Consider the following 231,473-nt stretch of genomic DNA (forward strand, 5'->3'; position numbering starts at 1 on the left):
TTTTCCTGAAAGGTTTTGTTCGCTCGATGTAGAATGCAAGGGCCCTGTGAATGTCCAGGGAGTGCAGCTGTTGTTCCCGTTGAGAGGTGTGTGGCTTTGGGTAGAAGACGGGGAGGAAGATGTCCTGGTTGAGATGGAAGGCAGACACCACCTTAGGGAGGAAGGTCGGGTGGGGTCGCAGCTGTACCTTGTCCTTGTGGAACACCGTATACGGTGGTTCTGATGTGAGTGCCCTGAGCTCAGACACACGCCTCGCTGAGGTGATAGCTGTGAGGAAGGCTGTCTTCCAGGAAAGGTACAGGAGTGAGCAGGTGGCCATCAGCTCGAACAGGGCACCCATGAGTTTGGAGAGGACCAAGTTAAGATCCCACGTAGGGAGCGGTTGTCGAATTCGTGGGAACAGGCATTCCAACCCCTTGAGAAATCTGCTGACCATGGGATTGGAGAAGGCTGAACGCCTGTTTTCCCCGGGTGGAAAGCCGAAATAGCTGCCAGGTGCACTCTCATGGATGATATTGCCAAGCCCAGCTGTTTTAAGGACAGGAGGTAGTCCAAGATGATAGGTACTGACGCCCGTGGGGGGGCCATATAACTCTGACCGCACCAGCAGGAAAAACGCTTCCGCTTGGCTAAGTATGTGGACCTGGTAGAGGGCTTCCTGCTACCCAAAAGGACCTGTTGAACCAAGCAAGAGCAGCACAGCTCAGATTGAGTTAGCCATGCAGCACTCAAAGAAGAACTCTGAACTACAGAAACTTTGCAACCGGTCTAAAATAACATTTAGGGTAAGAAATTACATTTTGTAACCTATTTCTTAAGTATTTTGAGCTTAGCTTGCGTACTTTGGTTTATTTGCTCAGTAATCTACTTTGTTCTGTCAGTTATCTCTTATATTCACTTAAGTTTATTAACTATAAAAGGTTAATTTTATTTCTTGTTTATAATATAACCCAATTTATGTAATTTCTAACTGGGGGGGGGCAAGAAGTTGTGCATATCTCCCTCCATATTGAGGGAGGGGGAAAATTTCATAAAACCTTTGGGTTTGTAACCCTTACAGGGAGTGAGCACCAGAGCAGATCTCTGTCTCTCTGTGCAGCTGGGTGTGGCCCTGCCTGTGTGCTTGGCTGGAAGAGGCTTGTGAGCCTAACCCAGCAAGATCAGGTAAAGGGGACTCAGGCTGGCAGAATAGGCTGACTCAGGGGCATCCCAGCACATCAGGTGACACCCCAAAGGGCCCAAACCCATCACAACTTCTACCTCCCGACACAGATCAGAACAAGTCCTCTTTCCATATCCTGCAGCAAGAATGCATAGCAACAGTGGGCAGGCAACTCCCCCAAACAAAATAAGAAACAAGAAGACAAGCAAAACCAACAACAAAAAAGTTAAATTGCTCAGCTCAAGAGACGATTCAAACAGTATTCTTCAGAAAATGAAAATCTGTCTCAAGTGGAATTGATATAAAACATGAACTATGGCAGGTAAAGTATAAGATGGAAATGAGAGGTGAAAGTGAACTTGGAAAGCAAATAACTAGCAGCTCATACAAATCAACTTGAAGTAGGAAACCTGCAAGAAAATGCAGTTGTGAAGATAAAGGAGAAATTGAGAAGAGTAAGGACATTAAAGAAAACCAAAATGATATATTTGTATCAGTCTTCACCAGAGACTATTTTGGGGAGATACTTATCCTAGATCTAGACTTTTCCACTAAAAGTGAGATACTGTCAGACACTGAGGTTCTAGAACAATTCCCACGTTCTAACTTCATATCCTGGATTTGGCAAAGGTTGTGTCACTTTATGATGCCTAGACTACATGGTCAGTATACAATAATGAATAGATTACTTTGTTGTGGGAGACAAAGTTTAAAAGGTGGCAGCATTATATGGGTCTGCCTAGCCCCTTGTCAATCTCACAGAGAGAGGTGGCGTGCCCCTTGTTGTTCAGACCACACTGGTCAGGTATAGCAAGCAGCAGAAGCTAAGGAATCTGGCAGGGATGTTCTTAAATATTTCAAAACAAAGATCTCTTTAATCTTTTTGGATCTATCCCCCCTCTGTGGGACTCCTGAGCTCAACAGGCTCTCCCATTTCTTCTGCCTTTAAAATCATCACATAATAGGGCCCTAGCATGTTTCCTCCTCCCTGTTGGTCTTTGGCCTGCTCATTCAATGAAATGTCATGCCTCTAGGTCGTCCCAATTATATATAGACTCATAGGACTGGAAGGGACCTTGAGAGGTCATCTAGTGCAGTCCCCTGCACTCATGGCAGGACTAAGTATTATTTAGACCATCCCTGAAAGGTGTTTGTCCAACCTGCTCATAAAAATCTCCAACGACAGAGATTCCATAACCTCCCCAGGTAATTTATTCCAGTGCTTAACCACCCTGACAGGAAAATTTTCCTAATGTCCAACCTAAACCGCCCTTGCTGCAATTTAAGCCCGTTGCTTCTTGTCCTAGCCTCAGAGGTTAAGGAGAACAATTTACCTCCCTCCTCCTTGTAACAACCTTTCATCTACTTGAAAATTGTTATGTCCCTTCTCAGTCTCCGTATACATCTACCTGAGTTCCGAATGCCAAACTAGAAACCCACTCCCCATATTTGACCATTTTATAGAACTTTACATCTTCAACAGCACCATACAAACAAATTAATTCTCACCACCTGTCTGTAAACTGGGACATATCATTATCTCTGTTTTACACTTGAAGATGTCTAAACGTGCGTACCTAATTCATAGATTCATAGATATTTAGGTCAGAAGGGACCATTATGATCATCTAGTCTGACCTCCTGCACAACGCAGACCACAGAATTTCACCCATCACTCCTGCAAAAAACCTAATTCTAGGAGCATAAGCCAATTCTTTTAAAAAAATGGTTACATAAGACAGGTCCTTATTTAGACACCTAAATATGTAGTCTGACTGATTTGATGGCAATGACAAAAAAGATGCCAAAGACTTAATTGGCTAAAGAAACTGCCTGCTGGTTGTTCCAGGGGTTAGCCAGTTTGCTGGGAAAGTTTCTACAGCTGCCTAGGCTTTCCTCAGGCTTCACTTGAAAAGGTGATGTGGGTGAAGAAAACTACAAACAGCATCTCTCCTCTTTGGGTTCCATCAAACCCTTAAGAACAGAGGCCCACATCCACTAAGGGACTTATGGGTTGCGATGCTGAGCATTGTGACACACAATTTTTAGGCACCTAGAAAATCACAGGAACACCACTGCAATCTATAAAGCCTGAGTTAGGCACCTAGGTTCCCTACATTGAATGAGGAGAGATAGACTGCAATCCACAAAGCCAGTACACTAGGGGGAGGGGGGCAGGAAAGAGAGCCACCTAAGCTAGCCAGTGAGAACTACTAACCAGAGGGATGTGTGCTGAACCTCACCCCTCATGTAGATAGATGCCTAAGTCCAGACTGCAGGAGATGCCTAGCTCTGAGTTTGATCCACGAATTGGGGGTAGATAGGCATTTGGCCACTTAAGTTGAATGTAGGACCAAAACAAAACAGTAGTGGCGGTGGACAGGGGACTTATCCAGGATGTGGGAAATCCTGCTTCAACACTCCTCTCCTCCTGAGGAGCACAAGGGATTTGAACAAGTATCAGCCACCTTTCAAGTGAGTGCCCGAACTAAGGGGCAAGAGATTCATTTTAACTCTTTTACTGGCCCCAAATGTTTTGTGTGAACTACTCTGATCAGGTGGGTCATCTCTCAGCAAGCCTACCAGATCAGCCCTCTCGCCCGACCCCCTGACTTCGGTGGCTGAACACCCATCTTTCCTTGTTTGTGAAGAACTCTAGGCTCAGGCAAGAGAAAGGGGAGGCCTAACGTGGGATAGCATTGTGCATGTGCAGGCAGGAGATAGGTGCCCTGACACCTGGAGTGTGACTGCAGTGCACATGTCCAGAGGCAAAAACTTTGGAGCCTACAGGGTTAGACAGCAGGTGAGCAGGAGTTTTGTGGTGCACAGTTACCAAAAAAGTAGGATTTAGGCACCCAAGTACTTTGATGGCTAGTACCCAGGGACAACAAATGAAAACCAATAATGTAATAGTTAATTGACATCTCTGCAGGCTTTCTCCAGGAACATTACCTTCACTGTGACTTGTCACTGACTGGACCCCCTTTTTCTTTTCTTTTTTTTTCAATTGTGACACTGCCTGATTCCCAAACTGTACCAAGTTCATACTCCAAACAGAGGAGAGTTCAAAAGCTGATCATTGTGGCATTTGAACAGCTCTGCTTCTGGTTTTGTAAGTAACATAAGAATACTATAGATCGTTTATGTGCTGCTGCCTACAAGAATTTGTGGTAAATAAAATAATTACTTTCGGCATGCTCCTAACCTTCACCTGATTAAACATTAATGACATGCCAATAAAATGAAAAAATCTGATTGTTACAAAGCAAACCATTATGCAGTGTATTCCTTTACTGGGGATCCTAATATCTCCAGCCAAGGGACTGAATAAGACTATTGGCCTTTGACTGAATATAGCCTTTTGGATTTCCACCGTTAAACAGTGGCATCACAACTGTTGGGTGTTTTCCAGTGGGAAGACACAATCCACTATGCAGTGGGTAAATGGAAACAGTCTTATGGGCAAATGAACCTTTTTAGCAGGGTCTCGTAAATAGTTTTAGAGGCCCCAGAAGCTCATGGTGTTTTGGTAGGGTAAGGAGAGCTAAGGGGGTAGGGTATGAAAGTTATCAGTTATAATTACATTATCAGCAATCAAGTTGTCTGAAAAACCCTAAGCTTGACTCTAGGCACTTTTACTGCTTTGACTGACTACTCTGACCAGATTAAAGAGTTTATGAAAAAAGTAAAGCAGTGGGATCTCGAGGGATTGGGACCAAGTGGGTCTGGGAGTGAGCCTACTCACTCACTATAGAAACCTAATAAATCACTTGATGCACTGCCTTACTCCTAGCTCTGCTTGCAAATAGGTTTTCTTAACAATGTCTCTCTTTATTTAGCTTTTTAAAAATCCATCTATATTATTTGTATCTATCTTTCTGTGGCCCCCAGCTTAGTGTCAAATGTTCTCTCAGCCTCATCATTCAACATTTGTTTTTAAAACTGTCATTTTTAATTTACCTTAGCTTTACTCATGCTAACATTTATCTGGTGCCATCCATCCTAAAATTATTTTATACCATCCATCTATGCAGCCACCTCAGGGCAGAAGGTGGCAACTTTAACAGCACACAGCAAAACGTTAGGATAGAATATAAAGCACAAGGCTATGTCAACACTGTAAGAAGAATTTAGATTGACAGGCTGAATCAGGTTATCTAAGCTAACACACCCACTGTTATTAAAAGAAGAAATGATTACCTACCTTTCCACAGCTGTTGTTCTTTGAGAGGTGTGCCCATGGCCATTCCACTGTAGGTGAGTTCATGGCAGCACACGATTGTTGGAAATTCTTTGTCCCCCTGAGCAATACCTGTAAGGGCAGTTCAAGCACCCTCTGCTGCCATGTGCCACTGCGTGCAGGTATAAAGGAATGAGCACACCTGACCCGCCCAGGATATTTGGCTTCAGGTTCTCCTCATGGAGTCTAAAACCCCAGCACTGAGCAAAAAGGGCCATGGTCCATTGGGCAAAGGACGCACTTTGGGCTGCCCAGCCACTCCAGACCTGCGCACCCCTCCAGCCAGGACCCTTAGCCCTGTGACCCATCCACCGCTGACTCCCGGGAGTGGCATGGGACCCAAAACCCTAGCGACACCGACGCCTTCACAGGCTCTCCCGGCACTGAGAGAGCATAGGCCTCCGCCACCCACCGATGCAGCATGTGCCCCAGGAACCAGCAAAGGCTCCCCATGAGGGCAAGCCAGTGGTTAAGATCTCTCAGGAGGCAGTGGAGCACTGCTCATCCCCAGAGATGAAGCAGCACTCTCCACCTCTGTGCTGCAGGTCGCCGGAGCCGCAGCCCGGACACTCTAAGGCTCGTCTTCGGTCACTGGCACTATGGTCCCAGTTGCCACCATCTAAATATGGATCGCCTAGAGCAAGATGCCGGTCACCATACTACCGACCACTCACCTTCTCGCAGATCATCTTCTAGGCACAGGTCCCAGGCGTCCCCTCGATACCAGCCACCAATCACCCTGCTCGGGGCAGCGGCCAGCAAGCAGACCCAGGTGTTGATGGCCCCAGCGAGGTCACCGGAAGGGAATTCCTCCAGCACAGAAGCCCAGTTCAGCCCCTCACCTAGTTTGCACAAGCACGAATGGGCACCCAAGGCTGCGTTGACGTCAACAGCGCTGACTTGGCAGCACTGCCAGTGGCTGGTGCAGTGGCTTTATTGGGGTGCATGGGGAATGCCGTTTTTGATGATGCCCCCTTCTCACTGCTCATCAGCCACAGCCTCAGAGCAGCAGCTGATGGCACCAATGGCACTAGGCTTGGTGCACACCTCGTGGTTGGAGCAAAGGAACAGCGCCCAACCCTAAGTCTCCCTTCCCCGTGGTGGAAGATGCCCTGGAACCTCCCCCGATGGTTCAATCATCATCCTCATCCATGGGTAAGGTGGTTGCGGGACCCTCAAGGGCCAGCCACCAGACAATTTCAAACAACATCAGGCCCTGCTGTATCGGGTGGCCAAGAACTTGGGCCCGGAGGTCGAGAAAATAGTTGAGCAGATGGACACCTTGTTTGACCTCTGGTCAGCCTCCATCCCAACCCATGCCGCGCTACCGGTGCATGACGGTGTCCTTAAGATTGCCAACGGTCTCTAGCAAACTCCACCCTCCATCCTTCCCACCTCAAAGAGGGCTGAAAAGAAGTGCTTTGTCCTGGCCAAGTGGTTCAAGTACTTCTATACTCACCCTCCCCGAGGCATGCTGGTGGTCTCTGTGGCCAATGAAAGAGACAAGCAGGGGCATACCAGTTTGACTCCCAAAAATAGAGGCAAAACAGCTGGATCTGTTTGAAAGAAAGATTTATTCGACAGCCAGTTTGCAGTTTCAGGTGACAAACCAGAAGTTCAAGGAGTCCCTTCCATAGGGGCTGGCCCAATAATTTGGCAGTTCTGGCTGCCCCTGCCGCCTAAGCTTTGACAGTCTCACCAGGGGCCTGCAAGAAAAAGGGACAGAGATGCTAGTTTCAGCTCCTGTCGCCCCTGTTCCTCCCGCTCACCCACACAGCCCAGTCTGGCAAATCATTCCGGGGGCCAGAAGCACTCATTTTGAGGGTGTGATCGAGAGCGACACCCCAGTCACCATCTAGGATCCACCCAGCTCTTTCCTCAACCATCTGTGCCCCTTCTGTTTGGCCTGGTCCCAAGTCACCTTGAACCATCAGGAGCTGGACATAGTGTCTCACGGTTACACCCTGCAATTTTCAGCCACCCCTCCCTCCCACCCACACCCTACCCTTCCACCTACACCCCCTCCTTCCTATCCCTCTTCAGGGACCCTTCTCACAAGCAACTCCTCATTTAGGAGGTCGAGAATCTCCTGCACCTGGGGGCAGTAGAGGAGGTCCCTTGAGACATGAGGAGAAAGGGATTTTACCTCCGCTACTTTCTAATTCCAAAGGCAAAAGGAGGCCTCAGGCCCATTCTGGACCTGTGAAGCCTCAATGAGTCTCTCAAAAAGTTGAAGTTTTGCATGGTCTCCCTGGCCTCCATCATCCCCTCCCTGGATCTGGGAGACTGGTACACCACCCTCGACTTGAAGGACGCCTATTCCTACATCTCTATATTCTAAAGTCATAGGCGTTTGCTCTGGTTTGTAGTGGGTGAATGCCATTTCCAATTCATGGTGTTCCCCTTTGGCCTCTCATCAGCCCCAAGGGTTTTTACCAAATGTATGGTGCTGGTGGCCGCTTACGTCACATGCCAAGGGGTCCACCTCGGTTACCTCGATGACTGGCTTATCGGGGCAGGTCCTGTAACCACGTGCAGAGAAGGCTCGATCTGGTGTGTTGCACCTGCCACGACCTTGGTCTGTTGATAAATGAGAAAAAATCCACCTTTAGGCTGGTCTAACGCATAGAGTTAATTGGAGTGGTTCTCTACTCCATGCGAGCCAGAGCCTTCCTCCTGGAGGCACGTTTTCAGGCCATGTTGGATCTGATCTCCCATGTGAGGAGCTACCCACTCACTATGGCTCACACCTGCCTGTGATTGTTGGGCCACATGGCTGCCTGTACCTATGTGGTCAGTCTGGAAGTGGGGGAATCCCCACGTGGGTTTGTTTGCGACCTGCCAGAACATGAAATGCTGTGTGTTCTGTTCGCTCCAGGGGATAGACAGGGGTTTGCTGTCAGATGCTTTCCTACTTCCTTGATCAGGGGCCCTGATGTAAGCCTTCCCACCAGTGCCATTGATCCACAGTGTCCTAGTGAAAATCAAGCAGGACAGGGCAAGGTTTATCCTGATAGACCCCCAGTGGCCTCACCAGCACTGGTTTGGCACGCTGCTGGACCTTTCGGTAGCCTAGCCACTGCAACTCCCTCTCTGGCCAGACCTTCTGTTTCAGAATCACGGCAGTCTCCTGCACCCGAATCTGGAGGTTCTGCACTTGAGAGTGTGGCTGCTGTGTGGCTAAATGCAGACGAATGGGAATGCTCAACCCAAGTGAAACAGGTCCTGCTGGGTAGCAGAAAGCCCTCCATCAGAGTGACCTGTCGGGCAAAGTGGAAACGGTTTACGTGCTGGGCCTCGGATCAGCATATCTGGGCTGAGCAGGCCTCCCTGCAGGTGATCCTGGACTATCTCCTATACCTCAAGCTCCAAGGCTTGTGATTGTCACTGTTGTCAGTCAGGGTCCACCTGGCTGCTATTTCAGCTTTCCACCCTCCATTCCAAGGCAGGTCTATCTTCGCTCACCACATGATAGCCCAATTCCTGACAGGTTTGGAGTGTCTTTACCCACACTTCGGGGATCCGGTCCTTCCCCGGGATTTGAACCTCATATTGTTGAGGCTCATGGAACCTCCATTTGAGCCTCTGGCTTCTTGCTCTAGTCTCCTTTTCTCCTGGAATGTGGTGTTCCTGGTGGCAATTATGTCTGCCCGCAGAGTGTCTGAGTTCAGGGCGCTTACGTTGGAACCACCCTATATGGTGTTCTACAAGGACAAGGTCCAGTTGCAGCCACACCCGTTGTTCCTGCCCAATGTAGTTTCCCAGTTTCATGCTGGCCAGAACATTTTCTTACCGGTCTTCTTTCCAAAGCCCCATAGTTCCGAAGAGGAGCACAGGTTACATGCACTGGATGTCCGAAGGGTGCTGGCCTTTTATATCGACAGGCCATGGCCTTTCCATAAGTCAACACAACTGTTCGTTGCGGTGGCAGACAACATGAAAGGTTGCCCATTGTCAGCTCAGAGGATTTTGTCCTGGATCACAGCCTGCATCCGATACTGCTACGAGCTCACAAGCCTGCCTCCAAAGTGCACTCGACTAGAGCACAAATGTCATCAGTGGCTTTCTTGGCTCAGGTGCTGATCCAAGAGATCTGTAGAGCTGCTACCTGATCATCTGTCCACACGTTTACATCCCATTATGCGCTGACCCAGGATGATGCTGGCTTCGGCACGGCAGTGCTGCAATCTGCAAAACCGTGAACTCTGAGCCACCTCCATTGCCACTGCTTGTGAGTCACCTAGAAAGGAATTGACATGAGCAAGCACTTGAAGAAGAAAAAGCGATTACCTACCTTTTGTACCTCTTGTTCTTCGAGATGTGTTGCTCATATCCATTCCATTACCTGCCCTCCTGCCCCTCTGTCAGAGTTGCCAGCAAGAAGGAACTGACAGGACGTCAGGTCAGCGGCTCCTGATATACCAGCGCACAAGCACAGCACTCAAGGGGGCACCATTGCTGACCCTATGGATATCACTAAGGCAAAAATCTCCTATGACTGGGCATGTGGGCCCATGTACACCTAGAATGGAATGGACATGAGCAACACATCTCAAAGAACAGCAGTTACAAATGGTAAGTAACGGGTTTTTATGGCAGGTGCCATGACATGAGCTGCTGAATCAGCTGCATCCAACCTGGCCTAAAGAGTTGTTCTGGACACTAGCTTGCCCTTCTCCACCATTGCAGTGAATTCCTGTCTTCAGTCATCTGATACCCTTCCCTTGAACTTCAATATATTATCCCATAAAGTGAGGTAATTGTGACATAGGAGTGCGTGTGATTTGCAATACTGAGCTGCAGGCCCCCTGTAGAATAAGTTTCCGAACAAAAAGATCCAATTTCTGAGAGTCCTTCCTTTTTGGTGTTCATACCTGGTGTCCTTGCATCTTGCATTGATTAGCTCTGGCAACTACTAAGGCCAGTGAGCACGTGTGTGCAGATGTTCAAATCCCCTAGACAGGACATAGTATCTTCCATCCATTCTTTTTGCTGGGGGAGGGCAGAGACAGGATCTCCCATAATGCCTTTATCAGCTCTAAAAAAAAAAAAAAAAAAAAAAAAAAGGAATACTTGTGGCACCTTAGAGACTAACAAATTTATTTGAGCATAAGCTTTCGGCTGCATGCATCTGATGAAGTGAGCTGTAGCTCACGAAAGCTTATGCTCAAATAAATTTGTTAGTCTCTAAGGTGCCACAAGTCCTCCTTTTCTTTTTGTGGATACAGACTAACACGGCTGCTACTCTGAAATTTGTTAGCTCTGTAATAGCCTCATTAAATCAGGAGAGCCACGCTGGTGGGCCCTGCTGAGACCGAAATATCCACTAGCTTGTGGGATTTCTCACAGACCTCCTTAGCTTGGATATTCAGGACCAAGTCTACTGTTTTTAACAAGTCCTGGTGAGCTCTATCATCAGCTGGAGGAGAAGAGTTGCTCACTGCCTCTACCGCCTCATCTGGTGAAGAGGAAGAGGAAGCACCTGGATGATATAGCAGAGCTTGCTGTATTTCCTCTGCTGGAGGAGCCACTGGGGTGGCTTCCACCTGCTGGGCACAGGCCCCAATACTGATGACAGGAAGACGTTTCCTTCTATGCTGATGCTTTTGATGTGTGCCTGAGGGGACAGACTGAGGTGGCTGAGAAGGCGTGGCAGTTGTGGGGGAAACCCACAGCAACCAAAAAGGCCATTGATACGGTCCTGGGACCCAACCCTGACTGGACCATTGTCCCTCATCTTGTGGGCACTGCTGAGGCTGCTGCAGGAACCATGGGGCATAAGCTCCCAATGAAGGTTGCATATCCTGTCTAGGCTAGGACAGAGAACCCAGTCTCTGAGTCTGAAGAGGACAAAGAATCTGAGATTTCTGATAATGGGCAGAAGCTGACTGTAATTGAGAGAGACAGCTAGAGCCCAGGGATGGAGGTTCCAGAGGAATCATAGCTGGTTTGCCCCTTAGCGGTACAGTCTGCCAAGGCCAGGAAAGCATAGAAGGTAACGGCACCGCAAGCTTCAGGGCAGCTGGAGTAGAGTCCTTAGGCACCAGTATTGGTCGAAAGACTTCCTACACTGCTGGAGAAACTGGCACCAAAAGGTTAAGCAGTTCTCTAGCTGCTGCATATGCCTCCAGTGTTGATGGTACCAATAACACAACTCATCCCTGCGGTGCCAGGAGATAACGTGAAGAAACTGTAGTAGATAGTTCAGGGGTCAGTCTCAATGGACCTCACTCAGGTTCTGGAGCTGACAACCCCTTTTTAGCTGAAGCCTGTTTCGGGGAGTGTCTCTTTTCAGTATCCCTCCCAGGTAGCTTGCCTTTAGAAAGCTTTTGTACCTGGGATCTTGCAGAGTGAGGTACCAAGTCCCTGGATGAGATCTTGTGCCTCTTCACTTTGTGGCCCACAATGGTAAATACATTGAGAACCACTGAACTACACTAACCAAAAACTGGATACATTTTACAAGGAATGAGGGAATAACTTGCAATAGCAAGGCTGTAATCACTCCAACAAGAAGGAACTGTGGGATTCAGGGTTGGTTCCACTATTTATACCTGCATACAGCAGCATGTGGCAGCAGAGGGTGCCTAAGCCACTCCTTCAACTGTGGGCTAGTTGCGCACTTGCCTACAGTGGAGTGGACATGTGCAATCACTTGAAGAATTATGGGATTTTTAATGGCCCCCAGTGGTCAGGGGCATGGTTACATTTCTCATCCAAATGATGGCACCTTCAGTAGCACATCACCTGGCAGCACTGGTTCAGTGCTATATAAACAGCTCCATCTCTCCCTATAAAGCTGAAGTGCTTTTACTCGCAGTCATTATAACACTTTGGGTATAAAACTGCTATTTATTATTTCAGGGCTGACAGCATGTTGAGCCTTGTATGACATATAGAGAATGCGTGTCAGGGAATTTACAGGCTAAGTTAAAGAAACATTTTTATTGCAAAGCCTAACCCGATTCTTGGCTTGACACTCTATAGAGCAGAGCTATCTGGAAAATGGAATTTCCATCCCCCCCCAAAAAAAAGCTTTCAGAAAAAAATTAATCCTAATTAGGACAAAAAGCCAAACAAACCCTGTTTGTTTTTTAAATGGGACTGAAATTCTGAAGTATTTGATTGCAGGGACATTTTAGGTGTTTCCAGCACAAAATGTGCTCCCTGGAAATCACCTGCACTGCCTAGTTTGCCAGCCCAGGTGCTTGGTCACCTCGACTTCCTGGGGAACTGGGCACTCATCCTGCTAGGGAGGCCTAGGATCCTCCACAGCTGGGCAGCATAGGAGTGGTTTCAGTCTATGTCCTGCCCTGAATCCGGGTCTAGCCCAGTCTAGAATATTAGCTTCAGTTGGATAAGCTTGGAGTTGGCGTTTGGCTAGCTTCTCTATAAGCTTGCTCAGGAAAAAGTGGCTTTTGTTACTGTGCAGTAGTATGTATTTGAGGTGAGTTTCTTCAATGTTGGTTGAACTATTGCATGATTGGAGGAAGGGAAGATTCCTTACTTGAATGACTGATGCGTGGGCTATTTGTCATGAGTACCACCAGTTGCTTATGACTTTCACAAGTTAGGAAAAGCATGGTCAGATTCACTGTTCTAGTGTCGATACTCCTAAGGCATTCTCACTCCTAACCTAGTGAGGAGGGCTTTAAACTAGGTTCACCGGGGGAAGGAGACCAAAGCCCTGAGGTAAGTGGGAAAGCGGGATACCGGGAGGAAGCACAGGCAGGAATGTCTGTGAGGGGAGGGCTCCTGCCTCATACTGGGAATGAGGGGCGATCAACAGGTTATCTCAAGTGCTTATATACAAATGCACAAAGCCTTGGAAACAAGCAGGGAGAACTGGAAGTCCTGGTGATGTAAGGAACTATGACGTGATCGGAATAACAGAGACTTGGTGGGATAACTCACATGACTGGAGTACTGTCATGGATGGTTATAAACTGTTCAGGAAGGACAGGCAGGGCAGAAAAGGTGGGGGAGTAGCACTGTATGTAAGGGAGCAGTATGACTGCTCAGAGCTCTGGTACGAAACTGCAGAAAAACCTGAGTGTCTCTGGATTAAGTTTAGAAGTGTGTGCAACAAGAGTGATGTAGTGGTGGGAGTCTGCTATAGACCACCGGACCAGGGGGATGAGGTAGATGAGGCTTTCTTCCGGCAGCTCACGGAAGCTACTAGATCGCATGCCCTGATTCTCATGGGTGACTTTAATTTTCCTGATATCTGCTGGGAGAGCAATACAGCGGTGCATAGACAATCCAGGAAGTTTTTGGAAAGCGTAGGGGACAATTTCCTGGCTCAAGTGCTAGAGGAGCCAACTAGGGGGGGCGCTTTTCTTGACCTGCTGCTCACAAACCGGGTAGAATTAGTGGGGGAAGCAAAAGTGGATGGGAATCTGGGAGGCAGTGATCATGAGTTGGTTGAGTTCAGGATCCTGACGCAGGGAAGAAAGGTAAGCAGCAGGATACGGACCCTGGACTTCAGGAAAGCAGACTTCGACTCCCTCAGGGAACGGATGGCCAGGATCCCCTGGGGGACTAACTTGAAGGGGAAAGGAGTCCAGGAGAGCTGGCTGTATTTCAAGGAATCCCTGTTGAGGTTACAGGGACAAACCATCCCGATGAGTCGAAAGAATAGTAAATATGGCAGGCGACCAGCTTGGCTTAATGGTGAAATCCTAGCGGATCTTAAACATAAAAAAGAGGCTTACAAGAAGTGGAAGGTTGGACATATGACCAGGGAAGAGTATAAAAATATTGCTCGGGCATGTAGGAATGATATCAGGAGGGCCAAATCACACCTAGAGCTGCAGCTAGCCAGAGATGTCAAGAGTAACAAGAAGGGTTTCTTCAGGTATGTTGGCAACAAGAAGAAAGCCAAGGAAAGTGTGGGCCCCTTACTGAATGAGGGAGGCAACCTAGTGACAGAGGATGTGGAAAAAGCTAATGTACTCAATGCTTTTTTTGCCTCTGTTTTCACTAACAAGGTCAGCTCCCAGACTGCTGCGCTGGGCATCGCAAAATGGGGAAGAGATGGCCAGCCCTCTGTGGAGATAGAGGTGGTTAGGGACTATTTAGAAAAGCTGGCCGTGCACAAGTCCATGGGGCCGGACGAGTTGCATCCGAGAGTGCTGAAGGAATTGGCGGCTGTGATTGCAGAGCCATTGGCCATTATCTTTGAAAACTCGTGGCGAACGGGGGAAGTCCCGGATGACTGGAAAAAGGCTAATGTAGTGCCAATCTTTAAAAAAGGGAAGAAGGAGGATCCTGGGAACTACAGGCCAGTCAGCCTCACCTCAGTCCCTGGAAAAATCATGGAGCAGGTCCTCAAAGAATCAATCCTGAAGCACTTGCACGAGAGGAAAGTGATCAGGAACAGCCAGCATGGATTCACCAAGGGAAGGTCATGCCTCACTAATCTAATCGCCTTTTATGATGAGATTACTGGTTCTGTGGATGAAGGGAAAGCAGTGGATGTATTGTTTCTTGACTTTAGCAAAGCTTTTGACACGATCTCCCACAGTATTCTTGTCAGCAAGTTAAGGAAGTATGGGCTGGAAGAATGCACTATAAGGTGGGTAGAAAGCTGGCTAGATTGTCGGGCTCAACGGGTAGTTATCAATGGCTCCATGTCTAGTTGGCAGCCGGTATCAAGTGGAGTGCCCCAAGGGTCGGTCCTGGTGCCGGTTTTGTTCAATATCTTCATAAATGATCTGGAGGATGGTGTGGATTGCACTCTCAGCAAATTTGCGGATGATACTAAACTGGGAGGAGTGGTAGATACGCTGGAGGGGAGGGATAGGATACAGAAGGACCTAGACAAATTGGAGGATTGGGCCAAAAGAAATCTGATGAGGTTCAATAAGGATAAGTGCAGGGTCCTGCACTTAGGACGGAAGAACCCAATGCACAGCTACAGACTAGGGACCGAACGGCTAGGCAGCAGTTCTGCGGAAAAGGACCTAGGGGTGACAGTGGACGTGAAGCTGGATATGAGTCAGCAGTGTGCCCTTGTTGCCAAGAAGACCAATGGCATTTTGGGATGTATAAGTAGGGGCATAGCGAGCAGATCGAGGGACGTGATCGTTCCCCTCTATTCGACATTGGTGAGGCCTCATCTGGAGTACTGTGTCCAGTTTTGGGCCCCACACTTCAAGAAGGATGTGGATAAATTGGAGAGAGTCCAGCGAAGGGCAACAAAAATGATTAGGGGTCTGGAACACATGACTTATGAGGAGAGGCTGAGGGAGCTGGGATTGTTTAGCCTGCAGAAGAGAAGAATGAGGGGGGATTTGATAGCTGCTTTCAACTACCTGAAAGGGGGTTCCAAAGAGGATGGCTCTAGACTGTTCTCAATGGTAGCAGATGACAGAACGAGGAGTAATGGTCTCAAGCTGCAGTGGGGGAGGTTTAGATTGGATATTAGGAAAAACTTTTTCACTAAGAGGGTGGTGAAACACTGGAATGCGTTACCTAGGGAGGTGGTAGAATCTCCTTCCTTAGAGGTTTTTAAGGTCAGGCTTGACAAAGCCCTGGCTGGGATGATTTAACTGGGAATTGGACTAGATGACCTTCTGGGGTCCCTTCCAACCCTTATATTCTATGATTCTATGATTCAATATTTCTTGATTAGTCAGTATACTGAACTCCAGGAAAAACCAGACTGTTTGGTATGGGGGAGCAGATCTATGTTATTTGAGAAGTCTTCCTGTATATGCACAATCTTTTCAGCAAAGTAGGATGATAGTTCTTCAGAGTACCTAGTGCTGGGTGTTCTGATGCAGTTTGTAGGCACTCAGGATTGAAGCAGTTTACTACCCTTGATTTGGTGATTAGTAGAGGTTGATAGGAAGATTCTATTGTCCTCTAATTCTGTCTCAACATAGAGTTAGAGGAATTTGTTATATTTCACCCTGTGTGTGTTTCCATTTTCCTCTATCAGCAGTCAAGTTTCCTCCCTCTCCCCATCTGGCACGGGTTGTCTGAAGACCATGACCATTAATAGGGGAAGCAAAAGTGGATGGGAACCTGGGAGGCAGTGACCATGAGATGGTCGAGTTCAGGATCCTGACACAGGGAAGAAAGGAGAGCAGCAGAATACGGACCCCGGACTTCAGAAAAGCAGACTTTGACAACCTCAGGGAACTGATGCGCAGGATCCCCTGGGAGAATAACATGAGGGGGGAAAGGAGTCCAGGAGAGCTGGCTGCATTTTAAAGAATCCTTATTGAGGTTACAGGGACAAACCATCCTGACGTGTAGAAAGAATAGTAAATATGGCAGGCAACCAGCTTGGCTTAACAGTGAAATCCTTGCTGATCTTAAACACAAAAAAGAAGCTGACAAGAAGTGGAAGATTGGACAAATGACCAGGGAAGAATATAAAAATATTGCTCGGGCTTGCAGGAGTGAAATCAGGAAGACCAAATCACAACTGGAGTTGCAGCTAGCAAGAGATGTTAAGAGTAACAAGAAGGGTTTCTTCAGGTATGTTAGCAACAAGAAGAAAGTCAAGGAAAGTGTGGGCCCCTTACTGAATGAGGGAGGCAACCTAGTGACAGAGGAAGTGGAAAAAGCTAAATGTACTCAGTGCTTTTTTTGCCTCTGTCTTCACAAACAAGGTCAGCTCCCAGACTGCTGCACTGGGCAGCACAGCATGGGGAGGAGGTGACCAGCCCTCTGTGAAGAAAGAAGTGGTTCGGGACTATTTAGAAAAGCTGGACGTGCACAAGTCCATGGGGCCGGACGAGTTGCATCCGAGAGTGCTAAAGGAGTTGGCGGCTGTGATTGCAGAGCCATTGGCCATTATCTTTGAAAACTCATGGCGATCGGGGGAGGTCCCGGACGACTGGAAAAAGGCTAATGTAGTACCCATTTTTAAAAAAGGGAAGGAGGAGGATCCTGGGAACTACAGGCCAGTCAGCCTCACCTCAGTCCCGGGAAAAATCATGGAGCAGGTCCTCAAGGAATCAATTCTGAAGCACTTAGAGGAGAGGAAAGTGATCAGGAACAGTCAGCATGGATTCACCAAGGGCAAGTCATGCCTGACTAATCTAATCGCCTTCTATGACGAGATAACTGGCTCTGTGGATGAGGGCAAAGCTTTTGACACGGTCTCCCACAGTATTCTTGACATCAAGTTAAAGAAGTATGGGCTGGATGAATGTACGATAAGGTGGATAGAAAGCTGGCTAGATTGTCGGGCTCAATGGGTAGTGATCAATGGCTCCATGTCTAGTTGGCAGCCGGTATCAAGTGGAGTGCCCCAAGGGTCGGTCCTCAGGCCGGTTTTGTTCAATATCTTCATAAATGATCTGGAGGATGGTGTGGATGGCACCCTCAGCAAGTTTGCAGATGACACTAAACTGGGAGGAGAGGTAGATACGCTGGAGGGTAGGGATAGGATACAGAGGGACCTAGACAAATTAGAGGATTGGGCCAAAAGAAATCTGATGAGGTTCAACAAGGACAAGTGCAGAGTCCTGCACTTAGGATGGAAGAATCCCATGCACCGCTACAGACTAGGGACCGAATGTCTCGGCAGCAGTTCTGCAGAAAAGGACCTAGGGGTTACAGTGGACGAGAAGCTGGATATGAGTCAACAGTGTGCCCTTGTTGCAAGAAGGCCAATGGCATTTTGGGATGTATAAGTAGGGGCACTGCCAGCAGATTGAGGGACGTGATCGTTCCCCTCTATTCGACATTGGCAAGGCCTCATCTGGAGTACTGTGTCCAGTTTTGGGCCCCACACTACAAGAAGGATGTGGAAAAATTGGAAAACGTCCAGCGGAGGGCAACAAAAATGATTAGGGGCCTGGAACACATGAGTTATGTGGAGAGGCTGAGGGAGCTGGGATTGTTTAGTCTGCAGAAGAGAAGAATGAGGTGGGATTTGATAGCTGCTTTCAACTACCTGAAAGGAGGTTCCAAAGAGGATGGATCCAGACTATTCTCAGTGGTAGCGGATGACAGAATGAGGAGTAATGGTCTCAAGTTGTAGTGGGAGAGATTTAGGTTGGATATTAGGAAAAACCTTTTCACTAGGAGGAAAAAGAAAAGGAGGACTTGTGGCACCTTAGAGACTAACCAATTTATTTGAGCATAAGCTTTCGTGAGCTTCTTTTTGCGAACACAGACTAACATGGCTGTTACTCTGAAACAGTTCACTAGGAGGGTGGTGAAACCCTGAATGGGTTACCTAGGGAGGTGGTGGAATCTCCTTCCTTAGAAGTTTTTAAGGTCAGGCTTGACAAAGCCCTGGCTGGGGTGATTTAGTTGGGGATTGGTCCTGCTTTGAGCAGGGGGTTGGACTAGATGACCTCCTGAGGTCCCTTCCAACCATGATATTCTATGATTGTAGATGATGGGCTGTTTGGGAGCTGATGACTCCCTACTTTATTATAGGGATTAGTAATTATGCTTCTGTACTAGCCTGTTTTTCCTTACACAGAAGCAGTCAGTAAAGATAAACCAAGCATGTCATTTTAGTAGCACAAGCCTTGTAGTCTCAGACTTAAGGTCCTTCTCTTTCAGAACATGAGACTCAAACTCACTATCTCAGATCAAGCTTACAGGTTGGAGCATAGATTGTTTTCCACCTTGTGAGACTGGGTTATTTTTATTATGGCTGATAACTATCTTCTCTTCTTCCTTCTCTTCTCTCAAAGGGAAAACGAACAAAGGGTTGATCCATTGAATAATGTTTAAAGCAGAAGCTGATGGGAGAGTTAGCCCTTACAGAGCTACAGGCTGTCCTGCAAGTGCAAGTCTTTACCATTCAGATTTCACTTTCCTTTCCTCAGCTGCTTCACCACTGTAGCTCCCCAGTATCCTAGGCCTTTGGACATATAACAGCAACATTAACACTGTTATAAAACAAGTAGTATAAATGACAGAAAAGATAATTAGGCTCAGCAACAGGTGTCTTTCTAATTTGCAACATCCAGCAGGAAGACTTCAGGGAAAGAATGTTCCTTTGTCTATCATCTTTCTACCACCTCCACAGTGTATCCAGTTGCTCTTGGAGATGGGCTGAACCAGATGGGTAAGTATTATCCCATGAAATCCCAAAGCATATTCTATCCTACATTACTTCAACCTTCTGCCTTTCAAATCAGCAACAGCACAGTGAGAATAAATGCCTAAGATGAGAGTTGGCAGCACAGGCATTTTGCAAAAAGTCACCTGGAAGAACAAAATGTGTGAATTTTAACAAACATCACAGTATTTTACTTTTCCCTGTGACTGTGCACCAAAGTGCAGCTGAGAAGGAAGACTCTGGGGGCTAGAATGGGAAGACAAACAAACTTTCACCATTATAAAATCTTATCCTTCCTTACAAGGAAAGGTATTTGTTCAAGCTTTCTAATAATTTGTCACTATTTTCTGCACTCTCTCAAATTTTCAGCATACTTTTTTAAAACATGAACGCCAGAAACATACACTTCTACATACACTACATAGTAATGTTCTCTTGGCTTCACCAACACTGTGTTCCTGTTTATACATCCAAGGATCATTAGTTCTTTTTGCCAAAGCATTCCATTAGGTGCTCATCTTCAGTTGCTCGTCCACTGTGACCAATAAATCCTTTTCCAAGTCCTTGCTTTCCAGGATACAGTCCCCCATTTTCTAGGTATTGGGTACATTCTTTGTTCCTAGATCTATACGTATATCTATTAATCACATTTAACTCACATGATTAACTCAAAAAAAATTAATCATGATTAAAAAAATCACAACTGCATTTTAATTGCACTGTTAAACAATACCAATTGAAAATTATTAAATATCTTGGATGTTTTTGTACTTTTTCAAAATATTTATTTCAATTACAACACAGAGTACAACACAAAGTGTACAGTGCTCACTTTATATTTTTTTATTACAAATATGTTGCACTGTAAAAATGATAAACAAAAGTGGTATTTTTCAGTTCACCTCATACAAGTATTGTAGTGTGATCTCTATCATGAAAATGCAACTTACAAATGTAGATTTTTTTGTTACATAATTGCACTCAAAAACAAAACAATGTAAAACTTTAGAGCCTACAAGTCCGCTCAATTCTACTTCTTGTTCAGCCAGTCGCTAAGTTTGTTTATATTTACGGGAGATATGCTGCCCACTTATTAAAAAGTCACCAGAAAGTGGGAACAGGTGTTCACATGGCACTTTTGTAGCCGGCATTGCAATGTATTTACCTGCCAAGATATGCTAAACATTCATATACCCCTTCATGCTTCGGCCGCCATTCCAGAGAACATGCATCCATGCTGATGACGCTCGTTTAAAAAATGTGTTAATAAAATTTGTGACTGAACTCCTTGGGGAGAATTGTATGTCTCTGGCTCTGTTTTACCTGCATTCTGCCATATGTTTCATGTTATAGTAGTCTCATATGATGACTCAGCACGTTGTTCATTTTAAGAACACTTTCACTGCAGATTTGACAAAATGCAAAGAAAGTCCAAATTGTGTGAGATTTTGTAAAGATAGCTACAGCACTCGACCCAAGGTTAAGCTTCTAAAGTGCCTTCCAACATCTGAGAGGGACAAGATAGTGGAGAATTCTTTCAGATGTATTAAAAGAGCAACACACTGATGTGGAAACGGCAGAACCCGAACCACCAAAAAAGAAAATCAACCTTCTACTGGTGGCATCTGACTCAGATTATGAAAATGAATGCGTTGGTCCGCACTGCCTTGGATTGTTATTGATCAGAACCTGTCATCAGCCTGGACGCATGTCCTCTGGAATGGTGGATGAAGCATGAAGGGACATATGAATCTTTAGCGCATCTGGCATGTAAATATCTTGCGATGCTGGCTGCAACAGTGCCATGCAAATATCTGTTCTCACTTTCAGGTGACATTGTGAACAAGAAGCAGGCAGCACTATCTCCTTCAAATGTAAACAAACTTGTTTGTCTGAGCGATTGGCTGAACAAGAAATAGGACTGAGTGGACTTGTAGGCTCTACACTTTTACATTGTTTTATTTTTGAATGCAGTCAGGTTTTGTATATAATTCTACATTTGTAAGTTCAACTTTCATAATAAAGAGACTGCACTACAGTACTTGCATTAGGTGAATTGAAAAATACTATTTCTGTTTTTACAGTGCAAAATATTTGTAATCAAAAATAAAGTGAGCACTGTACACTCTGCATTCTGTGTTGTAATTGAAATCAATATATTTGAAAATGTACAAAACATCCAAAATATTTAAATAAACAATAATGGAATAATAACATTTAACAGTGCAATTAATCATACAATTAATTTTTGACAGCCCTAGTAATACTGCTTTTGGAGTGGAGTCCTATCATCTAAAAATAAACTTAATGATGCTGATACAAGATAACCATTAGCCTTAAGAGACTTACATTTCACCAAGGACTAAAGATATGTCATCTGGTCAGGTTGGAAATACTGACTTCACTAGTGAAATGCATTTGCCAAAGCTAGATGCTTATGTTCAGAAAAAACTTTTGCATCCAAAGCTCATCTTGCATTTCTAGTTCTTCAGACTAAGTATCTAGGTGTACTGGGCTATTTTATTTGCTTTTTTCCTTCGCTAAAGGTCGTGGTGTAAGTCTTGCTTAGGTAACCAGCAAAAGAAGACTGTTAAATCTGAACCTCCAACCTCAAAATGAAAAGCTGACTTCTCATAACATTGTGAGCCATGTTAAATGGAAGAGACTACGCAGCAAGTTCACCTCAGTGATTAAAAGGGAAACACCTGTGTTTTTCTTGCTTTGAATTCACTATATTATGAAAATACTTAAAGAATCTTGTCCACGTTAAAACAATTGTGTATGTGTAACTATTTAATGCATCAGAAAATAGTAAATAAAATGGCAAGCTTATTTTTTAAATAACATCTTTAATTAAAGTTTTTGCAAAGGCAAAATATTAAACTTAAAATAGGTCTTAGTACATCAAAATACTAAGTTCTCTAATTGTATTCCAAGCATGGCCTTTGAAACATAATATCCTGTATATCACAGAAGAGCAACCTTGATCTGCAATTGTACAGAATGAATTTTACAAACATAATAAATATATTTACCCCCTTACACATAACAGTATATGTACAACAGCAGTTGACAATAGTAGCTCAGAACAGCAGAAAAGGACGTTCCCCTTCCCCATATTTTTATTAGTACCCTATGCACGCTGGAACAAGTGAACTTTGGATGGCTACACATGTAGCTAATCCAAAATAGTTCTTCCTGTTTAAAAAAGTTCCTTTTTGTCCTCAGTATCCAATCCAAACTAAATTTTAAAAAAGTGAACCATGAAAAAGAGTAGGCAACAGTAGCTTGATTTGCATGAAAAAAAGGCCTGGCTTGTACATATGCCCCAGGCACTCAGAATAATAGGAAATCAAGACTAAAGACACAAATGTAACAACATACAAGTTTCCCCCGTCTTTTGTAACCACTAAACTCAAGATCTGAAACAACTTTGAATTAAATCTTTATAAAAAATTGCAAAGCTGTATAAGGCGACCCAATAAAAATCCACAGTGTGCAGTACCCTAAAGCCACAGGTCTAATTCTTAAACATTTTATTGCATCCTGCAAAACAACAAAAAAGGAACTTTTTCAAATGGAAGACAAACTTCAAAGTGAACTCTAGTGAAAAGGGTCTCATTTTTCTCCTGCATTGGAATAACAAAATTTTTTCCTGGTAGCGTTTTATGGTGACATAATTGCTTTTGGGTATTAATGGATGATACAGTTACTTTCACAAAACAAAACTGAAACCCAGCAAAGTTTACTTACACTGCATTAAAAATAGAAAAAAACAAAAAACCACACTGATACAAAACTGTTAGATCACATTTAGTATGTTATTCGCTCTTTTCCAGCAACTGTGCTTCAGAACCAAATCTAATCCCTTAGAGAATAAACCTGCGACCACAATCTTTATACTTGTCATGATCTGTTGATAGGAAAATACTCAGGTCAAAAAGCAGCTTGAAATTACAATGCAGGAAAAAGGTGGATGAAACCTCAGACATTTTGCCACTAACATTGGGGGCAGGAGAGAATAAAGTTATAAATTTTATTTAAATAGTCCAATATAAAGTTCCTTATGTGACTAAGTCTCTATTATCTCCTTAGCAGACAACATATTTTTATTCCTTTTCAACTTTGATGTTTTTATTAAATGATTGCACACACTAAAAAGCCAATATAATTAGAGCTAAAATGTTTATTTATGACTGAAGCACTGCAGGACACCTACTGTCTCAGGAATCCAATAGACCTCGAGTATCATCATGCTGACAAAGCAGGAATATCTGCAAATTGAGAAGGCACAAGACTCCCAACTTTGTCCAGTTGCTCTGTAAATTTCCATTAGCCCTGAAGGTTAATATTTTAACCATGAAGTTATCGTCCCTATTTTTTCCATCTTAAAGTCAAAAAAGGTGCTCTGTTATCTGTGCAAATCTAAACATAAGCCCTCTTGAAACCGTTAATTGCCTTCATAATACTGAACTATTTAAATGAAAAATCTATTTTCTACTTTCAAGAAAAAAAATTAATAATTTAAAAACTATGAACATGGGAATCCCTTGCCCTCTGAAAGGAATGGAATCTAATGAAATGGTCTGTTCAATTACAACATTAAAACCATGATTAAAATTCAAGTACAATAATAAAATTAAGCAAACTACATTCTTACAGCAAGCTGCTACAATAAAATGAAATTAAAACATGCTTTCTGATTTAAAAAAGGAACACTTGACATAGCAATAAGAGCACAGTTTGGTATGTTTATATTTGACTGGCTTTCAGAAGACTTCACAGGTACTTGTATTAAAAGACCAAAACCCTCATCTGCCAAGCATACCATAATTAATTTGCAAGACACTGTGCATGTACAGATGGTTTCTAAACATCCTTAGAGATAAACTAAATTTAAGTCATCTTTAAAGCTGTGGTATCCCTTAAAATAAATAAAAAGGCTATGCAATGTCTGCTCTAAACATGTGGGTGAAGAACCCTAAATGTAAGAAGAGACTAAATATCTTGTACAGTAATCTGGGTTCCAGTAGTATAAACAGGAATCTGTAGCTAAAGGGGTTTCATTGGTTGATTTGTGCACTATATGGGATTTGTTCTAAGTCCATATTTAAGTAATTTGAAAGGCTATGAATCTACTCGTGATAGCCATCAACACTACTCAAAGATACACAAGAGAAGCAAGGGTAATAATTAGTTGATAAGTAATTGATTTCATTGTAATCACATATGCTTTAAAAGTATAGTGGCACATTAAAAAAAAAACCACAAAATTTCTGCTTTGTACAGAGAAAAAGAAAACGCCACTCAGCATGAGATACCTTGAAGTCCAGAGCCAAATTTGTATCCTAAATGAGTAGAGCATTAATTACCTATGAGTTAGTAACACCAGAAACTGAACTTTAATGACATTTACAATGTATGCAGATCAGGTGGTTTACTAATAAACATATGGCTCTACATGTGAATTAAGGACAATTTCGTTCTATTTAGTAACACCACAGGTGCAAAAACATATGTAACTGCTCAGATTTCTTCCTTGCAATGTGCTGTGCATTTCCTGTAAGCTACTGAGACTATGAATGCATTTGGAGATCAGTAACGAAAGACAGGTAAGGGAGACAGAAGGCAGTTAATATACAGTGCTGATTAAATACACTTGTGATTTCATTAAAAACTATTTTAAAAGTTTCATTTTGCAAGAACAAAAGCCAAGAAGTAGTGGGTAAAGTTTCTGCTTCTGCAGTTCTCCCTAATTTGAGTTACATTTGACTTCCTCTGCCTTCTTTTCATTGCTTTTCAGGTAGCTAGTAAGAACATTAAGTTGTAATGGGGAACCACATAAAGCATGCTCACTCCTTCGTTGGAAATGTCTGATCTAGAATTCCAATTCCCTCTTCTCTGCTGCAGCAGGAACTCCATTCCTGAAAGCCTGATTGCAAGCAGAACCATGTCACTTGGAGATTTTAAACAGGTTCCCTGCAACACATCTTAACTTGTCAATAAGAATATACTTTAAAATTACAGGGTATTTTACAATTAAGCTCTATTTCCTGATTAGCAGAACTTTAGGTAAGGTATAAATGGCTATATATATATATATATATATATATATATGTATATATACTTTCCCTTATCCAGTTTAGCCATTCCTGTAGTATTTGTCCAACAGTATTCATGGATGCCTGGGCTGTAAATGTAGTAAGTGGTTGGAGGAATGCATACACTAAGAGATCAAAATACCTGGAGTTTTCATTTGCAAGGTCTCCAAGACACTGATCTTTTAAAGAAGTAAAGGAAAGCTACCACAGAGTCCTCTGAGCTCCGTGAGGCTGAACCACTTCAAATGCCAAGAATGTTTTTAAAAATAAAGTAAGTGGTTTGAGTTTTCAGAAGGAGCTACAGGTGCTCAGCACTTTTGAAAAGAGTCATTCATGTCAAATTGAAATGGCTCGAAAATATAAGTAATCATTTTACATTTTGTAACTGCTAGGAATGAAAATTTGTTTATGGGAGAAGAATTGAGAAAATTAACTGTAGTTAAAATTATACATGACTATAGCAGAATTAAAAATATTTTTGTTATACAAGATAATTAAAATGTATCACCTTAATTCTTACTCTTCTGTACAAAGCCTGCACACCGTTCAAACAATATTCTGACCACCCTCACTACCAAAAGGAAGTGTTCAAAACAAAGATTTGTACACACATAAGCATTGTCAGACTACGAGTATATCAAAAGGGAAGAGTTCCTTCAGTTCAGTGGAAGAAATTTTAAAACCTTAACCCAAGGGGAGGAACAGGGAGACAAAGCCTTACATGCTAATTACCAGCTGCAGGTACCTGTATATAGAATTGATAATTAAGGTATCCCAGACAATGCTAGCTGCTACAGTTCCATGGCTTGCCCATTTGAAGTAGTGTCTATGTTGCCACGCTCTACCTTTGTTGCGGTAGTTTTGTTGGTACTGTTCTTTTCTGATGTGCAGACGTAAGTTTTGGTTGAAGTTTATGTCCAAGTCTCAACCTTTCTGATTTTTTCTTTTTTTCTAGTTTTTTGTTTTGTCTTAAAAACTTCACCATTCTGCATCTCCAATGGCTTTGGAAAATACATAATCTCTTCCATTGAGATTCATTATGCCATCTTTGAGGTGAAACTTCCACTTGTTTTTACTTCTATGGATCTAAAAAACAAAATATACATACTGAAATAGTACTCTGTATCAGAAACAAGTAGCAACTTCAGGACTAAACTGACAAGTTAGGAAAAGAAAATCCAGATAATGATTGGTCACATAACTGATCATTATGTATGCATGGAGATCTAAACCCAGGATCTGACCTAAAAAAAAGTGTTATTGCACATCTGGCAACATTTGTGGCTCATTTTCTAGCCAAGGGCAAGTTCCCACAGGAGCCATAAATAAACCCTGTATCCATAGTAATTGTGAAATCCAAGGCACATAACACATTTTATGTAGAGAGAGGAAGGTAATTTAATCTTTATACATCTCTAACATGAAATACCCTTTTCCTGTTGGAACTGGGAATGTAGAAATCCATGTGGAAGCAGCACAATTCCAGCTTTTACTCACTATATTGAAGAGATAGGAGACAATTTGTCTGACCAGCCCTGGATGAAAGAGGTGAATGAGGCAGCAATACAGCTCTGACCCTTTACCATCATTTGTTTAACCCCGCTTCTGCGTACAACCCACCTTGCTTGCTGATCTCTGGCAGAAAAAGAGGAGGAAAGTGAAATAGGCCTAATACAAGGTTGGAACTTGCTTCTCCCTGCCGCAGCGCTGCAGCTAAGGTCAGAAACACCGGAGCTGGATTTCTCCGGATGTAAAAGAGAGGGAGCCACCAGACTAGTGTTCTCTCTGAAGGGCCCTCAGCTTTGGAGGCTGCTGCTCTCCTTGGTCTGAGTGGTCAGAGTTATCTGACCTCCAAGACACACTGCTAGACTTATCTATTTACTCAGGCTTTTGAAGAGGAAGGGCCTCGATAGGAGCTGCTGTTTGTGGTGGAGGATAGTTTTGTTCTGTCCTAAGAAGAGTTTTACAGTAGAACCTCAGAGTTATTAACATCTCAGGAATGGAGGTTGTTCCTAACTCTGAAATGCTCCTAACTCTGAATAAAACATTATGGTTGTTCTTTTAGAAGTTTACAACTGAACATTGACTTAATACAGCTTTGATATTTTACTATGAAGAAAAATGCTGTTTTCCCTTTATTTTTTAGTAGTTTATGTTTAAAATAGTACTGTACTGTATTTGCTTTTTTTGTCTGTGCTGCTGCTTGATTATGTACTTCCAGTTCCAAATGAAATGTGCAGTTGACTGGTCAGTTCATAACTCTGCTGTTTGTAACTCTGAGGTTCTACTGTATTGGGAGTGCCTGATTAGTTTGCTTTTATTTTAGGTTTTTGGTTTTTTTTAAGTTATGTCAACTGTAAGCTCTCTGTCCGGGGCCTTCTTTTCATCATGTATAGCAATGGTTTTCAACCAAGGGTCCAGGGCCCCCTAGGGAGGGTCTGCCAGTTTCAGGGAGTCTGCCAAACAGGACTAGCATTAGACTCTCTAGGGTCTGGGGCAGAAAGTCAAAGCATCACAGCATGGGGCTGAAGCCTGGAGCCTTGCCACCTGGGGCTGAAGGAGAAGCCTGCAAAACTTAGCTTTGCGGTGCCCCCTGCTTGCTATCCCTTAACGCCAGCCCTGGCTTTTATATGCAGAAAGCCAGATGTTGTGACACAGGTGGGCCGTGGAGTTTTTATAGCATGTCAGGGGCCTCAAAGAAAAAGGAGGGGAATCCCTGATGTATAGCATGCCTTGACCTGATTCTTTACAGAGGCTTCCAGGTGCTAATAGGATACAAATAAGGGGAGATTTTCAAAGACAAGTGGGAGCTGGGTGCCTGACTGGCCTTTGTGCCTTAGGAAAAAGTCTTCCCCTTAGTAAACAGTAACAACAACAAAAAGACAACTAAGGCAAAAGTAGTCTAAAATAAAAATAGAATGAACTGGACTCTCCAAGAGAAACTAGTAACTATGGACACCAGTAAAAAAAAAGGTTTTCAAAACGAGTCACTAGGTGAATTTAATTATCAACTGAATCACAAAAAATTGAACACCCGGCCGTTCCCAGAATACAGTAAGAACAGTACAACTAAAAGAACTGATCATTCAATTCTGGCTGCAAGCTACACGAACTATACATTTATTTCTTGTATACTTTGACTTGATTAATTAAATATGCCCACACAAAGGATATCTGGTATCTTGTAAAAATTTGATTAAAATGATATGTTCTACTGCAGGCCTATTTTCATCCCAGATATTTAAGTGTACAGTCACTTGCCAAACTGTACCATGCAAGTGGGCTTAGCCACATGTATCTTAAAAGGTAAAAATTACATTAATTGCCCAACTAGCTCAACATACATACATACATAGTAATTTTAGGGATAAATAGGCTTTTCATCATTCATTCAAAATACTTTACCCATCAACACAGTAAATGAGAGAACACCTGAACACACAATTTTCCAGATTCACAGCTGCCCAAAGGATTTTTTTCTTTGACAAAAGTAATGTAAGAGAAAGTGTGTCAAGCTCTGAGTAGTGAATATACAAGACCCCCAGAGTTTCTCTCTCACGCAAATAGCTTAATTTGTCACTATCCTCCACAAAAGGAAAGTGAAGTTTCCACGTTTTCAAAGAGTCCAGTGTTTACTACTTGCCAGGTAGAGGAGCTTATTTTACTTGGCAGACTTTCTGGTGGATTCTGTTAGTATGTTAACACAAGATTAGCCAAAAATCATTAAAGATGACAGCTGAAGTGAAATGCACCAGACTGAAATGTCAGCAGGTAAATTTGTGGAAACCTGCTTGGCCAAGTTATGAGAATTTGCATTCTAGTCTAATTAAGTGTGCCCCATCCTCTGAAGAATCTAATAAAGCTATCCAAACCAGTAGTTCACCTGTGAAATTGTTAAACGGCGCAGTACCAAAACTGGAACATATCTAGTAGACCCACACTGCTGAGAAGATTAAGCACAAACCTACTTCAAAACACCAGAAAATATAGGAACAAAATTCAACCAGCCTATCTACCCTCATATTGAATCTGCACTTAGAGCAGGGTCTAGGGTTTGGATGTAAATGAACATTACAACTTCAGGCATTTTTCCTGTTTTTTGGAAAGTCTAAATTTTTTTTTCATTCAAGTTTCAGTTCTTTGCACTGTAAAAAGGGCCTTTTTCATGTAATCAATACACTGTGGTCCTATGAATCCAGTCTTCAGCCAAACAACAAAGGAGGGAAATCCACCTGAACATCTCACCACTGCTAGCCTGCACTGAGTTTGGGGTTTTCTGATTCTACATCTTTTGATTTTTTTCTTTTTATTTGTCCAATCTCATATTTCCAGTCCAAGGCTCTTAAAAAAAGCTAGCCACTATACAGGAACCTAGTTACCCAGGGGATTGCTAGCTGAATATAGAAAAGAAAGGCTGTGTGTTGTGATTTCCAATCCAGGGTTATAGCAGCCAAAGACTGTTCTCTTCGGACGGCTGTTTAGTCTCTTGTCTCAGTAGACAACTGTCCACATCATACAAAACCCTCCATACCTGGCATCAACTGATACCCTGACTTGCTCTCATAAATATAAAGGGAAGGGTAAACACCTTTAAATTCCTCCTGGCCAGAGGAAAAACCCTTTCACCTGTAAAGGGTTAAGAAGCTAGGATAACCTCGCTGGCACCTGACCAAAATGACCAATGAGGAGACAAGATACTTTCAAAAGCTGGGGAGAGGGAGAAACAAAACTCTCTCTCTCTGTGTGATGCTTTTGCCGGGGACAGAACAGGAATGGTCTTAGAACTTAGTAAGTAATCTAGCTAGATATGCGTTAGATTCTGTTTGTTTAAATGGCTGAGAAAATAAGCTGTGCAGAATGGAATGGATATTCCTGTTTTTGTGTCTTTTTGTAACTTAAGGTTTTGCCTAGAGGGATTCTCTATGTTTTGAATCTAATTACCCTGTAAGGTATTTCCCATCCTGATTTTACAGAGGTGATTCTTTTTATTTTTTCTTCTATTAAAATTCTTCTTCTAAGAACCTGATTGCTTTTTCATTGTTCTTAAGATCCAAGGGTTTGGGTCTGTGGTCACCTATGCAAATTGGTGAGGATTTTTATCAAACCTTCCCCAGGAAAGGGGGTGTAAGATTTGGCAGGATTTTTTGGGGGAAAGATGTTTCCAAATGGACTCTTTCTTCATAATAATACCGGTTAGACGTTTGGTGGTGGCAGCGAAAGTCCAACGGAAAAAGGTAAAATAGTTTGTACTTTGGGGAAGTTTTAACCTAAGCTGGTAAAAGTAAGCTTAGAAGGTTTTCATGCAGGTCCCCACATCTGTACCCTAGACTTCAGCGTGGGGAAGGAACCTTGACACTGGCCAACCCGAAGAAGTGATCCCTTTTCAGGCACACTGGTAAGATAGTCTGGAAGAAAAAAGTTCAACCACTAATTTTAACTGAGCCTTGCTTATAACAGAGTTTTGAGACGCAAGTAGACACACAAGTTGGAGATAATAGAAAACATAGTTAATTTCACATGTTAAAATATAATACAAAAACATTATACAATATCAGATCACACTAAATATTAAGACATTTATATAGCCCCATGTATACACACACACAAATACAGCTTAAATTCATGATTTGATGGGAAGCAGAGAAACAGGAACAAATAAACGTGACATTCATAAAAATTCTGTTTTTAGAGATTTTACCTTATCATACTGACATACGACAACATTCTCTGTATCAAACAGCTCTTGTCCTTCCTCATCACTCACATCATCTTCACTATTAAGGGGCTCCTAAAAGAAACATTTGAAAATAGTTTATGATAAACTGACTCCCATCTATTAAGATTATAGATATTTTGATCTTTTGCATGAAAATAAACTCTGGTTATAACATGAATGAGGGTTTCAGTGTGGGGAGAACGAGGCTTTGAGGTAAAAACTTGATGTGCCTGTCACAATTACAGGGCTAGCTTGACATCTGTCCCCCTCTTCTAGTCTCTCTAGAGTGCACCACCTCACTTATCAGGGTGCCTATACCCATCTTTGATTGACAGTTTGCAATTCTCCCACTCCCAGACTATGCCTGGGCTACCGTATCCTACATACGAACTGTTCTTACCTAATTGGTCTGATTGAGTTTGGGCACCTGTATTTTTTCCCTTTGGAGTCAAGTGACCAGTGGTGAATATAATGAGCAGAAAGCCTTCTTAAACCAAAAGTATTGTTTATTTTACCAACTGGAACAAAGCTTTTAAGAAAGAAATAGCCTACCTGCATGTTTATCTTGCCAAAAAGCTACCCATTCCCTGATGGTAACCTAGGCAGGCCTAGCATCTCCAGATACCCCAGCAGATACCTGTGTCTCAGTCTGGCTCCCCGACAACAACCCCTCTGCTATAGTTCTTTTGTTCCTCTGTGTTTCTGGGCTTTAAGCCCTTCTGGTTAAAACCAGCCCTCTAGACTCAGCAGGAGATTATACAAGAGTCCGCAGAACCAATGTTTCTGACATGGTCCCTTAACAACTGTAGTGGTTGCTGAGGGGTGGCTTATGTTGAACCATTCTTTTTCTTCTTGCCTGTGTTAATCAGACAGATTCCTGTTCAGCTAAACCAATGCAGTCATACAGTAAATACCCCAATAACCAGTACATTATCCCGTATTCATAAATTATCCCAGGGCAGCTCCAAATGTTACTGTGCCCAAGTCCCATTTTCCAAAATGACTTTGGCATTTGCCTATACTGAGAACACTCCAGCGACGTTTCAATGGGTTTTTATAATCGTATGTAAACAGCATATGTTTTAAATCACTGGTTGATAGATCACTACGGAAAACATGAAACATCCTTTTCCTAAAAAAGTCTCATGCAGTCCCTCGCCATTGCTTTCTCATTATATGGGTTAATTATAAGAGGCACTGGGGCAAGGCAAGTTTAAATCCCCATCAACCATGATATTAGCTCTTGATTAGCTGGTATACTATTATTTTCAATCCAAGAAGGAAAACACGCTTCTTTGTACCAGAGGATGCCCTACCTCCTCCACCCTCACAGATGGTGGATGTATTAAAGTGACCTACCTGATGCACAGAACTGGAAGTAGTTCCTTATAAAGCAGGTTGATAACAGTGAAAAGAGGAGGCTAGAGCAACATGTTGCTGATAAGATCTCTGGCCTGCTGATGGTTATATTTAATAAATCTTGTAATATAAGTGAAATTCCAGAAGACTGGAACAATGCTAATATTTTGCCAATATTAAAAAAAGGCAATCAGGATAACCCAGGTAACTATACTCCAGGGAGCCTGATATGAATCCTGGGAATGGAAACACTGATACAGGAGTCAATTGATAAAGAATTAAAAGACAGGAACATAATTCATGCCAGTCAACAAGGATTTATGGAAAACAGTTCTTGTCAAACAAAGCTGATTTCATTCTTTGGTGAGATTAGGCGTATGGTTGACAGGGTAGATAAAAATAAATGATTAAAAAAAAATCTTTAAATCGGATTTTTTTTTTAATAAAAACGAAGGGAAAAATCCTGTCTAAAGATAGTTTTAATTAGGATACATTCTAAAGATATTTCATCATGGAAGAGGGATTATAAATTCTACTTCTATAGTGTGAGACAATATATTCATGTAATGTTTAAGAAAAGTTTTGTAAATGAGTTCCAATAGTTCATGGATTAGGGACCCAATCTTACGGGGTTTCACAGGCTTTTGTATAGATTACTTAGGTTAATCTTTGTATTTACCCAATGAGACTCAGTGCTCAGTCTCGAAGATACCATCAGAGATGTTTAGTTTTGCAGTTCTCAAACTGTAGATTTGCATCTCCAGAGGTAACATGATTGTTAACAGCAAAATTTTTTTAAAATAAATAAATATATAGAAGTGAGAAACAACAGACCTCAACTCTATTTTCCCTCTGCAAATTTGTGTACACGGAGTCAATTCCTTACCTCTCTTTAAAAGTGCAAAGTTTCAAAAAGTTCAATGAATAGAAGATTGTTTGGGGCAGAATAGATCTGGACAAGGAGAAAAAGTCTGGAGATAAATGTGGGAAGTGAGGGACATATGCTTCTTCTGTTAAAATATTATGTTTTCTGTTGAAGAAAAAAATCCAGACTACATAACATTGTTGTTTTAGTTAAATAAAACAATTTAAATGTCCGTCTGGTGATCTCCTCCTAATACAGCATGGCAAGAAAATGCTCCAAATATTAATGATTAACCTGTTGAATTGGAGATATTTATGAAGTCATTGGGAGGTGAACTATCTGCTTCAATTACCTTTGGTAAATGAAATAATCAAACAATCATTTTCTGATATAGCTGTAAAACTAATCTGAAAAGTTTTCAATATAAATCACTGTTTCAAAACATATAGCGTGTACCTTCTAAATATGAAACCTACATCTACCTCTGAATTGTGAAGAATATGTATTAAGGTTATAACAACCAACAGGAATGCACTTTTATGTAGAAAACCATGATTAAATTGAGTATTCCTGGCTAGTGATTTAAATCAAATCCACCCTGATGGTTGATATAGGTAACTGTAGATATACTACAAAACTTTTGAAAGGCATTTGACTTAGCACTGTATGACATTCTGATTTAAAAGTTAACACTGTACAATATTAATAGAGCACACATTAAATGGATAAACAACCAGGCAAGTAAGAGATCTCAAAAAAATAGCTGTCAATGGGAAATCATCACTGAGTGGGGGTAGTGGGGTTCAGCAGGCCCAGTGCTATTTGACATTTTCATTAGTGATTTAGAAGGAAATATAAAGTTACTGCTGTTAAACACTGCAGACAAAGACTGGCAGAGTGGTAAAGACAAAGACATTGCAGACAAAGATTGGCAGACTGGGTAATCACACAGCACAATCTGGATAATTTGGTAAGCTGAGTCCATTCAAAGAAAATGTGTTTTATGAAAGACAGGTGCAAAGTTATGCATTTAGGAATAAAGAATATAGGCTGTACCTGCAGATGAGGGACTCTATCCTGGGAAGCAATGACTCTGAAAAGAATTTAGGGGTAACAGTGGACAAGCAACTGAGCACAAGCACCCAGTACAAAGCTGTGGCAAAAAGGGCTAATGCAATCCTTGGAGGTATAAAGAGGGGAAAGGGATTTTACCTCTGTATATAACAGCAACGAGACTGATACTGGAATGCTTTTTAAAAGGATGTTGAAAAAGTGGATTGGGGCACAGAAAAGAAAAGAATGATAAAAATGATTTGAGCTCAAGAGAAAATACCTTTAAATCTCCTACCACATGAGCTCAATCGGTTTAGTTTATCAAAAAGAAGAGTGAAAGGTGTCTTGATTACAGAGCCTAAGTACCTTCATAGAGAGAAAATAAAGGTATTGAAGAGCTCTTATCTAGCAGACAAAGGCATAAAAAGAACTAACAACTGAACGTTAAAGCCAAACAAAATTCAAATTAGAAGTTATGCAAAACTTTTTAATAGCAATGGTGATTAACCAGTGGAACAAGAGAAATGACTGAATCTCCATCTTTTGGCCTCTTCATATTAAGACTGGATGCCACTTGCGACTTGATTCTGGGCCCTACTATTTCTTTTATAATCTCTTCTTTGCTGAAGAGGTTTATGAAACCGTTTGCAATAGTTTAATTTAAATATATAGAAGTGCTACTTTGGTGCAGCTGCACTGCTGAGGCACATCTGTGAAGACGCTCTATGCCGACAGGAGAGAACTCTCCCATCTGCATAATTATTCCACCTCCGTGAGAGGCAACATAACTTCAGTATAGACTGCACTTAGGTTGCTGTAACTTGCGTCCCTCGGTGTGTGTGTGTGGCTTTTTCACACCCCCAAGTGACGTAAGTTATATCAACATAAGCGGTAGCGTATACCTGCCCAAGATCACAGACACCCCCGCAAAAATCTATCAAATGAAAATGGAAGTTCAACATTAAAGTCTCAATATTTTCTAATCTTTTAGAAACATTTTATCAAATTTTACCTCTTCAACCTGGCCATCTTCACCTCCATCTTTTTCTTTGTCTTCCTCTTCATCATCATCATAATCTTCTTCCTCATCTTCTTCTTCTTCAGATGATGTGTCTCCAGCTCCATCAACTTGGAGTACAAGTGGTGCTTGTGGTTGTGCCTGTTGCTGTGGTTGCTGCTGACTGGCAGCAGTAATCTGTGCTTGTGCCGGTGTAGGAGCTGCCACTGTTGTGGGTATGACCTGTGTTTTGTTCCCTGTAAATAGGATTTGCTGCGGCTGAATAATCACTCCTGTCTGCTGGGAGATCCCTCCAGGGATAGGAGCCAAAACCTGAAAAAAGGATTTTATATTAGCAATCGTGCATACACAATACTAACAGAGCAATTACTTACCAAAAACATTTGAAACCTGTCACTTCTTTATACTACTTCAAGGAACACAGTCACAAACATAGTTATCAAACACAGAAAAGTAAACAAAGATTTTTATAATTTCACTTTTAATATTGTGATAACTTTAAAAAAAAAATTGGTAACACTGGATGCAGATCAGGTAGGAAGATCCTGCACAGAAGCCAAAGATATGGAATTTCTAAGGCATCAAATAAGTTTTTAAAATCCCCATTTCTTTATGCAACTGTCAATTTTTCAGAGCCATTACTGGCATGCAATTCAAACAAAAGAACACATACCCTTGTACTTAAATATGCAAACTACTGGAAAACCTTCCTACCAGGTGAGTTTTAAGTATGAGCCCACTTATTCAAAATGTCCCTCTTTACCTGCTGTATAACAGGAGCTTGTACACCACCAGGCTGCATCTGTGGTATAACCTGTTGCTGTAGAACCACTGGCTGCTGTTGCTGAATGATATACTGAGCTCCATTTGCAGTTCTAACTACCTGCAGGATCTGGCCTGCAATGAAAACAGAACCACTTAAAATGTAAAAATCCACACCTAAAATTATCATCTCTTTCAAAGTTGGTCACCTGGAAAAAGACTGAGCATAATTAAGGTAGAAACTTCATCTTACACTTCCACCAATAACAGGTTGAGAATTTTTATTATTTTTAATACTTTAAACATGGCACACATCTACAGCTTCAAAACAACAAGTCTTTAAAACCCAACCATATGTTTACAAGGGGCATAATGCAAGAGCAGTTTAGAAAAGAGACAACAGGCAGGTTGCTAACAGGTGATACAAGGTCTCACATGAGGCCAAAGATTAACTCACTATAAAGCAGCACAGCAATCTTCTGAATATTCATTCCCTACATATGAAGAGTGTATTTCATGTTTTTGCAAGGTCCCGGTTTAAAAGGACAGAAGCCAATAATATAGATATACACAAAGAAACTACACTTTCTATCCTATTGTGTAGGCTTCGATCCGCTGTTAAACAGACTCTGTATTCCAGCATTGAGCACATTTCAGTGTTGGGAAACTATGTTTTTCTTTTTAACAAAACATGTGAAAAGTCCAAGCATTTTTTCCACTGAGTCTACTAATTTCACTGACTGCACTAAAGAATAGCTCATTCTTTAATTTCTGTCCTCTGACAAGGCCAAGATGAGGCCAATAGAAGAACAACTCCTTCTACAGGATTTTAGAAATTTGATAAAATCCATTCCACTTTTTTTGGGGGGTGGTGGTGGTGAGGGAATAATATTTTTACCTTAAAAGATGATCAGTCGCACTGTGTAGAATACTGTTTTTTGCATATATGGCAAACAATACTGTAAAATATAGTTGTCTCTCTTGCTATTCTACAGTTTCCCCACCTTTACTATGCTTGACAGAAAAACAGATACACGGGAGATAAAATTTGCTGAACCGTTACTGGGACAAACAAAAGGTATAAGAAGGCAGTTATGAGTGGCTTTTTATACTAGGACCTTGTATCACCTTTACTCCAAAAGAAAACAATTTCAAAGATTCTTCTCCTCTGCATCTCCCCCACAAAAGCACCATGACTGTGAGCACTAAAAGCTGTTTCGGACAGAAAACACATTTTCACAATTTAGATTGGTCTTTTTACATCATAAAACTACTGGATTTGTTTTCGAACAAAAAAAAACAATTTTCCCAGCCATTTTTTACTTCCTGGTTGCTTTCGAGTTGTCCCTTGCAGACCTCATCAGGGCTGTTAGACAGCGTTGTGATGTGAATATTCTAAGCTTACATTCTTAAATTTACTCCTAACATTTGGAGTAAGGAGACAGCTTTAGACAAGGGCACTAATGGGTAAAGAAGAGCTTGAGCCCTTGGTCCTTGACTGTTTTGGAATGGGCTGCTAGGAATGGGGTTTCATGTGCCAGGAGTCAGAGGGGCAAATGCTCAGAGGGGGAGCAATTCAAACTCGGTATATACTTAAACTCTATATTTGGCTTTTATTATAGTTACCCACTCACATTTTTAAAGGTGACTGAGGAAAATTCAAACTAACTGTGTCTGCCCTTCGAATAAATCCACAGCACAGGGGATTTATAGATAGGATCAATACTGCAATCTAAGTACAGGCAACCAGACTATCATGATGCCAAAAACCGATGAACTTTGCAAGTGGAGAACAAACTCTGAAGCAAAAAATATTTAAACTGTTTTTCAGAAATATCCTTATGCTCCGTAGATAAAAGCCTAGCAAGGACAGATTAGTACTCAGAAAAGAGGGCTAAGTTCCAGAGGCAAGAAAGATCCACTAACTTCATTTATTTTTCTTTATAAAATGCCAGCATCAACTACTTTAAGTAACAGTTTATTATGTCTGTTCACTTTCATCTTCCTTTTCCCTGTCTCTAATGCCACTTTCAGTTACTTAGGTTCTTGCATGTCCCTGATCTCCATAATATCTAAACTACTTTTCTTTCCATGTATTATGTCTTTTTTTCTTTTCAGTCTGACTGTTGTGTAATTCTCTTTCTCCATCCCTCCTTTCCGTGATACAGTTTCTCTTTATCCCCATCTCTATAGTCTCTCTTTCATTACCCATGGCACAGTCCTACCACCTTATCCCTAATTCACAGAGCACACGCAATAGTTCCATGTTTCATCTCATTACAGCAGAGAAGCGTGTAAAGATGGTCACCAGCTCTGTGCAACAGATATAAAGTTGCAGACAAGACATACCCCAGCTTCAACTCTTCCACTTTCTTATCAGAAAGACAAAGGAGGAACTGAAGTGATATCCAGATGACCCTCACCTCCATCATCTCCTGCTAAGAATAGGTTTAGCTCCCTGACTCCATCTAAAGCATAAACTCAGTGGTCAGGATCTACACCTGCAAAGAACCCAACCTTGGGAACACAATCTCCGTAGGAATACGTGCCCTTTCTCCTTCCACATCCATTTGAGAAAACACTATAGGTACGACTGTGTGTCTCTCACTGAGGCCACGGACTCCGGTGCTGGCTATGGGGCTGCCTGAACAGTTTGGGTGTGTGGGAATGAGCTAGGGGCAAGGGTGCAGGGCGGCACTTACCTCGCAGGGGGGGACTCCCTAGCTCCCACCACCTGTAGCTCCGAGGCGGAGGGGCCAGGGGACTCCATGCGCTGTCCACCTCTGCAGGTCCCACCCCCGCAGCTCCCATTGGCTGTGGAGCTGGCGCTTGTGGTGGAAACAGTGAACGGAGAGCCGCTGGCTGCCCTTCCCCCTAGGAGCTGCAGGGACATGCAGAGCTGGGTAGGGAGCCCGACAGCCCTGCCAACCCTCCCCCCAAGCACCAGCGGGGGTCCTGGGCCATGCACCGCTGCTCGCCCCCTCCCAGCACCAGTGGGGTCTCAGGCCACCCGCTGAAGCACCCACAGTGCTTCCAGACTGTGCCCCCCCCTCCCCCCCCAAGTTTTAGTTAGGGGTATATAGTAAAAGTCATGGACAGGTCATGGCCAATGAATTTTTGTTTACTGTCCGTGACCTGTCCACGACTTTTAATAAAAATACCTGTGACTAAAACGTAGTCTTAACTATAGGGCAGCACTTCATAGGTGGAGAAAGATTGCTGGCAACGACATAAATAATTTGTGATTGATCCTATGGTATACACTTGTTTTCCTGTAAAAACAAGAGAGGAATTTTTTCCTTGTATTAAGATCTGAAAGTTTCACCTCTGCTCTGAATCAGATTTCTACACCGTTATAAACCTCAACCTTCCTATTTCAGGCAAACTTCCATTAAACATAGCAGTCTTTAAAGCCGTCTCTTAATATAATGTATATATTTTCAAATAGTAAACAGCTGAAGAACAATACCTTTCAAAATGTATTAAATAAAATCTTTTAAAGTTTTATGGTGGTAAAGTAGCACTGTAATACATACAGCTCAAGAACTGTATGGTAAATTCCCTTTACTACAAAACTCCTTCCTGATTTTTAAATGTTTCACATGAAATGTAAAAAATTACAATCATTTGCAAATCAAATAGCTTGTCTATAATCCATTTAATGTTAAGGTAATTACCTGAATTTGTAAGTATCTGCTGAACAGGAGTAACACCAGCAGGCAAAGCCAAGGTAGCTGCAGTGGCAGCCGCACTCTGAAAGACAAGAAACCTGTTAACAGCCAGCATTACTGCCAATGCTTTGCATCATGGCACACTAGCTGAGGATTAAAGAATAAGCATCTGTTGAGGTGAAGTAGGACAAATGTACACAATCACCATAGCTTCTATGGTGAATCAACATTTACTCATAAGCAAGTTTCCGTGATGTTAAAAGGAAGATGACTAATAGTATAACGTGCATATATTAGCTATCATAGAAGTGAAATCTTTCTGATTTCTATTTGCCTGCTTTGATGGGCTCCCTTCATTCTATGTGCATCACAAGTCAACTCGATTCTGCTTTATTTCCAGGTTTGCCAGAAAAGCTCTGGGAATAAGTTTTGCTCATCTGTGCTCCCTCTGCTGGCCAGCTGTTGGGTAACGGAGCATAACACTAATAAAAAGACCCTGGTAGCTTCGCTCCTTTTTTTTTTTTTTTTAAACCAAAAATCTGATCATTCTCTAAATTATTTAAAAAAGCAAATGAGGGAGATTTTTAAAGTCAAAATTGGAGTTTGGCAACTACTGTTTGTGCCTTGATCTTTCTCTTAGAAAATAAGGCTTAAGTAGACAGTGTATATGATTCTTCTAATAAGTGATCTTATTTTAGTCTTCGAAAAACAAGATGTGAAACAGTATTTAAAAAATTAGGACTCTACTCCCAGCTCTCCGAGTTAAAGTTAACCAGCCTCTCTGAATATGTTATCTGACTAATAGAAAAGAAAAAAACTCAAGGCTTAAAGTGAATTGTTCAAATCCTGGAATAATGCCAATATCAAGGGTAAAAGAAAGTAAGTTCCTATGAGTTACATCTGAGACGGGGTGGCCAACCTGTGGTTCTGGAGCCACATGCGGTTCCTTGTATAGGCACTGACTCTGGGGCTGGAGCGAAAGGCACAAACTTTCCAATGTGCTGGGGGGTGCTCACTGCTCAACCCCTGGCTCTGCCACAGGCCCTGCCCCCATTCCACCCCTTCCTGACCTCTCCCTTGAGTCTGCCTTGCCCTCATTCCGCCCTCCCACCCCTGCGTGCCAGGAAACAGCTGATCAGTGGGGCTGCCAGCTAGTGGGAAGTGCTGGGAGCAGGGGGGTATGGGGAGAAGGAGGTGATGGGGGGCTACTAACGTATTACTGTGGCTCTTTGGCAATGTACATTGGTAAATTCCAGCTCTTTCTCAGGCTCAGGTTGGCCACCCCGATCTGAGACAAAATATCTGATCAAAGAAGTTTAATCACCTGATAATTGACACCATACTCAATGAATATAGTGAAATGATTTCTGTTTTCTAGGCAAAATCATTTCGTAGAATAGCTCATGTGTGATCTTTTCCTGGATCATCTATGATAAGTTTAAGCTAAAAACAGTGGCACCAGAACTTGGGGCGGGAGAGGGGCACGGAAAGGCCCTCCCACTTTTCACTGGGGCGGATCACGCCCCCTTACCCTCTTCTTCCCCCCAAGGCCCTACCCCACCCACCAGGCCAGCATGGAGCCCTGCCAGGGAGCCTGGGCAGCTGTGGCGAACTCTCCACCTGCCCGGAGTGCGGGGCGGCTGAGAGCAGTCCCCAGCCTGTGTTCTCACTCCCTGCCCAGCCAAGCACAGGTGGAGGTGGAGGATCCACAACTCCGCGCCGACTCCCCACGCGACTCTCCCTGACCTGGCTCCGACCAGGGGGAGCATCAAAGCCGCAGCCCAGCCAGACACAGTAAGAGCCATGTGGGCTACTGTGAGGAGCCGCAGCGCAGGCCCAGGGCAAGTGGAGGGTCTGCCGCGGCTTCCCACAGCTGCCTGCCCAGCTCTTATCATGGCTGTGCTGCGGCTCCAAGGGCCTCCCCCCACCAGCCAAAGCTGGGTTGGGCAGAGCTGCGTGGGCAGCTGTGTGGAGCCTGGGTCCTTCCACCTGCCCTGGGGGGGTAGCCCTCGGGGTGGAGGCACGGGCAGGGGCTACTTCCCCCTCACCTCCTGGATGGGGTGAGGAGGGCTCACTGGCCCTGCTCTGGCTTGGTCAGGGGGGACTCAGTCTCCCGACCCCCCCATTTTTGGGAGGGCTCCGGCACCCTTGGCTAAAATATTGTCAAGTAAAATGTACAGAATCACGGAACTTTGATTTTTTTTTTTTTAAATAAACCAAAAGAGTATGGATATTTGCTCAGGTAAGAAACATTCCACAAAAATAACAGCAACAGAGAAGTATTGGGATAAAGTTTTAGTAGTACAACCTTTTCTTGATGCCAAGAGAATTCTTGCAATGGATTGCAATGAAATGCATTCTAGCACTGAAATGTAAGTTCTGCAGTGACTCTGGATTTGAAGTTATTTTTATTGCATCTAAAAGACAACCTGATTTGTAGAAAACTAGGGACAAATTTGTTGTTATTCTTTAAGACTATCTAAAACCAGAATTATTCCTCAACACAACAGGCCATGGCAGCTAGAGAGAAGCTTTATTTTAGGAGGCTGAATGACTACACTGACGTAGAGTTAGCTAGCCTTGGGATACAGCCAAGAAGCAGGTCTATGGCTAAAGGCATCAGCCCTGAGGAAGCTGACTCCGATGATTGTCTGCATAAAGAATTAAGGCCTGAGAGTCTGCATCAATACCTTGCATTCACTATTTTTAACAACTTAAACAAGCAACACAGGTGTGTGTTACACTGGATTTGATTTTACTATGAAGCAACACAGTAATATAAACACTAAACAAAACACACACAGTTGTTATAACAAATTCATGACAGATCCTCTTGACCATGTAAACAAAAAGGATCAAATAGACATTAAGAACATTTGGGGATTATTTCAAAGTTTAAACTAAGTGACCAAAATGTATTCTGGGCCAAACGTGAAGATGTTTGTGTAAGTCATAGAGAAAGGATGCACAGCTTAAAGTCTGCAAATTAACACGAATCCACTTGGGTTTGAACTGTAAATTGATCTCAAATGAACCTTTGGATTTTAGTCCATATGATCCCAGTGTCTCATCTTAGTACAAAAAATAAAAATGTAATGACGACATCAGAACTAATTTTACCCATGCTGACTGTCAAAAACAGTTCCAACTAGCAGTCAAATGTTTCTCCAAATCAAACTTTGGGCAGTCTGACAATTCTACCAAGCCCTACTATAGGTTTAAGTTTAAGCAGAATGTTAACAGTAATACCTGAAATGCTGGAGGATACTACTGCATTTTTCATATTGATGAAAAATTAAAGTGCAAAATGGATTTAAATTTTACTATTGGGTAAAATGCACATTTCTTGTTTTATGTAGTGTAGTTATAGCCGTGTCAGTCCCAGGATTGTAGACACAAGAAGTTGGTCCAATAAAAGATATTACCTCACCAACCTTGTGTCTCTGTTTCTGGTTTGTAAGAAATCAGATCTCCCTTTGCTGGCAGACTGATGTAATCGCCAATCAGAACCTCCTGGAGGGTGACACTGAGTAGAAGCAGACTAGCGCTTTTCTGCTGTCCCTTTGCCGCACATCTTCTTACAGATAGGGGAAAGGACACTACTAAAGCATGTTTTAATTTTTTCTTGCCTTTAAAATAAACAAGCTGTGTCTGCGTGATCCATTCTTAGTACAGATTTAAGAGTTTTCTTTAGTCAAACATTTCTTTTACAAAGCCCTAATTGGACAGATTCCTTAAAGTAGTTTTTTGTTTTGTTTTTTTTAAAAAGCTTCAGGCTGTACTCTGGGAACAGCACATGTTTAAATAGCTACACATACTTTCTTTTTACTGTATAGCATTGGGCTCTATTGAATGAGAACTAGAGAAGAAACTCAGCAGGGTAAGCAGGCAAAATCCGGTTTCTGCTGCTATTCAGTGGAATTTACAAGGAAAGTGAGGCAGAAGTCAGTTTTAGTTTTCATTCAGCCTTTGGTTGCATCATGTTTAGTCAGTGCATCTAGGATTTTGAAGAGAAGATCAGCAAACTATCTGACAGACAATGAGCAAATGAACTGCTGCTGCCTTAATTGTTCAACTTTATTTATTGTGCTTTTAAATTTACATCAAACTCTGGAAGGATATTCTTTAGCATGGAGTTCTAAATCTAAATAAATAACTAAATTTAACTTGCACAGATTGTGTTTTGGATGTCTTGAGCTGCAGGACAATAGGTTTTTCCCATAGCCTAAACTTGATGTCAAGCAAGAGAGACAAAGTTAGACTACAAAGACAAAACTGTAAGGAATGGATGAATGGTTAGGATAAAAAGTTGTGAATTTACTTCTGCAATAACAAATGAATTGAAATAAATAACCAGAAAGGCAGATTCAAATCCCTGTACAGTCAGTATCATTTTTATGAGTTTATTATTTATAATATTTGAGGAATGTCATTCTTCATCTGGTAAATATAACATAAGGCTTGCACCAGGGTAACAGTATTTTCCACATGTGAAGTCATCCCTTCCTGGGATTGCTGTCATACAGATTTGTATCAGTATTAGCTGACCCTCAAAAAAAACTTAGACTAATCCAGCAATATTCAGACTGAGGCTTGCAAACCGCAAGTGGCTCTTTAATGTGTCTCCTGTGGCTCTTTGCAGCACATGATATTAAAAAACTGTATAATTTAATTATTAACCAATCAGGATGCTTTTACTACATTATTAACCAATTGCAGTTGATAAAATAATAATACTTGGTCAGTCATTTTACTGCGAGAATAATTTTTGTATACATACACACCTCTACCCCAATATAACGTGGTCCTCGGGAGACAAAAAATCTCACCGCATTATAGGTGAGACCACGTTATATCAAACTTGCTTTGGCCCCCACCGTTCCTTGCTCCCTGACCACCTCCTCCAGAGACCCCCGTCCCTAATCACCCCCAGGACCCCACCCCCTGCTCCCTATCCCCCGACTGCTCCGACCCCTATCAACACACCCTGCCCCCTGACAGGCACTCACCGGCAGTGGCAGGAAGCGGAGCAACGCGGCCCCAGCCCGTTCCACTCCGCCACCTCCCAGCTGCAGCACTCCGCTTCCCGCTGCTGGTGAGTGCAGGGAGGTTGGGGAAAGGATGCCCCCTGTACTCACCTGCAGCAAGAAGCAGAACGCCACAGCTGGGAGCTGGGGGAGTGGAAGGGCTGGGGCCAGGCTGCTCCGCTTCCGCCACTGCCAGTGAGTGCGGGGGGGATCCCTTCCCCCAAGCCCCCTCCACCAAGCGACACGGCTGTGGCTGGAGAGAGGGAAGCGAAGTGGGCTGCTCCTGGGCCCCTGCTAATCCCCTGGGCCACTCTGGGACTGCGGGACCCCGAAAATGCCCCCCCACACACACTTTTGCCTCCCAGACTTGGGGGGGAGGGGGGGAAGGAGCCCCTGACTACCCCCAAGACCCTCTGCCCCTTATCAACCCCTCGGCCCCGGCCCGGCACCCTTAACGGAGCTTTACCGCATTGTATGCGAACCTGTGTTATATCGGGTTGCGTTCTATTGGGGTAGAGGTGTGTGTGTGTGTGTATATATATATATATATATACACACACACACACAGATACATATATATATATACACACACACACACTCTAAATATTTCCCGTCAGACTGTTTAAATATGTATAGCACTATAGTAAATGAAACAATGAATTCATGCTACTATGGTTCTTTTGGGTAATGTTGATTGCTAACTTGGCTCCTGAACCACTGAGGTCTGAATATCACTGGTCTAACTTATATTTACCTAGAGGATCAAGCTAGACCCTAGGTCTGTTGACAGAAGCAAGCCCTGGATAAACAGCTCACGTGTTGTCAGCCTAGCAATCAGTGAGGCAGGAGCCATCTTCTGCCAGTAACTCTTGGTTTGTTTTTTTGGCATTTGATATGACTCATATCAGACTTTTATCTTCACTATTTAAATAAATTACAGCATTGCATAAAGTTGTAATTCTGAGTCTTACCATGCCTGACGCGTTCATGTGCTGTATCAACTTTGAATCTGGCACAATAACCTGCTGCTGAGGTGCTACAAACAAAAGAAACAAAACGTCAATTCTATATGATCTGGACAAAATAAATTACAGGAAGCAGGTAAAGGACTAGTGATTCAAAGCATGTGGTTGTACCAGCTGTTCTTTACTCTGAAATGTCTGCAGTCCACAGATATGCGTGTTTCTACTGCAGTGATGACCTTCATTAGAATCCCTGGAAGGTGATATGGCAATCCTAACTGGATCCATAGTGATTTGACCTCAACAGTTTCCTTTAGCTTCCCTGCTCTTTCTGACACTGCTTCTTAAATCAAACCTTGTTTAGATATTTAAATAAAAGGGTATGACCCTGCAAATTTCAAGGAACATGAGGATAGGCCCACTATCCCAACATCCTCTAAACAGAATAAGTTGGCATTAATCTGTGATGACCTAGAATCTGAAAATGAGTTTCGAACCACAGAAAAAACAGGCAACAGCAAGGACTAAAGTGATGGTGACACATGATATTAAAGTGACAAGGCAACAAGTACATCATGAAGTGTAAGTTCTCATCCAACCTTGTTTTGTCCCCAGGACTACTCTGTAAGTCAACCATATTTAGAATCACAGCATTTGTTAAGACTATACAAAGCAGAGTCTTCTGTTAATGAACTAAAGATACAGGGATGCAGATATAAAAAGATGCATGGATTTCGAATCTTAAGTTGTAAGTTCTTTGGGGGCAGGGACCATTTTTTTCTTCTCCATTTGTACAGCATTTATAACAATAGGGTCCTGGTCCATGACTGGGGCTCCTAAAAATTGTCAAAATACAAATAATAATTCTAGTGTGTGTCATGACTATAAGATAACACATTGTCAATTCCCTCATCAACTCATGCAGACATGGTATTAGGTTGGGTTTTTGTTTATGCAACAGGGACTCTATAAAATCAGAAAATGTTTGCTCCCTCTATTTAATGCTTAATCAAGAGTGTTTAGAAATGCTTCCTTGGAATTCTTAAAGTAAAGTCTACAATGTGATAACTGCATTTAAAAAAGATTATTTGTATGGGTAAGTTTGACAATGCATCTTGAACCCATTCACTTACATACTGCGTGACCAGCTGGGGCCACAAGCAAGCCATCACATTTTTTTTTTTTTTTGGCTCAGAACTAATTCCAATATGAAAAACATGTCTGTTTAACAGATTATGTGTAGTAAAATAATATTTGCATCCTCATCCCAGTCATTTTAAAAGAGACTAGAGGTTTAGTATAATTTTTAAAATCCTGTTTCATCCTACTTAATGAAACTCTCTCTTAATTGAACACGTACACTGATTTGTTATTGTAGGGCTACTAATGACTAGCAGACTGACATTTTCATTATAGAGAAAAAAAGACATTTGTTTTGGAAAAATAAGTTATGTGGGACTAGACAAATAATATATAAAAGAGAAGTTAATAGACCCAAAGTTTGATCTACCAACCAGGACACCTTAAATTTGAAAGACTTAAATTCTCCTGAATTTACTTTTTTAACCGAAAACTGCTGAAACCATAGAGAGTTTCATGTAGGCACGTTAGAGAATCAGTCTAACCTTGCTGGGATGCAGGAATAAGGACTTGTTGTGTCTGGGATTGCTGCTGCACAGTCTGCTGTGGTTGTGAATGATGATGATGGTGGTGGTGGTGATGCTGCTGCTGCTGCTGTTGCTGCTGCTGAACCTGCAACAAAAGTTGCTGTTCTTCTGAATGAAACCCATCTACAGCCTTGGACTGCATCAGCTTGTTCTCCCACAGCTGCGTTTGAGAGAAAGAAAAGGTGGTATCTCCAGGTGTCATTTTAATGTTGTAGGATTGGAATTATTACAAATAATGCAATTCAACTTGGTCCTTATTTATCCTGTACATTCTACTTTGTCACAAAATCTTTGGGCATATGTAGGTTGGGTATATGACCCTCTCCTAAGGCACCACACAGCAACAGAAGAAAAAAATACTCCAAGGGAATTCTAAATTTAACTTTCATGGACATTCCTTTCTTCTCCCACAGGTAAAAGATCATCCTTATAACTCCACATATCGGAAGCAGGGAGGCAGAGATAAAATGGTAGCTCCTATCCTTCAGTTCCCACCCCCTCTACCTCCATTTTAGTTTCCTCTCACCAGAAGCATGTAGTCTTCACCACAGCTCTCTCAACATTTTTCTTTCTAGAATTTCTACAGATAAAAAGAGTCTCAAGGAAGATTCATTATCTTCACCAGAAGCTCCCATTAGTGCAGAGGATTGTGGTTTTATATAGCAATTTAATTATTTATACCCCCATAGTATCTAAAAGCTTTGTCTCTCAGGCCTCTTGTTCTACCATCCCCTGCTTTTCACTGTTTCCTCCATTTTTACTGTCCTTTTCTCTGTTTTGATGTCTCAGGACTTGTCTTGTTCAGGAAAGTATTTGAGAAGGCATCAAGAAAAGCATCAGACAAAATATCCTTTATTCTGGTAGCAAACCCATGTCACAATTTTGGTTCACGGGACACAGTTTGCATTCTGGTGAAGTGATGGTCCCTCAGAACTCTCCTCCTCAGATGTGTACAATGCAATTTATCACATGCCATGTCAGAAAATGGGATATTTTTGCAAAGCAAAAGTCATTAGATTTGGAAAAGTGGAGCACTCTACAATGAAACTCTTCAGCTTACAAAGAGGAGAGAGAAAAGAAAAGCATCCCCTATTCAGGATGAATTAAAAAAAGATAGTTACAAATATTTGGATTTTTGTATTTAAATTCATTACAGATTTATTTTTAAATAAACCTATTTAATATTAAATTTGAAGTTAGGACCACTTATTAGGCTTAAACTTATTATAATTTATTAAAATAATTTAAATTAAATTAAAAAATTCAAGCATTACGTTTCTTGCCAAGCTTTTTAGAAAAGTCAAATCCCAGAACTTGTGGAAGTCACTGGCTAAGCAACTGGAACCAGAGTATGTTATGTGTTAAACCAACTTTTCACAATGATAGCCTTTTCTGCAGGTGCAGAGAGAATATCTTCTTCATTTCCGTTTATTTGACTAGTTCTGTTCAATGACTAGTTCATTCAAAGTTAACAAAATGGGAATTAAAAAAGCAGGAAAGCCTGTGTTCCTCTGCCAATCTATGAATAAAAATTCAATATGAGTGGATGAGATCAACTAGCTCTAAACTCTTGAAAGACATGGTAACCAGAAGCAATTAATTAAAATCACTAACTACAGATAATATTTCCTTTGTTTAATAAAGCAGTTATTTTTAAATGCAAAGTGTTTTAATAAACTTTTTTTCTTATGTATTCAACACATTTAAGGTAGTTTTATTTAACCAATAAACAACATGTTAAAATGCTGGGTTTATGCATTTTTAATTTAATTTGAATTTTCATCCAAATATAGCTTGACATAAATCACAAATAAAAATTAATCGTCTAGTATTTTACAAATGCATCATTCACACATTTTCTAACATAATAAAATATGAAAAAACTAAGAATCTGAATAAATGTAAGATTAGCTATATATAACTGTGTAAATACATGTGCATAGATACAGTGTATTCTCCTGGTTAGCAAAAAGAAGCACCAAATTTAGCTTAAAGAATTTAGTTGCAAATCAACATGCTTTAATGGTTACCAACCATTAAGAATCAACTTTTCTTTAGGAAAAGAACCAAAAAGATTAAATGCAAAGCAAGATTAAAATTTATTATTTAACTCATTCCCATTTGCGGATTTAAATCATGATTAAAATCTGCAATTTCAATAATTCAGATTTAAATCAATTCACCTGATCCCTAACTGAACCATCATGGAAAACTTTACCTCTTGGCTAGAGGACAACACACACATGACCTTACCTTTTTAAACAACTTAGATACTTAAAATACCCACAAAGCCCACACTGAAACATGATCCCTATTGTAAACTTGATATATAAGTTGACGTGCAACGAATACAGCAAAGTGCATAATGTGGGAAGGTGGAGAAAAGAGCAAATCTGCTGTACATATAAGATGTACGGAGGAAGATTATACCATGCATAGCAGCATCTCAACTCCTATATCAAGGGGATGAGTGCTTTGCTTAGACAATGAAAATTCACTAATTTTTTACTATATGGAGCAGTAAGCACTACGTCATAGGCTGGTTAGTATGTTATGGAGCTGTAAATACTCTGAGTCCAACTACAACTTACTGTTTTGAGTTCCAGAAGGACTTGTTCATCTACTCCTTCATCCAAAAAAACTTCTCGGACATCATTGATGACATCTTCGATTACGGACCTGTACAGTTTAGGCTTTAAAAAGTTATTAGTAAGGGTTGCTTGTACCATAAGAGACTTAATAGTCTAGTATTAACGCAACTAAACAGATTTTTTTAAAAAACTCCTCTGAAGGAATGCTTTCAAAAGGCCAGATACCGTAACAACCCTTGAAGCCAGTCTTACTAGAAAAGCCAAAGATGGACAGAGCAAAGAGATGAACTACTGTCTCTTATCCTCAAAGGTGTTACTGCCAATTCAAGGCTGAACCACACTGCCAAGTCAATGGGACGAAGTCTACACTACCACTAAGTGCATTGGCCTCTTTTCATTTACAGAATGAGTACATCAGGCTCCAAACCGGCACCTTTATGAGTGCTAACGTCTCCTAATTTTTTAAAGATATATTTATGGTTTAGACACTTATTTGCAATATCTGCTCAGCACAGTACTGTAAACAGGTTATATTAGCTACTTGAGAGGATCCCCATCAAGATATCCAACACTACTACATAGTTTTGATTAATAACGGTCAGCTAGGATTTCTTTTAAGTGATCAATGTTCAATCACACGCACAAAAGCCTCCTTGTGCAAGCTGAAGGCTAGAAGACGATATAGTATGTACAAAAGAACTTCTACTGCATTTACTGTTCTTTAAAAACCAAAGGGGAAAAGTGTTTTGAAAAACAGACTCCAATACTTTTAATTCATAACAAAGATCAAATACAAAGAAAAATTTAAAAAGATATACTATGTTTGGTCACTTAATATATGCAGGGAAAAAACTAGGAAAAGCTGTACTGAAGTTTTACAGCATGTTTCTTTACAACAAATGCATAATTCACCTATGGAGATCTAGTTTCAGATTATATTCAGTCTCAAGTGACATAAGTGATCTAGTAAATCCCTCCCTGTCCATATCACAAAACTTCCACATAAACAGTTTTTGCTTTGCTGATGTCTAGTAATGGAGACAGGAATGGTGCAAGTCAAAATTAAGTGGATATGGGAGAAGTTGCAGAGAAAGATTCTTCACCTAATTTCTTAAGATGCTGCACCAGTGTCATTCTATCAACACCTAATTCTATCTTCAATTTCAAAGATATTTTTGCCATCTATTTATCATTTTTCAATATTAAAATATATTGCTATAAACCAAGCAGCGGAGAAATGACAATCCACCATTCTGTTACTCCTATCTCTGTTTTGATCTGAAATACTGGGATAAGCTTGTCTTGTATTGCCCTGGGAGACCCAGTTTATAGCAAATGAGTTTAAAGCTCAGTATTCCATCTCTGATACATGCGATATGTACCAAAGCATCTTCTAAAGTCATCTTCTCTACTTTTTTTTTTTAAAGGTTGAAGAGCCTTGTGTACTTATAGTTTGCTGAAGGCTAACATATTAGTTAAATGTATTTATGCACATGAATGTTTGAAACAGACCTTGAAAATTTAGGTAACTGTACAGCATTAGTACTTTAGTTCTAAGCAGTGTGCAATTTAAAACAAGTAAAAATGTCAAGCACTGTTAATGGGATCTTGTGTTTACTTTGAGACTTAGTTCATAACAGATGGAAAGCAAAACATCCCATTTAATAATAAAAAATTAGAGATACATTTTCTGCAATAAGCTAACTGGACTCACCTTATGACAATCTCAGCTGTGCAGATGTGCTACTTGATCAATTCTGCACATCATTACTAAATATATTAGAGGTGTCACTTTTTGGAAGATGACATTGGCACACTCCAGCAAACAGTTATGCACATATATAACTTTAAGCACATGAATAATCTCACTTAAGTCAATGGGACTAACGACACACTTGAAGTTAAAACATACGTAACTAGTTGCAGAACTGGGGCATAAATATCTTGTTCAGAGTGGACAAAATGAATAGCTGATCCTATCAACAGAGTACTTTAAATGATTAGCTTTGGTGATGACAAGAAGAAAGCCCTAAACAGCATTTTCTCCTTCTCCCGCAGCTTAGTCTCCTAACAAGTCTGAAGAAGTTTTATAAATATAACCTTTGTAATGTTATGTGTTAAAACATCAATGCTCAGATATAGCCAGCAACTTCACAGCCCAATCCCTACTTGGGAATGTTTTAATATGTATTTTCTTCCTTTACCATAAATAATAGTTTTTGAAGAGTTATCTTAGGTTTTCCCCTGTATATTTTGTCATGCCCTTGACACATGAATTTTTCAACATTGCACTAACAATTCAAAAAACTGCTCTGGACTCATCGGGGTGTCCCCACTATATATACCCATAAGTACTGGAACTAGGTGTGCTGGTGGTGCCGCCGCACCCCCGCCCTGAAGTAGTAAAAACAACTCAAATATATGGGTTCTGCCTTCAGCACCCCCACAATAAAAATTGTGCCAGTACCACTGCATATATCCTGTTAACTGTCCAGCTCAGAAGAATGTAATTCCCTCTAGAGCAGCAGTAACTGTTTTAAGAGCTGTCCATACTGGGGCATTCAGGAACACCACAAAGCGTTCCCTTCAATACTTTAAACCTAAAGACCAGGATATCCACAACAGCCTCAACTTCTGACCTGTACAGAGAAGCATAGAATATGAACTTAATTTCAAATCAGCATTGTGTATGAAAATTAACAAGTTACTCTTAGCAATTAAAATGTTTATAGAGTTCTTAATTTTCATTTGTCTACGTACACATGATTTTAATTCCCAGATTTTAATTACATCTGAAAATTCCTTCCAAAAACTGCTTGCTCACTCAGAAGTCAATCCTGGATATAGTAGTACTGAACAGACCTGGACAGAATTTTACTCATCCAGAACCCTTTCTAACTTTTTTGAATTTTCATGCTCAGTTAGAAAGATAATGGAAACATAACACTTGAACAGAAATCGGTTTCCTTTCAGTTGCTCTTTCCAGTTCAGGTCCCAAATGTGATTGCAGGTTGTAAAGAACTTCTCTCATGCACATCCTTTTCTTTGACTATACATGTTAGGCATAATGCCAACAATAAAGATGCACACATTCTCAAGAGAGGACCTAAATTACGTAAATTGACTCGTATGTATAAAAAGGAAGAGATGGATTATAAAGCTCACAAAAATGTATCTTTACCTCCAATCAATGATCTGACTACTCTACCATAGTAATTTGCTGGAACAGCCAGCTGCCACAGTATTATTCATTATTTTTACAGGGGTAACTAATGATTTAGATATATATATGCAAGTCCCACTACTTGACAAAGTTTGAGAAATCCAGACAAAGAAACATGGCTTGCAACAGAAACTTACAAGTTGGCAATTAAAATTAGAATGCTTTCACCCACTTTTTATTGATGAAAGTACCTCCCTTCTAACATACTATTGTACTATAATAAAAGGAGTACTTGTGGCACCTTAGAGACTAACCAATTTATCTGAGCATGAGCTTTCGTGAGCCACAGCTCACTTCATCAGATGTGTACCGTGGAAACTGGTACACATGAGCTGTGGCTCACGAAAGCTCATGCTCAAATAAATTGGTTAGTCTCTAAGGTGCCACAAGTACTCCTTTTCTTTTTGCGAATACAGACTAACACGGCTGTTCCTCTGAAACCTGTTATTGTACTATAATGAATCTCAGACATTTATAGGTGAATGCAGACCCAAAACACAAGAATGATAAACAAGTGTTTAACAAGCTCAGTCCTAACTGCCACATACAGATTAAGAAAAACTAAACACCACTCAGATTTTCTCATTTACTTATTTGGGTATGAGAACTGATGATATAACCACAACTTTATATGAAGGTTTACAAACTAGTGCTCCCTCTGCTGGGAATGGAACAAATTGATTGTAAGAGAAATTTTAACCCCCTTCTACCCCCACACTTTGTGACAGAAATTGATTTGAAAAGAAAGCTATGGATGCACATGCTACATTTTAGAATCCAAAGAACAAATACCACCAAATTGTTTTAAATGCTACAAGTCATTTGACCTTAAATTTCTTAAATTACTTTTTTACTTTAAAAGGGATGCTCTTTATTACACCTAAAATTTCTTTAGCACTTATTTTTGCAACAACTAAGATTCCTGTAACTAGAAAATTACAAGTTTGTTTGTATACTCTGTGCATTTGACTGCATGTTGCGTATAGCTGCTTTTACAATTTCTCCTATACGAAAAGAAGTTCGTGAATTCATATCCCCTATCTGTGTGGCTCTTTTACTTAAGAACGGGAGAGAGAAATAACATCTTTTAAAATAAATAGTAAAATGTAATTGTAAAACCACAGGAACTGGCAGGTGGTGCATGGAGAGAAACAGTACTTGAAACTACATTTAAGTTTGTTTGTTTTTAATGACCAAGTTTTAAGTTGTTGGATTCCTTTTATTACAAATTAGCTATAACAATCTACTATCAAATCCTTGCTTGTTTATGTAAGCCAAAATGTTGTATTTTCTCTTTAGCAGAAAGAAAACTGTTAGTGGTGATTTAATTACAGTGAAACATTAAAAACTATTGTACAGTAATAGTTTAGGCCCCCAAACTGACATATTAAAGCTATAAACTGGTCATGTTCTTTGAGAATATTTCTGTTCATATTAGTATGCTAGATAAGGTTAAAATATCTGGCTCCATTACCAGACTCAGACCTGAACTCCACAAAGTTAACTGCATCAGGGTCTAAACTCTCTTTAGTGGTCAAGTCTTAAATAAAAAATAAAATCCAACAGAGAACTTGCCCTTTACCCCTTTTTAGCCTGCACCTCAATCAGATACATTTTAAGGTTTTATTTGATTAATCTTTTATTGCTACAAACTGAACTTTCCAGACACGGTTGTTTTCTAACAACTTTCAAAAGCTGTATTGTTTTAGTAGACAGGTGCAGCTAACTATCTTTGTACAACGGAGAATTCAAGTTTAGTGAGGCTTGCAAAGCAGTTTAGAGATGCTTCAGAATAAATACCATTTTTTCCTATACTGCTTCCTATTTATTATATAGTGAGATGAAACACCACACATACAAAAAGGCCTACTTCAGTTATATAGTAACAAAATAAAAAAGCCTAAAACTATCAGAGGACAGCCTGTGCTTTTTGAAGGGTCTGCTGACATTTATATTCAGATCCTCATATGCAGACACTGCATGCAGCTTATGGGACACACAATAAACTGCAATGTCCAGAATTAGTGACTAACTTAAGTGACTGAAACCAAAATAAAAAGAAAATACGAAGGCAACAGAAATCACTTTACGCTTATATAAGACTGGTTCTGTTATAATATAAAGGGCTACCTGGCACTTAACATTTGAAGCAATCAATTTTTTTAAATTTGCCTATAATACTGGTGTTGATATTACTTCCACAAAAATTATGAAAAACTTTAAAAAAATTCTAGCCCTTCCTGGAGGGTAATAACATGTGTGTATAGCCATCAGCTTTATCACCTAAAACAGATATTTTAGTGCTACAGAAGTCCAGCCTACAATCTATTGCCAAAAATTAAACATTTTAAATATGTATAGCTTCGCAGCTGTAGTCTGTCCACCCTTAAATAAACTTTTGCAAAGTATCATAAAATAGGTATCCCACCTTCTCTCTATACAATACTGGATAAGAACTATTTTAGTTCAACTACCACTTTACCCCAGCAAAAAAGGCACTTAATAGGACAGACATATGTATATACTAGATATTTGCTGCACGACATTCAATAGCTAAGGACTCCAGAATACTTTCAAAATGGGGTTGGGGGACTGGTTGTCTTTCCTTAAACAACACACACAAAAAAGGAAAGAAAGCTATTTAATTCAGCAGATTATTAAATCTATGAGGGGAACATCCCCCTAAATAACCTAACAGAAATAAGCAACTGCTAGTTTACAAATCCCACAGCTCCAGTAATTGGGTTTAAGAGCAGCAGACTAGTGCAGAGGGGACTCTAGCTAACAGCTAAGCAGAAAAAGCAGGGACTGAGTGACAAAGAGACCGTGTCTGTCTCTCTTTCAGTCTCTGCCTCTGGTGCATGCACCTCCCAGCAGCTCTCTCCCTATTTAAAGGCTGATGTGGTGTTTAAATGGAGAGGCGGTGACGTGGGGCTGGAAAGCACCTTCCCATCCTGGCAGAGTCTATATTAGAGAGCGGCAATGGCTCTATATAAACAGGGCAGCCACAGGGAGGAGGAACACAAGGAGCAGGGAGACAGAAAGGCAGGGGAAGCCATGATGGATCTCACAGAGACACAAACAAGGGGGCCAAGCCTGCACCGTAACCGCCCGGACTCGGGGTTTGTCAGCAGCTTTTTGGGGGTAGGCTTGTGGATGGTTTATTCTTTTCAGAGGGGAAGGGAAAGAAGTGATCGGTGGGGCTTGGTGGCTACACAGATTTATGTGACTGCTTATTGCACACCTATGTGAATACAAGTAAAACAAGCCACCTGAGAGTGCAGAAAGCACAAGGGGGAGGAAGGGGTGAGTTGTTTTTTAATTATTTCCTTGCCACTGGGAGAGGCTGGAGGGGGGTTTCTCCTCCGTCAGCCGAGTCTGCAGGGCTGGGACAAGTGCTTTTCAACCATCGCCTCTTTCTTATAACGCTACATAAAATGGCTCCAGCAGTGCCAGGCTGGGTTCCACACATGCCACCAACCCGCCACCTCGCCCCGCACCCCGACGCGGGAGGCAGCGCCTAGCTTCTACAGCAGCATCTCCCCTCGCATCCCCCGAGGAGGCTCGCCCCCTCCCCAGCCATCCCCCCAGCCTGATGGCGGAGCTACCCGGCTCCCCCCGCCCCAGGCTCGGCCCGCCTCGGGGCTCCTCGCTGGCAGAGACGCTGCCTGCCCGCCGCTCGGCTCTACGCCGCCGCCCCCAGCCCCCGTCCCACTCCGGCGGGTCCCGGCGCCTCTCCCCGCCGGCTCGGGGCTGCGCTCGCCTCCGCCGGAGCGTCAGCAGAAGTTGGCGCCTGGCTGGGGGCGCTGCCCCGGCCAGGCCGACCGTTCCCAGCCAGCGATGGCGGGGGGCTTTGAGCCCCGCCTGTGTCGCCGCCCAGGGCCCCCCTTTCCCCCCGGCCCGGTCCTTACCACGGGGTTTGTGTTAGCCGAGCTCGCCATGTCCCGAGCCCCCCGGGACACCCCCACCACGGCGGAGTCGCCCCTAAAACAATAAACCTGCCCGGCGCGTCCCCCCCGAGCCCCGCGCGTCCCGCCCCGGCACACGGGGAGCCCCGCGGCCTGGCCCGGCCTCGTTCGCCGACCCTCGGGCTGCAGCCGCCGCCACCAGCCGCCCGCTCTGCCCGCTTCGCCCCTTTATATAGCAAGAGCCGAGCAGCTGCGCGAGCGGCCAGGGCGAGAGGGGGACGCGGGCGGGGGAGAAGCGAGGCTGCGCGCGAGAGCGTGTGGGACAGAGCTCCGCCCGCCCGAGGTCACGTGTGAGGCTTGCTCCGCCGCCATGACACCTACTGAGGCGGAAGTGGCGGAGGGGTCACGTAATATGCTCCCGCGCTCAGACCTACCGAGGCGGAAGGGAAGGTTCTCCTGCCCTCTTAGTGCCTCTGCCCGGTCAAGATGGAACTACCAGTAAATCCGGGACAGCCCCGGCCCCCCACGACCTCCGGACACGCACAGCGAGTCGGCCTGCCGTTGTCCGGGGCAGAGCTCGAGAGGTATACACAGTCCAACACACTAGAGAACCGGGGCTGTCCTGTTGACTTGACTGTGACTGTGACACTGAATATTGTTAGCATCGTCTCTCACATGACAGTATCTATTAGAATCTGCCAGCAGGCAGCAGCTGATCTATGGATCTAGCTTGTCTGAGACATCTGTCTCCACAGTGCATAGGAACAACATATGAGAATTAAGCTTATGCTCAAATAAATTGGTTAGTTTCTAAGGTGCCACAAGTACTCCTGTTCTTTATATGAGAATGAGTGGGGGTAAATTAAAAAAAAACCTGATAAGAGGAAATACATTTTTACACAAGGCATAATTAACCCACAGATGTAACTTCCGGAACATGTTATTGAAGCTATGAGCAAAACGAGATTTAAAAAGAAGTTAACAAGGCTATTTATTGTTACTCTGTAGAGGATAACAATAAAGGGATATAAACATATGTCTTGTCTCATGTCTTATATTTAGTTTGTGAGCTCCTTGGGCCAGGGACTTTTTGCTCTTTTTTGCTCTTTGTTTGTACAGTGGGGTCCTGGGCCAGGACTAGTTCTCTTCAGTGCTACAGTTATACAAATAAAAAATAATATTATCCTGGAATGGGGATAATGATCATGTCTTGAAATGTTTGGAGCATGTAGTTGCTAACAGGACTAGTGAAAGAAATCTTAGACGTGGTCTATATCCCAAGAACTTGACAGTTTTATTACATATTGATTACAAAAAGAAAAGGAGTACTTGTGGCACCTTAGAGACTAACCAATTTATTTGAGCATGAGCTTTCGTGAGCTACAGCTCACTTCATCAGATGCATACCGTGGAAACTGCAGCAGACTTTATATATACACAGAGAATATGAAACAATACCTCCTCCCACCCCACTGTCCTGCTGGTAATAGCTTATCTAAAGTGACCAGCAGGACAGTGGGGTGGGAGGAGGTATTGTTTCATGGTCTCTGTGTGTATATAATGTCTTCTGCAGTTTCCACGGTATGCATCCGATGAAGTGAGCTGTAGCTCACAAAAGCTCATGCTCAAATAAATTGGTTAGTCTCTAAGGTGCCACAAGTACTCCTTTTCTTTTTGCGAATACAGACTAACACGGCTGTTACTCTGAAACCTGTCATATTGATTACAGTAACTGAGCACCTGAGAGAAGACTGGTGTCTCTCTTCCCACCATCCACCACCACATATAGCCCCTCTCTTCCTGCCACAATTTCCGTCTCACCCTCCCCTTCCCGACCCATTAAAACTTTAGAAGTCAGGTATGCACAAATATTGTTGGTAGAACCTGCCACCATCTGTTTTTCTTTGGGGGACGGGATGGGGCTTGTCAAGGTTCCTCCCCCACTCTGAACTCTAGGGTACAGATGTGGGGACCTGCATGAAAAACCTCCTAAGCTTATCTTTACCAGCTTAGGTCAAAACTTCCCCAAGGTACAAAATATTACACCCGTTATCCTTGGAATGGCCGCTACCACCACCAAACTAATACTGGTTACTGGGGAAGAGCTGTTTGGACGCGTCCTTCCCCCCAAAATACTTCCCAAAACCTTGCACCCCACTTCCTGGACAAGGTTTGGTAAAAAGCCTCACCAATTTGCCTAGGTGACTACAGACCCAGACCCTTGGATCTTAAGAACAATGAGCAATCCTCCCAACACTTGCACCCCCCCTCTCCTGGGAAATGTTGGATAAAAAGCCTCACCAATTTGCATAGGTGACCACAGACCCAAACCCTTGGATCTGAGAACAATGAAAAAGCATTCAGTTTTTACAAGAAGACTTTTAATAAAAAATAGAAGTAAATAGAAATAAAGAAATCCCCCCTGTAAAATCAGGATGGTAGATATCTTACAGGGTAATTAGATTCAAAAACATAGAGAACCCCTCTAGGCAAAACCTTAAGTTACAAAAAAGATGCACAGACAGAAATAGTTATTCTATTCAGCACAATTCTTTTCTCAGCCATTTAAAGAAATCATAATCTAACACATACCTAGCTAGATTACTTACTAAAAGTTCTAAGACTCCATTCCTGTTCTGTCCCTAGCAAAGACCAGCATACAGACAGACCCAGACCCTTTGTTTCTCTCCCTCCTCCCAGCTTTTGAAAGTATCTTGTCTCCTCATTGGTCATTTTGGTCAGGTGCCAGCGAGGTTACCTTTAGCTTCTTAACCCTTTACAGGTGAGAGGAGCTTTCCCCTGGCCAGGAGGGATTTCAAAGGGGTTTACCCTTCCCTTTATATTTATGACAGGGCTATATCTCAGTAAGCTCTTGCTCAGATTATCCCAAATGTAGACCACTAACTCCAGCCTCCTTCCCACCCCACCCCCTCGCAGAGTCACAGCACATTTCAAGACAATCCAGGCATGCATGCAAATTAAAATGAAGAATTAATTAAAAGAGTATGTAGAAGAAACATAACAAAAGTTTTCTCAATCTTAACTGTAGCAGAGCTGGTGCTCTGCTATATCTGTGTATGAAATTAATAATTAATTATCCACTGCTTTATTGCATACGGATCCCCAGCACAGGATGATCCTGAAAACATAGGAAGCTCAGAGATGTGAAGTGGCCCATTCATCTGAATGTGATGGTCTCTGCTGAATCAGAACATTCCATGGAGATGAATACACCTTGAAACAATAGCTCTGAGATGTGTGAACTTCTCCCTTCATCTCAATGGGTGTCCCATCCCCATTCCTGAAAGCTTGAGAGCATGGGATATACATCAAGCATGACCACTCCCAACTCTTCATCCCCATCTCAGCAGTGTGTTCTTGACACATGGCTCTCCGTATGCCTGTTCTGAGCTCCCCACCCAGGACAGGGCTTCCCCAGATCCCCACAGCCCCCCTCATTCTCCTCCAGTTCTGATCCAGCCCCCTCAGGTCTCCCTAACACCCGTCCAGCCTCTTTGAGTCCCCCAGCTCCAATCTAGTACCCCTCCTGCCCCCCTTTCCTGATCCACTCCTTTAGCCCTGTTTTAAGCCCCCACAAGCCGTCCCCTAGACCTCCTCTCAGTTCCCTCCAGCTCTGCTCCAACTCCCCCCACTCCCCCATCCTCCCATCTCTGATCTAAATCCCCCAAGGGTGCTCCAACCCACTTCTCCCACCCTCAACATCTCTGATCCCTCCCCCCGGCTCTACCCACTTCTGCTCCATCCTCTCCACCCCAAACTCCCTCTCCCTCAATCCCTCCCAGTTCCCCCTGCTCCTCCACTCCATACAAAGCAGCCAAAGCTTTTGCCTTAAACTCTGTCTCTAGGGGAGCTGTGTTTCCTGTCTCTACTCTACCATGTTGCCATGCATTCCCCAGCACTATGATCTCCCCGTGCCTTCTCCACACACCCTTGCTGGCTACTCACAACTGGGGCCCAGGGTTGCCCCAGCTACAGGGGCCCCTCAGCCCAGCCCCTTCTGCCCTGGAGGGCCAGCACACTTCTTCTGGCAGCCCCGTCTGCTGCGGTGCAACACAGCTCATCTTCTGCTGGACTGGCAGTGGCATGAAGGGGGATACGTGTGTGTGGCTAGATCCGAGAGCCCTCCATGGCTAGCAGCCCTTTGTACCACCAGCACAAACAGCCCATCCCCTGTCCTGATTGCCAGACCCCTGGGTTCTATCTACTGGGGATAATCTGTGTATACACTCCTGTTTGATTTCGAGGCAGTGGGTATACAGGCTCCGGGATGCTTGGGTCCTACATAGAATCATAGAATCATAGAATATAAGGGTTGGAAGGGACCCCAGAAGGTCATCTAGTCCAACCCCCTGCTCAAAGCAGGACCAATTCCCAGTTAAATCATCCCAGCCAGGGCTTTGTCAAGCCTGACCTTAAAAACCTCTAAGGAAGGAGATTCTACCACCTCCCTAGGTAACGCATTCCAGTGTTTCACCACCCTCATAGTGAAAAAGTTTTTCCTAATATCCAATCTAAACCTCCCCCACTGCAGCTTGAGACCATTACTCCTCGTTCTGTCATCTGCTACCATTGAGAACAGTCTAGAGCCATCCTCTTTGGAACCCCCTTTCAGGTAGTTGAAAGCAGCTATCAAATCCCCCCTCATTCTTCTCTTCTGCAGGCTAAACAATCCCAGCTCCCTCAGCCTCTCCTCATAAGTCATGTGTTCTAGACCCCTAATCATTTTTGTTGCCCTTCGCTGGACTCTCTCCAATTTATCCACATCCTTCTTGAAGTGTGGGGCCCAAAACTGGACACAGTACTCCAGATGAGGCCTCACCAATGTTGAATAGAGGGGAACGATCACGTCCCTCGATCTGCTCGCTATGCCCCTACTTATACATCCCAAAATGCCATTGGCCTTCTTGGCAACAAGGGCACACTGCTGACTCATATCCAGCTTCTCGTCCACTGTCACCCCTAGGTCCTTTTCCGCAGAACTGCTGCCTAGCCATTCGGTCCCTAGTCTGTAGCGGTGCATTGGGTTCTTCCGTCCTAAGTGCAGGACCCTGCACTTATCCTTATTGAACCTCATCAGATTTCTTTTGGCCCAATCCTCCAATTTGTCTAGGTCCTTCTGTATCCTATCCCTCCCCTCCAGCGTATCTACCACTCCTCCCAGTTTAGTATCATCCGCAAATTTGCTGAGAGTGCAATCCACACCATCCTCCAGATCAGTTATGAAGATATTGAACAAAACCGGCCCCAGGACCGACCCTTGGGGCACTCCACTTGATACCGGCTGCCAACCAGACATGGAGCCATTGATAACTACCCGTTGAGCCCGACAATCTAGCCAGCTTTCTACCCACCTTGTAGTGCATTCATCCAGCCCATACTTCCTTAACTTGCTGACAAGAATACTGTGGGAGACCGTGTCAAAAGCTTTGCTAAAGTCAAGAAACAATACATCCACTGCTTTCCCTTCATCCACAGAACCAGTAATCTCATCATAGAAGGCGATTAGATTAGTCAGGCATGACCTTCCCTTGGTGAATCCATGCTGGCTGTTCCTGATCACTTTCCTCTCATGCAAGTGCTTCAGGATTGATTCTTTGAGGACCTGCTCCATGATTTTTCCAGGGACTGAAGTGAGGCTGACTGGCCTGTAGTTCCCAGGATCCTCCTTCTTCCCTTTTTTAAAGATTGGCACTACATTAGCCTTTTTCCAGTCATCCGGGACTTCCCCGGTTCGCCACGAGTTTTCAAAGATAGTGGCCAATGGCTCTGCAATCACAGCCGCCAGTTCCTTCAGCACTCTCGGATGCAACTCGTCCGGCCCCATGGACTTGTGCACGTCCAGCTTTTCTAAAAAGTCCCTAACCACCTCTATCTCCACAGAGGGCTGGCCATCTCTTCCCCATTTTGTGATGCCCAGCGTAGCAGTCTGGGAGCTGACCTTGTTAGTGAAAACAGAGGCAAAAAAAGCATTGAGTACATTAGCTTTTTCCACATCCTCTGTCACTAGTTTGCCTCCCTCATTCAGTAAGGGGCCCACACATTCCTTGGCTTTCTTCTTGTTGCCAACATACCTGAAGAAACCCTTCTTGTTACTCTTGACATCTCTGGCTAGCTGCAGCTCCAGGTGCGATTTGGCCCTCCTGATAACATTCCTACATGCCCTAGCAATATTTTTATACTCTTCCCTGGTCATATGTCCAACCTTCCACTTCTTGTAAGCTTCTTTTTTATGTTTAAGATCCGCTAAGATTTCACCATTAAGCCAAGCTGGTCGCCTGCCATATTTACTATTCTTTCGACTCATCGGGATGGTTTGTCCCTGTAACCTCAACAGGGATTCCTTGAAATACAGCCAGCTCTCCTGGACTCCTTTCCCCTTCAAGTTAGTCCCCCAGGGGATCCTGGCCATCCGTTCCCTGAGGGAGTCGAAGTCTGCTTTCCTGAAGTCCAGGGTCCGTATCGTGCTGCTTACCTTTCTTCCCTGTGTCAGGATCCTGAACTCAACCAACTCATGGTCACACTGCACCAACCAGGGGTGCAATTCCCTTACATCTCCAGACAGGGGATGGCACCCCCATTCCTGTTGTCTCTCTGTCCTCATGGGTTCTAAATTGAAATCATATTCTAACTGGGCCCCGATAACCTCGTGATGCCTGGCGTGATTGCACCACTTTAGTTATGTTAGTGGGCTACATCTTGGGGACCCCTTGGTTAAGTGATCCCAAATCTGGATCAGTAACCCTCACCCCCATGAGGCACACAAAATTTCAAGGCAATTTGAATAACCATGCATATTTTAGAGCTTGTCTTTAACTTAATTAATTATAACTACAGCAGTGGCAAGTTCCCTGCTATAATAGACAAGACACAAAACGGGAGGGAGGGGAAACAAGCACAGAGAGGTGATTTGACTTGCCCAAGGTTACACAAGAGGTCAGTAGAGCTAGGAACAGAACTGGCCCACCTGAAATCCAGGCCAGTACCTATCCACAAGGAGATTATAGTGCCTCTCAATATATACAACTATATGTGTCTAATGCACAGTGGTTTCTGGCTGCTAATCTACACTGGGATCTTTGTCTTGATTAAGTCACAAAATAGCTCCAAGCCTGCGTTTTTCCATCTGTAGAAAGAGTATAATACAGAGGAGAAGAAACTGTAATTCTTAATCAGCATTTATAACTTGGGATAAGTAGATTAAAAGTGATATTAAAGTATGTTTTATTATGAACTGTCAATCTTGTTTCTTTGTTAAAGTAAGATTAACATGGCAAAATTAAACACAAAAAAGTTCGGAAATGAAAAAGGTAAGATTCTATCAGTAAATTGCCCATACTTTATATTAATATTTACTCTGTATTAACAACTCTATCATATTAATATTATAGAGATAGTCTGTATTAACAACTTTGTCATATTCATATGATAGAGTTAGGCCCAAGCTGCAAAGTGCAGATGTATGTAGAAGAAACATCCTTTAAACAAATGTTTTCTTAATCTTAACTGTAGCAGAGCACGCTATAATTGTGTGTGAAATTAATCATTATCTGATGAGAACCAAATTTTCCAAAATTCAGGTGGTCTGATCCAGGGTCTTAGTTTGACCCATTATGGAGACAGGAGCTAGCCGGTATGTTCAGCTGGAGGTGACTAGAATTTGTTTGGGCCCATCACTACTAATTAGTCAATGGAATGTGGAGGCAAATTAGTGTGGCTCAGATTGAAGTCCTAATCTTTTTGTATTTTTAGTTGTATGTACTTATAAACTGTGATTTTTTTCAACACCACTCCCCCAAGAGGCATGGAGTTAAAGGCAATGTACTTAGGTTTACACAGTGTCAACGTAGACACTGTATTACTTTCATCGACTGTTACTGGCCTCCAGAAGCTGTCCCACAATGCCCCACAGTGACCACTCTGATCACCATTGTGAACTCCACTGACCAGAGGCCTCTCCCCTTTAAAGCCTTGTGAATTTTTGAAATTCCTTTTCTTTGATGCTCAACTTGGCAAGCATACCTAGCAATTCTCCATTGTTGTATGCAACTGCCCAGCTGACCATGCCACCTACACTTGCATACGTGCTCCTGCCTGGAGTGCACAGGAGGTGTTGGTTGGGTCTCTTGGGTCTGTGGCGAGAAGAGGCTGTACATACACAGTTCCAATCCAGCCATACAAATGTGGACATCTACAAGCAGATTGCTCTGGGCATGCGGGAGAAAGGCTACAACAGGGACCAACAACAGTGCCATGTGAAAGCTAAGGAGCTGTGGCAGGCATACCAAAAGGCAAGGGAGGCCAACAATTGATCTGGTGCAGAGCCGCAGACCTGCTGCTTTTACAAAGAACTGCATGCCACCCTCAGTGGAGACCCCGCCATCATCCCCAAAGCCCCATGGATACTTCGGAGAAGCCTGAGACACAGGCCCCTACTATAAACAGTGAGGAGGAGGAGGTGGATGAGGAGCATGGGGAACAGGCTACTGGTGATACAGCTGCACAGCAAGCCAGGATGTGTTTTTGGCTTCACTGTAAATTACAGGGATGGAACGCCCAAAGTAGCAGGACACATCTGTTGATTTACTCTTTTTTACTTGTGCTAGAAGAAGTAGTGAAACAACGAAAAGAGGTTGAATTGCTATCTGCTTTTCATTCCCCTCTAGAGTTAGGCGGTGGGGAGGGGGCGGAGAAGGGGGGCAATGCAGACCAGTTTGTTTATGTGCACCGGGATGTCCTGTGAATCCTCCAAAAAGATCTCAGTTAAGCTTTCATGGAGGTACTCTGCAATCCTCTGCCAAAGGTTCCTGGGGAGGGCTGCCTTATTTCTTCCTCTATGGTAAGACATTTTCCTGTGCCATTTAGCGATTACTTCAGCAGGGACCACTGCAGTACACAGACTAGCAGCATATGGGCCCAGGCAGCATCGGGATGCCAGCAGCAGCTGTGATCTCTCTGGCTTTGTTACCTTCAGGAGTAAGATATCAGCTAAAATCAGCACTGCCTGTGGAAAACGGTGTCAGTATTCAGCTCTACTGCTCTATACGCATATACTCATGCCTCTGAGGCCTTGTCTACACTACCCGCTGGATCGGCAAGTAGTGATCGAGCTATTGGGGATCAATTTATCATGTCTAGAGTAGACGTGATAAATCGATCCCTGATTGCTCTCCTGTCAACTCCGAAACTACATCACAGCGAGAGGCAGAAGTGGAGTCGACGGGGGAGCGGCCATTGATCCTGCGCCGCGAGGACGCAAAGTAAGTGATTCTAAGTCGATCTAAGATATGTCGACTTCAGCTACACTATTCTCGTAGCTGAAGTTGTGTATCTTAGATTGATCCCCCCCCACTGTAGACCAGGCCTGAATTATTCCCCCACCCTCATTTTCCCACCCCCACACCTGAGGACTATACTCAGCATGGTTGGTGCTGTGACTGGCACTGCCAAGGTAGAGTTGCCAACTTTCTAACAGCAGAAAACCAAACACCCTTGCCCTGCCCCACCCCTTCTCTGAGGGCCCCCTGCTCACTCCATTGCCCCCTCCCTCCATTGCTCACTCTCCTCCACCCCCACTTGCGCATTTTCACCAGGCTGAGGCAGGGGGTTGGAGTGCAGGAGGGGATGAGGGCTGTGGCTGGGGGTGTAAGCTCTGGGGTGGGGCCAGGGATGAGGGGTTTGGGTGCAGGAGGGGGCTCTCGGCTGGGGGTGCAGGCTCCAGGGTTGGGCTGAGGGGTTCGGAGTGCAGGAGTGGGTGTGGCCTCCAGGAGGGAGTTGGGTGCAGGAGGGGGCTCAAGGATGGGCAGGAGGTTGGGGTACTTACCTCAGGCAGCTCCCAGAAGTAGCAGCATGTCCCTCTGGGTGTCTCCTAGGCAAAGGTGTGGCCAGGCAGCTCTGTGTGCTGTCCCCATCCATAGGCGCCGCCCCCGCAACTTCCATTGGCCATAATTCCTCGGACATGCTGCTGCTTCTGGGAGCCGCATGGAGCCAGGGTAGGCAGGGAGCCTACCTTAGCTCTGCTGCTGTGCTGCTGACCAGACTTTTAGCGGCCCGGTCAGTGGTGCTGACCAGAACTGCCACAGTCCCTTTTCGACCAGGCATTCCGGTTGAAAACCGGGATGCCTGGCAACTCTAGCACCGTACTATATCAATTCCAAGGGGAAGTGAGAATGTAGCACTTATAACTTTCTGGGATCAAGGGGAGTGAGTTCAGTATCCTAAGTTTCAATTTCTGTAGTGAAAACATCAACAATGGCACTTTTCTGTGTTGTATCTGCAGCTGATGCCATTGTGGCCTTGAGGGTCTCCCCCTCCACACCCATGGAACATCTGAGGCAGATAAGGAGGAGAAAGAAGAGGACTTGGGATGACATGTTCCAGGAGATGCTGCAAGCCAGTGTTGCATCAGAGAATGACACCAGGGCCTGGAGGATGACCCTTGCAGACAGCATGCAGAAGGCAAGAGTGGAGAGAAGGAAGGCCAGGAATCCAAGCTGGAAAAGAAGAGGGAGATGCACCAGGACATAATGGGGCTTCTCAGGCAGCAAACAGAGATGCTGCAGACTCTGGTAGACCTGCGCTCAAGCGTCCTGTGCTGGCCTCCCTCTGCAGCCCATAGGCAACTCAATGTCCGGACCTCCCTACGCCTCCCCTCAGCGTCCATGTGCCATTAAGAGCTGCTGCACTACCCTACCACTCCACCCCGAGGAACGTTAAAGACAATCACAAGTGCACATACACTGACCTGTGAAAGACATGGTTGGTGTATGTGTATCTGAAATGGAAATGACTGTTCTTTCCCCTTCATAATTTCTGGTCCCTTAATATAAAGTGCTAAATAGTTGTTTTATTTTCCTGGCTCATGTTACAGAATACAATTCTATTTTTTGGAACATAAGTCATCTTTATTAATTCACAACATATGCTGACTGGTGCTGAGCAGGGCTGACATCGACCAATTTCCTGTTACTTTATTTTATCACAGAACACATAACATCAATCTCAGACAGTATTAACAGGTGCATTGTCAGTGTTATATTCCTACACGTAGCACTCACTGCAAGATTCATACTGGGCTGCAAAAGAGCAAGGCTTGTTAGAGCACACTACAGCACCACACACTACTCTGGCTCACTATTAAAATGTTCTTTCAAAGCCTCCCTGAGCTGTATAGCTCCACATTGAGCTCTTCGAATAAACCTTGTGTCTGGCTGACAGCTGCTCCACCTCTGCCCTCCATCCCAGCAAAACTTTCCCCCCTTTGCGTCACAGATATTATGCAGAACACAGCAGGCAGATATAACCATTGGGATATTTTTCTCAGTGAAGTCTAATCTTGTGAGTAAACAATGCCAAAGGCACATTCAACTGTCATGCTGCACCTGCTGAGCTGGTAGTTGAATTGTTCCTTGGTGCTGTCGAGGTTGCCGGTGTACAGCTTCATGAGCCATGGGAGCTAGGGGTATGCTGGGGGGAAAGAAAGTCCCTGCTGGTCAGGAAAGAAAGTCCCTGCTTGCAGATTTCTGAACATTCCTGGGTTCTTAAAGATGTGCACGTCATACACCTCCCCTGACCAGTCCACACTGATGTCAGTAATGTATCCGTGGTGGTCCACCAGCACTTGTATTACCATGGAAAAGTAGCCCTTTCTGTTGATATACTCTGTGGCAAGATGGTCTGGTGGTAAAATAGGGATATGTGTACCATCTAGCACCCCATGTAGTTTGGGAACCCCATTGCTGAAAAACCATCCACTATGCCCTGCACATTGCCCAGAGTCACAATCCTGCATGGCAGCAGTCAATTAATGGCCTAGCACACTTCCATGACAGCCACCCCTGCAGTGGATTTCCCGACTCCAAATTGATTCTCGACTGTCCGGTAACAATCTGGCATTGCAAGTTTCCACAGTGCAATCGCCACTCACTTTTCAGCTGTCAGTGTGGCTCTCATTTTGGTGACCCTATGCTGGAGGGTTGAGGGATTTTGGCATACAGATCCAGGAATATGGCCTTGTTCATTTGAAAGTTCTGCAGCCACTGCTTGTTATCCCAAACCTGCATCACACTGCAATCCCACCAGTCAGTGCTTGCCTCTTGGGCCCAGAACTGGCACTCCACTGTCTACAGCTGCTCCATGAATGCTGCCAACAAGCTTGAATTGTTTCTTTCTGTGGCTCACAGCAATCAACCCTCCAAGAAATTGTCATGTTCCCTATGGCTCCTCTTGCAGCTCTGCAACACTGCAGGATCAGATGCCCTGTGCTTGAAATGCTCATGACAATAGTGCAGAGCTGTGCAGGCTCCATGCTTCTGTCAGCAATGATGGACAGCAAGGAAGGACACACAGGTTTGTGGGGATTTTGAAAAGAGGCATCAAATATTATGGGATGCAGATGAAATTATGGGGTGGAGAACACTGCATTGTGGGAAGTTGAACTCATGCTCCCAGTCACCCCTGCATGACTCATTTCAGCCCCAGAAGGCATTGTGTAAACTTCCCACAGCACCCTGTGCTAGATGGTGGTGAGTTGCACAGTGGGATAGTTACCCATGGTGCACTGCATTCTGCATCGATACAAGCGCTCCTAGTGAGGATGCGCACCGCCGACACAAGAAGTGTAGCGTGCACGCACACAAGCAGTACAATAATTGGTGGCTGTATGTCGACATTTTTTAGGTTGACATAATTTTGGAGTGTAAACATGGCATAAGTCAGAGTCTCCCTCTTAAATTATCTTCAATTTTAATTTCCCTTTTTAAAAAAAGCTTTATTTTCAGCGCTTTTACTCTCATTTGCCATCCTGCAAAAGTGAAGAATGGACAATAAATCCAGAGGGTTTACATAAACTAAGAGAAACCAATACCAAACCACAGGATCAGATTACAATGTTTAGAGAGCATCATCTTTCCACCATATAGTGAAGTTACCCAATGAAGTCTGTGTGATGTTTTGAGGAACATGATATATTCCCTTAACTCTGGAAACCACTGTTAGATGCATTAAGAATAGCTAACATATTGATTGCTCATTTGGACAGCTGAATAAAGTAGCTGCTGGCTGAAACATCCTGGAGTAATCAGTGAAGGCCATTTATCAGCATGCTGTTCAGCTCAAAATCCTTTCTCAGATCGACTGATGCAGGGTCTTGTGTGTGGTGAGAGTCTTAACTGCTTTTTAAATGCAGTTATTTTATTACCTGGGTTTCTCATTGCTGGGGTTCATGGATCACAGCCAATGACGTTTTGTCTGTTGCCATAACCCCATCATCAGTTGAACAGTGATGATTCAGAACAGTTGGAGGCTGAGTGTTTGACAAATCTTCTGTCACTTAAACAGCACAAAGGCTGGGCAGTATCGAAGGAATGTGCTGTCATGGAGTTGCTGCTGATGGAGTAGGACACACATTCACAGGCAGGCTCTTCACCATCAGAATTTTAGAATTCTCCCCACCACTATCCAGAAATCACATACAATAATTAGAACGATTGTTTATTTGTATTACGGTAACCCCTAGAGGATCCATTGTGTTAGCCACTGTACATGTACACAATGAAAAGATGGTCACTGGCCCAAAAAGCAGGTCCTTCTTGCATTTTAGTTTGCATAATGACAGGTGGTGTCTACATCTGAGTGGTGGATCAATTGATTCTTGTTCAGATAGGGGAAAATCCTAAAGTTATACTCAGAGTTTGACAGACTTTGACAGTCTATACTTCAGCAAAATTTCCAGTGACTCCTATTTTGCCTGAGTAAAAATGGAGTAAGGATTTCAGGGCCCCATTCTGACACCCTTACTCATTCAGTCCCACTGAAATCAACAGGCCTACTCATCTGAGTAAAGATGAACATGCAGGGAACTCCAGTTTAGGCCTTGGCTTGATGAGGGTTTAAAGTGTGATGTTAGCACATTTTAGCCAACATGTATGAACTAACAGTAGTTTGCAGTGTTGTTGTAGTTGTGTTGGTCCCAGAATATGAAAGAAACAAGGTGGGTGAGGTAATATCTTTTATTGGACCAACTTCTATTGGTGTAAGGGACAAGCTTTCGAGCTACACAGAGCTCTTCTTCAGGTCTCAGGAAGGAAGCAGTGTCTGAGCAGCTGAGCTAAATACAAATTGGGACAGATTGTTAAACAGACGGGGCAATGCATGTAACCCTCAATTGCCCACTTCATTTTGAGTGATCACCTCCAACATGTTTAGCATATCTGGCCCATAAATACCTTGCAATGCCAGCTACAAAAGTGCCTGGCGAATGCCTGTCTTTCAGGTGACATTGTAAATAAGAAGCAGGCAGCATTATCTCCCATAAATCATAATGGAAACAAACTTGTTTGTTTTGGTGTTTGGCTGAACAAGAAGTAGGGTGGAGTAGACTTGTAGGCTCTAAAATTTTTACATTGTTTTGTTTCTGAGTGCAGTTATATAACAAAAAAAAGTTGTAAGTTGACTTTCACGATAAAAAGATCGCACTACAGTACTTGTGATTGAAAAATACAACTTTTTATTTATCTTTTTCCAGTGTAAATATTTTAATCAAAAATAATATCAAGTAAGCACTGTAAACTTTGTATTCTGTGTTGTAATTGAAATCAATATATTTGAAAATTGTAGAAAAACATCCAAAATATTTATAATAAATTTCAATTGGTATTCTGTTATTGTTTAACAGTGCAATTAAAACTGTGATTAATCACAATTAATTTTTTTAATCACTTGACAGTTCTACTATAAACTTAGTTTGATGGAAGCTGCCTTATGTTGATCTAATAATGTTTGCATCTACAGTATCGCTGCCCTAACTCACCTGTTGCGTTGACTTAGTTACTCCACGTCTGCGAGAAGTGTAGCGCTTAATTCAATGTTGACGGGCTGACAGAGAGGCAATATAGATGCAGCGTTGTATAAGTCGACTGAAGTGTCACACAATACTCCACTGTGAGCACTCTGATGATTGTTTTCAACTCCGCTGCACAGCAGCCAGGTACACAAGAAATAGCCCCTCTGCTGTAAAAGCCCTGGGAACTTTTCAATTCCCATTTCCTGTTTCATCAGTGTGGAGAGCTCACCAGCCCAGCTGATCATCAGATCAAAAGAAATCTGATGAGGTTCAATAAGGATAAGTGCAGGGTCCTGCACTTAGGATGGAAGAATCCAATGCACCGCTACAGACTAGGGACCGAATGGCTAGGCAGCAGTTCTGCGGAAAAGGACCTAGGGGTGACAGTGGACGAGAAGCTGGATATGAGTCAGCAGTGTGCCCTTGTTGCCAAGAAGGCCAATGGCATTTTGGGATGTATAAGTAGGGGCATAGCGAGCAGATCGAGGGACGTGATCGTTCCCCTCTGTTCGACATTGGTGAGGCCTCATCTGGAGTACTGTGTCCAGTTTTGGGCCCCACACTACAAGAAGGATGTGGATAAATTGGAGAGAGTCCAGCGAAGGGCAACAAAAATGATTAGGGGTCTAGAACACATGACTTATGAGGAGAGGCTGAGGGAGCTGGGATTGTTTAGCCTGCAGAAGAGAAGAATGAGGGGGGATTTGATAGCTGCTTTCAACTACCTGAAAGGGGGTTCCAAAGAGGATGGCTCTAGACTGTTCTCAATGGTAGCAGATGACAGAACGAGCAGTAATGGTCTCAAGTTGCAGTGGGGAAGGTTTAGATTGGATATTAGGAAAAACTTTTTCACTAAGAGGGTGGTGAAACACTGGAATGCGTTACCTAGGGAGGTGGTAGAATCTCCTTCCTTAGAGGTTTTTAAGGTCAGGCTTGACAAAGCCCTGGCTGGGATGATTTAACTGGGAATTGGTCCTGCTTCGAGCAGGGGGTTGGACTAGATGACCTTCTGGGGTCCCTTCCAACCCTGATATTCTCTGATTCTATGATCATGGCGACTCAGTGCCACAAACATACTCCAGCCTTGAGTACACAGGAGGTGGTGAATCTTATCTGTCTCTGGGGAGAAGAGTATGCAAGCACAGCTCCGATCCAGCTGTAGAAACGTAGACATCTATAAAAAGATCGCGCGGGGCATAGAGGAGAAGGGCTACACCCAGGCCACACAGCAGTGCCATGTGAAAATCAAAGAATTTTGGCAGACATACCAGCAGACAAGGGAGGCAAACAGTTATTCTGGTTCTCCACCATAAACATGCTGCTTCTACAATGAGCTGCAAGTGATTCTTGGCGGCGACCCCACCATTACCCCCACATGCATCGTGGATACCTCACAGGAGTCTGAGTCCTGGGCCACCTCAGGCAACAATGAGGAGGAGATTTTAGACAAGGAAGAGGAGGAGAATGGGAGACAGGCGAGAGGGGGATCCATTCTCCCTGAGAGCCAGGACTAGCATTGTGGTCAAGCGTGTTGCTGGGGAAGGCACCTCTGATGAGTATGCTGTTCCAATCAAACTGTAGGAGTTACATGCTCATATATTTTATGTTTAATATGAAGAAAAAGTGAGGTGCAGTGGGTATCTGATTCCCAGTGGCCGCTCCAGCTACACAGAGGATGCCCCTCAGACAAGACTGTTTATGTGCACTGGGATGGCCCAGGAATCCTCCATAGAGGTCTCAAGGAAACTTTTATGAAGGTACTCTGCAATCTTTTGCAGAAGATTTGTTATTTCTTCCACCATGGTAGGCCACTTTCTCACGCCAGTCTAGTATTAATTCTGGAAGCATCACTGAGGTACACAGCATAGCAGCATGAGGGCCAGGTCTGTACCTGGACACTTGCAGCATCTGCTCCCCTGTCACCTCCGTTACCCTCAAGAGGCTGATATCACATAGGATCACCTAGAGGAAATGGTGGAAGTTTTCATTACAAGTGCTTGTACCACAAACAACAGAGCATGTCATTCTCCCACCCATGGTGATTTCCGGGTCCCTCAACCACGGTTTCCCTAACATGCTTGTGGTTTGAGTGGCAGGGAACGACATTGACCTAAGAATCTGCAAGCCCAGGGCGACTGTTACCAGCAGTGTCAAGGGAAGGGGAAGGGGGGTTCTGTGTTCTCTTGTGGCCGCAAACTCTCCCCCCACCCCCCACCCCAGAGTTGCCTCGGCCACAGATCGCATTTTTGGAGGCTTAACACTGGTCCCCAGTCTCTGTGAACCATCCATGTTGCTAAGAGGAGGGGGCATTGTCTACCTGCCCACATGTACTTCTCATGCAGGTTGCCCACAAGTTGCAGCACAAGGCCCATCACCCATGTCCCTGGGCCATACTCGCCATGGCTGGAACGGCAAATCGGTTCATTGAACAGCTAGGGATACTGATTATATTCCGTCTTGCACTTCAGTGAAATAAGGTGAGTGATTTTTAAATAGAAATTTTGTACTAGACCCAGGGTATGCACTGACAATGGTTGCCTTGTGCTGCGCATGCCTTACAGTGGAAAGCTTGGCCTTCAGCTTATCCTTCACTCCAGTGGAGAGGTTTTTGCAGATTAGAAAACGGACAAAGAGAAAACACAATGACATGTTCAACGAAATATTGAACACCTCTGGCACTCTATGTATTCTTTGGCAAGGTGGTCTGGCGCCAAGGTGGTCTGTGCCCCACTGCAGTTAGGGAACCCCATCATTGCAAAACCATCCACTATGTCCTGCACATTGCCCGGAGTCACTATTCTTCTTAGCAGAAGTCGATTAATGGTCCTGCCACTTGGACCACAACAGCTCCCACAGTGGATTTACCAACTCCAGATTGATTCCCCACTGACCGGTAGCAATCTGGCATTCCAAGCTTCCAAACAGCGATCGCCACTCGCTTTTCCACTGTCAGAGCAGGTCTCCTTTTAGTATTGCTGGGGAAAGCTCCTGGGAAGTGGCCTTCCACATTTGAAAGTTCTGCAGCCATTGCTCATCATCCCATAACTGCGATCCCACCAGTCAGTGCTTGTTTCCCAGGACCAGAAATGACACTCCACTGTGTTCAGCTGCTGCGTGACTGCCAGCAGCAACTGGGAATTGTTTTGTTCTCTGGCTTGCAAGAGGGCTGCTCGAATGATATCACGTTTCACGTGGTGGCTCCCGTCTCGGCTCTGGAAATACTTCAGGATAAGGTGCAAGGTGTTTGTAATGCTCACAACAAGAGTGCACAGCTGAGCGGGGTCCTCACTTTTTGGGGTATTGTGTACATGCAGCTAAGCCAGCCTTTTGAAAAAAGGCCTGAAAAAGTATGGGTTGTTTGCTGTTGATATCAGGGGAGGGAGGGAGGAAGTAAACTGCATCATGGGAGGTTGAAGCTATGTTCCCATTCCCCCCCAACAATGTTTTGGTTTCATGAGGCATTGCAAGCCCTTCCCCAAAACCCCTGCTGCTAGTTGCACTGTGGGATAGCTGCCCAGGGCACACTGCTCTCTGCATCGATGCAAGTGCTGCTATGAGGATGCACTCCACCGACACAATGAGCGTGGTGTAGACCCGCCCAATCAACTTAATTACTGTGGCAGCTGGATGTCGACTTAAATTAAGTCGATTTAACTTTGTAGTTTAGACATGCCCTAAGAGAGTGCAGAGTGAGTTACATCGGTGTTACAATCAACCAATCCTTTCCCAGCTGAGATTCCCTTAAGATTTGTTTAGGTCCTGGTTATACTGGGATTTTTGCCTAGGTGTAACTAAACAGGGCAAATCTCCAGTGTAGATGTGCAGCACCAGTGTAAGTTACCAGGGTAAATCACATTGGTGCAAGCCTTGTTTTGCTTCTGTTCAGCATCTGTACATTAGAGGTTTGCAGTGATGTTACAATGTAATTACACCAGTGCAAATTTCTCTAGTCTAGACAAGCCCTTAGGCTCCTTTACATGTATTTACTCAGGGCCTTTAAGCTTTTGCCATCTGTATAATTTATTTACTTCTATAGAGTTTCTCCTGATTTACACTAGCATCAGTGAGTGAAGTATCTGGTCCTTACTTATTTAAATGTAACTTACACCTTCTCTTACACATCACCTTTGAATTTGTGTGTCTGCCACATGTGTCTGCCACAAGGACCTTGCCAGATGAGTCAGGATTCCTCATGTGCTAAATCTAGACTAAAGTTTGTGGTCCTGTCATCACTCAAGTTTAATTGATTTCCAGTTAACTCAAGTTAACTAAAATCTTTGTAAATGCTAGTTTAGACACTCCATAATTGTTTGTGTTCTGGAACGCTTAGACCCGCATTTACAAATGTGTTAGCCACACTACAGAGTGTTAGCTAATTGACTTATGATCTGCTAGAATTATTAGTTTCCCCAGGCATGCGTCCATATATAGAATCATATGATCAAAGAAGATTAGGGTTGGAAGAGACCTCAGGAGGTCATCTAGTCCAACCCCCTGCTCAAAAGAGGACAAATCCAACTAAATCACGTCATCATAGGGTCTGGTTCTCATTTACATTGCTCTGGCCATGCAAAGGGACCTTAAAGGGGGCAGTAACTAAGAATAAACCTTCCATGGGGGGCTTTCTGGCATAAGGGCTCTTCATTAATCCTCCTCCTTGCTTCAGGATAGACTGTATGTCAGGGGAAGGCCAAGGAAGGGGAAAGAGAGCGAGAGCATGTAGTGAGAACATGCTGCATGCACACCACAGTATCACTATTCTGGGCTTCCCAAGGCACACAGGAGACCCTGGGATACAGATCATAAATCAGAGCAGCCTAAGTTACATTAAGGTCTGGGCAGGTACAGGCTGTTCCAAAATAATGGTAGTGCAAAGGCAGTTTAAAGTCACTTTTTTATCTCCGCCCCCACAGGCTGCATGATGGGCCTCCTGAACTTCTTTGTGAGGGGAGGAGAAAATCTTACCACAGTTTCCTTTCTTTTCAATAAATGCCTTGGCATTTGTCTGGCTGCTGGAAACCTTGTCACCTGTATTGCCTTGATGTTCTGTTCAGTAGAAAATAACTCTGAGGTATTAGTAGTGCCTTTACCTGAACCGCATTCATTTCCATCACTGATATCCCAGGCAGCATCTAAATGTGTATGCGTACATTGGGCCTGGCTTGGCTGCATTCAGTGTTTTAACTGCTGCCTGCCAGAGGACCAGAAGGTTAACATCTTATATGTGAAGCAGCAGAAGTTGCCTTTAAAACTGAAGTGATAATGTCTCTGCCTGCATCATTCAACCAGTTGTATGAAACCAAGGTTGGCCAAAGCATGTCCCTTTGCCCAATGCTAAAGCCACCTGACTGTGGAAGTGAGGCTGGAGGACATGGCCATGTGACAATCACAGAAAGAGTCACTTTCTTCCAATCCTGAATAAGAACCTTATTAGAATAAGCACAACAGCATTATTTTTCAAGGTACTGTACTCACTATGTACTTCTCTGTAAAGTGTCTGCCTAGAACTTTCCCCAGCACCCTCCTGCCTAGCTTTCTGCTACCAATTTAAAGAAACAATACATGTGTCCTTATAGACACAACATGTCCCAACATGCAAATCTCATCTTGATGTCAACAGAGACTGCTAAGGAGCAGAGACCTCCAAGGCCAATGAGCAGAGACATTCAGAGAGTAAAGAATGCGAAGGCCACTGCAAATTTTATAAAGTCTGCTGGGGACCTTGCGGGGAAAATATGATCTTGTGGCTAAAGGACACAGCTGAGAATCAGTAGATGTGGCTTCAAGTCAGGACGCACACTTGTCAAGAACAATTAGGAAAATGCAATCAGATGTGATTTACCACTGATGTATCAAACTGACATATTATGGGATTGTCTTGTTCAATTACCTCCAACTTTAAATAAAAATGAAGCTCTTCTCTAGGCAGAAAATCATACTCAAAAGATTTCTCTACTAATAACGGGAAGCTAGTTACACCTTCACTGTGGCTTCATAACAATACCATTTCTTTTCCACATTGAGGGAATGTCAGTTTTAGAATCTGGCCACAAGGTGTCAGGAAGAGATCTCACATGGATAGTTCAGAAACAAACCATGCCCAGTACAAGAATGAATTTGTTTCTAATATATATTGTAGCATTCCTACCAGGACCTATGACCAAATGATCTCAACCATTTTATCTAGTAAGGATAACCTTCTCATTATGGCTGTTAGTGTAACCCAAATTTAATGCCCACTTTTGAAAATTTGGGCCCAGTTGACATTCAAGGTCTCACAAAGGACCAAATTCTGCACTAATGTATACTTCCTGAAACCCCATCAAAGGGTGCAAAGTCATCTTAGAATTTGGCCCACTGAGTAAGTGGTAGGTTGAAGATTAGAATCCCAACACACAGTCTCATGCTCAGGAGCAATTCCTTGGTCCCCCAGGGTAACACACACAAAATAAAAACACATTTAAACGCTGTTACTCTAATTTGCTTTTCCCTTTGCTAATTAGTACTCAATCTCCAAACCCATTCTATACAACACAGAGATAAACTCCCCTGAATCTGGAAACCCTCAAAGTTGGATCTGGGTCTATCTAAAATATCTTTTAGGGATGTTATCACTGTAGTATCCGAGAATCAGTCTTGACTATGTGGTGCAGATCCAACTCCATACTGGTATACAAATCCTCAAGTTTGTTGTAGTTTTTGCCCTGAATTTTCACTTGCTTTGTCCTTCATTCCCAGTGTCAATCCCTGAGTGACAGGCAGATTCTGCAGCTCCTTCAGTCACATTTTCCAGGGCACTCAGTCTCTGGCCTGGTCATAGGACTTTGTGAAACAATATCAAATTTCTCTGATGAGATTATAACCTCAAAGTATGTTAGTCTCTAAGGTGCCAGAAGTACTCCTTTTCTTTTTTCAAAGTATGCTGGCATGTTTTGCTCTTCTTTACTCCCCTGCCACCACAAACCCCCTAAATCACTCTCTCAGAACAGCTTTCCCAACTACCATGAAAACTTGGGGTTCCAACATTTATTTTCTCCTCCTGTGAAAAAGATAGCTAGCCGCCTGGGAAAAAAAAGATTTTATTCCTGCTTTCGGCAGTCTGATTCAAACAAAACTTTTTCAAAAGGCAGGGAGACAGACAAGTAGGAAGCCATATTTGTCCTGTTAAGATCAATTCACATTAAGGTTGAAAGTCAACATTAGTTTTCTTGTCTGCAGTTTTGATTTCTCCTGCAGTGGATCTACTGCTCTGGGCAGAAGTCAGAACTCATGGGTATTTCTGTCAAGTCTGGAGAGAGAATTCATTTGTGTTATGTTATTTATTTTTTTAACCAGAGCATTCTCCCTGTTGGTATAGTTGACAAACTGACCATGCCCTAACAAGTCTCTACCTCCATAGAGGCAAGTGGATGTTTCCTCTGTGAGAGAGGAATCTTTTGCAAAGGATTTCTCCTCAAAAATTGCTTTTCACTGTCTTATGCCTTTGGCAATTTTCAACTTCTCCTTCCAGTTCGACCTACAGCTGGAAGAGAGTCATCACAGAAGCGCTTTAGGGAGGGCTGTTGGTTCTGCTAGTCTAGCAGTAGATTCCCAGCCCTTATGTCATTGGCTGCAGCAGTTGCGAGGCCCCTGAAGCACTAAAGGTCTCTGAACCCTCCTCCACATCCAGAAAAGAAATTTTGCATTTGTGCATCCCAGTATTCCTGCGGTGCTTATCGCTCCATTTTAACATACCAGGGCATCTGCAGCCAATGGCATACCTGCCTCCTGCTTTGCTGCACCACAGATTGGGATTGCATAAGGCTATTTTTGCACCTGATAATTGAAACCTTGCCAGCAATTACCACATTTAAACATGGCAATGGCTATTAGAGACTTATAGCAGTTTCCCTGACCAGTAGACAGTGGTATTTTTCTGAGAATGATGCTAGTCAAATCATGCTAAGACAAATCTCCTAGACACAGGACTGCAGCTTGGATTTAATAGGGGTCCAAGACAAGATGCTGGAATTTAGCTTTTGATCCTTTTCTGTTCTTTATCTTATTCAGAATCTTAAATAGCTGAGGCAGGTGATGTGGCCAGGATCCAGGGAACTAGGATTACTGATAATGGTATAGCTTTTTTTGTACTCCCTCGCCAGCTATGGACTTCACTGCTCCACTCCAGTTGCATATAGGCTCCTGCCTGGACACATGATGTGATGATGCTCTTGTATAAATATGTCCAGTACGGTGATATTTCAGCATGTCTCAACTGTCTATTAAAAGCTCTGTTACAGGGGCCTATTACTCCCTATGCTTCCCACTGCCTCATCTAAAACTGTCCACACATTTCTAATTGTGAGTCTCTCTCTCTCTCTTTTATTATTGTTCCTGTGTGTTACTCGGATGCCATGCTTACCTGTCCACGTCCAATGCCAACCATCTGACCCAAAACTACCACTTCCAACTGTCTTTGTAACTCTAAATAAATAAGTAAACTGCCATTCCAACTGCCATGGAACTTTCTGATTCCAACGTTCCGTCTTGTTGCCTGCTAAAGGGACTTCATCTAATGGCTTGTTTGCTGCTTGAACAGCAGCTGTGCAGAATCATTCCACATGCAGTTCTATTGCACTACACTAGAAAATCATTGATTTAATTCCCCCCGATTTTACCCCAGCATACTTGGAGGAACTGGGAAGGATGACAACAAATCTGCCTTGTGGCTGAACAGCCCTTATGAGGGAAGACTAGTTTTCTTTGGCTTATAAAACAGCCAAGGTCTTCAGTCTGATGTAGGAAGTACCTGGAGTGAGAGGCAGCCAGGGGCACCAGCTGCAGTGACCTTGGCAGAAGCTGCAGAGCACTCAACTGATACGGCTTCTCCAAGTTTGGAAAAATCCCAAGAATTATGGCAGAGGCCTTTGTAAACAGGACTTTACTCTCAATTACAGCTTCAAATGTTCTGATTAAGGCACTCCTTTCCTCCATGCCTTCCCTCCAGTCTTCCTCATGTCACTTAAAAATATGCTGGGGACTGGACAGGCAGATGCTGCCCTCATGTTTATTCATGCCCTTGCTACTTATAGGGGCTAGAAATTCCTGGAGCCCCCTGTGTGGGAAATGGCAATCTGATATTGACTCATTTGCAGCTTCTAAATTAGAGATGGAAAAGAGCTACTTAGAACAGGTCAGCCGGTCCTGATTGCACCCACAAATGCAGGATTCTCCCGTATATCATTACAGCTTTGTGCATCCATTAAAAGGCTCAAGTGATACATCGCCTAGCATTTCCCTTGGATACTATCCCACAGTCTAACCAATCTCACTAGTTATTCAGCTGAAATATTCCCTTTCTTTGTATCACCCCATTATTTCCAGGTTATGTTGCCTCTTGTACCTCTCAAAACAGTTCTCCTAGAAGGAGCCCTTGGTTGATAGCACAGTGTGCTGAGAGCAGCAGGATATGGAGGATACAGGACACAACTTCAATTTCACGATCAAAATGTGAGGATTTTGTTTTGTGTTTACATTTATTTAACAGCTTTCCCACAGTTCAAACAAAAATTATATCCCACTCCAGAGCTGCTAAAAAAAAAACAACAACATCACAACATAATTAAACCACCTCTACAGAGTTAGCCAGTGTGTAGACTTTCTTATTTTACAAAACAAAAAGAGAGGAACATGTTACAAAATAATCAGATCAGTCCATCACAATAGTGCAAGAGGTTATGAACTGTGTGGATGGATGAGGCAAAAGGAAGGTTAGGAACAACTTAAATTTTGTTGTCCCAGAAGGCTTCAAGGCTCACAGCAGGTTGCTTTAGGTTAAATGGCAGCAGATGGTGTATATTTCTTCAACAACTGATCAGTGACTTCCATTAATTCCTAGACTGATGAAAACCATGTAGGCTAAATCTGTAAAAGCTGACCTAGGCGGTGTCATCTTTTAAAATCTGCCAACCCCCAGAATAAAGGTAACACATCAGGGCCAAGTGCCATTGTATGCTAAGTGCCACTGAAATCAATGAGAGTTTCCTGCAAGCGACTGACAGAGTAATTGGGCTCCAGAGATGGACGTTACTGGTTCTGGTGCCCCTTCTTTCACTTTCAGGACCTTTTGCAATGAAACTGATCCTTTCATCAGTAGTGAGATAATCAGGAGGGACTCTTGGCAGCTCGTGAGTCAAGAGGACATGTGGCTCCTCTAACTCTTGGACCGTCTTGTCAAGTAGGTATTCCAGGCAACTCCCTGCCAGAAGATAATGTATGTCACAATGACATGATATCTCAGCACTGCTCAGATGACAGCATGCAGTGAAGAGCCCTATAATTTCCCCAGTCTTTAGTGAGGATTATCATTTTAATCTTGAATAATTTTCAAATGCAGCAGGTATCATCAATCTGTTGGAGTATTTTTCAGATGAATTTGCCTTTTTTTCTTTGTTCTTATCAGCAAAATATCTAGAGTTATTAAATATAATATGTATCAGTAAGAGGAGTTTAGCTTTAAGGGGAAGACTTTAGTCCAATCACTCTGATCAAATGTTGTCTGTTTCTCTAAAATGTGGTGTGGATTTTCTCCAAAAAACCATTACCAACCACACTGCACCCCAAGTACCACTACTCTCCAAAAATGAAACTGAAAAAGAAAACAGGAGGGTCAGAGTGGAAATAGCTTCAGGAAATAAATGTACAGGTGCACGGAAGGCACTTTTTTTGCATGTTGCACTCCAGAACTATAAGCACTTCAAAGGGTAGAGACTGTGTCACTCACAAAGGGTGTACCTAATGGAAGGCATTTAAAGGGACCTCTTCCCAGAGGCGGAATAACTATTCCTATCATACAAACCTCTTGCATCTAAATCCTTTCTGCTGTTCTAAAGTCTGATGAAATTTTTGATTCCCCCCCCCAACCAGTACTTTATCCTAATTACTGCTGTGTGCCATGTAAATGGAGAACATGGTCCATGCATAACTGCACACTAGCAGAAAGAATGAGATCGAAAGACAGACTGCCATTGAGGAAAACTGACACTGGCCACATCACCCAAGGACAGCTTAGCCCTCTGAAGGCACTAAAGGCCAGATGTTCAAGTGCTCAACCCTCAGGCATGGGGCTAGATTTTAAAGAGTTCCCACCATCTAGAAGCCCCCCCCAATTTGCAACACTTATAGCCAGATTTTCAAAAAAGCCCAGCACCCAATGCTCTTTTGAAAATCTGGTCATTTATTCTGGTGCCTAATAGGGAGGCAAGTTGCTCTGAAAATCTGGCCTTGATAGTTGGTACTGAACTCTGGAAAATCCGACTGCATAAATATAAAAGTATCAAGGATGCTCTGCAGAAATCAAAAGGGGATTAAAATAGTTTTTCAAGAACAGACGACCCAATTTCATCCACTGAACTCCAATTGGCTTCTGAGGAGCTACTCCTGAGTTATACTGGTATGAGTGAGATCAGAATCAGTCTCATAGTGTTATTTTCATTAACTTATTTTGAATTAAAAAGAGAGAGCAAGAGGGACAGAAATGAAGCAACAACAGAAACCTCTGAGTCTCCATCATCCCGTTTGTTGGAAAGGATCTGTCCTGTGGCTGGACTGCCATACACGTTAAACTTCTTAAAATAAAATAGAGAAGGGGAAGTGTGTTTGAGTTCCCTCACTGTTTAAGGCATGTCAAATCTTGTTGCTTAATTATTTCTTATATTTAACTGTCACTAGGATGCATTTCCAAATCTTCAGAGGTTGGGAAAAGCATGCAAAAGTTCATATACTGATCTAAGCTAGCCAAACGTCTTGGGTCTGCAAATCTGGGCTAGAAATTTAATAAGAACAGCCTCTTTCACATGAGCTTTCTGATAGTTCCTCAATAACATCCTGAGAACACATTCACTTCTTGTATTTTGTTACTTCTCTTTTTGTGCCTTATCAGAAACTAGGATGACTAGATAGCAAGTGTGAAAAATCAGGACAGGGGGCATGGGGTAATAGGCACCTATATAAGGCAAAGCCCCGAATATCTGAACTGTCCCTATAAAATCAGGACATCTGGTCACCCTACCAGAAACTGGTGTTCTAGAGGCAACAGTGAAAATAGAAAATAAGGGGAACAAAAGTTATCTAAACTTTTTTGAACAACAGTTTGTTTTGAGTTTTGGAACAGTGGGAGGAAATTCTTATTTTATACAGAGATGGATCTGAGCCACAAATTCAAGTTCCTAGCCAGCCCATTGTAAAGGGTCAATCAAGAAATTTGGATCTGGGTTCAGATTTTGAATCTTTCTTCACCCCAGAGTCAGGGGCTGTTTGGATGGTTCAGGCACAACTCTCTAACTTTATGCAACCCTATGTCATACATACTTAGCACTTCAACAGTGCTTTTTATCCACAGCTCCCAAAATGCTTTATGAAGGTGGGTATGAGTGTTCCCATTTACAGATAGATCCTGCAAATACTTACTATGAAATGAAGTGCCTGGAGCTGTCCCTTGGGCTTCATGAGGACTACCTGCAGTTGAAAGCTCCGTGCCCAGTAATAAGTCTTTGAAGGATTGGGCCCTGAAATATTTTTTTGAAATGTGCTTTTGCCATAGATGCTGTAGCCTTATTGCTGCCTAAAGAAAAAGATGAGCCTTTCTTTTTTAATTTTGATTTAAAAGGACATCATCAGATTACTGTAGGCTTAAAATTTAGGTGTATATAAAAAGAGGGCCTTAAAAGGGGTCTCATGATTTTTTAAAAATTTTAATTAAAACAATTTTTAGTCCAAATGTAAATAATCCAGTGTGGCATTTGGAACCTGAACACAGCAACACTGTTCATGGAAGTCACAGTGAAAGTAACCAGGAACCAAAATAAAAGTCTATTTGTCATGACCCACACGGAGTGAAATGCAATATGTAAAAAACACACAAATAATGAAAAATAAATTTAGAATTTTAAAAGTCTCTCTGTTTTAATGAATTAGCATGTTGTTAATAATACCATAAGGATTTTTTAAAAGTCAATAGTATTTAAGTCAATAGTATCCCTTTAAAAAGATAAATGGTTTAACAAATTACAATTCTTTTATCAAAAACTATTACTTTTGGGCAGGGGAGCAAACAGGTCAGATACACAACTGTAAAAATTAGGTATTGTAAACATTTTACAACTCAACTGCAATGTGTATTGAGTGAGTGATTTTGCCTTCTACAGTCTAGTCTAGGAAAAAGATAAGGGGGGGACTTGCTACTATTTTCAGCTAAGAGGAGGTTTCTTTAGTTCACTGTGATAGAAGTGTTTTTAGAGGTTTTTAGTCCCAGTTAGTGTGTGATTTAAAAGATAATTGTGTCTACAGTACACACATTTGTTATACTGTAGGCTTTCTTGAAATAAGAAGTACTGTTAGGATGGAACCTGAAAGCAACATTGTATTGCAAGGACAGGAACACACAGCATTTACTTCTTATAATGCCTTCCAAAGTATCCTGAACATAAGAGCCTCCTGTCCAAACAACATGAACCAGTAATCAGTCTACTTAACCATTCAGGAAAATGTTAAAATAAAATCTATTTCCCTCAGATATCTTTCTAGGCAGGAATGATCTAATCTCAGTAATGCCCCTTCTCTACCCCTGCTATACACTGCACACTTTCTATTACAAGCAGCTGTCACATGTTCAGTCAAGCTAATGGCATAAACCTGACCAGCAAGTGAAAACCTTAAAAACAAATTAATTTTTCTCATGACTAGTCAAGATCCTATTAAAATGTGCATTACTTTAGTGTTCTGGTTTAGAGGATGAGAGAAGAAAAGGTGACTGGGAAGAGTCAGATAATCATCTATATTATTTGTTGTTTATTTCATAGATTCATGGTCAGAAGGGACCATTATGATCATCTAGTCTGACCTCCTGCACAAGGCAGGCTACAGAATCTCACCCACCCATTTCCTTGGCATTCACTATGTTCTGGATGCAGGGAAATTTTTACTCTGTAGACTATTTCATAAAAGAAAGATCTTCTCACGTACCACTTTTCCCCTTGCTGCTCCCCAGTTCCCCCAATGCTTAGCTCTCAAAAGGTTTTATTCTGCAGATCACAAGGAAAGGCTCTGCTGATGACCAAACCACCAGCTTACAAGAAAACATTCAAATGATAGGAGAAGACTGTAAGCGAGGTCAGGGTTGCTTTTTGTTTTGGCTGCAGTTGTCGACATAACATACTTCAGTGCATAAAGGTAAATGGTGAAGAAGCAGAAATGAAGTCAGGCTTGAATGTAGTGTAAGTCTTTCTGTCAATACACTGGATGAATTTAAAATGTTCCAGCAAATCTCTAAGGTCTTCTAAACAAACTGTCAACGAACCTCCTGCCAAAATACAGATCATAATGAGCCAGGAAACTCAAGACACAGTCACACTGAAGAGCATTTTTTTAAAAAGTACTGCTTTGTACTTCTTACAGCTGAAGCTAGGTGTTGCAGTTCTCTTCAGCGGGATCTGTTGACATTACTGCTCCTCCCACGGGTCTTGCAGACAAGTCTTCCTTCACTGCACGGCACATTCCCTGGCATTTTCAATTTCTGCTCCCTTCAGATCAAGATTCAAGTTCTTTTTTTGTTCTATTTCCACCTGACAAGAAAAAAAAAACAGGGGGAACGTCTGTATTGAAAAAGGAAGGAAAAGAACAAGAAGCTCTAACCAGCTTCTGATTTTATGTTCTCCTCAGGACACAAACTTTTGGATTATCGCAGAGGCTGGGAAATTACTTGCTCTCACAGGTTATAATTAGATATGGGATGAGGAAGGGACTCTGGATCTGGATTAGGTTTAGTACAGGGTTTTCAATTTCAGGTTTGAGGTCACATGAGGGCTAGAGTTTAGAGATTAAACAATGCTTTAATCTTTTGAGCAGATCTCAGTCATTTCATCCAAACGGACAGCAATTTTGTAACATTTTTCACAACTTGGGATCAAAATGTCATGAAAAGAACTGTCCGTGAGTGACTCTGAATACAGTCAAACTGATACTGGTATCATCCCCCTTCTGGTTTTAGATCCAAACCCATCATCTAAAATTGCAGAAGCTGACTTTGATCATAAAATCTGAAGCCAAGCCACCTTGAAATTCAAAGGGGTTTAGATTAGAGATTCTTGTTTTGATCATATCTGATATTGTTAATTAATAACTGCTAATTAGTAACTGTATTTCTAAATAGCACCAATCTACAACAGTATCCCAGAAATTTTACAATGAAACATATACATCTTAACACATTAAAAACATTCAAGAGTAAAATAAAAACAATTCAGATCCATCTGTGTATAAACACTCAATCTCTGTCTAGTCATAAATAAAGTCATGCTGGGCTGAACACCCTTGGGAGAAAAAAGCCCTTTTAAAACATGTTTGAAAACCTAATTCTGTGGCACACCACAGCCTACTCTCTAAGTATTTCTGATTTACCAAACACTGTAGTATCTGGGCACCAGCAAAATGATGTAAAACAACAGTAAAGTCCTGGATGCTCAAGACTCTAGCTGTCCATTCCCTTAGGTTCTCAGAAGTAGTGATGATAGAGACCAGTAGCTTTCTACTCCGTCTTGGCTTATTACGGGCAGAGCTGGTAGCACCACCTTAGTTAAGGTTGTCCAACATTTTCCATTATAGAACCCTATTTTCCGCTGCTTGCAACTTTGCCTAAATGTAACCATTTTGTCTGAAATTTTACATGCCAAGTATCTGCCTCAGGCTGAATTTGTTTTAGAAAATTTCAGCAAAAATGGTTACATTTTTTTCATTTCTGAAAACAAGGTTATAGAAAAATATGTTGTTTTGCCCATAACAAGAAGTCTTACAGCCATTTAACGGGGAAGCTCTAGTCCCTCCCTACTTTGAAACAAAGACAAACAGATTCTGTCTCTATAGGTCAGTGGTTATGCCAGTTGCCTGGGATGTGGAAAACCTAGGTTCAATTCTGGAATCTCTCCTAGTTTTGACCAGAAATTCCATCCTGGACCCATGAAAACTTCCAGACGAAAGATGTGTCAAAACTGGTACGTTTCTACAAAAAGTTGTGGTTTTGACAAATCTGCCCCGTTCTCCCCCCCCCCCCCTCCGCCAAAGAAAAAATAAAGTGTTGAGAAATTCCTGATCAACTATACTTAGGTGCCAAAATACCTTCAAAAATCTGGCCTTTAGGAGCCTAAGTCTCATTGAAAGTCATTTCTAAAACAGGACTTAGGCATTTTTGAAGATTTTACCCTACATCTTTAGCTGGTGCAAACTGGTGTAGTTCCACTGAAACAAGTAGAGCTATGCTGATTTATGCCAGCTCAGAAATTAGCCCATCACAATTTAAAAGTACTGAAATATTTACTTCTAAAGAGAATACCTGCAAAATTGCTGAAGCTAGAAAGAAAGGTGTGTACTACTCCTATAGAAAAGCATGAAGAAACCCCGTGTCGCTCAACAGTTACTTGTTTGGCAGTGATGGATACAGGAATTCAAAGTGCGATGAGTTAGGGTTGTCTAAGCACAGGGCCGGGAGTCAAGAGTTCTGCTCCCATCTCTGACTCTGTGTCACCTTGATAAATCATCTCTTTCACCAGCATTAAATACATCTAAAGAAAAATGAATCATGCAATAGCTATGCTAGCCACAGTGACTGCCAGCTGCTCACTTTACCTTGTAACTATAGTGTGCTGAATAGTTAACCCATTTCCTGACATCAGTCTTGTCCTCTACAGAAATGGACCGAACAGTGGCTTTGGACGCCGAAGTGGTGGGCATGTCAAACTCCACGTCTACATAGCGGACGAAACTGGAAGGCACTTCCTGGTCAGAGCCAAGCTCCAGGTGGCAAAAGAAGCAGTGGGGATGGCCGGAAGCTGGGAATAGAGAAGATGAAACTTAAAACTGTTGTGAGGATCAACGAGGGCAACACCTACAAAGAAGCATCTTAAAATAGGAGTAAACAGAGAATCTGCTAGAGTAATTTATGAGCTCATAATAGCTACATTGCAGCTGCAGCTTCCAGAGATGACTAAAGTAAACAAGCTGCAGGGATGATAGTTGATCATTCTAGACTGGCTTCAGTGAATGAGAATTCTGGGTATAAACCAGTCACCACAGGGATCAGGAAGGAATTCTCCAACCTATTTCCATGTACAGCACTGGTGTACTGAACGCAGTTTTTTACTTCCTCTGACGCATCAGGTATTGGGCACAGCCAAAGGCAGGATCTTGCAGTACACAGTCCAATGATGTCTTTCATCTGAGGATCACATCACACTTTCAGCTAGGTATTATAACCATTTTATAGATAGGAAAATAAAATAAAAAAAATTAAATGATTTCTTTAAGGTCACACAGCAAGTCAATGGCAAAGCTAGGAACAGAACCCAGGAATTCCAACTTCTAGTTCATTATTCCATCCCCTTACACAATACTCACTCCTTAAAAAGGGCAATGTAAGTGATAGTTTAAAATTGCAGTGATCTGTGAGCATTATGTTTTGTTTTTTGTCCCCTTTGCCCTGTTGGAAAGCTGTGTGCTCTAGTCATTAGAGCACAGGCTGACCATCAGGACATATGGGTTCTATTCCTGGCTGTCATCAACTCATTGTGACCTTGGGCAAGTCACTTAACCTATTCGTGCCTCAATTTTTCCTTCTGCAAAATGAAGATAGTATCTTTCAAAAGCGCTTTGAGAACCTTGGCTGAAGGGTGTTAGATCGATCCTATGCATGATTATTATCCTTACATTTTGTCTAAGTAAAACAAATCCGTGCATGACACAACAAGGCTCTGGCCATCTGGTTGTGCATGATGATATTTGATTTCTGACCATCCATTTTGCAATCACTATGGGAGCATTTGCCTTTTATACAAGTTAGCAAGATGCACACTGAGAAGCTAAAAAGGAATGCAGGAGGTTGGGTTTGGGAAGTAAGAGTGGAAAGAAGCCTGTAAGCCCTCCACATGGAGCAGAATGGGAGTACCATACATGATGGGCTTGCAGGATTGGGCCCTGGAAGACCAGCAGTACCCAAACAATGAGCACACCCAGAGTTCATTCCAAAATATCCAGCCCTCTGAGCCTGCAAAGCAAGGCAGGGTATCTTCAAAGATAGTACTAACTCTTAGCATTGACAGGGTGAAATTCACCCCTGTGCAGAGAGCCAGCACTAGACAACGCCTAAGCACCTCTGAGTCCCACTTCAGCCCTCAAAATAGAGCTTAAATGGGATTTATAGGCCTTGTGCAAGTGCCTCTTCAGAAGGGTGAATTTCATCAGCAGAACACTTGGTATTTTCAAAGCACTTCACAAACACTACTCAAATCATGCACAAAGGCTTCCTAATGAAGTTTAAGGTCAACGCTGCTTCTGGTCAGGCCAGAAATAATAATATTATTATTAATAACAAATATTGTATATTGCTGGCTACAGGCTTCAGCAAGGTTGGGGTCCCATTGTGCTAAGGACTGTATAAATGTAGAGTAAATACTGCACAAACAGGCTCTTCAGAATGCATTGGTGTTCCCATTTTCAGTTGGATGGGGGTATGCAGACACGAAAAACAAGGGAGTTAACTAAACGTTTACAGACTTCAAATACACCTTGACAGAGGTTTTGGACCAAGGTTCAAGGACCCTTATCAGAATGGCTTTGTTCTTCCATAATGGAAAAGCAACTGGAAGCAGGTTTCCAAGAAAACTCCAGTTGTCTACATCTTGAGCACAAGGTTTAAGGGCTGTGCCTTCTCCAGGCATATTAAGTCAAGAGCCTATCAAAGACATGCTTCAAGAGAAGGAGGAAAAGGTTTAATTTAAAAGAGCACACAGAACCCCCCAAAATGTTAAAATAATATGGTACTCATTTGTTCCTTGTGTTGCAAAGAAAAGGAGAGTATGACTTTATTTTCTCCAGTAAATGGACTTAAAATAAATAAATAAATAATTTAAACACTGCTGCACTTTAATTCTGGCTTTTCATCTCCAAAACACTTCACAGACAATTTTAAAAAAGCATCTAAATGACTTAGGAGACTCCGGCTACATCTACACTACAGCTGGGAGGTGTGATTCCCAGGTCGGAGAGCCGTGCTTGTGTTAGTGTGCTAAAAACAGCAGTGTAATTGTGGCAGCTTGGGCTTACTGCCTAAGTACCACCCTATCCAAGATCCCAGGTATGTACTTGGACGGTGAGCCCAAGCTGCTGCCTGTACCGCCATGGCCACGTTGCTACTTTTAGTGCACTAGCTTGAGCAGAGTAGCGCATATACATCTACCTGAGAGGGGAACTACACCTCCCAGCTGCAGTGTAGATGTAGCCTACGGGCATGTCGACATTGCAATCCACAGGTGTGACTGTAGCTAGTGTAGACTGTGACATTGCACCCCATAAGGCTTTATGGAAATATGCTTATGAATGTATATATGACATAACTGGAATATGTTTTATGCTACATATGCCATGTAACATATCTCTGTAAAGGTTATGATCTACTGAATCTACTCATCCTATTTGTATGCATGTATCATTTTTGTATTCGAGGTTATGAATATTGGCTGTGTACTTGCTTGATTTTTAAGCAGCCTTAGTAATGCATTTGGTCAGCTTCCTGAGAAAGGAATGTGCAAATTAAGTTACCAATCAAGAAGCACTTAACAGACAATGGATCTTGGAAGGCTCCAATCCACATAAGTCTACATGAGGACGTTCAAGGTAGCATATGAACCATGGCTGCTACCTGTAAGTTCTGAGTCATGCATGGAGATGTGACTTGCCCATGTGACTCCAAAACTCCATCTTGGAGCTGGACTTTGCATAGGAGAGAGGATGGGGGTCTTCACCCGCAAGAGAAAGTCTATTTAAGCCCATGGGAGACCCCTCTATTTTGTCTTCAGGTGGCTCAAGAGATAGCCTCTCCACCCCCAAAGATACCTGAAAGAAACTGGAACAAAGGACAGTAACTACAGCGGTGTAAGTGATTGCTGGACCCAGACTAGAAGGAGACTAGTCTGTAAAAGGAAGCTTACTGGAACTCCTCTGAGGGTGAGGTTTTATCTGTATTCAGTTTTCTTACTGTATTAGACATAGACTTGTGTGTTCTATTTTAATTTGCTTGGTAATTCACTTTGTTCTGTCTGTTTCTACTTGGAACCACTTAAATCCTACTTTCTGTATTTAATAAAATCACTTTTTACTTATTAATTAACCCAGAGTATGTATTAATACCGGGGGGGGAACAGCTGTGCATCTCTCTCTATAGTGCTATAGAGGGCGAACAATTTATGAGTTTACCCTGTATAAGCTTTATACAGGGTAAAACGGATTTACTTGGGGTTTGGACCCATTGGGACTTGAGCATCTGAGTGTTAAAGACAGGAACAATTCTTACGCTGCTTTCAGTTTAAGCCTACAGCTGTTAGGGGAATTGGTTCAGATCTGGGTCTGGGTTTGCAGCAGGCTAGCGAGTCTGGCTCAAACCAAGCAGGGCACTGAAGTCCCAAGCTGGGAGGGCTGGGAAAGCAGGGGCAGAAGTAGTCTTGGCACATCAGCTGCAGCCCCAAGGGGGTTTCTGTGATCCAACCCATCACATAGACATATCCAAACTAGCTCTGATCCAGATAGGTCACAGCTAGCTCGAGTAACAGTAGCAGTGAAGCTATGGCAGCATGACCGGCTGCATGAGATAGCCTCGCCTGCCTGGGACCCTGAGTACATACTCAAGTGCTGGTGCTGCCACGGCTTCACTGCTATTGTTACTCAAACTATCTTTGACAAACTAGCTCAGGTATGTCTACACTGGCTGCAAACACACCTCCCTATTGCACATACCCTAAGTACCATTTTACTTAATAAAAATCATATGTAAATACATTTTAAATACATTTCAAAATCTGGGCCTTTTGTCATGAGGCTAAGTCCCATTGACTTTTGAAAACAGGACTTAATGCCTTGAAAATTGTACCCAATATCTATCTTTAATCTGCAGACCACCACTGTGTGGTAAGGAAGTATTCCCCTGTTTTGGGTGCAGGAAACTGAAACACAGAGAGGTTAAGGACCAAACTGTGTCTGACTACAGCATGGATGCACAAGGGGAGGGAGCACAAGGAATCTTTCCCAACATTATATATGTCGTGGCTGGGTACAATTACAGTCTCCTTTAAGCACAGAGACTGTATTCTCCTAGAACCTCTGTCAACAGAAACACCCCAGAAAGGGGGACTAACATGGATAGGGGGCAGCATTATATCCACACCTCCAATGGCCAGTGGAGCTGTCCAGCCAGAGAAAGCAGAGCATGCTGAACCATCTGGAGGAATGGTGTAATAGGTACATTACCCCTGGGCACAAGGGAACTCCTTGAGGCACAATCCATTGTGGAGCTACCTTGGAGTGTGGGGCTTGGGGAAGAGTATGGCTGTGTACCAACTCTAATGCAGACCTGTGACTTGCCAAAGGCCACAGAGAAAATTACAGTGTCAGAACTGGGACACAAAGTCAGGAATTCCTGACTCCTGATCCTGTGTTTAAAAATAGATCTTGGCTGCCTATCAAAGTGGGCATTTCCTAAGCTGCAGTAGAGCTATGAGCATGCACATTAAATGCTGTCAAGAGCCAATAATACCTCCTGGGAAAGACAGTTCCACCAGTTACAGGCAAGGCTGGGAGCACTGCTTATTAAAGTTGCCCAACATTTCCCATTATAAGACCCTATTTTCAGTTGCTTATAACTTTGACAAACTTTAACTATTTGGACTGAAACAGAGCCACTGAGCATTCTTTAGCCCAGGACTACCAGGCTCAGAAGCACTTTCCATGCAATGGCTGCTCCAGGCTGGGGTGGGCCCAGGCACTGGAACTAAGAGAAAGGAACACATTTTATTCTTCTCTGACAGTCTGTTATGCACTAACAGCTGTAAGAGGCTCGAGCATGCTCAGTGAGGATGGGCTCGTCAGAGATTTTTGCTGTTAAACTCTAACAAATCTGTATGGAGCATGCAACTTTTCAAAGTTTATAAGTTGGCCAAATTTTGGTGGATTTTCATGTGAACAGTAAATGGCACATCCCTGACACAAAGACCACCCCTTGCCAACTTTGAAATCCCTGCTTCAAAGCATGGGGTCACTAGAGCATTTCAGAAGAAAGATATCAAGAATTTTGTAACATGGGCTAAACAATGGATGTGTCCCTAGCCTCCTTCTCTGATTCCTCTCTGGCTGAAGTTTAAAAAAAAGCCAGAGGAAGATGCCTGGTATGTAAAAATTTAAGCCCAAACAGTTAAAGTTTGTCAAAACAGGGTCTTGTAATAGAAAATGTCAAGCAATTTAAATGATAGGTGGTGCAACTAGCCCCACATATAATACAAAAAACACCTTGGACACTGCATAGCATCATAAGAATGAAACTAAACATTGAATCTACTTGTCTGACAACACAGGACAAATAAGCAAGGCCTTTAACTATCACAACAAACCTAATGTTTATTTATTTGAACTTACTGTTTCTGATTGTTTATAGAGTGCCACTGATGCACTTGAGACAAAACAAATATGGTCTGCTGTGAAAAACTTGCAATCTAAGAGCCTCAGCCAACTCCCACCAAAGTCAATGGTAAAACTCCCACTGACTTCAAAGACAGCAGGATCAGTCCCTAAATTAGCCTAAATTATGTTGGTTTACACATAACATGACCCCATGAACTGTAGTCAGTTGAACTCTGCACAACTGAACTGAGCCATAAATTATGTGGGGAAGGTGTCATTTATTTTTAAACTATTTAATCAATTCTAGTAGTAGTAATGAGTAACAGTACATGCAGATTTCACTGTGCACATAACTGAAACATTTACTGTTGGTGCCCACTCAAATGTCTGGCACTTATGTTAACTAAGTGAAATGTCTGTGAATGCAAAAAATACACAAAGTTATAATGACATACATGGAAGCCATGCAGTTATTAATTGACCAGGGGTCACAAAATATAACATTATACTTTTATTTCCCCCGCCACACCCAATCAGACCCCTCAGTCTGAAAGAGGATAAAGTTTGTAGTAAAACCGAGAAGACATCAGACAGATTCATCCTCTTCTTGGCTTCCTGCCTCCCTAAGGAACAAACACCTCATTCTCACTTTCAATGACTCACTCCTCACAATAAAGTCCATGTTGAAAATTATCTGTGTTTCAGAAATGGGCTTGAGCTGCCATGTTTGGAAGGGACCTGGTTCAACTGTCTCTGAAGTTCAGAGGTGGTGAGATCTAGGGTTTTAATTTGGCCCACTTTACAGGTAGGGCCAGCCAGCATGCTTGGGACTGGATCCATAGCCAAATTGCTCCACAGTTCAGGATATCTAGATCCAAGATTCTGGTTTGGGTCACACCTCTGCTTTGTTTGTACAGCTTTTTCCCCACTATCATGAAGCCTCTGTATGGATATTTTTTTAACATTCTTTTGTTCCACTGCTTAGAGGGTAAAAACACATGCTAGTTCTCTTGTACTGGATCACATCCAGTTGTGACTGAGGCTCCATGGGGCCTATAAACAGGCTTCCTTTATCAGCCAGTGTCAACATGTTCATTGTGAATCAGAGAAGAGCAATAGACTTTACCAAACTGTACTGGGAAGAAGCTCAGCAACATACTCTGTGGAATCTTGCCATTAGTTGCCTCCAAGAGAAAAACACAGGCTAAATACATGGATTGATTCAGTCATATGCTTTTGAATTTGTAGCCACAAGCAAATGGCCCAGACACTTTCGCAGATGGTCCTGGTGGCAGGTTGTAAAGCTGGAGAGCATAGGGCCTGTTCATATCAGGAACCACAAAGACAAGAAGTCAGGATAAGGCAGTGAAGCTACAGAAATAATTCTTAGAGACTGGTGCTTGGATTTTATGATCTGCAAGTGAGCACTGGGTTAAATGGTTTAGGACTTGGTTACCTTAGTGACCCAGCACTCTCTCCCCCCAATACCACCTTCAGTTGCAGTCAGTAAGGACAGGCAGCTAGATCCCCCTTAATTTAAACTGGAGGGAGCTGCTGCACAGTATTTTCCATGGGGGTCCTTGAAAGTGGAATTTGCCCTCCCTTTTTGGTTTACCAGAGCTTGGATTTATCAACATTCAGGGCATGCAGCAAAGCCCACCCTTTGATAAGGGCTGAAGTTTGTGGGTGGCTAGATGTGTGGGTCTCTATTATTATATTTTGGGTGACTATTGTGGGTGGCTTCATTCAGGCAACTGTGTATTTTTTTAAAATTTGTTGTATATTCTGAGCATCTAGAGGCATGGGATAAGTGCTGTCAAGAAATATAAATAGCCCCTGAGAGGCAGGGATGGATTCAAACTATACTAGGTCTGCCTCCACCAATACTCTAGGATTCCCTCCCACACCACCTCCCACAGATATAGTGGCCATGTCATAATGCTCGCTCCCCTCTCTTTTCCCTCAAATCACACTGTGACCTGACAGGAGGGGCTGTCTGCAGCCAGGGCACCTCTCTTCCTCCCAGGTGTATCAGACATGTGTCGCTACTGCTCAGTACTGTGTGGGAAGACTCTCCAACAGCAGGGAGTGCATCTCAGCTTCATCCTCCCCGTCTGGGAGGCAGATGTAAGGTCACAGACAGAGACAAGGACAAAACTGGAAACTTGGGTTAACATTTCACAGAAGGTGAAAGAAAGTGGGTTAGAGAGCATCGCTAATGGCTTGAGCAGGCAAAAAAGTCAAGAATTCTGGAATCTGACCTGGGCGGTCATGCAGGCGGCACAGTGGGATTTTCCTAGCAAGCACATAATTATTTGCGTTTAGGGTCGGGCTGACAGTATGGCTTTTTCCAGGCATGCTGCTATTGACATGAGATTAGTCTTTCATCCTGATGTTTCTTTTTATTCCCCCTACTCTTTGCTTCTAGTCTTTCCTCCAAAGTAAACTCTCCAAGCCTCATTTGTTGTCAGACTGATGTCTATCCAGGTTTGTACTCTGTGGTGTACTCTAAGGTGTTGGCCTTATTGAGCTAAAAAGTGATCCAAAAGGTGAGAAGCACCTAGTTCAATGCTTTCCTTCCCTCCTGCCAAATGAGAACAGATGTTCTCAGAAAGGACCAGCTCTGGAGCATCATTGAACTTTTCTTGTAGGGAAAAAGTACAGGCAGAAACCTGCCCAGTGAGGCAGGTACAGGAACAAGTCAGTGTTTTAAACAGCATTTATGCATAGAACTCCATTAGCCAAGGGCATGGGAACCAGAAAAGGTAATTTACTATAAACAGAAAGTGAACTAGATTGGTCAGATTTTACTGCCCAAGCTGGGTGAAGGGCAGAAAGTGAACAAATGGTAATGGTGGTAAAAAGTAAATTAGATTTCACGGATTACTTGAATGTTAATAATTAAAGGTATAACTATAAAAATACAGGGCAGGACAGATTTTTAAGTTATATGATTTACCTTGACAGTGTCCCTTTAAATGTTTAATCAGGTCTTAGTCCCTGTCCGCACTAGTTGAAAGATGTAGCCACAAGTTGTTGCATGGAATACTTTTAGCTTGTAATGTCTACACAGTGCCCTATGTCCACACACAACCACCATACCTCGTACGTGTATGAACTCTGGCTGCAACAAATGCAGTGAGATCTTTGTCTCAGGTCTTCCTGAACCAGTGCAATTTACAACATTGTGGATAGGAAGTCACAAGGGCTGGAGCTACAGTGATTCAGCTGGTCCCCCTTATATCACACAATACAGTGCCTTACATTTGGAAGTTACCCAAAAAGTACCTGTTCTCAGAAACAGTGTAGTGCATTATAGGAAAGCTTAGGCAAGAGTCCCAGAATGCACTGAAAAAAATCATGGTTGGAAGGCATATCTGCATGTGGCTACACCAAAATGGTTTTGTCAAAAACAGTGTTTCTTTGTGAGACACATTAAATCACTGTTAGGGTGAGTAAGACAACCAGCCATTTCATGCAACTGATGCCCCTTTGAACCTTCCAAAAGGACAACGGTTTATCCACTGTACCGTGTAACGCCTATGTCCCCCAGCCCCCAAAATATACCTTTTCTTTAAGTTTATCCACTCAGACACAGTACTCTCTACTCACCTGAGTTTTTGTCAGGCAGTCGGTTTATCCTCCATACAATGGAATTAAAGGCATGCTCATATTTGGCAGTTCCCAAAGTTACTCTCATTACCGGCTCAGAACCAGACACGCTGGTTGATCCAAAACTGGCACCCTTGTTCACCTTGGCTTTCAAAGACTTTTCTCCCAGGACACTTTCCCTGCGGAAGTTTTTCACCCACTCATTTGGCACTGGGTAGCGGACCATCACGTTTTCACAGGGGACCTGAGTTAGAGGGTCGCAGTTGGAGGAGAACCCAGTGGACATCATCAGCCAGCTCTGGACCTCCACTTCAGCACCTTTGACAGTGGCTGCTGTTCTCAGAGTGAAAGGCAAAGTCTTCTCAGAAAACACAGTCCTGAACCGCATCAGCTCGAATCGGCAGGCATCCAAGGGATTAAACTGGATAACTTGGGAGCTGTTAAACATTTCCTCATCCACACATGAATGGAACCGGCAGTTATACAACTTAATCCACTTCGTGGTAGTGGTAGGCATAATATCCTGCCGTGCAACGATTTCATTCCCTTTTATAAGTATGTCATTAAGGCCCAGCCTGCATTCTGCGAGGCCAGAAAGGAAGCTGAGAACATGTACATGTGTCAGCACACTGTGCTGGAGAATCCTATGGTCTCCTTTGGCCAAGATGCCATGAAACTCATCTTTGACATCAACAGTGATTTCTTCCTCTTGATAGTTTAATCCTACTGTGCTCAGATCTGTTGATGAGGCTGGCAAGTCCATTAGTATATCCTGAACTGCGCTGATGAAACTAAGGAAGTCTTCATAATCAGTAGTGCCTAGCTTTATCACTTGTTCCCTTTCTGCTGCATGGCTGATTGCTGGTTTAGGCTGATACTTCCTTTTCTCCTTGTAGATGGTGCGGTCTATCCGCACACTGTGTATCCTTCCATTCTCATCATAGTTTTGGAGTTTGGGCTCTGAAATCTCATGATTGATCTCAAGTTTGAATTCCTTGAAGGGCCTCTCCAGACCCTTCTCATAAAAAAGCTGTAGATACCCGCTCGCTGTCAGTTTGATGTAGATTGGCCCCCAATGCCTAGATGACATGATGTTCTTCTTCTCTGGTATTCTGAGCATCATTGGCCAGCCATCCTTGGGCTGAGATGAGGCCAAGTTCAACAATGTGCCATCCACCTCAAATGGCATCAGGGGGTCATCATCAGGTAGAGCTGGGCTGCTCAGGTGATCTGGATCCCCAATCCGGAGCTGCTTGAGCTGCTCGACAGCATCTGTGTGGGTTAAGTTTTTGCTTGACTCATCGAAGCTGATGGTGTCAGGTTCTTGGTAGAGGATAATAAGGGAGTCTCTTTGGCTTTGGCCTGGAGCACTGGAGAGAGAGGAGCTGTGGGAACGCCTATCTCGTTCCTCTAAGAATGAGCTGAACGGGTTGATGGGTGAGGGTTGGACATCCCTCAGAGACTCATCCAGGAAGGGGTTAGTAGCACTCCAGGGGGGTGTTCCAACAGAAGGCAGCCTATTTAAGGAGGAAAGATCTAGCTTTTGAACTTTAGTGAGGTCCACCAACGTGCTCCTGGGGCGCTCCCTCTTCTTAAAGGATGCAGCAAGGTTACAGTTAACATCTGCAGTCTGCGTTGCTATTGGTGGGGTGTCTGGTTTCAAGGGAGAAAGCTTCTGTAGGGAAGCAGAGCTGACTTCATTGTCATCGAAAGTCACCCAGCTGGGGAAACGAGCAGTGGTTGGGGTAGGAGAGTGCCCATTCATGGGGGTGCTGTTCAGCTGCCAGTTGACAGCCTCCATATCTACCTCTTCATCTTCCTGGAAAGACGAGGAATTGTCTTTAAAGAGAGAAAAAGAGAGAGAAAAGGGAAATTTCAGTCCATTAGTCTGAAACCAACTAGTTCTTTTCTCTAAAGGAGAAACTTTGTGGGCACCGTAGTTTGCATGCACAAAATGAGCTAATTCGCATGCTGTGCAAGGCAACTGGTCAAACAACTTGGCTGAAAGGCCAAAGAGTCTGATAAGAATTACTGCGGGACCCGGTACCGGCCAGTCACCTCCAAAGGGACAGAGAAACAAAGGTACAAAGAAGCAGCAGGAGACAAATGAAGAAAAGAGGAATGATAGCAGGGATTGTACCTTCCTCCTCTCTCCCAAACAAAACAAAAACTAAAAAGGAGAAAACAAACACCTACCATATTGCAGTCATTTTTTTCTGTAATTTTTTTTCCTTGTAGCTTTCTTCTTTACTCCCTCTCTCCTTTCATTCTTTCTCTCTCCTTTTTCCTCTTTTGTTCCTTCTCTTCCTCCTTTCTCTCTTGTTCCTTCTCTTTCTGTTCTTTCCCTTCTGCTCCCTCTCCCCCATGTGCTTTTGGGTTGTTGAATCCAATGGGAAGAGGGAGTGAAAGTGGTGGAAGCTCTTTTTTCTGCCACTCCCACTCCATCTCCATGTGCTTCGGCTGCTCTATTGCTGTTAGCATTAAAGCACATGGGGAAAGAGCATAAGCACTGGAAAAGGTGCCTGAATGACATGCATTGCACAGGAGACATTCAATAAGGCTGTTTACTTGGCCTGCCTTGTGGAGAATTATCAGTCAGCCCTAAGAGGTCTGTGAAATACTTCTCAGGGAAGCTGAGAACTAATGATGTAGGAATGGGTAAAGAAAGATATATTCCAGGCCAGTATTGTGCAAGTTTTCCCCACAGTCTCTTAGTCTAGCACACCATTCTTCACCTGTAACAGCTTCTATTTTTCTAGACCTGGGGTCCCCATACACAGCTCTGCCAATGCACTTCAGTCCGGACCTGCACTACCCCCTGCTATTCCAGTCCTGGATGTTTCCCAAGTAGAGGCTCCCAGTGGTGGTGAATTGTGTGGTGGTGTTTATATACAGAACACACAGAACTGGGAATGTTCTGAGGCTGAAGCGTTTAATCTCCATTGGCTTGGAGAGCAGGATCACAGAAGCTGCTCCCAAAAATGGGCATCCTGTCTGGAATTATAACCTGCTGCTGCACCATGAGTTCACCATACTTAACATACAGAAATGTCAACATCCTTACCTCTTAAATTTGCATCAAAATGCAGATTATGTACTTTGCAAAACTCATTGCTCTGAAGTGCAAGAAAAGAGACTGTAAAAACCACACTTATGTGCCGCCTATGTTTGCACTCTGGGCAACTGCTGTGTCACATCTGCTTATTGCATAGACAAACACAAGCATTTATAGTGCTGTCATCCCCTTGGAGGAGAGAGCTTGATTCCCATCTGCCTCACCCACATCAGCAAAATCTGAGAGCTAAATTCAGATTCCAACTGTTGTCTACTAAACTGAACACACAAGTCAGGAGACCTGGGTTTTAGTTCTGGCTGTGCGACTATGTGACCCTGGGTCACTTCACATTTCTGGGCCTCTGTTATGCCATCGGTACAAAGGGATAATGACACTTACCCAACCTTGTAAAATACTTTGAGATCTACATATGGAACATGTTATATAGCATTATTATTGTGATCACTGGTGATTGTGTATGAAGAACTAGCTTTTCAGATCCCAATTTAATAATAAAATTATAATAATAATACGTTTTTCTTCCATACATCTTCAAGTGCTTTATAAAAGAAAGAGTCACTATCTCAGTTTATCAGATTTCCTCCTCACCCTGCACACTCAACCAGGTCTTAGTCTTAGATTTGCACATAAGATGCAACTTTTGTACAAATACTAACCACAGTTCCTGCTCCTGGGAGGGGTGGTAGATCCTGCATGCCCACTCAATAAACTTCCGCCCCAGGTCTATACATGGATTGGGGGACAGGGGGGAGAGAGTGACTTTCACTTCCACACCCTTCCCCCAAACCAGCTCCAAAGCATTTTTTTTTTAAATTACCAAGTACAAAACTGAACTCATTGGGAACTGGCCTTCTGCTCTCTAGTCCCCATCCCCACACTGCTAAACCTCTCTCAAAGTAGCTTCTCTCCTCAGTGGCTAGCCAGCAAGCATATAGCTGCTTGGAGAAAGAGCAAAGAGCTCACCTGGTCCTGAGGTTTATTTCTCATCTAAGGTCATAATCCATCCTTTGTGGTATCACAGCCATCAACTTGCAGAAACCAACTGTGATGCCACAGAGGATTAGGACTTCAGGTGGGTGGAGAGTGGTAGACAAACAGAGATCCTGATTTCATACGAAAGAAATACAGGCAGCATTCCCACTAAAAAGAAGATCTGTCAGAGTTTTCCCACAGGGTATAAGCAGGCCTTTTTAAAATCAAAGCTGCTTTTGTGATACAGGAGCCTAAAAATGCAGCCAAAAATTATTTTTTTAAAAAATGGTAGTTTTATAACTTTAAGTGACTTCATTGTTTATTTTATTTTAGGTGAAAACCAGAGCAAATTAGTATTTGATTCCGGTCATCTGTAAAGAGATCACATCATGGAGAGGGGAGGCAATAAACCGTCTTTATCCTACACTGAAATCAAATTAAATACAGTGTTCAGTTGCCAAACTGGAGGGAGTTCAGAGAAGAATGATGAATATTGTTTAAGGGCTGGAAGAATTACACTGATGAGGAGAGCTAAACAGGCATAGCTTGGCTAATAAGGACTAAAGGGTGGGGGAATATTATCACTGTCTTCAAATATTTGATGTAAACATGGGCCAGGGAGAGAAATTGTTTAGCTTGGTCTCTATGGTTATAACTAAGCGGAGGGGGATAATATTAAGAAAAAGATAAGGTAGGATTAATATCAGGAAAAGCTTCCTAAGAACTGGATGTGCCAGCCTGCAGAACAGACTCCCAACAGAAGTAGTGTGGAAGCTCCAGTACATGGGCCATTTACAATTAGACTAGAGTCATAAGACCAATATATTGTGGGAACAACCTTGAACAGGCCAAAGGATGGCGTAGTTGGGACTGAATGGGATTGTCTCCATTTCTGATTTAGATTAATTTATGAATCAGTGTGACCATTTTTTTTAAACACAAAGGGAATTTTTTCACTCCAAGTTACAAAACATCAGCATTTCTAAATTGAAAATGAGAGAGACCCATCAATACAGTGACACTTTGAGAGGTGTGGCTAAAAGAGTATCTTATTCGCTGAACAGATAAGAACAGCACTTAACCACCCTGCAGGAATAGCTGGATTTGATTTAAGCACGTTAATATTTCCACTGCACAAAATATATCAAGACTTGCTGACAGAGAGCAGAAGACCTGACAGAGAATGAATCCAAAAGGAGAAGGGTTAGTTCTGCACTAAAGAAAATAAAAAGCAGTCAAAATAAAGTAATCAAGCCCCTTTGTCTCTCTTGCTTAATGTGCTTTGTTTCTGCAAAGCAAATTACTTTTATAGGTGTATCTTTAGCCAAAATTAAAATGTCTTAACTGCTTGAATTCCCTTGCCAGAAGGCATCCTGCCATAGCTCCAGCCCAGCTGCCAAATATTGCCAGATACATCCAGGTAGAACATCCTTGCCATTCCACTAAAAAATCTGGGCAGACTAGGGGAAAGCCTCTACTGTGCTATTAAATGTCCAGGTAGAGGGCCCTTGCTGTATTACTGCACCTTCCACGAGTTTCTTACCGTTGCACTGACTCTACAAGGTCAGCAAATAGCAGCAGCAAAAGGTTTCACATTTCAGCATTATAAACTAAGCACGGTACTAAACAATAAAGCAGATGGCAAATGGAACATCTCGCTGTGTCCCCCAAGCCTCTTATAATTCACTACATGGGAATGGAGTCATTGATTTGCTTTATTGCTTCATTTATAATTTTTCTCTTTAATTTTTTGGGGGCCTGAACTCTCTTCTTTTAGAAGCCACGAAGTGTCATGTTACCTCTACCTCGGAAAAATAACTGCCTCGCAGGAGCTTGAGGAATTGATGCCTTCACGGCTCTTCACGGATTTGGTAGCACTAGTGTCACATAGGTAGGAAGAAGCTCTTGAAGGCATTAAATCACTTGAAGTGAAGAGTGTTCTGAATAGGATTATTGCTCTGAAAAAAAATCCAATGTAAAAGCTTGGATTTTCATTGCCTATAACAAACAACTTAAGTGCCAGTACCATACACAAGGGAACTATAGACTGCTTTGGAAAACTTGGATGGCAATATATGCTTCTCATGGATGCCTTGAACATTGGTGCTGGGTTTGGAGATCACTTAGGCTTAGTCTAAAGTAGAAAAGGTTTCCTGGTATAGTTATATGCCAGTTCCTGAAACAAAATAAGCTACACTGGGAAAAACACTTTTTTTTTTTGGTTTTTGCTGGTATAAGTATGTCCACTCTTGGGCATTTGCCAGTATAGAAATGTTGTAAAACAAACAAACAAAATCACACGCTTAACTGACATTACAGTGAGAAAAAATCTAGTGTAAATCTGGCCTTAGTGAATCAACTCAGTATTGAGGAAGCCAGTTACAATGATGACAGCTTCTATTTACCCATAAGCAATGACAGGGAAAAAGTACAGATAAAGAGGAGCGGGGTGAAATCTATCATTAGATTGTTGGGCATTTGTTTGAGTTTGGCCTAAGAACATAAGAATTTTCATACTTGTGTCAGACTGACAGTGGCCAGTATCAGAGCTTCAGTTAGAGTGAACAGAATAGGGCAGTTGCAATGAACCACACCTGTCTTCCCCTCCCAGCTTCTGGCTGTCAAGAGGTTTAGGGTCGCTCTGAGCGTGGGGTTGACATCCCTGACCATCTTGGCTAATAGCTATAGATAGACCTATCCTCCATGAACTTATCTAGTTCTTTTTTGAACCCTGTTATACTTTTGTCAATCACATCTCATGGTAATGAGTTTCACAGGTTAATTGGGTATTGTGTGGAAAAAGTGCTTCCTCTTGTTTGTATTAAACCTGCTGCCTATTAATTTCACTGGGTGATCTCTGGCTTTTGTATTGTGGAAAAGGGTACATAACACTTCTCAATTCATTTTTTTCCACGCCATTCATGATTTTATAGATCTCTATTATATCCCTCCTTTATCGTCTCTTTTCTAAGCAGAAGAGTCCTAATCTTTAGTCTCTCCTCATATGGAAGCTGTTCCATATCCATGATCATCTTTGTTGCCCTTCTCTGAACCTCTTCCAGTTCCACTATATCATTTCTGAGATGGGGCAACCAGAAGTGGACACAGTATTAAAGGCGTGGATGCATCATGGATTTATATAGTGGCATTATGATATTTTCTGACAGGGATTATCTTTTCATGTGCTGCATGTAGATGGTTATTTCCCAGGGTAACCTTTTTCAGATCAAAGTCCCATGTACTAAGATGATCAGTGAGAGTGCCCAGTTATTCACTCCAGTAGGTGAGCTGGAAGTTCTGTAAACTTCCAAATGGAGGCAACACAGTTTAGTGCCAGAAGTGCCCAACCTGTGGGTTGCAAGCAATTAACGTTGTACAGAGGACCCAACCCCCTCAGAATCAGAGCTCCCTCTATTCTCATTGACATCACTGGTCAAGGTGCCAACAAAGTCAGCAAAAGCCAGAACCCACGCTTCAGAGTCCTGTGGGTTTTTTATAAGTTCATGGAAAGCTACTGTGCGGTTGACAGTCCTGTTTCCATAGTCTTTTAACTCAATGTTATTTAAAAACAAGTCAACCTTGAAAAATCTCAGTATATGTTATGCCTTTACAGTTTTGAAACATATCATTTCTTAAACAGTCTAGGAACATATCAACACAAATCTAGTTCCCAAAACAAAATTCAAACCAGGTTTCCCGCATGGATTGCTTAAGTGGTTTTAAGCCATTCCCCAAAACTCCTGGGTGACAATCAATAGGCCTTAAATCTCTTACAGTTTCTCTCCTAGAAGTAGGTGAGGTCAGCATTGTCACAACAGGAGAGCCACGGAGCAGCAGCAGGTCTGTTCTGTGACAACTATTGTAGCTTTGGAGTTGGAGCAGGCCTAGAACTTCTACTCTGGGTAAACGATTGGCGGGGCATCTCTGCAGCATCTGAAATGCTGTCCCACCCACATGCCCTGTCCTGTACAGTGGAACCACACCAGTTCTGGTGTGTCAGGGAACTTCTGAAGCCATGTAAGGGTTGAGGCAGAATTGCCCCTTATAAAATAGTCAAATGGATACAGGATTTGCTATTCCTGGGGTTTTAGAGCTGCTGCAATCTAGCAATGGGATGTTGACCCAAAGCTTAATTGTATTTGGTCTCCAGTTTAGAGTCTACTGTTAAAATGAAATGAAGCAATCCTTGTGGAAGTTAGTGCTCAATTCACTGAATGCAAATGAAATTCATCTGTATTTGAAACAGGGCTGATGTTAATCTGGAAAAGCCATTTAGGCTATTTTACTTCTATCGAGAATTGTCATGATTAATTCACATTAATCCATGTATTGGAACTTTGCTTAAGTAATAATTAGCCCAGTGTAGGGAATGTACTCTTCAGTATTTCAGATTAAAATTGCTGCAGGTTTGGTGTGAAACTCCACTGTGCTTAACCAGGCCACTAATGTAGGTACCTTAAGTTGGGCACCCAATTTAGAACAGTTTAGCTTCAGGTCTAGGAAAGGTATTACATAACAACATAAGAATGGCCATAATGGGTCAGACCAAAGGTCCATCAAGCCCAGTATCCTGTCCTCTGACAGTGGCCAATGGCAGGTGTCCCAAAGGGAATGAACAGACAGGTTATCATCAAGTGATCCATGCCCTGTCACCCAGCCCCAGCTTCTGGCAAACAGAGGCTAGAGACACCATTCCTGCCCATCCTGGCCAATAGCCATTGATGGACCTATCTTCCATGAATCTGTCTAGCTCCCTTTTGAACCCCATTATAGTACTGGCCTTCACAATACCCTCTGGCAAGGCATTCCAGAGGTTGACAGTGCGTTGAGTGAAAAAATACTTTCTTGTGTTTGTGTTAAACCTGCTACCCATTAATTTCATTTGGTGGCCCCTTGTTATTGTATCGTGAGGAGTATCATAATACTTCCTTATTTACTTTCTCTATACCACTCATAATTTTATAGACCTCTATCATATATCCTCCATATTCCGAGCGTCACAGCTACTGACCTGAAGAAGAGCTCTGTGTGGCTCAAAAGCTTATCTCTCTCTCACCAACAGAAGTTGGTCCAGTGAAAGATATTACCTCACCTATCTTTTCTCTCTTACCTATGGGATAGGCAGCCAGAACATTTATAGAAATAATAATGTATAGTACATGTCTGTGTGGAGTATTCTTCAGATTGCAGAGGGACTCAGGTTCAGATGGAAGTCACTTTGACTCAGTCATGCAAGGCATAGAGCTACTTCTTTGTTCTTTTTCTCTGTCTGCTCAAACATTCAGGTCTAACGGGTATCAAAGCCTATAGAATGCAGGCCATGGTGTTTGTTTGATTTTCCCAACATACTCTAGCCAGTCCCAAATTGGATCTTGGGCTTCTTACCTGACACATGTAGGTACCAGAAAAGAGAAGTGAATTGCTTCCCAACAACTAGACTTCATCTCTGATTCAGAATTACAGCTTGACCTTATCTTCAGTAGACCAACATCAGACTGCCTTACGGAGTTGTCACAGCTGCAGGCCTGAAACAACATTACAACCAACCACCCACCCACATCTGATAGTAACAGAGATTCTTTCCTTTTCCTCCTCCTCTTCCTTTCTGGTGCTTGGGTTTTGTCTGTGTTCTGCTGGGGATACTGATTTAACAAAATCAAAGGTTTGTGAATGAGCAGAATACAGTTTGATTACAACCCAGTGAATATTTCCATGGTTAAAGAAAAGGTTTCAGAACGCAAAGCTGGTTTTCTAATTTACAGTTTTCCTGCACATCTAAGTTTAATAATGATGAATATTTGCATTATGTTATGCTTATTGAGACGGTACGCCTTGGGCCATGATAAAGAACCCCAAATTCAGCAATAGCCATAGAGGGCACAAAGTAACATCTCAGTAACCCATAAACCATGATATTCACCTTGTTCCCATGTTGATCCTCATCTCAAGTTGCTGCTGGGAGCATGCTCTGGGCATAAGGGTAATGGGCTGGATGCAGGAAATAGACAAAGCTCTATGGCCTTTGCTATGCAAGAGGTCAGATGAGGTCCTTACTGGCCTTACAAAAATGTCATTTATAAGATACAAAATCCAGCAAACTAGACCTAAAAGAGATTTTTATATTTAGCAAATTTTCTTTCCAAATACATTTCATAATGAATTTTGTACAAATGTATGGAAGTTTCACTAATGTTCTCAAAATGGATTATAGTGAAACAGAAACATCCAACCAAGCCAAAAAAAACCCAAACCCACCAAATTAAAATAATTAACTTCTTGGTCAATGACTAATCAACCAATGCAAATGATGCAGCAAGGACACACAAACTACTTTGAAATATAATTCTGAAGAACAGTCTGTCTGAGACTGCAGCAAAAGATCAAGATACATGGCAAGGAGAGTCTCAAATAAACACTTTAATCCAATTTACTATTTTAGTTACATACTCCAAATGAGACTGGGGACTTGTCTTCTAGTGCATTAGTCCACACCAAAGAGATGTAAATTCTAGCATGCACTAGCATGTCACCCACTAACTGACCTATATAGACCCTGGTGGCATGCACTGAAAGCTTCCTAGTTGTGTATTAATGTAGTCCAATTTCAAACAGTACTACATTAAAACACATACTGGAGAGCTTTTAGTGCGCACCAGCAGGGTCCACATGGGGCAGAAGGGGCATTGAGTGCACAGTAGAATTTATATCCCTCTGGTGCACACTAATTCACCATGTACACAAGCCCACAGTTCACCCAGTTCAGGGACAAAGTGGTTAATGCTTTTAAAAGATTCCTAGATTTTCAGGCCATAAGGAAACATTATGAACATCTAATGTGATCTCCTGCATAACACACATCATAGATTTTCACCCAGTGATTTCTGCAGCTAGCACATTAACTAGTGGTTGAAGTACTGGTAGAATTTCTCTCTCAAGCATAAGTATCCAAGTCAAGTGCCACAACAGGGACAAGATTGTATAATAACAATAATAATAGTGTGATTTCTTTTGGACCTGTAAGTGACACCAACTATTCCAAAGCAGCTTTCCCTCTTTTCTTCATCAAGACTCCTGCACGTACTAGAACTCCACCTCAGGTGTACAGCTTTGCAGAACTGTCTGTCTGTTAATCTGGCTAGTGATTAGTTTCTCTTTATTAATCTTGCAATGGGAGCGATCAGTTCACAGGCTCTCATATTGCACAGTATCCAGTTTGTTCTGTAGATCAACTCAGTGCATTTCTATAAACTGACCAGAAGGTGGTACATTAAGACCAATGTAACAATGAAATTTTCACGATTATTGCAAAAACATTTATATTGAACTGTAAATGTACACTGCAATTTACAGAACATACGTAAGGCCCAATCCCTGGCCAAAGAATTTACAATCTAAGTTACCTAACACTTTCCACTTGGGTTATGCCATACAACTGGGGCTCACGTAGCCCCGTTACAAACACTGTCAAGTTACTTGCACCCAATTCTCAAACAACTGACTTCATCCTTCAAATCAAATGTATGCTGCCTTGTGGTGACTAATTTGGTCTAGAATATTTCCAGCAGTCCAATCCACTAAATGAGACACCCACAACAGTCTGCAATCACAAAGACAGCTGCTGACAACTGACTCGTCTCAGGTATGGCTTAGACTGGTCCCAGGTGAGTGATGGCAAGAGAACTCAAGCTCCCAAAGGGCTATTATGCTAAGGCCTTGTCTACACTAGCACTTTTCTCATTGTTGACCTAGCCCCAGTGCAGTCCCACCAGCACTGGGTGTTTTTATCTTTGTGTTGTGGTGGTAGCAGGCTTTGTAAGGGCAGGGGGGATGGATGCAGGATCAGAAGAAACTCTGACTAGAGGCAGGGGAGCAGTCCTGGCAGGAAGGTAGAAGGACAAAGAAAGTGCCCAGAGGGAAGAAGGGTGGGAGCAGAAGTAGAGTGGGCAAGGGCTGTGCCCTTTGGGAAGGGAGAAGCCCTGCATATGCCCCTCCCCCAGCCATAACTGGGAATCACCTCTCTCTCTCTCTTTGCACTGGTCGAGGGATAGCAGAATAGCAGAGATCATCTGCCCTAGCTCCCTCTAGCCAGGAGCCTTACTCTGGGGTTCTTCCTGGGGATTCAGACAGCAGCAGAGGTCTAGGCAGCAGGCAGCACTCTGTGCTGGCACAATCCTCCCTTTCCTCTGAGCCAAGGATAAAGAAAAATACATAAATGGGCCTTGATGGAAGAAGAGTCAACTGTCCACTGCTGCTCCCTGCAGACACGTAAGTTACAGCTTAAAAGACCTGATCAGTCTGGAAATCTGGATGGCTGAGCCCAGGACTGAATGGCATTCCGATCTGTCCTCGCTTTGCGGTGATCCTACAGGCAGTTTGGAGAAAGAGGAGGATACTCTCCATTGACCTGTGAGTGTCTTTCCCAACCAGGGCCTCCTATGAGTGCAGGATCTGCAGCCTGTCACTGAGCAAAAGCCTTCCTGGGGCTTTCACACTGTGTGGGGGCAGAAAGCTGCTCTGAGGGAACATGACTGATAGGGCCTGACAGAAGAAGAGAAAAAGCAAAGCAAAGCCCTCCTATCCTCTCATTTCTATGGTGCTGTCTTAGCATGGCATCAGTAGTACCTCAGGGTGGACATTAATTAGTGATAGGTATCTTTCACTCTGCTGCATCTACACTGGCAAGAGTGAGACCTGTAATTCAACACAGGTGGAAGCCGTCAGGGTTACAGGGCTAGCTGCATCTCTGTCTCCTTCCTGGGTTCTCTGAGGACACCCCTTCAGGTGTCAAGCATCATGCCTTTACCTCTCCTGGGACAGAATTCCACAATTCTCCCACTCAGACTAGCCCGTGAATCCACTGTGCTTGGGAACAAAGCATTTAGAGACACACATGTCTAGCTGACCTAAAGGCCCTGATGGTAATCTAGGCAGGCCTAGGGTTGCCAGGTGTCCGTTTTTTGACCGGAAAGTCCAGTAGAAAAGGGGACCAGACAGTTTCCAATCACCAGTACTGGAGCAACTACAATCAGGCTCCAGGCTGAGAGGGCAGGAAGAACAGCAGCTGCTGCTGGAGCCTGGAAGAGCTGCTCTCTGCTCATCTGCTGAGGGAGAGAAGAGAGTGACTGGCTCCCGGACCCAGCTCCAGCCTCTCTGGCAGAGAGATAGGTACCAGTGCTGCCACCGCCTGGGAGCGGGGAATCCTTTGTGCCCCCGCCCCCACCCTACTGTGCCCCTGCCCCAGCCCCTCGCTCTGGGGACAACCCCAACACCACCCCCACCCCGCTGTGGTCCGGCCCCTCACTCCAGGGTGACTGACCCCTATCTCCCACCCCGCTGTGCCCCGGCCCCTTGCTCGAGGGTGACTGACCCCATCCCCTACTGTGCCCTGGCCCCTCACTCTGGGGACCAACTCCGCTCCCCCCTCCCCCATCCTGCTGTGCCCCCCCTCCCCCGGCTCAGGGGTTTTTACCACTATGTCATCCAGCTCTGCTCTAAGCATGTCTGCACAAACAGGTTTTAAAAGCTGCACCAAGTCTGCACTACAGCTTCAGCTGTTACTATTATCAGTGGAGCACAGGTGCTGAATTACGGGTCTTAATATTGCTACAGTAGACAAGACCCTTGCAGGGCATGGGGACAAGGAAGTGCTGATGACTGCAAAAGCTGCTGCTCCTGTTCCTAACAGAGGTGGAAACAAAAGAAAATGCCAAGTAATTCAGGAGGGAAGGAGGTCTCTGTGCAGCCACTCCAAGAAGGGGAAAAGGAGATAAACATGGATGACAGATGTTACAATTCTTGCATTAAAACAGCTGATCCAAACAGGTTATATTTTATCAAGGCAAATGAAGAATGCAGGATGCCTTTTTGCAGGGACTTTGGACTTAGCTCATATGCACAAAGAGCTTAATATCCACCTCCTGTCTGATTCTAATCAGCTATAGATATGAGGTTCATTGCTCCCTTCTGGCTGCTGCATTAGCAGATACTTTAATAGCAGACATCGGGAGAAAGTTTCAGCCAGGGGTCTCAAACACGCGGCTTACAGGGTTATTTCCTGCAGCCGCCAAGCTTCCCCACCCACTGTCCCCCCTCCCCCCAGGGCGCCGCATCCCTGCTCCTCTGCTAACCACCAGGCGCTTCCCGCTGCCAAACAGCTGGAGGGGGGGAGGAGTGGGGAGGCACACACTTAGGGGAGGAGGCAGAGAAGAGGTGGGGCAGGGGCGGGACTTTGGGGAAGGGGTTGGAATGGGGGCGGGTCAGGGGTGGGAAGAGGTGGGTCAGGGGCGGGGCCTCATGGAAGGGATGGAGTGGGGGCAGGGCGGGGCTTTTGTATCTTTATTTGAAAAGGTGTCAGTGATGCGGCCCTCGGGCCAATGTACTAGTCCTAATGTGGCCCTCATGGTGATTTGTGTTTGAGATCCCTGCTCTAGATGGCAATGCCAGCAGAGAGTCCAGAGATTGAGTGGGCCGTCTGCCTCTTACTCCCTAGAGCACAAGGCACCCTAGCAGTGGGAGGGGTGCAGGGGAAGTTGTATTGCTGTGGTCAACTGTCCATGCTGTATCTGTTGTGTGGATAAAGAGAAAATTCCGTCCCCAGGATAGTCAAATAGGCTGGCGCAAGAGCTGAATTCACTAGTAATAATAATAAAAAATTCTCTCTGACTGCTGAGGCTCAGTCAGTTATTTAGCATTCGAAAGAATTACACAGCTGTCCTTCAGTTGGGAGGGCAGAACAGTAGAAAAGGGAGCATCCATGTTTGATGACTGACACTGACAATTGAGATTTATATGTATATATGAACACAGTCTTGGGTAAAACATTTATATCCTGGAATACAGAGCTTCAGATAAGGGAAAGGGGGGAAAAGAACAAACATTTCTATTTTCAAACATGCAGCAAACCTGCATGCAGCACATGCCCGACACTTACTGGTTCCCTACAGCACTTTAAAATAGTAACACTGACTTCCTGCTTCCTGAACCCAGGGCATTTCCAAGAATTAAGTTTTATCTCATACACGGTCAGTGGCTCAAATTCGATCTGCTAAATCTCACTGTGTCCGCGCACACAAGAGCGGTCTGAGGGATGGGGAGGTGTGTTAGAAACTGTTTTCTTTGGGAAACGAAAACACTTAAAGGATGGTCTCTCCTTTTACAGCTGATTACAGAAATAATCATCTCATATTTATAAAGTACCTTTCAACCCAAGGATCCCAAAGTAATTTACAAGATAGAGCCACTGAGCAGTGGTCTTACTGTTAAAACAACTACAGAACCTGTTTCCTAATGTCTAGCTTAAATCTATGTGTACACTAGAACTTTAGCTAAGTTTGTAACTAAGTTAGTGACATGGTTGGCTCTAAATATGGTTTGGGTCCATATTCAACAGTTAATACTTGATTAGTAATCAAAGCAGCTAACAGCATTTCAATTTTGCTAGTGGCCCAGGCTGGCATGCCTTTGTTTTCCTGTAACTAGTCCCATACGCATTTTTCCCAAGTGTAGAAGAACCCCTTAACTATGCCTCTGCAAACAGCGTGGCCATTCCTTTCTCCCAGCTCTCTATGCAGTAGGACATCTCCAAGGACCAGGGACCTGTAGGGTGTTGGGAGAAGAAGTTAATGTTTGTGAGGTGCACAGTATTATGGTGATGGGGGCCTTACCAGAACCTTGCTTCCACAATGACCTAGAGGGAGCTAACATTTGCCTCAAATTCTTTCAGCTTTGTAGTACATGGCACAAGGGTTAAGTGATTGGTTGGAGATGGGGGTGAGAAGGGAAAGAGGGAATCTTGGAGGGAATGATCTATATGCTACCAGTGGATCTACACAGATTTTGTTTCAGTTGTGTGTGTGCATGTGTGTAGCTTGATTAGCACCTGCCCACGCCATCCCACATTGCAGACTGCTAGTAGTCCCTCTCTTGCATAAGCACCAAATACAGCCTCCCAACAAATGCAATAACAATAAGGATACTGTGACATTAGTATCAGAGAAGCAGAATGATCTAGTGGCTAGTGGATTAGGATTTAAAACATGAGTTCTAATCCCAGTTCTACCACTGTCAGTGGAACCTTGACCAAATCACTGACCTCAGTTCTGCAGTTTCCCTTTCTGTAATACAGAGACAATACTGTTACACTGCAAAGTGCTAACGGCTGCCGTCAAGCAAGTCTTTGATCTATAGGCAATCGCAGACTTCATTAAAATTGATGGGCATGTGACACTACGCCCATATTCTTCACAGAGATATTGTTATGATATGAATATGGCATACCTAAAATGTGTTTTATGCAAGATGGGTCATGTGAGGAATCATTGGAAAGGTTATAATTTACGGATTATCCTATTTGTATGCCTGTATCATTTCTGTATCTGAAGTTAGGAATATTGACTATGTAACAATTACAAGTGCGTTTACAACTGGGGAATGCCCACCAGACAGAATGCAATCAGCGTGGATGGGCCATTAGGAAGAACAAGAGGACTTTGAAGATGCTAATCTCCCACCTTCATAAGTAGTGTCCTGGGATGCTGCAAACAACCTTGTCTCATGGCTGCTTTGACACTGCAGGGTCATGTGATCATGTTATCTGGTACTGGATTTCATCTTGGATTACTAGTATTTTTCCACTAATAGGGAGTGGGAATGAAACTGGGAAACAAAGGATACTCGCCATATGTAAATCCTATTTAAGACAGGGAAGTGAGTTAATCTTGGTTCTTTCTTCACTGAATCCCCGTCCAGGATGATGGCTGAAAACATCTAAGAAACAAAGACAAAGGGAAGGAAAGGACTGAATTCAGGCTGGAAAAGGTGTCTGGCCTGTAAGAGAAATACCTGGAGTTTTAAGCTGCAAGAGAGAGCAGTTTGCTTTCACAAACCTCTGCAATCTGCCTAAAACAAGATTTACAGTGAGAAATTATTACTTGTAACCAGTTGCTTTATTAAGCTTAGTTTGCGTGATTTGTTTTATTGGCTCAGTAATCTGCTTTGATCTGTTTGCTATCCCTTATAATGACTTAAAATCTATCTTGTGTAGTTAATACACTGTTTTTGTTTTCTCTAAGCCCAGTTTGGGAATCCATAACTGGGAAAAAGTTGTGCCTATCTTCCTCCACATTGAGGAAGGGAGCGAATTTCATGAGCTTACACTGTACAGTTTTCTGTGCAGTGCAAGACAATATAATTTTGGGTTTACACTCCAGAGGGTGTGCGCACTTGAGTGCGGGGCAATTCCTTAGCTGAAAGCCTTCCCATGCAGTACTGATTTCAGTTTCTGTGTCTTTCTGCAGCTGGGTGTGTCCCTACGTGTGTGTGTGCTAGAGAAGGCTTGAGGGCCTGGCTCAGCGGGGCAGTGTAAGGGAGCCCAGGCTGGTGGAATGGGCAGACTCAGTGGTATCCCAGTACATCAGATAGCACCCCGAAGGTGGGGGGTAAGCCATCACAGGGTGTATTAGCCATCCTTCATTCAGGCAAAACAGGAGGAGGCAGTTTGGCCTAGTGGATACAGCACTGGGACTTTTGAGACCTTGGTTCTGTTCCTGGGTGACTGGTGCCAGTCGTGTCACTGCTCTGTGCTTCAGTTTTCCCATCTGTAAAATGGAGATAATGATACTGACTTTTCTTGTTATGTGCTTTGAGCTCTACTGATATATTCGGTATTTTATTATCTTTAAGAAGCAATTAAGATCCTTTATGGAGTAACACAGCTTAGACAACAGAAGCCACCACTCAAGATTGCCAGACTGAGAAGAAGCTAAGCTATGGAAGCTGGGGGATTTCTCTGAAGACTGGTTGTAAATGCAGTGGATGGGGCATTGATTGATTAAAGCTGTGTGTTTGTAACCAGAAAGCATGAGAAAGCCAGAAATACAGTCTTGAGCATGGCCCTGAGAGGGAGAAGAGATAGAGCTCCTTGAGGCCCAGGACTGGCTGGAAAGCAGGCTTGAAAATTGCAAGCAAGGAATTTGTCCTGCTGTTGTTTGTTCCTGCTGTGTTCATGGAAATGGGACTTTGTACATTCTTTGTAAACAAACAGGATTGCATCAAAGAAATCCCTGACTTGTATCATCCATTTCTCCACCTAATGGAAGAATCCCATCAAGGCCCAGAATAATGGCTAATGTGTTTGAGCCAAAAGGAACAAAAATACTCTCTTTAATAAATCACTTTGAGACCTATGGATGAAAAGTTCTGAGTATCATTTAGCAATAGCAGAACTTCCTCTAAACTGACATCACAGCAATAACAAAGACTGCCTAGACTGGCAAGATTCTCTTTTTTACACAGTATTTCAGTGTCCCAGGATTCCTTGTGCTGGCTAAAACAATAATCTGCTGGATGAAAGATTCACTACAGGTACCTGGAGGGCATGTCTTGCACCATTTTTCACCACGGACAGAATCACCAGGTAGCAGTCTGGCCAAGCTGAATACGGACAACATGATTATGAGTGGCAGCCTTCAAGACACACATGGTGCAACCAGTATTGTTTATTCCGCAGCACGCCCTAATCAAGCAACATTACCAACAGGCTTATTATCATGGAAATTGTGAGCTGAAGTATTGATTACAGACCTGGTCTTATCTGAATCTGTTTGCCTTGTCCATAATTTACTGATGGACCAAAATGAAGAGTTGGTAATATTGTAACAAACCAGAGCTGAACAAAGGATTTATAATTAATTATTCTGCATTATTTAGGTGGGAACAGTCGTGTTTACCAGCTTGTCTACCCCTGATCTTGACGGAAGGAGAGGGCACAGGACTGGGACAAAGAAAGGGTTTGGAGCGAGAGTGTGTGTGTAACCTAGAGGAAAAAGCAGAGTAAAGAGACTTTGTTGCCCTTGTTGAAGTAATAGGGGAGGGAAGACAATTGGTTTGGTAGTTTAGGAAGAGATTTGGGAGTTTTTCCAAGATTTTTACCTTAGAAAGCAGGCTTGCCCTCTACATCTAGTATTGATTATATAAGCTTGGAGGTGGCTGTTTGCACCCTTTCTTACAGAACCTGCACCTGGGAGATGCAGGTATTCACCCAGATAGGAATGGGACTATAAAAAATAAGTCATAGGAGGTTGCTCATAGAACCCAATTAAGGAAAGCTCTGCACAGAGTGAGAGTTACTAGAGAAACCCCAACTGAGAAACTGTTAGACTTCTCAGTAGTACAGCAAGATTTTCAGAAATAAATGCCTAGGTTGAATAGATACTGGAATATATTCTCATTATATCAGTATAAATACAAGACTCTATTTGATCTGCTTATACCAGTTTTTCCTGACTCTCTTTCTAAGCCTGTTTAAGAGTTGTTACCAGTTTTCCTATTGTTGTCTTTTTCCAGGATGCAGATATTAAACCTCCAGCCACGTTTCAGCACTGTGTTGAGCAAGATTTGCTACGGGACCATGGACTAAGAAGAATAAAATTCCCACCAGCAGCACCAGTTCAGCCTTAATCGTTACTTGTATTATGCTAATGCTAAGAGCCTCCTACCAAAAGTTGGGCTGTACTGTCCTAAGCAGAGTACAAACAGAGTAAGATAGAGTCACTGACCTGAAGAGCTTACACTGTAAATAAACCACACTAGTAGGAGTTGTAGTGTAGACACAACTCTGATGGAGTCTGATTTTTTCCCACGGTGCCTATTAAAACAGCAGTATTAACTGACATGGTGGTAAAAATGCTAGAAGTTTACAAGTTCTTTGCTACAGCCAGGGTTCTGTATCTCTTTCCACACCAGGAAATTATAGCCCTGGTCCGAAAGCATTTTCAGCTACACTGAAAGTGTTCTTGACAGCATGGCTGTGCCAGCGACCATGGGTAGGACACAATTTATTTTTTTTAAATGTCATGAGAATGTTGTTTCCCCCAATCACTATTTTATAAAGGTTTACCCTGCCCATCCTGGCCAGCAAAGCAGTGCTGAAGATGGTTCAGAACACAGTCCATTTCCCAGACAGATGGAGTTGCACCTGCTTGCTTTCCAAATGCAGATGATGAAAAGGTTTCTGAAGGTAACTGGGGTCCAACTGAATGTGTGGGTGTCAAAGCGAGCATGAGTTGACTGCCTGGCTTTAAAGAGCAGTTTTGGGTATGTCTGCACTTAGAAACCCTGTGAGGTGGGAAGCTCAGGCTGCATCCCAAGCCCAAACATCTACACTGTAATTAAACAGCCCCTTAGCGTTAGCCCCACAAGCCCAAGTCACCTGGCATGGGCCAACTGTGGGTGTTTAATTGCAGGTCAGACGACTTATCATCCCATAACACTATCTCACTTCTCATCCCTAGTCATTGGGATGTTTGCAAAAAAGACACAGAAGGTGTCCAGCGAAGGGCAACAAAAATGATTAGGGGACTGGAACACATGAGTTATGAGGAGAGGCTGAGGGAGCTGGGATTGTTTAGCCTGCAGAAGAGAAGAATGAGGGGGGATTTGATAGCTGCTTTCAACTACCTGAAAGGGGGTTCCAAAGAGGATGGCTCTAGACTGTTCTCAATGGTAGCAGATGACAGAACGAGGAGTAATGGTCTCAAGTTGCAGTGGGGGAGGTTTAGATTGGATATTAGGAAAAACTTTTTCACTAAGAGGGTGGTGAAACACTGGAATGCGTTACCTAGGGAGGTGGTAGAATCTCCTTCCTTAGAGGTTTTTAAGGTCAGGCTTGACAAAGCCCTGGCTGGGATGATTTAACTGGGAATTGGTCCTGCTTTGAGCAGGGGGTTGGACTAGATGACCTCCTGAGGTCCCTTCCAACCCTGATATTCTATGATTCAGGACGACAGATGACAGAAGCTTGCTTGTTTCTGGTTCATCACCCAGAATGATTTGGCCAGTCATCCTTTTGCTCCTGGCTTGGAACTCCTCTAGCACAGCCATTTCCTTCAAGCACACGAACAGTGCAGGCCCCGTCATAAAAGCCCAGCTGCTATGCAACTGCTCACAATTGCAGGAAATCAACAGAACCAAATACTGGGCTGTTATCTTTCTTCTGTCATTTGGAGTTTTGTTTTTTCCTATATATGTGTGTGTGGAGTTGCCACAGCACACAGGGTTATTAGGGGTCACTCCACAGAAGCAGAAGCAGCCATTCAGGAATGATCCAGCAAGCCACAGCTTCCTCTCTTTCACTCATCTTTCACATGGGCTGAGTGGGAAAGCATTTACAAAGGACAAATAGGCACAAACCTCAGTATGAAATGAGAGGCTGATCCATGATGGTGCCACATAGCCAAGGATGAAGGACAGAAATAGGTGACCCGTGATACAATAAAAATATTTTTTTATTACCCTGGGATTGTGTGGCAAGAAGTGAAGAGGAAATCCAGGCTTCCTTCCTCTCCTCTCAGCACAAACATTGTCACATTTCCATCAGGCATGGAGACCTTGACACACCTTACAGTTTTGGTTTCTGCCTGTGGTCTAAACACATGATGTATGATGCCAAAATAGCCAGGTTCCCTTTTGCTAGACCTTTGTTGTGTATATCAGTTCTGATTTCTGCTCTTTTTTATCCTCACCTTCCTCCACCAAGCTTTGGTCTCGGTGCCCTACAGTCTTCTGGGTCTTCCCCTTCCCCTGCAAACGGTGCTCTGTACTCTGGGCAAAGAGACAGGAATTCACCTAGGACCATCATTCAACAGTCCTATGTCCCTTTGCGAAATGGTAAGAGGAGCAGAGAACACTAAAATAGCCTTGTGGGGGAATTAATCAGGGGGCCTGAACATCAGCCAGATCAGGCTGATAGGAGCATTAAGTCAGCTTATTGCCATGTATAAGAGGTGAGGAGTGAAATCTGCAACCCGAAGGGAGTTGATAAAAGAAAGATGAGAACTTCTGTCATTGAATATCTTTTATAGGTCACTACTAGGGAGGTAGAATACTGGGAGAGGATGGAACAATGTTCTGTTGCATTATAGAAACGCCTACATTGCGTGTGACAGACTCCAAATGGAAAGGAATGTTTATTGAGGGAAGAGAAAAGATCAAAAAGATGGAATATTTAGCACATATATAGGATAATAGTGCACAGAGATGGAAAAGACCTATCACATCTTCAGGGTGCAGGATGACAGAATGACAAGAGAGGGAAGTAATTACATTGAGGAAGAGGTTGTGCTAATAAACCTTTCTCTCTTACCTAATATGGAAAGTGGTTTCTTTAATGTTCTGTAGCCCTCCCCCACTCTGATGGACATCTAAGAGCAGCTTGCTGGCTGGCTGGCTGAAAGAAGAGATAGTAGAGGACAGAATGTGAATGGCATGAAAGACAACAAACAGGGGCAGCAGCTGCCTCTGTCCTGTAAACAAAGTACAACTTTTCTAAAGGGCCACGTGGGATTTAGCAGCAGAGCTTTGAAAGAACTGAAGTCTCTGAAAGGAAACATCAGTTTCAGGAAACAGTCTGCAGAACTGAAGAGTGAGGGAGGATTTGATTTAGTCTGCAGAAGAGAAGAGTGAGGGGGGATTTGATAGCAGCCTTCAACTCCCTGAAGGGGGGTTCCATAGAGGATGGAGCTAGGCTGTTCTCAGTGGTGGCAGATGACAAAACAAGGAGCAATCGTCTCAAGTTGCAGTGGGGGAGGTCTAGGTTGGATATTAGGAAAAACTATTTCACTAGGAGGGTGGTGAAGCACTGGAATGGGTTACCTAGGGAGGGGGTGGAATCTCCATCCTTAGAGGTTTTTAAGGCCTGGCTTGACAAAACCCTGGCTGGGATAATTTAGTTGGGGGTGGTCCTGCTTTGAGCGGGGGTTGGACTAGATGACCTCCTGAGGTCTCTTACAACCCTAATCTTCTATGATTCTATGATCAATGATTAGAGAACTGAGGGGATTCCAGATGACAAGATATTAAAAGGACTGGGACTATTCAGTTTGGAAAGAAGAGTAAAGGCGGAACAAAATGAATGAAAAAGTCAGTTGTGTATTTCTCTTTATCCATACAAAAATATCAAAAGGCCATTCAGGAATGAAATAGTCAACAACCATTGAACAGGTAAAAGGAAATGCTTGTTAAAACCATGTATAATGAAGCTGTGGAACTCACTGTTGCAGGATATTACTGACGGAAATCGAAAGGTTCTGAAGAGGATAAGGGTTCTATGAACAAGAACAGCATCTGCAGTTATATTGACTAGGGCAACAATATAGTCTCATGTTTCAGTGTATAAGCTGATCACTGGTTGGGGACAAGAAGAAATTTCTCCCATGAAGTAATATTGCACAGTTGTCTCAGTACATTATGGAGGTGATTTTCCCCCCTCTCTTGACTCTGAGACATTCAGGTATAGAAAAGTAGCCAGAAACAGAGACCACATTAAACTGAACCATTAGGAAGGTCTGAACTGGGTATTCTTAGAATGCTGTTCCCATAAGGGACTTCTTACAGGATATGAGCATGCAGTGTAGTTTTTGATCTCTAGAGCTATGACTTCAGGAGTTCATAGGTTCACAATGACATCTCTGTGACAATAAGGTCAAAAGAAGGAACATGAAAGGGCCAGCCAACTAGACAAGGCACATATTCTTCATGTAAAACTTTGAATTAAATATTTAATTTAGAAGTAACATTTCACATATCATTTGCTGATGGACGTGCTTATTCCTCACCTGATTTCATCAAGCCAGATTCTGCCCTCACTTACTCAGGTTCAACTCCACCTACGTCACTGGGGCAATGGTAGGTGTAATTAAGATGTATATCTGTTTGTGTCAAGGAAGTAGACTGCACTGGAGACAAGTGTGTACGAATTTTAGGGTTCCTGAAAGGCTGACAGCCCTGGAGATTAAGTTATTTACCCACTGACAGACACAGGATGTTTTTCCCCGATCGCACCATCACTGTGCTTTATCCTTGACCTGAAGTAAACTGAAGGAACATCTTTGAGGAATATGAACTACCTTCTAACCACGTGCCTCATTCTGTGCTTGGCCCCTCTGTTGGGACTGACTAAAGCTGCCCACTAGAAACATCTTGGGTGATGTTTTTTTGTGATGTAGACACTGGTCCAACATGAATTGGACTGAGACTCACCAAACTCATTTAACACAAGCCTCTGAACAGCCATCAGATGGTAACGACTTGACTTGAATGGTTGCCTAAAGATGAAAGACTATGCCACCCATTAACGAAGCCTCTAAATCAACCAGTTCTCTCGTGTACAATCTTATTCCCATGAGGCATCAGTAGGTAATTAGCAAGCCTCTGCAAAACCAACCACCCTCCCTCCCCTCTTTGTGAGGAGTCTGAACACTTTTGCCCATCTCTCCCCTACAATTAAAACATAAATCAAGGGAGACCCCCCTTTAAACCTCCCCATTACATTTAGCCCCTGCTTTGTGTTGGGCTCTTTGTCCTGGGGAAGCTACTTCATGGAAAGTTCATGGGAAGACAACTGTCCTACAGACAATAAAGCTGTCTGCAAACCAGGCATTTCTAAACGAAGGCAACGACAGCTCAGACAGAAGAATTTTCAACCTGTTGCTATAGCAGCAGGGAGAATGTGATTCACTGGCAACATTATTGCAGCCAGGGCTATGGGGTGGTGGTGAGTGAACATGTCCATTCCAAATCCCTGCTACACTGCCTAGCCCACAGGCTGTGCACAGCTCTTAAGGAGCAGGCAGAAGTGTTAACTCTTTACTGCACACTACCAACAAAGGGCAGCAGAAGCTGGTGGGGTTGTTACAGAACTGGTTTGGAACTGCCTTCCTTTTGGGTCCATCAGAAGCAATTAAATAAACAAAGGGGAGAAAATTCAAAATGTTCTCAGAATTGCCAGGTTTCCAGTTGGATTAAAAATGCCCAGTAGTTGCTGTACACTTTTAATGTAAAGTCACAATTAAAATAGCATATTCTTCAGTGTTAATGACAAGTCAATTCAATTACCCAAGTTAACATTTCCCGAACATAAATATAGCCCACACTGGCATTCCAGGTAAATTCAGCCCATTCAGCAGGAGGCAGAGCTCCACTGGATTTAATGAACCTGACCCTGGGTGCAGTGTCTCAAGCAGTGGATGCAGGCATGGCGTACATAGCACGATAAATTCTGAAGGCCAGAAGGGACCATTGCGGTCATCCAGTCTGATGTGCGTAAATATACACCATAGACCAGGGATCGGCAACCTTTGGCACCCGGCCCGCCAGGGTAAGTCCCCTGGCAACTCCCACCTGCCGCAGTTCACCGCTCCAGACCAATGGGAGCTAGGGGAAGCGGCGCGGGCCAAGGGATGTGCTGGCTGCCACTTCCTGCGGCCCCCATTGGCCTGGAACGGCGAACCATGGCCAGTGGGAGCTGCGATCGGCCAAACCTGCAGATGCGGCAGGTAAACAAACCAGCCTGGCCTGCCAGGGGCTTACCCTGGTGGGTCGTGTGCCAAAGGTTGCCGATACCTGCTGTAGACTTTCATCAAGTAGTTCCTGCATCAAGCCCATAACTTCTGGTTGAGCTACAGCATAATCTTTTAAAAAGATATCCAACCTTAATACAGATACTCTTAGAGGAAGAAAAGAATCTTAGCTGAGTGGTCTCCAACCTTTTTATGCACAAGATCACTTTTTGAATTTAAGTGCAACCCAGGATCTACCCCGCCCCTTCCCTGAGACCCCGCTCCGCTCACTCCATCCCCTGCTCCCTCCGTCGCTTGCTCTCCCCCACCCTCACTCACTTTCAGCGGGTTGGGGCTCGGGATTGGGGTGCTGGCTCTGGGCTGGGGGCTTCGGAGTGTGGGAGGTGGCTCCTTGCTGAGCCTGGGGCAGGAGGTTGGGGTGCAGGAGGTGGTGAGGATGCAAGCTCTGGGAGGGAGTTTGGGTGCAGGAGGGGCCTCTGGGCTAGGACACAGTGTTGGGGTTCAGGAGGGGGTGCAGGGTATGGGGGGGAAGTTTGGACACAGGAGAGGGCTCTCCTGGGGCAGAGTGTTGGGATGCAGGAGGGGACTCAGGGCTGGGGTTGGGGTGCGGAAGGGGTGCGGGCTCCCGCCAGGCGGCACTTACCTTGGGCGGCTCCCGTTTGGCAGCTCAGAGGGGCTAAGGCAGGCTCCCTGCCTGCCCCAGCTCCATGCCACTCCCGGAAGCAGCCAGCATGACCCTGCAGCTTCTGGGGGGGGGGGGAGGGAAAGGCTTCATATGCTGCTCCTGCCTGCAAGCACTGCCCCTGCAGCCTCCACTGGCCGCAATTCCCTGTTTCCGGCCAATGGGAGCTGCGGGGGCGGTGCTTGCAGGCAGGAGCATCATGCATGGAGACCCCTACCCCATCCTCCACAGGGGTGTGCTGTCTGCTTCGAGGAGTGGTGTGGGCCCGGGGCAGGTAGGGAGCCTGCCTTAGCCCCACTACCCTGCTGGACTTTTAGTGACCAGAGATCTTGATCAACTGGCAGAGGCTCCAGGATCAACCAGTCGATCACGATCTATGGGTTGGTGACCACTGACTTAGATCAATAGTACTTGTTTTACTTTCCACCATTAGTCAGTCTGATCCTCGTTTACTCTAAATCTATGGTTCATAAAAGGTGGAAGGAGCAACTTCCAGGAGAGGCAAACATAGCTCCCATCTCGGACAGGGGAAGAGTTCTTTTTGGTTCAACTGGAAGAACTAGAGTTCTGGTTCAAGCCTATCTCTCTACACAAATGGTTTGAAAACTCGGTTCAGAAAAACACAACAAAGTTTGGAAGTTTCTCTAAACTTTTTAGGTCTAGAAATCACTGTGGAAACCTCACGAGAATAGACTCGTTTATGAGAGTTCCAGCACTTCAGGTCAGGACAGAAATACTGCTGGATCAGCATTCCTGACATTTCAGTGTTTCTCTGTCTGGTCCCAGCTGGAACCTGTATATGCTGCAGCAGCTGCAAACAAGGCAATAAAGCAAAGATAACTGAACAGTTTCCAGCTTCTTAAAAGATTTGGGGTTCAGTTTAAATTTGGGGAGGAGAAAGTTCAGTTGGTTCCTTTTGCTACGTTGTTTTTCCCATTTCCTATCAAGGGACCACCTGGAAAAAGGATTGCTGTATTTGCCAGTTGGTGGCCAGATGCCAGAGCAGAGTTAATCACTTAGTAGAGACCACAGGCGCGGACTTTTGTTTTTGCCGGTGGGTGCTCTTCTCCCCCGTCTCCCTCCTGTGGGAGCGGAGGGCAGGGCCTTGTGGGGAAGAGGCTGGGTGGGGGCGGGGCCTTGGTGCAGAATGTGGACAGGGCCTTGGGGGGAGGGGGAAGAGGCTGAGCAGGGGTAGGGCCTCAGGGGAAAGAGGCTGAGTGGGGGCAGGGCCTTGGGGCGGAGCACAGGCAGAGCAGTGGGTGGGGCCATTTTCCAGGTGCCACGGTCCACAAAAGATTAATCCAGCCCTGCAGGTGCTGAGTACCTCCTATTTTTTTAGTGGGTCCTTGAGCCTCAGAGCACCCAGGGAGTTGGAGCCTATGGTAGAAACACTCCGTAGGTGGTTTGGTTCTGTGCATCCTGCATGCTACTACAGATGGGATATAAAGCAAGGCCCTCGCATTCTTGTAGGCAGCAACTTTTCTGGGCGAGACAAAAGGGAGCCTCTCCCCTTGGATCAAATCAGTAGGACCTGTGTTCAGCTGGAAGTAACTTTGCAGATCTTTGGTCGTTAAATGTACTTTACTATGAACCATATATATAGTAGTACGAATACAGTGATATGGGTACATGCCTCTTTCCATACTAAGGAGAATCACATTAAACTTACGCTTGAATATGAACACAAAGTTGTCATTTCTCTTTGGCGTATTTATAGTTCACAACAGGTTTGTAAAACAATTCAATTATTTCAGAATGTGAATAACCAACAGTGACCACTAATATAAGGGCATCAGAACTGCCAAAGCTACTACAATGTCAATATGTGAATAATACCTGAATATGGCTCAAGCAAGGATAGATGGACTATACAGCTTGTGGGGGAAGTTAAGATTTGTACTATCAAAATATTAGGCCACCTAGAAGTCATGAATATGGTCTTGAATACAGCAATGTTGTCAGGAGATCTATGTCCACAGATTCTGAGCAGTGGGCAAAGCAAGAGGATGCAAAACAGATAGCACCTCATGCTGTGAACACCAAGAAGGGTTCAAACAGATGCTCAAATTGCTTTTCCTTTGCATGATCCACTTAGAACAATGAATTCAGGACCTCCATAGTTAGAACCATGACGCTCTACAGTTTAAGCTTATATATATTTAAGCTTATAATTATGTATGTGTATTATATATTTATAGGTATACATATTCTATTAAAAGATTTAAACCAGAATTTTCAAAAATGTCAACACCACCTAAATTTAGGCACCAATATTCATATTCAGACACCTATATGCCCACCTATGTATGGATATAAGTGGCTAAATTTAACCATGTACATTTGAAAATTTTGGTTTTAGCCAGGAAACTCGTTCACATTGAGGACCATATTCACATGATAGGTCTCAAAACATAATTGTAAACAGGGAATCATCATGAAGTGGGTGCATTACTAGTGCAGTCCCACAGGGATCAGTTCTTGGCTCTATGTCACTTAACATTTTTAGCAGTGACGTGGAAAAAACATAAAATCGTTACCAATAAAGATACAAAGATGGGGGGAATGGTAAATAATGAGAACAGGTTACTGATACAGAGCAATCGCGATTGTGTGGTAAGCTGGGCACAAGCAAACAGTATGCATTTCAATACAGCCTAATATAAAGTCTTACATCTAGGAACAAAATACATGTAGGCCAGAAAGACAGAATGAGGGATTCTACGTGGAAAACAGTGACTGTGAAAAATACTTTGGGGCTCAGGTATTGGTGGACAAACAGCGAAACATGATGCCCAGTGCAACACTGGTCAAAAGGGCTAATGTGATCCTAGGATATATAAACAGGGAATATCAGGTAGGAAGGTTATATTACCTCTGTCTCTGACACTGGTGTGATCCTTACTGAAACACCATGTTCAGTTCTAGTGTACATGATTCAAAACTGGATATGGTTCAGAGAAGAGCCACTAGAATGATTGAAGGATTGGAAAATATGCCTTAAAGTGAAAGTTACAAGGATCTCAATATATTTAGCTTATCAAAGAGAAGGTTAAGAGGTGACTTGATCACAGTCTATATGTATCTACATGGGGAACAGGAATTTGATAACAGAGGGCTCTTCCCTGTAGCAGACAAAGATATAATAAAATCCAATGGCTGGAAGTTAAGCTAGTTAAATCGGAGTGAAAATAAGGCACAAATTTTTAATAGTGAGGGTAAGTAATCATTGGAACAATTCACCAAGCGTTATGGTAGATTTTCCATTACTGGCTATTTTAAAATCAACACTGCATATTTTTCTAAAAGATAGGCTCTCATTCAAAACAGGAATTAATTCAAGGAATTTCTGTGGTCTGTGTTATACAGGTGAGACAGAATGATCACAGTCATAGAATCATAGAAGATTAGGGTTGGAAGAAATCTCACAAGGTCATCTAGTTCAACCCCTTCCTCAAAGCAGGACCAACCCCAACTAAATCATCCCAGCCAGGGTTTTGTCAAGCCAGGCCTTAAAAACTTCTGAGGATGGAGATTCCACACCCTCCGTAGGTAACCCATTCCAGTGCTTCACCACCCTCCTAGTAAAATAGTTTTTCCTAATATCCAACCTAGACCTCCCCCACTGCAACTTGAGACGATTGCTCCTTGTTTTGTCATCTGCCACCACTGAGAACAGCCTAGCTCCATCCTCTATGGAACCCCCCTTCAGGGAGTTGAAGGCTGCTATCAAATCCCCCCTCACCCTTCTCTTCTGCAGACTAAATAAGTCCCTCAGCCAATGGTCCCTTCTGGTCTTAAAATCAATGAATTATGGTAAATTTTAAAATGTTTCAAGTCCAGCCATTTGCAATTCCTGTGCACAGAAAAAAACAGCTTCAATTATTGTATAAAGACAGAAACAAATTTCCACCCCCCAGCTTGGTTAACTCAAAAATAGCTGGATGGATTTTGCTGCAACTTCCCTGCAAAAATTCACCACTGTGCCAAGATCAAGCATGGAAAGTTGCTGCTGAATTAAGAATTTTCAAGAGTTATAAGGAAGTGAAAGCCTGGATGGTGTGCATCAGGCACAGAATCATCAATATTTGTGTGAATTTTTTCACCCATCCTCATGTCTAGAAATGCACTGCACAGATATTTCATGCTCTTAAATATAATCAGGTTGCAATTCAACCCACTGTTTAAAAATAACATGCATGTAAAAAAAGTAGCCGGTATCAAATTATCCTCCCCATAGAACTTGCCTTTAACAGACCTTTGCTTTCTGCATTTCAGGACCCCATCCCAAAAGTTGTGGTTGTTTGTAAATTCAGTTATTTACTCCTGCACACACCAGTGCAATGAATTTCTTGTGTTTAGAACAAATGTTGAAACACAGAAATCACCAAACAATGCAGCACTTGATTAATCTGAATTGCTCACTCACCCACTGAATTTCTACAAAGAACTACTCTGAGCTGTTAATCTCATGGCAAAACTTGTTTAGAAACCTCTGCCTCTTTCCTGGAGACACCCTGTAAGGTTTCTAGATGGTATTACACACAGATTTCCATTCTCCCCTCAACAATACATGGAGCAAATTAATACATTCATTTTTGTTTGTTTCAGTTTCCTCATCTCACACTGCAGAGAAACAGCTAAAAGCTTTTATCAGGCAAGGTACAATCCCATCTACTTTGCCTGATGATGGGGTCCCCCATCAGAAAAGAAATCACCTCCCACAACAAACAGTTAACGCATCAACCTTCCCCCCCACCCCATCATCATCCTCTTAATTTTTAAACTGGGACATCCATAATAGTGCAAGAAAGTCATTATAAAAACAGCAACAGGCAAAATAGCATTTCAGCCTGGGAAAACACTGCAAGCTGATGTCATTATGCAGGCTGCACCTTCCACAAACACGGTATCAAAAGCTTTCCAGTTAACTTCTGTAGGGCCAAAGGGCAATCCTGCCTCATCCTAACCAGTTTCACAGCATCAGCCTCTCTCTCTCTCTCCTTTCCCAAGCCAATACTATCCAGTTACAAGTTCACACAGACTTCAGCAGCTAAGACATTTCTTCGAACTGCTCCCTCTCTCTGCAGAGCAACTGGCTTTTTTACAATCTACCCATTCATCTCTCCACTTTAGTGACCCCATCATTGTTGTCCTTTCTCCCACGGCAGCTTCTGTATCCCCCGGAATTAAAACAAAACAGAAACAGATCACTCAGATGAATTTATTCCTCTCACTTGTTGCACTTACCCGGAGGGGAGGGGGACTGGGGGAAGGGCAGAGCACTTCAGCAATTTCCTCTGTGCCAACCCATGGCTTTCAGGCTCGCCGGGCGTGTGTGTGTGTGTGTGTGTGAGATAGAGAGAGAGAGAGACAGACAGACAGAAGCTGCGTCCGTGTGGCAGTTGTGTAGGGAGGTATGCACTTTGCATGCTTGAGCAGGACCCGTGGCTGTTTGCATGCCTGCCAATCGGCCCGTCTTGTTCGTGTGGGAAGGGCAGATAGAAAAAAATGTGCAGGTTACTTTGCGATCAGGCACACCCAGAAAGACAAGGGGCGGGAGATAGGCAGAGAGGGGGCAGGGAACAGGCAGAGAGTTTGGCAGGAGCAGACAGGGGGCGGTTGGAGATTTCAAGTTAGGCGGATATTTGTTAAGTGAAGCTTTTATTTATTTGAATGGGGGAAATACATACACCTCCTTGTTCTGGCAAGAAGCATTTCAACTGATCACCTTGCGCTAGAGCCCAGCAGCCTCCTCCCAATGCCAGCAGCTGAATCTCTTTCTGAAGTTAACTCTTCACATAGGAGCCCTGTTGCCTGATACATTCTTCTTCCCCTCCCAAGTGAACTAGTTTGAATTTATTTCCAGACCAGGCAAAACAGGAATCAACGTTTTAAATTCACGGTATTCATCACACTTTCAAAAATCCATTCCTCGCTATTGTTTCGCTCCCTGATGGAAATGTATAAACATTCCCTAGTCCCTGTCAAGCTAAAGGCCATGCGCACTGGGGAAAGATAGCCTGATACCATTTAATTGTACCTAGAAAATGAAACAGAACATAATGCCTTTGATGCAAAACATGCCCCTGATCATTCCAAATCTCCAATCTTGTGATGTCCCCCTGAAACAGTTTGGATATAAAATCCAATTTAGTATAAAATCTCAAGACCACAGGGACAAAACCTCTGTCAGTGTCCCCGGAGAAAAAACAGCATCATTCTGCTCACATAACATTTCAAAGGCTACTGAGGGTTTCCTCACTTCCCCACTCCTTGTTATGGAGAGACAGAATGTACTGAGCTTGAAGCATCAGGAATGATAACAGAGATTTCAAGACAAGAGCTATTTGGAAGACTTTAAGGCCATGTAGGAAAGTGCCTGGCTTGCAAAGATCTCACTGATTTTCCACTTTCCGCTGATACAGTAAAGTTGTCAAAAAAGCGAAATAATTTTAAATGAATTTGTTGTACACATGGTAAGTGGAATTAGGGTCTGGATGGTGCAGACTGACCAAATGTGGAAACCACAAGGAAAGACTGAGCCATGGTCCTTGGGATTTTGGGTCCAACAATGAGATGGACCAGATAAAGCAACAATGAGTAGGACATGGGTGATGAGAAGGGTTTACAAACATTAATTAACCCTCTGACGTAGGGAAGTAAAAAGCAGAGAGAGGTTAAAACCAACATTTTCAAAAGTGTTTATGAATTTTGGGAGTCCAGTTTGAGACATCTTACAGCCCAATTTGCAGAGGTGCTGAGAACCTTCAGCTCCCACCAATTTCAGTTCCACGCCCCTGAAAATCAAGCTCCTGGTTTCTCAAGTTGGGCAATCAAAAACTGAGGTACCTAGAATTAGTCTTTTGAAAATTTGAGCCTAAGTGACTTGGCCAGGATTACACAGTGAGTCAGTAGCAGAGCTGGGATTTACATTTCCTAACTCTCAGGTCTGTCTCTTAACCACAAGACCCCTTATGCACACCTCTTCTTAGTCCCTTCTCAACCACATTTACCTCAGCAATCAATTTCATGTAGCAGACTGGATTTTCTCTACCCATAAGTGCTAGAAGAAAAACAGTCTCCTATATAACAGAGACAATAACCAGCTTGTGGCAGGTTGAGGTCAGGGCAGAACAAGATAGAGGATCAACCAGAGGACAAATTGCTTAAACAAAACTTTTAGAGACAAGTCTGAGGCTTAAACCAACCCTGTCGCTGGGAAGGATGAAAATTCCAGCCTGAAGCCCTGACTTCCTAAACAAATGTAACCAATCCATTTCTCACTCTCTCCATCCTGCCCCTTCACCTCCTTCCATACCCTGCCCAACCCTCCACCCACCCACAAAAAGCCTTTCGATAGAATTTTCTGCCTGTTGTCCCTGGTTCTCATCTTTATGGCTGAAACAGCAAAGCAAGGAGGCCAGAGAGATGAGATCAGCTTCCCCAAGCCTCTTTCCTTTGTTTCTTCTCCCCAATTAGAACTCATAATTAATTTGGCCATTGTGACTAAGCCCTTCCCCCCCGTCATAAAAATAAAGGGAAGGGCAACCACCTTTCTGTATACAGTGCTATAAAATCCCTCCTGGCCAGAGGCAAAACCCTTTCACCTGTAAAGGGTCAAGAAGCTAAGATAACCTCGCTGGCATCTGACCAAAATGACCAATGAGAAGACAAGATTCTTTCAAAGCTGGAGAGGGGGAAACAAAAGGTCTGCCTGTGTGATGCTTTTGCCGGGAACAGATCAGGCAGGAATGCAGTCTCAGAACTTCTGTTAGTTAGTAAGTAATCTAGCTAGAAATGCATTAGATTTCCTTTTGTTTAATGGCTGGTAAAATAAGCTGTGCTGAATGGAATGTACATTCCTGTTTTTGTGTCTTTTTGGTTAGGTCTGTCAGTGGGGTGGCGATTTGGCTGTATTGCAGTACAAATCGCCTGTAATATCCGGCCACACCTAAGAAGGATTGGACCTGTTTCTTTGACTTTGGGACAGGAATCCAAAAATATGGCCACATCGTCAAGGTAGGCAACTGCATATTCTCCCAATCCCGCTAGGAGACCATCTACAAGTCTTTGGAAGGTGGCGGATGCATTCCGCAGCCTGAAAGGGAGCACATTAAATTCATACAGCCCGACATGTGTGGTGAAGGCTGACCTTTCCTTGGTGGATTCATCTAGTGGTACCTGCCATACTCCTTGGTTAAGTCCAAGGTAGAGATGAACTGGGCCCGTCCCAGTTTCTCCAATAGTTCATCTGTGTGTGGCATTGGATAGTTGTCTGGGTGAGTTACAGCATTTATCTTACAGTAGTCCACGCAAAAACATATCTCCCCATCTGGTTTGGGAACTAGAACCACTGGAGATGCCCATGCACTGCCAGAGGGGCAGATTACACCCATCTGTAGCATATCCTGGATCTCCTGGTTTGCCCCACTCTCTGGTGGTCTGGGACTGCTCATATTGATCAGCATAAGAAGCAAGACTTTCTGCTGAGTCCATTTTCTTATCCCATAAACACTGTTTTATATCCTCCTTGGACATATTCAGGAATTGCTCCTGAGTCATCAAATCACACATTCCTTCAAAGCTAGTTACACCCCTTCCTCTGATCCATTTATCTAACAGATCCTTCATCTGGTTTATATAAGCCACATTACTTAGTCCAGGTCCTCTCTTAAGGGCTCTAAATTTTACTCTGTAAGTTTCAGGTGCAACTTGAAATTGCTTTAAAACCAGATCCTTGAATTGATTATAGTCAGAAACCTCATCAATAGGCATCTTATTGAATATGTCCAGAGCTCTTCCAGTCAATTTTGCAACCAATGTGGTCATCTTGTGAGCTTCAGGAATTTTATGGAGTGTTCACAGTCTCTCAACGGTGAGAAAATATTCAGCAATATCACTGGATTCATCATTCTGTGGACATAGTTGCTCCCATTTGTGGATTGTTGGGTGAGGATAGTTAGGGTTATCCGGTATATTCTGCTGAGCCTTCGCCTTCTCCATCTCCAGTGCATGCTTCCTCTCTTTTTCCTTCTCCTCCAGTTCTTTTTCTCTTGCCTCCATAGCTCTCCTGTGGGCAGCCTCCTGGGCTTTTTCTGCCACCTCCGCTGCCTCCACAGCTCTTCTGTGGGGAAACTCTTGGGCTTTTTCTGCCTCCATAGCTCTCTGGTGGGCAGCCTCTTGGGGTTTTTCTGCCTCTTTCCCTGCCTCCAGTCTGGTTAACTCCAGTTTGTGTTGTGCCTTGGTTTCTGTCATCCTAGCCTCTCTGTTTTTAACTAACTTTACACCCGAGAGTTAGACAGAAAACCACAATTCCCCCAAGCCCTACACCCCCTTTCCTGGGGAAGGCTTGATAAAAATCCTCACCAATTTGCATAGGTGAACACAGACCCAAGCCCTTGGATCTTAAGAACAATGAAAAAGCAATCAGGTTCTTAAAAGAAGTATTTTAATGAAAGAAAAGGTAAAAGAATCACCTCTGTAAGATCAGGATGGTAAATACCTTACAGGCTAATCAGATTCAAAACATAGAGAATCCCTCTAGGCAAAACCTTAAATTACAAAAAGACACAAAAACAGGAATGTACATTCCATTCAGCACAGCTTATTTTACCAGCCACTAAACAAAAGGAAATCTAATGCATTTCTAGCTAGATTACTTACTAACTAACAGAAGTTCTGAGACTGCATTCCTGATCTGTTCCCGGCAAAAGCATCACACGGACAGACTCTTTGTTTCCCCCCCTCCAGCTTTGAAAGTATCTTGTCTTCTCATTGGTCATTTTGGTCAGGTGCCAGCGAGGTTATCCTAGCTTCTTAACCCTTTAGAGGTTTTGCCTCTGGCCAGGAGGGATTTTATAGCACCGTATACAGAAAGGTGGTTATTTCCCTTTATATTTTATTTTATTTCCCTAAAGGTTACTTCCCTTTATTTTTATGACACCCCCCTTAGGTGCAGGGATGTCTCTGACAGGCCCTGGCAAACTCACTTCATAGGAAGCAGAGATTTTCACCCAGATAGTATTAACCCTTTCACCCCTTGAAGAGGAGACGTTTGTCAAAAATTTTAGAAGTACACAATTGGAGATGAAGGAGAGCTATTGGGTATCTAGTCCACCCCCACTATGGGCCAGCACAGGATTGGTCTACATGTTCCCTATTGCTTTTTCAGATCTAGCTTTAAATATCCGTGGTGATGGAGCTTTCATCACTTTCCTTGGGAGACTACTCCACAGCCTAGTGGATTCTCAGTAGCAGGAAAGGTTTGCTGAGGGTTTCCTTGAGCTCTCCAAATTTTCATAAACTCATTCCCAACCTAGTATCCTCCATGCTCCATCAGAACACCCTCATTCTCATTCACACCTGATTTAGGCCCTGCTCACAATTCTTTATGTAACAGCCACCATCCTTGCAGAAGGGGAGACCTGGACCAAACTCCATTCAGAGGCTATGAACACTGCTTCTTGATCAGTTTACATAGAGGTTTTCTCTTAAGCAATATCAGGCACTCTCCATGGTCACTACTGAATTAAGGGCTTGTCTACGTGGTGAGTTAGTGCACTGCACAGCAAGACAGGTGTGAATCTACAAGAAATAAGCTTGAAATCTTGTTTAGCCAGTTTGAAGAGAATAAAGGAAAGGAAGATGCATCACCTAGACTGCAATTTCATGTTTTGTTTTGATACTAGGTAAAATAATTGGTGTGTTTCTTTAACTTCAATTTGGAGATTACTTTTTATCAAAGGCTAATATATAGCATAACATGTTCTAGTGGGAACACATGCCCCTTGTAATTGTGTCACCCAAATCAAAAGAGAGATGAACTATATCTGGACAAGAGTTTCTGCAAGAATGCTAATGCTAGCAGCTGAGAGAAACTAAGTTTCTTCCCTGGACCACAACTGACCCCTTTACACCAATGAGAGATGAGATTTTGGCCCACTACTTGTCCCTGCTCTCTTGTAGTACGTAGGTAAAAGTAATGTGAGTGACAGCCATAGACACAGAGGCTGTGGTATCAGTTTGTAAAGAGGTGCCACAGAGAGACCACAGGTTACTGAGACGGCACAGTGAACACGATGCCCCAGGTACCATCCTAAACTTTCATTGATTTTCATGGATTTACTGGCTAAATCACATGCTGCTGAATCACCTGACTGACGTTCATAGTGAATGACATTTAGAGCTGTGGTTACACACTCGAAGACCCCCACGGCCTTCTCCTGCCCCAGGAAACAAGCTGCTGAGCTGCTAATTGCAGTTAGGACTATAGAGACCAAACAAAAGCTTTTCAGATCTCAGGCACTACAGTTGATTCATCCAGGTCACGGTCTGAATGGAGGATGGGGACAAATAAATCCCCCAACCTGGCAAGATGAACAGTTTAATAAAGACTTGTTCAGTCAAGCTTATTAACAAAGTGCTCCCCAGTTCTTGAAAAGGAGGGGCAGTTCTGATTTTTCAGGAGGGTCATAGTGGATGACAATTTCAAACCCAGACTACGTTTGATGCACTTTAAAATTCATAAGCAGGTTAACAAATTTGTTGAGAGATGAGAGAGTCATCATAAAATTGATGGATAAAGGAATCCCCCATGTTCCCAAGCGTTCACAAAGCTGCAGCCCCTCCTGTGCTACTACTTCAACACAGAAACTTCTGCAGCAGAAGCTACGGGCTGACGTGTTATTTATTTTACAGGCTTTTCTATGGTGCACATCAGCATGGCATCAGAGCAGCTCCCAAAGATGAATGACTGTATCCTCACAATAGTCTCAAAGGCTAGGGAATTATTATCATCCCCAATTTACAGATGGGGAACTGAGAGATTAAATGATCTGCCCATCATCACAAAGGAAGTCTGTGGCAGAGCAGGAAACAGAATCTGAATATCCAGAATCTTAGTCCAGTGCCTTCACTCTCTTGAAAGTTAATTCTCCTCCTTCATCAGAATCAGCGTATTAAGCAAACATTGACCTCCATTCCCATCACATTATAGGGGTGTCAACTTGAAAGTCAATTCAAAATTTAAAAGAGCAGCCATATATGACACCTATGCATTAGAACCCCTCCTTCCCCCCAACAATTTTTGTGCATTCACAATCACATTTTCCTGTCTTTTAATGTGCTAGTTTTCTCTGTTGTCGTGCTACAGACTGACACAAACAGGCAAAACTGACTGACCCACACAAAATACTCTTAAATGTACCACGTAAACTTACTCAATTACAGTACATAAAATTTTCCAGACAGATACTGTATGTGATTTTCAAGTAGATAGTCTCAAAACAAAATCCACGGGCACATAGATGATGTTTGGCATTCTCAGCTCTTTGAGGAGGTGGTAATGAAAGAGTGAGGATTATCTACCTCCCCATGACTTCAATGGGTTAAGATTAGAAATGGTACAATAGCCCACTCTAGGCCTCAACTTCAGCGTTGCTAAATTTTTGGTGCAATTTCAGCAATCTTAGTAATATTCTCTGTGCCCTGCTGAAGGAGCTCTGTGAAGCACTTTAATCACAACATTTAGGGCCTGATTCTGAGCTCAATTACATCCAATATAATTCCATTGACTTCAATGGAGTTACTCCAAATTCACACCAGTTTCAGTCGGATTAGAATCGTGCCATTAGGGTTTGTAGAACAGAAGGTTTGGTAACAGAATTGATGTAATGGTTTAAAAAATAAGAAAAGACAATGACTATTCTTATTACTTATTTTTAAATGTAAAACAGTGTCCTCCTGAAGTGCTGGAAACCCAGACACAACACTCAAATTGTTTTAGGCTAGAGCACAAAAACTAGAGAGTGTGACTGACTAAAAAAATTGCCAGCCTAATTGCATCCTTCAGTGAAGTGCAAAAATATATCACGAGGGGTGAAAATTAAATTACATTTTTGTACTCTTTCCATTTCGGTAGCAAAAGTTGTTTTATTAATATTGTGACAAAGTTCCTCCTCTGCCTTGGTGTGTCTTGCGCTTATTGGAGGATTTGCTCGCCTTGGAGCTTCACAGCAGCCCTCAGTTTGGCCATTTTTGTGAGCCCACAGTCCAGGTCGATAGCTCCTGTGTCTGACCAGGAGTTGGGAGGTTTGGGGGGAACCCGGGCCGCCGTCTACTCCGGGTTCCAGCCCAGGGCCCTGTGGAATGCAGCTGTCTAGAGTGCCTTCTGGAACAGCTTGCGACAGCTACAACTCCCTGGGCTACTTCCCCATGGCCTCCTCCCAACACCTTCTTTATCCTCACCATAGGACCTTCCTCCTGGTGTCTGATAATGCTTGTACTCCTCAGTCCTCCAACTGTCCGCGTTCTCACTCTTAGCTCCTAGCGCCTCTTGCTCCCAGCGCCTTACACGCACACCACAAACTGAAGTGAGCGCCTTTTTAAACCCAGGTGCCCTGATTAGCCTGCCTTAATTGATTCTAGCAGCTTCTTGATTGGCTGCAGGTGTTCTAATCAGCCTGTCTGTCTTAATTGTCTCCAGAAGGTTCCTGATTGTTCTGGAACCTTCCCTGTTACCTTACCCAGGGAAAAGGGACCTACTTAACCTGGGGCTAATATATCTGCCTTCTATTACTTTCCTGTAGCCATCTGGCCTGACCCTGTCACAATATAAACAGCATATAGTTTTTTTATCTTGATAGTATCCCTTTAATTCAGGGATCAGCAACCTTCAGCACACAGCCCACCAAGGTAAGCCCCCTAGCAGTCCAGGCTGGTTTGTTTACCTGCGCGTCCGCAGGTTCAGCCGATCGCAGCTCCCACTGGCCGCGGTTCGCTGTTCCAGGCCAATGGGGGCTGTGGAAAGTGGCAGTCGGCACATCCCTGTTTGAATCACAAACAGATCACTATACCCGCTACTGAAATGCAGCCACCTCTGGGACAGAATGCAGGAGCTGTTTAACAGCACATGCAATAGCACAGGACAGTGAGTAAAAAACACATTTCCCCTCAATCCAAATGAAACTACCAGGGCTTTTAGGAAGAGAGTATCCTATGCAACTATCTGAAATGGAATTTCACTGGGAAGCCATTGCTTAGAACCCTTATTCTCCAAAAAGCACCATGTAATCTTTAAAAGCCACCATGCTCACAACCCCGATTTTATGACTCTTCTGTAGGACAGAGGGATAAGCATGATGTCAGCTGTGACAAAGCCATTTGTTGCATCCACTTCAGCGCACCGTGAAAAAAGAATGTATCCTACCTGTCCACACTCTCATTGCCTTGCCTCTCATTTCCTCCCTGTGCTGAAGCAGAAATCAAAAGGCGTCTGTGCTGAGGTTTCCAGGTGCATGCCAGAAAGACTGCAGTGAATCTGGTCACATGGCATCTGACTTGGAATTCACTTTTAAGGTAGGGGTTAATCTTAAACACCTTCCCTCACTGAAGAAGGCCTCCAACAGCTTCTTTCCCTCCCACTTTGTGAGGAATGTGTCAGTTCAAACTGACCTGATTTTCTTTTTTACCAGCATAGACAGGGAGCTATTGGCTGAGCGTGACACCCTCTTCCTTCCCCTCCTCACACCTGTTTGTTCCATTAGTTCAGCCTTTGGTTGTTTAGACATGCAAGACAAACTGGTTTTGTTCTGTGGATGCAGCTGGACTGTCAATCATGTCACTGCACAGAACAACCCCCCCACCCCGCCCCAGCACTCCCTCTCCCTTCCCTCCCTTCCCTCCATCAGCAGAAAAGAGCCTGGGGGAAGGATGGAGAACAGGGCTGGGGACAATAGGCGTTCATAATGGCAACCTGTTTGATACAGGATACAGTGGCTTGTTGTAAGTACATCTTGCAGGAGGTGTAATGATCAGCGCACCAGCAAGTCTGCGTTAGGGACAGTCTCAAAAACCTAGTGGAGTTCAGCATCACCTCTGCTTTGCTGAGCAGCTGTAATGTAATCTACACAGAGCCCTAAGTTAGTACACGCAAGGAAAGAATGCATTATGGAGTCCACAGAGGATGGCATTTCAGCTTCTAGCTCTCTTGGTGCATGGAGTGTCCGCTGTAAGGGATTCACACTAAACAAAGAGGCCTTGACTATATTTCCCCCCATAAAATTACAGCTCCTGGAACTGCAGTGCCAATGTACAGGGGCTGTTGGTGTGTTTTAACCACCATACCATATGACCCTGCTTGGTGGTTATTAAAATACTCGTTTGCACTTTCACCATTGCTGCAACACTAGTCTCTGCCAATATGTCTCACCCTTGACCTGCCAAAAACCACCAGCAGGGGAGTTCAGTCCTCATGGTCCATTCTGTTCCTGGACACTCATGCGACTATTGCTAGACAGGAAATCAGGGTATTTCCAGGGTGTTTAATCCATGCTGGGTATAGGCAAGACGAGGACACAAAATATAAAGAGGAGCTAAAAAAAGGACTCTGAGACCTACTGAGACCTGCCATTTCAAACTGAGCTGAGGCAGTCTGAAGGAGAGTCCGATCAGCAGGGAATAAACCCCTGAGTGAGCCATATACAGAGGAGCTCATTGCACTGCCAGCATCCTCTTAGCTAAGCGTGGCATGCTCCCTGGTCTCAGCTAGGGCATTTAATGTTGTTTAACTAGGTAGTGTCAATGGCTGGGGTCAATGGCTGCCTTTCCTGGGAAGGGTGTCCAGCTGAGAGAGGCTGTGAGAAGTGGAGGTTGGGGGTTCAGTTACAGTGGCTGCTGGGGAGATGTACCAACCTGGCTTTCAGATATTTATAGAAAGGGGTAAGAAAATCCAAAGCAACTGCATCTGTTGACTGAAATGTCTGCTCATTTCACCCTCCATGGAGACTAAGAATTCAAAAGGTTTTCAGGGAAATCTTCAGGTCTCCAAGGATACATGAAAGTTCACACTAATAATGTGTTGCTGGAGGCAACCAAGCCTGTTCAAACAAATCAGTCCAAGGGGAGGAGGAGAGATGGGTTAATGAGAGCAAAGCCTCCAACAGAGCCCCCTACTTCTTTTGTGTAAACTTTCCCAACCAGATCCTAATTCTTCATGGCTAGAGAATGCCCTGATACAGAGAAAGTGCTGCAAAGCATCCTGGGGGAACCTAATGTCCCACTTTCAGAGCCAACACTCTGTACAATACAGGGAGAGCTCTGCCTTGCCATGCAGTGAAACTGATATGCAGGCTGGCATGTCAAATAAACAAACACCCTTCGGTTGTCTGCTCTGTTTTGCTGACCCATAAACTTGAAACACCCTTTGTACCCCTGTGCACCAGCATTCACCTCTCTTCATTCAAATTTTTCCTGAAGAGTCACTCCTAACATGAAGCACACAAATGCGTGACAATTCACTGCCCCATAGGTATCCTTGTGACTTTTGCACTGCATGAGCATTCAGCCACTAGGCTTTTCAGCGCATGGAACTGTGGTTCACTATAGGTTTTAGTGAAGAAAGCCAAGCACACTGCTGGTACATAAATAATAACACTAATTTTATTTCAGTTTTCTTCAGAATCACCACTCTCTCTTCACGCTACATATTCCTTGTGATAGCAGTGCACTCATCACTGCAGATAACTCTGTGCTGATCCCATAAAAAAATCCCATAAAATAGGATTTATATTAAATTGGGACACCGCCCCTTTAAAAAGTGATTGTGGAAAATGGGCTATACAAAAATAGCCCTGGCTATTCTGCATATCTACTCCCTGTGTGACTGAGTTGCATTTACAGACAACATTCAGTTTTTACTACTGCCAGCCCCACAGAGCCAAAACAGCTATGGGTCACATATGAACAGCACCTTCGATAATAATCACAACACCTAACCTTAGGCCACCAACTTTGTACTTTCTGTCCTATATTACCAGGTCTGCTTTGATAGTGCCACTGTCCTTCTAGTGTTCTAGTTTCTAGCTTCTTGCATTTGGTATGGAACATAGAAGATACCCAAATGTTAATTATCTGTATTTATGCCACTCACACTTGTATTAAACTATATCACTGCTCCAAAATCAGCTTCAGGACATTTCAGGAAATTATACCAGTGAACCTTGTAATTTCCATTCCATTACTGAGACTCCACTTGTGATAACTATCAGCAAACCTCAGAGCTGGAGCCAATAGGTGTCTGTATATGCACCAACCTACTCAAACATTATCCAAAGATCAGATTTCAATCAACAAGAAGATTCCAACACGAGATTACACCCAGGAAGGTTAGAATCTTAATGTCTGAATTCAGTGATTTATTCTTATTTTGAGTGCCACTGAGCTTGTGCACACACACGTGAACAGAATTAAAAGGGAAACCAAATCTAAAATCATTCCTGACCACCAAGCACACTAGGGAGGCTATAGAAATAAATAGCAATGAAGGTAATAAAAAATGCGAGTGACTCAGATAAATTCCTTTCCCCAATCAGAGATTGAACTCCAAACCTCATCACATTAATTAGGTTCCTGTTATTCTCTTGAATCCTCCTGAGAGAGCTCGATGAAATGTTCATGGAATTACTCTGCTATCCTCTCCCAAAGATTTCCAGGGATGGCAGTCTTATTTTTTCCTCAATGGTAGGACACTTTCCCATGCCAGTCCATGATAATTATGCTCTCTGTGCCTTTGTTACCCTCAGGAGTGAGATAAAATCCCACCATCTATGGAAAATGGTGCCAGTATTCCGTGACATTGCCCTATACTCATAGTTTGATGCAACTGAGCAATTCGCTTCCCATTTCCCTCACCCCTGGTGGGCCATACTATCCATGGCTGGCACTTTGCGTGATGCCATGCACAAGCACTCCCAAGCAGAAGTGTCAATAGGCGTGTCTTGTTTAAAACTTTAGGGGAACAAGGGAAGGGAGTTCTGAATCTTAACTTTCACTTTCTGTTGTGACTATACTGACAATGGTATCACTGTGTGTTTTAGCTGCAGCTGCTGCTGTTGAGGCCCCTCCACATCCGTGGAATCCATAAGCCAGAGAAGGAGGGGAAAGAAGAGGACTTGGGATGACATGTTCATGAGATCCTGCAAGCCAGTGCTGCACTGGACCATGAGCACAGTGACTGGAGAATGAACATTGTGGAAAGGCCTGGAGAAAGAAAGCACAGAGAGGAGAAAGGCCCAAGAGTCCCAGCAGGAAAAGGAAAGGGAGATGCACCAGGACATCATGAGGCTTCTCAGGCAGCAAACCCAGATGCTGCAGACTCTTGTGGATCCTACAGGTTCAATAATCTCGGGCTTGCCTTCCTCTGCAATCCATGGAAAACTCTATTGCAGCACATCTCTACAACACCTACCCTCCACAACATTCCATGTGGCACCAGGGACCATTGCCTTCCGCCTACCACTCCCCCATGGCGACATTAAAGACAACCACAGCTTCATATACACTGACCTGTGAATGCCACAGTTGGTGTATGTGTAAATAAAATGGACATGAATGTTTGTTCCGCTTCATAAGTTCTATTCTATTAATTTATTAAGTTATTGATGTATTTGCTTTAAAATTGCATGGATTTTTCTTTTCCCTGATTTTGTTACAGAATAAAATTCTATTATTTGGAACAAAATTCATCTTTACTAGTTCACAACATATGCTGCAGAGTGCCTAGCAGTTCTGAAAGCACCCCCTTACCTGATATTGTACAGTGTGCCACTACACGTAGTAACAGTGACACAGTGTAATAATCATAAATGTGCAGCAAGCACCACAAAATTAATAGGTGCATTGACAGTGTTATATTCGTACATGCACACCAAACACCATTCTGTTCCTAATAGGCCCCAAAACAGCAGGGCCGGGTAGAGTACAGTACATCACATTACACTGTGGCTCACTGTTAAAGTGCTCTTTGAAAGCCACTCTGAGCTATGCAGCTTCACATTGAGCTCTTCTAGTAAATCTCATGTCGGGCTGTTCAAACTCAGCAGGCAGCCACTCCACGTCTGCCCTGTACCCTGGCAGCAGCTTTCCCCCCTTTGCTTCACAGATAGTACGTAGGACATGGCAGGAAGCTATAACCACTGGAATATTTTTCTCGCTGAGATCCAATCTTGTGAGTAAACAATGCCAGTGTCCCTTCAATCCACCAAAAGCACATTCAACTGTAATTCTGCATCTGCTGAGCCAGTAGCTGAATCTTTCCATGGGGAAAAGAAGCTGTTGAACGGCTTCATGAGCCAGGGGAGTAAGGGGTAACCTGGGTCACCGAGTATCACTGGTGGCATTTCAACCTTCCCGCTGGTAATCCACTGGTCAGGGAACAAAGTCCTTGCTTGTAGCTTTCTGAACAGTTCTGTGTTTTTAAAGATGCAAACATCAAGCACCTTCCCTGACTGACCCACACTGATGTTGGTGAAAGCACCCCCATGATCTACCAAAGCTTGCATAACCATGGAAAATTAGCCCTTTCTGTTGATGTACTCTGTGGCAAGGTGGTCTGGTGCCAAAATAAGGATATGTGTGCCGTCTATTGCTCCACCACTGTTCGGGAACCACACTGTAGTAAATCCATCCACTGTGTCCTGCACATTGCTGAGAATCACAGTCCTGTGTAGCAGGAGGCGATTAACAGACCTGCACACTTGCATCAGAACAGCCCCCACAGTGGATTTTCAGACTTCAAAATGATTTCCCATGGACCAGCCGCAATCTGGCATTGCACATTTCCACAGTGCGAGTGCCTCTCGCTTTCCCACTGTCAGTGCAGCTCTAATTTTGGTGTCCCTGCACTGGAAGGTTGGGGTGAGCTTGGCACACAGATTCGGGAATGTAGCCTTGCGCATCCGAAAATTCTGCAGCCACTGCTTATCATCTCAAGCTGGCATTGGGAAGCAATCTCACCAGTCAGTGCTCTTTTCTCAGGCCAAGAAGTGGTGCTCCACTATCCACAGCTGCTCTGTGAACACCTCCAACAACCTTGAATTGGTTCTCACTCTGTCCCACCGCAATCTGTACTCCAAAAAATCAACATGTTCCCCTCTGAGTCTTTTCTTTTTGCAGCTCTGCAAATAACAGAGGATCATGCATCCTGTGCTTCCAGTGCTTATGACAATAGTGCAGAGCTGGGCAGGCTCCATTCTTCTGTCAGAGATGGTAGACAGTGAGGAGGGCCATGTAGGTTTGTGGGATTTAGAAAAGAGGCATGAAAATTATGGGATACAGATGACATTTTGGGATGGAGACTGTTGCACACTAGGAAGCTGATCCCATGCTCCGAGTCACCCCTGCACAACTCATTTCAACCCCACCATGCATTGCCAAAACTTCACAAAAGACAGTGCACTGAATGGTGGCGGATTGCACACTGGGATAGTAGGGTTGCCAATTTTGGTTGTACATAAGCCTGGAGGTTTCATCACATGACACAATCTTTAATTAAAGATTAACCCTTAATTCCTGGAGACCCCAGGACAATCCTGGAGGTTTGGCAACCTTATGGGAAACCTACCCATGGTGCACTGCCCTGTGCATTGATACAAGCACTCCTGGTGAGTATGCACACTGCTGACACAAGGACCAGAATATGCACGCACACAAGCAATGTACTAACTGTGGTGGGTTTACGCCCATGTAACTTGCATTGACCAAAGTTTGTAGTGTGGTCATGGCCTTGTTCAGGAATAAAAGTCAGATGTAGGTTCACCTAGCCCTTTAGGTTCTCTCTCTCAGTGTGCATCAAGAGGCAGGATGAAGCTGAATAGGCTGTTCTCTCCACCAATCACAGAACTGGTAAAATTTACTCAACTCTGGGGAATACATGGATACAGGACTCTCTTGCTCATTTTTCCTGTGCTATTGATATTTTATTTTCAAAGCAGATTTAACCATAGCATTTCTCACACATACACATAAATCTCTGGGCAAAATTCATCTTTGGTTTCATGGCACTGAAGTTACTGAAGACCTGAAGCTAGGAACAAATTTAAATCCATATATTGATGTGAGAAGGCTTTTCTTTTTCTTCTCTCCCTCCACCACTGAGCTCTGCACTGGGAACAGAACAAACAGTTCATCTGAAGTCAAAAGACTCAGCAAACCCAATAGTGAGCTCTCCTAAGATGGGAAAGACAAACATGGGAGGGAAAGGCTGGGCCCTTGCATCTCAGAAATAGCCCCTGCTGGAGGACAATGGCAAGCTAAACCAATGTAAGGCAAGTTTAAACCCAAGCAAGAGTGTCTACACACAAAGTTGACCACTTTCACAAACCTGCTTTAACATCACATCTTTAGTTAAAACAGTGCACACACTTCTGTGTTTACACGTCTGCAATGGGTAAAGGAGTTCAGAGCCTCAATTCACTAGGGGCCAGATGTCTAAAAGAGTTCAGTACATTTAGGCACCAAAATCAGTAGCCAGATGTTCAAAAAAGCTCAGCATGGCAACATGGAGCTCTTTTGACAATCTGGCCATAAGTTATCACAATGGGAGCTGCTGGGTACTGAGCACTGCTGAAAAAATTGTAAGTGGCCAAATTGGAGCTGAGCTCTGGCCTTGATTCAAATACTGAACACTTGAAAACCTGGCCCAAAGCTCACTGGAAAATTTGAATCTAGGTGACTACTTCAAATCCAGGTTGGTTTACACAGCACCTTTTAGGTGGTTTATATGAGTTGGGAATCTCAGTTCAGCAGACAGGTGTCCATGTCACAAAATCCAGTATCTCAATTGTCAGTCTGAGGGCTTGTCTACACCACATAGCTTTTAGTGACAAGGCTGTGTGTAAACAGTGTGTGTAAACGCTCTTTTTCAGTACTTTGTCAGCACTTTTGCCAACAAAATATTTCCAGCCCCGTGAGCGGCGTTAGCTTTGTTGGCGGGAGAGCACTCCTGCCAGCAAATCCACATTCACGCTGCCACTTGTGTCGGCAAAACTTTTGTCTTAGAATCATAGAATCATAGAATATCAGGGTTGGAAGGGACCCCTGAAGGTCATCTAGTCCAACCCCCTGCTCGAAGCAGGACCAATTCCCAGTTAAATCATCCCAGCCAGGGCTTTGTCAAGCCTGACCTTAAAAACCTCTAAGGAAGGAGATTCTACCACCTCCCTAGGTAACGCATTCCAGTGTTTCACCACCCTTTTAGTGAAAAAGTTTTTCCTAATATCCAATCTAAACCTCCCCCACTGCAACTTGAGACCATTACTCCTCGTTCTGTCATCTGCTACCATTGAGAACAGTCTAGAGCCATCCTCTTTGGAACCCCCTTTCAGGTAATTGAAAGCAGCTATCAAATCCCCCCTCATTCTTCTCCTCTGCAGGCTAAACAATCCCAGCTCCCTCAGCCTCTCCTCATAAGTCATGTGTTCTAGACCCCTAATCATTTTTGTTGCCCTTCGCTGGACTCTCTCCAATTTATCCACATCCTTCTTGTAGTGTGGGGCCCAAAACTGGACACAGTACTCCAGATGAGGCCTCACCAATGTCGAATAGAGGGGAACGATCACGTCCCTCGATCTGCTCGCTGTGCCCCTACTTATACATCCCAAAATGCCATTGGCCTTCTTGGCAACAAGGGCACACTGCTGACTCATATCCAGCTTCTCGTCCACTGTCACCCCTAGGTCCTTTTCCGCAGAACTGCTGCCTAGCCATTCGGTCCCTAGTCTGTAGCTGTGCATTGGGTTCTTCCATCCTAAGTGCAGGACCCTGCACTTATCCTTATTGAACCTCATCAGATTTCTTTTGGCCCAATCCTCCAATTTGTCTAGGTCCTTCTGTATCCTATCCCTCCCCTCCAGCGTATCTACCACTCCTCCCAGTTTAGTATCATCCGCAAATTTGCTGAGAGTGCAATCCACACCATCCTCCAGATCATTTATGAAGATATTAAACAAAACCGGCCCCAGGACCGACCCTTGGGGCACTCCACTTGATACCGGCTGCCAACTAGACATGGAGCCATTGATCACTACCCGTTGAGCCCGACAATCTAGCCAGCTTTCTACCCACCTTATAGTGCATTCATCCAGCCCATACTTCCTTAACTTGCTGACAAGAATACTGTGGGAGACCGTGTCAAAAGCTTTGCTAAAGTCAAGAAACAATACATCCACTGCTTTCCCTTCATCCACAGAACCAGTAATCTCATCATAAAAGGCGATTAGATTAGTCAGGCATGACCTTCCCTTGGTGAATCCATGCTGGCTGTTCCTGATCACCTTCCTCTCATGCAAGTGCTTCAGGATTGATTCTTTGAGGACCTGCTCCATGATTTTTCCAGGGACTGAGGTGAGGCTGACTGGCCTGTAGTTCCCAGGATCCTCCTTCTTCCCTTTTTTAAAGATTGGCACTACATTAGCCTTTTTCCAGTCATCCGGGACTTCCCCGGTTCGCCACGAGTTTTCAAAGATAATGGCCAATGGCTCTGCAATCACAGCCGCCAATTCCTTCAGCACTCTCGGATGCAACTCGTCCGGCCCCATGGACTTGTGCACATCCAGCTTTTCTAAATAGTCCCTAACCACCTCTATCTCCACAGAGGGCTGGCCATCTCTTCCCCATTTTGCGCAGCAGTCTGGGAGCTGACCTTGTGGGGGGGCTTTTTTAAATACCTGTGAAAGACAAAAGGTTTGTCGACAACTTCGCAGTGTAGACAAGCTCTGAGAGGCAAGCTCCAAAGGCTGAATGAACAAAGCAAACGGAACTTCCCCTCCCCCTTAGTGGTTCCTGCATAGCAGGGCTGAGTTATGTTTAGGGAGGACAGCATTGGAGAAGCTCACTCTGTTGCTGGCCATCCTGTATCTGCTATGGGGCTAAGTAGAGGATTTTGTACTCAGGGCTGTAATGGATGGAAAGTATTTAACAACCCTGCCCCACAACCTGCAACGTTTGGGCCCAATTAAGGAACAAAGGAGGCAGGAATCCAGAAAAAAATGACAAAATCAGAAAATCAGGAGAAGCCTCTAAACTCCAAGTGGCATAAAGGAATGAATTGTCAGTGTGGGAGAAGCCAAAGATTTTGCCTCGATAATCCCCTCATTTTTCCTTCTTTTATATTAAATCTGCTTCCTGTTTTCCCCCTGTAGTTCAATGAAAAGCTTGGTCTAAAACTGATCCTCTAAACCTCTCATCATTGGTGTACAGCATTCCTCAATTTACCAATATAATCCCTTCACCTTTTCCCAGGCTTTAGGTGATACCACTTAAGGTAGAAACAAGGCAATTCTCACATTTTGGAGTGAGAACTGAGTCTGCTGTGTGACCCTGCCTGTCTTTGGGGTGAATTGTAATCACGCCTGATCATTCCTGTAGGAAGGCCCCCTCACCATACCCACACACATTTAGGATAATATACCCCTAACTGCCAGAGCATATAAAATGAGTTACAGCTAACAGCAGCCTATGCTACTGCTGAAACCTCACTGATTTCCCTGCCACTCCAGATCCATACTGTAAACGAAAGCACCTCTGCCATGTCATTTATCCACCCTGGGAGACCAGCTATTTGCCAGAATTGCAGGATTAGGTTCTATGTGGCACACATATCTATCTCCAAAGAGGACTCACTGTTTCATATAGTACGACGAACCTTCCTGAAGTAGCACTTGAAGAGAATTTACTTTTTCATTGTCCTTGCCTCTTGTCCATCATGCAGCTATGTGCTGTCAAGAGCTAAACCCCAGAGACCAGACCACCCTGTTGATGTTGGTCCTTAACTTTTCCACACCCTGGCATTTAACAAAAGGGCGTGATCCTGGAAGGTGCTTGGTGTTCTTTACTCCCAGAGACTTTACTGGGGCTAGGAGGGAACTCATCACCTTACAGGATGGGACCCAAATACAGATGTGCTCCTTTCAATATAGCAGTTAGATCCAGCCACTGCAGGTATAATATCAAGAATTTCTATACTCAGTTACGCTGGAGACTGAAACCCTTCTGTCGGGCTGAAAATTCCCAACTGAACTCCTCCTACTTCTCACAGAAGCTTGTGGCTTTCTGCAGAGCATAACAGAGCAAATGGAGCCAAGGTAAACATGCCAGAGTCTGAGAGCTGTAATAATTACAAACACAAATAGAGGGCTTTGCCTAGCCTAGCTCACCTCAGTGGCATGAGATGAATTACAGAGCATCTCCCCACAGCTGTTCTCTTGAGGTATTGCCCACATAATGGAGAGGTCAGTAGCTCAGTCCCATGACTGGAGATGGAATGCTGTTCACTTCCCCTCAGTTGCTGTGACTTTATTGAAAAGTCAGTGAAAGGCATGGAGAAAGAAGCTAGAAGGGGGTGGGAAGAAGTGGTCCTTTATCTTTTGAATCCATCAACAACTAGCTTTATTGGGAAAAGAAAAATAGAGCAAATAACTGAACCCAAAAATCCCAATAGCCCCGTGGTTCAGGCCCTTACTTGAGTTGTCAGAGACCCAGATTCAAGTCCTTGATCTGCCTGAGTGTGAAAAACAACTAGCTTTATGTCCAAAATGTAAATCTGTATAACCCAAAGGGCTTTACAAAATATAATCCTGTAACAAATCCACAGCCACCTAGGATGTCTTGGTTGTCACTATGCTGCAGAGCATGGGCATTAGGAACTTGATGGTGGCAATCGGTATAGAACTCAACCTCTGCCACATGAGCAGAAATAGACTCTCCCCTAGCTCTGGGCAATATAGGGCCAGTGACTCAAAGTTGAACAGTTCTGATTTCACCCTGAAGAGGGCACTGGCACAGGCAGGCACACAAACACACACAGCAGTACATTACAGTGTGACCAGAAATATTATTTTCCTCCCTCTGTTTAAACAAAACCACTTATTTAAATATTCCCATGCACTACTGGACATCTGACCCAGTAGGCTTGTGCTATCATCTGGGACCCAGAAAGCAAACCTGACATAAGCATAAATAAATTACAGTATTGCCAACCTCAATAGGGCAAAAATCATGAGTCAGACCCCCAAAATCATTATATAATGTGGAAAAGCTGGATGCTCTGTACCATCGAGCAGTCAGTGAGAGCCCCTGCACCAGGGATCAGAGTCACCTCACTCAGTACAACTGGGAGTGCTGGCAATGCTAATTGTCCTCCCCACCCCCACGTCTGCCTGTCCCGCTTCCCAGCAATTAATTAAGCACCCCCCACAGTTCCCACATCAGTTCTGCCCCTGCCCCCACCTCCCTCTGCTCCTCCAGCAGCTCCTGGGGTTCTTCACTTCCACCTTGTGTCCTGTGACTGGGAAGCCAGCAGTAGCAGGGTCCTCTTTCCCTTCCCAGGCCTAAGTGGGAGGGGCATTTAGGTGCTTGGTCCCCTCCCCCTTCCGCGGCCTGGTGTTGCAGGAATGGAGAGGAGAGTGGGGAGGAGTAGGGAGCTCATGGACTCATTGTGCACAGGAGGAGGAAAGGAGGAAACACAGCTATTCTGAGTTGCTGGGGGCTCTTTCTGCTCCCTCCTCCCTTCCCATGAGAACGATGTCCACTGCTTCCTCTCCCCTACCCCAAAACTCCTCTCTTCTCCTGCAGGGAGAGGGAGAGACCCCTGCCTGCCTCCTGAAGCATCCTTGATTGGCTGTTCTTCCCCAGGAGGTGGGCATGGAGAAGACAACCAGGGGTTCCTCCCACCCACCTCAGGCAGGGCTGAAATTCATGGGAGACCGTCACCAGCCCTGGATGAATCACATTAGTCACAAAGAAATGGTGAGAGTTGGCAACACTGTCCGTAAAAATCTCTGTTTTAATCATTTGAATGTTACCAATAACTCAGGGAAGAGCTTTATAACAAAGGAGCTGCATGTTAGCGGCCCCTACGCCTCAAACAGTTCAGGCAACTGGAAAGGGGCGAGTCGTTGTTTGCCAAAGTCTCAGGATGTTTTGCATCCAACTGAATGCAATTTTAAAAAAACAAATTGTGGTAAAGTTAGTTTATGGTATGCTGTATCTTAAACAGAAGTTATGGGCTTCACGCTTAAATTAATGGGTACTGTTCTTTGGCCTGTGTTATGCAGGGGGTCAGATTAAATGATCATAATAATATGATCATAGTAATTGCTTCTGGCTTTAAAATCTACCGAATGGTTTTAAATAAAATTGACTTTTGTTTCACCTTTTTTTTTGTTTGTTTTATTATCTCTTTCATATTCTACCTTGGAGACTTTCCAAACCCTTCCTCCCCCTGAACAGTTCCTTGTATACCCAACCCCCAGAGATTTCCCTTCCCTTCTTACCCTTCCATGAGAAAAGGAAGAGGACTGTATCCTGGAAGCCCTCTCCACTGCAAATGTCTAAAGCCTTCAGCCTGCCTCAGGGAGGAAAATTGCCACAGAACTGGGAGTCAGGAAACTTGATTTGTATTCCCAACTCTGACATGGACATGCTATATGACTTTTGGCCCTCTTGGTGCCACGGTCTGCCCATGTGTAAAATGGGGATAAGGACACTTTTCTACCTCACAGGGATGTTGCAATTTTATTAATTAAAATTACCATAGAAGCACTAAGTATGTTTTTGGTTGACTTCCAGCTGCCTTGTCCAAGCTGGATTCAGATCTGTACTTTCATAAGAACATACTGGGTCAGACCAATGGTCCATCTAGCTCAGTATCCTGTCTTCCAACAGCAGCTGGTGTCAGATGCTTCAGAGGGAATAACAGAACAGGGCAATTTATTGAGTGATCCATCCCCTGTTGTCCAGTCCCAGCTTCTGGAAGTCAGAGATATAGGCACACCAAGAGCATGGGGTTGCATCCCAGACCATCTTGGCTAATAGACATTGATGGACCTATCCTCCAGGAACATATCTAATTTTTTTATGTTGAACAGGACTGGTCCTATTACAGATCCTTCGGAGACCCCACTATTTACCCCTCTCCATTGTGAAAACTGACCATTTATTCCTACCCTTTGTTTCCAAATCTTTTAATCAGTTACTGATCCATGAGAGGACCTTCCCTCTTATCCCATAACTGCCTACTTTTCTTAAGAGCCTTTGGTGAGGGGCCTTGTCAAAGGCTTTCTGGAAGTCCAAGTACACTATATTCACTGGATTACTCTTGTCTACCTGTTTGTTGGACCCCTCAAAGAATTCTAATCGATAGATGAAGTATGATTTCCCTTTACAAAAGCCATGTTCATCTATATGTCTGATAATCCTGTACTTTACTATAGTTTCAGCCAATTTGCCTGGTATTGAAGTTAGGTTTATTGGATTGTAATTGCTAGGCTCACCTCTGGAGCCTTTGTTAAAAATCAGCATTATACCAGCTATCATCCGCCAGTCATCTGGTACAGAGGCTGATTTAAGTAATAAGTTACATACCACAGTTAGTAGTTCTGCAATTTTATATATGAATTCCTTCAGAACTCGGGAGAATACCATCTGGTGCTGTGCAACTTATTTCTGTTTAATTTATCAATTTGTTCCAAACCTCCTCTACTGACACCTCAGCCTGGGATAGTTCCTCTAATTTGTCATCTAAAAAGAATGGTTGAGGTGTGGGAAATCTCCTTCACATCACATTTCTCACAGTTCTGGGGTGTCTGGACTCATTTTTTCAATTCTAAGCCCACCTCCAGCATACTATTAAAGAGGACAGAGATGTTTTAAAATGTGTAGCACTTATGAGCAGCACAAATGATAACTAAGATTATTTTTGACTGAGTGGCAAATGCCTTCAGGATGCAAAGGGTGAGGAGGTTCTAAATGGACCTTGAAGATTCCAGCTGAGAACTTACATACATATAAGTAATGTAACTGACACTTTGATGGTGTTTCTCCAATTCAATAAAAATTTCAGTGTTGATCAATTCACACTGTACACTCTACAAGCAGCCAATAAATCAAGGGGGCCGATATTAACCTGCTTTGCAGCAAAGATAGACATCTTCCAGAAGAGACAATGACTGGCACAGGTGGTGGTAACTTCACCCCAGACTCCCTAAATATTGATTTTTGCAGCAATTAAGACAGAGCTCCAAAGAAAGCAACAAAAATGATCAAAAGTTTTGAAAGTAATACCTAGGGGGATCATTTGATAGAGAACTGAGCAGACTCATCTGAGATCAAGTCAGAGTCTCACATTTCCAAAAGAGCTCAGGGCCAGCTTTTTAAGAGCTCAGCACAAATACCTGGGGCCAGATTTTCAAAAGAACTCAGCTCCCACTCAAGCACCTAAAAATGGGCTTCATTTTCAGAAGAAATCAGCACCTAATATGCTGAGCTCTTTTGAAAATCTGCCCACTTGTGTTAGTGCATAAGGGGGTGTGGATCTCCTTTGAAAAGTCTGGCTCTGATGAAGGATACTGAACAATTTTGACATTCTGACCATAATTACTGTCTGCAAATAATAAAAACACTGTGGATTTTCTAGAGCAGTTCTTTTAGAGAAACATCCGATCTTGATTTTAAAATTGTCAGTCAAAGAGAATCAACCATGACCAGTGGTAAGTTGTTCCAGTGATTAATGACTCACCATTAAAAATGTACATCTTGATTCCAGTCTGAATTTGTCTAGCTTCAAGTTCTAGCCGTTGGATTTTGTTATACCTTTTTCTACTAGATTGAAGAGTCCATTATTAAACATTTGTTCCCCATGTAGAAACTTAGAGACTGTGATCAAGTCACCCTTTGACCTTCTCATTGTTAAGCTAAATAGATTGAGTTCTTTGAGTCTATCACTATAAGGCATGTTTTCTAATCCTTTAATCATTCTTGTAACCTCTCTCTGAACCCTCTCCAATTTAGCAACAACTTTCTTGAATTGTTGATCCCAGAACTTGATACAATATTTCAGCAGCGGTTGCACCAGTGCCAAATACAGAGGTAAAATAACCTTTGTACTCTTATTTGAGATTCTCCTGTTCATGCCTTCCAGGACTGTATTAGCCCTTTTGGTCACAGTGTTGCACTGGGAGTTCATGCTCTGCTGATTTTCTACCACAACCCTTAAATCTTTTTTAGAGTCACTACTTCCCAGGATAGAGTACCCTCGTCCAGTAAGTATGGCCTTTTTTCCTAGATGTATACACTTACATTTAACCATATTAAACTGCATATTGAACCTAGCTTAGAAGTGATTCAGTTTTCTCTGTATTAGTGACTTGTCCTCTTCATTATTAACAACTCCCCCAATTTTTGTCTCATCTGCAACCTTTATCATTGATAATTTTATGTTTCTTCTAGGTCATTAAATGTTAAATAGTGTAGGGCCAAGAACTGAGCCCTGCAGAGTCCCATTAGAAATATGCTTGTTCGATGACGATTCCCCATTTACAATTAAGTTTGACACCTTTCAGTTAGCCAGCTTTTAATCCATTGAATGTGTGCCATGTTAATTTTATTTTGTTCTAGTTTTTAATCAAAATGTCAAGCAACAGCAAGTCAAATGCCTTATCAAAGTCTATTACATCAACACCATTACCTTTAGCAGCCAAACTAGTAATGTCATAAAAAAACAGACTTATTCAAGGACACACAGGAAATCTGTGACAGAGCTAGCAGCAGTTTAACCTCAACCTCTCACTCTCTTCCTCTCTCTTCTCATATGTAGATATGGAATATTTTGATAACGAAGACAAGCAGCTACTTCAGAAAGAGTAAATATCTTCATTGCATTGGTAACACAGATGTCTTGTGTTACTTCTTCTGAGAAGTACAGAACTAATAAGAACTCCCAAGTTCTCCCCTTTGCTCATTGAGACAACAAAATAGAACAATGGCAAGATGCGGGGCAGCCAGTCATTTTACCAGCAACAGTTACATCTTCACAAATATTACTTAATGTTTAAAACCATTTTGTGTCTCATTATACATTGCCAACCCCACTATTCCTTTGCAGGACAATTTGCCCAAGGCTTCTCCAGCTGCTGTAGGCTGAAACCAGGCCCTTACTGACAAAGATACACAAAATAAATAGCTTTCCTCAGCCAGAGTTCAAACAAACAAATGGAATAAGGCTTCCAGCAGCTAGAGTCTTCAAGATTAAGCGCACCTTCTGCACTCAGAACCTTTCAGTGCTCTCTTATCCAGAGCCAGGCTGCTTCCTTTCTGTTCAAGTCCTGTAGTACCATCCCCAGCCCCATTTACAGAAGTAAATGTATTGCAAGAAAGAATGAAAGAATGAAAGAAAGAACAAAAGAAAGAAATCCAGGAAATCAGGTTGTGCAAGCTTGATAGCTTGTGAAAAAGCTCTTGAATCCCATCCAGTTAACTAGAGATAGGCCTGAGCCAAGCACACCTGAACTTTGAGGACATTTGGATATGCATCTGAACTTAATGGCTCACTCCCATCTCTCTAGTGGGCCAAACCAAAATTGTAGATCCAAATGGTGGTGAAGTTTGTTCTGGCTCTGGAGCCAAACTCTGTACTTCAGTTCTGAACAGATCCAAACCAGGTGAGTTTAGCTGAGACTGTGAAGAGACAGATGTAAGAAGGGATGTTTGTCTTACCAGCTGAATCTGCTGCAGAAGCCCCACCACTGGTCAGGTCTTCAGTATTTATCGACTGCAAATCTGTGTAGGAGGGGGCAATGCTTTGGCTACTGGTGTCCTCTGAGTTGGTTGTCCAGCTGCTCTCTGAGGCAAGGGGTTGTCTCTCAGAATAATCTGAGGAGGGAGAAGTCCAGCAGGTTGCTCTTGATGGAAGGGCTGGATATGTGAAACAAAAAGAAATTTAGTGAGCTGGATGACACAGAGTTGCAGGAGGGCAGATTTGAGGGGGGAGTGGAACATGAGTGGCACTAAAGATCTTTGGGATAGAGGAGCATGACAGCCCAGTGGTTCATTATCTTAGGAGGGGAAGGCTTTGTAACAGCAGGTTATAACTCATTAACCTTTTAACCTCTGGAGAGCCATGTTCAATTCCTGATTTAGGTCACAATTGTTAGCATGGACCTTATTTGTTCATATCACATGGCTTGGTATAATTCAGCATGACTGACTGGCTCCGCTGAGAGACAAGCAGGTGTAGAATAACAAGAAGTCAAGAGTGAGGTGCAATGGCAGAACAATGTCAAGGTGCCCAGGACTGGAATAGCAGGGAATGCTTCAGATCAGGATTGTATTACCCTGGCATAGCTCTTGTGGGGAAGCTTGTAGTAGGCCTGGCTCTATAAGTTCCTGGCTTTCCTTTCCCTCATTGTTCTTAAAATTAAAAGAGACTTGTCAGTTTTTAAAAGGTAAAACTTCCCAACGTGTGACAGGTTTCAGAGAAACAGCCGTGTTAGTCTGTATTCGCAAAAAGAAAAGGAGGACTTGTGGCACCGTAGAGACTAACCAATTTATTTGAGCATGAGCTTTCATGAGCTACAGCTCACTTCATCGGATGCATACTGTGGAAAGTGTAGAAGACCTTTTTATATACACACAAATCATGCTTTGTGTGTATATAAAAAGAGCTTCTACACTTTCCAGAGGATGCATCCGATGAAGTGAGCTGTAGCTCACGAAAGCTCATGCTCAAATAAATTGGTTAGTCTCTAAGGTGCCACAAGTCCTCCTTTTCTTTTTGCGAAGTGTGACACTAACACAGGGAGTTGAACCTGTGACTAACTATAAACCTCAGGCTGAAGAATTCTGGCACTATCATTGGCCACTAACATGTCTGCGCTGATATAGTGAATATGCTTTGGCCACAGTCTAGCTTTCTTTCCTCAGGATCTACTATTTCATGTGCCCAGAAATGAGACGTAGAGGGCCACATCCTGGTCTCGCTCCATCAGACACTAAGATACATGAGCTGAACAATTCTTTAGCTTCAGTGCAGTTCCTTGCCTTTTGCTGAAATGCTGCTTTGTAATTTCTTACTGGGGGCCTGCATCACAGCAAATATCCCTATATGGAATCATAGAATCGTGGAAATGTAGGGCTGGAAGGGTTTCTTGCCAATTCATCAACATCTTTCCGAAAGTGTTGTGCTCTGAACTGGACACAGCACTCCAGCTGAAGCCTCACCAGTGCAGAATAGAGCATGACAATTACCTCTCGTGTCTTACATACAACACTTTTGTTAGTATACCCCAGAACGACTTTAGCCTTATTCTTAACTGCATCACATTGTTGATTCATATTCAGTTTGTGATCTACTATAACTCCAAGATCCTTTTCAGCAGTACTACTAGCTAGCCAGTTATTCCCAATTTTGTAGTTATGCATTTGATTTCGCACTTCACTGATTTTCATTTTGTTGAATTCAGACCAATTCTCCAATTTGTCATGCTCATTTTGAATTCTAATCTGTCCTCCAAAGTACTTGCAACCCCTTCCAGCTCAGTGTCTGCAAATTTTATAAGCACACTCTCTCCACTCCATTATCCAAGTCATTAATGAAAATATGGAACAGAACCAGACCCCTCCAAACCCCATTAGATATGCCCTCCCAGTTTGACAACGAACCATGACATCTGCTACAATAAGAACAGCACCTGGATAACACCATGACTGGCACTGTATTAACATGTAGATAGAGTTACATGAGAAGCAGGAAAATGGTGACTATCTTCCCCCTTCCTCTAGCAAGGAAGACTGCAACTATTGCAAAGGTATGCTAAATCAGAGCACTGACCCTTCATAAACATAGCTCCCATTTCCTCAGATGCCAGAGTTACATAGTTATTTTTATAATATCTATTGCGATTCAATTGGCTATTGTGTATCATTAGATACCTTCAAATTCATACAAGCCTAGAGCTGCATCTGAAAGGGATAATGAGAATGTTGGGAGAAACTTGACTCAGGGTATAGAGATTCATTAGCAAAGTACATAACTGTGAATGCTAATGCTTATTTTTGTATCGCGTGGGTATCCACATAGAACTAATCTCTCTAAATCCTGACCTGCGTACTTTAGGTTTGGTATAAAATGTGCTTTAAATTCCCTGGGGTATGATTCTCTTATTTGGTTGTTCCAAAGACATCATCAAGAATATGGAAGCGATGCCCTCAGAATATGGCATACTTCTCCATGGAGAGAGATTGACACAGAAGATGCATTGTTACTTTCAATAGAACTGAATACTTTGGCCTAAGCCATCCCATCTTCCATCATCTCGGAAAGTTTTCTTTACTGCATTATATTCTCATTTCTTAATTAGGATCACCTGTTGCTTCTGATTTTAATCTTAATCTTGGCCCTGCTGCTGCTTTTCAAGTGATTACATCTATATTTATTACATAGAGAAGATAAAAGGCTGACAATAGCATGTTGGCTATAACCCCGACTGCTAATCAATATGAAATTTAGGGTACCCTAATTCCTACACTTAGGAATTTGTTGTGTAATCTCTGAACCATAGGTTATGCCCTCATCTCTTAGTGTACATTCAGCTCTCATTAGATTCCATTCATTTGCTGGCATGTTGAAAGATATGCCAAAGGAGGATCTAGCTGTATATTTCTAGTCTCCAGAAGATTAGTCATAATGGGTATGCTGGGACTGAATCTCATGAAGAGAATACATCTTGAGGCATATATAGATAAACTATCCAAACTGTGCCACAACCTCATCATTTTAAGGGTGCATATGTATCTTATCTATATCTACACCATTGCTCTCTAGTGGACAGACTCCAATCTACTTGTGTGTATGTGAGTCAACCTGTTGGGCTGGGCTACTAGACTGGTACCCAACATTGCACATGACTGGCTGACAAGCATTGTGTTTAAGGCACATTGCAACAAAATCATTGCAGTTGTGCGATCGCTAAATCTGCTTGGCTAATGGGTAGAGATGAAGCCTTTTAAAATGGGAAGCTGCTCAGAAATGGAAGGTGAGAAGTGTATGGTTATAAGCTCTGAGTTCCCTTAGCAATTGAGTTAGACATGGCATGAAGTGTCTAGGAAGCCAGACTTAAAACTTCATCTAAAATTGTTTTGACACACACAGTGTCAGTCAGTCATAGCAGACAGGCTTTTAGGAGTGGTCTCCATAGGTGGCCTGGACAACTGAAATGAAAGGAGCTTTGCTAAGTGTAGTTTGTACATTGATCTTAGAAGATGACTAATCATTTTATTAAAATACCTTAGAGATAAATCAACAGTAAAGAAAAGGACTCAGAGGTATGAAACAAATTAATTTTGATTAATGCAGAAAGATGCAACATTAAATAATTCAAGTGTGGCCAAATTGTTACATTCAGTATTTTACAGAATCAGGACTTGTCTAAACAGGGAAATTGACCAGAATAGTTACTGAGGAATAAGCTATCCCACAACAGCTATTTCAGAATCCTTCTCCTGTGAACAAAGTGATTTTATTGCAAAATAATAACTTCTCTTAGGAAGCACACTAATTATTCCAGAATAAAGCAACTTTTATTCCAGAACAGAGTGTCCACATGGGGAGTTATTCCAGAATAGCCATTGCAAAATAGCTTATTCCTCTATAGTTATTCTTGTCAATTTCCCCATGCAAACGAGCCCTTCGTCTGGTCCCTCACCATTAAAACTTAGAATCCAACAAGGCCTACATTATTTTAGCTAATGATCCACTCTAGACTATGTGGGTTAAACATCAATTCAAACAACTATTATGTATTGATCTGAAAATACAAAACATGTTTAGCTTTTCACTTCAAAGGCTTCAACTTGTTCCGACTTCTCTACGGACGTCCTGCTGCTCTCACATGTCTCATAATCGCTGACATAGGGCTCCAAAATGAGCCAGTCTTTCCTTTAAATCAGACTCTTGACGTCATGAGGTGTAATGCTGAGATCTGTCAGCTGTGCCAATTCTCAGCAATTTGCTTGTGTTGCAAGGCAATTGACAGAATTGCTCCGATAATGAACCTTCATCCTGTATCACACCTAGGGTACTGACAGTCCATTATTTCTGCACTCAGAGACTTAGACTTTTTTCCTGATATGTATATTCTATCTTGGTTTCCCAAGGCACCTTTCTTAGTAAAATTAGTTGGTTTTTTTACAAGCAGTTGAAGAGGCTTAAGGATTCATTCAGCTCTAATTTCTATGCTACACTGAATTAAAGAGTGAAGCTCATGGCAATGATACATCTAACTGGGAACCTGCTAGCTAAGGCCCGTTAAATGACAAATGTAATTGTTCTGATTATTTACACATCACATTTCTGTGACAAGAGGGTTTGGGTGGTTCCATTGTTGTGCCTTGCCACTTCCTCAGTACCAATATAATGGGCTATGCTAGCCTCATACTAATGATGAGGGGAAAAAATCAAATTCTCTCTGTTTCCAGTTGGACGAAATAGGAAAAGGAAAAAAACAAAATGTGCCACTTGTTAAAGATTTTGGTGTCATTGCATAAAATGCACTGTCTTCCCAGGGAGAAATCCACCCAACCTGATTGCTGCTGGTCATCTATGGATGGATTAGAAAAAGCAAAAAAGTATTTTAACAGCATAGAGAACACGAGTGTTTGCCTAGTGGTGTGGCATGGCCAGATTCATTCAAAAAGATTTTTTTTTTATAGTTTGTCAAATAAAGACAACCTTTATTATGAGACTCACATTATGTGCATCTTTCCTTTTCCTGTTTCGATTTCCTCACCTCACATTTAAACTTCTCATTCCTGCTTTCAACATCCTTAATGACTCTGCCCTGTCTGTACTATGAAGCCTCCTCTCTTTGACTCCCCTGAACATCTTCTGCACCACCAATGATGCCCGTCTCTATGGCCATTTCTTCCCCCCCCCCCCCCACTCCAGTCTTTATGCATTTTCCCACCCTCAGACCTGTGGACTGGATGCCTTCCCAGAATGTCAGGCTTCCGCCATTATTTATTTTGGATCCTTTTAACAAATCCACTTCTTCCAGGATAGCCCTAAAATGTGAATTTAATACTATTCTTCAAGTGTCAGTCTTTTAGACTGCAAGCACCTCGGGACAGGGACTCTCTCTCTCTGGGTAGACTGAACAGGGCCAAGCACATTGTCAAAGCGAAACAAATAAAAAATAATATCGTAGCACTGCAAAAATCTGTGACTAAGATAGCATTTCCCTTTCCCGTGGCCTGTGCTGCCCTCGCTCTAAAGGTCCTTAAAATGCCATTTTGCAAGCAGTTCTCAAAACACATTCTCAGCCAATCAGCTGTGCAGCTGCTCAAGTGCAGAAAAAAAAATGGAATATTTTGTAACAGTGCCGCAGCACCGAAAAAAAACATGTTCAGGGTGCTGAGCCTGCAGGACACTGCTCCCCACAGCTGGTTACACAGGAAAGAGATTTCAAACAGTCTTCTCACACCAGTCTGCTACTGATATTCTGCATGTAAGTCAGGGAAGTTTCTGATACTCTCCCAAGCTGTAACCAGCCACTCGCTATTGTTCCTATCTGGGCCGCTAATTACAGGAAACTAATAAGGCCATCACCATAGACTCTACTGAAGGCACCATATACACAGCTAAGGGTTGCAGCAAACTCTACCTGCATTAGGATCTTGCCTTTCTATTGTGCCTGTAATTGCCATTCCAACTAAGGTATCACTGGATGGTGGTCACCCTGGAAAGTCACTGGCCAGTTTACCACTCTTTTATTGGGGCTGAATCTATATAAAAAGATGTGACTTGCACATGAACCCCCAGTGGCATGACTGGAGTTAAAAGATAGTCCACCAGGTTAGAAAGCCATCTCCCAAGAAATGTCCTGCCCTCTCCCCCATCCCAAGAGCTGCACTTCAAAGACTGCCTCCTGCAGTGTCCCTGCTGTCTATGGTAAGACATGGAGACGGGAACTGGGTCTAGCCCATGTCTAAAGATCAGAACCACTGTCTTGAAGTGGATGATGAATAAAGCAGAAGAGCAATGTGCTCCCTTTGGTTAGCTCCCCTTTGAGGGTGGGCTGTGGACTGATGGACCAACTGCAGTTTCTGAATGGCCATAGTAGTCAAAGCAAGTTAGGGTACATTGCAACAATTCAGCATGGAGGTGACAAAAGCACAGCTCACTTAGGCTAGGTCCATACGCTGGAGGAAAAGGTGCAGTCTCCTGTCCAGCCAAGATTAAAAGCAGAATCCAGGAGCAGCAATTAGCTGAGCAGGGGTCCGAGGCTGTGCACAGGTGCCCTGCTGAAGGACAGGTGCCATGAAGAGGAGAAAGGCTGAGATCTTGCCAATTGCTCAAAATGTTTTCAATATTCTTAACTGTCCATCTGCATTCTTTGCCATTTTGTCAATGCAGCACTGGACCGCATGGAGAAGATGGGAAACGCCAGGGCCCAGCAACATTTCAAAGCCCTTTTCTCTTTACCAGAGCACTCACTGCAGCCCAACAAATGGAAGCATCCTGAGAGATGGAGAGAACTATGAGTAGTAGATTCTCTTTTCCCTTCTAATTACCTTTTCTTGTCAAAGCCAGATAGCTTGTGCGCCTCTAACAGGTTGTGCTGGCCCTGTAAAGCAGGCCACAGGCCCAGCCCAGCCAGTTCCCAGCTTGAGCTCAGAACAGTAGAGCTTCACCTCTCAGAATTCCCAGCCTTGATGGGAGCTGTAGGCTTGCCTGCAGTGTACACTAGGAAGAGGGAAAGGGCTGTAAAAGAGCTTCAGGGAGAAGACCAGGAGCTTCACTGCTTCTCCTAGCTCAGGGCACCCGGAGTAGAGAGTCCAGAAATGATTAGAAACCTGGGAATAGGCATAAGGAAAAGAAGCTTTCTCGGGAGGAAGTCTAGGGGTGAGCACAAAAATGGACAGAGCTGGGGGAATGTAAAAAGCAGCCCTGGGGAAAGCAAAGCAGGGACAGTATCAGGTTGAAGTAGAAAGCCTCAGGGCTGGAGCTTTCGTTAGAGACAGGACATGAGCTCCCTTCATGACTCAGAGACCTAGAAGTGATGTGATTTTGTGAACCCTGTAACCAAGGAGGGGGGGGGGGGTTGCACAAACTCTGGAGAGAAGGACTAAGGGTTTGTGTGCATGGCACGGCAAGGCACTCTAGAGGGGTGTGATGTGTAGAGCGCTCTAACCTGCTGCATTCTGACTGCCCGTGGAGACCCTGCTAGCGCATACTAAAAGGTACCTAGTTTGTGTTAATATAGACCTGTTTGAAACAGGACTATGTTCACATGAACTAAGTACCTTCTAGTTTGCATCAGCAGGGTCTACATAGGGCAGTTAGAATGCAGAAGGTTAGAGCGCTCTACATTTCACACCCCTCAAATGGACTGTATCATGCTGTGTAGCCAAGCCCTACATGATTGAGTAAGTCTCTTCCTTCCTTTCCTGATTATTTAGATAGAAGCAGACAGGAGGCACCGCTGCCAAAAATACACACTTGGAAAGTGGGGCAGGGAGAAATAGGCCACATGGGCTAGATCAGCCACAACAACTTTATCCCTTGGGTAGCTCCTCCCCCCTTCAGAGGACTGTGTCATTTGCTGTGAAGATTTTGTATATTCAGAAGGCTAGAAGTCAGTGGAGCTATGATGAATTACACCAGCTAAGGATCTAGCTTAGAGTCTTTAGATGCAGACTTCAAAAGAAATCAATGAGAACTTATGACAAAAACAAAACACTTATTATCTCAGGGTTGTGCTTTGTTTCTGCTGCTTCCTCAGACATTAAGTGCAGCACTAGGAAGATAGCAGTGAGCACTGATGGAAACTAACTTGTCGTTAGAGTTCTGCCATTTACTTCTACTTTCCACGCTGCTGGACTGCAAACAATACTGAAATCTTCTCCATGCCCAGAGCCTCTAGATTAGAATTGACATAGGATCATCTCTCCATTGTTGAGGAGGCCAAGCCCGCTTTAAAACCAGTTCTAAAAGTGTGCCATAACAGTCATGCCCAGAAGTTCCCTCTCCCCCAGGAAAGCCTATGTCAACACAGCCAAGCCTTTCTCTGCCTTTCATATTACACTGATTCAATGCTTGGCACGAGTACTTGATGTGGAGAGAATAGTGGAGTTGTGCAGAAACACAGAGTGCAGTGGTACAGACTACAGAACCAAGACACAGGCCCATTCTGAGTGGCAGAGATATCCTTCACAGGACTCTCTTTATGCACACGGCAACAGGAGCAGCCAGATTCTCACACAGACCCCAGCTCCACTCGGCCAGATCTGGGCAGGGATCTAGCAGCAGGTGCAACAGGGAAGTCACCTCTAAAACAAGGGACTAAAATCACATTAAAGCTCAGTTGCCCAAAAGCAGGCACCTTTGCCAATCAGTCCTGCCTTCAAATTGGGAAGAGGGGGAGGAAAAAAGGAGAGGAGTGTGCTCACATCCAGGGAATGGCAGAAAGCAGAAGACGTGTCTCTCCCCACCTTGGGGAGGGGAAAGACAGAATATGGTGTTTGCGGGAATGGCATCTCAGAGCCAGACAAAGCTGTTTATTACTCCTTTGCCAAGTGTGATGCTGGCTTCCAGAGCAACTTTGGACATTTCCCCTTGCAGAATAGGTGGGGATAAGGCACCTTACAAAGGGGAAGCAGTAGAGTCAGGTGAGGATATGGTGGGGTGAGGGACACATGGGTGACACGGTGCTGCCAAGCCTGAACCACGAGGGGTCACTGAGCGATGGGACAGTTTGAAATGATAGCATGTTTGTTGCTCATGCCCTAATGTCATGTGGTGTGAAGTACAAGCTGAATTATGCTGACAGAGCTCTGTGGTGGAAACCTGTCCTAATTCTCCAGAGGGCTTATCTCCCCCACTCTCACAGCCCTGACTTGGGGCATACCACAGGGTTATCCACCCCTTCTTGAAAGATAGGAAAGCTCCAACCACTATTCACTGAACTCTCTGTACCACATATGCTCCATTTATGGACCTGTTCTCTGCTGTCTCCCCCCACTCCATGGGACTGAACTCTCCAACCTCATTGGCTCAGCAGAGCAGTTTGAGGCAGGTGATAGGAGAAAATATCACACCCCAAGATTTGGATCTTGGAGCAGTGTCGGGATGGACAAGCCCTTGATTTTTCTGAACCAGCATTAGAACAAGTGGCCATTTATGGCCCCTTCTCATCAGCATTCCAGACAGCTAACTGGTCCATAACAAAGTGTAGTGACCTACATGAGCTGTCCTCTCCCCCTGACACTGACTAGGAAAGGAACAATTGGCAGAAGCAATTCAGCGATTGGGATGATGTATCAGGGAAAACACCAAAGCAGCAGCCCCAGAGCCGTCCCTACCCATATGCAAAGGTGCCCTACGCAGCTGCCTGCTGTTCCAGCCCCTGCTCTGCCTCTTCCCATGGCCTCTGCCCCAGCCCCACCTCTTCCCACCCCTGCTCTGCCCCACTCCCGCTCCAACTCCACCCCTTCCCCAAAGTCCCTACCCCTGCTCTGCCCCAGCCCTGCCCCCACTCCCCTGAGGACTGCAGCAGGGGAAGGGCCTGCATTCACTGATGGTGGTAAGTGGAGCGACCCGGCCCCAGCCGTGCTGCTGGTGAGTGCTGGGGGGGCGGTTCCCCCCAAACCCCAAGGCTGGGAGCCAGGGGAGCAGGCTGGGGCCGCCTGCACTCACCGGGCAGCAGGAAGTGAAGCAATAGGAAGTGAAGCCCCAACCCGCTCCACTCCGTCGGTAAGTGCTGGGGGGCGGTTTCCTCCCTGCCCCCCAAGCCTGCTCCTGCTCCCCTGCGAAGGCCTGGGGCCAGCCCCTCCCACTCCGCGGAGGCCTGCCCCCCCCACGGAGGCCTGCCTCCCCCCACGGGAGGGTTGTGTAGGGCACCAAAATGGCAAGGCATGGCCCTGAGCAGCCCCATCTTGAAGACAAAGGTGGACATCTAGGTCATCAGTATGAATGTAGCTGTTTGGTGGCCTACTGTACATGAGTTGGTACAGTCTTATTCCATTTTCCAGTGGACAGGCATCCTTATCACTAAAACCACCACTGCCATTGTCCTCCGCCTTCCCTTCCCTGGCTCCCGCACCCCAACCACCTTGTTGGAAGTCTCAACGGAGAAGCCAAGGATTAGATAGCCCATGGAGACTTAATTTACCCTTTTACCCTTCACTCATTTCCCCCTTCATCTTCTGTGCTGCTGTTGATAAACCCACAGGCTAATCTTAGCTCAGCCTTGACCTATCATGTCTCAAATGGCCAGTTTCTCTCCCAAAAGTGTTATCAAACACAGAATGTAGTTGATACAGAAAGGAGGGGCACAGATGAGTTATAGTTTGAAACCATGCTACTATCAACTGTGTTTAATCTCAACTATGACTTGCACAGGTTTCAGAGTAGCAGCCGTGTTAGTCTGTATCTGCAAAAAGAAAAGGAGTACTTGTGGTACCTTAGAGACTAACAAATTTATTTGAGCATAAGCTTTCGTGAGCTATAGCTCACTTCATCGGATGCAGGAAACTTGCAGTTTCAGCTAAAGAGAGCTGAGGGAAGGGTAAAAAGTAAATCTGCTATTTGTGCAGACCCTTGCTGCTGCCTGCTGTATGATATAACAGACCTTTGCATGAAGTTCCCCCACCTGTTTGTGTGTGAGCTGGTAAAGTGCTGGTCCATGGCACATCTTCAAATTGAACCCAGGTACTGATAGATGAAGATAGATCAGGTTTAGGACACACATGGTTCCCAAGCAGAGATATTGATGCAGAGTCCACCCCAGGTTTGTCCACGTCATCACTCAGCTCAGTGAGTGAGAGGTCCTGAAACTCTCCATCCACATTACGGTTTTCTTCTGAGGAGGTGTTTGAGGAGGAAAAACACCTTTCCTTAGGCTCTTTGGTGCCACCTAAAGTAGAGACAAAACATACAGAAATGTCAGTGCCAAATTTTGCTCTGGAGTATGAAATCTTACAGGGGAGGGATGGGATGGGTGGCTGGGAAGGGAGAAGATGTTGGCTGGTTGTGGTTGACCTTAGATTCCCTGCTTGGGCCAATCATGATTTAACAACAAGTTAGCGAACACATTTTTTAAACACTTCTGTGATGAGGTGGAGTGGCCTCCCACGGAGCCAGAGGGGAAGGAGCCAACTGCTAAACCAGGGTGGGCAGAGCCAGAGCAGGCTTGCCACACCTACCAGAAGTCAAGGGGTGGGACAGGAAGTATAAAGGCTGAACCCTGTAGCTCAGTTGGGAGAAAGTGGCTGGAGGAGATAGACGCCTCCTGCCTGCTCCCAGAGTTAGAGCCTAAGGAGAACGCTTACTGTGCTGAAGACTGGCCAGAGCTGCTGCCGCTGCTGACTGAACTGGACTGGACTGGACTGGACTGGACCCTGAGGAGTATGGGGGGCTGTCGCTGGATACCTACCCAGAGGAGATGGAGGACACCCCTGGACGTAGGTACACCCCAAGGGGAAGGTAGGAAGTGCCCCAGAGACAGCCGACTCCAGTCTGCACTCACTGGGCAGCAGGAAGTGAAGCAATAGGAAGTGAAGCTTAAAGTGAAGCTTAAAGTGGCTACTTAAACGTGGTTGGAGTGTTGCAGCTGGATTCCCCTCTGACCCAGTGGTGGGATGCCTCGCCACTGTTAGGGCCCTGGGCTGGGACGTGGTGGAGTCAGGTGGGCCTGTGTCCCTCTACCCCCTGCCACCTCACCCCTGGGGTGGCAGCCTTCCCACTTAGGACAAGAGGCCTGCGTTTGTCTGCCTGACCCAAGATGTCAGGCAATTGACTGCCTATTTATCTGCCCCGCCTCCAAGGCCAGAAAAGCACCCCTGCCTGAGACCCTAGGCTGACAACTGCTCTGTCCTAACTGTAGGCCAGAGTCCCATAACTACTGGTGCTCTGCCCTGCCTGAGGGCCTCAGGCCCAAGACTGTGATTGCCCCTTCCTAAGGGCCAGACCTTGCAGACAGCTTGTTTGCTATGTTCCACCTAAGGGCTAGAGCCTTAGATTATTTACTCTGCAGCTAATTCCCTGACTGTGGGTGGAACCCCATGATGTAGTGAGTCGGAGCGGCCTCCCACTGAGCCAGAGTGGGAGGAGCCACCACTAAACCACTAGAGCTGGTGCATGCATGAACGAGGGGACACAGCATATACAGGTTTCATAGCATAGTGACCATTTGTTGGTCATCCACTAACGGAGGCCTTGAAAGAAACAAAGTCCCTGCCATCAGAGCAGCTCCACCTGACGTCCAGATTCATCTGAAAAGCTGATTGTCCCCTCTGAAATAACTCTTTATAAACAGCATAAGCATAGAGAAATCAAAAATGTTCGCTGTATTAGCTATGGCAACTCAAGCACTTGGGGACCCATTTTTGCAGGAAAGGAATTATATGTAACTTGTACTGACTGGTTGCTAATGATGAGAGGCAACTTTAGTTTCTGCTCTTGGACCTGAGGGTTCATGCTAGGGGGAGAATCACTAGGAGAGGGATAGAGAGATTTAGTGCAGCTGCCATTAGTTTATTATTTCTTACAAAGACCTGTAGCATTCTCTGCTGAGCTTGTCACTAACTATAGGTGAACAGCCTTCACCCCTTTTTAATCTCACACCAGGCCTACTTTTGCCCTTAGTTATAATAGGTGAAACATCCCACGTGGTCAGTGGGAACTGTGTAACTGAGGCAAAACTGGGTCCAATGAAAGGGCATTTATAAAACATTTCTCTTGATACATAACATTTGATATTTTTCCCCAGATCTCTCCATTATGCAGGGGAAGTAGGAAGTAACTCGGCCTCTTCTGTTCCCACTTGGAAGGCAGGTCTCATGAGACCAAACCTGGGTCAATAGATGGGCCAGCTTAATTTTAAAAAGTCTTAAAATGCTCTAAAGGAATCTGAGGGAACTTACCCTGCGAAGTAACCGGCACGAGCAGCTCATCATTGAAGGAGACCCACTCTGACTGGTGGGAAGCAATGACATTTGCCAATGACGTCATCCTTGGGACAGGCTGCTCATCTTCACCCCGTGCTTGTGGGAAAGGCCCAGAATGGTCAATGCCAGTCAATGGAGAGCAGTACCTCCTTGGCACTTCCTGGCTTTTTCCTTTCACATTAGAAATTCTGTTAACAGTGAAGAAAGGATGTAATTAGGTCTCTCAAAATTCTTGTTTGTTTGTTTTTTAAAAATCTAAAGAAATTAACTGAAAAAATAAGCCCCAGCATTTTAATAATAAAGGCTACTAACACATTTCACAAACTACATACACAGTTCCACCAAAATGCAGCCACCTCAGGGGGTCAGAACACTACCTATTCTGTATGTGGAGAAGGAATAAGTTTGGCCAAAGGCATTGTGACAAACCCCTACTCTTAAGAAAAAAGCAGCATGGGCTCTCTAAAGAGAGCTGTGTGTGATTTTATTTTTTGAAAGGTTTTCGTCTTAAAACAGCCCCATGCAGCAAGTGGAATGGAGCCTTCAACTTGGATAGCATTTTCTTCCATAGGGCTTAAAGTGTCACATCACACCTGTCTATTATCTCTGTTTTCCAGAGGTGTGTGAATTCACTCCCTACCTGTCTTAGGTTTTATGAAGCTCCTGTTTCTGTGGCATCTAAGCCCCGTGGAACTATGAATAAGCATGAATTTAGCTTGGCTCCTCAACTGATTGAATATGGTTTCCTAGCTGACTGGTAAAGCTGCAGTGGAACACGAGGTTTGGGATCCGAAATGTGTCTACATACGCCTATGTAAATCTACATAAGCCTGATGCTGGATGCCATAGAAATGCTTGATAATAATGAGGAAGTCCCCTTGTTTATAAAACCTAGGCCATCCAATCAGGAAACAGAGTCAACACCATATGCCCTAGATGGTTAGTAATATGACACAAATAGTGAATACACATAGCAACAAGTTCGTACCCAAACATTGGTTAAAATTTGTTTGCACAAAAAGATTCATTTAACCACACCGATAATAAGAAGCAAATATGTAAAAGAGTTACCCATTTGTAGATAATTTTAAAAGGGGAGGGGGGAAATGGTCAAGTTTCTCAGATAAATGATTCACAACAAATAACCTGACTGGCTCTAGTTGCATCCAATACATTTGAAACATTGCTTTTTCCATTTTCCACAAAAGTCATGATGATTTAGGGGCACATCACCCAAATCATTCTCACTTCTTCTCTTCTCTCTCTTCTCTCTCACCTCTTCTCACCTTGTGTGTGTTCAAAGTCTTTATGTCACCTACACATATATTCATGCTTATCCAACAAGAACAACTCCATCAGAGCTCTGCTAAATTTGGATAACTCTTGCTGAAAGTCAAACAAAATAGACTATATTTTGTTGCCTGCTCAAAATAATATAATTTACCTTCACTATGCCATGCAAAGTAGTGCAACTGATGGGGGTTGGGGGAGAATGGAAGGAATATTATATCCTAGAAATTCCTCAAAATACCATGGGCCCAAGCCACAGATCCAAACATTTCCCAGAAGTTCTGGGCCCATCTCCAACGTATTGCATTGAAACAAAGGCAGCCATTATTCATTGTACCTCCTTTATATGTTTTTCAATTCTGCTATAATATTTGCAATGTAGCCGTATCTTAAATATCCTACAGCTCTAGTACAACAGAAAGAGGTCATATAGCAGTCCTCATGTTTGAGAAGAGACAGAACCAGTAATAATGAATTTTAAATGGATTTTTAAAATTCTGTCTATCTTAGGTACCTATATGGCCTCCATCACCAAAGTATCTGAGCACCTCACAATCTTTAATGCCATTGTCCTCACAACACCCCTGTTAGGTAGGGTACTATGCCCATTTTACAGATGGGGAACTTAGGCACAGAGAGGTGAGGTGACTTGCCTAAGGTTACACACAAAGTCTGTGGAAGAGGAGGGTCCCCATGCACCAGGCTTGTAAGGCCACTCACTCAAACTTGGCCTGGCCGGCCCGCCCATCATCATGACAGATGAGTGGCTGTGCCAAATCTGACTGATGCTGAGCCCCGACGCCAGGAGGAGGGAGCTGAGCCCAGCAAGCTCAGCTTGCTGATCAGCTGGATATAAGCTGTTCAGGAAGGACAGGAAGGGCAGAAAAGGTGGGGGAGTTGCACTGTATGTAAGAGATCAGTATGACTGCTCAGAGCTCAAGTATGAAACTGCAGAAAAACCTGAGAGTCTCTGGATTAAGTTTAGAAGTATGAGCAACAAGGGTGATGTCGTGGTGGGAGTCTACTATAGACCACCAGACCAGGGGGATGAGTGGACGAGGCTTTCTTCCGGCAACTCGCAGAAGTTACTAGATTGCAGGCCCTGGTTCTCAAGGGAGACTTCAATCACCCTGATATCTGCTGGGAGAGCAATACAGCGGTGCACAGGCAATCCAGGAAGTTTTTGGAAAATGTAGGGGACAATTTCCTGGTGCAAGTGCTGGAGGAACCAACTAGGGGCAGAGCTCTTCTTGACCTGCTGCTCACAAACTGGGAAGAATTAGTAGGGGAAGCAAAAGTGGATGGGAACCTGGGAGGCAGTGACCATGAGTTGGTCAAGTTCAGGATCCTAACACAAGGAAGAAAGGAGAGCAGCAGAATACAGACCCTGGACTTCAGAAAAGCAGACTTTGACTCCCCCAGGGAACTGATGGGCAAGATCCCCTGGGAGAATAACATGAGGGGGAAAGGAGTCCAGGAGAGCTGGCTGTATTTTAAAGAATCCTTATTGAGGTTACAGGGACAAACCATCCCGATGTGTAGAAAGAATAGTAAATATGGCAGGCAACCAGCTTGGCTTAACAGTGAAATCCTTGCCGCTCTTAAATACAAAAAAGAAGCTTACAAGAAGTGGAAGATTGGACAAATGACCAGGGATGAGTATAAAAATATTGCTCGAGCTTGCAGGAGTAAAATCAGGAAGGCCAAATCACACCTGGAGTTGCAGCTAGCAAGAGATGTTAAGAGTAACAAGAAGGGTTTCTTCAGGTATGTTAGCAACAAGAAGAAAGTCAAGGAAAGTGTGGGCCCCTTATTGAATGAGGGAGGCAACCAAGTGACAGGGGATGTGGAAAAAGCTAATGTACTCAATGTTTTTTTTGCCTCTGTCTTCACAAACAAGATCAGCTCCCAGACTACTGCACTGGGCAGCACAGCATGGGGAGAAGGTGACCAGCCCTCTGTGGAGAAAGAAGTGGTTTGGGACTATTTAGAAAAGCTGGACGAGCACAAGTCCATGGGGCCGGATGCGTTGCATCCGAGAGTGCTAAAGGAGTTGGCGCTGTGATTGCAGAGCCATTGGCCATTATCTTTGAAAACTCATGGCGATCGGGGGAGGTCCCAGATGACTGGAAAAAGGCTAACGTAGTGCCCATCTTTAAAAAATGGAAGAAGGAGGATCCTGGGAACTACAGGCCAGTCAGCCTCACCTCAGTCCGCAGACAAATCATGGAGCAGGTCCTCAAGGAATCAATTCTGAAGCACTTAGAGGAGAGGAAAGTGATCAGGATCAGTGATCTCCCACAGTATTCTTGCCAGCATGTTAAAGAAGTATGGGCTGGATGAATGGACTATAAGGTGGATAGAAAGCTGGCTAGATTGTCGGGCTCAACGGGTAGTGATCAATGGCTCCATGTCTAGTTGGCAGCCGGTATCAAGTGGAGTGCCCCAGGGGTCGGTCCTGGGGCCGGTTTTGTTCAATATCTTCATAAATGATCTGGAGGACGGTGTGGATTGCACCCTCAGCAAGTTTGCAGATGACACTAAACTGGGAAGAGAGGTAGATACGCTGGAGGGTAGGGATAGGATACAGAGGGACGAGACAAATTGGAGGATTGGGCCAAAAGAAATCTGATGAGGTTCAACAAGGACAAGTGCAGAGTCCTGCACTTAGGACGGAAGAATCCAATGCACCGCTACAGACTAGGGACCGAATGGCTCGGCAGCAGTTCTGCAGAGAAGGACCTAGGGGTTACAGTGGACGAGAAGCTGGATATGAGTCAACAGTGTGCCCTTGTTGCCAAGAAGGCCAATGGCATTTTGGGATGTATAAGTAGGGGCACTGCCAGCAGATCGAGGGACGTGATCGTTCCCCTCTATTCGACATTGGTGAGGCCTCTTCTGGAGTACTGTGTCCAGTTTTGGGCCCCACACTACAAGAAGGTTGTGGAAAAATTGGAAAGAGTCCAGCGGAGGGCAACAAAAATGATTAGGGGACTGGAACACATGACTTATAAGGAGAGGTTGAGGGAACTGGGGATGTTTAGTCTGCAGAAGAGAAGAATGAGGGGGGATTTGATAGCTGCTTTCAACTACCTGAAAGGGGGTTCCAAAGAGGATGGCTCTATACTGTTCTCAGTGGTAGCAGATGACAGGACAAGGAGTAATGGTCTCAAGTTGCAGTGGGGGAGATTTAGGTTGGATATTAGGAAAAACTTTTTCACTAGGAGGGTGGTGAAACACTGGAATGCGTTACGTAGGGAGGTGGTGGAATCTCCTTCCCTAGAAGTTTTTAAGGTCAGGCTTGACAAAGCCCTGGCTGGGATGATTTAGTTGGGGATTGGTCCTGCTTTGAGCAGGGGGTTGGACTAGATGACCTCCTGAGGTCCCTGATATTCTATGATTCTATGATTCTAAGCCCTGGAGGACAGGAGCTGCCAAGATGGTCTGCAGGGTGCACTTATTTAGTGCTTATTACATTAATGTGTCTATATTGTGGGTAAGTAGTAAGACAGATGGTTTTTGCCCTGAAGCTACTTACTGGGTCACAACAGGTTATCAAGGTTTACAAATGGGTCCTGAGCCCTACAAGGTTGAGAACCAGTACTCTAGATCTAACTTTTGTTCTGGGTTTGTATAGTGCCTAGCACAGTAGGTTTCTATGTGCTACAATAATACAAATAACAATAATAATAATATGCTAATTCCATTTTTATCCAGTTCAATTCCACAAGGGCAGCAAATAAGGCCTGTATGAAAGAGCTGAAAACTCAGAAGAGCAACCTCTCAGTCACAGAATGGTCATCCCAGTCCCTGGTCACAGTGGGAATTGATGGGTCCAAGCTTATTGCCTACCTACTGTGGACTGAAAACAGCCCCCTATAACTGAAGTCCAACACAAAATACTAGAAGAAAAGGAATACTTGTGTTACCTTAGAGACTAACAAATTTATTTGAGCATAAGCTTTCATGAGCTACAGCTCACTTCATCGAATGCATCCGACGAAGTGAGCTGTAGCTCACGAAAGCTTATGCTCAAATAAATTTGTTAGTCTCTAAGGTGCCACAAGTACTCCTTTTCTTTTTGCGAATACAGACTAAGACGGCTGCTACTCTGAAACCTGGCATTATAGAAAATACAAGGTTTCCCACAAAAGGAGTAAGGCTCCCTACAGCCAGAGTCTTAATTTGTAACTATAGCTTCTACATCCAGAGCCTTTCAGTGCTCTCTTATGTAAGCAAGGCTGCTCCCCTTTCAGCTCAACACCCACACCCTCTCTTTCCTTATGCAGCTCCCTCTCTGCTGACATGAAAACAGCTGCAGCTGAGCCCAGATCTATTCTCCGCTCCCCACCCCACCAGTGGTAGGGTCTCTTCATTCCTGTAGTGAGGGCAGACACCTCTTGCCCCCTCCTCCCACCAACGCCACAATGGGCTCTCTTATGAGGAAACCGCGGACAGCACTAAACAAAGAGGTAAACTGGTGGTGTGTGTATGTGGGGAAATCAGATGTTTAGGGTCACAGGGTCCCTGGTTTCCCTCAGAGAGAGGGAGGGAGAGGATGACTTTGATATTTTGCTTTCCCCATCTGACCTGTTAAGCTGTTCACTTTTGGCTTGTTTAAATATCTGTAATTGGAGTCTTTCTAAATAACAGAACACTGACCTCTCCCTATTCTCACTGAGAAAGTCCTGAAGGAACCCTGAATGACAGGAAATGAACAAACAAAACAATTTATCTGGCTCTTAGACACTCGGAGCCCACAAGAACACATTTTTCAAGCGTCCACGGAAGACCTCTGGAAGGAGGCAGGAAGATCAGTTTACTATGGAGTTTCTCTGCAGTCCTCTCTCTCTCTCTCTCTCTTTCTCTCTCTCTCTCTCATAATGCTGTGCTGGAGGCTTAACTTTTTGCTCCAGAGTTTTTCTGAAGTTCCCCATTGCTGCTCTGTCATGGTACCCCTCAAATGATTCTCAAATCTGGAACCGGGGGATGACCTGTACTCAAGGTCTGCGGTGGTGGTGGTCACATGAGAAAGAAAGAGAGACACAAAGCAGAGTGGTCCCCTGAATTGTTGAGTCAGGGGCTCTGCATTTGGAAAACTATAGAGCAGCTATTGCATCTTAAAACAGATGTTAAGAAACTAGCAATTTCTGGGAGGGAATCTTTACAGTTTACTGAGAGGCCTTGAAATGCACCACTGGGCACATATTCCAGTTATAGGGCTCTGGTGCTATTGGGACTTTCTGCACAGTTCCTAGTTCATTTGGTAAATGATGCAGAGACTGCTGCTTTGTTATTCTGACTAGTGCCATTGACTTCTCTGGGAAAAATAAGATTTAACTATTTGAAAATCAGATTGAATGGACTGTAACATCTGGGGGCTTTCTGGTTTGGAGGTGATCAAAGATGCAAAGACAGAATTTTGGACTCTGCTAGGAATTTAAAGGCTGCTTCAGACAATACAGCCTGCTGAACGAAACACTTGCTCCCTTTGATCAACGCCCATAGCTTTGAATTATGGGATATGGGAGAGTGATTATCTTTGTGCTGATTACTTGGAAAAGACAACACAGCATTACCTTTACCACCATCCTTCTACATGGAGAAGCCTCCTGTAAAAAGAACAGCCATGTTGAGAGGAGCCCCTAAGGAGCCATGCATTCAGCTAGCTGGGAAGTGCTGTGGGTCCCAGGACAGAGCCTATGCATGTATCTTGGGGATCCATTTGGTTTGGGGGCAGAATCATCACCCATTTCTCAGGAGGGCAAACACTCCCACCCTTGAAATGATGAAGGAGACATTGTTCAAGGGAATCTTCGCACTTTCCTCCCCCACTCCAGAGCTCTTCTACAGATATTTCTCTGGAAAGGGATTCTATCTGTCTAGGAGTGGTAGAGGAACAAATGGATCCTAGTTGTCCCACAGTGGACTCTGATTAAAGCAAGGCAGCTGTTTCATACAGTCCTAGTAATAGGAGATGGAGACACACCTTTTAGCCCAACTAGTTCTCTACATATAGTTAGGGAATTAGTGGAAATGCTTCGCAGGTGCTGTTATTTGAAAGAGCTCTTGTGGAGTGTTCTTGAAAAAAAAACTTTCACATTAAACGTAATATTTGGTCATCAGAATGTGTTCTGGTTCTACAGGGGCGGGAACAGGACAAAAACAGAGGTTACACCTTGGCAGACAGTCATCAGTACTGGCTCCCAGTGCCCTGCTTTGACCATGAATCAACACTGCTCTAGGAGTTCTTTAGCTTCGTCTTTAAGTTTCTTCCTGTTATCATTTATGGGACACACAAAGCAGTTGCAATATCAAGTGGGCTCATTTAAGTGAATGCATAAAGTTTAATGGTTATTCCCAGCTCTGCCAGAGATTTCATGTACAACCTTGGGGAAGTCAATTAACATACCCCATGCCTCAGTCTCCCAATATGTATATGTACCACACCTAGCACAATGAAGGTCTGATCTTGTTTGGGATTTCTAGACACCATTGTGACACAAATAAAAAAATCAATAATAATATTCCATAGCAATTATGAGACACTTTACATTTTTAGATAATTAACCTTTTAATTAGTGATGAGAGGAAAAAGCCATTCCAGGCATGGATCCTCATGATATCTAACTTGTACTCAATAGAAGCAGCTGAGCTACGCTGATAGTTGCCATTTAGAATTCTTTGCTTGGGCTTTCCCACTTGGACCCACATCCATGGACTCTGGGGTTGTGGAGACAGAACCTATTGTATCACATGCAGGATCAAGTCAGATACGTCTTTTTGATTTCATCTGCACTGTGTATTTAAAAGAGACCGACGCAGTAAAGTAGTTTAGGATTCAAACTTAGACTTTGTTTTTCAAACTTCATATTAACAGAAAGGTTTTTTGTTAAATTTTAAAACAAAATAATTGTAAATGTATTGTCTTATAAGGGGGCCTGTGCTGCAGAGTACCTGCAATCTGTAGAATGGTATTAAAATACACAAAAAAATCGTAATAATTCCCCTGCATTTCCAGAGACCCTAAATTAAGGGCTTTGAGCTAGTGTAGGAGAACCAGAAAATGAAACTAACTAGAAACTGAAAGGTAAATTGACTAGGTAGTTTCACTGTCCCAAGATGAGTGAGGTGCAAAAAAGTAAACAAACTGCAGTCATAGGAAAAAGGGAATTGGATTCTGACCTTCTTTTAGCAGTAAGAATCCAAAATGTTAGTAACACCAGTGATTACTCCAGGAAAAAACACATCATTTTTATCTTGACTGTGTCCCCTTAATAAACCTTTGCAGATGACACAGTTCTAATGTAATTGTGTGAACTGTAAAGCGGTAGCTCCCTCAGACAATTGTCCAAGTGAGCCTGAGCTCCTCCCTCCTTGGCCTGTAGCAGGAACCAACAACCAGCTGAGCACATCACCTCCTCCTGATTATTAAACAAGCTCCACACTGGAAATTTACACCAAAAATTAAATACAATCCCCCTGCTCCCTCCCCGCCAACTGCATCAACTGGGCAAGACAAAAGTGATGCAATGGGGAGTGAAACAGAAATCAAAAGAAATAAAGGTTGAGAGAAAACAAGAAAAAATGAAGCTAGAGGTTCTGATTATTATTTATCCTATGGTAGCAATCAAAGGCTGTATTCAGGATTGGAGTCTCATTGTGCTAGGCACGTACAAATGCCTAGGAAGGCACTGTTCCTGCTCTGAAAAGGTTAAAATCTAAGTCTACAAGTGATATATGTAGGGGAGGGGAGAAGAATATAATAATATGTACAATTGTTTTAAATGTTGTATTCATGACTTATTGTTTCAATAAATACATAACTTAATTACAGCCAACTGCCCCTGACCCAATTGCTGGTCAGACCAATTCTTCATGGCATTCTCTAGCTTTACCCATTCTCTGATTCACATGTGCACTGCATTGTTACATGAATTTCCCTCCTTTGAGCCCTGGCCTTAGAGGTACAGTCTCCATTCAATGCAACTCCCATTAGTGTGAAAGCAAGTGATGTGCAGCGAAGACATAAGGCACAATGTAAACAGAACTGAAGTCATTTGCAAAACTCCCACTGACTTCATTGGGAGCAGGAGCAGGCTGTACCCACCCCTTCAGTTTGCCACCTAGGTAACTCACGAAAGCTTATGCTCAAATAAATTGGTTAGTCGCTAAGGTGCCACAAGTACTCCTTTTCTTTTTGCGAATAGAGACTAACACGACTGTTACTCTGAAACCAGTACTAAGAATATTGTACCATCTTTAAATTGCTGCATAAACATGAGTTAATCCTCTCAACACCTGGCTGAGATAGGCCAGTTTGGTTATACCAGACAGGAGAAGTGATTTGTCCAGTGTCACAGCAAGTCAGTTGCAGAGCCAGGATTAGAGCCTTGGAGTGTGATTCTCAGGACTGTACTTATTCCTCTAGACCACAGGAAAATCTTTTCAATTAAACCTCACATGGGAGCTTGAGTTCAGAATCTTTCCGTCTTACTGAGTGACAGTAAGAAGAGAGTCTTCAGGTGCTATGTGAATAAGAGAGTGATAAATAAGGGTTTCCCTCAGGGATACCTGTGTCAAAGCTAAGATAAAACAGGTCAGCAGCTGCTGTTCCCCCAACCCATAATATCGCATCCATCTGCCACTGAAATGCCTCTATTTCTGACAAGAGATGCAGCCAAAGGGTCTCTCCTGAAAATGGTATCAGTAATATTTAGAAAATCCAGGAGGCAAGAGCCTGTCTCTATATGCCTCTAGCTGCGAATTCATATGAAAAAAAACTATGTTCAGTTGTGGGGGCCTAATTACTAAAGAGAAGCACATTCGATGGTGTTCAGAGGGCTGGAGAGATTAATAGAGGAAGAAAGATTGTAACCCCCATCCTGTATTTTTTACACTCCCAAAACTCAATGAGCAAGGACTTCAGCCTGGGCCTTAAAAGAGCAACACTACATGGAAGGAGTAGGGGAGAATAAACAGTCCACAAACATTTGAAGGTCCAAGGATGGAGACAAATTATTTTGGAAAAAGAAAAGGAGTACTTGTGGCACCTTAGAGACTACAATTTATTTGAGCATGAGCTTTCGTGAGCTACACTTCACGGCTGTTACTCTGAAAATTATTTTGGGTGATTCAAAGGGGTATAACTAGGTGAAATGGGATAAAACTAAGGGAAAATATAGGATGAATGTCATGATAAATAATTCCTGACAGTGAGATGTGTTCTGCTCCCAGGCTTCCCAGGGAAGTGGCAGAAACATGCTTGAGACACTTAAAGTGTGATTCTGCTCTGAAACTGATTCTGTAAGAATGACTCACGGGGGGGGGGAATGTCCCTGTTTACTGTTTCCCAGTGCTCATTCCACGTGTAATGTAGTCTCCTGTTACTTAACTGCATAACTAGTGAAAAAGATAATTTTCCAAACTGGCAGCCCTGAAGACTCAGCCTGAAATGAGATAATTGAACTAGGTTATATCTTTCTCATGATAATCACACTCTGTAGCCAAATGCTGCCCTCACTTTTCAGAGTAATACCGTGCTTTAGAACTAGACTGGAACACTAGAAGAAATACAGTAGGGAACAATCCTGTATTGATGGGGTGAGGGGAGAATGGACTAAGTTATTTAACAGCCCATTTCTGTGAACAATCACTTCACCGTGCCAGAGATAGGAAAAAATAAATAAAATAACAGCTTGTGGTATATACTAAGGTTAGGCTGCAGATCACACCTAAGGTCCTGAATTCTACAGGCCTAGATTAATTTTGAATCCTTTGTATAGAGAAACTAGGGAAATTGCTGTTCTACCTGAAAATTCTGTGTTTCACAAGAAGTTAATAGCAGGCAACCAGCAGCCTGAATACACTGAGACCATAAGGTGTGGTTAGTAACTTCCACTTGCTCTCTCAAGGCCACCGTGAGCCACAATTCTACATCTGTTTCCAGACCCAAGGCTTCCAGATACCATTGTTACAAGCTGCACATATGTTCCCTGCCCTGCACCCACTTTGAATTGAGAGAGTCTAACTTGTCCTACGAGGATGTTGAATTAATTGCAGAGCTGGGAGTCAGTTGCTGCATGTCTGGACACAACTGCACTGGTAAACAGCTCTATTATCTGGGAAGGCAGCTGGCTTTACAAAGGGATTGCTTGGAGCCTTTCCTATAAAACTTTAGGAAAACAAAGTTATAAGACATCTATGGCCAAATTTTTCAAAAGCAGCCTCTAATTGAACACTTGAGTTTGGGCATCTGTTTTTTGAAAATCCCCAAAATAGTTTATTATATCTCTGCAACCTCTGAAAATTTTACATTCTGTCTTAGGGTATATCAGCACAGCAAGCCCCACCCCCACCATCCCATGGCAGCAAGTCTCAGAGTTCAACTGACTTGGGCTCATGCTACAGGGCTAAAAATAGCAGTGTAGGTGATTGTTCCCGCTCAGGCTGGAGCTCCGGCTCTGAAACCCAGAATGGGGAGGGTCTTAGGTAGGGTGACCAGATGTCTGGATTTTATCAGTCCCAATATTTGGGGCTTTGTCTTACACAGGCTTCTATTACCCCCCGCCCTCTGTCCCTATTTTTCATGCTTGCTATCTGGTCACCCAGTCTTAGGGTATGTCTACACTGCAATTAGACACCCACGGCTAGTCAGTCTGTGCCATCTGACAAGGGCTCACGGGGCCTGGGCTGAGGGCCTCTTTAATTGTGGTGTAGACATTTGGGCTCAGGCTGCAGCCCAAACTCTGGGACCCTCCCACATCACAGGGTCCTAGAGCCTGGGCTCCAGCCCAAGCCCGGATGTCCACACCACAATTAAATAGCTTCTTAGCATGAGCTCCACAAACCAAAATCAGAGTTTTTAATTGCAGTGAGACATACCCTGAGAGCCCAAGCTCCTGACTGGATGCGAATGTCTACATTGCTATTTTTAGTCCTGTAGTGTGAGCCTGAGTCAATTGACCTGGTCTTGAAGACTCACTGCCATGTGTGTGTGGGGGGGAGGGGCACTTTTCAGTGTAGATGTACCCTAAGTATAGAAATGAAGGTGAGCTTTAGAGCCCCAAAGTTATCCTCAGACAAACTTAACCAGATGTATTCCATTTGCTAAATCCTACTAAACTACTCCTGTATTTCGCTCGCCATCAGTGATTACCAAGGTCTATCTCCTGTTTAACATGCTACCTTCTCTCCCCTGATCCATTCAGTGAGGTAAGAAGACAATGCATGATGTACCGTAGTTACTCACCACAGAATTGTCTGCATGTCAGACACTAGATGGTGGCATCCTTAAATAAAGCTGACAAGAGGAGAACGGAGATCAGAAAGCAAGAAGCATCTTTATGCTTCCAAATTTCTTAGTAACTAGCAGTAATAAGACAGGAAATGGGAAAATGAACATGACGGGCTCATAAATGTTTGCCAGAATGTGGTTGTTAAAGAGATGCATCTTTCTAGTCTAAAATCTCCCTGCTTTTATAACTAGAATGCAGTGCTGCTCTGTCAGCCAATAACATTCTGGCACTGCATTTACATCTCATAAGAAACTACTGCCTTCTGGTTTTTTAAAGCTAGGATTAAGCATTGCATTTGCAGCTGAAACATCAACTCCATCAGCAAACAGGGAAGACAGCACAATTCCTCCCACACTCCAAGGCTGGCTTCAATTACACAAGTCAAATCAGGAGCTGTATCTTTTGAATACTAGTAAAGTTCATGCTATCGTTATGGTGGAAGTCAGACACCACTTTGGCTATAGGCAAACAAGGCTGTTGCAGGGTGGCAGATTTGACCCAGCTGGCTCTCCATCCTTACAGAGGCACAGCTAGGCCAAATTTGAGTGAACGGCATTGTGACCTGCTCATGGGTTACACCACCACTCACATTTGGCGCAGCTGGCCCTCTGCCATGATAGAGGGACAGCCAAGCCAAATCTCCCACCCTAGGCCTATGAGGAGGGGAAGACACACTGAAGTTTTGCTTGTGGCACAGAGTGTCTGGATCAGTTCCTTTGCTGGGGGTTGGGTTAAACTTCGTTGAAGCTAGTGGGTGTAACAGTCATCCTTCATTCAGGCTAAACGTAAGAAGCAGTTAAACTCCTGTTGGAGTAAAATAGTTAAAACAATAGGAGCCACCACCAAAAACACAGCCATATACAAGGTCTGTCAGGAGCAGAGCTATGTGGGTAGAGAGTTTTCACTAGGAAATGAATGAAAATGTAGCGATCTCGGTATTGATTTGGTGGAGCTGTGCATGAGTAGATAAAGGGACAAGAAACACCATGGAAGCAGACTGTAAGGGGCTGGGACTTAGGTAGTCTGGCCTAGCAGTCACAGCTTAGCTGGAGTCTACATGTCAAGGACAACTGCAAGATGGCAGTCCATGAGCAGGGGTTGAAGGAATCTCCAGAGCCAAGCTCAACAGACCCGAGATCAGATGTTGTACCTGGCTGGAATCAGAAGGCCAGAGTCAGAGTCAAGCTGATGTCAGAACCTGGAGATCAGAAGACAAAGTGTGGTTGGGAGTTACAGCAGGTCAGAAATCTATGTGTGGGGCCCTACCAAATTCACGGTCCATTTTGGTAAATTTCACTGTCACAGGATTTCAAAAATCTTAAATTTCACAGTGTTATAACTGTGGGGGTCCTGACCCAAACAGGAGTTGGCGGGAGGGTTGCATGGCTATTGTAGGGGGGGTCACGGTATTGCCATTCTTACTTCTGCGCTGCTGCTGGCAGTGACGCTGTCTTCAGAGCTGGGCGGCTGGAGAATGGCGGCTGCTGGCTGGGTGTCCAGCTCTGAAGGCAGAGCCACTGCCAGCAGCCGTGCAGAAGTGAGGGTGGCATGGTACGATATTGCCACCCTTACTTCTGCACTGCTGCTGGAGGTGGGTCTGATCCAGCCCCAGGAGTGGCCTGTGCAGGGGAAGATGAAGTCCCATCCCCCTGCAGCTCTGCGGGGACTAGCAGCTGGAGGCCGGTGCACAAAAATGACAAACCCCCCCATACCATGCCACACTCACTTCTACACTGCTGCTGGTGGCAGTGCTGCCTTCACAGCTGGGTGCCAGGCCAGCAGCCACTGCTCGACGACCACCCAGCTTTGAAGGCAGCACAGAAATAAAGGTGGCAAAACCGCAACCCCTCTACAATAGCCAGATTTCACGGGGGAGACCAGATTTCATGGTCTGTGACGCATTTTTCACTGCCATGAATTTGGTAGGGCCCTATCTCTGTGGGTGCCCAGATAACTTGCTGGGCCACCCTCCAGGATTAAATAGTGCACTTGGGGCCACAGCGTACTGTCGCTCTGGACCTTTTGGGTGGTACTTCCTGCTGCGCTCAAACTCCACAGTATTCCCTGGGTGGGGTTCTGTCTACTCTCCTGGTGGCAATGTGGGCCTGTCAGCCCTTTTAGGCTCTAGAACTCTGGCTTCTAGTTCCATCGATCCTTATGCAGCCAGAGAAGGTAGCAGAAAACCTTGGACAGCTAGAAAAGCACTTGTAGCATGATCCTGTGTTAAAGCTAAGAGAGCTTTCTAGGTAGAGTTCTGGCTACAAAAGGAGGCTTAGAATATTGAGCAAGGAAACCATATCCTATTTGAATCCAACAGTTAGATTGTATCTACACACAGCTTTTAACCCATGTTAACATCTTCCTAGAGAAACTGCATTTAAACAGGTGTCTTGCTAGAAGGAAGAGAAAATCATTTGAAAACAGTGTACAGATGAGACTGTAGAAAGTAGAATGGTCTCCCAAAGGAATTAGTGGATGCCCCACTGCTTGAATTGTTTAAAGCTAGATAGGATGAAAACACTAGAAATTGTCCTGCAGAGAACAAGCCTGCCCTAGCAGAGGGAATGACTGGAAGACCTAATTAGTCTTTCCCTACCCTCTAGTGTCTGGGAGAGCCAAGTATGATTATGCAATTTAGTATGATGCTTGGACATTGCCACCCTCCAGGGGCAATCTAAAAATAACTTGTTTATTTTTACTCTCTATTTTAGATAGCCTAAATACAGAAAGATCAGGCTGGATGGTGGTGTGGGTTTAGCCTGACTGCCACCATTTCAAGGGAACAAAGAGCAACGGCATGAAAAAGATGGGGCAAAGTTTGCTTTTAAAGGGACAGCCTCATGGGAAATATTTTATTTGCAGTTAGAAAAAATCTAAATCAAATTCACACACAGTAGAAAACAAAAAACACACACATTTTATCACTGTTGTATGATCCTTTGCATGATTGTTGCTGTAACCTGACAAACTGAATATGGTGGACATGAGGCTGCATGGGTGTTAGTAACAAAGGGAAATGTTTCCAAAAAGGCCTATTGTGGACACACGGTTGCAAGATCCTCAGTTGGGAAGAAGGCGAAAAATTTCCTAGCAAACTGGAGGCAGAAGGCAGAATTTTTTGCCATTGATTCTATCTGGTCTCCTAGGCTAAGTGGTGAGTAGAACAAGACCCAAAGACTTTCATTGCTTTGATAAATGAGGACAGACACCTTTGATGGAAGGGGAGAACAGTGTCCTAGGTACTTCTAAACATTTCCCCTTTCTGACCCTTACCATTTTGGTCTTACCCTTGTTCAGTCTGAGCCAGCTGCTCTTTACCATATGCTGATCTTCATAAAGGCGCTGTGAGATCTTTGTAATGGTGTTGGTTGTGACTGTGGTAAGGGGTAGATGTGCTGGGTGTTGGTGCACCATTGGCAGAGGAACCCATGGTGTCTTACCACCTACCAACATGCTCTCATGTAGATGTTGGAGAGAGGAGGGGAATGGTGGCAGCACAGATCACTATGAGATTATGCAACTGAGGGTTTTGGGGGAAAGTGGATCCGTTGCCTATTACCATACTCTGGCTCCTGTTGGGAGAGGAATGACTGGAGCCAAGGTAGTGCTGCACCACCTACATCACGTGAGAAGGTCAGCAGCACTAAGTGCTCAGCTGTGTCAAACGCTGCAGGGAGGTTAAGTAGCATAAGCATTGAGATGTGGTTTCTACCCACTGCCAGGAGGAGCGTGTCTTTTAGTCCCGTGAGGGATATCTCCATGCTGGAGCCCAATTGTGAAGCATCCAGGATGCTGGCAAATGCCACTTGGTGCTAGAGCTCAGTACCCTTACACATTCAGGTTCATCTGTACATTCAGCTGTCAGTCCTGATCTTTGGTTGTTCAGTGGGTGGTGCAGGGAGAGCATGCTGGTAAGCATTGTGCCAATCTGTTCTTTTAAAATCATACTATTAAGTTTTGTCCATGGTCTGAAAGATCAGCATGTGTCATAAGATGAAATGAATAAAAATAACTGAGTAGGGGATGTTGGTCAATTGCTCCCATCACAGAGCATTATTGCTGAAGTAGATAGTCACTGTTCAGGAGACGACTGGAAGTGGAATAGGAGGGGGTGCTCTGTTGGTCATGTGCCCTCACAGAACGGAGTAGGCCCTTGGTTAGGAGGGCTGTTGCAAGTCACAGAAAGACATGGATAGGAGAAGCCTCTGACGACCACCTGTCTTATGCTTGGCTCGAGCCAAGTGCTATGAAAGTTCTCTGCATATATGCACACTCACACACCCACAAAATCTTCTAAAACTCAAACTCCTCCCCCCACCCCCGTGACTTCTTGCAGGGGCAGGGGGAAATTACAGTTTTCAAACAAGATCCAAGAATGCGACTTCATCTTTTAAAATTCCACATTTTGAAAATACAGAAAAAGTCACCTGACCAACCCCTTCATATCAGTCTTCTTTCTTGGAGGATGAAGTTACCAGAGGAAAAGGAAAGTGGTTGTGGGGAAAGCACTGTGCAGTTCCCTGCTTCAGAGAGAATTTATTCAACCTTCACTTGCCTTGAGAAAGAAAACCTGCTGCCTTTTATTACTACTGAAGCTGCACAGTCATCGATTTCCAATGGCAGACCCACAATTAGTTGTTTATTCAATAGGATAAACTGGTAAAAATGCATTTAGCCGTAATTTGGGCATTCTGAATGCCTAGTAATAAAATACTTTGTATTTATACTGCGCTTTTTATCTGATGCTATCAAAGCACTTTACAAAGGGGGGTTTCATTATACCCACTTACAGATCAGGAAACTGTGGCATTGAGTGGGGAAGGTCACATGGCAAGTCAGTGGCAGAGTCCTGGATAAAACCCAGCTCTCCCGATTCTCAGTCCCTTAGATAACAGAACATACTGCCTTCCAAATGGCTGGACATGAACGCCATTCTAGACTAAAGTTTTAGGAGCTGATAGGCCATATTTAACTGGAAAGTTCATTTCCTTTAATTCAAATCTAAGACCTTGGAGCTGACTTATGGCATAAGTGCTGTATTCTCTCTCCACTGCAGGGGAGACAACATCATAAAATCAAAGTTAAAATTAAGGAAAGGCTCAGTTGGCCTTGAAGATTCCTTGAACTCTTATTGCAGGAAAGGATCAGACCCATTCTCCTTTTAACACCTTTTTCATTTGAATTATCAACGTTATGTATACAGAGCTAATTGAGCGCTAGGCAACTAGACATGTGGGAAGCCAAAGTGCCTTCCCTGAAAACTTAGTATTGGCTGAGCTTCTATATATCAGTTATGGGGGAAAGTTTTTGAAAGCACCTAAATCCAACTGACTTACAATGAGATTTAGGCTCTGAAGTGCCTAAGTCACATCTGAAAATGGGACTTTGACTAAGTTGCCAAGACACTTTTGAAAATTTTACCATGGAATCCTCAACTTCTCAGAGCCTGACAGACAGGCAGAGAAGCAAAGAGCAGAAATATTTAAGTTACAAATTTCTTTTCCTATTACTTTATCCACCTTGTTGATCTGGATGTTTATTCCTGGACATGCTACCCTCAAGGTAGCAGCAAAGATAGGGAAAAACAATGTGCCACAGGAGTTAGAGCAGACGGCTGGGATTCAGAAATCTGGGGTTTTATTTCCATCCCTGCCACTGACTCACTGTTTCACCAGCAATCATACATCTGACTCCAGCATATTTCATGCAGACACAAACAAAAATATTTAAAACACCATCCAAAATCAGCAGATTACAACACTGAGCAGTCTCAGTTTCAATTCCTTTAACTCTGACAAGGTTTCTGAAGACAAAGAATTAAAAGTTCAGGGTTGGCGCCTGTTTCAATGTGGTGGAAGCGCTTATTCCAGCTGCTTGGAGCAGCAATCCAGAAAGCCTGTGCCTCTCTCAATCAGTTTTAGCTCCAGGCACTTTCATACCAATTGACTGGACTGAATGAAGGGTGTCTTTGCAATCTGCTTTGGAAAAAAAAGTGAACAGGTTGGTGCCAAACTCTGAACACACATATATACAGTGTGGTAGACCAAGGCATCTGCCTCCATGCAGAGACTTGGCCAATTAAGTCAAATTGGAGAGGTCACAGTCATGGGTCTGTGTTTAGGAGGGAAAAAAAAGTACAAACCTGCTGCTCTGGGCATCACAAAATGGGGAAGAGATGGCCAGCCCTCTGTGGAGATAGAGGTGGTTAGGGACTATTTAGAAAAGCTGGATGTGCACAAGTCCATGGGGCCGGACGAGTTGCATCCGAGAGTGCTGAAGGAATTGGCGGCTGTGATTGCAGAACCATTGGCCATTATCTTTGAAAACTCGTGGCGAACCGGGGAAGTCCCAGATGACTGGAAAAAGGCTAATGTAGTGCCAATCTTTAAAAAAGGGAAGAAGGAGGATCCTGGGAACTACAGGCCAGTCAGCCTCACCTCAGTCCCTGGAAAAATCAAGGAGCAGGTCCGCAAAGAATCAATCCTGAAGCACTTGCATGAGAGGAAGGTGATCAGGAACAGCCAGCATGGATTCACCAAGGGAAGGTCATGCCTGACTAATCTAATCGCCTTCTATGATGAGATTACTGGTTCTGTGGATGAAGGGAAAGCAGTGGATGTATTGTTTCTTGACTTTAGCAAAGCTTTTGACACGGTCTCCCACAGTATTCTTGTCAACAAGTTAAAGAAGTATGGGCTGGATGAATGCACTATCAGGTGGGTAGAAAGCTGGCTAGATTGTCGGGCTCAACGGGTAGTGATCAATGGCTCCATGTCTAGTTGGCAGCCGGTGTCAAGTGGAGTGCCCCAGTGGTCGGTCCTGGGGCCGGTTTTGTTCAATATCTTCATAAATGATCTGGAGGATGGTGTGGATTGCACTCTCAGCAAATTTGCGGATGATACTAAACTGGGAGGAGTGGTAGATACGCTGGAGGGGAGGGATAGGATACAGAAGGACCTAGACAAATTGGAGGATTGGGCCAAAAGAAATCTGATGAGGTTCAATAAGGATAAGTGCAGGGTCCTGCACTTAGGATGGAAGAATCCAATGCACAGCTACAGACTAGGGACCGAATGGCTAGGCAGCAGTTCTGCGGAAAAGGACCTAGGGGTGACAGTGGACGAGAAGCTGGATATGAGTCAGCAGTGTGCCCTTGTTGCCAAGAAGGCCAATGGCATTCTGGGATGTATAAGTAGGGGCATAGCGAGCAGATCGAGGGACGTGATCGTTCCCCTCTATTCGACATTGGTGAGGCCTCATCTGGAGTACTGTGTCCAGTTTTGGGCCCCACACTACAAGAAGGATGTGGATAAACTGGAGAGCGTCCAGCGAAGGGCAACAAAAATGATTAGGGGTCTAGAACATATGAGTTATGAGGAGAGGCTGAGGGAGCTGGGATTGTTTAGCCTGCAGAAGAGAAGAATGAGGGGGGATTTGATAGCTGCTTTCAACTACCTGAAAGGGGGATCTAGAGGATGGCTCTAGACTGTTCTCAATGGTAGCAGATGACAGAACGAGGAGTAATGGTCTCAAGTTGCAGTGGGGGAGGTTTAGATTGGATATTAGGAAAAACTTTTTCACTAAGAGGGTGGTGAAACACTGGAATGCGTTACCTAGGGAAGTGGTAGAATCTCCTTCCTTAGAGGTTTTTAAAGTCAGGCTTGACAAAGCCCTGGCTGGGATGATTTAACTGGGAATTGGTCCTGCTTCGAGCAGGGGGTTGGACTAGATGACCTTCAGGGGTCCCTTCCAACCCTGATATTCTATGTTCTATGAGTGTATCTTGCAAAAGTTCCACCCTCTGCAGTGACATCCCAGATGCTTTGACTGTGAATAGACAACAACCCAAACCAACAGGGTCTCTTTCCAGCCCCCATTCATGCAGCTTACTGTACAGTGATTTGGAAATGAGGGCTGGGAGTGTTTGTCTGAAATGGTTTGACTGCACCCAAGACATGAGGAGGAGACATTTTCAGGGAGGTATTTCAGTTGCAATATATTGCAAACGACAGGGCAGAGGTAAAGTGTAAGTAATATCTCTTGATAGTATCTTTCAGGGTCAGCAATCCTTGAGAGCAGATAGTCAAACTGCTAAGAATTAAACACCATGGCCCAGTTCTTTCCTAGTATAACTCCACTGAAGCCAGTATGCTGGTAGTGAACTGTGCTTTGGAGTTTGACCAGCTCATGTTCTGGTTCTGTAGTTGGTAACATTTCTTTTCCTCCATAATGCTTAGCAGCACAGTTTCCACATGCCTCAGTCATCCACATACCACAAAACCATCATGCAGTGCTGTAAAAGCAGTACTTTCTGCTTACGAGAGGGCCATCGTTCAGATAGATGGAGAACAAAATCATTACATAATCCTCCCACCTAAAAAATAAATTGAAGATAGTTCTTTCAGCTCAGAGCTAATGTTGATAGCTGTTAAAACCCAGTCCGGAGCCCACAGGAGGACAGACTCCGTTGCCATAAATACCAGTTAGAACTTTGCATTAAATGACCAGAGTGACTTCCAGCTGAGACACTCTGAGCACAGCTCCTACCCGCTCAGTAAAAGGGAGGTTTCTCTCCAGCTCACCAAGCAGGTCTGCTGTTCACAGAACAAAAGAGACCCGTTTTGAGATTCAGCTGCAGAGTCCACTGCTTGCTCTGGGGAAAAAATGAGGATGGCTGCATACTCCTACAGCCCCTTTCCAGGATCTTAAAGCACAGGGGCCAATTTTATCCTAGTGACAGCAAAGGAGTTACACTGGGGTGTACACTGAGTTACATTTGGCCCAATGACTTTACCGAGCCACTACCTTGCCACTCTTTGGTCAGGTGCAGCCATTAAGTTTCCCTCTTCACTGGGATGTGGGTTTAGTTTAACCCCTGGCCCAAACCAACAAAAACTCTCCCCTTCTGGTGTAAACAAAGGGGAGTGAAACAAAGTTCAACAAAAGCAAAAAGCAAAAATCAAAACAAAACACCACTACCCTTTCACCCCTTTGGTGCAGGGCTCACTCCTCTTGGTCCAAGGCTTCCAAGCAATCTTTTACCAAAGAAACCCCACCTGTCCTCTGTCTTTTCTCCAATCTGCTTCTTGGCCTCTTCCCTGGTCACTTCAGACTGCTTTCCACGGTCCTTTCAGGCCCCATCTCCAGATCCTACTGCCAGTCTTGTCTACTCCTGGTCTGCCAGTTGCTCGCAGAAGTGACACATGAGAACACTCACAACCAAACTTGAGTTGGACAGAGTGGCATGCCACTTTGAAGCCTATCAGTAGGTCTTCAGTTTTCACTTTACATCTTCAAAGTCAATACCAGATGATAGAACACCTCTTACTCTGCAGGAATTGAACAACATTGACTACTCAGCATTGGTTTTGCCTCAAAGCAAAGGTATTTGGGACTAAGTCACTAAGTGCTGCACTAAAGTAATAGAACAACAAATCAAACTGTCCACCCGATTTGCTCCCTTAGGGATCAATACAAATGTAAGCTAGGGAAAAAAAAACAATCAAACCTATTGTTTATAACATCTAATGCTGACTGTTAGAAATGCCAATGCAGCAGAATGGTGAAGCCCCAATACACCATCACTAGGAAAACAGATTGCAAATTTTCAGGAACTCTTCACTGTGAAAAAAATGGCTAACTCAAAGATGAGAATCTTGTAGTGGTGATCTAAGCATGTAACTACTTTTCATTAATTACACCCCCAAGAAATCAATGCTTAAGAGGCCGACATGTCTTTACACCAGGGGTGGGCAAACTTTTTGGTCCGAGGGCCACACTGGGGTTGCGAAACTGTATGGAGGGCCAGGTAGGGAAGGCTGTGCCTCCCCAAACAGCCTGGCCCTCGCCCCCTATCCGCCCGTGCCCACATCCCGCCCCCTGACTGACCCCCTCAGAACTCCCAACCCATCCACCCCACCCCCTCTCCTTGTCCCCTGACCGCCCCACACTCTATCCACACCCCCACCCCCTGACAGACCCCCTGGGACTCCCATGCCTATCCAACCCCCCCTGCTCCCTGACCCCTGACCACCCCCTCCAGAACCTGTGCCCCTGCTCTCTGCCCCTGACTGCCCCCCAGGACCTCCTGCCCCTTATCCAACACCCCCCCCCCCCAGCTCCCTTACCATGCCGCTCAGAGCAGCAGGAGCTCACAGCCCCCTGCGCCCGGCCAGAGCTAGACACACTGCCGCACTGCCGGGCAGGAGCAGCAGGCCAAAGTGTTGGAGGCACAGGGAGCTGAGGCTGCGGGGGAGGGGGACAGTAGGGGAGGGGGCTAGCCTCCCTGGCCGGGAACTCAATGGCTGGGCAGGATGGTCCCGCGGGCCGGATGTGGCCTGCGGGCCATAGTTTGCCACCTGTGCTCAACACCCTTACTTTCCTACTAATAATTTTTGGTGTATTAACAAAGCATCATTAAAGTTCACAACTAATCAGTAAGGGATCCATGTAATAATGTCTTCTCTAATCACAATCTCTTTTTAACCTTCCATCCTATTGTTCCTCTACTCTTCCTGTTTTTTTCTGTAAAAATATATTGAGAGCAACAATAAATTTATCATTAAAAAATACAAGTAAATGCCTTGCTCAAGAGGTCACACAGTCTCAGAGTGAGGAATTCAGGAATCCTGATGCCCAGTCTCCAGATCTAACTACTAGACTGAACTCTTTCAATTTGACATAATATGAGAGTTCCCTCCCAGGGCTGTTAAACTGAGCCTGTCACTCAATTAGCTTTGTTTATATATTTTAAAAAGGCCATTAGTGCATGATCCTCAACTACTGAAATCAATGGGAGCTTTACAGGCCCTACCTAGAGGCATACGTCTTCAGAGTGGACACCAGGGGTGAAATCCTGGCCCTACTGAGTTCAATAGCAAAACTCCCATTGTCTTCAGTGGGGCTATGATTTCACCCGTAATGTTCACACTTTTCCAGGAAGATTTCATGTTACACCCCAAATGCAAACACAAAAGCTTCCATCTCTGTTTCCCAGGACGCTGATCTATTTGGTCAGACATATAGGTCAAAATATGCAGTCCTGAAGACAGAACACATACCCACTGGGTACACTGCCTCTGTATAGTTAAAAGATCCACTTAAATGAGCCTGTCAAAAGGTTGTCCCTCCTGTGGAACTTGCAGTCTTCTACTGAACCTTTTGGCAACTTGTCCACGAGAAGATGGGGTAGCTGGCAAAGCACAGTCATGAGACAAACTGTCAGATGAGGTGCAGTGTAAAGAAATTAAAGGACCAACATCTGTTTTTGCCACAAATATTTTATTACCCTTTTTATTACACAACAAATAAATCATAAAAGCAACTTTCAGAGACTTTTAATCAATATGTGAATAATTAATAGTAACTTGGCATTTATGTAGCACCTTCTATCTGAAGACCTCAAAACAATTTAAAGATTAAGACGACAAGTCCCAACATGAGAGCTGGTTGGGAATTTTTTCTAAAAAATGGGTGGTCTGAAAATGACAAATCAAAGTGATAATCAAAACTGCTAGAGGCTGACCTCTGTTAAACCTAATGACCCAGTTTCTGCATGCCATTTCCTATCCAAACATAGAAAGTGAAAGCATTTGAGATACCCAGCATTAATATTGCATGCATATTATTTCTCATGCTTTGTAGAAGCCAGATTTCACACAGCATCAGAGCTGAAAAGCAAGGGATCTAAACAGAATGTATGTAACCCACTCACTGTCTGTATTTAACTCACCCACAATCTGTATCTCCCACGCATGGGAACATTATCAGCCATTAAGTCTTAACAACAAGTTAGTCAACCAAGTAGCACAGACATGAGTTTTGGTCACAAATGAGATGAATTTATTCTCCTTTATCAAGTGCCCATGGGGCATTTATCCAAATCACCACGCAATTGGGTATTAACACCACCCTGTATTTTAGAGAAGCATAGCACTGGAATAACAGGAGGTACTGGACATAAGGACCAAGGTACATTGGCAAAAGCTCTGGACAGACCAAGGACTCAAACAACTGACGGTGCTGCAGATCAGGATTGAGCTGTACAAGCACACTTGCAAGAGAAAACTTGACCAACTCTTGTTGTCATTAAGCTTAATTACCAAGGTTTTATTTTGTGTGCACTAACATTCATCAACTGAAAAATAAAGTTAAAAGCTAGCTGTGATCACTGTAGCTATGCATTTTGCCAGCTGCATTCCTGTATCTAGGTAATTCCTCATGTTGAGGGCTGCCACAACGCTACCTTGAATGAGACTGACCTGTTACTGGGGATTGCAGTGCTGTTCCATCTACCTGCTATTACTATTTGTTTTTTTATTTGTGATCTCCATGGCAATATCATGAGAACCTTTTAATATTATTTAGAAATGGATATAAATGAAATCACTGTAACCGGCACAGGCCAAAAGTGTTGCTATGATAGGTTATTAAATATAGCCCGGAGAAACCACCACCTATAAAGGTCACACTTGTGTAAATATGCTAGTGTAGAAATAACCCAGCCACTTGGAAACTAAACTAATTTGGGGCATTTTATATGCCCTGTATATGGCATAACCCAGCATCGTTTATCTCAATATAGAGTAAATATTAGCATTGGTAGAATAATGGGAGGAAAAAGCACATTCTCCAACATATTTGCAAATTACATAAATTTGATTTGCTACTATTCTTGGGGACATAATACTGATTACTTGAGAATATTGGAACAAGCTCTAGAACTCACAAAAGTGTTTGTGAAGCTCAAAAGTTCTATGTCTATGTAGTGGAAGACGTGCATTTTAGGGAGCAGGAGAAAGAAATACCATGCAACCAACCAAATGCCATGATTAGTAAATTATCATTTTGCAAACAACCTATAATTTGAAAATTATTTGCCCACTCCATTATGTATTCAAAGCCTACATTTACACTAAATTTACTTGGCCCTGCCTCAGCACAGGGGGCTAGACTTGATGACTCCTCAAGGTTCCTTCCAGCCCTACATTTGCATAATTCTATGATTAGCAGAAGTTAGGAATGATTCATAGATGAATCATGAGCCAAAAAAATGCCTGCATTTGCTAAATTTTTGCTTCAACAAATAACATTACCATCATTAATAAAAATGCCCTCAAACTAGTTCCATGGAAGTTATTTCATGGGATAATTTCCATTCAAAAGTCTGACTGGTGCTAGGAAGAGGGGAAGTGCAAAGTATTTCCTGATCCAGTCATATGGTCACATTCTAGCTTTTGGAAAAAAACAAAATGAAAAAAAAAACATAGCAGGCTTAGTACAAATAAGACTCTGCTAACAAGATTAAACAAGGGGAAGCAACCAGAAAGGGAGGGTCTTAGGACAAATTAAAAGCAAAATAATCAGAAAGAGTCAACATGTGAACATTCAACTTTAGTGTGCAACTGACATTAACGTGGGGACATGGGGGCAGTGGAATGGACAGTGTAAAGATTTTGCCCTCTGGACAGACAGACAGACATATGCACACATACATATATATGAGAAATTTCAAATACTTCGGGCATCAGGCAACTTAGGGTTGAAAAAATTAGAAATGCAGAATTTCCATGTGTGTCTATGTGTGTGAGTACATTGTGTGTGTGTGTGTAAGTATAATGTATACACACACATGGAAATTCTGTATGTCTAATTTTATCAACTTTAAGTTGCCTGATGCCTGAAGTATTTAAAATATCCTGTAGTAACATCAGTAGCAATCTTACTGACAGGAAATCATTAAAATACATTTCTCTGGAATTACCTAAGGAACCCCTCCCCCCCGCAACAATTGCATAGAGTAGCTGAGAAGGAGGTGGATGGGAGCAACTTCCACATATCGTTATAAGCGACTCATTAACCCTTCCCTCCACACTGGACAATAAACCCCTGGTGTTTATACAAAAGAGATAACATACTCTATATTACTGTAAGATAAGAGCTCAATTGGTCGCTCAAGGGTTGCTAGATTGCATGTGAATAACAATCATCCTGTATAGGTACCAAAAGGGTATAAGAGGTTGAGGAATGGTAAAAAAGAGTATAGCTAAGAGTGATGGCATGAAATTGAGCCAGGGAAATTTAGGCTGGATCTAGGGAAAAAACTTAGGTCTATTAGACTGTGAGGAGTCTCCAAGGGAAGCTGTGGCAGCCCTGTCATTTGAGTCACACACAATGAATGAAACGCTGGAGGGAGCAGTCTTGCCCTGGACTCAGGAGGATGACTGGATGATTTTAAAAGATCTCTCTCATCTTTAATTTCTAGGATTCCTTTACATGTCTCCACTCCAACATGACTGTAAATCTGATCCCTGCTCTCTCCCCCGCCTCTTGCCCATCAAGCGACTTTAAAAGAATGAGGTGTAATATCTGCTCTTTGTTTAGGGGGGAGAAGTCTCCACCCTTTTTACATTTTTTCCCCATAGAGTCAAGCGTATTCCCTGGACAATTTGCTAGGCTAGGACAACATGCAGTGCATTCTATACTAAAATATATTAACAAACGCACCTTGCTAGGCTATAAAAATGATCCGTGTGTGTGCGTGTGCGTGTGTGTATTGGAAAGAGCTATTCTCTCTGTGTGTGTGTGTGTGTGTGTGTGTGTATTGTAAAGAGCTACTGTGTGTGTATTGGAAAGAGCTATTCTCTGTGTGTGTGTGTGTGTGTGTATTGTAAAGAGCTACTGTGTGTGTATTGGAAAGAGCTATTCTGTGTGTGTGTGTGTATTGTAAAGGCTGCTCTGTGTGTGTGTGTGTGTGTATTGTAAAGAGCTACTGTGTGTGTATTGGAAAGAGCTATTCTGTGTGTGTGTGTGTGTGTGTGTATTGTAAAGGCTGCTCTGTGTGTGTGTGTGTGTGTGTGGTAAATGATACACTTCCGAGAATGCTAGGAGGTCAGTAGTGAACAGTGGTTTCGGAGGAGGGCTCGGAGGAGTAGCGACTGTCCAGGGAGACGCCTTTCCACTCACCCCCTTCCCAGTCTCCACCTGCCCCGCCTGCTCTAGGACACTTTCTGTGAATAAAGCCAGAGACACACTGGGGGGAGGAGAGGTCACATTACCTTGGAAACCTCCCAGAGAGTCCTCAGGCACCGCAAACAGCAAGGGAATGGGCGAATCAAAGCGCCAGCAGCAGCAGCAGCGGGAGGAAAGTTGAGCATCAGGCTCTCAGGTCAGCAGCAGCAAGAACCCAGAGAGGGAGGCACAGAACCGCGGCCCCTGAGCGGTCCCCTAGTGAGGACTCCAGCTCTCTCCTCCTCCCCTCCCCTTTAGAGGAAGGGAGCTTTGCAAGAGCACAGCCTGATTGGGCAGCATCCTGAGCCTGAGAAGGAGAGGCAGGAAAAATGGGGATTGGTTGGAGGGGGGAAGTCGGAGGGGGGGTGTCCCCTCCCCTCTCTCACCCAGCACTGTGGTGCTGCTGGGCAGGCTCTAGTGCCCAGGTTCTCATCTCTGGGGTTCGCTGCTCCTCCCCTTACAGTCGGTGAGCTCCTGGATTTGCACTGAGCAGGTCTCAGATCTCACTCTGTTTATCAAGTTTCTTCTAATGCAGGCATGGAATGTACAGGCCCTTACCTGGAGAAGTCAGGGTGGGGGGAGAAGGGGAACAGGTAGTAAATTCACAGGTAAATGGCAAAGCCTTTCTATAGATTGTAAAATAATATCATAGCATTTAAACCAAGTCCAGATTCCTTGTTCACATCCCTCCCCCATCACTATTTGAGTTTTCAATATAAAAAGAAGTTACATGTGTTAGTAAAATATTGTAGCTAAAAATATCACTTAACATTATGGTTGGGACACAAACAGGTGGTTAAAAGCGAGTGAGTCAGTGTTTAAATGACACTGTCAAGAGATCTGGAATCAGATTTTTACTCCCTTGCTCATAATATTATTAACCTGGGGTTTTTTTTGTTTTTGTTTTTAAACCCTACACATTGGATTCAGAAGCTGTTTTCCTACAAACCCTCACCATATGGGCTCAGATTCACTCACATACACACTGATTACTGCAAGATTGCTCCTGAATGTTTGATTGTCTGGCCCAGTGGTGTGCACCCTGTGGCCCATCAGGGTAATCTGACTGCAGACTGCGAGACATTTTGCTGACATTGACCATCTGCAGGCACAGCCCCCACAGCTTCCAGTGGTCGTGGTTCGCCATTCCTGGCCAATGGGAGCTGCAGGAAGCAGTGGGACCACTGGTCTGGTCTATTGCACTTAAAGGTCCAATTCTACACCATGGAAATCAATGGGACTTTTAATATTAACTTCAATGAGAGCAGGATCAGACTCATAAAGCCATCTTCCAACAGATGATCCCATAGAACTTTATGACTACGCAACCTTCTCGATGTAAGCTTTTTGGGGCAAGGGCTGTGCCTCCTTTTGCATTTGTACAGTGCCTTGTACTATCATAAACAAGTAATCAGAACAACCAAATGCCTGGGATGGAGGTAATATTCTCATATTTTATAGCTGGGAAACTGAGGCACAAAGGTTACATGACTTACCCAAGACCATGCAAAGCAGTGGCAGAGCCAGGAAGAGAACCCAGAAGCGCTGAGTCCTGGTGCTGTGCTGTATCCATGAGTCCATCTCTATCTCAGAAGAGATATAAAACATGAGAGCAAAAGGAGACATTGATGGAACAGTGCGATTGTGTATGTTTGGATCATTTGCTAATGCCACAGCTGATCTCTGATCTCTTTCCTGAATCTCACCTATTCTTTGTCCCTTTCCAAATATGGCCCCAAACCAACATCAGCTATATTTCCTCTTGGCCTGTCCCCTCACATTCACTCATGCTGTTTCTTCCTAATAGTGACCTTTCACTCTTCTTATCAGATTTTCTCACCAAATCTCAACTCTTCTAACATTTCCATCACTATCATGCAAATGAAAAGCACAACGTAAGTGTACCATTATTATTACTAAAGCCAGGTGAGACAACTTCAGTACTTCTGGCTTCTCCTGCCTTGCCTCTGTGTCCTTCACAGAGATTGTCAAGGCTGCTTGGGGCTTTCTGTGTCTACACTATTGACAGATACTACCATTCCCCACTAATTACATATATATGAAAAATGTCCTTTGCATGAAAAAAATGGCACATGGGTGCCAACTAGTGGCAATGAGGTGTTGTTACACTGCTCAGTTGCATAACTCAGTTTAAGGGTGTGTGAGGGCTCCAGCAATATACATCTGTGCTTTCGGAGAGGAAGAGGAATACTAGTTGACAAAACTAATGTCAGGTTTATACATTGCCCAAAGGTCATGAAAGATGTAGGGTACTAGTTTAACACTATAGATGGATATAAGATCTTCTTTGCAGACATTCCTACAGCATTTATTGATCATTCAGTTTGACAGCTGGGATCACATTTCCAGAGGAGCCTCCTAAATTTGTGCCTGCAAAATCTGTGCAAACACTTAAGCACAGTTACTTATTCTGCATGTGTAAATGCTTATTTTCAAATGCAGAATTAGGGTCCAAACCCACAAGGTGCAGTGAACCTCCTACGAGGTGCTGAATTCCCTCAATTCCCATTGGCTTCCCAAGGAGATGTGTGCTCAGCACGGTGCATGATCAGGCACTTAGGAGACCCACTCCTTTCATTTATACATGACACGCGAGAGTCAGATTTTCCATGTAAGCTTAATTTTCAGCATCCTTGCCCCTTTCAGCATCCTTGCCATAAGACGTAGCCCTCTTGCTCCTGTTGGGCAATCCAGCTCAAGTCACAGAACAGCAAATAACTGATGAATCTTAAATGTTTATCCACACATGAACAGCAATTCCCATGTGTGTTCCAATCAGCACAAGATCTGCAAGAATAAAACAAGGGACTCCAATTGTAGAGTGACATTTAAAAAATTGAGAGGACAAGGCCTGAATCAATGAAGGGACTTAGGTATTGCAACACTGAGCATTGCAATACTTAACTTTTAGGCCCCTTGAAAAATCATTGGAATCCACAAGTCTGGGTTAGGCATGTAGGTTCCCTGTACAATGCATGGGGAGAGAAACACACCCAAGAATGGGATCTACAAAAGCCAGCAAGGAGCCTCCTAAATTAGACAACAGGAGATACTGATGAGAGGGAGGTGTCATAATCCCCGCTCCCTCAGAGAAGTAGGCACCTCAATCTGAGTTGAAGGAAAGTATCTACCTCTGCTTGCAAGCCACAGCTGGGAACCCCTCTCCTGAACTCAGGTGCAGATGGGGTGTAAGCTGTCTCTTGCAAGAATGGTTTAGGCACTTGCCTAACTCCACACAGTGTGGTAGGGGGGAGGACAATGGGAGAGAGCCAGAGGGAGAGACTGACTCCCTTACAACCTTTAGCCCAATGGTTAGGGTACTCATCCAGGGTGTGGAGACCCCAGGGAGAAAGAATTTGAACAGGAATCTCCCTGCTGTCAGTTCCCTAACCACTGCACTATAGTGTCACTCTCTCTCCCTGGCACAATTAACATTTAATTATTTTATACAAAGTGGAATGTCTTCAACAAGAGAGACTGAGGGAGCCCCACATCAGACTATCCCATAGTCCAGTTGTTATAGAGCACTCACTTAAGAGATGGAAAACTCCTGTTCAAATCCCTTCCCATCAGGCAGTGAGGGAATTAAATCAGGGTCTCTGACATTCCAGGCGAGTATCCTAACTACCAGGCTAAAGGTTATAAGGGAGTCAGTCTCTCCCTCTGGCTGTTTTGTGTGCAGTTAGGCATGTTCTGGACACAGCTGCTGGATCAGGCCCCATCTGTGAGCTGGCCAGGGCAACACCCATCTTCAGCTGGTTTGAGGATTGTGTGGGGGCTTAGACATCAGATACATGTCCAGACTCCTAGAGTGAGGCATGGTGCAAGTGCAGAGGCAGAAATTTAGGTGCCTGGAAAACTTGTACATAGAAAGTTTAGGTGCCTACAGGGTTAGGCAGCAGCTGAGTGGGGTTTTGTGGATCATGATAGTTCCTAAATCTAGGACATAAGCACCTAAATCTGGGGTCTAGGTGCCTAAATGCTTTTGTGGATTTGGACCCAAACGTTTTTGTTTTTATTCAGACTACAGCTTCATTCCTTGATTCCTCAGTCTTGCCTGTACCTTATGTGGCACTCCATTGAGCAGTGCATGAAGCATTTCTTTGATCTCAGCGTGTGCACATCATCCCATAATTAAGGAAACCCAATTACCACACCACTTCCAGATTGGAATAAAATTCAAAATCCTTGGTAACTCCCCCACATAGCACCCCATATTCCAATACTTAACTAGTACATTCATTTCTAGCTACAAATACACAGATATCTTAAAGGCTGGGTGCCAGATCCTTAGGTGGTGCATATGCTCCTAACTCCATTGAAATCAGTAAGCTACAATGATTTACACCAGGTGAGCATCCAGCCCTGGGTTTCTCAATGGCTTAGAATAAATTAATCACCTTGCAGGCAATGCTCAATGATCTCCTTCTCACCTTTAAAACAAAAATTCTAGGGAAAAGAATAACTCATTTTATGTTCCTTCATCTCTAACTCTTTGGGTAAAGGGTGGCCCCAGTGACGTCAATGATAGCATTGTCATTGATTTCAATGTGGGCTGGATTTCACTCTTTCTCTGTAAGACTAAGGGCTTGCCTTCACTGCAAAGTTATAACTTCAGTGCTGCCCCTCACTGGAGTACCATCCACACACAAAACCTTTTAATTTAAGCCTGTGGTGCTTTTAACCTGAATTGGCTGGCCCATCAGAGGGTATTGGCTAAGCTTAAATTAGAAACATAGAATCATAGAATATTAGGGTTGGAAGAGACCTCAGGAGGTCATCTAGTCCAACCCCCTGCTCAAAGCAGGACAAACCACAACTAAATCATCCCAGCCAGGGCTTTGTCAAGCTGGGCCTTAAAAACCTCTAAGGCTGGAGATTCCACCACCTCCCTAGGTAACCCATTCTAGTGCTTCACCACCCTCCCAGTGAAATAGTGTTTCCTAATAGCCAACCTAGACCTCTCCCACTACAAGTTGAGACCATTGCTTCTTATTCTGTCATCAGCCACTACTGAGAATAGCTGAGCTTGATCCTCTTTGGAGCCCCCCTTCAGGTAGTTGAAGGCTGCTATCAAATCCCCCCTCACTTTTCTCTTCTGCAGACTAAATAAGACCAGTTCCCTCAGCCTCTCCTCATAAGTCATGTGCCCCAGCCCCCTGATCATTTTCATTGCTCTCCACATCCCTTCTGTAGTGGGGGGTCCAAAACTGGACACAATACTCCAGGTATGGAGGCTGGACGTGCACAAGTCCATGGGGCCGGACGAGTTGCATCCGAGAGTGCTGAAGGAATTGGCGGCTGTGATTGCAGAGCCATTGGCCATTATCTTTGAAAACTCGTGGCGAACCGGGGAAGTCCCGGATGACTGGAAAAAGGCTAATGTAGTGCCAATCTTTAAAAAAGGGAAGAAGGAGGATCCTGGGAACTACAGGCCAGTCAGCCTCACCTCAGTCCCTGGAAAAATCATGGAGCAGGTCCTCAAAGAATCAATCCTGAAGCACTTGTATGAGAGGAAAGTGATCAGGAACAGCCAGCATGGATTCACCAAGGGAAGGTCATGCCTGACTAATCTAATCGCCTTTTATGATGAGATTACTGGTTCTGTGGATGAAGGGAAAGCAGTGGATGTATTGTTTCTTGACTTTAGCAAAGCTTTTGACACGGTCTCCCACAGTATTCTTGTCAGCAAGTTAAGGAAGTATGGGCTGGAAGAATGCACTATAAGGTGGGTAGAAAGCTGGCTAGATTGTCGGGCTCAACGGGTAGTTATCAATGGCTCCATGTCTAGTTGGCAGCCGGTATCAAGTGGAGTGCCCCAAGGGTCGGTCCTGGGCCCGGTTTTGTTCAATATCTTCATAAATGATCTGGAGGATGGTGTGGATTGCACTCTCAGCAAATTTGCGGATGATACTAAACTGGGAGGAGTGGTAGATACGCTGGAGGGGAGGGATAGGATACAGAAGGACCTAGACAAATTGGAGGATTGGGCCAAAAGAAATCTGATGAGGTTCAATAAGGATAAGTGCAGGGTCCTGCACTTAGGACGGAAGAACCCAATGCACAGCTACAGACTAGGGACCGAATGGCTAGGCAGCAGTTCTGCGGAAAAGGACCTAGGGGTGACAGTGGACGAGAAGCTGGATATGAGTCAGCAGTGTGCCCTTGTTGCCAAGAAGGCCAATGGCATTTTGGGATGTATAAGTAGGGGCATAGCGAGCAGATCGAGGGACGTGATCGTTCCCCTCTATTCGACATTGGTGAGGCCTCATCTGGAGTACTGTGTCCAGTTTTGGGCCCCACACTACAAGAAGGATGTGGATAAATTGGAGAGCATCCAGCGAAGGGAAACAAAAATGATTAGGGGTCTGGAACACATGAGTTATGAGGAGAGGCTGAGGGAGCTGGGATTGTTTAGCCTGCAGAAGAGAAGAATGAGGGGGGATTTGATAGCTGCTTTCAACTACCTGAAAGGGGGTTCCAAAGAGGATGGCTCTAGACTGTTCTCAATGGTAGCAGATGACAGAACGAGGAGTAATGGTCTCAAGCTGCAGTGGGGGAGGTTTAGATTGGATATTAGGAAAAACTTTTTCACTAAGAGGGTGGTGAAACACTGGAATGCGTTACCTAGGGAGGTGGTAGAATCTCCTTCCTTAGAGGTTTTTAAGGTCAGGCTTGACAAAGCCCTGGCTGGGATGATTTAACTGGGAATTGGTCCTGCTTTGAGCAGGGGGTTGGACTAGATGACCTTCTGTGGTCCCTTCCAACCCTTATATTCTATGATTCTATGATTCTAGGTGTGGCCTCACCAGTGCCGAATAAAGGGAATAATCACTTCCGTCAATCTGCTGGCAATGCTTCTACTAATACAGCCCAATGCCGTTGGCCTTCTTGTCAACAAGGGCACACTGCTGACTCTCATCCAGCTTCTCGTCTACTGTAATCCCCAGGTCCTTTTCTGCAGAACTGCTGCTTAGCCAGTTGGTCCCCAGCCTGTAGCAGTGAATGGAATTCTTCCTTCCTAAGTGCAGGCTCCTTGTTGAACCTCATCAGATTTCTTTCGGCCCAATATTCCCATTTGTCTAGGTCGCTCTGGACCCTATCACTACCCTCCATTGTATTTACCTCTCCCCCCAGCTTAGTGTCATCTGCGAACTTGCTGAGGGTGCAATCCATCCCATCATCCAGAACATTAATGAAGATGTTGAACAAAACCAGCCCCGGGACCAACTCCTGGGGCACTCCGCTTGATGCTGGCTGCCAACTAGACATTGAGCCGTTGATCGCTACCCGTTGAGCCCAACAATTTAGTCAGATTTCTATCCATCTTATAGTCCATTAATCCAATCCATACTTCTTTAACTTGCTGGCAAGAATACTGTGGGAGACCATATCAAAAGCTTTGCTAAAGTCAAGATATATCACATCCACCACTTTCCCCATATCCACAGAGCCAGTTATGTCATCATAGAAGGCAATCAGGTTCGTCAGGCATGAGTTGCCCTTGGTGAATCCATGTTGACTGTTCCAGATCACCTTCCTCTCCTCCAAGTGCTTCAAAATGGTTTCCCTGAGGACCTGCTCCATGATTTTGCCGGGGACTGAAGTGAGGCTGACTGGTCTGTAGTTCCTCAGATCCTCCTTCCTTTTTTAAAGATGAACACTATATTTGCCTTTTTCCAATTGTCCGGGACTGCCCCTGATGGCCACGAATTTTCAAAGATAATGGCCAATGGCTCTGCAATCACATCAGCCAACTCCTTCAGCACCCTTGGATGCATTAGATCTGGACCAATGGACTTGTGCATGTCCAGCTTTTCTAAATAGCTTGCATTAGCACAACTCACCAGCTGCTCACACAACTACTCTGCAGTGTGGAAGCAGGCTAGCTCCACTTGAGTGCTTATTAGTTCTCAAATGCCTTCCCACAGTTCCCGCTGTGCACGCAAGTGAGACAGACAAGTTCTCCCCCCATGCACTGGGAAAGAATTCAGAATGGCTCAGCTGACTGCCTCACAAATAATCCCCCCGGAAGTCTTGGTTCTACACCCTAGGGAATGCAGTACCAGCATGGCGTCATTTCGCTGTGTGGCCATTCTTACTCAAGCTAGGCTAACTCAAGAGAGGTGACACTCGAGTGTCACTAATGCCAGTTTACTCTGCAGTGGAGACATGCCCAAGTAGGATTCCCTTCCATCCTTCCAAGCCACAGATATTGGGGGGTGGGAAAAGTCATGCTGACTAGAAAATCCAGAGAATTCATTTTCAAAATTGTTTCTTCTTGTGTGCAACACTAGATGAAGAGGTACGTCAAGTTGTCAGAGGCACTGAAAAGGGGTTTAGGAAACTAAAATCTGAAGGAAATTATACCAACAATGTCAAGATACATAAATCTGCCACTTGCAATAAATATGTACAAATGGGATACTTTAATGACACTTAGACTTTCCTATTTGTGGCTAACTGGGAACATAATTTGGTTAGAACTAATCTTTGTAGTGCCCCTACTACCACACACCAAAAGAGATCCTTTTTCATTGTCTATCAGACTACTTCACTATTGGAAAGTTCTGTTCCCAACTACTATTCTTCTATTCAGACTTAAGAGATACTCAGACTATTTATTCCTGCTCTTGTCCTGCTGGGTTGTGACAATGGCTGGAATGGCATATAGCTAACTTTTTAGAAAGCATAAAAATTAGCAGTCAACCTTAGGATTTTTAAACCCATCTTTTCACAGAGAACTTGTATCCAAAATTACCTTAAATTACTGAAAAAAGAAAAGGCGGACTTGTGGCACCTTAGAGACTAACAAATTTATTTATTTAAAGTCTCTAAGGTGCCACAAATCCTCCTTTTCTTTTTGCAGATACAGACTAACACGGCTGCTACTCTGAAACCTTAAATTACTGAAACATTCAATAAAATTCTGACTGAGGAAAGTGTAAAAGTGAAGCTTAAAGTTAACCACGTGTTTAAATGCTGGCCTGAATAGGACTAACTTCAGTATGTGGGAATGAGCGTCCCTGAACTAAGGACTAAGTAAATAAACTAATTATGGTATATGAAATATGGTTTCCCCACTCTGAATATTTGTGATTGAAGAATAAAGATGATTTTCACCCTGCTATTTTCTGAACTAGGACAACAAAGAAGCATGCGAGCTAACATTGCATTCTGACTATGGCACATTGTTCTGTTCCTGTGATATTTCCAGTTGATGTGCATTCTAAGTTTTATTTAATACATGATTAGAGTATCTCAGCTGATTCTGTGAGTGGGTATTGGCTGCACTATTCAACAAGACCAAAAGATCTAAATATCCCCTTCTGTAATCTAGTCTGAAAATACATAAACACTGCTTTTGTTCATCTAATTTGTTTGTTTAAATTGATTAGGTTTTTTTATATGAAATCTTCATTACAAAGGTTTTACTAATAATTCAAGCTATTTTGGGAGGCCCTGAGACTTCCTGTTTCATTCCAATCTCAAATGTGGGTGGCTCTCAAACAAATCCCATTGTATGCTTAATTGAATTAGATTAGTTAGCACAGTGGAATGTTTCACCATATTGAACAAAGTAAGGTGTTGTGGTGGCAGTGGGGTGTCTGCCCCCCAGGAGAATGATAATTTAACCCTTTGGAGACTACACATTAAGGTTGTGATTCAGCAAAGCACATGCATAACTTTAAGTGTGTGAGCAGTCCCATGGAAGTGAATGTGCTTAAGTACCTTGCTGAATTGGGGCCAGAATTATCTATACCAGGGATCGGCAACCTTTGGCAAGTGGCCTGCCAGGGTAAGCCTCCTGGTGGGCCGGGCTGGTTTGTTTATCTGCCGCGTCTGCAGGTTTGGCCGATTGCAGCTCCCATGGGCCACGGTTCGCCGCTCCATATGGAGCTCACAGAACTACATACTCCTTGGCATTTTCACACCCCCACCCCCAATAGAGAGGGCTGTCCCAAGGCTCTCAGCACCATTTAAGACCTACAGAGAGACCATGGAAGAGGAGTCTGGTTGCTTAGAAGCTATATTGGGGTGCCTGCTCATCCTATATGCGTGGGGGAATGGTCTCTGCTCCAGTGCATGCAGGCTAGTATGGAAGACCACTCAGTCTCTCTCGGTACTTGTGTGTCCCCCAATACTAAATTATCCAAATGCCTAACACTCATTACTTGGGGACAGGCCAGATATGGTCTAGGGAAAGCCACTGAGTTGTGTTTATGTGCATCCAGTGGTCTTGGTACAGCGCACAGCCACCTCTGGGTTTGTCGACAAGGCAATCACAGGCTGCAACTACAGCTTGCATAGATATACCCCACCTAGCTTTGGTCTAACTAGCTCGGATACTAAAGCAGTGAAACTGTGGCAGAACAGGTTTCAGCATAATAAATACCCTGAGTTCTAGGCTGGCTTGTACAGCCCATACTTAACTGCGCTGCTGCAACTTCACTGCTCGGGTATGTACATATGAGCTACAGTCACACCCTGAGACTGCAGTGTAGATATACTCTTTAAGGGGTCGCAGCGACTATTTCAGCCCATAGACTGGAATAGCAGAGGGAGGGAGGGCGGGGTGTGTGTTGGAATTCACATTCCCAGCCACCCTGCATCATACCCACCTGGAATCCAGTCACTCAGGTTTTATGCAGCAGAGGAAATTTCACCTCTAGTGTGCAGTGCCCAGCACCCATTACTTCAGGGGGAATTGAGGACATCAACAAGTCGTAGGCTTGAGCCATTAGTTATCTGCCAATTTGTACAATGCCAGTGTTGCAAGTGTTAATTTCATTGAAAAAGGGAGGGAGACTTAAAGGCTTGGCAAATATGCTTGACTATATCATTGGAAATCCATCTCTTCTACAGCTGCCAGAAATACAATATTCACTTGTACTGTTTTCTGCATTGAAACATGGAACAAGAACATTTCAAAGGAGCAAGAAAGACTGATGTAGAACCCAAGTATTTATCTAGCACCTTTCACAGTTCCTGTGTGCCAAGGGGCTTTATAGAAGAGCTAAGATACTGGAAGTGTAATGAGTAGAACTGTTATGAAGGGAACTCTGTTTTCTGTTTGTGAAATAATCATGTTTTCTCCAACTGTATTCATTACTCAGCAGTATTTGCTGAATGGTTTGTTTGTACAATTTTCACCAAATGGATAATTTACAAAATGTTTGCTTTGACTATAAAACTATAAGGCAGTCACAGTCCATGGGGATGAGCATAAATACACAGATAGATCAAATTTATCTTTAAATACTTGCTACTCATGGTGTGTGGTGGGTCACCTAAATTACACATGTGATCTGAGATGGGATTATAGTAACTTTTGGAGCAGAAAAATTGTGAAATGACAATTAGTGAACAACAAATAGGAAGCTTCTGCTACAAGTGTCTAAGTGAATCACTAAATTTTTAGGGTCCCAACCCTAGCACAACAAATAATAATAAAACAGAGAGAATTCACCATGTTTATCTGAAAAACAATGTAACTGCTTTTTGTATCACTGCACCCGCTCTTGCACTGAATGTGTAAGGCAAACACAGCTGGCAGTAATAGTTTACACACAGACTGAGCCAGCAGAATCTGTTTTTAATTGAGAGAAGGGTGATTGACCAAGACACTGGAATTTATCTCATGTTTTTTTGTTTTTTTTTTAAAGTTCCATGAGTTCTTTAAACTTCCACCCGGATGCACTCCTCCACCACCCTGAATTTGACAGACAATTAGGCAGCCCGTAGGAACCCCACCACGCCTGCCTGGTCAGCAGAGTGGCAGAAAAATCCAACACAGCTGCATATAGTGAGATCACATTTATGTCACTATTTGGATTCTCCCTTTTTAGCCACCTCCCTCCTGCGCAACCTTTCCCCTAACTATCAGAGTTAAAGGGACAAAAATCAGTTTCGGCCCAAAAATTATTTTAAGAAACTTTGAAAGAAAAGGGACCAAAAACCCACCCGACTATGGACAAATGACTTTTCGGAATTCACTACCAGTGGGCACTGGAACACTTTTTACAGTGGGGGTGCTGAAAGCCAGGGGTCCCCAAACTTTTTACTTCATACCCCCCTTACCCGTGTCCATGCCCCCTCTCCCCAGAACTGTGGCCAGGACCGTGCTGTGACTCCGGGGCTAGGGGGGAACGCAGACATAGCTAAGGGGGCTGAGGCTGGAATCACAGTGGGGCCAGGAGCAGAGTCCCAGGCGTGGCTCCTGCAGCCAGGACCCTGGGCATGGGTCCGGGTGCCAGTGGTAGCTGGGACCCTGGGCGTGGGGCTGGGAGCAGAGCCCTGGGCACAGGGTCGGCAGCACTGGGACCCTGGGCGTGGGGCTGGGAGCAGAGCCCTGGGCACAGGGTCGGCAGCACTGGGACCCTGGGCATGGGGCTGGGAGCAGAGCCCTGGGCACAGGGTCGGCAGCACTGGGACCCTGGGCGTGGGGCTGGGAGCAGAGCCCTGGGCACAGGGTCGGCAGCACTGGGACCCTGGGTGTGGGGTTGGTGTCCGGGACCCCGCACAAAACCTGGGGGTGCTGCAGCACCCCCTGCACTCCTAGTTCCCGCATTTATGTTCACTACAAAATAGTGTTTTTGTGGATGTAATCCTTCCCATGCAGTGTTGGGAGCTTCGGTCTAACAGACTTGGCTGATGAGATCCAAAGTGAGAACCAGAGAATGAAACTAAAGTACAAACTGAAAATGAACCTAACCAAACTAATCTCAATGGCCTGCTCTGAGGGCAAAGGAAAAAAGTAAACAAACAGCATCAATAGTGAGGGTAATTAACTATTGGAACAATTTACCCAGGATTATTGTGGATTTTCCGTGGCTTGAAATCTTTAAATCAAGTTTGTATGTCTTTCCCAGAATATGCTTTCACTTAACCAGAAGCTACGGGCTTGAAGCAAGAATCATTTGGTGAAATCCTCTGGCCTGATTTATACAGGAGGTCAGACTAGATGATGGTAATAATCCCATATAATCTTAAAATCTATGACTATGAAATGTTAATTAGTTTTTTTAAATGTTAAGTTTCAGAGTAACAGCTGTGTTAGTCTGTATCCACAAAAAGAAAAGGAGGACTTGTGGCACCTTAGAGACTAACCAATTTATTTGAGCATAAGCTTTCGTGAGCTACAGCTCACTTCATCGGATGCATACTGTGGAAACTCTAAGCTGTAGCTCACGAAAGCTTATGCTCAAATAAATTGGTTAGTCTCTAAGGTGCCACAAGTACTCCTTTTTTTTAAATGTTAATTTTCAATAATCTAAAGGTGCTTTTAGCAATATGGGTAAGATTTTTATTTAAAATAGATTGACAGAGACCCTGGGGGTTTTCCACCTTCCTCTGCAGTGTGGAGCATGGGTCACATGCTAGTTTGAACTAAAGTAAATGGTGGATTCTCTGTAACTTTAAGTCTTTAACTCAAGATTTGAGGACTTCAGTAACTCAGACACCACTTACAGGCCTACCACAGTACTGGGTGGGTGAGGTTCTGTGGTTTGCAATGTATAGGAGGTCAGACTAGATCAGTGATTCTCAACCTGTTTACCATTGCGGGCCACATATGCAGCTCTCTATGTGTTATGTGGGCTGCATACTCACAATATATATACTACCTGTATGGCCCTGAGGATGTCACATGAACCATGGCTGTGTGCTGATTGGGTATCAGGTTGAGAACCACTAGTCTAGATGATCACAATGGTCACTTCTGGTCTTACAGTCTATGAGTCTATATGTGATTTTAATCTTAAAAGGGTCCTTTCAAAACCAGAGTGGTAAAGACATACTTAAAAAAACCCACCTAGAATGCATAATTAACTTATGGAATGTATTACCAGTAGATAGCAAGGCTAAGAGCAAAGCAGGCTTCAAACCAGGATTGGGCAATTATGTGAAGTGAGAACACCTGTAGCATGAGGGTTTATACACCAAATCAAATGTAACTATGTTCTCATTGTCTGTATAACTGAGTGATTTTTTTCTGAATCTCCATTCTAGTTTAATGAGTCTGACAAGAGGCATTTTGTGGCATTTTGACCTATTTTAATGAGAAGCAGCATCCACACTCAGAAAATTTGTACTGAGGTAGGAATTGCCACACAGGATCAGGCCAGTGGTCCATCTAGTCCATGATCCTGTCTCTGACAATGGCTAGTGTCAAATACTCCAAAGGCAGGTGCAAGAAACCCAGTAGTGGACAGTTATGGAAAAATCTGTAGGAAAAGCGGCTTCCTAGCACTAATCAATTAGAGTCCAGTATAAGATTTTCAGGTTTCAGAGTAGCAGCCGTGTTAGTCTGTATTCGCAAAAAGAAAAGGAGTACTAGTGGCACCTTAGAGACTAACCAATTTATCTGAGCATAAGCTTTCGTGAGCTACAGCTCTCTTCATCGGGTGCTCCACTGAATGCATCCGATGAAGTGAGCTGTAGCTCACAAAAGCTTATGCTCAAATAAATTTGTTAGTCTCTAAGGTGCTACAAGTACTCCTTTTCATTATAAGATTTTCAGTAACCCATTATTATCCTCTTAGCTGCAGGTCCTCTACTTCACCGGCTGTGTTTCCCATAGGTCTGACATTCCACTGAAGTCAATGAGAAAACAGTGTTGCAACAGCCTTCTGATTGGAGTATTTAGCAGGATGTAGAGATGTTTTACCTGAAATGTTTGGGAGCGTGGCAGGGGCATTATGTGTGGATGTTGAAACAGCTGTGAGAACAGAGAGGTTGCAAGAACACAGTGAAGGAGCATTTCACTGTAGACACCAATATTGAGAGAGGGAGAGAAAAGAGACAAAGAGTGAAGATCAGTTTAGGCAGAGGCAGGGTTCATTAGAAAGGATGGAAGAGGAAGCACAGGGTCTGCAGGAAGTAAACAAAGCTTATTTCAGGGCATAAAAAGGGAAGGGGTTTTAAATGATTGTTTGAATTAAATTTGGTTAAAGGGACATCCTCAACTTGAAAACTACTTATTTTCAAATATAGGTTAACAATAGCATCAGGTACTGTGTCTGTCCTGGAGTCCCCTGCCCCTTTTTGTAAATTTATAATCATTTAAAGAAACTCTCCCACAGTTGTGTGTGAAAGATCCCCACACAGACAAACAAGGGACAGTCTTCAGAGTAGCAGCCGTGTTAGTCTATATTCGCAAAAAGAAAAGGAGTACTAGTGGCACCTTAGAGACTAACCAATTTATTTGAGCATAAACTTTCGTGAGCTACAGCTCACTTCATCGGATGCATTCAGTGGAAAATACAGAGAGGAGATTTATATACACACAGAGCATGAAAAAATGGGTGTTATCATACACACTGTAAGGAGAGTGATCACTTAAGATGAGCTATTACCAGCAGGAGGGGGGGGGGAGAAAACCTTTTGTAGTGATAATCAAGGTGGGCCATTTCCAGCAGTTAACAGGAACCTAGGAGGAGCAGTGGGGGGGGGGGGGGGGATAAACATGGGGAAATAGTTTTACTTTTTGTAATGACACATCCAGTCCCAGTCTCTACTCAAGCCTAAGTTAATTGTATCCAGTTTGCAAATTAATTCCAATTCAGCAGTCTCTCGTTGGAGTCTGTTTTTGAAGTCTCTTTGTTTTAATATTGTGACCTTTAGGTCTGAAATCGAGTGACTAGAGAGATTGAAGTGTTCTCCAACTGGTTTATGAATGTTATAATTCTTGACATCTGATTTGTGTCCATTTATTCTTTTACGTAGAGACTGTCCAGTTTGACCAAAGTACATGGCAGAGGGGCATTGCTGGCACATGATGGCATATATCACATTGGTAGATGTGCAGGTGAACGAGCCTCTGATAGGGTGGCTAATGTGATTAGGCCCTGTGATGGTGTCCCCGAATAGATATGTGGACACAGTTGGCAATGGGCTTTGTTGCAAGGATAGGTTCCTGGGTAGTTCCTGTTGTGTGGTTGCTGGTGAGTATTTGCTTCAGGTTGGGGGCCTGTCTGTAAGCAAGGACTGGCCTGTCTCCCAAGATTTGTGAGAGTGATGGGTCGTCCTTCAGGATAGGTTGTAGATCCTTGATGATGCGTTGGAGAGGTTTTAGTTGGGGGCTGAAGGTGATGGTTAGTGGCGTTCTGTTATTATCTTTGTTGGGCCTGTCCTGTAGTAGGTGACTTCTGGGTACTCTTCTGGCTCTGTCAATTCATTTCTTCACTTCAGCAGGTGGGTACTGTAGTTGTAAGAATGCTTGATAGAGATCTTGTAGGTGTTTGTCTCTGTCTGAGGGGTTGGAGCAAATGTGGTTGTATCGTAGAGCTTGGCTATAGACGATAGATCCTGTGGTGTGGTCTGGGTGAAAGCTGGAGGCATGTAGGTAGGAATAGCGGTCAGTAGGTTTCCGGTATAGGGTGGTGTTTATGTGACCATCACTATTAGCACCGTAGTGTCCAGGAAGTGGATCTCTTGTGTGGACTGGTCCAGGCTGAGGTTGATGGTGGGATGGAAATTGTTGAAATCATGGTGGAATTCCTCAAGGGCTTCTTTTCCATGGGTCCAAATGATGATGATGTCATCAATGTAGTGCAAGTAGAGTAGGGGCATTAGGGGACGAGAGCTGAGGAAGCGTTGTTCTAAGTCAGCCATAAAAATGTTGGCATACTGTGGGGCCATGCGGGTACCCATAGCAGTGCCACTGATTTGAAGGTATACATTGTCCCCAAATGTGAAATAGTTATGGGTGAGGACAAAGTCACAAAGTTCAGCCACCAGGTTTCCTGTGACATCATCAGGGAAACTGTTCCTGATGGCTTGTAGTCCATCTTTGTGTGGAATGTTGGTGTAGAGGGCTTCTACATCCATAGTGGCCAGGATGGTATTTTCAGGAAGATCACCGATGGATTGTAGTTTCCTCAGGAAGTCAGGGGTGTCTTGAAGATAGCTGGGAGTGCTGGTAGCATAGGGCCTGAGGAGGGAGTCTACATAGCCAGACAATCCTGCTGTCAGGGTGCCAATGCCTGAGATGATGGGGCGTCCAGGATTTCCAGGTTTATGGATCTTGGGTAGCAGATAGAATGCCCCAGATCGGGGTTCCAGGGGTGTGTCTGTGCGGATTTGTTCTTGTGCTTTTTCAGGGAGTTTCAAAAGAAATCTGATGAGGTTCAATAAGGATAAGTGCAGGGTCCTGCACTTAGGACGGAAGAACCCAATGCACAGCTACAGACTATGGACCGAATGGCTAGGTAGCAGTTCTGCGGAAAAAGACCTAGGGGTGACAGTGGACGAGAAGCTGGATATGAGTCAGCAGTGTGCCCTTGTTGCCAAGAAGGCCAATGGCATTTTGGGATGTATAAGTAGGGGCATAGCGAGCAGATCGAGGGACGTGATCGTCCCCCTCTCTTCGACATTGGTGAGGCCTCATCTGGAGTACTGTGTCCAGTTTTGGGCCCCACACTACAAGAAGGATGTGGATAAATTGGAGAGAGTCCAGCGAAGGGCAACAAAAATGATTAGGGGTCTGGAACACATGACTTATGAGGAGAGGCTGAGGGAACTGGGATTGTTTAGTCTGCGGAAGAGAAGAATGAGGGAGGATTTGATAGCTGCTTTCAACTACCTGAGAGGTAGTTCCAGAGAGGATGGTTCTAGACTATTCTCAGTGGTGGAAGAGGACAGGACAAGGAGTAATGGTCTCAAGTTGCAGTGGGGGAGGTTTAGGTTGGATATTAGGAAAAACTTTTTCACTAGGAGGGTGGTGAAACACTGGAATGTGTTGCCTAGGGAGGTGGTGGAATCTCCTTCCTTAGAAGTTTTTAAGGTCAGGCTTGACAAAGCCCTGGCTGGGATGATTTAATTGGGGATGGGTCCTGCTTTTGAGCAGGGGGTTGGACTAGATGACCTCCTGAGGTCCCTTCCAACCCTGATATTCTATGATTCTATGATTCTTGAGCAAATGCTGTAGTTTCTTTTGGCAACCCTCGGTGGGATCAGAGGGTAATGGCTTGTAGAAAGTGGTGTTGGAGAACTGCCTAGCAGCCTCTTGTTCATATTCCGACCTATTCATGATGACGACAGCACCTCCTTTGTCAGCCTTTTTGATTATGATGTCAGAGCTGTTTCTGAGGCTGTGGATGGCATTGTGTTCTGCATGGCTGAGGTTATGGGGCAAGTGATGTTGCTTTTCCACAATTTCAGCCCGTGCACGTCGGCGGAAGCACTCTATATAGAAGCCCAGTCTGTTGTTTCAACCTTCAGGAGGAATCCACCTAGAATTCTTCTTTTTGTAGTGTTGGTAGGAAGGTCTCTGTAGGTTAGTTTGTTGTTCAGAAGTGTGTTGGAAATATTCCTTGAGTCGGAGACGTCGAAAATAGGATTCTAGGTTACCACAGAACTGTATCATGTTCGTGGGCGTGCAGGGGCAGAAGGAGAGGCCCCGAGATAGGACTGATTCTTCTGCTGGGCTAAGAGTATAGTTGGATAGATTGACAATATTGCTGGTGGGTTAAGGGAACCATTGCTGTGGCCTCTTGTGGCACGTAGTAGTTTAGATAGTTTAGTGTCCTTTTTCTTTTGTGGAGAAGCAAAGTGTGTGTTGTAAATGGCTTGTCTAGTTTTTGTAAAGGGACGGTTTGTTTATTTATAGCTTGTGTATAGATACTTTCACTCTCTCTCTTAGTGCTATGAAATGCACAAATTAAACCAATTGAAAAAGAGGGAAAATCTATCATGCAGATTTTCTTAAAAACTATGTGGGCTCAAGTCTTTTGAGCCTCACTAACAGACCTAAAATATGTCTTAAAGTTAGGTATCTCGGGCCCTCTACTGGTTGAATACACAAGCAAATCTTGGACACATCCCACTTTCATAGCCAGAGGCATTAAAAGTTACAAGAGCTGGGGAAAATGGATGCACACCTTGCTCCTGCCCCAGCATCTGCCTCCAATATAAGACTGCTATAAACACACAATATTTTCTGAGAATTTTTAGAAAATGAAGCTAGTGCAGAATGCACCCAGCTACTTATTAAGTGATGTGTCACACAGTCAACCCATGACATCATATAGTTTGGGATCTGTCAGTGACTGCCCATAAGTCTCTAGCTGGAGTTCAAGATGTTGGTTTTAATTAACCTATAAAGCACGAAGCAGCTGGAGGCCTAATTACAGAACTACCACTCACTGCCCAAAGAATACTGTTTATGTGCAGAAAATAGACTTCATGCATAGAAATGCTATGTCTGGTTCTGTGTGCAATGAAAACAATTTAGTATAGGCATATACAAGTTTAATATGCTTAAATGCTGGGCACTGAAATGATTGCCATGGATTCCTGATAGGCTTGCAAGGTCAGCATAAAATGCCCATGAAAGTTTAAAAATTCCTTTTGGGCTCCTGAAGAACTTAAAGTTAATTTACATGCATTTCAGCACATGAAATGTTGTGCAGGAGGCTCCTGGTCCTTCTTTCCCCTGATAAAACTAAATAAAACTAAGTTTGGGGTCTCTGAAGAAGCTGGAAGCTCCCACGGGGATGGAGTTTGGAAAACTAAACAAACCTAGGCCAGAGGAGGATATTTCAAACGGCAGAATTTGTTAAATAGACGCAAATTGGCAAGGGGAATGACTGCAGCTATTCAACTCAAAATCTTTTTCTTAAGTATATTTCTATGTATAAATCTTTGTCTTTTGGTCACCAAGTGTTGATGGGCATAAACTTGTATTTTCAACATCTGATTTACGTACATGACAGTGAATGTTATGAAAGACATCTGCGTCTAGTAAGCTGTGTGCCAAGAACATCCTAAAAGTCTCTGTCCTCCAGATTTCACAGCCCTTCCCTAAGTGTACATCACTCTTGAGTTACTGTAGCACTAACTACAGGTTTCAGAGGAACAGCCGTGTTAGTCTGTATTCGCAAAAAGAAAAGGAGTACTTGTGGCACCTTAGAGACTAACCAATTTATTTGAGCATGAGCTTTCGTGAGCTACAGCTCACTTCATCGCTGTAGCTCACGAAAGCTCATGCTCAAATAAATTGGTTAGTCTCTAAGGTGCCACAAGTACTCCTTTTCTTGTAGCACTAACTGAAAAGCTCATTAGTTTTATTCTGCCTCCTCAGATGGTGGAACCATCCTTCTCAGAGCTTGGGTGCCTTTTAGGCTAAAATTGTTTTCTCTGAAGATCCCTTCCAAAGACCATTTGAGGCTCCTAATCAAAATTCAAAATTTTGAGATTCAAAATTCCCATAAGGGTTTGAATTCCAGAAGTACTGCCGTGCTCTTCCCTGACAATGGCCCAGGTGCTGGAAAAATGGTTTAATATTAAGAAGCCAGTCTTAGCCAAATAAGAGGGCAGGCAGCTGGCTGCCACAGACTTCTCTGAGCGCTACTCCACAAATAGCCAGTTGCAATGACCTCCCCAAAGCAGCCTTCCACTCCCACAAAGGTGCACATGATTGCTTTTAAAAAAGTGGTTATGTCTGTGTCAGCTGCTAATGCCATTCTCTCCCACTCAGGCTGGCCTAAAATGTGAGCTGAGTCCCTTGGGGAACTACTGGTTCCTCCATTCAGCTTGAGGGTAAGGAGCAGCTCCAGGAAATGGTAGTCAGGGAAAAGCTCCTGTAACTTCTACCAAGAGGCTCTCCTAAGTTAAATTTCCCTTCCAGAGTCTTGTAATTCCTCCAAGAAAAATCCTCTGGATTCTAATGGCCCTCATGGTTTCTTGGTTTTTGGGAGGCGGGGGGGGGGGGGGTGTTTCAAGGAGAAAATAAAATCAGATCACTTTCTTAGGAAGGAAATAAAAAGGGGAAGATTGGAAACTGGTTGATAACTGGGCAAATTGTCAAGATCAGTAAATCTCTTGAGCAAATGATACATTCAAGTCTCCTTCAAACCTGCTGCTATGCTGAAGGCATTATCAGTCTCCACCAGTAATAAACCCTACAGTTCCTTATGGGCTGTTAGGATATATATATTCAGACCTGTCTGTAAAGGCCTATACTCTAAGAATTTAGGTGTATTCTTATCACTTACCTAGTTATAGAGGTATAAAAGAGAGAATCAAAATCACTGTCTGCCGTTGTAAGGTCCTTCTCTTACTGTGACAGTCTGAGGCCCTGTGCTTAGGCTAAGACCTTTGGCTAAGCAGCAGAGGCAGCCATAAGCTGGGAAGGGAACGGTCACATCCTCACATTCCAAACTAGTCACATTGAAAGAAGGTGCTATTGGGCTGTTAGGAATACAATCCTGTCCTGATAATGCCTATCGCCTCCAGAGAAAGGGAAGTGCCTAGAAAATATAAAAGGAAACTTAGTTTGATAGCATCCTGTCTGGCAAGAACCCACTTATCAATAGCTGGGATGTGAAATCCTCATTTCTTTGTTGTTCTATCCCTGTAGTCCCCATTTCCCTATTATTTGTCTGTATAATCTCTGTCTGGTTCTGTGATTGTTTCTGTCTGCTGCATAATTAATTTTGCTGGGTGTAAACTAATTAAGGTGGTGGGATATAATTGGTTAAATAATCACGTTACAATATGTTAGGATTGGTGAGTTAAATTTCAGTAAAATGATTGGTTAAGGTATAGCTAAGCAGAACTCAAGTTTTACTATATAGTCTGCAGTCAATCACGAAGTGAGGGGGGGAAATGGGAACAGGGAATGGGGCTGGGGAAATTGGAATCATGTTTAGCTAAGGGCAGGAATGGGAACAGGGACACAGGTAAGGCTCTGTGGTGTCAGAGCTGGGAAGAGGGACGCTAAGGAAGGAAACTGGCATCATGCTTGCTGGAAGTTCACCCCAATAAACATCGAATTGTTTGCACCTTTGGACTTTGGGTTTTGTTGCTCTCTGTTCATGCGAGAAGGACCAGGGAAGTAAGTGAGTGAAGGAATAAGCCCCCTAACATGGGCCTTAACTAACTAGGAGGGACATGGGTTAGATGCAAAGCTGATAGCTCAAAATACTAACACCTTGGTGAGCAACACAGGATGAAACTCAAGCAGAAAAGGCCTGTGTTTGTCTGTCTTCCCTCCCCTCCCCTCACCCCTCAGAACGTTGCTGTGCTTCCACAGAGCTGGAGAATTCAGCCCGCATCCGACCAGTAATAGGAAGGATTTTAATTGGCAAGTATGCCCAGAACCCAAGAGAAACCAGTTGACTAAGATTTTCCAGATATTATGGTGGAGGCTTGGCCTCCTGTGTAACCATGGCATAGCACGGAAAGAGATCCTTGTGGAACAATTGATCAGATTTACCCTGAGATATCCAGCAGTAGCTCTTTAGCTAACTTTCCACTTGGTTTGTTTAGCACAGATCTATACACCACGGTGGCCTGTGAACATGAAGCCATAGAAGATGACACCTATCTATATGCCAAAAATATCCCACAGCAGTGAGTCTCAGAGCCTGGGTCTACAGCCTAAGGTTTGTGCTACAATGCGAAAACTAAGTGTGTAGATGTTCAGGCTCACGCTCTGAAACCCACACTCTTCCCTGGGCTTCAGAGCCTGAGTATGAACATCTATGCTACTATTTTTAGCACCATAGCGCAAGCCTGAGTCTGTAGACCTGGGCTCTGAGACTCTCTGCTGCATTTTTTTATTTTTATGTTTTTTGCTGTGTAGACCTATCCCTGGGGCCAAAACATCAATGGTAGAGAACAAGACTGCTCTAGGGTCCAGTTTTCAGGGAGATTATGAACAGTCACAGCTCCAGCTACATTCAGCTGAAGTTGCAAGTGCTTGCACTTCTGAAAGTCAGGCCCATGCAGTCTAAGGGTATGTCTACACTACCCGCGGGATTGGTGAGCAGCGATCGATCCAGCAGGGATCGATTTATCGCGTCTAGTCTAGATGCGATAAATCAACCCCCGAACACTCTCCCGTTGACTCCTGTACTCCACTGCCGCGAGAGGCACAGGCAGAGTCAACAGGGGAGCAGCAGCAGTCGACTCACTGTAGCGAAGACACTGTGGTGAGTAGGTCTAAGTACGTCAACTTCAGCTATGTTATTCACATAGCTGAAGTTGTGTAACTTAGATCGATCCGCCCCCCGTGTAGACCTGGGCCTAGTAAGTGACTATCAGAGTGAAATGCTGAAGGAACAAGACCACACCAGAGATCTGTCCCAGCCTCCCAATAGCTGTTTCCATTGCTCAGGAGTGGGTAGCTCCAGGGGACTCTACTCCTGCTTTTCCCCAACCTGTATCTGCTCCTGCTTCCAGGAGGTGAGGGTAGGATCTGATCTTGATTATCTTAGTGGGGAGGTCTCATGAACTCATGCTTAAGTCCAGGGTGCTTCATTTTTTATATATGGGGAGGGGGAAACATTCTGTTTTCTGCTAAAGTCCATCTGGGAGAGGTTTACTTCAAGGTACATTTCACTATGGAGCCCAAATTACAGCAGTGAAAGTAATGCCATTCTTCTTTTCTATCCACAGGGGGAAAAAACCCCACTTGTGATTATTTCAGTTGGGTCACTCTTCGGTTCTTGTTTCACTCACATAATAGGACAGAAACCCCTTCCCTGACACCCCCTCCAAAAAAAAAAAATTTCCAAGCAAAAACCTTCAGAAGATTAAGAATTATGGATTTGATTTTCAGGTTTTTTCCTTCTCCATCATTAATCTAATTTCTAATGCTCCAATACCCTTGATTAAGTCCTTAGCAGGGCTGGTGTTAGACTCGCTGGGGCCCAGGGCAGAAACTAAGGCATGGGCTCCCACCTTGCCTCCCAAGACTGAACCCTGAGCTCTGGGGGCAGAAGCCTGAGCCACCTGGCATCACCTCTTGCCCCCCACAAATGTTCCTCCAAACCCCCATAGGCATACCTTACAGTTTGAAAACTGCTGCTTTAGTGTGATTTATTTCCACTTTTAGAGATTAAATTACTGTAATGATCATGTTACATTTACCCACAGTGACTCTCTATATATGATGCAGTGCCCTGCTTGCTACCCCCCTAAAGACCGCTCTGATCCTTAGTAAATATTATTTTCATGATTTTTGTTCTCTGGGGTTACATCTGTTCCCTATGTTATAAATATATTAAGTATTCTTTATTCAAATTCATGATTAAATATCACCTTCTGAATATTTATGGCCATTTTATACCCCTGACTTGTATTAAAGCTATTGGGTTGGAGGTGGACAGAAATTATGAAAGGAACTTGCGGTCACTTGATATAAAGAATACTTAATTTCCTATTGCTTTAGAGATCCGACAGAGGATGTGCATGTTTCAGTCTGTTGTGAATTTGAAGCTTATGTTTTCAAACAGAACTCTGGTCTCATACTAAAGTAGTTAAAGCAACTGACAACAAGGGAGGATGGTAGGACTAAGAGCCAAGGGACAGCATCAGTGACACTTGCCTTTCACCAGCAAGGTTTAGTAGTCATTTTATAGCATTGTAATCTGCATACTTGAGGCTCTCTTCTCCCATGACAGAATATGATAACTTCCCCCTTGACCACAATGTGAGCAATTCAATAGCCTGTGTGCACAAACAATGGAAAAAGCAAGGAACCAGTTTGATCATGCATCTGTTCTACAGCAAGATGTTCCCTTACTTGTTAGTCAAAACCAGAGGAGATTGGAATTTAAAAGAGAGTTTGCATTTTTGGCAAATCCAAAACTATATGATTCATTCACTGACCCAACAGGTCTGCATGAGGGATACTCCACTGTGGGTGGTTTTGTTTTCAAAGGAACATAAAAGGATATAGTTTACTGCACTAGAAATTAGTACGAATATCTTTTGAGAGTAGTGCTGTAGCATTTTGTGCACTTTAGATTGCACTTTACACTGGTTTAATCAATTTGATTAAGAAATGTTTCATTTTTGTTTTAGTCTGGATAGAAATACTACAGAAAATATGTGGCCCAATTCATCTTGTATCAGCTATTTAAAAGTAGCATTTGACTTGAGAACATCTGTTTCAGTTTCCATTTTACTTACAAAATGTCTATTTAAGAAAGACCAACAATTTAATACCAGAGGGTGAAATGTAGTCCTACCATAACAAACGCAGAGCATGAACAGTGCTTTTCAGAGACATCTCAGGGCTCTTAGAAAGGTAGGTAAGCTTTGCCACAGTTCCTGGGCTCTCTGCCCCTGTGATTGCTCCTGGTCTTCTCTATGCCCCACTCAAATCTCAGGCCTTGATCAGTCACCGGGGCAAGGTGAAATGTTATGATTTTCCTACTTTGACTGGGCCTCAGGCTGCAGTCCCCAGGTACTAACCACAATTACCTCAGCAGGCCATGTTACGTTCAGTACCTACAGTTCTGATCTCTCCAGGAGCTATGACAAGTGGTAATCCAGTCACTGTGCTTTACCAAGGTTACCTGATGGTTTATTTAGAATCAAAATATTTTAGAGAAAAAAAGATCTTAAAAACTACTGTCTACATGCATGCCTATCTTTCCCTAAGACTTTCCATTTCCTGGAAGCTGGGGAAGGCCCCAACTGTGTCAAACACTCTCATAGGACCTGTGTCTATCTTCCAAGTTAGTCCATTTTCCACACAGAGAGCTTTTCCCCTTCTCCCTTCCTTAATAGCATAGTGTCTCCAGGCTCTCAGCCTTGACAAAACACCTGTGTAATTTTGGGGTGGAGCCTGGAAGTCACCTTCACCAGTAACCATAGGTGACACGTGTGTGTGGAGCATACAGGGTCAAGTGCTCCCCCAAATAGGCCTGCTGGGGGGGCAGGGGAGGGGTGGCTCTGTCCTCCTGCTGTGCCTCCCCCCCACGCCCCCGGCCGGCATGCTTGGCCCCTGTCCCTGGCAGCTGGGCCTGGGAGGGGAATGGAGGGGGTAGGACCAGCTGCTTCTCACGCTAGCCACTCTGGGTCGCTGTTTCATGCACTGTGGTGGCTGCATATGAGATCCAGGCTGGGGAGACAGCAGAGGTGACCCGACCCCTGCTGGGGCCCAGCTGCCAGGGACAGGGGCCAAGTGAGCCAGAACCCTGCCTCCCCTGCAGCATGTTTCCTGCTTGCTCAGACCCTGTCTCCAGCAGCCAGGCTTGGAGGGCGGGTGGCCCACTGCCGCCGTCTCCCCAGCCTGGCTCTTGCAGGCAGCCGCTGCATGAGAAGTGGCTCTGTCCTGCTCCCCACCTGGGCCCAGCTGCTAGGGAGAGCAGCTGAACGTGGCCAGGGAGCAGGTACAGCAGGAGAAAGAGAGAGCCTCCTCCCCCACACAGGTAACGGGGCTGAGCATGGGGTTGGGGGGTCGCTGGGTAAAGGAGACCTGTGAGGGGGGTCATATGTCCTCCCCTTTAGATTGCCTCCCCCCCACCCTCAGTATGGGGAGGCACAAGTCATCTATGCTGATAACAGCTTGGCCATTGTCTTAACTGTCTCCTGACCCCCAAGTGCTTGTTAGAGGCTGCTTATCTATGACCATGGTGTGGGTTTACTTGCTTGTTTTTCCAAAAGCCCCTACTAAGCTAGCCCAATACATTCATACAGTAATAATAGAATCATAGCAGTGTAGGACTGAAAGGTATGTCCATAGGTCATCTAGTCCAGTCCCCTACACTCCAAGCAGGACTATATAATAACTAGACCATTCTTGACGGGATCCGTCTAACCTGTTCTTAAAAACCTCCAATGATGGAGATTCCACAACCTCCACAGATAATTTGTTCCAATGCTTAACCACCCTGATCATTAGGAAGTTGCTCCTAACGTCTAACCTGAACTTCCCTTGCTGCAATTTAAGCCCATTGCTTCTTGACCTATCCACAGAGGTTAACGAGAACAATTCTTCTCCCTCCTCCTTGTAACACCCTTTTATGTACTTGCAAACTATCACGTCCCCCCTCAGTCTTTTCTTCTCCACACTAAACAAACCAATTTCTTTTTCATTCTTTCCAAATAGGCCATGTTTTCTAGACCTTTAATCATTTTTGTTCCTCTAATAACCCAATATAGCTATAAAGTAAGAAACAGTTACTGTATCTGTGGTTCTTCGAGATGTGATTAGGGTTGTCGGATTACCGAACACCCTTGCCCTGCCCCTTCCCCGAGGCCCCGCCCCTGCCCCATCCTTTCTAAACCCCCCTCCCTCCATCCCTCCTCCCTCCATTGCTCACTCTTCCCCTACCCCTTGCTCATTTTCACCAGGCAGGGGCAAGGGGTTGGGGTGCAGGAGGGGATGAGGGCTCTGGCTGGGGGTGCAGGCTCTGGTGTGGGGCCAGGGATGAAGGGTTTGGGGTGCAGGAGGGGGTTCAGGGTGCAGGCTCCCGGCGGTGCTTACCTCAGGTGGCTCCTGGAAGCAGCCAGTATTTCCCTCCAGCTCCTAGGTGGAGGCGCAGCCAGGCAGGTCTGTGCACTGCCCATCTGCAGGCGCTGCCCCAGCAGTTCCAATTAGCCGCGGCACTCAGGGCCTCACCTCCACCTCGGAGCTGGAGGGAAACGCTGGGTGCTTCCAAGAGCCACGCCAAGACAGGGAATGTGCCTTGGCCCCACTGCGCCGCTGACTGGACTTTTAACAGCCTGGTCAGTGGTGCTGACAGGAGCCGCAAGGATCCCTTTTCAGCTGGGTTTTCTGGTCAAAAAATGGATGCCTGGCAACCCTAGATGTGATGCAGATGTGTATTCCACTTAGGTCTGTGTGCACCCAGTGCACTGGCATGGAAGCATTTACCTAGCAGTACCTGTAGAGGGGTGATGCTTGCACTTTGTGGCCATATACCCAGGGGAGGGGCTATGAGGTGGTGCTACCCCAACCCCTCTTGGTTCCTTTGCACCAAAAGCCCGGAGATGAGACTCTGATGCAAAGAGACAGAGGGTGGGTCATGGAACACTCGTCTTCATCTCAAAGAACCAGTTACAGTAACTAACCGTTTCTTCCTCTTCAAGCAGATGCAGCCATGTATTCCACTTAGATGACTCACAAGCAATACTCCTCCCAGGAGGCAGGGCTCAGAGTCTGCCTAAACGAGGCCTGCAGCATCACCCTTCCCAAGATTGTATCCACCCAGGAAGATGCAGTAATGGCATAATTGTTCATAAACGCATGCATAGAAGACCACGTAGCAGCCCTGCAAACATCCCAGATGGAAACGTCATCGAGGAATGCTATTGACATTACTTGTATTCTCATTGAATGAGTTCACACCCTCTGAGGGGTAGTAGCCAAAGCTATTTCATCCACAGTCTTGATACAGTGCAGGTAGGCCCATGTTAAGGTCCCACAGAGAAACCAGCTCTCGGACTGGAGAATGTAGACGAAGAAGCCCTTTTAAAAATCTTGATACTCTAGGATTGGAGAAGATTGCCCTACCCTGAATGAGGGGCAGAAATGTCAATATCGCTGAAGATGCACTTGCAATAAACTAAATTCAAGTCCCAATGACTGAAAGTGCAGCAGGTACTCCAAGATCTCTTGGATGGACAGCAGCAGTGGTTGACTTCTGCAGGTCAATGACCAAATGGAAAACAATATCCATTTTGCTGAATAGGCCATCCGGGTAGAGGGTTTTCTACTGTTGAGTGGAACCTGCTGAATAGCTGCCAAACACTGCTCTTCCTCTTCAGTCAGCCATGCAGCAGCCAGGCCATGAGATACAGGGAGCTGAGCACAGGGTACAAGGTGCAGCCATGATGGAGAGGAAGCAATATGGGAGACTGAATTGACAGTACAAGAAGGTTGGAGAACCAGCACTGCTTTGGCCATGCCAACTGTGGGATGATTGGGATTGGGGGAAAGGCATAGAAGAGAGCCATTTGCCACCTGAGATGGAAAGTGTTGGACAGGGAGTTTGGACTGAGCCCCCTTGAGAGCAGAACAGATGACATTTCCTGTTATCCCTGTGGCACAGAGGTCAATTGTCAGAATGCCTCAAATTGTGAAGATAGTTTGAAGGATGCTTGTCTTCATGGAAACCACTTGTGACTCAGTGAAAAATTCCTGCTGAGATGGTCTGCAAGGTGATTCTGAATCCTGGGCAAGTGGTTGGCTATCAGAGTGATACTTTCCTTGATGTGAAACTGCCACAACCTGACTGCCTCTTAGCAAAGGATTCTGGAATGTGCTTCTCCTTGCTTGTTCACAAAGTACATTGCCGTGATATTGCTGGTAGATATGTGAATCACTGAGTCCCTGATATAGATCTGAAAAGCGTGACACATTGTAAATGGCCCGAAGTTCCAGCACTTTAATATGCAGAGAGGACTTTGACTACAGACCCTGGACTTTCAGCAACCCCAGATGTGCTCCCCAGCCCATCAAGGTGTTGGTGACAACAATCCTGGTTGGTAAGGGCTAGACGAAAGGAACACATTGACAAACATTCTTGAGAAGAGGCCACCACCGTAAGGAGTCCAGGACTACTGGAGAAAGACAGACCAATCTGTCCAGGGAGTGAAGAGGCAAACAGTAATTTGTCCTGAGCTACACTTGGATGGGGCAAAGATGCAGCCTTGTAAACTGGACCACCCGAGTGCAAGCAGACAGATGGCCCAAGAGCCTCAGGCACATCCGAACTCTTGCAGAAGGTTGGGATTGCAGACTGAGGCAGAGGTGGCAAATTGCTTGAAAATGGTCGGTCAGTAGAAATGCTTTGAACTCACTCATAGAGTCTATTAGGGCCTCAATTAACTCTATTTTCCAAGTGAGAATCAAAGTTGACTTCCTAGTGTGTAGGATGAGAACCAGATGGTCAAGCAAGCACAGTGTAGTGTTGACATGAGAAAGGACTTCCTCTCTGCATCTGCTTCTCAGTAACCAGTTGTCCAGATACAGGAAAATGGGGTTCCATGTCTATTTGAGATATGCTGTGACAACAGCCATACATTTTGTAAAAGCTCAAGGGGCAGAAGAGAGGCCAAAGTGAAGCACCCCACACTGGAAAGGGTGCTCTACTATGATGAATCAAAGGAATTTTCTGTGGCTCGATAAAATCACCACATGAAAGTAGGCCTCCTGAAGGTCTAGGGCAGCAAACCAGTCATTCTGAGGCAATGCAGGGAGGATAATTGACAGTGACCATTTGGAACCTTATGTACCAGATATATTTGTTGAGGCTGCGAAGGTCAAGAATGGGTCTTAGCCCTCCCTTGGATTTGGGCACCAGAATGTACTGGGAATAGAAACCCTGACCCTGGTGATTTGGTGGAACCTCCTTCACCGCCCCCTACACAAACAGAGAGTGAACCTACTCAAGGAGCAGTAACTCGTGAGAAGGGTTGCTGATGAGGGATGGGGAGGTAGGGAGAATAGGAAGGATGGAGAGGAACTGGATGGCATAGCCTGACCTGACAGAGCTTAGGACCCAGCTGTCAGTGGTGATTACGCCCCAAGCATTATGAAAGTGGTCCAGCCTGTCCGCAAATGGAGGGGATAGGGTAGGGGGGAATGTAAGAATGGCCATACTGGATCAGATCAATGGTCCATCTAGCCCAGTATCCTGCCTTCAAACAATGGCCAATGCCATGTGCTTCAGAGCGAATGAACAGAACAGGCAATCATCGAGTGATCCATCCCCTGTTGTCCACTCCCAGCTTCTGGCAGAGGCTAGGGATACTCCGATCATGGTGTTGCAACCCTGCCCATTCTGGCTAATAGTCATTGATGGACCTATCCTCCACAAAGTTACCTAGTTGGTTTTTTTGTGAACCCTGTTATAGTTTTGACCTTCACAATATTCCCTTGCAGAGTTTTACAGATTGACCATACATTGTGTGAAGAAGTATTTCCTTTTGTTTGAAACCTGCTGCCTATTAATTTCATTGGGTGACCCCTAGTTCTCGTGTTATGTCAAGGAGTAAATAACATTTCCTTATTCACATTCTCCATACCAGTCTAGATTTTATAGACCATTTCCCCTCATATGGAAGCTGTTCAAGACCCCTAATCAGTTTTGTTGCCCTTCTCTGTACCTTTTCCAATTCCAATGTATCTTTTATGTGATGGGGCAACCAGATCTGCATGTAATATTCAAGATGTGGGCATACTATGGATTTCTATTAAGGCATTATGATATTTTCTGTCTTATTATCTATCCCTTTCCTAATGGTTCCTAACATTGTTAGCTTTTTTTTATTGCTGCTGCACATTGAGCAGTAGTTTTCAGAGAACTATCAACAATGAGACCGAGGTCTCTTTCTTGAGTGGTAACAGCTAATTTAGACCCCATAATTTTGTATGTATAGTTGGGATTATGTTTTGCAACATGCATTACTTTGCATATATCAACATTGAATTACATCTGCCATTTTGTTGCCCAGTCACCAGTTTTGGGAGATCCTTTTGTAATATTTTGTAGCCTGCTTTGGACTTAACGGTCTTGAGTAATTTTGCATCATCAGCAAATTTTGCCAGTTCACTGTTTATCCCTTTTTCCAGACCATTTATGAATATGTTTAAACAGCACTGGTCCCAGTACAGGCCCCTGGGGGACAGCACTGTTTACCTGTCTCCATTGTGAAAACTAACCATTTATTCTTATCCTTTGTTTCCTATCTTTTAACCAGTTACTGATCCATGAGAGGACATTCCCTCTTATTCCATGACTGCTTGCTTTGCTTAAGAGCCTATAGTGAGGGATCTTGTCAAAGGCTTTGAAAGTCTAAGTACACTATATCAACTAGATCATCCTTATCCACATATTTGTTGACCTCCTCAAAGAATTCTAATAGTTTGGTGAGGCATGATTTCTCTTTACAAAAGCCATGTTGACTCTTCCCCAACAAATAGTGTTCATCTATGTGTCTGATAATTCTATTCTTTACTATAGTTTCAACCAGTTTGCCTGGTACTGAAGTTAGGCTTACCAGCTTGTAATTGCCAGGATCACCTCTGGAGTCTTAAAAAAATTGGCACCCCATTAGCTATATTCCAATCATCTGGTAAGAAAGCCAATTTAAATGACAGGTTACATATCACAGTTAGTAGTTCTGCAATTTCATACCTGAGTTCCTTCAGAACTCTTGTGTAAATACCATCTGGTCCTGGTGACTCACTACTGTTTATCACTTTGTTCCAAAACCTCCTCTAATGACACCTCAATCTGGGGCATTTCCTCAGATTTGTCATTACAAAGAATGGCTCAGGGGTGGAAATCTTCCTCACGTGCTCTGCAGTGAAGACTGATGCAAAGAATTCATTTAGTTTCTCCACAATGGCCTTATCTTCCTTGAGTGAGGACTGGAACACTGCTCTGGATGAAAGAGTCAAAACGGATGTTTGAGTTGCTGGAAGAGGGTGCATGGCCTGCCTGAATCCCGAACCCATCTGTTTCTTTCTGTAGGATCTGTGCCCCTTTCTGTGGCAGTACTGCTGTTTTGGGGAAGAGAAAGGCTGCCCAAACGTGCACTACAGACGCTACTGCAGTTGTTGCTGTTGAATGTCATACTGGTGCATCTGCAGTGCCAGTGTTTACACCCCCAAAGGACCTAACAGTAGCCCTAGCGTCCTTTAAGGAGTGCAGTCTTCTCTGTTTTATCTGAGAAAAGTGGCTGGCAAATCCTCAGTGGCCTGCTGGCACTGGGAGCGATGCTCAAGTTCTGCACAGAAAGACCTCCTCATGGTCACCGCAGAGGCCATCACTCTGGCTGAAGTATCCGTGACATCCAGCATGGACTGCCAAGAAGTCTAAGTCTCCAAGCTGCTCTTGGTGACAAATGTTTGAAATTTCTTCCTCAGGGAATTCGCTGGTCTACAAATTTAGATATAGCTGTCCAGTTGACAGTCACATTTGGACAGGAGGGCCTACTGATTAGCAATTTGCATCTGCAAGGAAGAGGAGGTGTAAATCCTTCTGCCCATCAGGTCCATTCACTTAGTCCTTGTCCTTGGGAGTGGACTTAATAGTGCTCTGTTGGGCTCTATCGTTCACCATAGTTACTACCAAGGAATTTGGGGCCAGATAGGAATAAACCCCCTCAAATCCCTATGTGGGAATGAAGTAGCACTTTTCCATGCGCTTAGCTGCGGGCAGAACCAAACCTGGTGTGCTCCAGAGGACTTTAGCGGCGCAAGGAGCACATTGTTAATAGGGAGGACAACTCTCCAAGGGGCTGATGGCTGCAGGATATCCACTAACTTGTGAGTGTTCTCCTGCTGGGACTCCGCTTGAATACCTAGGAAAGTGGCCTTGCCCAGCAACTGGTCCTGGTATGCCTTGAAATCCTCTGGTACTGAAGGGGAGGTAGAGCCCTGCATCGCAGAATTGTCCAGGGATGGGGATGAAGCAGTTAACTGTGCAGTGCTGGATCCTGCTCCAGGGCTGGCAGGCCTGGGCAGGATGATTTTGAAGGCTTCAAGGGGAAATTTCACCGGTACCTGGACCTGTGGTGGATCAACTGTTACCACCACAGACCTGGTTGGTGATCTCAGCTTCGAGTGGGACAAGAAGTGGGACCTCTGTGACCCAGGAGTGCCCCACAGAATCCACAGAGGCCAGTGGTATGGATAGGGCATTGGTGGCCAGTAGGCATTGGCCAGGGGACCCAGTCCTAAGCATAAGATGAGCATCAATCCTGGTACCCTTGACGCTCCATGCATGGCCCTCACTCAGGCAATGGAGAGCAGGAGCAGTAAGATCCTGACTTAGACACTGAGGAGTCCCCAGGCTTTGTGATATAGCAATGGGATAAGGGTGCAGCCAGTCTGACTTATCCATAGCCCAGAATGAGGAGGGGGCTGGTGCTCATAGTGGAAATGGTACTGCTGGCACCAAGTACGCTTCCATTATTTCCAGTGCTGAGAGTGGTGTTGGTCCCAAAGTAAGGATCGGTACCAAAAGTAAGTAATGGTGCTGAAGCGGAGACTGGTGACTGCTGCCACAGCAACACTGGGGGCGCCAGTCATGGGGGTACCAGAGAAGTTCCTAGTACCAAGGAAGTCCTCTGTGCTGACTCTGGTACTGGCCCCATTTCCACTGAGTATGGGGTGCAGTGCTGACAGACCCATAGGTTCAGCCAAAGGGGCTATAAAAGATACAGCCCTGGCAAAGTCCTGGACCGAGGGAGAGGTTGGGACAGAAAGGCAGTGGAGGTCTGCTGCTGCATGATACACCACTGGGGTGGTAGCAGTTGGTGCTGGCATTGGTCTTGTCGGTACCAGACTCAATGGATACCCCCAGGCTGGAACCGATGTCAACAGCACAGCTCCCTGCGTGGTGGGAAGAGGTTGACGGGACCTCTTCCATCATGCACACTGGCATTCACGCGGTGCTAATCTACTCTCCCCTTCTGGAGGAGAGAGACAAGTCCCCACAGGACCTGGAGTGGCCTCGGTTGGCCTTATGTGAAATTTTCCAAAGAGCACTCGATGGGGAATGATTCCTCCATCTCTTCAGAGAGGTGCCAACTCCAGGACGCAAAGCGGGAGCACTCTTCGAGCCCAAGGGCTACCTACAATGTGACTAAGGCCTCAATGCTGAAGTAGGCTGCATGGCCTGTTTGAGCAGGTGCTGCTTCAGACAAAGATTTCTTGCCACTTGAGTCTGTTTAGTGAACGATCTACAAATTGAACACTGCTCTTGACATGGGCTTTGCCTAGTTACACCACGCACCGCATGTGGGGATCGTTACTGGGAATCCACCCCCCCCGCCCCCGACAACGTTTTAACTACAACTAACACAAAGTCTAACACACACTATACTGGGGTACTAATGAACTATATACAACTAGAAAAAAAAAAGTCACTGAATAGAGGATTGTGAAGTTGAAAACTACAGAGTTCCGACTCCAGCTATGGGCAATAAGAAGGAACTGAGAGACGCTGGGGTTGCATATAGTCAGGGGTGGGGCTACAGCCATGAAATAGGAGCGTCCCCCTCCCCCTGCCCCGGTACTGCTAGGCACATTCTCTGACTCCAGCATGCACATACCTAAGTGGAATACATGGCTGCATCCACTCAAAGAAGAATCTAATTCACTGACCAGGTCAAACGCAGTTACATACTATTACAGATCAGTGTTACATAGCAGCTC

At 44.0% G+C, this 231,473-nt stretch overlaps 2 protein-coding genes and 1 non-coding gene across 5 annotated transcripts; all 3 read right to left on the reverse strand.

The window, feature by feature from the left end:
* Positions 1-22,272: 22,272 nt before the first annotated feature.
* Positions 22,273-57,641, reverse strand: GTF2A1 (general transcription factor IIA subunit 1). Its single transcript, XM_048855424.2, has 9 exons — positions 57,370-57,641; positions 50,236-50,337; positions 47,603-47,804; positions 45,987-46,051; positions 39,995-40,070; positions 36,319-36,452; positions 35,550-35,867; positions 31,243-31,332; positions 22,273-26,630 (listed from the first exon to the last, which is right to left on the reverse strand). The coding sequence occupies exons 1-9, from the start codon at positions 57,397-57,399 to the stop codon at positions 26,523-26,525; spliced, it is 1,125 nt and encodes a 374-aa protein (XP_048711381.1). The 5' UTR covers positions 57,400-57,641; the 3' UTR covers positions 22,273-26,522.
* LOC125639265 (small nucleolar RNA SNORA79) lies at positions 46,354-46,494 on the reverse strand. The gene has a single exon (XR_007357446.1). It is a non-coding gene; the product is annotated as a small nucleolar RNA SNORA79 (small nucleolar RNA).
* A 24,081-nt stretch (positions 57,642-81,722) lies between the features above and the next one.
* Positions 81,723-196,806, reverse strand: STON2 (stonin 2). 3 transcript variants are annotated; one of them, XR_007357353.2, is made up of 8 exons: positions 196,588-196,806; positions 168,921-169,132; positions 166,649-166,912; positions 155,718-155,915; positions 98,309-100,147; positions 88,883-89,085; positions 86,658-86,826; positions 81,723-86,564 (listed from the first exon to the last, which is right to left on the reverse strand). XR_007357353.2 is itself a non-coding variant. In XM_048855422.2 (7 exons), exons 2-7 carry the CDS (start codon positions 169,006-169,008, stop codon positions 86,743-86,745), a joined length of 2,676 nt encoding a protein of 891 aa, XP_048711379.2. In that variant the 5' UTR covers positions 169,009-169,132; positions 196,588-196,806; the 3' UTR covers positions 81,723-86,742. The 3 variants fall into 3 exon arrangements, 2 of the variants coding, with proteins under 2 accessions (XP_048711379.2, XP_048711380.2); XM_048855422.2 differs by having other exon boundaries at positions 81,723-86,826; XM_048855423.2 differs by lacking the exons at positions 155,718-155,915; positions 166,649-166,912; positions 168,921-169,132; positions 196,588-196,806 and adding exons at positions 120,496-120,579; positions 129,639-129,898 and having other exon boundaries at positions 81,723-86,826.
* Positions 196,807-231,473: the final 34,667 nt, after the last annotated feature.

Source organism: Caretta caretta, chromosome 6, assembly GCF_965140235.1.
Source record: "Caretta caretta isolate rCarCar2 chromosome 6, rCarCar1.hap1, whole genome shotgun sequence".
Lineage (NCBI taxonomy): Eukaryota > Metazoa > Chordata > Testudines > Cheloniidae > Caretta > Caretta caretta.

Coding starts and splice junctions, on each gene's coding strand:
- STON2 (XM_048855422.2), bottom strand. CDS start 169,008: ATGACGTCATTGGCAAATGTCATTGCTTCCCACCAGTCAGAGTGGGTC. Junction 166,913..168,920: donor CGTGCCGGTTACTTCGCAGG/GTAAGTTCCCTC, acceptor TCTCTACTTTAG/GTGGCACCAAAGAGCCTAAG. Junction 86,827..88,882: donor CAGCACACTATAGTTACAAG/GTAAAGTGAGCA, acceptor TTTTCTTGTCAG/GTGGAAATAGAACAAAAAAA.
- GTF2A1 (XM_048855424.2), bottom strand. CDS start 57,399: ATGGCGAGCTCGGCTAACACAAACCCCGTG. Junction 47,805..50,235: donor TCCTTCTGGAACTCAAAACA/GTAAGTTGTAGT, acceptor TCTCAAACGCAG/CTGTGGGAGAACAAGCTGAT. Junction 40,071..45,986: donor ACATGAACGCGTCAGGCATG/GTAAGACTCAGA, acceptor CTTGTCTTTCAG/AGTGCGGCTGCCACTGCAGC.